Here is a 216,144-nt window from a genome sequence, read left to right on the forward strand (position 1 = left end):
TTGTTAAAAAGTGGAATTGAAATATATCATTATCAAACATTCTTATGAACTTATACGTTTTATTTGCAAATGTTCTGCCCTCTCTCGGGTATTGGCTTGCTTTGGCTCAAATTTAATAAATAAATGATGTAGAGCCAGTGTTTACAGGCTGTTTTATTAGAAAATTGGTTTAAGATAAATTTACTACCGATGTGCCTTGTTTACCGCTTTCTATCGATACTAGATCTTTCCTTGTTAGACATCGTATTACTAGTCTTCTGTGTTTTCGGTGAGTTTTTTCGGCATAGCTGTATACGCCAGCTTTTCACCTTACCTGACCTTTGTAACTGTCAAATAAAATTCAAATAAAATTTCCCGCGGCTAGGTCAGAATGAATACACTTCATTTATCCCATATGCTGATTTGAGCATACGACCAGAACATTGGAAACATGTCCGCGTCTTTGTAACACTGTTTTACTGCGTGTTCGGCATGAAACAATTTTATGTCTTAATAGATAGAACAGTTTTACACTCAATCTCGACACCAATACAGTGTGTGCGTGCACCCTTTATTTTCAGAGGATTGCCAGCTCGAGAACGTTTGTACTGAAAGGCTATGTTCTCATATTTAGTACTAACTTCCATATTCCTGTCAACATGTTAACATGTAAAAGTATAAAGCAGTGGAAGCGAGGCCTCACTTTAATGCATTGAATTTCAACCCGCGAGGTATCAGGGTAAGTTCGCGGTCAGTGTGTGTGAATGTCAGAGTTTATAAACAGGTCATCGCTGCGTGTTCACGACTACCTTATATGCTGACCGGAGTTCGCGGCCAGTAAAATAATCGTTATATAATAAAGACGCTATAGCGTGAACTAGGTGAACTAGAATTTTCTTTACACCAGAAAGATGTTAAATGAAGATAATCAGCGCTATAATTATGGTATGTCAATAATATATTCTTAATGTGTTTTCAACAATAACATGATAAAAAGTATTTTTAATTAATTTAACAAGAATTATTCCACCATATTGACTAATGTATTAAGCATGAGCGCGACTATTTTCGATAATCGAATCAAATAGCAATGCCCGACAAACCACTAAAACAGGTTTGTTCGAAGAACGCGCGTATAAATATTTAAAATATGTACGGATACTTCGCGTGTGGCCGGTTGCCTCATATGTTTTAATTTCACTTCCATTCTTCTTTTTGTTTTCTGTTTTGTTTTCAATAGGTTTATGACCAGCAATATGTAATAATGTAAAATAAGCCGCGAAAACTCTGCGTAACATCCCGTACTGCGTGTGATGCAGCTAAGAACTGCACAGAAAAAAACATTCGCTATCATTGATCTCATTCATTGAACTCTTTACCTTTCATAAACTCCAACCACAATCAACGCCGTATATCTTTTTATGCCCCCCCCCCCCTTCGAAGAAGAGGGGGTATATTGCTTTGCTCATGTCGGTCGGTCTGTCGGTCGGTCTGTCGGTCTGTCCGTCCACCAGGTGGTTGTCAGACGATAACTCAAGAACGCTTGTGCCTAGGATCATGAAACTTCATAGGTACATTGATCATGACTAGCAGATGACCCCTATTGATTTTGAGGTCACTAGGTCAAAGGTCAAGGTCACGGTGACTCGAAATAGTAAAATGGTTTTTTGAATGATAATTTTAGAATGCATACGCGGCCAACAGGGCACACTCTGAACAATACTACTGAAGCAACTGGTCTGTAATCCTAAATCTATAATTATCAGTCCAATGAAACATCATCCTTTTAGTAAAATACAGTGGATCAGTAAAAATATTATCAGAATATGAGATTTTTTGTATATTTTGTATATTAAATATTGTGTTTATGTTTAATTTTGTTGATAAATATAAATATAAGCAGGACAGGGGAGGTAATACACTACAGGGGAAACAAATGCAATAAGTTTAAATTTATTGTTACAGATTCACGGCCGTTAATCACGCGCGCCACCTCTTTTTTGCGATGCATTAATAAATGAGCCAATGCTACTTCCGAGGTGGCGCTAATGAGCGGATGTTATGAAACAGTACGGATAATTGTACAAGGTGAGTAGGTTTTTTATGTTTTTTTCGACATATTTCTCATTATTTTAAAATTCGGGCAATGTAGTGCGATTCAGCGAAGATTTATTCATCTACAAATGTACAGCCACATACAATCACAGCCCATTTGGAAACGTGAGGACCTTTATAAGTTGTTGCATGGTGAAGTTCTAAAAATAAATCGATGTATTTTGCCTGTTTGACGATCAAATGTCTATCCAAATAAATCTATAATGGCATCAAACAATTGCTTCGAAGACGTACAAGTTGTTGCATACACAAATACACTGGCTTCTGGCCGATCTTTTTGATAATTATGACATTTTCAAAAAGAGATGGAGCCAATGCATAGGAGGTGGCGCTCAGGACAGGAGGTGGCGCCAATGCACGGTATAAATTTACAGTCGTATGACAATAGCATCGTCGCACGAATTAAATTTGATACATAATGTTCATTTCTAAGATGTTAATATTAAAATTCATAAATAAACAACTTTATTAAGACGTCAGCTACCTAAACATTTGATACGATATATACCCAAAATATGCAATATACTCAATAAGCCTAAAGCTAAATTATCGAAATTATCAAAATATAACTTATACACCAAATGAGTGTTGTCAACTAATGCAAATGCTTGATTCACTAGTCTAAGGTCATCGAACCTTAATTAGGTTAAAATATGTCGTTTGTTCCCCCTACAATTCCAAAAATGCTCTGTCGTATTCGTTCCTTTAGTTATTACACTCAAATTACTTTCCAGTTTGAAAGTACATTCAATGACAGAAATCTCTGTGCAACACATGTTTATTCATAATTATGTTGACGCTACATTACTGTTTCAATTATGTTTCATTATGATCAAATTAAGAAAGAAGATCGAACACGCAACATGGAATACCACACACATATTGTATGGTCGGAATCTAAAGTTAGGGTTATTGTTTTTAGTAAAAACAAACATCTTTGTTTTTTACGACTTGCGTAGTTGGTAGGATACAGTTGAAACGCTAAGCAATAGTGCACATTAATATTTAAGCATGAAGTTCAAACTTCGTTTTATCAATAAGGACCGGTATTTACGAATTTGCCCATATACATCGTATTCACCAATTAATAGCTTTCTCTTTAGTTGAGCAGGTTAGCCGTAAAATTATGTTGATATACGAAATTTACAACATCAACCGACTTATGTATCATTTGCCTATCGTCAAAAAGTTGATGTTGCTAGTGATTGCTCACATAAAGCTTACAATTTACTGGGCAGTATCTGGGACACCTTGTTTCAGACGCACTCTGTGTTGATGACGTATACACATATTACTATTGCCCAGTTATATAAGGAATCAAACTGCGTACGTTTTCCAAACTGTTCTTTTCCTGACTTTTATTGGAATTAACATTGTTAAGGTAAACTATATAACATATAGACGTTTCTATGTCATAAATGACAAGACATAAATGTTAATTCTTTAACACATGTTGTATTAACAAAGTATATTCTATAAATAAAGAAGAGTTCTGAGGAATTATGTAAGTAAGTTAAACTTCAGCGAGAATGCAGTTTTCGGGAAGTAAACGTATTTGAAACCGCAGGTGGTTAGCCTGTGGCTGTGATATTCATTAGTTAAACATTATTTTGAATGAAAATTATCAAATTATAGCGAAACCAATTGATTATCACAAAATAATGACGCTTTTTGTTTTTCATTTCAGCACGGACATGAATAAAGGAACTAAAAAGAGATATGAATGCAAATCGTGTAACAAGTCATACACCACAAACAGCAGGCTGAATTTCCACGTCAAAAATGTACATCAAACGGCTATAAGACGAACTATGTGTTTGGTATGCAACAGGCGGTTTAGTTCCCTGTACAACTTAAAAGTACACCAGCGATATGTTCACGCGGGTATACAAAAGCGTCAAGCGTGCAAAGAATGTGTGAAACGCTTTTCATCGAAGAGGGATTTGGCTGACCATTGTCGTCAGTATCACGGCGCGGAGAAACTTACTCGTGAACTTTGCCATGCAGAATTCGGCTATATCCGAAACCTTAAACGCCACGCGCAGCATTGCGGTGCGGATAAAAAGAAAACTCATACATGTGATGTTTGTCAAAAAATGTATAGATCAAAACGGGCCCTAAATGTGCACACCAGAGTTAAACACTTGGGCAGCATTTGCATTTGCCAGATTTGCGGCAAAAATTTCGAGAGGAAATACTCACTTTCTCGGCACTTGAAAAATGTGCACAAGAATTAACTTTTCAATAGTAGCGATTTACCAAAGTTGTTGATTTTTTTTTGTATTTATGTTATGTTTTGTTGCCCTAAGTAGGGATTTATCAAAGTTGTTGACTTTTTGTATTTATGTGTATGTTTTGTTACCCTTAGTAGAGATTCACCGAAGTTGTTGCTTTTTGTATTTATGTTATGTTTTGTTGCCCTAAGAAGGTACTTACCGAAGTTGTTGATTTGTTGTATTTATGTTATGTTTTGTTACCCCAAGTAGGGATTTATCGAAGTTGTTGATTTTTTTTTGTATTTATGTAATGTTTTGTTACCCTAAGTAGGGATTTACCGAAGTTGTTGATTTTTTGTATTTTTGTCATGTTTTGTTGCCCTAAGAAGGGATTTACCAAAGTTGTTGATTTTTTGTATTTATGTTATGTTTTGTTATCCTAAGTAGGGATTTACCGAAGTTGTTGATTTTTTGTATTTATGTTATGTTTTGTTACCCTAAGTAGGGATTTACCGAAGTTGTAGATGTTTTGTATTTAGGTTATATTTTGTTACCCTAAGTAGGGATTTACCGAAGTTGTAGATGTTTTGCATTTATGTTATGTTTTGTTACCCTAAGTAGGGAATTCTTTTCCACAGTGACGGTCACGGGTTAGTGTATCAAGCTGTAATTACAGCTGTATATTTTATGAAAGAATCAGAGAAGCATTTTCATATTTTGTTATTTTCTAGAATATCATTTATGACTTTGATAAGTTCGATTATTTTCAGTAATTTATTATGTTAAGATCTTCACGCCCCGTTATATAAGTTTGCTCATTTATATTGCTGAACTGTATCGAAAAAATAGTTTATTTAATTGATAACGTTTGGTAAATATTATATGTTAATTGAAACAAGTCTTCACCGTTACCACTTTTATTTACGATATCAAATGGTTGCTAGGCAGCAACGTGTAACTCAATATTGTTTTCGTTACTGAAATAAAGTATAAAATACTTTTCTGCGTATTAACAATCCAAATCCGTTTTCACCAGCACATTGTTAAATTGGAGACTTAAAAAATAAACTGAGGCGGAAAAACGAAATGTAATGCGTTTACTATGAAGTATTTTATTACAATACGACGCATTTCGTTTTCAAACTTCAGAGACCCAACAGTTTATAGCAAATTATTTAATATTTAGTTTAAGTATACTAATGTGCTGGTGAATACTGGCCTGTGTAGTAAACATGGCGAGATGTAGTTTTTTGGCAGTCCGTGCGACTTTGCCAGTAGTACTAGAAATACAGTTAAGCATTGAACTACAAATCCGAGGATCGCTGGTTCAAGTACCGGCCCGGAAACGTAACGTGTGGTGGTTGTTGATGCAATACATTCTACATTTATTATATATCTGATAAAAGTTTGGCAGTTGCTCGTCACGGCATAAGTAAGTGCACTTAGTACTGGTAAACCCAGGAAAAGAGTGCGTATGATACCTGACGCTCGACAAGTCATTTCCGATCCATGTACTTTTTAAAGTACCCCGGGTAACTTAAGTAAACTACAAATGACCCGGAGTACGGAAAATATTCTTAAAAGTATCCCATTGTATGACCGCGTGCCTGTAAGCGTATTTTCCGTGCCCGGGGTACATTTTAGTATACTTCAGAGTACCCGCGGTACTTTTCAATAGTCGCTAGGCCAACAACAACCAATTGAGACAACAACAATTGGAGATCGTCAGCTCAGGAACTACTTAAAGAGTAGATATATCCCATTTACATCAAGTATACAAAAGAGTATCCAGGGTACGGAAATTAAGCTAAAAGATACCCCGGAATATGGCCGTATCCGGGATCCATTGTGGTGAACTTAAGACTACCCGGGGTTATTTAAGTAGTACCTGAGCCGTCAATTACCGATGTAAAACCAAACTGACTGTCGTGATAAGACTGTATTATTTTTTAAAACGTCAAAAAAGTACAAAACAACAACAAACGAAACGGTTTTAGCAGAACCATTAAACTTGTACAGCTCACACAATGATTAAATATGTTATTTACAGCTTAAAGTGTTTTTGTAATGCTGAAGTGAACAACAGTTTTCCATTTGATAAATTATGCGCGACATGCATTGCTTATAACATGTATCTCAGTTATTACTTTTCATTTGCTCAGCACTTAGGCATTGCTGTCAAAGTCATGATCACCAACAGGATATATGCCAATACGTTTAGAAGGTAACATTTTTGCTTCGTTAATTTTGTATCCGTACTGTGCTCGAATGGGTTGCTCACCCCTCACAGTGCTCGACGAACTCGGTTGATATATTTTTTCTTTCTTTAATAATCTGGCTCGGGCTTGGGTGTCAAAATAATGATCCCTGAAAATAAACATTAGAAGACATGATAATTCATACTATAAATTTGGTGCGGTTTTAAAAGCACAGGCTGAATATAAAACAAGAACATAATGTGATTATTTACAAACAACGGAATAAAAAAAAATAAAAGAAAAGACAGCAACTTACCTTGGAACTATGCATTGAATATATCTATTTTCCCGGCAATTGCAAACTACTTCAGGGCGGCGTTCTACTGGATTTGCTACAGATGTAGGGCTTGTAGGCATATCGACAGTCGGATTGGGGTACGCTGCATCACGTTTAGTCTTAATGAAGATGTTTCTGAAATTTAGATTACCGAGTATGAACACCATAGAATCTACATACTTAAACGTTTCATGCATGTCCGTCAGTGCAATGTTACTTTATTTTCTGAAAATAAACCGACACATTCGTTTATCAAAATGATTGAAACTGTTAATAAAAACTGTTCACCCTAAGAAAATATTATCTTTCAGTAACAGTGTTACGTATAGTCCGTTTATATGTGTAATTGGTAGTAATGTGTGATACATGAAATTCAATAAATTTGTGATACATGGAATTAAATAACACTTAATATCTAAGTACCTATATATATAACTTTAACTTTTGCAAATACCATACCGTTTAATTTATACCGATTTGTAACGTTTATATTTGGAGTTCAGTTTTTAAAACTACATCTTGCTTAGGAGAATAAAATTCTGTATACGATAGAAAAAAGGGTTTAAAAATGAAAGTAACTAAGGAATGAAGGCGTACGAAAGAAGCGCGCGATCCTAACGCTCCGAAAATTTGGAGGTTTAGAATCTTTGTTGACATGTTCGTACTTTATACCGATTTGTAGCATTTATATTTGGAGTTCAGTTTAAAGGCTAGACATTCGGAATCTGCACGTAGATCAATAATTAATCAATATATTTATGTGTCATAACAGCCGTACGGCTAGACAATCTCCATAGGAAAGGCTATACGTACAGAGCCGTACGGCTAGCCTCATGTCTAGCCGTACGGCTAGCCTCTTGTCTAGCCGTACGGGGCCGTACGACTAGCCACTGCCAAATATTAATCACCAGTGACACACTAAATGAGATATAGAACATACTAACTTAGCGTAATATACTTATGCAGCTTGAACATATGCAACGAGCACTGGTAAGTAGTTAAGTTTTTAATATTGACCAAATACACGTTTCTTTATTTATACCATTCATGAAAATAGAAATAATAAAATAACATAAGTGAATGAAAAACATCAATTAGAACACGAACATACTCATTAAAATTCACCTGATAGTTTTTTTTTTATTTAACGAACATTTACTTTCAGTCCTATAATAATAATACGCAGAAACTGTTACATGAAATAGGTCACTTTAAAATTGCTGAAAATGTGCATTGGCGCCACCTCCTGTCCTGAGCGCCACCTCCTATGCATTGGCTCCATCTCTTTTTGAAAATGTCATAATTATCAAAAGATCGGCCAGAAGCCAGTGTATTTGTGTATGCAACAACTTGTACGTCTTCGAAGCAATTGTTTGATGCCATTATAGATTTATTTTGATAGACATTTGATCGTCAAACAGGCAAAATACATCGATTTATTTTTAGAACTTCACCATGCAACAACTTATAAAGGTCCTCACGTTTCCAAATGGGCTGTGATTGTATGTGTCTGTACATTTGTAGATGAATAAATCTTCGCTGAATCGCACTACATTGCCCGAATTTTAAAATAATGAGAAATATGTCGAAAAAAACATAAAAAACCTACTCACCTTGTACAATTATCCGTACTGTTTCATAACATCCGCTCATTAGCGCCACCTCGGAAGTAGCATTGGCTCATTTATTAATGCATCGCAAAAAAGAGGTGGCGCGCGTGATTAACGGCCGTGAGATTGCCTCCCTTGTTATATATTTAAATTTTACCATATGTAAGGCTAACTGCGTTTTTGTAATGCATACTACTACTACTACTACTACTACTAGTACTACTACTACTACTTCTACTACTACTACTACTGCTACTACTGCTGCTGCTGCTGCTACTACTACTACTACTACTACTTCTACTACTACTACTACTACTACTACTACTACTACTACTTCTACTACTACTACTACTACTACTACTACTACTACTACTTCTACTGCTAATACTACTACTACTACTACTACTACTACTACTACTACTCTACTACTACTACTACTACTGCTACTACTACTACTACTACTACTACTACTACTTCTACTACTTCTACTTCTACTACTACTACTCCTACTACTACTACTATTTCTTTTGCTACCACCACCACCACCTACTACTACTACAACTCTATTACTACTACTACTACTGCTACTACTACTACTACTACTACTACTACTACTACTACTACTACTACTACTACTACTACTCTACTACTACTTCTACTACTACTACTACTACTACTACTACTACTACTACTACTACTACTACTACTACTACTACTACTACTTCTACTACTACTACTACTACTACTACTACTACTACTACTACTACTATTTCTTCTGCTACCACCACCACCACCGCCACCACCACCACCATCACCACCACCACCACCACCACCACCACCACCACCATTCACAGTGACAAAAAACGTATTCAGTGACAAAAAACGTATTCACACAATGGCTGCTACTACAACTTATAGCCCATATAGGGGGGCATGCATGTTTTACAAACAGCCCTTGTTTAAAGATATTTCTTGTTCAACATTATGAATATTCAGGGACCTATACAAACAATTTGTATAGGTCCCTGGAAGATTTTGGTTTTTGGCATATCTGTATTAAACCGATAAAAAAGAACAACACATTTTTAAACAGCTACATTCTATTACATGTATATTGTTTATTTATCAAGCTTGTACAATACAAGATGCGATAAAAACTATCAATATAAACAAACTTCGTTATCATTTCATTCATTTTTATATTTTATGTTTGTATCAATGGCTAATGCGGAATGATATAAATAACTACAAATACAATATGAACATAACATAATTGGAATACGGTAAACAGGACAACATATATTTGTGATAATGCTCGAAACTTATTACACGGACAGTTGATCAGTTATTGCGGCTTAAAAATCTAAGAATGTAATTAAAAGAAAAAATATAGAAAAAAATATAAAAAAAACGTTTGTTTGTTATGCCTAATTGGTTGCGAAATATATTATTATATACTAATTTTATGTATGTATTTTGCTTCTTTGTTAACACAAACCTTGTGAATGTCAATCGGGCGGTAACTAATTATTATCAAAAGTATAACATTGTAGAAACAATGCACTTGCCAAACCCTTGAACTATGAGCAAAACGTACTTTAGAACAATTAAAACTTGTCCGAAAAACAGCCATCACGTACAAAACTTTGAAACAGTCCCTATAAATTGAAGAGGCATAGCAAGCAGTGTTCAACGTTAAAGAGACTTGTTCACAGTTTGGCAAAATTACATAATCAGTTATAGATATAAAAAGAGTCTGTGCATTTTATTCAACAGCACTACTGGCAAAGAAATAATATAAACATGTGTGTTTATTGATCATCAATCGTTTATTGATCATCAAGCGAAATCGAAAAATATTAAAGCGTTTGAAATGAAATTAATGGATAATTTGACTAACACGTCTAATGCAGGCCAAACGTTTAAACTACCATCGAAATTCAAATGGTGGTGAAATGAAAGCCTTTTCTTATTATAATTATAATTTAAAACTAGAACTATTACAGTCTAGTAAGTTACTTTATTTAATGACATTTTCCTTAACATACCAAACTCTATTAACAAGTCCCTTAAACATAATCCATTTATGCCTAGCGTCTAGAAAAAAGGCCTTGGCAAACAGCGTAGACCCAGATGAGACGCCGCATGATGCGGCGTCTCATCTGGGTCTGTGCTGTTTGCTTATAGGAATTTATGTATGAAATATTCTAAATATAGAAATAAATATACTGGACATCCCTAACTTTGGAAATAAATTGATCCAATTTAGAAGGATGGGAGAGTCCATTAGGCATAAATGGGTTAATCGATCCAGTGAGAAGACAATGCTTCTATCAAAACGTTGTTTAAATTAAAGTGTATTAATACGCATACGTATAACACGCACCATAACTAGAGTATGCCTGATTGCATCATTTAAGATCACGTGTGCGTGTACATAAATTATATTGTTTGTTTAATGGCTGAGGGAATATTCGTAGGCCTGTGTATATTGCCGCTAACGGTGCGGGCATTTCATCGGTATATTTTGTAGCGAAGCATATAAATAGTTATGTAATTTATATACAAGGACATGAAACCGTTAATCCGAGGACAGTGGATGCAAGAAATTTATTCTAAAAAGATGTTTTGCATCTGTAATAGTTTTAACTGGAAATGGCGCGTCAGAGGCCGACGCGTATCCCCATGCCGCATGTTTGTTAGTAAAGTGAGTGTAAATCTCTGACATGACCACACGCCAACCCCATAACTTTTGACCCAGGTGTCAGATCAAAATTCCAAATAGTGCACCGTCGCATATATGCTCAAAGCTACCATGTGTGTAAGTTTCAAGGTTCTAGTACTAATAGTGTAGGAGGAGATACTGGCCTGGACGGATGGACGGACAGACGGCAGAGATAACCACATAATCCCCACGCTTTTCTCATTTTTTGTCTATCCATTTTAATTCCAACCTTCTATTTACCTTCTCAATAAGATACCTGTATCCTAATGCACTAATTGTAAAAAATACGGTATTTTAGAACTTTTCTTTTTTAGTCAATCTGGTTAACGGTCTCTTTTAATGAGAAAAAATGAATTAATGTCACTACTTCCAAGCACAATGCATTAAACACCTAGTGACCGGTAACTCATGTAAACTTAATTTATTTTAAAAGGCAATATGAATTACGAACACGAGCTACGCCACCGTGGATGTCTCCCATTATAGTTGATCATCCATGATTGATGATACCATTTTGCAAGAGCATTAAACGAACCATTTTCATGGCTCTTTAGATGAGATGAAATTGTTTTGACCGTTTTAAATGCTTGAACGCATGTGCTATTAATAAAAGAGGAATAAGTCGCCACTAGGCTTATAAATGTGACGATTGACGGAATGGATTTGATTCTACGATTCGCGAGTTTTTTATTTAGCAGGCGACAATACATGTATTGTTCAAACAGTAATTCAATATAATCGATCAGAGCCCTAACATTTCACCGCCGATAATCACGCGTGCCACCTCTTAATGCAAAGTATGTTGAAAAAAGCTAATCCCCTAGCTTGAAAAATTATCCATGAAATTTCAAAACATTCGGACCTGAGCGCAACCTCGTAAGTTGCGTTGGCTCATTTATTAATGCATCTCAAAAAAGAGTTGGCGCGCGTGATTGACGGCCGTGCATGTGTTAACGTATTTCCTGCAAACCATCAAAATTCGCATTACGATTATACTATGATAAAAGATGTTCCATTCCTTTAACCCCCCTCGACGCTCAAACATGGTGTTTGTTTTTCGTGTAACGTTTTAAACATATGGCTATTAATTGTACTTTGTTCTTCCTGTGTGTACTCTAAAAATCTGATATTGTACTTTGTTCATCCTGCGTGTAATTAAAAAAAAAAACTGCGTAGAGGTGTTTACCATCATGAGACAATGCGTCATGCACAAGAGTCGGGACTTTGCATCAGGGTCAATAACAGTCATAACTCTCATGTGCTATGAAGTCAGATGTGTGTGCCGGCTTTGTCACTTTGTTACCTAAATCATCGACAACATGCCAGGACATTAATGTGTCGTATTTGAATATTGTTATTGAAATGCGACATGCGATTGTTTAATTTCGCATGTTGCATACAATTATAATGAATACGCGCATACAAGTACATGTACATCAAAAAACAAAACAAAACAGAATTAGTAAATATTGTGGAAGTCTGGCATACACTCCATCGGCTGCATTTTTTTGTCCCTATGTAAAATGTCACATGTATGAAGAAGTCCATATAAACCCAGTCTTTGATAATTTTTTGCTATGGGGGCTCTCAGCAAACCTTTGGGTAAGAAAGCTGAGAGTTGAATTATTGCAACTAATGTTTAAAGGACAGTTTTGTTTTTTAAAGTTAAATGTAAACAAACAGATACATGTTTAGTGCATACAAATGAACAGACTGCATCAACATTTAAGCACATTATAACAGCACTATGCGTAATGTATAGTATTTCGATGAATATATTCGAGCATGTACATATATGGTTTAAGTTTAGAAAACAATATATATGCATACATTTGATATTTCGTTTGATATGAATTAATAAACGTCTGCTAGCTTGCTTTATGTCTATGTATCGTCAAACGCTGATAGGCTTGAAATAAAGATATACAGATGCAGACGTTGTGTGCGGAATGAAGAGTGTTTAGGATAGATTTCAACAGGAAAAAGCCAACTAGATCCATTAGCCTAATTGACATGAACTCAAAATTTTACTGGATGTTAACAATCTTGTTAAAAGCGAGAATTCGACTTCGCTTCGCAATAATTGCTTCGATTTAGCAAATTTCTATGACAATAGATAAAATGCGGAGAACAGTTCAACGAAATTCGGGCCTGTAAAATGTTACTTAACTACGTCTCTGCTTACTACGAGAGTTGATGCCCTACCATCGACACCTTCGGAACTTATTTCTTTCATTGTGTCGTATGGTGATATCTTTCCCAATTTGCGTATTGCGTATTTTACTGTATTATCTTTATACCAGAGAACTAAATTTTAAAACAATATGGAACAGAGAAACATTTAAAAGTGTAACACTCCACTTATTCACAAGTCAAACCATGGGCATTCTTTCCAATTATACTGTCTGCATGTCTTTAACGGCACCGAAACGTGTTGAGTGTAAAACTTACTTAAAGTCGATCTATTACACTAATTGTTCTAGCAAGTGCATCAATAACATGAAATAAATATTTCTACACTTAACCGAGGCAAATGTGTTGATTATTTCATCGATCAAAACATTCGTTTCTCTGTGAATGTGTAGTAGTCCTAAATCAGACAGCCCTTTCACCAGACATGGTGCTTCTCATGAACGATTTGATACGTCGCATAGAACTGAAGGAACGCTCACACAAGGCTGAGGTAGCTTGCATTGTGAGCAGTATTGCTAGTACACGGTGTATAGCCGGGTATGCTTTCTTTGGTGTAACATCCAGAGTATCGATAAGAGTGCCTGGCTTCTGAATGTTGTGTTCCACTGTACCTTCCAGAGCCGAACTTTGCCCGCAAATGCATCTCTAGTCGAGTCTATGTCGCTTTCATACCTCGTGTAGATTTGATTCATTTGTTCATCATTCAGGTTATCCAACAACGAAAGTTTTTGTTCGGCATCAAGTGACCGAACCGACCCGGATTTAGTCAATGGATCGGGATACGGGGGCATATGCTCCATTTTAAATTTCCGCGGTCAAAAACATCATTCGGAATGTTTCTTATAAATCCAACGATAATCGATTACAACTTACTGTAGTGTTGAAAGGGAGACAAGTAGATCTACAAGTAGTCCTATGAAAACTTGTAACAGCAAGTCACGTGAAAAGAAGCGAGCTAGAAACTATGCACATAGAAAGAAGTAGAGTTGATACTGTAATTGGAAGATTTGTACTTTGAACACGACCAGAATCCATTGTCTGAAGATAATGTCAATATGAAATTCAGATTTCTAACACCTCACCCCCTCGGGGTCAACATTTTAATGCGTTTTTCGAGGTTGAAGCATTTTTATTTTTTCATGTCTAAATATTTGTTTAGGCCCGGGTCTGCTGTGCCTAATAGCAGCTACGCCCCTGGTATCAATAGCCAGTTGCGAGCGTTCCTTCAGCAAGCTGATGCCCATTCTAAGGGCATCAATTGGACAATATCGCCTCTGTGAGATTGCACTTTAAGAAGGAAATGGTTGCAAAAAGGACTTTGATGCTATCATTGAAAAATGTTAGGGCATGAAGGCGAGACAAATCAATTTAGTATGTGGAATATTTTGGAATTCACGCATAAGGTGGCTGTTGATTTACACATGTAGATTAACCGTTAGCCTAACATAATTTTTTGTTGTAGTTGTAGGAGTTTACATTTAATTTTCTCCAAATTGTCTTCCTATGGTGTGTTTTGCTCACCTGCGCACAAAATGATGAGCTTTTGTGATCGCCTTTTGTCCGTCGTGCGTCGTCAACATTTGTCTGGTTTGGCGATAGTGTTATTATGTAATAATGAGTATCGACTAAGTAATATGCTTATATTTTCCCCTGTTTTTTTTTCGGCGTAAGCTGTATTAAGCCAGCTTTTCACCTTACCTGACCTTTGTAAGTGTCGAATAAAATTCAAATAAAATTTCCCGCGGCTAGGTACGAATGAATACACTTCATTTATTCCATTGGCTGATTTGAGTATACCACCAGAACATTGGAAACATATCCGCGTCTTTGTAACACTGTTTTACTGCATGAAACAATTTTATTTCTAATGAAAAGGCTTAATAGATAGAACAGTTTTACACTCAATTTTCGACATCAATACAGTTTGTGCGTGCACCTTTTATTTTCAGAGAATTACCTTCGCAACGCGTTTATACTTAAAGGCTATGTTCTCATATTTAGTACTTACTTACATATTCTTGTCAACATGTTAACATGTAAAAGTATAAAGAGCAGTGGAAGCGAGGCCCCACTTTAATACATTGCATTTCAACCCGCGAGGTATCGGGTCAATACGCGGCCAGTGTATGAATGTCAGAGTTTATATACAGGTCATCACCGGAGTTCGCGGCCAGTAAAATAATAGTTATTTAATAAATACGCTATCCGTGAACTAGGTGACCTGGAATTTTCTTTAGACCAGAAATATGTAGATTCGTAATGTGTTTTCAACAATACAATGATAAATATTATTTTTGATTAATTTAACAATAATTATTCCACCATATTGACCAATGTATTAAGCATGAGCGCGATGATTAACGATAATGTTAATAATCGAATCAAATAGCAATGCCCGACAAACCACTTAAACAGGTTTGTTCGAAGAACGCGCCTATAAATACGGATACTTCTCGTGTGGCCGGTTGACTAATATGTTTTAATTTCACCTCCATTCTTCTTTTGGTTTTCTGTTTTGTATCTATATGTTTATGACCAGCAATATGTAATAATGTAAAATAAGCCGCGAAAACTCCGCGTAACATCCCGTACTGCGTGTGATGCAGCTAAGAACTGCACAGAAAAAAGACATTCTCTATCCTTGATCTCATTCATTGAACTATCAACGCCGTATATCTTTTTTAAAGATATTTCTTGTTTCAATGGCACCAAATACTGTACCACTATGTTTCACGGAGAGGGGAGGGGCGAACAATTTATACATTTAACCGAGCGCCGAATACTGTCGCTACGCCTCTGGCAAAGTGGGTGTGTTAGCAAATACAAACAATACGTACGGTTATTTTATATGGAACCGGTTTGTACAATTGATTGGGACCGGATCTCAGAATGACGGGTTTTACTTTTTTTTCATCGGTTTGAAGTCGCGACAATCAAATGCATGTTTCAAAGATGGCTGCGCCGGTCGGTCGAACAACACGAATAATCGGGAAATGATTTTAATTATGTCGTTATTACAGTGAATCGTTAGTTGTAAGAATGGTATCACTTAAAAAATACAAAGTGCTTCCAGTGATAGTAGAAGAAGACCATCATGAGGTAGATACCTGACTAAATTATTATGTTTAGCATGTTCATCCGTTGTATCGACCCTCTTATTACTCATAACGGGTTTAGCGGGTTTAAAGTTAATAATTAATACATTGATTTTGTATTTGTTTTGTTGATTATCATGTAAGCTGTCAATTCGAGGTGAAAGACCGAACAAAAATATAAACGGTATCGGTTTACATTAACCGGACTTACCTCCCTCTGCTGCTCCATGTCATTCGAGCGCTGTCTCATTGTATCGCCACTCGTGATTGGTTGCTATTTATTATTGGAAAGGGCAAGAGTTCATGCTACAATTCAGTTCGCAAAGTGAAGTACAACTTCTGAACGTAACAGGGGCAACGAAAAAGTTAAAAGAAGTAACTCGGTTTAGGATATCAAGTAGTTTTTTTAAGTATATATAATCAATTTGTAACAGAAAGCGTATTCAAACATAAAATACGCAATTCAATACACAATTGTAACCAATAACAAATGAACAATTAAACCAACAATTAACTATTTAAGTCAATGTTTTCCAACGGTAAAGGTTAATTTCACAAATCGTCTTGACATTTTGGACAAAAGAATTGACTATTCCGCCTCACGACCCGAACTGAAGTGCAGAATGCAAGATGCACCCAACCATCGCACTTGTCGCACTGGGCCCAATTTACAATCTTCAGACAAGGTTGATTGCGTAGTGTAGGCGGTGTGATCTGGTTGCACATACAGCACGGAATGTCATCGTCCAATTCTTCATCTGAGTCAGACAGATCATGAAATTCATTTCGAATGGGATTTATCCCACTTGTTGATGGCATCTGAATTTCACGAGTTTGTATGGCATTCAAGGTGTCTTGGCTTTCATTATTTTTTTTCAATTTCTTGTCCCGATGTTTTTGATATTGTTTAAGTTCCGAATGAAACACGTCATTTGTTATTTCTTTTCCACCAGATGACGGCTTCTTCACCGTCCCATCCTTTTGTTCATCTTTCTTCATGCGACATGAACATTTACACATCGGACATGCTTTGTTGATAGAACAAAGGTCCTGCGATGTTTTGATGTGTTGTTCCATGAACAGCTTCACTGCTTCTTCTCCGCCTTTTAAAGCCTTCACTTTTCCGATTGGGTCCTTTTCGCGAAAGCTTTCACAAGGGAATAGTTTTTGTTTTGGCACAACATCATTTGCATAGGGGAAAATGCCCGACTTTCGGAAAGCCGACTGTATGTTTGCGGGTGTCATTGACTTTAGGTAGGCTTTACTAGCTAGTGCGCAAAGTTCATACCTAGTAATTTGCTGCCCCATGTTTTTTGTCAAAAACGATGCGCATTCCGCATTGTAGTACGTTTTGAAGGGTCCAAAAACGCCTACATCCAACGGCTGGAGAAGATGGGAGGTATGAGCAGGTAGCACAAACAGAACTACGTTATGGTTCTTGGCCCATTCAATGGTGTCTATCGAAACATGTGAAGCATGTCCGTCGTAAATCAACAATGCATGTTGATTGGGATTGGCGTTCATGTTGCCGACGTGTGGAAGAAAGTGGTTTTGGAGAAATTCCTTAAATATCGTTCCATTTATCCAGCCGGATTCGGACATTGTGCAGTATGCTCCCGCTGATGCGCCGCTCATTAATGCAGGATCGAATCGCTTCCCCTTGAATATGAAGAACGGCGGGAGTGCATTTCCAATGGCATTTGCGCATCCAATTATGGTCGTTGTGGTGGAACGTGGTGAAGTTATGGTCTGTGCTTTGACACCAACGGGAGCAATAATGTTTGGAGGTCTGTGTTCTGGGGTTATGCCGGTTTCGTCCATATTGAAGATTAAGTGTGGTTTGTCTAGGAGATTGTACGTTGTCAATGTGTTGAGTAGATTTTTAAAGTAGATGTCAACAGCTTGCGGCGTTGCTGACTTGGCCCGTGTACTCTCCAGCCTCTTAGCAGAAAGCGAAGCGATTTGGTGTTCCCATCTGTGAAGAAATCCGTAAAGCCAATTGTTGCTCATTGGTTTGTTGTTCTTTTTTCTTCCAAACGAGAAGACCAGGTCGCCTGCCAGTGTTTTTAGCCTCTCATTGGTGAGTCCGTACCCAAGCTGCGCTAGTGTTTCCACGTAATCAACAAGTACCCGCTCCTCATCGAGACTCAAAATAGGGGCCCCGCCAACTACTGCTTTATCGTGATTCACATGGCCAGACACCCTATCTCTAAGCGTTGTACGGGGAACACCAAACATTCTGGCTGCCGTTTTAACTTTAACGCCTTTCTCGTGGACTGCTTTATACGCGAGGTTCAATGACTCGATATCATATTGACGCCTCTTTATTTTATTTATTAAAAACCTATTGGGCTTTTCCTGAAAGGAAAATTTTATCTTTAAAATGTGTATTTTGTATTCACTCACTCACGCGCCTAGTCACTCACTCACTCACTCGCCCAGTCACTCACTCACTCGCCCAGTCACTCACTCACTCGCCCAGTCACTCACTCACTCGCCCAGTCACTCACTCACTCGCCCAGTCACTCACTCACTCGCCCAGTCACTCACTCACTCGCCCAGTCACTCACTCAATCGCCTAGTCACTCACTCACTCGCCCAGTCACTCACTCACTCGCCCAGTCACTCACTCAATCGCCAAGTCACTCACTCACTGGCCCAGTCACTCACTCACTCGTCCAGTCACTCACTCACTCGCCCAGACACTCACTCAATCGCCCAGTCGCTCCCTAACTCACACAAGTTTAGTCACTAACCCTACTCATGCACACACTTTTCTCAAAAACAATTTAGATATTTTTGGATTTATGGTCACGTCATAATAAATGAGAGTAAAATTACAAAGGCAATTTGCGCGTTAATTTTTGGACGTGAATGTGGTGTATTTGAAGCGGTAGATTACAGCTACTGAACTATCGTATACATAAAGCATCTGCATGCGGTGAACAGGCAATGTCAAGGTTAGCCTAGGATGCAAAAAGATTCGCAGAAGTAGACGGTAAATATTGGGAATTAAAACATTTTAGAGTGATAATTGCGAAATATTTTTTGAAACTCCAGTGTTTTTAATACGATTAAATGTGTTATACCTGTTTTTTACGCATGATTTCAATGTTGAAAGGCAAAATACGTCTGCTTGCAATAAACGAACCGTATTCGGACAACTTCGGATAAGCGCGAGCCTTGATTCTTATCGATTTTCATTACGTGACGATACGATGAGGAGGGGCGATACGATGAGAGAAAGTGATACTTTATTTGACTACTATTCGGATATAAGAGCATTCGAATGTTTGGTAAACTTGGCGAAATCCACCGAGTTTTAAGTTACTTATATTTGACCTTTGACCTTGAATGATGACCTTGACCTTTTACCACTCACAATGTGCAGCTCCATGAGATACAAATGCATGCCAAATATCAAGCTGCTATCTTCAATACTGCAAAAGTATACATTAAATGAGTGATTTTGACCCATATATTTGACCTTGAAGGATGACCTTGACCTTTTACCACTCAAAATGTGCAGCTCTATGAGATACACATGCATGCCAATTATGAAGTTGCTATCTTCAATATTGCAAAATTTATTGCAAATGTTAAAGTTTGCACAAACAAACACACAAACCAACAATCAAACAAACCAACAGACAGGGCCAGGGGTTTTTATCTGATTTTGGGGAATGGCCCTGGCCTTTTTTGAGGGGAAAAAAAATCGCGCAAATGCCTGATTTGGGGGAAAAAAATCACGCGAAACGCCGGATTTTGGGGAACATGAGAAAAGTCTTAAATAATCAATTTAACATATTTTGCTGTTTTTTTTAAACAAATTCAAGGCAACAGATAATTTAATTATGCAATATGTTATATTTTCTACACTGGATAAGGTTAACTTATGTATTAAAAGTTAAAAAAAAAAAAAAAAATTTTTTTTTTTTTTTTTTTTTAGGGGAAAAAAAAGAAGTCTGGGGGAAAATTTACCTGCTGAAGGGAAAAAAAATTTGAGGGGAAAGGGCCGTTTTTCGGCAGGTCCCAAAGAAGGAAAAAAGCCCTGAGGTAAAAAACAATATGTCCCCCACTATAGTGGTGGGGGACATAAAAACTTTTTCGTGAAAAGTTGATGTGTTTAAAACTTGGATTTATCTGATTATTCTGTGAGCACACGGCATCAAATAGGATGATTTAATTTGAGCATAAAGGATCAATTTATGATCTGTTAGTGTTTATTTATTCCAGAAAATATTTCATGTTGCTCATTTAACCCATTAAAGTGCTGCCTGGATTCCAGGTTGAAGCCTTAACATGAAAAATCTTGTTACCAGTTTTAACTCCCAGTTTGCAACCAAATTCGGACTATTTGATGTACAACATTTTCTTTTAAATTGGTCGTTTATAAGATCAGCTGTTTTGATCACATGCAAGTTCAGCCTTATCTCAAATTTATTTCGAATTTATTTAGGTTAAACTTATTGCAGGGTTCACCAAAACCGTCGGTCCGCCGGTCCTGACCGGCAAATTTTTCTAAGGACTGACAAGTGATTTAAGATAATCGGTCCGACTGACCGACACAATCGGATGAAAAATGGTTTCAAAAAGATCACTCAAAGTGTATAATATGCTATTGGATTAATAGAAGGTAAATGCTTTTTGTTCAACTTCTGTCAAAATCCTTTTTTCTTACCTTCATTTTGATGTTTTGATGTTTAAAGTTGGATTAGAATTGACTATCACATGCGTGTTCAAAATCAACGGTCTTTGTTAAAAAAAGCAACCGAGTGCGTCCGCCATTTTATTTGTTCCATTTAATTTCTCCACAACAAAAACAGCATGAAAACTTGTTTCAACAGGCATTTGTGAGCATTTCTGTTAAATAGTTTCATTATTATATTGTTCTGGGAAGCATATATTTTAATTTACACACCAACAATTTCTAAAATCAAAATTAGATTTTTCACCCGTTGTACTATATTTCGGATATTTTAAAATTCGGACATAGGGATATTTATGTTTTGATTTGTTGTTTATAGTTTGTAGCAATATATTTTGTGTTATTTCAGACAACAAGAATGGATGGTGGTAATTATCATGGGCCTTTCTATCAAGAAATAGGTGTGAAAGACATTCATTTTATTGAACCTGGAAATCAACCACCTCAGCTAAGAGAAACTATTTTAACAATAGGTGTTGTTTTAGAACTTGTGCAATCGGCTAATAAACAGAAATTGAAGTCATCCAAAGTAGTGTGAATGGGTGTGTGCAATTAAGTCAAACTTGATTGGATGTCAACCTAACTTTTCAAGAACACGGATTCGTAGAGCTGTGCAGGCTAAAAAACAGTTTGACAAAAAGAAGTCTAAAAAGAATACCTTTGGTTTATATGTGGTTTATTATTAATATAATAATTGTTTAATTATATCGACTTTGGACATGTTTTTATTGTATTTTAATGTGATCAAAACCAATAAACATCAAAAAGGTACTCTCTTTTGTTGTGTTTTGCTGTTATAGTTTAGTCCGACAGTGGGACTGACAGAAACTGATTCGGACTGACAAAAATTTCAAGTCTGTCAGTCCGAATGACTGACAGATTTTTCAAGTTTTGGCGAACCCTGTTATTGTTTCTTAATGCTTTAATTCCAGGTTCTACCACATATTTACCGAGCTATTGGTTCCAAGCATCTACCTCTGAATGGCATTACTCTAGTGCACTTTGACTCGCACCCTGATATGCTGATTCCAATTGATATGCCTGCAGATATAGTATTTTCCATAGAGAAATTATATGAGTAAGTAAATCACAAAATGGGACTGATTTGACCAGTCAGTTATGATGTCATGTAAACATTATGTTGTATAAAATCCATTGAAAAAGTTTTTTAGATAAAAGCAGATGTATAAAATTTTGCATTTTACAGGAATGCCTAATCTTTTATAATAATAAATGAAACAACCATATTGTTTTATGGCTTTTTGGGAATATAAAATAACCCACCCACCCCCAAAATGCGTCATTTTAGTTACTTAAGATTTGAGAAATATAGTATTGCTTGATAAATAAATTTCAAATAATTATTTTTAAAACATACATGATACAGAAAATGCAGTTAAATCAGTTAAATTTATACTCTTTAATTCGGTACTTTCATTCATCTAAAAGCCACAACATTGATCAAATTTTTTAGGGTATTTTTGCCATTCCAAAATAACGGAACACCGTTATAAATTTTGCCAAAAATCCCTATAGTTAAAGTGATATTATGGGCATCAAACAGTTTATAGGTGTCTATCGCAACAGTTGTTTATTTTTGGTGTTTTCACTTCATATGCACTTATATTTGTAAATGCAGCATCAACATACTAAAACAATATCCCGGAAAGAAAAAAAAATATATAATGCATTTAAATATCAACCGTACTTTTGTTTGACGACTGATCATGCATGTACGATGTGAACCTAAATTTAGTTTTAGTGCAGATTCGTTCATTCGACACAAAAACACAATTTTGTTTTACGGATCATTTTGGCTTAGAGGACTGGGTAAGTCATGTAAAATATTGTATATAAAATAAATTTTGAATAAACAACTGGTAGCAAGATGAGTTGCAGATAATTGGTCAGTAACCACATTTTAACTAACTCTTTTGACCTGTTAATTCTTTTCAGCTCAATTCAGCAGTGAAAAATGCCCATAATATCACTTGAACTTGTTTTTATTTAATCTTCAACTTTTACATTTTAGGTCCCTGAGCATTGAGAATTGGATACTGCCAGCTGTGTATGCCGGTCACATTAGTAAACTTGTTTGGGTGAAACCACCGTGGTGCTCCCAGATGCTGGATCAGACCACACGCTTCCTGGTTGGCAAGTGCAAGAAGACTGGCTGTATCAGGTTTGTTTTTACATATGAGTCGCGTTCTGACAAAACTGGGCTTAATGCATGTGCGCAAAGTGTCCTCCAAGATAAGCGGAAAGTGACATCCCTGATTAGCCTGTGCGGACTGCACAGTCTTATCTGAGATGACACTTTACGCACATGCATTATGCCCCGTTTTCTCAGAACAAGACTCATATGTTTAATGCTAACAAAATAATGTGATAAATCCTACAAATGTCCAGATCCAAAGCCGCTATGGTCGTGTGAAGAGCTCACCAATATAAACCTTACACTGACCTTCTTGTGTGGTGTAAATTGAAGCATGCTTTCAAAATTTCTGTAGTGTTTAACCCATTTATGCCAAGCAGACTCTCCCATCCTTCTAAATTGGATCAATTAATTTCAAAAATTAGGGATCTCTAGTATATTTACTTCTATATTTAGAATATTTCTTACAGAAATTCGTTAAAGCAAACAGCGCACACCCTGATGAGATGCCGCATCATGCGGAGTCTCATCTGGGTCTACGCTGTTTGCCAAGACCTTTTTCTAGACGCTAGGCATAAATGGGTTAATAGAAGCAAATCCAGATTAACTTAGTTGGGGACTATTTACCCTTATGATCATTATCATTGTGTTATCCCCCGCCAAAGGCGGACGGATATAGTTTTGCCGTTGTCCGTGAGTCCATCTGTCTGTCTGTCACAAACATTTTAGGGCTATATCTCATACTATATAAGATGTCAACATGAAATGTCATAGGTGTATAGATATAAATGCGGAGAAGGAGGGGCGTATCAACTCAACGGATTTGCTTGTTCCCATGTTAATTATGTGATATTTTTATCTAGAACCACCTGCACAGAAAGCTACTACATCAGTGAAACTCTCTATGTACCAGAGAGTCAGTTGGAAAACGCCAAGACTTTGAATTTCACTGTTGTTACATGCACTCCAAAAAATTGGGATTCCTTGGTGTCAAATTTAACAAGTGATCCAAAACTGGAACAGAATGATTTGAAAGAAATTGAAAATAATGCAACCAACATTGAAAATGCTGTGAAATTGCAAGAAGAATCAATTCTCTCTGCAGATGAGAAACTAGACCATGAATGTAGTGTGAACACTTTTGTTGAAACAGAAAATATACAGAACAATTCACAACATCTTTCAGAGACGAATGACTTGGAAGCAGATGGTTTTTGCAAAGTCAAAAAACAAAAACTAGAACACAGTGCCTTGAAAGCTAACCAGACTGATGAAGGTGGAAAGGACAAAGACTTGAAGTTATTAACAGCAAATATTTGTGAGATTATAGGCAAAGAATCCTATGTTCTAGATATTGATTTGGATTTTTTCTCCACAATGAATCCATTCAAAAACATGTATGGGGAGGAGGAGTACAAAATGTTACAGGAGCTGTACAAATTTCAAAGGCCAGAATCATTATCAGAAAAGGTATTCCTTATTCATGTTTTTTATTATGCCCCCCGTAGGGTGGCATATAGCAGTTGAACTGTCCGTTAGTCAGTATGTCAGTCTGTCCGTCCGTCCGAAAAAAACACTTTAACATTGGCCATAACTTTTGCAATATTGAAGATAGCAACTTGATATTTGGCATGCATGTGTATCTCATACAGCTGCACATTTTGAGTGGTGGAAGTTCAAGGTCAAGGTCATCCTTCAAGGTCAAAGGTCAAAAATAAAATAAAAATCAAAGCGGCGCAATAGGGGGCATTGTATTTCTGACGAACACATCTCTTGTTTAAACCTAAATTATTGAATTCAGACTTGAGTAATTATTATTATTTAATTATATCTCAAATGATCTTTCCGTGTTCAATTTTCATTTAACCATTCCTGCATATTTGTGAATATGCCATGACTTTATAGCATTATGTATCTTGACCTTGAGGCTATAATTATACTGCTCACAAAGTGCTTCTGGTAAACTATTGTTGTCACACTACCATGTGTTGTCGTGTGTCAGCAATTTTTACATAGTTATTGCACAAGAGGCCACATTTTTCAGCCTATAACAAATTTGTTCAGAATGGGTATCTAAAAAATGTCTAGGTGGAGTTTCAATGCTAGGTCTAAAGGTCAAATGTTTATAAAAAACAACTTATTACCACTATATAGACTACATTAATGCCTTAATCTTGATGAAACTTGGTTTTAATGTTTATATTGACAATACCTAGGCAAAGTTACAGATCTGTAGACATCCCTCTTCTCTGGGTGCAATATTTATTAACCCTTTCAGTGCGGGAACCGAATTTTGAAGGCCTTTGCAAACAGTTTGGATCCAGATGAGACGCCACAGAACGTGGCGTCTCATCTGGATCCAAACTGTTTGCTATCCTGATAGTATTCTTTGAAAAAAATCGAAGAAAATGCTAATTTTAGAAATTTAGCAGACAACATATTAGGAGACGACAAATTTCCCAGCATGCAAAGGGTTAAACCTCCAAGTCAACTGCCTAATGTTTATGTTTTATGCTTGGAACATCTCATGTGCCAAAAAAACAATTAACAACGATTTTCATGTCCTAACGTTCAAGTCAGTTATAAATGCAGGCACAAAGTACAAAGTGTACCATAATGAATGAAGGGACTTTGTATGTCCACTCGAGTCCATCTTGGAAATGCATGTGAAAAAAGATTGTATTTTAATGCTAAAAGAATGATATTCTTTGTTTAAATGCCATGTTTACTTTCTTATATATATTACCAAACTATTTGAGTGGCCTGTTATAAGTCTTTTTTATGTAACAATTAATTTGTTGTCTGAGATTTCCATACATTTTGAAAACCAGAAATAAAATACTATGCAAATAAACTATGCAAATAACACAATTTGTGCTATACAATGTATATAATTGCTTGGGCTTTCCAGTAACAGTTGCATCAAATTAATGCAAGGCAGATAATTTGACAGGAGTCAAAGATTAGAAAATTGTAAAATGCATGCATCAAAAAGCAGGAATTTACTCGAATTTAAATCCCTGTTTTATGTCCAAGGACCTGGAGAGATGTGTATCAGATAGACAAAAACAGCTGAGCCAACTGAAGTCTGTTTTCACAGATCTGGCAGTACAACCTGCCGCCAATATCAACCACCCTAGGTATGATGTGTAACTCTAGGTATGATGTGTAACCCTAGGTAACACCGTATGATTCCTCATCTTAGGTTTTCTATATGTTCAGGTACATTTCTATGTTGGCGTACGACAGCTACCGGGGTAATATGGTCAGTTTGTATTAAATGCTCAACACATTGGTCTTAAGTCATAAATGCCATGTAGAATGTTGATATGTATGCAAAAAACAGTCATCACAGAGACAATTAATAACTCTAGAAGAAGTGAGATTATTAATGAAAAGAACATGCCATCATGCTATGACACAATTGTTGCAAAGTAATCCTTAAGTTTGTGATGCTTGTATGCTTCATTTTTAATTCCTTTGGGCCCTGAACAAAAATTTTGAGTGGTTGTATACATATTTTGCTGAACTAGAACATAAATCTGTTATTGATACTGGATACACAAGTGTGAAAAAAGGGTTAGTTTAAACCTAAATATTTTAGCTTGATTTCAAAGAAAGCTTAAGGCTTATTTTAAACTCTCTCAAGTCCGTTTCCTGGGACTGGAACCAATACTTGGTGTCTTATGTCCAAACAATGATCGAAACCTGACCTCCCGGTCGCTAGGCGGACATCGTCACCACTTCGCCATGGCAACCTAAAAGGGTTGTACATTCCTCTGGCTAGTGCCCATGCCCAACTATACAGGATCATCAATGTTGTTCATTAAATACAGACTTCCAAGTTCAAAGTCAGAGCTCACTCACAATTGGCCCCCTGTTCAATTATCAGATATCAGGGATTTCAATAGATTTTGAAAATCGGGAGTTAAATGACCCAGGGTCCCCTTTTTGAAGTTTTAGGGGTCAATCAACTGAAGCACATTGTGATTCTTTGTGCATACCTGTATTTGTTAAATGCCCTGAAAATGTTTCTGAATATAGATTTATGTCAAAAACTTTGCTGTTTGAACACACTTTTTATTAAATAAAACATATTATTTATTTAGCTTTTCTGTAACATTTGCATCAAAATGATGCAAGAGTGAAATGTTAGTAAATTTCCAAAATACTTGCTACAAAAACTGGAATAACACTGGGCACATGCATTAAGACCAGTTTTCCTAGAACGCGGCTTTACTACATTCTTAGATCGGCCACAATTTCTGCCCTGATGGCCTGTCTACAAGCGCGGACCCCTGGCAGTGTGGACGTCACACTGCTGCATGACGCGGGATGCACGTGTGATGACACGGAGCTCCCACATCATGTCAGTACCAACACCCAGATAGCTGTCCTGGTGGACTCCTTTCAGGAGTTGCTGTCCTACCTTCCAAAGCCGACGCTGGTTACAATTGCAAGGTGTGGTACACTTACTTTATATGGGCATTGTATGAAGAACATTATTAAATTATGTGACTTAACTTAATTATTATTAAGTTATTTTCACTTTTTTTTTTAGATGAGTTTGACCACCATTTTCAAAAAAGCTTGTTTGAGTTTCGAGTCCAACTCATTCCTGAGTTTGGAGGAATATGTGCATGTTTTTACAGCTGAGATAAGAGAATGTTTGTTAGTTGACCGGCATTCCCAATACTCAGCTGAGTTGATACTAAAATCTCATGTTCTGAGTTAAGCAAAAGAATTCAAAATTTTCTTGATAATGGGCAGTCAGGTCAGTTAAACAAGAGATTGTGTTCAAACATGGCCAATCTCCGACTAATTATACTTTGATATGGTTTCAATCCAACGCATCCAGCAAGAGACAAAAATGACTGCATGAAACTGGCTTGTATATATTTTTTTATACACCTTGTTAATCAGGATTACATGCTTGAACAAGTTCAATGTTGTCAGACCCAAAATCCATCCAATGCTATTTAGATATTCTGACTAGGGATAGAAGCAATACAGAAGTCACCTTGGACATATGGGCATGTCTGACTAGATGCAAACTTGTCCTTACAAAGTATACCCACTCTTTTTTAATTTACAAGCACGCATCGTTCCTTACTTTATGAAGTTGTGCATCTGCAAATTTTATATATATATATATTCTATGTACAAATGATAAACTCGCATATTGCTATTCTATGTACAAATGATAAATGTACATAATTATTGCTCTTTTCTTTCACTTTTGAATTTCTGTTACTATTAATTTTGTTATTAAAACTTGTAAAATATTACATGCGATGTCTGAGAGTATTTATCTCTTTTATGAAAAGCTGTAGTCCAGTGTTAGAGATTTGTTATGTTACAAGTGCAGATAAAGAATTTGGAAAGATTTACAAGTCGCACATTGTATAGATTAAAACATATTATTTGAGGATTCATGCATTCTTAAATGGCTTATTGTTAACAAAAATTAAGACACTAGTATTTTCGTTATCTACATTTCATGTTTCATTTGAAACATACATTTGAGCTTTACTCCCAGAAAAACTGGGCTTAATGCACGTGTATTTAACCCTTTCAGTGCGGGAACCGAATTTTGAAGGCCTTTGCAAACAGTTTGGATCCAGATGAGACGCCACAGAACGTGGCGTCTCATCAGGATCCAAACTGTTTGCTATTCTGATAGTATTCTTTGAAAAAAAATCGAAGAAAATGCTAATTTTAGAAATTCAGCAGAAGACATTTTAGCAGACGACAAATTACCCAGCATGCAAAGGGTTAAAGGAAGTCTCTTCTTAGCAAAAATCCATTTTAGGTGGCAATTTGTCCCTGATAAGCCTGTGTGGACTGCACCAATCATCTGGAACAACACTTTAGGCACATGCATTAACCAGCCAATCATCTGGAACAACACTTTAGGCACATGCATTAACCAGCCAATCATCTGGAACAACACTTTAGGCACATGCATTAACCAGCCAATCATCTGGAACAACACTTTAGGCACATGCATTAACCAGCCAATCATCTGGAACAACACTTTAGGCACATGCATTAACCAGCCAATCATCTGGAACAACACTTTAGGCACATGCATTAACCAGCCAATCATCTGGAACAACACTTTAGGCACATGCATTTACCAGTTTTCTCAGAGAAAGGCTCAACTTTTATTTCCCCGTCTGTTTGTTGGTTTGTTTGCATCAAACTTTAACATTCACCATAACTTTTGCAATATTGAAGATAGCAACTTGAAATTTGGCTTGCATGTGTATCTCATGGAGCTGCACATTTTGAGTGATGAAAGGTCAAGGTCATCCTTTAAGGTCAAATATATGGGAGGGAACATAGTGTTTCACAAACACATCTTGTTTTTTATAGGAAACTATTTTATGTGTTTTTCTGGTGGCAGGTCCAGCTTGGACGACTACTGTCCCGCTAACCAGGTGGACATGATTCAAGACATGGTGCTCACAGCTCTGCAGGATCTGTATCTGGAGGTACAGGTGTCACTACTGTACGAGGAGACTGAACCTGCCGTCCAGGGCTAGCTAATTACAACAAGATTATATCTGTAGGGAAAGATTTAGAATGAAATAGGAGGGTGCTTCGCTCTGCCCTTTTTTTGTCCCTCTAGTTAACACATTATATTTTTGTAATGAGACTCATTCTTGGAAAACAAGGTTTAATGCATGAGCTTAAAGTGTCATCCCAGATTAGCCTGTGCAGTGCACACAGGCTAATCAGGGACGACACTTTCCGCTTTTATGGAAGTTTTCATTAAAAGGAAGCCTCTTCTTTATGAAAATCCATGGTAGATGGAAAGTGTTCACCCTGTGCAGACTGCACAGGCTTATCTAGCACGATACTTTACGCACATGCATAAAGCCCCATTTTGCGAGACCAAATTTCACATTTGTTGCAATTTAATACTGGATTGAATACATTAAATGGTTAATAGATGGTGTTTTACATCATTATATGTCAGTGTTGAAAAAACAAATTATTTATTAAATTACACCCTTTCACTGGCATGGTTCCAAATTCATCCCTGCCCCTTTTTTGCAAGAGCCAGTTATCTTTTATGATCCTCAATGTTTCCCAATATCTAGAAGTATGCATCTCACAACTGGCATATCACTATTGCTGGACGTTTAAGTCCAATGAAAAAGCTCCTTTGTTTTGAAAAAAAAATGTTTCAAATTTTTAATGTTTTTTTGCAAAGAAACAATTATACTGAACATTCACCTTGCTCTCAAATATGCATTTAATGCATCTTTTGACAATTTAAAAACCTGAAAACTATAAAGCATTACAAAGGCGCAACAAACCTATAATTTGGAAAGTTCTGTTGTTATCATTATATTTTGAGACATTACTATGGTTGCTTATATGCATTATAAAATAAGTTAATTGTCAGCACGGATGGCCAAGTGGTTAAAGCGCTAATCTTTTACTCCAATGGTCAGTGGTTCAAGCCCAGGAGTGATTTTTTTTCCTTCCTTTCTTTCATTTTATTTTTGTTTTATACTGGAACTCCAAAGTTTGGATGTTTACATTTATCAATCTAAAGCATTTGTCAAATTTACCGGGGGTAAAACATGCCATCTGTTAAAAGGTATCTTTAAAGATACAATAATTGTTGTGAAGACCGATTCCCTAGTCTAGCTGCTATTCTTACCAATGTTGTCATGTTGATCATATTTTTACTGGGCTATATTAACCCTTTGCATGCTGGGAAATTTGTCGTCTGCTAAAATGTCGTCTGCTGAATTTCTTAAATTAGCATTTTCTTCGTTTTTTTTCAAAGAATACTATCAGAATAGCAAACAGTTTGGATCCAGATGAGACGCCACGTTCTGTGGCGTCTCATCTGGATCCAAACTGTTTGCAAAGGCCTTCACAACTCGGTTCCCGCACTGTAAGGGTTAAAATGTTTAATTTTTTGTGTTATTTCGAAACATCAATAAATATATTTAGTTTACAATAATGAATAATCTCCTCACAGATTTGAATTGTTTGTATAATTTAATTGTCAATTAATAACACAAAACAACTTCTTAATAATACAAATCATGTTTCTCAATTTCTGTGATATCAACATAGCTGTAAGAATTGAGGAGTGTAAATATGGTTAAAAGAAGAGTACAGGTTGAATAAGTCGTAGTTTATATGTGAAATGCATAACAAAATAATTTTGTATAAAGCCACTAAGATTTACTGTATGCACTAATAAACCATATCTGAAGCTGCATGTTCTACTTGTTTATACCTGTGAACGATTTGGACACCGGTCATTGCATCTCTTTCAAACATATTAAATTGTTATGAGACCATGTCTAGTGTTGCTATAGTTACATACTATGTAGTCATTGTTGATTGCATCATTGATTGCAGTCCGCACAGGCTAATCAGGGACGACACTTTCCGCCTACTTGATTTTCGGTAAGGAGGGACTTCCTTGAAAATAAAAATACCATAAAAGCGGAAAGTGTCGTCCCTGATTAGCCTGTGCGGACTTCACAGGCTAATCTGGGATGACACTTTAAGCACATACATTAAGCCCAGTTTTCTCAGAACACGACTCCATTGTTTATACCCTCGGTATGAAGTAGGGGCATGTACTGAAATCACCACAGACTACTGTCAAGAGTGCCTATCTGTTCCTAGACCCACATTTTTGTGGACCAATTTATCAGTATAAAACATTCAAACTTGAATCCATTGTTCCTCATAATAGGAACTTGTGCAAAAGACATTTTAACAATTGGACGGTAATAATTAAAATGTTGTGATCCCTTTTAAAATTTCTAGATATATGCAACTTTGTCAAAAGAAGTTCTGCTAATAATGCTTTCATTGTAAAACATTCATATTTAAATGCATTGTTTCTAATGATATAGAATTGTTTATCAGTCTTTTTTGTTGTCATTTTTTAAAATTATAAGAGTTATGCCCTTTTATAAAACTTTAATAGAATATCTGCTGAATAAAGATTTTAGCAGCATTATAACCATAAAGATAATATCTGAAAACAAAAGGTCTAAACAGCATCCTGACCCTGGGTTAAAAGCTGCCCACACCAAGAGGTCATACATTTCATACCAACTTGCAAAGCAAAATAACTTTGAAATATTGTCCTTTGAAACCACAACGCACAAATGGTTTAATATTTTGTATGTAACACTAGTATTGTGCTCTTATATAAACATGTAGTCATATCATACCCTTAGGGGTCAAAACAGGGTCACACACTTTTGTAACAACTTGCTGCATGTTATGGCCTGCAATGTCAAGGAAAAATGGTGGGGTAGTTGCAATTGTTAGTAATAAGCCCATTCTGTGGAATTCCAGCGTTTCAACTGCTACAAAGTCAATAATCGTATCATTTGACAATATACCTCATTTTATGTGAACAGCAAAATAATATACTTATGTTTAAAGACAACTTTACAGTAAATGCTGCTGTTTTCTTCATCAAATACATTTAGATAAAATATTTACTTTATTTCATGCAAAACCTTTAACAATAGATCTTCATCAAGCTTACCAGCAACTTTCAATTTCAGTTTGGTTCAATATAATTGTTGAATACACAGTCAAATGAACATTTAACAAGAAATAATAATCATAAGGTACATGTAGCTGACTACTTGTATGGATTCAACTTTAAAAAAAAAAGATATTGAGGCGTAAGTTAAGATTAACATCCCTTTATTAACGAGCTATTGGTCTTTCTTCACTTTCCTTTTCTTCTGTTTTGGCTGTTTTACATCTGAAAAACAAAAAAAGTCATTTGATGTGTATGCGTATTTATGTACAGTACTACTAACATAAGAGGCAGCAAACATAACAATAAGAGCACCGCATAACGGGTGCCTACCCTCGGCTGCGGGTGCAGTTTTGAATAAATGAAAGCTTGTCGGAATTTTTTTTGAGGTCACAGTGAACTTGACCTTTGACCTAGTGACCCAAAAATGGGTGTGGCGTGTAGAACTTGTCAAGGTGCATATATATATATATGAAGTTTTAATGTTGTAGGTGGAAGCACTTTGATTTTAGAGCAATATGTGAAGGTTTTAGCACGACACAGACGTCGGACGACACGACGAGCTGGCTATGACAATACCTCGGGTTTTCTCAGAAAACAGCCGAGCTAAAAATTATATTCATAAGATGTTCAGTATCATACATTTTGTTTAATAAGATGTCAGCAAAGCAGTATACTTGGTTACACATAGCAGATCAGTAAAAAATGTTAAGACAAGGGCTGTTTGTAAAACATGCATGCCCCCCATATGGGCTGTCAGTTGTAGTGGCAGCCATTGTGTGAATACATTTTTTGGCACTGTGGCCTTGACCTTTGACCTAGTGACATGAAAATCAATAGGGGTCATCTGCGAGTCATGATCAATGTACCTATAAAGATTCATGATCCTAGGCGTAAGCGTTCTTGAGTTATCATGCCGAAATCATTTTTTCTATGTTGAGTGACCGTGACCTTGACCTTTGACCTAGTGACCTGAAAATCATTAAGGGTCATCTGCGAGTCATGATCAATGTACCTATGAAGTTTCATGATCCTAGGCATAAGCATTCTTGAGTTATCATCCGGAAACCATTTTACTATTTCGGGTCACCGTGACCTTGACCTTTGAACTCGTGACTTCAAAATCAATAGGGGTCATCTGCGAGTCATGATCAATGTACCTTTGAAGTTTCATGATCCTAGGCATGAGCGTTCTTGAGTTATCATCCGGAAACCATTTTACTATTTTGGGTCACCATGACCTTGACCTTTGACCTAGTGACCTGAAAATCAATAGGGGTCATCTGCCAGTCATTATCAATCTACCTACGAAGTTTCATGATCCTAGGCATAAGCATTCTTGAGTTATCATCCGAAAACCATTTTACTATTTCGAATCACTGTGACCTTGACCTTTGACCTAGTGACCTGAAAATCAATAGGGGTCATCTGCGAGTCAGGATCAATATACCTATCAAGTTTCATGATCCTAGGCCTAAGCGTTCTTGAGTTATCATCCGGAAACCATTTTACTATTTCGAATCACTGTGAGATTGACCTTTGACCTAGTGACCTGAAAATCAATCGGGGTCATCTGCGAGTCATGATCAATATACCTATCAAGTTTCATGATCCTAGGCCTAAGCGTTCTTGAGTTATCATCCGGAAACCATTTTACTATTTCGGGTCACAGTGACCTTGACCTTTGACCTAGTGACCTCAAAATCAATAGGGGGTCATCTGCGAGTCACGATCAATGTACCTATGAAGTTTCATGATCCTAGGCCCAAGCGTTCTTGAGTTATCATCCGGAAACCACCTGGTGGACGGACGGACCGACCGACATGTGCAAAGCAATATACCCCCTCTTCTTTGAAGGGGGCATAAAAAGTAAAGACATTTAAATGAAAGACTCAATGGTGTCTTTGTTTCCAACTGAGAACTGAATGCTGTCAAATAGCCATGTAGATTCTGTCAAACAAGAGGGCCATATTGGCCCTTAAGTGCTCACCCGAGTTCAATGTACACCAATTGTCATTAAGATTGGATACAAAATGTGGCCTATAGTGTGGCAACAAGCTAAAACTTTACGAAGCACATGACATTGGACGTAGATGGACCACAATAGCTCAACATAAGCACTTTGCCCTCAGGTAACCTTGACACAGAAACTTGTATTGAATAAATAATTGAAAAAAAGAAACCTGTTTCAGATCCTATAACATCTCTGAACATTTCTCGCTTCTTTTTATCTCCCTTCTGTAACATCGTCCAATCGTTTTTGCGCGTTTTAAAATGCTGCAGGGCAAAGTTCCGTACAATGTGACGTCCGAACATGTCGGACTTTAACCTGTCCTGTTTTTCCGCTAACTCCGTAGCGATGACTTCTCGAAGCTTCAGGGGAACATTCTTCCAGATAGACTCTAGAGTACGGCTGCCATTTTTGTGACAGGCAAGTTGAACCCAGCTGCCCTGTGAATCAGAATGTAAATAAATTTGAGGCATTTCATTTTATGAAAATTGTATGCAACTTTGTTTGGGTTCATTTCCGCAAACATTTACCTAAGTCATAATTAACCCTTTCCCACTCAGAAGCAAAGTGAAAATGGCTATGTGCAAATAGCATAAAACCAGAACAGGCTGCGATAAACGCGCAGTGTGCTCAGGTTTCATGAGGTTTGCTGCTCATCAGTAACTATGGGTTGGTAATGAAGCCTTTAAAACTTGAATACAGTAAGAAAGGTCTTTAATTAAATTTAACCTTCTTTGGGACTACAAATGCGTAAAAATACATATCTAAGTGGTAAAGGGGTAAGATGATTTTATAAAAGTCGTACTGATTTAAAAACAATCAAATTTTATTTACTTATACAAGACTAACCTTTACCTGTGGCTTCACATACATGTATGCAAGACAACACATATTTATTGGGTTGTATTGAGCCATCTTCTGTCACGTTTTTCAAACAGTTTGAAGTTAATTTGTGTCTAATATACGTTTAATCCTAGGTAGAGCTTTGTCTTGCATATGTGAAGCCTCAAGTAAAGGTAAAACATATATAAAACAAAATATTACTTCAAACTGTTTGAAAAACATGGCAGAAGATGGCTCTATACAACCCAATAAATATACAAGGTTGCAATTAACAAGAGTTTAGCAGTCGGAGACATATGGCCCCCAAACAGGGCTTTGAACAAGCGACCCCAATTTTAAAGGGTTCTTTTCACGGTTTGGTAAATTGACAAAATTGAAAAAAGTTGTTTCGGATTCGCAAATTTTTGTTTTAGTTATGGTATTTGTGAGGAAACAGTATTACTGAACATCTACCATAGTCCAATATAGCCATTATAGGTATCTTTTGACGATTTGAAAACCTAAAAATTATAAAGCATTGCAACGCGAAACGATTGAATAATTTGGAGAGTTCTGTTGTTGTCGTTAAAATTTTCGAAACTACGAATATTGCTTATATAAGGTATAAAATACTTTAGATGTGTATACCCGGCGGAATAGCCGAGAGGGCTTATGCGTTTTTACTTCAGATTTACTCCTGGACTCCAGGGGTCACTGGTTCGAGCCCTGGTACTGGCCACTTTTTTTCCTTTTTTAAATTTTATTCTTGATTTTTTACTGGAGCTTTTAAGATCCAATGTTTACATTTATCAATATAAAGCATTTAATGACAAACTTCAAAATATGCCAAAATCTGTGAAAAGGCCACTTTAATACCGGTCATCGACTGTCAAAGGCAAATGCACATGTGAAGAATCATACCAATCAGTTAATTCGTTGAAAAGTTACACGTATTGATTTGAAACAATGTTCATACTTATTGTTACCTTGACATTTGACCTAGTGACTCCTATAAAAATAGGGGTCATCTTCTGCCCAAGGCTAATACACATGAAAAGTGTCAGGCCAAATGGTCAATTCGTTGAAGACTTATTGACATTTATTGTGACCTTGACCTTTGACAAAGTGACCCCAATTACATTAGAGGTCATCTACTGTCTAAGGCCAATGCAAATGTGGAGTATCAAGTAAATCGGTCAATTCTTTGATGAGTTATTGATCGGAAATAATTTTCACACTGTGACAGTGACCTTTAACCCAGTGATCCCAATTTTAATAGGGTCATCTACTGTCCAAGGCCAACACACATGTGAAGTATCAAGCCAATCGGTCAATTCATTGATCAGAAACAAACTGGTCTACAAAAGACCGACAGACATCCAGAAAAACAATATACCCCCTCTTCTTCGAAGGGGGGCATAATAAATTAGTTGGTAGAACAAGAGTATAAACAGTTATTAACTCTAAAACACACAAATGTTAATAACCATTGCAATTCAATTCTCAACAAGTCTGCCTACTGGTTAGCTAGTATTTGTGGCACAGCAGCTTACTGGACGTTCTATTTATTAATTGTATTGTACCCTTAAAAACAATTCGCTTCTTCGAATACTTACAGACGCATGTTTTTTTAAAGTTGACTGCAGCGATTTGTTCATAGGCATGTATTAGTTACACAATTGGAATGTTAACAAATTTTGTCACATTTAAGCAAGACCTCCACGCTGGGGATATTTATAGCATGTCCAAAAGAAGTCACTAAACAAGGCCCGACCCGTGTTCTTGAGAATTTTGGTTGTCTGCTACAACCCAGGAGATTTCGATTGTTTATCCTCCTATACTCGTGTTTAACCAGAAAAATGATGTGGTCAACAGGATCTCCCTTGTATAAATGCCATGAAAGTCATCAATTAAAAAAAAATCATGGGAAATGGATATTCTGGTATTGGAAACAAACTGTAACTACCGATATTTAAACATGCAAAAGAAGACGTATTGCACTGTTAAATTAATACATTCATGTCATTTTAACTTTTCAGAAAAGAAAAGTATCATTTTAACTCAAATTTGTTTCCATTTACTCAAATTATATAATATCCAGAAAAATAATCCTGTACAGTGTAAAATACCCTCCCTTTCTGACCCAAACTACGTGCCTCGTACATACCGGTACACACATCAAAGAACTATTTTGTTTACATTCACTTGTAGATAACAAACCCAGGTTATATCAGTAAATTTGTAATGAAATATTTCTTATTAATGAACGAATCCGCTTCTGTCTGCCTTATCTGACTGACTGTCATTTCTGTGCTTACATTCACCATGTATTACTACAATCCATTAAAACAAAACTAAGACACATCCATGGAATACAGCGCTGATGGTCATTATTGACCATTTTCCACAACAATATAGGAATATACCCTTGTAATACAAAAAATGAGAATAACGGGTCACTTAACAAGGCAAAAATAAAGCATAAGATCTTTATTTAAATGTAAAACATTAAATGAAAATTCAAAAATATGAATTTCAGAACAGTTCAACACAAGCAAGGGAAAGTAACCGTAGCGCTCACAGCCATTTTCGAGACCAGTCCCTCCTTGGTTTTCTCCCTTATAGCGGCACTCCTAAGCGCTGCCTCCATCACGTGACTGCCACATGGGTCACACGCGAGCATCGACACCTCGCCCGGTTGCAAGTCAAGAAATCCGGTCTCCAGCATCTTTACCTTGCGGAAATTCACGAGGTGTTGAAGGAGCAGGGAGCCATGATAGTTCACCTTCCTGATTGCAGGACGTGCTGAAGTCTCCTAAAAAAACAACAACAGCCCAGCCGTTCTTTACCATGTACTAAGCTCCGTTTTATTCTTTTTACTTTCAATTTTAAATGTTGGTACACATTAAAGATTGGTACAAGGCTATACTTACTGCTTATATGCTTAACATTGATTGTTCAATTGTTGTAAATATCCATAATAGACACAATGTATATTTTAACCCTTTGCATGCTGGGAAATTTGTCGTCTGCTAAAATGTCTTCTGCTGAATTTCTAAAATTAGCATTTTCTTCGATTTTTTTCAAAGAATATTATCAGAATAGCAAACAGTTTGGATCCTGATGAGACGCCACGTTCTGTGGCATCTCATCTGGATCCAAACTGTTTGCAAAGGCCTTCAAAATCTGGTTCCCCAACTGAAAGGGTTAAGTACCATACAAGCAGGAAAAATAAAACAATCAGATAATGAAAACTACAAGAATATTCTTTTGATACAGCAACCAAGAAATGCCTTCATTAAGCTTTGCTTACCCTGCATCAGTGCCATTTGCCAAATTAGCAAATAGCTACAAATAACCAATTTGGCTAAAGAAAATTCTATTTTGCTATCTTTGTTCCTTTATACGTACCCATAAAATAAACAAAATAAGTCGAATTTTGCCAAAGAGTCAAATTTGTAAAAGAAAATTTTTAGCCAGGAGAAGCCCAGACGAAGATAAGCATCACACATACATCATGGCTACCACTATTGAAGTTGTCGTGTGTCGTGAATGCTGCCAGCAAGGCTACACAAGAAGTTCTTCGTTCCTCTGGCTCCCAGCACTGAAGGCCTGTCATCAGCATCTGCAATAAGCCTCTCATTATCATGTGTTCGCTTGTTTAGTGGGAACTGCTGTCATTTCAATAGTACAAGTCCTAACAAGGCGGTCAGTTCACCATCCCACACTTTTCCTGGGAGAGCTGATTTACTAGTACTGAGTGCTCATTCGCATCCCTTTAACACTTAGATACATATTTTGGACACATTTGTAGTCCCTTAGAAAGTTACATTCAATAAAATACCTTTCTTACTAAATTCAAGTTTTAAAGGCTTCATTTCCAACCCTTATTTACTGACGAGTAGCAAACAGCATAATACCTGAAGAGACTGCGAGTTACTCACAGGCTGTACTGGCTTTATGCTGGTTGCAAAAGCCATTTTCACTTTGCTTCTTATGGGGAAAAGGGTTACGACAGTAACTGACAACTGCCCAACTAGAATCAGAGGTAGGGGGAGAATGTGCATAGAAAGGATTACATAACAAGAGCACTGCATAGCGGGTGCCAACGCTTGGCTGTGGGTGCATTTTGATTTTAGAGCCTATGGTTTTATATTAGATGTCAATGACCTTGAACTTTGACCTAGTGACCCAAAAATTTGGTGTTGCATGTAGAACTCATCAAGGTGCAGCTACATATGAAGTTTCAAAGTTGTTGGTGGAAGCACTTTGATTTTAGAGAGTTAAGGTTTTAGCCAACGCGGACGGCAGATGCCGGACGACGAGCTGGCTATGACAATACCTCGGGTTTTCTCCGAAAACAGCCAAGCTAAAAATGGGGATTGAACCTGCCATCCTTGCATTTGCTATTGTAATCCAGTGTCCTACCAACTAAAGTAGCTGGCTAAGTAGAATAGTGTTTAACTCATAGGCTGTTGTTCACAGACATTTGCTGATTTCAGAACATGTGCTCTTTTCAATAAATGCAGATGCTCCCCTAGTGGAAGCCTTGTTCAAAAGTAGGGCAAGGTCAAAATAAGATCAGTTGATGTATGTTCATACTGTAAACAAGAAACCGTCGGAGACGGGTGATGCTCCCCAAAGTTTTTTTTGTCACAATATTGCACTATATATTCAGATAAAAGGAAACGTATTGAGGGCACAGTAGTTGGGGAGACAATAATTTTTTTAAAGAAAATTTCAAAGGTCCATAACTCTGTGAAAAACCATCCGACCAGAACCCGCTGATAATATGCACATCTCCTCTTGGTAGTGAAGCTTCCCATAAAGTTTCATTGAATTCCGGTCATTAGTTGCTGAGAAATAGCCCGGACAGAAGAAGCGGCGACTATATGCTCCCCCCAAAATAAATTTTGGGAGAGCATAAAAATCGTCATCCATTCTAGAATCAAAGATTTGTACTAGCATTATTGATGTTAAATAAAAAGTGTTATTTCCCGTTCATCTTGTATAGACAAATTGACAAAGGAACAAACATATCATCAAACAAACAAACTCACAGGCTTCCCCTAAATATAATACTGAAAAGCTCATTTTGCAATTTATCAAGTACAGCATCAGAATTTTATTTAAATGTAAAAATGGTATTTTGGTATTGCAAGAAGCTATGGGTAAAATACCCATAGCGCATTAAACCAGGTTTTGACGCAGATATACATGAGGCCTAAATGTGTGTTTGCCATTCCAAGAATCATGCATAAACCTGAAATCACTATGAATGTTTATTCAAAGTTTTATATCATATCTTATGTACCTGTACTTTTTAAGCTATTTCAGTTTTTGTTTACAGACGGATGGACAAACAAACAGAGGGATAAAAAGCAACTATAAACTCATAGACCAATAATTATCCAAGTTTAACCCATTGATGCCTTGTGGACTCTCCCATCGTTCTAAATCGGATCAATTTATTTACATAAGAGGGCCAAGATGGCCCTAGTTCGCTCACCTGAGAGGAGTCGGTTCATTCAATCTTTACCAAATGTCAAACCTGACCTAGATATTGTCCAGACAAACATCCAGGTCAAGTTTCATCATTATTTCTTGCGAGTCATGATCAATGTACCTATGAAGTTTCATGATCCTAGGCGTAAGCATTCTTGAGTTATAATCCGGAAACCATTTTTCTAAGTTGAGTCACCGTGACCTTGACAGCCATTGTGTGAATACGTTTTTTGGCACTGTGACCTTGACCTTTGACCTAGTGACCTGATAATCAATAGGGGTCATCTCCGAGTCATGATCAATATACCTATGAAGTTTAATGAACCTAGGCATTAGCGTTCTTGAGTTATCATCCAGAAACCATTTTACTATTTCAGGTCACCGTGACCTTGACCTTTGACCTAGTGACCTGAAAATCAATAGGAGTCATCTGCGAGTCATGATCATTGTACCTATGAAGTTTCATGATCCTAGGCATAAGCGTTCTTGAGTTATCATCCAGAAACCATTTTACTATTTCAGGTCACCGTGACCTTGACCTTTGACCTAGTGACCTGAAAATCAATAGGAGTTATCTGCCAGTCATGATCAATGTATCTATGAAGTTTCATGATCCTAGGCATAAGCGTTCTTGAGTTATCATCCGGAAACCATTTTACTGCTTAGGGTCACCGTGACCTTGACCTTTGACCTAGTAACCTGAAAATCAATAGGGGTCATCTGCGAGTCATGATCAATGTATCTATGAAGTTTCATGATCCTAGGCATAAGTTATCTTGAGTTATCATTCGGAAACCATTTTACTATTTCGGGTCATCGTGACCTTGACCTTTGACCTAGTGACCTGAAAATCAATAGGAGTCATCTGCGAGTCATGATCAATGTACCTATGAAGTTTCATGATCCTTGGCATAAGCGCTCTTGAGTTATCATCCGGAAACCATCTGGTGGACGGACAGACCGACATGAGCAAAACAATATAGCCCCTCTTCTTCGAAAGAGGAGGGGGGCATAATGAGAAAACTGCCCCCCTCCCAGCAGCCATGTTATTCAACTGACCGGAACCATTTTTGAACTCAACGCTCGTATCAAGGAAACAAATGTTCTGAGCAAATTTCATGAAAATTGGGCCAAAAATGTGACTTCTACTGTGTTCACATGTTTTCACTATATACATTTAGAGAAAAATGCCCCGCCCACTGGCGGCCATGTTTTTTCACCGATCCCGACCATTTTCAAACTCGTCCAAGATATCGATAAAACCAATGTTTTGACCAACTTTCATGATGATAGGGCAAAAATTGTGACTTCTAGAGTGTTTACAAGGTTTCTCTATAGCCAAATACCGTAGGGAAAACTGCCACTATATACATATAGAGAAAAATGCCCCGCCCACTGGCGGCCATGTTTTTTCACCAATCTCGACCATTTTCGAACTCGTCCGAGACATCAATTGAACCAATGTTTTGACCAACTTTCATGATAATTGGGCAAAAATTGTGACTTCTAGAGTGTTTACAAGGTTTCTCTATAGCCAAATAAGGAAAACTGCCCCGCCCACTGGCGGCCATGTTTTTCAAGGGATCGGAACCACTTTTAAACTCAACCAAGATATCATTATGACAAACATTTTGACAAAGTTACATGAAGATTGGGCATGAAATGTGACTTCTACAGTGTTTACAAGGTTTTTCATTTTTTTGAACTAGTGACCTAGTTTTTGACCCGACACAACCCAGTTTCGAACTCGGCCGAGATTTCATTGGGACAAAGAAATGTGGCCTCTAGAGTGTTTACGAGCAAATGTTAACGGACGGAGGGAAGGACATACGATGGACAAAGACCTGTCACAAAAGCTCACCTGAGCAATCATGTGAGCTAAAAATTAAGGATGTCTAGTATATTTATTTCTGTATTTAGAACATTTCTTACAGAAATTCCTTTGAGCAAACAGCGTAGACCCTGAGACGCCGCATCATGTTTGCCAAGGACTTTTTCTAGACACTAGGCATAAACGGGTTAATTTTATAGTTTATATTCTTTTCCCTCTATTTTAAGCTACTCACCTTTGACCACTTGCTACACATAAAACTATAGTAACTTAAAACTTACTTCACTTTTCTTTTTAATTATCACCACATTCAGTTTTGCGGACATATGAACTGCGGACATATGAACTGCGGACAGATGAACTGCGGACAGATGAACTGCGGACAGATGAACTGCGGACATATGAACTGCGGACATATGAACTGCGGACAGATGAACTGCGGACATATGAACTGCGGACATATGAACTGCGGACAGATGAACTGCGGACATATGAACTGCGGACAGATGAACTGCGGACATATGAACTGCGGACAGATGAACTGCGGACATATGAACTGCGGACAAATGAACTGCGGACATATGAACTGCGGACATATGAACTGCGGACAGATGAACTGCGAACAGATGAACTGCGGACATATGAACTGCGGACATATGAACTGCGGACATATGAACTGCGGACATATGAACTGCGGACAGATGAACTGCGGACATATGAACTGCGGACATATGAACTGCGGACAGATGAACTGCGAACATATGAACTGCGGACAGATGAACTGCGGACAGATTAACTGCGGACATATGAACTGCGGACAGATGAACTGCGGACATATGAACTGGGGACATATGAACTGCGGACATATGAACTGCGGACATATGAACTGCGGACAGATGAACTGCGGACATATGAACTGCGGACAGATGAACTGCGGACATATGAACTGCGGACAGATGAACTGCGGACAGATGAACTGCGGACATATGAACTGCGGACAGATGAACTGCGGACAGATGAACTGCGGACATATGAACTGCGGACAGATGAACTGCGGACATATGAACTGCGGACAGATGAACTGCGGACAGATGAACTGCGGACAGACGAACTGCGGACAGATGAACTAAGACAGATGAACAGCGGACAGATGAACTGCGGACAGATGAACTGCGGACATATGAACTGTCATCAGTCTAGCAGATGAATACTTCAATACCTATTTTATTACTAGTAGTATTAGCCATTTAAGCTCCATGAGAGACTTATTTAGCTACCAGAACTGTATTTTTTTCATACACATGCATACCTGGATGATACTTTAGTGACCTAAGAATATTTGTTTGGTATACCCAAACAGTGAGGGCAAACCTATAGTCCACATCAGTGAAACAGTAAAAGGGGACATAAAAGCAGTGTATAATATTTTGAACAAGAGATGTGTTTGTCAAAAACACAATGCCCCCTATTGCGCCGCTTTGAAGCCATATATTTGACCTTTGACCTTGAAGGATGACCTTGACCTTTCACCACTCAAAATGTGCAGTTCCATGAGATACATATGCATGCCAAATATCAAGTTGCTATCTTCAATAATACAAACGTTATTGCAAAACTTTAACCAAGGTTAAAGTTTTGGGACAGACAGACAGACAGACAGACAGACAGACAGACAGACAGACAGACAGAGACAGACAGACAGGACAAAAACAATATACCCCCGATCTATCGATCCGGGGGCATAAAAAGGGGGCATAGCTTGTTAATGTAACTTGCTAAAACTTCAAACCATAAGGAACAAATTCCCGTAAGTTTGAATAATGTACCGGCATGTTAAAAAGTGCGGGAGAACATGTGGAGGCTAGTCTGTGTCTAAAGACAGACTGACAGAAAATCAGATGGACATCACAAAACGCCCATGGTGATTCTAGTATACCCCTTTATAATTAAAATGTATAAAATCACATACACAAAAAGGTATGTTAAGATTTTCACCTTAAGCAAACATTACGTATTACTCACCTGCAGGATGCTGTCCTGTTTACATGTGAGTTTCTCTGCAGTTTCCACCACGGCAACCAGGACACCATAGTTACGAGCGTCTAACACAGCAGAAATACAGTTGTTCAGCTCATCAACAACTGATTTGAACTGCAGTAAGAATCACAAGATCATATGTCAGTTAAGTCTGTTTTGTTTTGTTCAAAATTTGCTCCTTTACCAATAAAACAAGAGGGCCATGATGGCCCTGTATCGCTCCACTGTTTTTTTATGCGAACAAAAATCAACATTTTTTCTCACAGCTTCGTGACCCAATTTCCGATGGTCTGTATAAACATTGATTTCCAAAACATAAAAATAAATAGTTGTGTATCTGCTTACATATGATAAACATCTCATATGCTTCAAAAAGTAAAGATAATGTCTACAAACCGACGCAAAAAGACTTGATTCCCATGCATGCATGTAGGTTTGTTGTCGTTGTTGTGACCTTGGAACTAATTATGTAAACAACGTCTTAGACTGGTCCGCGCATATGCAGAAATGTTTTCAATCGTGCTTTTGAACTGATGGGTTATCATATTAACGGCAAAAAAAACTTATAAATTTAATTTCTTTGTAGATATGGGATGATTAAGTACCAAATGCCATTCTCGACCTTCCAATAGACCATAACTCCTTCTGAAGAGTTTGTTTTCGTTTTGAAATCAGGGCTTCTGGTTTCAAAAAGCAGAAATTGCTCATGATGAGCAATTTCTCCTTTTATCACTAATCTCTTTCAATTTGGGGCAGTCCAAAATGTGTCGTTTGGTAAAGGGTTAACATTAATGGATAGTTAACATGTTGGTCTACCTTTCACGCTCGACATGTATGCATTTATCTCTTATAATTACAAAGTTATTCCATGTGTATTTTGATAAACTTTTAGTTTGAGAAGAAAATAGTTTATTCATCCCATAATGAATAAATAGCAAAAACGCATAAACATGCAAAGTTCAACAACTTCCTGTGGCCATGTTTTTTGACGAATCAAATTTTCTTGAACAACTTTTTAATGGGAGCCTTCAAGGGATAAATTTGGCCCCAGGGGCATTATTTGAACAAACTTGGTAGAGAACTATAAGATGTCACTACATACCAAATTTGGTAGCCCTAGGCCCAATGGTTATGGACAGAAAGATTTTTAAAGTTTGCACAAAAGAGGCTATATATAAGCATATGTTCAGTTTTGTGACCCCCGGGGCAAGGTCAAATTTGAGCCCAGGGGAATAATTTGAACAAATTTGGTAGAGGACTATTAGATGTCACTACATACCAAATTTAGTAGCCGTAGGCTCTATAATTATAAACAAGAAGATTTTTAAAGTTTGCACAAAATAGGCCTTATTTAAGCATATTTTCATATTTGTGACCCCCGGGGCAAGGTCAAATATGACCCCAGGGGCATAATTTGAAACAACTTGGTAGAGAATTTTAAGATTTTAATACATACCAAATTTGGTATGAATACTAGTAGGCCCAATTATTATGGACAAGAAGATTTTTAAAGTTTGCGCAAAATAGGCCCAATATAAGCATATGTTCAATTTTGTGACCCCTGAGGGAACGGTAAAAAATTTGATCCCAGGGGCTTAATTTGAACAAACTTGGTAGAGGACTATTAGATGTCACTACATACCGAATTTGGAAGCCCTATGCCATACAGTTATGGACAAGATTTTTAAAGTTCGCACAAAATAGGCCTTATTTAAGCGTATGTTCATTTTTGTGAACCCCGGGGTAGGGTCAAATTTGACCCCAGGGGCATAATTTGAACAAACTAAGTAGAGAACAATTAGATGTCACTACATACCGAATTTGATAGCCCTATGCCATACGGTTATGGACAGGAAGATTTTTAAAGTTTGCACAAAATAGGCTTTATATAAGCATATGTTCATTTTTGTGACCCCCGGGGCAGGGTCAAATTTGACCCCAGGGGCATTATTTGAACAAACAAAGTAGAGAACTATTAAATGTCACTACATACCAAATGTGGTAGCACTAGGCCCAATGGTTATGAACAAGAAGATTTTTAAAGTTTGCACAAAATAGGCTTTATACAAGCATATGTTTATTGACCAATTTATTGAGCCCGGGGCGGGGTAAAATTTAACCCCAGGGGCATAATTTGAAAGAGGTTCACCCCAGGAACATTTGTGAGAAGTTTTATCAGAATTGGACTTTTAGTTTAGGAGAAGAAAATGTTTAAAGAAAAAGTTAACGCACGGACGCACGCACGGACAAAGGACCATGACATAAGCCCCGCTGACCTCTGGCCAGTGGAGCTAAAAATAAAATATTGTTCTCAAATAACTTTAACTACAAAATATTCCCAATCGAAAGTTTTAACAAATATTTTTTTGGAAAAGATTCATTTCCCTATTCAGCTCTGTAAGACTAAAGTTGAATCTAAGTAAATATAATTTTCAAAACATTTTATTCTAAATATTGAAGTATTTGTTAGCAAAACAAACAACAACACCAATTGCCCAAGTCAAATTGACATGATATTTCCTAATTCAAAGGGCCCCATTCCCAAAATAGTGCAATACTAAACACAATGCAGTGTATGTCCATATTTTATGCACTTTTACCTAATGATTAGTACTGATACAAATTACCTATGAATTCATTAAAGTGCCTAATAACAGTGTCATGCACATCATACATTATATCTATTTATAGTATCACTAAGAAGTTAACAATTAGCAATAATGATACCAAATAATGTTATTTGAAGGGAAAACAAGAGATGTGTTTGTCAGAAACACAATGCCCCCTTCTGCCCCGCTTTGATTAAAAAAATATTTTTTTATCATTTGGCAGGTTCAGATAATTATCTCCCTTTGAAGCTTATTACTTCCCTTGGATTGGTTTTTTGACCTTTGACCTTGAAGGATGACCTTGACCTTCACCACTCAAAATGTGCAGCTCCGTGAGATACACATGCATGCCAAATATCAAGTTGCTATCTGAAGGGACATAGAAGTTATGAGTATTTTTCAAAACCTAAACGCAAAACCTAAGCGCAAAGAGTGACGGAAAGACAGACAGACAGATGGTCCGATCACTATATGCCCTCCTTCAGGGGCATAAAAAACAAGCAAATAATTAAAACACTAATTAAAAGTAATATTTTTTTACAAAGAAATTTGACATACTCACATTCCAAACATTAAACATACCAAATAACATTTTCTTACAAGTTACAACACAGACAATTATAGAGCTTGACATAAGTACGTTCCTTTGCTACAGTTAAAAAGCACCAATACATACTATGTCTTTATCCCTGCACTTTCTGATGAATGTCTGCAGCACATAGTTTGCAGATGCGTGGGTAGCAAACTGCAGTAACCTGTTGTGAAACAGCCTCTCAAACAGCTTCCTGAAGAGCTCCTCAGAACACAGACCGATTATCTGCTCCACCAGGAACGACCCTATACTGTCAGCAGCAACTGGCGGCAAACTAGAGAAGGAGATAACATTACAGCTTTGTATCAATAAATTATTAAACACCATTTGATCTTTTGGTTTGATGTTGTTTTGTATGTTTGTCGAAGAGCTTGACGAAAATTTGTTGAAATACGTTTAAACCTAGTTATTTGAGCTTAATTGGATCAAAAGCCTAATGCTTATTTCAACACTCTTGAGTCTTAAGTCTTCAGTCTGTAACCTGTTGAAAGCCAGTTTTTGTTTGGTGCCTTTAGGGAAAATCTACCACAGTGGGGATCGAACCTCTCACCTACGGGTTGTTATGCCAAAACTAAATTCACCACGCCACGGCAACCTTACTAAGTTATGAAAAAATAAGTTTACCCTCAAGAGCTATTTATCAATTAATTAGCTAACACCACACCAACCAATCATTGCATTCTCAGGATTTAAAAAAATGTTTTTGGAATAGTTCCAACATTTTTTTTTTTCTTTATGCAATCATGCCTGATAATTTACTACTGCTAATTGTATATGCTAGTAAACCTCTATCTCATCAAATAAACTCTGCTTTCTATGCAACCGGAATGATGAACATTTATTCAACCATATTGGACAGTACCATGAACAACACTTATGGAATCATGTACTACATTTGACCAAAAAGAAACAGTTTTGTTGCGCATTATGTCATGTCATGCAATATTCTTTCCTAGAGTAAAAGAAAATATAAGCAACCCTGCTTCAGAATTGAAATGATGCAGATACGGTTACCAAGTTGACTTGAACATAGATCAAATGTCACCATTGACCTCATCTTCATTTATAAAATGAAATAATTTGCAATCGCAATATTGCTATTGTCAAAAGCTGCAATACTGTGAATATGTTGACCACAAATTGTGTATGCACTTTCTTTAGTTAAAAAAAGGTTTGCTGAGACTTCTCTCTTTTCTTTCATAAAAACTAAACAAAAGAATCTAATTTGTACATAATTTACAGCAATTTCTAGTTTAAATATTTGTGAATGCTTACAGATTGTACAAAGAGGGTATACCATCAATAATAAACTCAGACAAAGCACAAAATAAATAATTTGATGATTGTGTTCAACTTTATATTCAGCAGTTTAAAAGTACAGTTCACATACTTGACCTGTTCCACATCGTCCTTGATCCTTGACCTTTTGATGACCTTATTAATTGCCTTTTGACAAAGTTCAGTGTTGGCTTTATTGAGCACCAAGAGTAGAGTCTGCAGGATGGGATTAGCGTTGCTTTCTGTGATGTAAACTGAAACCATAAATATATATTTGTTTACACTCAGTTTCATATCCAGTAGTGAGTAGGGATAATAGTAAATAGACACACAAATTTATAGGGTTTGAAAAGGCCCTTTAAGGTAAAAATTATCAGGAAATAATGATAATTCTTTTTTTCCAATAATTCTTTTGGTAGAAGCGCTGCATATACAAGGGTCAGAATTTGTGAACTCAGACTTTAAAAAATTTATGAAAAAGAATGGAGTTGATTTTTTTACAACACAGAATATATCAAAAGCCAATTACGCGGAGAGAGTTATTCGTACATTGCGTAGTATGATGTATTTTGAAAGAAAGGTGTTAACAGTTTTCAAAAATTTCAATTGACCCAAATTGTAGATTTTTACTAGGTCCTCAAATATACACCAAATGAAACTTCAGCTGTACCAGCAGGCTGAAAATTATACTATGGACTAAATAATTGAATATGAGCTACAGGTGTATGCCCTGAGAATACAATGCTTTATGCATAAAGTTTCATCCCAGATTAGACTATGCAGTCTGTACAGGTTGATCAGGGATGACGCTTTTCACTTTGATGGAGGAATTTTCTTTAAAGGAATATCCAGTTTAAATGGAAAGTATCATCCCTGATAAGCCTGTGCAGACTTCACAGTCTAATCTGGGAAAACTCTTTACACATATGTATTTAGCCCCATTTTTCCACAGCCAGGCTCATGTATAGAAGACAAACATTATTTACAAAGACAAGTAATATAATTTTTAAATGTTTATTAGACTTGTAAAAACTCTCTTTTAACAATTGTTCATTATACATAGTTTACATTACAAAAATTCAGTAAACCTGATAATCAAAAAACTTAATTTTTTACCACCAAAATTGTCCAGTCTAAAAATAGTTTTGTACACAAATTTCAACTGCTTCCGAAATGCTGCTGGCACATCAAAGTCTTGGAAGTGAATATCCTTCTGTTTCCTGTCTAAAAAAAAGTCACAGTAGTTTATTAAGTGGAACAAAGAATTATTCACAGCTAACTGAAACTTTTACTGAAGAATAAGAAATCGTAAAAGATATTGATCATGCATGTGTATTTCAAAGTTTATGAGGCCTTCTCTGCTTGCAGCTGCATTACATGTATGTGTGGACCCGGACCCATATTCACCAAGAAATTCTTAGACTTAAGTCTAAGAATAAAGAATATTCTTTAAATTAATATATTCAAGAATTGCTTGAATTTTTAGTCAAACTTGGCATTAAACACCTCTATCTTTATCATTCTTCATGTAGAACGTATTGTTAATCACATAATCACCAGCGAAGGCCTGTTTATATTCAAACACTGAACCCATTTTTCTTGGTTCAAAGTCTGTTCTTTATTCTTAAGTCTAAGAATGGATTGGTGAATACGGGTCCCGGAGTGTGTCCCAGCACTCCTTCCTAATTAACTTAGAAGACTCAAGAAAATTTGGGATGACTTTTGAATTATATCTGAAATATCTAGCTTTTTAGTTGTTTATGACTTTTTTTCAATTTAATGTTGTATTGTGCAGGGATATCATAAACAGTATCTTTGGGACACTCCTCCTGTCCAGTATGGTGAACACAAACCAAACTCATATAATCAATGTCTGCATTTAACAATACATATGGAAGTATATTTCGAATTGTGAAGGTCTTTTAAGTTTAAAGTAAAAGTGTGTTTTTTTTCCTTCAAATTTTGGTCCGGTACAGGGACCCATTCCCAAGGGAAAACAGTATATGTTTTTCCCAAATGGGACCTACAAATTCCCAATTGCAAGTTTCCGAAATTTAGTATTTGTTTTACTAAGAATCAACATTTAATTCATCCCAAGTCAAGCTCTGTAAATTGAACTTAAATTAATATAATATTGAAATCACATGTAATGTCAATTTTAAAGTAGTTCTTAGCATAAAATCATAAACACTTATTTCATATTAGTGAAAACGACACCATTTTTCCCAATCCAAAGGGACCTGGCCCCATTCTCAAAATGGTGAAAAAAAAACACACTGTGCAAATTACAACATCTTGTCATGATTATTATGTCTATTACAAAATTCAAGAAACAAAAAATCTAAACCATACCTGGTTCATTCTTTTTTGAGTAATTTCTTGATCCTTTACTTTTCAAAATCTTTTCATCAACAAATGTCCCACCAAGGATTTGAAGCATAGACCTGACTATATGTGACATGTGAGTGTGCGTTAAACACTTCTCCAAATTGTTCAATATGTGCTCACAAAGACTTAAAATCTTTAGAATGAGTTGGTCCTCAGATGAATCTTCACTGCAGTTATCAATGTCAAACTGCGAAACCTGTTCAGCAAACAGTTTGGGTGAGACCAGTACACATTTTTGTACCACATGACTTGCAGAAGAATCATTGCACACCGCATCCCAATCAGTTGCAAAAATCTGCAGGAGTGATGCAACATTTGCGCATGATGCATGATTGATCAGCAGTTCAATTATAGCACTGGTTTCTGGGTGTTTGCAGACTGCAACAGCTTCTTGGGTTAGCTGACTGAAGATGTTATCAATAACTTGGACTGAAATGGAAATGAAAGACGCTTACCATAAGTTACCACGTATAACAAGCAGTGTTTTACCTCCAAATTTCAAATAAAACAAGATGTGTTTGTGAAGCAATATGTCCCCATATATTTGACCTTTGACCTTGAAGGATGACCTTGACCTTTCACCACTCAAAAGGTGCAGCTCCATGAGATACACATGCATGCCCAATATCAAGTTGCTATCTTCAAAACCGGTATTGCAAATGTGTACATAAAATGAGCGATTTTCACCCATATATTTGACCTTTGACCTTAAAGGATGACCTTGACCTTTCACCACTCAAAATGTGCAGCTCCATGAGATACAAATGCATGCCAAATATGAAGTTGCTATCTTCAATATTGCAAAAGTTATGGCAAAATGTTAAAGTTGGAGCAAACAAACAAACAAAGCAACAAAACAACAGACAGGGCAAAAAACAATATGTCCCCCCACTATAGTGGTGGGGGACATAAAAAGCTTGTGCACGTTATACACTGATACAACGCTATCCTGGCTGCTACATTGCAAAACTTTGTTATGGTATCGTTAATAATCAAAATGAACGTCATTTTTACTTTCCAGAAAACTAAAACCTATAATCTTACAGACTAAAGGGGCCGTTGCCAAAACAACAAGAAGTCATTACTGGTAGATATGAACCGGTTAAAAGAAGTTTTGGGCAAAAATAAATTTGTTTGAATAAAGTTGCCGACATTTCTTTGTTTGTGTTTTTACACTTCTTCATTGATGAATTCCGATGGGGACTGTTGTCGACATAGCGGAGAGCAGGCAAAGGTAGGTGTGAACGACGTCTTTTATGCGGGTATCGGTAGTTGTGAAAGTGCGTCTTTTTGCACTTCATAATTGATTTCCAGCTTAAATTGAGTAATTTGTGCCACAACTTGTTGAGAGGCTAATTGAAATTTGAGACACTAATATACACGTGAGAATGTGAAAATATGTAATTGCATTTTGTGTGTATAAATATTGAACGTTCAATAGTGGTGTTATAAACATGCGTTTGCAATTGTCTGAACGCAACATCAGACATTGACAGAAGACCACTCTAGACAACGGCAAAAGAACCACAAAGACAACAACAGCCCTTTTTAAAATTGTCAAATATAGTGCTATGCAACCCATGCTCCTGAGTATATAAATGCTTCTTCGTTGAAGAGTGCAAATTTAAACTTTCCAATGACCCGGATTAATGATTGCACAATATAACAAGAGTGCCAAACTGTCACAAGATATGCCCGTTCGAAGGTTTTGGACACCATGCTCAATGCTTGAAATGCACTAAGTAACCTCGAGACCTAGTTATTGACCCGGCATGACCCATATTTGAACTTGACCTAGATATCATTTAGACGTAACATCTGACTAAATTCGGTGAAGATCAGATGAAAACTACTTCAATTAGAGAGCGGACACCATGCTAAATGCTTGAAATGCACTAAGTAACCTCGTTTTAGACCTGGCATGACACATATTCGAACTTGACCTACATATCATCTAGACACAACTTCTGACCAAATTAGGTGAAGAGCAGATGAAAACTACTTCAATTAGAGAGCAGACACCATGCTTAATGCTTGAAATGCATTAAGTGACCTCTTGACCTAGTTTTTGACCCGGCACGACCCATATTTGAACTTGACCTACATATCATCTAGACACAACTTCTGACCAAATTTGGTGAAGATCGGGTGAAAACTACTTCAATTAGAGAGCGGACAACATGCTTAATCCTTGAAATGCACTAAGTGACCCCGTGACCTAGTTTTTGACCCATATTCGAACTTGACATAGATATTGTCTAGACAAAACTTCTGACCAAGTTTGGTGAAGATCGGATGAAAACTATTTGAATTAGAGAGCGGACACTGCTGTGGACGCCGCCCACCAAGGGTGAAACTATAATACGTCCCGTTTTTAAAAACGGGCGTTCAAAAATGGAAGCCATTTTCCATCCGATTTTCAGGTCTTGAACTCTGTTATGGCTATAAAAAATCGCATGCGCGTTATACATGGGGGCACGCTATACAAGGTAACTTACGGTTACTTATTTTGACACACCAGAAACCCAAGATTCATCTCACTATCCACTTCATGTTGCAAGGCTGAAGGTTCACCATGCTTTCTTGTTAAATTTTAGGCTTATTAAAACCCCAGAAAATAAGCTAAATTTTAATTTGTTTCAGAGGCTAGTTGCAATAATTCAACACTCAGCTTTATACCGGTAACCCTGCAAAATTTGATCTGAAATGCAAGGGCTAAGGAACACTGAAACTGTAAAAACTTATCCATGTGTACCTGTCAAAACCACAAACCAATGATTTATTTTTTTTTACTTTGTTTTTTGTAATGCACTCTATATCCACCTCATTCCACCATCATGGAAATCTCTCAAAATGTTGCAGACTTAAAGTGCCGCTATTGGTTAGGTTGCAGTACACCAATCTTTTTCACATGGTAATTTATGATGAAATCAAAGATGTTAATGCTTTTCAAATATTTGAACTGTTCCAAATTTCAACTTAAAAACGTAAAAAATGTAAATAATGTTTTGAAACATTGTCGTTTTATTAAGGGTGCATGCAAAGGATAGTGTCCGTATGTTGTAATTCAGGTAACTTTGTGCTTTTGAAGTGTATTCATCGCTTTCCTTAATTGGTCACAAACAATGTCTGTTTAGTGATGTGCACTGATCAGCTGCGGAGAACTGCCATTGTGTTTATGAAGAGGTGCATATGGACTCCCAGAGCCGTCACAGCAAAAATTATCAAAAGCTCTGAGAGTCCGTTTGTATAGACTAGTCCGTTTGTATAGACTATTTCCGAGGCTAGCAATGCATTTTAGTGTTTTAGTAAATCGATTGCAATTACAAATATTTGGTGATTGAGTCACGGTGTAGGCATACATTGCTGTATATTTTTTTACTGATAAGAATACAGACATTCATGATGTGCAATGCCATTTTAAACGTCAATTAACGTCCGAATATATTGTCGTGTCCGAATATATATATAATTATAATAACAAAAATCATACCATCAATTGAATTGTCATCCTGTAAAACTTCTTTAATACGTTTGTAGTAATTTAAAGTATCTTCGGTCAACGTTTTAAATCGAGACTGTTTGCCTTTAAAACTCATTTTTCTACAGCCAAAATGTAGCACGTGTTATTGTTTATTTTGATAAAAGCGGAAGCTATTCTTTCATTACATTCACCCGATTTTCGAATAATCATTTCAAAGGAAAACTATTAACTAACACTGAAATATCAGCAATGAAATAAAAAAATGAAATAAAAAATATAGAGAATATTTTTCTTATCGTTTTATGTATTATTTCAATGTATTTTTATCTTCAAAAATAATGCGTATATATGGCGTTCAAGAGCTATAACCTGTTAAATAATAAGTCAGTTTCTCGAGAAAGGTTACACGAATTTATATAATTATGGCATTGCACTATATCAGATTTGCAAACAGGCTAGAAAAATTACTACAACAATCAGTTTCAAGAGGTTGCCTTCAACATGAGGTAAATATATTCTGTTATGTATAAAATGTAAACAAAACTTTGCTGTGTTTCATCACTCCTTCATGGGGTTTCTCTCTAATTCTCTTTTTTCTTGTGGTGGCTAAAATTGATTTTTCAGAACTGTTAGAAAATTATTGTATATAGAACCTATCGTCCATGATTTATGGCAGTTCCAATATATTCAAAATGCAAGTCATCATTGAGAGATGTAGTTAGCGGAGTCCCTCAAGGCAGTGTAATCGGACCGATACTTTTTCTGTGTTTTATCAATGACTTACCTGACATAGTATCAGGAATTGTTAAGATTTGTGCCGATGACACAAAGCTTTTTTCACCAGTAACAACAAATGAGGAGTGTTATAATCTACAATCTGACCTAGACAACTTAAGTGACTGGAGTGATAAATGGAAATTGACATTTAATGCAAAGAAATGCAAAGTTCTTCACCTTGGAAGTTTAAATAGTGATTTTCAGTATTCCATGAGAGACCCGGACGGAAACTACACAGCCATTGAAGCAGTCACAAATGAGAAAGATTAAGGTGTGACTTTTGACGAGCGGCTAAGTTTTAACCAACACATTACAAATATAACGAATAAAGCACAGCGAACTCTTGCCTTAGTACATAGATCCTTCGAATGTCTTGATGAAGAAATGTTTCTGCCTCTGTATAAGGCTTTAATCAGGCCAACCTTAGAATACGGATCATGTGTTTGGTCCCCTCACCTAAAAAAACATATAAAGTTAATTGAAGATGTGCTGCGAAGAGCAACTAAACTAGTGCCATTGGTGGCACATCTACCATACGACCAGAGACTTCGGAAGTTGGGACTAGTCACACTTGAGTACAGAAGGGACAGGGCGTATATGATCCAAATTTTCAAATCTTTACATGCGCTGGATGATTTAAACTGGGAAAAATTGTTCGATCTGGCTGAGGGTAATCTTCGTGGTCATCACTTGAAACTAAGAGGCAAGAATTCCAAAAGCAATGTAAGACTCAACACCTTTAGTCAAAGATCAATTCATTAATTTAATGGAACAGTTTGGAAGAATCAACAATAGCTGCCACAAGTGTTAATCAATTTAAATCGTTGCTAAATTCTGAGAAATGGAACATTAAGAAGTTTAACATGTCTGTAAATGAGTTAATTTTAACAATTATTATTTACTAAGCGCACTCTAGAGAAGTTTTAACAAAATATTACATATCAGCGAGAGATTCTAAAGAAGAGAACATTTATCAGAGGGGCCATAACAGCATAGCTAATTTACGGCCCAACAGTCCAGGTATCCAGGTATCCAGGTATCAATAATTGAAAGGTAAACAAGCTTGAATAAAAGTTCAGTCATGTTCCTAAATGCATACATGTTTTTTTGTGGGTGAATGCATTAGCAGTGACACGCATATTGATAAAGATTGATTTAAAACAAACCTTGAATGTATTATTTTATTTCAATTTCCCTCTATCCCTCCATTAGTCTGAATCTAGACCATGTGTTTACTTAAAAGTACTTATCCCTTATTCTCATAATTTTTTTTTATCCCCACGCTTTTTGAAAAAAAGGTGGGGATATTGTGGTTATCTCCGCCGTCCGTCCGTCCGTCTGTCCGTCCGTCCTGGCCACTATCTCCTCCTACACTAAAAGCACTAGAACCTTGAAACTTACACACATGGTAGCTATGAGCATATGTGCGACCCTGCACTATTTGGAATTTTGATCTGACCCCTGGGTCAAAAGTTATAGCGGTTGGGGTGGGGCCACGTCAGAAATTATCACTCATTTTTTTAGGTTATTTTACATTTACTTCTTTATTTCTACACCGATTCACTTCAAATTGATACTGGACCTCTCTTATGACAATACGGTCAATCTCAACCATGCATGGCCCCATTCCCAACCCTGGGGCGCCCCGCCCACATAGGCCACACCCACCAAAAATTTCCATTTACTATAATTTTTTCATTTCTACACGGATTCACTTCAAATTGATACTGAACTTTTGTTATGACATTAGGGTCAATCTCAACTATGCATGGCCCCAATCCCAACCCTGGGGCGCCCGCCCACATAGGCCACACCCACCAAAAATTGCCTTTTACTATAATTTCTTCATTTCTACACCGATTCACTTCAAATTGATACTGAACCTCTCTTATGACAATACGGTCAATCTCAACTATGCATGGCCCCATTACCAACCCTGGGGCCCCGCCCACATAGACCACGCCCGCCCAAAATTGCCTTTTACTATAATTTCTTCATTTCTACACTGATTCACTTCAAATTGATACTGAACTTCTCTTATGACAATACAGTCAATCTCAACTATGCATGGCCCCATTACCAACCCTGGGGCGCCCCGCCCACATAGACCACACCCACCCAAAATTGCCTTTTACTATAATTTCTTCATTTCTACACCGATTCACTTCAAATTGATACTGAACCTCTCTTATGACAATACGGTCAATCTCAACTATGCATGGCCCCATTACCAACTCTGGGGCCCCGCCCACATAGACCACACCTGCCCAAAATTGCCTTTTACTATAATTTCTTCATTTCTACACCGATTCACTTCAAATTGATACTGAACTTCTCTTATGACAATACGGTCAATCTCAACTATGCATGGCACAATTACCAACCCTGGGGCGCCCTGCCCACATATGTCACACCCACCCAAAATTGCCTTTTACTATAACTTCTTCATTTCTACACCAATTCACTTCTAATTGATGATGAACTTCTCTTATGACAATACGGTCAATCTCAGCTATGCATGGCCCCATTACCAACCCTGGGGCACACCTAGGTCAAACATTCGGCGTGGGGATACGCGTCGGCCTCTGCCGCGCCATTTCTAGTTTTAGATCTGAACTTTTCAGTTGAACCTTATTAAATATTGTATTGAAAATATCTCACATCAGGGATTTCAATTGAAGCAGAATCCTGCTTTTTGATTCAGTACAGTCCACGCGTTTCCCCAAAAAACATGCTCCCTCCGTGGGGCATTCGTCTGCTAGAGAGTTATTCCGCAGCGGGGAAGGCGAGGTGTATTCACTAAAACGCTAATACCCGCGGCTTTTATTACTTAAGCCTACGGGTAGTTGGTAAATGCAGGCAATTTCCGTTCTTATCAGAACACCGCCGCGCGACGCAGTGTGCTACTGTGCATTCCAAAAAATATAAACATTGCAATTACAAATTGTTTAAATACTGTGGCTTATAAAAATAAAGATAATTGTATAAAAAAATTAATATATGTTTTTATTCACAGGTACGTCTACAATATGAATGAATATATGACACATAAAGCGTATTGACAAATTAATATTTAATTCATAACACATATAACACAAGAATAAATGTTCCGTTAAATTTCCAAACGAGAATAATATTTTGTAATCCAAAACACGCTTCCGATTTTTAATGTTTAAGGGGCCTTTTCACAGATTTTGGCATGTTTTGAAGTTTGTCATTAAATGCTTTTTATTGATAAATGTAAACACTGGATCTAAAAAGCTCCAGTAAAACGTCAAGAATAAAATTTAAAAAAAGGAAAAAAAAATAGCCCACAACAGGACTCGAACCAGTGACCCCCGGAGTCCTGAAGTAAAAACCAATGAGACCGCTCGGCCATCCTGCCAATTATGTATGAAAGACGTATTTTATAGTTTATATAAGCAATCTTTGTAGTTTCACAAAATTAAACGACAACAACAGAACTGTCCAAATTATTCAATCATTTCGCGTTGCAACGCTTTATAATTTTCAGGTTTTTAAATCATCAAAATATGCATATAATGGCTATATTAGACCATGGTAAATGTTCAGTATTACTGTTTCCTCACAAATATCATAACTAAAACGAAAATTTGCGAATCTAAAACAACTTTTTTCAATTTTGTCAATTTATCAAAACATGAAAAGATCCCTTAAACACGACGTTTACAAATGCTTCCAATATACAGTCATCATGTATATTTTCAGACAAAAGCTCGCGAAAACTATGCTGCAATGTACAAGTTCAAGGTTTATGCGTGGAAAGCGTGCGTGTATTGATTTTTTGATACAAACTTTGTAGCTCAGAGAACACTGAATTCTGTTGATTTCGGTTAAAAGTTTCTGTGGTACTTTTTAACACAATTATATCGCGAATAATTTGATATTTCCTCCAAATTAATTTCAATTCAAACACGCCGTATCTATAGCGTTACGGTATTTTAGTAGAGTAATTATTGAAACAGTTATTGTACTGTATACTGATTAAAGAGAACATCTGGACGGAACTGGATTAAGTGTTTGGCGTTATGAAAACATGCAAAGCTTGTCTACTGACCTATTGTGTAGACTGCTGTCTGTGGTGTTTTGACAAAAGGGATTAACATGTGTGAATGTCACTCTGCCGATTTGGTCCATAATTGACCACTCGCCAGCTGTCAATCAAATTCACGAAATTTTGTTTATTGCTGCCACATGGTCCGACAAACAAAGACTGTCGCAGTAATGGATAAAGCCAGTGCCTTCCCCAGGCCATTTAAGCGCCCCTTGCCGGGGCGCTTGAATTTCGAAATCAGAGTCCCCGGGGCGCTTGAAATTTTCCGATTAGTGTATTCTTCAGTAAAAGAAAGTGGAGATTGTCCAAAAAAATCAAGGTTTCCCTATCAGTGTATCAATATTCCCTGTTTTAATAGAGCACTCGGTACCTACTTTCACAAGTAATCGCCATAAACACCACATGGGGTAATGGATAATCCACTGATAAGAGAATAGCATGACGCGCGTATCGATTATTCTAGCCACATTACACGGTCATTTAAATGCTGACAAGGATGTATCTGGTAACTTTCCAGTCGTCAAACTGTGAAGTTCATCGTCCAATCGGTTACGCGAATGCTTATGAGGGCGGGGTTAACTATCGACCATTATTTTTGATTGACGTCGGGCATGAAGTAAGAGTTTATCGCAGCTTGATTAGCAAGTAGTTGTACCATTTGAGTAATATAAAACCGGCAATTAGTACAGTACAGAACATTAAAGACGGTTTCGGGCATCATCATCACACCTTTTTACTGTAAACAAGTGTTACCTATGACTCATAATTAATACGAGAAATTAATTGCAAGTGGTAAACAATTAATTATTATAGCGGTTACAATTATGTGATAACAATTTATTTAATTCCAGTACATGTATATTTCAACATGTCCATTTATAGAACTGATTAACCTCGTTTTTCTGACATTTATTCGACACGTAATGCGCTTTTAACAAATTTTCGTTGAATTAATTACGCACACTTGTAAATGTTTCGTCCGATAATCGATAGTTAGAAGACTGATGACGGCAACCGGCCGTGATCCTCGTGGACAACGTGATTTTCATGCATAATTCCGTCAAAACATTTATTCGACTCGTAAAGTGTGTAAACAAATTATCGTTGAATTTATAACGCAACGGTTAATATTTGTTGAAATGTCAAATGGGAATAATTAAATTTGTAATCCGAAACCCATTACCGTAAGTCGATGTTAACGCGTTTTTAATCCGAAACACACTTCCGAATGTAAATGTTACCGCACCGTTAAATATTTTTGCTTCAAATTAGGAGTGCAAATTTATTTTGTGTCGAATCTTTTTCTCAATTAAAAAGAGCGCGAAAATTATGCAGCATGTACAACGTCGCGTCTATTGCATACAAATGGCGTGTATTGAGCGTTTTAACAAGCACACAACAGGTCAGGGGATTGACGCATATTCAGAGGCAATATTTCATCAAATCTATAAATAGTCACTTAAAAAATGGCAAGGTTTGTGTTAAAGAAATAACTGAAAGCTTTTATCGTAAATATTTACCAGAAAGAGATTGATAAAAACGGAATAAACGGGATTATCGGGTAATAAATAGAAACTTGAAAAATAGTAAGTATACAGTAATAGAGTCGGGTTGAAACGGATGTATTGGGGAATCGTTCGAGTCGGGATTTTACTATCTGTGCGGAAAAGTTTTAAAACAATTAAACAATATAAAAAATTATATGTTTAAATGACTGGGGGATTTTTTTTTGAAGAGTCATACCGCACCAAATGACGTCTTTTGACGCTGTTTTTCTTTGAGTTATAACGCACCACAGAACGTGAATTGACACGTTAAATTAAAAAAAATCAACGTCGGGAGGGGACACCCCTCCCGAACCCACCCCCGGGGCGCCTGAACAAATTCCTGGGGAAGGCACTGAAAGCGTTTTATGAAAACACAACTTAGTGGCGCGGAGCGATCTCGTATTTGGCGACTGGTCAATGATAATTAACGGTAATACATTGTTTTGAATGTCATTATTTTATATACATATGTACTTGTAAGAATGTAATTTTATTTAAAAATCAGGAAGTCAAACAAAGTTAAATTGATCGTTATCTCGTTAAACTCGGAGTTTCCTCCGCGTTGCCCAACGCCGAGGGCCGCTGCGTCAGCTTATCAATTTGCCGGTTGTTAAACTCGGCGGCACCAATCATGCAAACTCAGCGTAACCCGGGACGTTCTTAATCTTCCTCCGTGGGCGTGTCCGCTGAGTAGCGAGGGAAATTGGTGAAAACGCGTGGACTGCACTGTACTTACTTTTGAGTCCTGCAAGTTATCTGCTTTGTATTATTTTGATGCAAAGTTTATAGGGAAGCTTTCTCAATAATATATTTTATATAATTAAAATTGTGCTAAATCTCATAGTATTTCACTACAATGTACACTAGAAAAGATAAACAGATAATTTAACTAGTATGCACAAACAAAATAACTCTATGTGCTTAACCCATTTATGCCAAGCGCAGGTTTTTTTATCTGATTTTGGGGAAAGGTCCTGGCCTTTTTTTAGGGGGAAGAAATTGCGCGAACTGCCGGATTTTGGGGGAAAAAATCACGCGAAACGCCTGATTTGGGGGAAAATAAGGAAAGTCTTAAATAATCAAGTTAACATATTTTACTGTTTTTAAAACAAATTCTAGGCAACAGATATTTAACCAGGTTTTCCGAAGGAAAAAACTGGTTATTAGATTGGTGAATGCGGGCTGGCTGGCTGGCGGGCTGGCTGGCTGGCGGGCTGGCGGAATAAGCTTGTCCGGGCCATAACTATGTCGTTCATTGTCAGATTTTAAAATCATTTGGCACATTTGTTCACCATCATTGGACGGTGTGTCGCGCGAAATAATTACGTCGATATCTCCAAGGTCAAGGTCACACTTTGAGTTCAAAGGTCAAAAATGGCCATAAATGAGCTTGTCCTGGCCATAACTATGTCATTCATTGTGAGATTTTAAAATCATTTGGCACATTTGTTCACCATCATTGGACGGTGTGTCGCGCGAAATAATTACGTCGATATCTCCAAGGTCAAGGTCACACTGAGTTCAAAGGTCAAAAATGGCCATAAATGAGCTTGTCCTGGCCATAACTATGTCATTCATTGTGAGATTTTAAAATCATTTGGCACATGTGTTCACCGTCATGGGACGGTGTGTCCCACGAAAGAATCACGTCAATATCTCCAATGTCAGTGTCGCCACGACTAAAAATAGATTTAAAAAAAAAAAAAACTTACAAAGGGGGTTAATTTTTTTTGGTCATTTAAAAAGTTCAGTTTGAGTTTTCTCCCTTTATCAGATTTTTTTTTCACAATGAAAACCTGGTTTTGTGACAATTTTGTCCCTTGTTTAATTATGCAATATGTTCTATTATCTACACTGGATCAGGTTAACAAAAAAAAAATGTTTGGGGGGGGAATGAAATCTTGGGGAAAGTTTACCTGCTGAGGGGAAAAAAAATTGAGGGGAAAGGGCCGTTTTTCGGCGGGTCGCAAAGAAGGAAAAAAACCTGTAGCGTTTAGAAAAAGGCCTTGGCAAAAAGCGTAGACCCAGATGAGACGCAGCATGATGCATCAGGGTCTGTGCTGTTTGCTTAAAGGAATTTCTGTAAGAAATATTCTAAATATATAAATAAATATACTAGACATCCCTAATTTTGGAAATAAATTGATCCAATTAAGAAGGATGGGAGAGTCCACTAGGCATAAATGGGTTAAGTATTTTGACCCGTTATTCTGACTTATGAAACTTTCAAGCACAGGGTCATTTGACTCCTGGTTTTCCAAATTTATTGAAATCCATCACTTTAATCTCAATTGTGAAGCCTTTGATAGCAAATCAACAACATCACTAATTTAACAAACTTAAGTTAAAATGCTTGTTCCCAATCAAAGGGACCCAGCCCTTTCTTAAAATTGAGGAAAAGCAAACATTGTTAAGGGCCATATGGTAAAAAAAATGCATGCTATTCTTTTTTTCATCAGACCTAATTTTTATTGCTATGGTTGCAAAATAATTAGCAAATAAAAATCTGGATCTCGCCATGACTAAATAAAAGAACTAAACCTAAACTGATGAAATTTATGAAGATCCAGTTATTACGCCTACAACATGAACCTTTTTGTCTCTGACAAAGGTCCCCCGTCTTAACATGTGGGTGTTCAGGTACATGTATACACATACTTCTGTATAGTCTATAGATGAACGAAATATGCTTTGTTGGTAATCTTTCATTTCATTGGCAAACGTAAACTTAAGCCTTATGTAACAAAAGTGTGTCAAAACGAAAATTAAAAGGAAATTAGAAATGGCGCGACAGAGGCTGACGCGTATCCCCACGCCGCATGTTTGACCGAGGGGGCGCCTTAGGGTTGGTAATTAGGCCTTGCATAGTTGAGGTTGACCGTATTGTCATAAGAGATGTTCAGTATCAATTGGAAGTAAATCGGTGTAGAAATGAAGAAGTTAATGTATGATAACATAAAACAAGAGATGTGTTTGTCAGAAACACAATGCCCCCTACTGCGTCGCTTTGATTTATTTAAAAAAAAATGTCATTTGGCAGGTTCATTAATTACCTCCCTTTAAAGCTTATTACTTCCATTTGATTTGTTTTTTTGACCTTGAAGGATGACTTTGACCTTTCACCACTCTAAATGTGCAGCTCCATGAGATACACACGCATGCCAAATATCAAGTTGCTATCTTCAATATTGCAAAAGTCATGGCCAATATTAAAGTACATAAAACAAAAAAATGAGTGAAAATCTCTGACCCGTCCCCACCCCAACCCCCATAACTTTTGACTCAGGGGTCAGATCAAAATTCCAAATAGTGCAAGGTCGCACATATGCTCATAGCTACCATGTGTGTAAGTTTCAAGGTTCTAGTTCTTATAGTGTAGGAGGAGATAGTGGCCAGTTTTTAGTTTTTAAAAAGCGTGGGTATAAAAAAAAAGATAGAAATATTGCTCAGTAACTCACTCAACTGATACAAAGGCATAATTGAATGTTTGCTTTTTAGGTCAGAAGAAAGATTCACCTCCTTTCAAGATTAAAACCCTCTGATTGGAGGACTCTAATAAAAGACTGGATTGTTTTGCGAAAACATAAATCAGATGGTTGGGAAAACTTTGGACTTAGGGCCGGTAGAAAACAGCCGAAAAACAACAATGAAGCTAAAGATGCATCGAAGGACACCTCAAAAGAATCTCCAAAAGAAGCACCAAAAGAAGAAATACCGAAGGAAGATTCTGGTTCTTCATCGACAAAGGGAGGTAATGAGTTTTACCCATCATAGTTGAAAAGATTATGTTTGCAGACTTTGCAGACTGTGTACATGTAACTTCCAGTTAACAATTCAGATAATAACAATTATTGCAAAATACTTGTTACATGGTGCAATATTATGAATGTTTTGTGTTTAGGACTGAGAGAGTATCTTTATTGAATATGTACTTAGAGGTCACGTTCTGCAATACATTACTCAAATATTTAAATAGGCCATAACAAATCTAGATTTGTTTGAATTTATATTTGGAAAAAAATGGAGTAACAGAGCAAAATAAAAAGTAAAATAACTTGTTCCATTATTATTTTTATTTTAAGTCAAAGATGAGTTCAAAGTGTACAATACAGAAATATTTTGTCAATACGTATTAAACATATCTGCCAAATGCAATTCAATTTTTTTTTAGTGCCAATAGTTTCCTCTGAATACAACTTTGTCCATTTTTGGGGGGCTTTACTGTTGTTAATGATTGTTAAAATATGAAAAAAAATCGTCTTAGTTGTAAAATAAATAGACTTAAACAATTTGAGTTGAAAATGAAACACTTTTTTTGAACAACTGAGATGCTTGTAAAGGCCTTATTTGTTTAAAGTTGTTTGAAGATAATTTTTATTTGATATTCCTTAATAAAGTCTTAAAGACATTTAAAGTTTTAGCTGACATCTGCTTATAAGAAGTTGAATTACAAGAATACAAACACCTCTTTTTACATAGGAAATTGTTAATGCATTTGAAGGCTAAACAATATCATTTTTAAGTATATGCAATTCATTACACTGTCACTCTGCAAAATATAATATATTAAATGTTTTAATAACATATACAACATAAAAATGTAAACAAAACACAAATCAGAGGCTCGAAGTTAAGACATTTAGTTTTCCAAAAAGTAATGCAAGCCGTTGTCATAAATTTGAATTTGTTTTATTCCAGTTAATGGTGTTAAAAATGTGGTGTCCAACTATATGTTGTTTGTGGTTGTTCCCAGGCTCACAACGAGAAAACCTGAGGGATCCTATCAAAGGATTCTACAGAAATCAGGGCAAGTCAACAAAGGGTGGTGACAACAAATTGTAAGCAGTAGTTTTTCTTTTTTATGTCCCCCACCACTATAGTGGGGGACATCCCCCACCACTATAGTGGGGGACATATTTTTTGCCCTGTCTGTTTGTTGGTTGGTTGGTTGGTTTGTTTGTTTGTTTGTTTGCTCCAACTTTAACATTTTGCCATAACTTCTGCAATATTGAAGATAGCAACTTCATATTTGGCATGCATGTGTATCTCATAGAGCTGCACATTTTGAGTGGTGAAAGGTCAAGGTCATCCTTCAACTAGGTTGGCGCTAAGGAAAAAAACTTAGTCGCCAAATCTAGGGGGGTCCGGCGGCATGCCCCCCCCCCCCCTCCCCGGATTTTTTTTTGATCCTAGATTGTCTGTGGTGCGTTTTGGGGCTATTTTCTGAGCAAAATTAAGACTATTTGTTTCTGAAATTAGCCCTTTTTGCTTGAAAAGTTTTCTTTGCTGGTGAGCCACTTGCTGACATTTTGCAGCCAATTTATTTGTTTACATAGACACCAGTGGCGTAGTGATAATGATACACTAACACCGTTAAACAGTTTTCGGTACATGTGGTATTTAGGTTTTAAACCACTAAAGCAGCCCGCCCGTCTCGGAAGTAATTATACGACATTTTATTAAATCCAAACATTTTTTTTTGTTTTTGAAGAAATGCGTTAGAAATTACTAAGTCAGCATGAGACCGCCATTGCACGTCAAAAACCGTGAGACTCACGACGAAACCGTGAACCTTGACAGGTATAGACGTTTCTGATTCTGCATTCACGTCTGTACTATTTTAGACGTCCTCCGATCGCGAACCTAACATTTGGTCATTTCCTGAGTTTACATTATTCTGTCCGCTTTCTTTTCTAAAGAATTGTGTTAATTTCTCTTGCTTCGACTTTCCATTTTCGCTCGCAGCATCCATTTTTCCCAGAATCTGCAACTCACTTTCTAAATCGGTCTTTCAAGTCGCATAGCGACCGTAAAGGGAAGTAACTCTTATCTACTTTTTTAGCCAATCAAAATCGTTGTGTCTTGGGAAATTAGTTTATAGTGGCTATGTCAATGCCATAACTCCGCCCATCTGATTAAACGACAATTCCGTACTGGTCGATTCGATAACGTTGAATCATAACATCTATAGCATAGGTCATACACGGCACGCTTCAGTGATTCAGTCATCGCGTAAATAGCCAAGTAACCCAAATGTTAAAAAAGTCTGGTCGCAGTGTAAAGCTTGACCAATTAAGACATTAGCCATGTGGATTATCGACCTAGGCGGTCGTCATTATCCCCTGGGGCCTTTCCGGTAAGGATGTTATCTGTGTAATCTTAGCGATGTTTCTGGCGATTGATACGGCCTGAAAACAGGCATTTAGAGTGTGCATTTGTAAAGCATAGGGTCTATTTTTTCTCAATCGCCAATTTCATGAAAATCTTATTTTTAATCGCCAGCTAGGAATTGTAATCGCCAATGGCGATTTCGGCGATCGGTAACGCTAACGTAGCTTCAAGGTCAAAGGTCAAATATATAGCTTCAAAGCGACGCAGCAGGGGACATAGTGTTTCTGACAAACACATAACTTGTTTAATAAGGCTCTGGAGCAGAGCCATAGCCTGTTGTGAGTGAAAAGTCCACTGTTTTTGGAAAAAACTAATTTAATATAATATTGATAATAATTCAAATCATAAGAACAAAATTGTATAAATTATAGTTGTACACGCAAAAAAAATATTTCTTACCATTTTGCTTAGGGAATGGGTCTGTTTGTTTAAAGTGTGCTTAATTTGGGGATATTGTTCACACAATTAAACTGAAAATGGGGTGGAGAAATATCTGAGGGTCAATGTATTTTTGGAGTAGAAAGAATTTAAAGAAACCTATATTTGGCTACATCTACCCAGTATATAATACAAAAACTTCCCTTTGTTATCTTTATTTTATGAAATAAAACATTAGTTATATATTTAGTTTTGTTATACGTATTTTTATTGGCGTCATTATGTGATATTTTAAAAAGTACCACATGGTTTTCAATTGAGTAAGTATTAAGTGTTTCATTAAAAATTACATGCTAGACAACTATGTTAAGAGTATCAGAGAATTCCCATGTAAAATCTCTCCGTGGGAAGACTTACTTGTCTCGTGCAACCATCTGTTATAGCTAAAGTGATGAATAAGGAGGCTGAAATGTCATTGACATCAATAAAATGGTTGGTGAAAGTAGAGACACAGGTGTAATAACCTCAATACAGAGCTCTGTGATCTGCTCCTACTCTTATTCTGAACTGCTTGTACTCTTAGCATGGGTTCAAGATTGTTTTTTAATAGTATTTATAGGAATTTATTTGCTTTGTTTTATACAGATGGGAAAACCTCACGAATCGGTATCACATCATTGACATAAATAAAACTAAAAATTTATGTGCTTGCAAACGTTTGCATTGGCTTTTCAGTCAATTTGCTAATAGGTAAAAACATTCTTTAAACAAATATGTTCTTTTATTATTTTACACACAAACAACTGTAAATAATAATGAATGAATTACCATTTGTGTCCAGGTAATGTTCAGTGATAAGTGAGGCATTTGAATTGACAATACTTGGATAATCACAATAAAGGCAATCAGCATTCTATACAAACCTGTTTAGTATGCAGAATCTGGGAGCTTTGAACATGCTTACCTGCATTTTGAACATTTAACTAGCATTTTGTAACTGCAGTTTACAATTTGAACTTGCATTTTCGTAAGCTTGCAAGTCTAATTTTGTGCCTTGAAAATGATGCATGATGATTCTAAGAAGGAGCAGAGATAAAAGATGGATCATTATCTTCGCAACTGAATCCAGAATTTATCAAGTTGCTTGTTGTTTTTTTATTAAAAATCGGGTCTTGTATTCTGCCCCATTCCCAATTGAAGTAGATATTTTTCCCAAATGGGACCTAAAATTTACCAATTGAAGGTTAAAAAAAAATAAAAATTAATAGATTTCAACATTTTGTTCATCTCCCATCCAGCCATATCAGTTCAACCTTATTAAAAATGATACTGAAAAACACTAATATTGTCGATTTGAAGCATTTTTTAGCAAAACACCATCACTTATTTCCCTATTTCCAAAATAGTGAAAAACACGCACTGTTTTAGCATAAACAGTTATATATAAAAATAAATATTAACAATATGGTTTAAAGTTTCGTAGAAAAGCATTCAACATTGTTTATTCAGCCAGCCCAGAGAGTTTAGCAAGAGGGGAGGGTGGGGGGCATTCAAACCAAAATTGAGAGAGGCATCACTTTGCTATTTCACTCTAGATCTTGCCCTAATGATAAGGATCATGCTGAGTGACATTCTGGAAAAACTGGTCTTAATGCATGTGCATCAAGTGTTGTCACAGATTAGCCTGTTGAGTCTGCACAGGCTTATCAGGGATGACACTTTCTGCTTGAATGATTTTTTTCGTGCATTTTTTTTTTTTTCTGAATAAAAATTAAGTATAGGCAGAAATTGTCGTCCCAAATGAGCCTGTGTGGACCGTTGAGGCTAATCTTGGAACATGCATTAAGCCCTGTTTTCCCAGAAAAAGGCTCATTTTCTGAGCTCAATGGTTTATTTTTCAGACCAATGCCTGGATGGAACTGGAACACAGCATTTGCCATAGCAGGTGCCATCGGGACTGGAGCATGGTTGACCTACAAGAGCGTTTTTAAAGAAATCACATATAAGGAGCTTATTGAAGACTATTTAAGATCTGGGAAGGTATGTAATAGATGCCCTATTCGCCTCAACTTCAAGGTTGATAAAATATCATTCACTGTCTTGAATATAATTGTATATTTGAGCTTCACTCATATAGCGCTGGGCTTATGTATGTGAATAAAGTGTCCTCCCAGATGTGTGTGGTCCGCACTGTTTTATCAGCGACAACCTTTTCCTCTTTTATATATTTTATTATTGAAAGAAAGTCTCTCCTTAAAGAAAATTACCAAAATTCACGGCTAGTCTGGGATGATAATTGATGCGCCTGCATTAAACTGGTTTTTCTCAGTCACTAACTTATTTCTTTTTGAAAACAGGATATGTAGATCTACATTACTGTTTATGTACACAAAATCCGTATTGAATATTTAACCCATTTATGCATAGTGGAATCTCCCATCATTCTAAATTGGATCAATTTATTTCCAAAATTAGGGATGTCTAGTAGATTTATTTCTATATTTAGAATATTTCTTAAAGAAATTCCTTAAAACAAACAGCGCAGGCCCTGATAAGACGCCACATCATGCGGTGTCTCATCTGGGTCTATGCTGTTTGCCAAGGCCTTTTTTCTAGACGCTAGGCATAAATGGGTTAATGTTGTCTCTTGTAGGGGTTACAATGTGTTTATAAACTTGTACATTTTCCAAACCAACTTGAAACTTAAACATACCACAATGCACTAGTCTCTACAGAAATAACTATGCTACATTCTACATGTAAATATATTTAAGAACAGTTTTGAATTTCTTCTGGTTTCTTTAGTTATAAAAAAGGAGAGATGACTAACAATATACCGGTATGTTTAGTGAATTTGAGACAAAAGCTATTTGAACTACTACAGAAATATTTAATCAGCAACTTTAATGCATGATGAAGCCTAAAATTGTGCATTGCATTAACTCTACAACCTTTACTTATGCATAATTATAGCTATCCTAGTTTAAAACTACATATTCACCAAACTTATTCCTGATCATACATGTACTCGATGTATTATTTTGGGTATGTTTTCCAGATAGAGACACTAAACATTGTGGACAGGGACTATGTAGAAGTGAGGCTCAACCCAACTGTAAGTCCTGTTACCCAATTTATTAAAGGCTCTATAAAGGTCGCCATCCGTAATTATTTACCGATTTTTAATTATTGCTTTTCATATTTTATTTATATAGGTTATCAAAAAACAATATGTAAATGCAATTGGACATTACCATACAAAAATAAGCAATGCAATTTGTTTTGAGCTCAAAATATAGTGTCCTCCAAGTCAATTGTGGTTACAAACAATCAGTTTATTTACATGTACATCGCTGTTTACTCAGAAAGTGAAAGTGAAAGTCACTCAGGTCACCAAAAATATATAGTTGATTTTCAACGTTTTCCTGTATCACTCACAAAGTTGGTCTCTTCTAAATGGTTTAAACGTTTGTAGTGATCTAATAAGTAACTTTCTGCACCCAATTGTATAAACGCTGGTTAAAGTTACCGCTCGGTAGCTGTTAAACCTTGGTAAGTTTGCGGTTATTCAGGTTTAGTAACCGTCAAGGTAACTCGATTGTATAAACACGAAATACCGCAAAGTAACTAAACCGCGCATAGTGGAATTTAACCAACGGTAAATTTAACCAAAACATTCCCACAATGCATTTTCTAATGACGTAATTTTCGCGCGAAGTGTCACGCTTCGATTTCGTTAAGAAACAAAATAAACAGCGTCATGTATTTTTTTGATCAAATTCATTTACAAATGCTTTTACAATAAAATAAAGTGTACATTTTAACTATGAGTTCATCAAATTTTTCAAAATGTTTACGAACATATGTCACAGACCAGGGAAAAAAATATCATGATGTCGGGATTTGCCTCATTTAACGGAATCCCTGGTGCTTCCAACTGCGAGAGAGTGCTTGATAAGACGCCTAATTTTCTTGTTTTTTAAATGATGTAACATATTCATGGTCGTCGTAACATGCTAGCCTATTCTTTTAATTTTGCTTATAACCCGTTTTCATATGACTGCGTTATAAAATAATATCTTTCGCCAAAGAACGATGTTTACACATTCAAAGCACAACGCTGAGTATATCCTTAGCTTCAAATTACATCCGAAAATCACTCTGTCTGTAGTCCAACATTGCATATTGAAATTGAGAAAAGTGCGAGTCTTTTTGACGATTTATTATAAACGCGACTTATTTCACACGTACATACACTGTATATCGACGCATTTCAATTGTCAGTTTATCACATTTTCCTTATTTCATGCAATGTGCATTGTTTATAATCCATGCATATACTTTTGACATTTTTAGAATGTACAACAAGCCATACAAATATCGCACAATTCATAAATAATCTGCAATATTTGCTTTCCGATTAAATTCATGTTATGCATAGAGATATGTAAAGTATAAGATGATAAAAATAGCACCACACTGGAATTCGGAATGTCCCATTTTTTACACGGGTATTAACGACTCATTTATCTGTTGTGTAATGGAATGTTTTTCATTTTTTGTTTACTTATATATTAAATTATTTTCGTGTACAATAAGGGCATTTATCATAGACAAATAAAACATTGTGTAAGTTTAAACATATGTTTGTATGCAGAAATCTGCAAATGTAACCGAGTTTACCAACGGCTATTATTTGTTAAACTGCTCCGGTTCATTGAACAGCAGTAATGTAGAGTACGTGACGTAGCCTGTGAAGAAAAAGAAAGTTTATAGAGTTCATAAACTCATTTGAAAATAGTAATAAGTTGGCATAAGGGTCTTTATTTAACTATGCTAAAATAATTATTAAAGACCCTATATGCAAAATCATCAATTATTGAGTTAAATGGATTATTTATGGATTTTAAAGGATTATTAAAGGTAAGATACTAGTTCGAACGTGTTTTGGTTTTTGATTGTACTTTTGTCGTTTACGGTTTTCGGAGAAATGATTTTAACATGGTCGCCATTGATGCATCGGATCACACACGGCATATCCATAACATTATATAAAAAAAACACGTTCTGCGCGTCCTTAAATTCGTCGTCCGAAGATGGAAAACGTATTGCTCTGTAAATTAAGTCAAATAAAGTGTCAGTCGCTGCAATACTTGTCGAAATGTTCAAGGTTGTCGATGGTTAGCTTTTATAATGTCGCGCGACTCGGCCATTTTGTGTAAGTTACCTCTCGGTTACTTGTACTTACCCACCTAGAGAAGCAGGGTATGTTTTAACTGGGTTTTAACCGATCGGTATAACTTACCTAATTTTATACAAACGCTTACCGACCAGTAACCAACAAGTTACCGACTTTTAACCGCCGGTATGTGGTCAACCGCCGGTTTAACTGTTTATACAATCGGGTGCTGCTGGTAAAATATTGTTTAAAACAGAATTAAAATTTGATTTTCTTTCGGCTATTTTTAGCATACGTAAACGCTAGGAGGCTACACATCACGTTAGTTGCAAAGTTGTAAACATTTCTACCAATTATGAAACGGGTATATCTTCCATAAGTCTTGACAACGTTGCACTTAAGCTGTGTAATGAGCATTTTTTATGCACAGGAAACTGAAATCTGGTAAAAAAATTAGACCAGTTTATATGCATAATAATTTAATTTCTCACCTTTATAGAGCCTTTAAAGGAAAATAAAATGTTTGAGCCGTGCTCTGTGAAAAAGGTGTTTAATGCGTGTGCGTTAAGTGTTGTCCCAGATTAGCCTGTGTGGATTGCTCAGGCTAATTAAGGACTATACTTTCCACAAAAACTTGATTTTGCTAAAAAGATACTTTTTGGACTGAAAAATATAAAAGCGGAAAGTGTTGTCCCTCATTAGCCTATGCAAACCCCTTTTTCACAGAGCACAGTCTATTTATAATGTTTTTGGTTATGTTTGTGATTACGTTTCTTAATTGATTGCTCAGGTGAGCTTTTGTGACCGGTCTTTGTCCGTCGTCCGTCCATTAACATTTGTTTGTAAACACTCTAGAGGCCACATTTCTTGTCCGATCTTCATGAAACTTGGTCAGAAGCTTTGTCCTAATGAAATCTAGGTCGGGTTCGAAACTTGGGTTGTGTCGGGTCAAAAACTAGGTCACAAGGTCAAAAAATAAGAAAAACATTGTAAACACTGTTAAGTCACATTTCATGCCCAATCTTCATGTAACTTTGTCAAAATGTTTCTCTTAATGATATGTTGGTTGAGTTCAAATTGGTTCCGGTATTTTGAAAAACATGGCCGCCAGTGGGTGGGGCAGTTTTCCATATTTGGCTATAAAGAAACCTTGTAAACACTCTTAAAGTCATAATTTTTGCCCAATCATCATAAAACTTAACCAAAACATTGGTTTTATTGATATCTCGGACAAGTTCGAAAATGGTCCAGATCGGTGAAAAACATGGCCACCAGGGGGCGGGGCAGTTTTTATGTCCCCCACTATAGTAGTGGGGGACATATTGTTTTTGCCCTGTCTGTCTGTTGGTCTGTTGGTCTGTCTGTCTGTTTGCGCCAACTTTAACATTTTGCAATAACTTTTGCTACATTGAAGATAGCAACTTCATATTTGGCATGCATGTGTATCTCATGAAGCTGCACATTTTGAGTGGTGAAAGGTGAAGGTCAAGGTCATCCTTCAAGGTCAGAGGTCAAATATATGTGGCCAGAATCGCTTATTTTATGAATACTTTTGCAATATTGAAGATAGCAACTTGATATTTGGCATGCATGTGTATCTCATGGAGCTGCACATTTTGAGTGGTGAAAGGTCAAGGTCAAGGTCATCCTTCAAGGTCAGAGGTCAAATATATGTGGCCGAAATCGCTTATTTTATAAATACTTTTGCAATATTGAAGATAGCAATTTGATATTTGGCATGGATGTGCATCTCATGGAGCTGCACATTTTGAGTGGTGAAAGGTCAAGATCAAGGTCATCCTTCAAGGTCAGAGGTCAAATATATGTGGCCGAAATCGCTTATTTTATGAATACTTTTGCAATATTGAAGATAGCAACTTGATATTTGGCATGCATGTGTATCTCATGGAGCTGCACATTTTGAGTGGTGAAAGGTCAAGGTCATCCTTCACAAGGTCAAGGTCATCCTACAAGGTCAAACGTCATATAGGGGGACATTGTGTTTCACAAACACATCTTGTTTCTATATGTATATACAGTACAGCCAACGCGGGACAAACATAATCCACAGCTATGCCATGGTCAGATTATACGTACGCGGCGGCCGAATCGTGTGTTCAAGCGGCGTATCGCCGTGGCACTCGGCATCAATCCGCGCAACAACGCCGAGCCTGTATTAACCTCGTGTACTTTCGCGGAGTAAATCCGCCGCATACGTACGCGGCGGATCGAGTGAAAAGATATCCACCTACATGTACATACATGTATGTGTAGCGTAGAAACCAAGATTTACGCTGGTTTCATAATTATTATTTTCACGTTTTAATAAGCGAAATGGCACTTAATGCGCTTTAACAAATTATCGTTGAATTAATTACGCGCAACTATTAATGTTTCGTTCGATCATCAAATTATCATTATTAAATTTGTTATCCGAAACGCACTTCCGAATTTTAATGCTAACGTGACCTTTGGCAAATTCTAGCGTCAAATAAACAGTGCTAAAATATCCTTTGTTTCATAAAAAGCGCGCGAAAATTATGCAGACATGTAGAACGTCATTTGGAAAGTGTGGGTGTATTTTGTGTTGTATAAATACATTTATCCCACTTTTACAGCGAATTCGGTTGATTAAAGCCCCGTTGATTAAATATCATCTATAATCAACGGCAGGAAATGACGTCAATATTTCGACGAAATGACATCAAAAATCCAGCGAAATCATCCAGTCAAACTAATTTTGTTTTAACAAAAATGTTTACAAAATAAAAGTGGGATAAATACATGTACATGTAGAATAATAGATTAGTGTTGATTATAGATCAGGTTTATCATGTTCGGCACGAAAACGAAAAAGCACTCGCCAAGGCTCGTGCTTTTTGTTTTCTAAGCCTCGCATGATAAACCTGATCTATAATCAACACTAACCTATTATTCTCTATGAACATCACGTCAGGCGTCAATTGTGTGTTCAGTGGAAAAACCCGCCCTGATTAGACGTTATTTCATCATCTCTTTAAATAGTAACAAATGCCAAAATGTTTTTGATACTTAAGGAAATAAGGAGAATGTTTATGTATCGTAAATATTTACAAGCCTTTGCTTTAAAACTGGAATATACGGGATTATCGGGTAATTAGTAGCGATATTAACTGTATAATATGAACAAAATAATACGTGTTTATATACGCATTTTCAAACAATAGTTATAATAAGCTGATAATTAACAAAACAACAAATACTTCTTCACCGTCTTGATTATTGATGTGGCTTCAAACTACTAATTTTCTCAGCTTTAATATAATAGCAAAATCAACATGCAATTAATTTATAAATCCACTATATGCTGGAGCTTTGACCACTTGTATGTGCGAAAACATAATTACGTGACCTTGTTTATGTGTGAAATACATACACTACGGGCGGGAAACAAACTTAATTGGCCAGACACATTAACTATGCTTACATGTATATGCTAATACAATCCGCACACAATAAATTTATTCTGATTTTAATTATTATTATAATTGTTCTTTCAAAATTTGTTAACTGCATGTAACTAATAATTTTAAAAATATTTTTTATATCATGATGCGCATCAACTCGGCATCATGTCGCGGGTCGCGGCATGCCTCGGCGGACAAGTGCGAAGCTTCGCGGCGAAATGCGACTTGCCGCCGCATACTGACGCGGCTTCAACATTAATGTTTTCATAATAATACAGTTTAGTTGTGTGTATTTATGTGTTAATGGTTATTCGAGGTTCGAGTTTTTTTTTAGCTCACCTGATTGCTCAGGTGAGCTTTTGTGAACGGTCATTGTCCAGCGTCCGGCGGTCCGTCCGTCAGTTAACATTTGTTCATAAACACTCTAGAGAGCACATTTATTTTCCAATCTTCATGAAACTTGGTCAGAAGCTTTGTCCCAATGAAATCTCGGTCGAGTTCGAAACTGGGTCATGCCGGGTCAAAAACTAGGTCACTAGGTCAAAAAACAGAAAAACCTTGTAAACACTGTAGAAGTCACATTTCATGCCCAATCTTCATGAAACTTTGTCAAAATGTTTGTCTTAATGATATGTTGGTTGAGTTCAAAAGTGGTTCTGGTCTGTTGAAAAACATGGCCGCCAGTGGGTGGAGCAGTTTTTCTTATTTGGCTATAGGGATACCTTGTAAACACTCTAGAGGCCTCATTTTTTGTCAGATCTTAATGAAACTTGGTCAGAACATTTGTCCCAATGATATCTCGATAGAGTTGGAAACTGGGACATGCTGGGTCAAAAACTAGGTCACTAGGTAAAAAAAAAACAACCTTGTAAACACTGTAAAAGTCGCATTTCATGCCCAATCTTCATGTTACTTTGTCAAAATGTTTGTCTTAATGATATGTTGGTTGAGTTTAAAAGTGGTTCTGGTCCGTTGAAAAAAATGGCCCCCAGTGGACAGGGAAGTTTTCCTTATTTGGCTATAGAGAAACCTTGTAAACACACTAGAAGTCACAATTTTTGCCCAATCATCATGAAAGTTGGACAAAACATTGGTTTATTGATATCGCGGACGAGTTCGAAAATGGTCGAGATCGGTGAAAAACATGGCCGCCAGTGGGCGGGGCATTTTTCTCTATATGTATATAGTGAAAACATGTGAACACTCTAGAAGTCACATTTTTGGCCCAATTTGTTGAATAACCTGGCTGCCGGGGGGGGGGGGGGAGGAGGTTTTCTTATATTTATATAGTAAAAAAAGCTTGTGAACACTCTAAGAGTCACATTTTTTGCCCAATCATCATGAAACTTGGTTAAATTATTGGTTTTATATATTTCTCAGATGAGTTTGCAAATGGTCTCAATCGGTCAAAAAACATGGCCGCCAGGGGGGGGGGAGCAGTTTTCGTTATATGACTAGAGAGAAACCTTGTGATCAAACACTATAAAAGTCTAATTTTTTGCAATCGTGAAACTTAGTCAATACATTGGTTTTATTGATTTCTCGTCTCGGACAAGTTGGAAAATGGCTCAGATCGGTGAAACACACTTTTAAGCTCACCTGATTGCTCAGGTGAGGTTTTAGAATTGGTCTTTGTCCGCCGTCCGTTCGTCCATCCATATTTGGTTTCTAAACACTCTAGCATTCACACTTCTCAAGCATTCTTTATGAAAGTTGCTGAAAGATCTCAGTCCAGTTTGATAATGAGCAAAATCACATAATTAATGCCATAATTATTGCCCTTAGATTGTCCAAATTTTCATTATATTATACAAAATCCTTGTAAACACTCTAGATGTCACAATTTTGTATGCCCCCAGATCGAAAGATTGGGGGGTATATTGTTTTTGGCCTGTCTGTCATTGTATGTGTGTGTGTCCCAAAACTTTAACCAAAACTTTAACCTTGGTCATAACTTTTACAATATTAAAGATAGCAACTTGATATTTGGCAAGCATGTGTATCTCATGGAGCTGCACATTTTGAGCAGTGAAAGGTCAATGTCAAGGTCATCCTTCAAGGTCAAAGGTCAAAAAAACAAATTCAAAAACTTAAACCAAAACTTTAACCTTCTTCATAACTTTTGCAATATTGAACATAGCAACTTGATATTTGGCATGCATGTGTATCTCATGGAGCTGCAAATTTTAAGTGGTGAAAGGTCAAGGTCATCCTTCAAGGTCAAAGGTCAAACAAATAATTCAAAGTGGCGCATAAGGGGGCATTGTGTTTCTGACAAACACACATCTTGTTTTCAGATTTTATGAATCTTGGTCAAAATATTTTTTTTTGTAAGCAAATTTTGATTTTTGGTAAGGGGGGTCAACTCAAAATATAGGTCACCAGGTAAAATCTTACAAAAACAAAAACACTCCATACGCCAGAGTTTTGGTTAAAAATGATGAAACTTGACCAGGATGTTTGTCTGAACAATATCTAGGTCAAGTTTGACGTTTGGTAAAGATTAAATGAACCGACTCCTCTCAGGTGAGCATAACTAGGGCCCTCTTGTTACAATTTTGAATTGGACTTTCTTGTTGTACTTCTTAATGATTTCATGAGATAAATAAGCTTTTAAGACCACATCTATCTGAAGCTTTGAAAATACACTGTACAAATGTCCATTATCCTTAATGATTGTGAGGGGTTATACTATTTGACAATATAAGAACAGTGTGAAGTGCCCTATACATGCAGCTTAAAACCTAAAGCCAAGGTAATAGGTACAAAATGCACAATTTTTGCTCTTTTTTCATGCTACATATGTAAGTGGTAGGTATTTCTTATCCTTACAGCAGAGGTGTTTCCCAAAATCATGTGCATGCACATTTTTTGCTTAGGTAGGTGAATATAAGACTCTGTGGTTGAACATCGGCTCTGCGGAGATGTTTGAGCAGCACTTAAAGGAGACCCAACTCGAGATGGGAATGGACCCCGCAAACTTTATTGCTGTGGGATACAGGTATGAGATGGGAGTCAACCCGTCCGACATTATAAATTTGCTGTGCTCTGTGAAAACAATTAACCAGTATTCTACATTTGTGACGTGCTCTGTGAAAAGGGGGTGTAATGCATGTGTGTAAAGTGTCGTCCCATATTAGCCTGTGCAGTTTGCACAGGCTAATGTCTGTGCAGTTCGCACAGGCTAATCAGAAACAACACTTTCCCCTTTTATTGTATTTTGCGTTTAAAGGAAGACCCTACTTGATGAAAATCCAGTTAAGGCGGAAGGTGTTGTCCCTGATTTGCCTGTGCGGACATGGGCTTATCTGGAATGTCACTTTGTGCACATGCATTTAACTCTTTCAGTGCTGGAACCGAATTTTGAAGGCCTTTGCAAACAGTTTGGATCCAGATGAGACGCCACAGAACGTGGTGTCTCATCAGGATCCAAACTGTTTGCTATTCTGATAGTATTCTTTGAAAAAAATCAAAGAAAATGCTTATTTTAGAAATTCAACAGACGACATTTTAGCAGACAACAAATTTCCCAGCATTCAAAGGGTTAACCCACTTTTCACAGAGCATGGCCCAAATGTATAATACTGGTTAATAGTTATGAGTGGATGCTGTACTGTTAAACAAGGCAAATGTATAATACTGGTTAATAGTTATGAGTGGATGCTGAACTGTTAAACAAGTGCATCGGTCATTCATTTGTACATTGTATACATGTTGGGGCTGAACTTTGTATTTTTGTGCTGGATTTATTTGTAAATCTTTTAAGTGGATCCTTCTTGTAAAACAAAAATATTTACCTACCCTGTTTAAAAAGGTTATGTACAGGTTGTAAGTGTTCTTGTTTTACCCGTAATTTCACGTTGTCTTTAAAACATGGCTGTTTTTTTAAAATATCTTTAAATGTGGATCCTATACTATGAAATGTGTATACAGGGAGGATTTTCCTCTATTGTGGTTGAGCAATTGCAATTTAACATTGAAGTGCAACTGACAACCAATATTCTGTTTCATTTAAAAAATAAGAGCAGCTATGTTTGTTAAAAAATTCTAATGAACTGCCTGTGCGTAGTTACAGTACAATTGACATCCAGGTTGTCAGTTTTCTGATTATATTTGTGCTATAGTACATGTATAACAAGTAATGGTCTTCAATCAAATGCTTCAGTACCAAAACACAGTCTCACAGCCCCTATAACTGTATTGGTATACATGTATGTATGATTTGTGGCACACATTAATACCAAATGCAGACTCACAATCCCTATAACTGTATTTGTACACTTCAACACCGTTATTTCGAACACCGATAAGCCGAAGTCACCGTTATTTCGAAGTATTATTCGGGTCCCGATTTTGGTTCTTCTTTGTTTAATGTAAAATTTCATTGTTAATCCGAACTTCGTTAAACCGAAGAAATCGTTATTTCGAAGTGATTCAGTCGGTCCCAACACTATAATTCGCACCTTATTATCAATCTTTAATCCGAAGTCAAAACTGCAAAATACTGAGCGTATTTTCACACCTTGTCGTGGCGCGTCAAAAGCCGATAATTACACCTTTGTCGTCTGTGCGAAAGCTGGTGTTCAGAGAGACATTGCGTATTGGTAAAAAAAAGTTAATTCATTTCCGAAAATGTATTCATATGTTTGTATGTCTGATAATTTGTGCTATTCGTTATATTTTATATGTTCTGTAATAAGACAAAAATACAAAAAACAAGAAAAAGAATCTTTTTATTCCTCCGTTTGTTACAAGTGGAAATCTATTGCTATATGACTAGTTTACGCTTTTAAGTTAGAAACGTTCTATTTTAACAGAATCAAAAAAGCCTTCTGTCAAATGTTTATTTCGAATTATCGTTAATCCGAAGTTTTTTTAACGGTCCCGACGACTTCGAAATAACGGTGTTGAAGTGTATATGTATGATTTGTTGCACACATTAATACTAAACTCAATACTCACAGCCCCTATAACTGTATTGGCTTATGTATGATTTGTGGCACACATTAATACCAAATGCAGACTCACAGCCCCTATAACTGTATTGGCTTATGTATGATTTGTGGCACACATTAATACCAAATGCAGACTCACAGCCCCTATAACTGTATTGGCTTATGTATGATTTGTGGCACACATTAATACCAAATGCAGACTCACAGCCCCTATTACTGTATTGGCTTATGTATGATTTGTGGCACACATTAATACCAAATGCAGACTCACATCCCCTATAACTGTATTGGTATATGTATGATTTGTGGCACACATTAATACTAAACTCAATACTCACAGCCCCTATAACTGTATTGGCTTATGTATGATTTGTGGCACACATTAATACCAAATGCAGACTCACAGCCCCTATTACTGTATTGGTTTATGTATGATTTGTGGCACACATTAATACCAAATGCAGACTCACAGCCCCAAGAACTGTATTGGTATATGTATGATTTGTGGCACACATTAATACCAAATGCAGACTCACAATCCCTATAAATGTATTGCTATATGTATTATTTGTGGCTTACATTAATACCAAATGCAGATTCACAGCCCCTATAACTGTATTGGTATATGTATGATTAGTGGCACACATTAATACTAAACTTAAGACTCGCAGCCCCTATAACTGTATTCGTATATGTACGTTTTGTGGCACACATTGCTCATATAGAAAACTATATCTGTTTTTCAGGAAGGGATTCAAGTGGGACATGATATTCACTCTGGCTCCTGTCCTGATTTTACTGTATATTGTATATACGGTAAGAGTTTGCTTTGTTACGTAAAGGTTTAAGGTCATTATTTAGTGCATGGGTTATTTGTGTTATAATTTCTCCATACTTTTGCGAAATGAAATGTTTTATACCTTTAATTATTGAAATAGCATATAAAAACATTTATATAAAATTGCGGTAATTTCCCAGATGGACGGACAGACAATTTATTCAGACTTATGTTACACTACATCGTCTTCATACTTACATATACACATTATTCTCTGTCACATTAATATGTATAACAACATAATATAATATAACATCAATAGTCATTTAAAAAGATAAATATAAAAAATAAACACAATTAATTGCAAGACAAGAAAGTTCTATGGAGGCGGTACTGAATTTGAATTTACCAGTATTATTTTGGATTGTATTTCTGGTAGCAAAAGCTTCTTTGATATGTTTACATGCATTACTAATTACTGATTTGTCAATTGAAACTAATAACATGTGGAATTTACAATACATATGGGCTAGTATCAAATATACGGCTTATAGTTTTTTCTTAGGTCAGTGTAACCGCGGCATATACATATAAATGCTTTGCTCTTCTTCAAGTTCCTGATTGCACAGTGACCAATCTTAACTTTTACTTAGAATTGACTCAGGGAAACATGCTATTTATTAAAAAAAAACATTCATCATGATGTGAATGAAGTCTTGTCTTAGCAAAAATCCAGTTTAAAGGCAGAGAGTGTTGTCCCTTGTTAGCTTGTGCATACTGCACAGGGTAATGTGTGACAATAATTTAAACACATCCATTAAGCCCCATTCTCTCAGTGCGGCTCAAATAAAACTAAAGAAATTTGTGACTGAACCCACTGTCAGGGTGGGTAAAGTATTTGCTTCCCCTGCAATATCAAAAAGAATGATATAAACTGAAACTAAATGACAATCTTTATGAGAAAACAAGGCTTATGCATATGCTGAAAGTGTCGTCCCTGATCAGCCTGTGCAGTCCACACAGGCAAATTAGGGAGGACAATTTACCTAAATTGGATTTCCACTAAGAAGAGACTTCCTTTCAATGAAAAATAGCATACAAGCGGAAAGTCTTCTCCCTGATTAGCCTGTGCTGACTGCATAGGCTAATATGGGACGACACTTTATGCAGCTGCATTTCGCCCAGTTTTCCCCGAATGAGACCCCTATTCAGTTAATCTGTTTGTTCCACAGGCTTCACGTCGCGGCATGGGCGCAGGTGGATCCAACCCATTCTCAACCTTTGGGAAATCAAAAGCAAAAATAGTGCAGAAAAATCTGGATGTCAAATTTAAGTAAGCTTATTTTTTAGATATTTTCAAACTTTAAAATCTGATAGTGATTTGATTTTATCTATTGGAATCTACAAAATTATAATACACAGAATAATGAATCCAATTTTCGTATTTGCAGTATCGATTTTATTGAGTACAATTTGGGTAATCATCAAGTTTTCCAATATCCACTAGGTACACCAGGATCCTGTACAAGGAACATACTTTAGTCAATATTCTTACTCAAATATATTTTTTTCTCAATTTTTTGGATGAGTGCTCACTTAAGTATTCATAAAGCTTTTGTGAGCATTGAGTGCGACTCAACCCTGAGATTTAGAATTTATAAATAAATATTTTTATAGCCGAGATTGTGCATGAGCTTCCTGACATTCTGAATACCCATCTGAGTGGATACTCAAACCTCATGTTCTGAGTTGAGCATAGAACAATTTTAGGGCTTTCTTGATACTGGGCCAATATTCTTGGTAGTATTAATTAATCAAAACTTTTAAGATAATGTGTGTAATTATTTAATGTAACAATATTTGTTTCAGGGATGTTGCGGGATGCGAGGAGGCCAAAATAGAAATCATGGAGTTTGTAAACTTTCTCAAAAATCCCCAGCAATACATAGACCTTGGTGCAAAGATCCCCAAAGGGGCCCTTCTGAACGGCCCGCCTGGTACTGGTAAAACCCTTCTTGCCAAGGCAACCGCTGGGGAGGCTGGGGTACCGTTCATCGCAACCTCAGGCTCAGAATTTGTGGAGATGTACGTTGGAGTGGGGCCCTCAAGGGTATGTAGTGACTGGAGTGAAGCCCTAAAGGTTATGTTGTGAATATTGTGAGGCCCTCAAGGGTATGTAGTGAATGAAGTGAGGCCCTCAAGGGTATGTTGTGGATGTAGTGGGGCTCTCAAGGGTATGCTGTGAATGTAGTGGGGCCCTCAAGGGTATGTTGTGACTGTAGTGAGGCCCTCAAGGGTATGTTGTGAATGTAGTGAGGCCCTCAAGGTTATGTTGTGACTAGTGAAGCCCTAAAGGTTATGCTGTGAATGTAGTGGGGCCCTCAAGGGTATGCTGGAATGTAGTGGGGCTTTCAAGGGATTGTTGTGAATGTAGTGGGGCCTTAAGGGTATGTTGTCAGCAACCTTAAATCAGGAATTTTAGGTCCTATTTGGGAAAATGCATGTTCTTTTTTCCTATTGGAATGGGCCTGTAATTTTTTTCCAAATTTGAACAAGATTGCAAAAACACTGGTTCATGAAGTGTGATGCTGTGTTATTATCAGTTATACATTCCTATTCTGATCTGGTATATTTTTGTTATCTGTAATTTGAGTTTTAAGAATTTAATCATCTTTTAAAGTTAAGACGTGATGATTGCAAACTTATGCACAATAAAACATAGGATGTTGAGAGGTAGCTACAATATTTGTACCCAGTAGATTTGCAAATGCTAATGTATCATTTCTTTCAGTCTAATGACTGTTATTTTTAAATGGGTTGATGTAGTTTTTGCTAACATTTTAAAGGACATTTTAACAAGAACATTTTCCCATCAAGTCAAGCGTGGGTAGGGGCAGTTTTCACACAGATGTTTAAGGAAATCTTAACATGAACATTTTTAACCAGGTTTTCCGAAGAAAAAAACTGGTTATTAGATTGGCGAATGCGGGCGGGCTGGCTGGCTGGCTGGCGGGCTGGCTGGCGGGCTGGCTGGCGGGCGGGCGGAACAAGCTTGTCCGGGCCATAACTATGTCGTTCATTGTCAGATTTTAAAATCATTTGGCACATTTGTTCACCATCATTGGACGGTGTGTCGCGCGAAATAATTACGTTGATATCTCCAAGGTCAAGGTCACACTTTGAGTTCAAAGGTCAAAAATGGCCATAAATGAGCTTGTCCTGGCCATAACTATGTCATTCATTGTGAGATTTTAAAATCATTTGGCACATTTGTTCACCATCATGGGACGGTGTGTCGCACGAAAGAATCACGTCAATATCTCCAATGTCAAGGTCGCCACGACTAAAAATAGATTTAAAAAAAAAAAAACTTACAAAGGGGGTTAATTTTGTTTGTTCATTTCAAAAGTTTAGTTTGAGTTTTCTCCCTTTATCACATTTTTTTTCACAATGAAAACCTGGTTTTGTGACAATTTTGTCCCTTGTTTATCAAGTTTTCGTTGAAGTCCAATGTTTTTGCTTACAAAGTGATGTATATGAGTAATTGTAGTAATGGAATCTTTCTTAGGGCATTTGAATGTAAAAAGAGGTAAAAAGGAAGTAGAAAAAGACTTGTAGAATTTCATAATTATAAATTTAAGGGAGTTCTTTCCCAAAGGCACTCTATAAGGAAGGGGTATGAAATGAATTACTTGCTTAAGTCATTTAATTTTATAAGAGGTGAATATGAAATAGCCAGGGACTTGAAGAATTTCATGATAATAAATTTAAGGGATTATCTTAAGTTTTCCTATGGCACTCCAGGCCCATTTGGACATTTTACTGAGAAATGCTATTTTGGGATTGGGAATTTTTTTCTCGCTAAAAGTCCACTGATTCGAGAAAAACTGATTGAATATAACTCCTTATAATAATACAAATTATAAGAAAAAAAATCATTTAATTTATATTTTTATATACTTTGTTAGCTGTTATTAAAATACTATTGAGGTATTATAATCATGGGATTTTTTTCTTTTCAAATTGTTCAAACAATATCACATTATTTTTACCATTAAGCTTTTGGAATGGGCCCATTTAACGGACCCATAGATACTGTCAAAAAAGGCATGGAAATTAATTTGGTGCTGTTTTGCTGCCAGGTGCGAGACTTGTTCAAGACGGCGAGAGAGAACGCCCCCTGCATCCTGTTCATTGATGAGCTGGACGCCATCGGGAAGAAGAGAAGCAGGATGAGCGGCTTTGGAGGCAACAGTGAGCGGGAGAACACACTCAACCAGATCCTTGTGGAAATGGATGGTACACAGTTAATAAATTTAGCCTGCTTCTGGGATAACTGGGCTAATGAATTGGTGTAAAGCCCGCACAGGCTAATCAGGGACAACACTTTCCAATTTTATGATTTTTGTTTGTTGGTGGACTGCAAATGCATTAAGTCCAATTTCTCTAGAACGAGGCTTATTTAATGTGTGTTTATCATAGGTCCTCAGGGAGGGTTATACAGGTGTCATGCTGTTGAACAGTCTTTGGGTTTGTCTTCAGTAGTTTGTGGTGTAGTCAAAACTTTTACATTTCTCAATTAATTACATTGAAACGTCATCATGAAGTGAGTTTGAAAGACTCTTTTTATGCCCAGTTAACAAAAAATTGACTGTCTTATTGCACTTAAACAATGCTTAAAAAGGGGAAATCCTCTTTTTGGGAAAAATTTCAAACGTTATAAGTTATACTTTTTACCAGCAAAATAAATGAAGGTTAAGAAAAAATTTTAAATACGGAAGAAAATTTTAAATACAACAGTACCAACACTCAGCAACCAAAATTTGAATTGTTATCTTGACAGGTTTCCAGACGGAGTCAGGCGTGGTAGTCATGGCCGCTACAAACATCATAGACACTCTGGACGAGGCACTGCTGAGGCCGGGAAGATTCGATAGACAGATTTATGTGGCCGCCCCAGACATTAAAGGAAGGTATGTAACGCGAGTGATTTGAAAGGTCAATGGAAAAATCGTTCTAGGAAAACTGGGCTAAATGCAGGTGCTGCAAGTGTCGTCGGGGATTAGCTTGAGTAGTCTGCATAGGCTAATAAGGGATGACACTTTCCCCCTAAATAGGATTTTCTTTAAGAAGGGACTTCTTTAAAGGAACTGTCAACCACGAATGACGAAAAAAAAGAAAAGTTCTAAAATACCGTATTTTTTTTACAATTATTAGTTTATATTGATGAAAATTTCACGACTGTTATATTACATTACTTATAAAAAGTTCATTTGTAGCTCATCTATTTTTTGAAAAAAAAAATGAGCTATTGTCATCACGTTGGCGTCTCCGTCCGGTTAAGTTTTGCGTTTAGCTCCACTTTTCTCATAAAGTATCAATGCTATTGCATTCAAACTTGGTACACTTACTTACTATCATGAGGGGACTGGGCAGGCAAAGTTAGATAACTCTGGCTTGCATTTTGACAGAATTATGTGCCCTTTTTATACTTAGAAAATTGAAAATTTTGGTTAAGTTTTGTGTTTAGGTCCATTTTATTCCTTAAGTATCAAAGCTATTGCTTTCATACTTGCAACACTTACTAAATATCATAAGGGGACTGTGCAGGCAAAGTTATGTAACTCTGAGTGGCATTTTGACAGAATTATGTGCCCTTTTTATACTTAGAAAATTGAAAATTTTGGTTAAGTTTTGTGTTTAGTTCCATTTTATTCCTAAAGTATCAAAGCTATTGCTTTCATACTTTCAACACTCACTAACTATCATAAGGGGACTGTACAGGCAAAGTTATGTAACTCTGACTGGCATTTTGACGGAATTATGGGCCCTTTATACTTGAAAATTTGGTTAAGTTTTGTGTTTTGGTCCACTTTACCCCTAAAGTATCACAGATATTGCTTTCATACTTGGAACACTCACAAACTATCATAAGGAGACAGTAAAGGACAAGTTGCATAACTCTGGTTGTCATTTTTACGGAATTATGGCCCTTTTTTGACTTAGTAACTTCGAATATATGGTTAAATTTTGTGTATAGATCCGTTTTACTTCATAAGTATCAAGGCTATTGCTTTCAAACTTCAAATACTTTCATGCTATCATGAGGGTACTGTACCTGGCAAGTTGAATTTGACCTTGACCTTTGAATGACCTTGACTCTCAAGGTCAAATTATAAAATTTTGCTAACATTGCCATAACTTCTTTATTTATGATTAGATTTGATTGATACTTTGACAAAACAACTCTTACCTGACATCATACCACAATAGACTCCACCCAAACCATCCCCCACGCCCCCCGAATCCCCCCCCAATTATTTTTTTTAAAGATCATCTAATAAATGACCACCACACCCTCACACTATACCCCCCTCAATTTCTCCCCCCCCCCCCCCCTGAATGTTTTTTTTTAAACATGGTAAAAAAACACAAATATATCCCCCCCCCCCCCCAATTTTTTATTTTTTTTCATATTTTTTTGCATTTTTGGAAGATTATGTAATAAATGACCACAACCCCACACTATACACCCCTCTCCACTCCACCCCTCCCTCCTTTGTGATTGAAATTGAGATATGTCCCTTCACCTTTAAAAGGCGGTGCTCTTGTCTTTAAACTTACACTTCATTTAAACAAAAAATACATAAAAGCAGAAAGTGTCGTCCCTGAATATACAAAGTCCAAACAATATTTGTCCATACATTGTCCAAGTGCAATTCAAACTCAATATCAAGTACTTAAATAATAATGTACAAACACCACGGTGCTGTTGTAGTGCACATACTCTATTAACAATTCATTCGTAATAATTTTACTACCACTATATATATATATATGATGTTCACACAAAAAGTATCTTTGGGGACAATTTTTTTTAATTACAAATTACAAATATTAATTGTTTCATCAGCAATTTTTCAAGTGAGACCTATCTGTTGATTCAGTTGATGCATGTTTTGTCTCTTTCCAGGGCATCAATATTTAAAGTGCATCTCAAGAATTTAAAAACAGAAATAAACAAAGATGACTTGGCAAGAAAAATGGCTGCATTAACTCCTGGATTTTCAGGTAATGATTTGCTGTGGTAGTCACTTAAAGTATATGCGAGTGTCATCCAAAAAGTTTGTGAACTACTTATACAGGGTTCGCACAGACCTTGAAAAGTGCTTGAAAATCAAGGTTTATCTTGAAAAGTGCTTAAAAACGATCCGGAGTGCTTAAAAGTGCTTATTTTTAACCATAGCCTTGAAAAGTGCTTGAATTTGGCTGGAAAAGTGCTTGAAAATGAAATAACAACAATTAAAAATGTTAAAAACAGATTTATTATTTCCAAGCTTTCAGATATTTTCACGTCATATCGATCCGATGATATTGATCGCTCCTCCTATCTGAACCCACGGCAATTTTCGCGCACTTTTTATTAGAACAAAGAAATTCATTTATTTCATGTAGAAGTTGTAACCTAAAATAGCTGTACACGATGCGTGCAAAGCATGTCAGATGATTTACACATGTTGGAATACAACTGTCCTGATTGGGCGCTTTTTTCATCAAATCTTTAAATAGAATTATATGAGGAAATTCATTTGATACTTTCGAAAATTGCAAACGTTTGTGTTTATGACTCTTAATTATCGTTTATATAACCTACCCATAATTTGATTTTAAAAATGGAAATGGGGCATATATGGGATTATTTAATAATGGATAAAGATGGGAGAAGTTGCATGTATGCGATTGAGACAGTTGAAACGTATGTATAGGGGAATCTGGAGACTCGGGATAATACGATTACTACAATCAGTTATGAGTTCTCCTTGGCTTCAAACTGTTAATTGAATAATCGAACACTCAATTAACACTCCTCCAGGTGCTGTATCCTACAGCTAGGTGCGAACACTGTTTTCTTTTATACGCGACGTTTTATAAGACAAAAAACACTGTCATGGGCATGGGTGTTGAAAACATTATTCATTATCACTTTTAAATGAAAGGGATCAATACAATACGTTTATGTTGAATTATTTTATTTTAAGCGAACACAATGAACACGGCCGTTTATATTATGGTTCTGCGGTGATTCGCGGTTTTTGAATTATGGCAAACGGCCCTGCGACATTGTATGAACACTCATCGCGGGGTTCATATTGGTAAGCAAACACAGTGAGATGAACACCGCAGTGAGTGGCGTTTGTTTAAGTACATGGTGCCTGTACTGAGGGTAAACATACATATTTTCATGTCTTATCCATGAGTCCGAAGTCGTTGTTTTTTTCCAGATTTATGACAGTTCCGATCTGTTTATACAAGCAGGTACTGGATCGGTACGGGTTTTATAATGTAAGGGAGGTTACTACTACTCATTTGTCGCCAATTGGTCTACTTCGTTGTTTTTATTTTATACATTATGCCATTACGGTGCGTACAAGTTGAAATATGCCAGTGAATAAGTGCATTTTTCAGAAAGGGTTGCTTTTGAAGAACCCTTGGGTTATTGACAACGCCAATTCTAAGTATGCAGAACAGATATAGAGATGGCTAGTATGGAGGAATCCGCGTTGTAAAGCCACCAGAAGGGTGAACATTTAGAATACATATTCAATACAAATAACGGGTTTTGTTTTGGTATGTGTAATGCTTTTGGTCAATTACGGTACTATATCATTATGAAATATCTTACTTTTGATTAATACAGTTGTTTCGGTATCAGGGAAGTGCAGACTGTTGTAAGACACAAAGAATGTTGAGCAAGAAGGTACCAATTTAGCGAAAAATGTTGTCAGTATTGGACACTAAAATAATATACATTTTTCAGTATGTGGGACTAAAAAAGTGCTTGAATTTGGATTTTTTCCCTGGAAAAGTGCTTTAAAAGTGCTTGAATTTCATTCAAGAAAATCTGTATGAACCCTGTTATATTCAGCTTTTGTTTTGACTCACACGGCAGTTCAATTATAAATAGTGTGGACTAGTTTTGTTCATGTAAATTATATCAAGGCTATAAAATTATACATAGTGTGAACTAGTTTTATTCATGTTAATAATACCAAGGCTATGAAATTATACAGAATGTGGACTAGTTATGTTTATACTCACATGGCTATGAACTTGTGTATAGTGTGGACTAGTTTTGTTCATGTTCATTATACCAAAATTATGAAATTATACATAGTGTGGACTAGTTATGTTAATGTTTGTACTCACAAGGCTATGAACTTATACATAGTGTGGACTAGTTATGTTAATGTTTGTACTCACAAGGCTATGAACTTATACATAGTGTGGACTAGTTATGTTAATGTTTGTACTCACAAGGCTATGAACTTATACATAGTGTGGACTAGTTATGTAATTGTTTGTACTCACACGGCTATGAACTTATACATAGTGTGGACTAGTTATGTTAATGTTTGTACTCACAAGGCTATGAACTTATACATAGTGTGGACTAGTTATGTTAATGTTTGTACTCACAAGGCTATGAACTTATACATAGTGTGGACTAGTTATGTTAATGTTTGTGCTCACAAGGCTATGAACTAGTGTGGACTAGTTATGTTAATGTTTGTACTCACAAGGCTATGAACTTATACATAGTGTGGACTAGTTATGTTAATGTTTGTACTCACAAGGCTATGGACTTATACATAGTGTGGACTAGTTATGTTATTGTTTGTACTCACAAGGCTATGAACTTATACATAGTGTGGACTAGTTATGTTAATGTTTGTACTCACAAGGCTATGAACTTATACATAGTGTGGACTAGTTATGTTAATGTTTGTACTCACAAGGCTATGAACTTATACATAGTGTGGACTAGTTATGTTAAAGTTAGTACTCACAAGGCTATGAACTTTTACATAGTGTGGACCAGTTATGTTCAGTTATGTTAATGTTTGTACTCACAAGGCTATGAACTTATACATAGTGTGGACTAGTTATGTTAATGTTTGTACTCACAAGGCTATGAACTTATACATTGTGTGGACTAGTTATGTTAATGTTTGTACTCACACGGCTATGAAAATATGCATGAACGTAACTCGTCCAGTTCAGTGGCACATTTCATTTTTTTCATCAGCATTTTTAATCCTATGGACGCAATAAGGTATTCCTTACATACATTATAATTTTTGCTTACCATTCGGTTTCCAGGCGCTGATATCATGAATGTTTGTAATGAAGCAGCCCTGATTGCAGCTCGAGACAGCAAGAAGACAATTGAGATGTCTGATTTCGACAAGGCTACAGAAAGAGTTGTAGCAGGTTGTATATATACTATGGGCTGTTTGTATTCCACTGTCTTTCCCGATGAATCATTCTTTATTCTTATACTTATACAATAAGGGAACAAATACTACAGATTCTTTCATTTTACATTAAAGTTTGTTGATTTATTATATCTGGCATTTTGGCAGGACTTACTCTGCCATTCGCCAAATTAGTCATTGGCTACAAACAAGGAAATTTGGCTACAAAAAATTCTATTTGGCTACAAGTTTTGTACATTATGACCCGTAAAATATCCAAAATAATAAGAATTAAGACACAAAATGGTAAATTTGGCTACAGAAAATTTTGAGCCAGAGGGAGTTTGAACTTTAAATCAATGATTTTTAACTTGTCTGATTTTAGACTATGGACTTAAAATTACAATTTTAGTGGATAATTAAGTCGTGGTTGAGAGTTATGTTTCATAGGTTGTGACACCCAATAATGGCCCATTCTATAGAGGGAAATAATTTCTGGGCATGTATTCACTAAGTTACTTAGGGATTTGTAAAAAATGAATAACATTTATTCAGTCACTAGCAATGTTATGTTAAAGATTTGAAATTCTGTACACTACAATGTTCACTGCATGTAAAAATGCTAATGTGATTAACATGTTACCATCTTCAAAGCTCAATACATTGAATTTCAACTTGACACAGCAATTTTACTTGAAGTATAATTCGAGCTTCCTAAGTACTGGGCCCGATTGGTATGTCTGTAAGGTAATTTATTGTTGTTAAAGCATGTGTAGCAATAATCACTCAAATGTTTGCCCTATGGCAGGTCTAGAACAACAAGAGTTCAGGTCGAAGACATGCCCCCCCCCCCCCCCAAACAGGGCTTTGACCTAGAGACCCCAATTTTAATAGGGGTCATTTACTGTCCAAGGCAAATGCACATGTGAAGTATCAAGACAATCGGTCAATCCTTTGACGAGTTATTGATCAAAAACTATTTTCACACTTTTTGAGACAGGGACCTTTGACCTAGTGACCCTAATTTCAATAGGTGTTATCTACAGTACTGTCCAAGGCCAATGCACATGTGAAGTACCAAGCCAATCAGTCAATTCATTAAAGTGTTATTGATTAGAAATGATTTTCACACTTATTGTGACAGTGACCTTGACCTTTGACCTAGAGACCCCAATTTCAATAGGGGTCATAACTTTCCAAGGCCAATGCACATGTGAAGTATCAAGCCAATCTGTCAATTTGTTGATGAGTTATTGATTTGAAACGATTTTTCACACTTATTGTGACAGTGACCTTGACCTTTGACCCCAATTTCAATAGGGGTCATCTACTGTCCAAGTCCAATTCACATGTGAAGTATCAAACCAATCAGTCAATCCATTGATCAGAAACGAACTGGTCAACCGACAGACCGACCGTAATCCATCAAAACAAGATACCCCCTCTTCTTCGAAGGGGGGCATAATTATAGGAGCTTCATTGTGTGAAAACTAGACTACAAACATGTGCATGAAGTGTTGTCCTAGATTTGCCTGTGCAGTTGGCACAGGCTCATCCATAACAACACTTTCCATTTTTATGGGTTTTTTTTGTTGAAAGAAAGTCTCTCCCTAGGGAACATCCAGTTTTGTCATAAAGCATATGGAAGTGCAGGCAGCACAGGCTAAACTGGGATGACACTTTACGAACATGCATTAAGCCCAGTTTTCTCAGAACGAAGCTCATAGATTACTCAAAGGTTTAAGCTATGTTTACCTTGATAAATTATTTGTAAGGCAAATGTTTACCCTAATGCAGGTCTTGAGAAGAAGACTCAGATCCTACAGCCGGCAGAGAAGAAGACAGTGGCCTACCACGAGGCTGGACATTGTGTGGCGGGCTGGTACCTAGAGCACGCAGACCCTCTCTTGAAGGTACTGGTGGAAACATGACATAAACCCTTTCTCATGCATATACACATTGATATTCCCTTAGAAAATCACATTACATTAAAAACGTTTCTTACTAGATTCAATTATAAAGGTTTCATTTCCTACCCTATGTTACTGATACCAGCAAACAGCATAACCAAGTTACTGGTTTTATTCTGGTTGCATACAGAGTTTATCACTTTGCGTCTGAGTTTGTTAGGGGTGTAATTTCCGCTCCTTTTTGCAGATTTCATCCCTTTCAGTGCCAAACTAGTTGTATGAATGGATCTTAACTTAGCTTGATCAATGCAGAAATAAAGTTTGTGTGATCCCTACAAAAATGTTTTTCATAAAGAGGTTTAACACTCAAAAGATTTTTATGCCCCCGGATCGAAAGATCGGGGGTATATTGTTTTTGGCCTGTCTGTCATTCATTCATTGTGTGTGTCCCTAAACTTCTAACATTGTTTAAAGTTTTGCAATAACTTTTGCATTATTGAAGATAGCAACTTGATATTTGATATTTGGCATGCATGTGTATCCAATGGAGCTGCACATTTTGAGTGGTGAAAGGTCAAGGTCATCCTTCAAGGTCAAATATATGGCTTCAAAGTGGCGCAATAGGGGGCATTGTGTTTCTGACAAACACATCTCTTGTTCTTTTTACATGATTGGAAACTGGAATAATTTAATGTTGTCATTTATAATTTATAATTAAAAATTTATGAAGTTAAATTAGAGTTACCAGTAAGATTTCCATGTGAAAATTTGTTACTGTAAAACCATTAAATTTCGTGTGGTACGAATTTTCGTGGATTTCTTTGATCCGCTGAACCACGAATTCAAGTACCAACGATTATTTATACATTTTCAATCCTAAATCGGTCATTTCCGAATGTCATTTCCGACGTTTTCTTTTGTTGTCGGGTATCCGAGATATTTGTTTGTTTTTTGTAAGAGTTACTTCACTTAAGAAGTATTTTGAAAGAGAGATTGTTTGATTAAGATATGCTAGTTAATACAATACTTTGTTTTCTTGATAAGTGTTTGGGTAATACTAATTTTTAAATCAAGCACGGTATGTAAACTGTACATCAACGATATTTCTCTTTTACGTGACGTCGATAAATTAACAGTTTGCAGATTTATCACATGTCATTTAGTGCCAAACGGTTATCACACGTGTATTTTGCGGACCTTATTACTCAATTGTTACTACTAGGGCACCGATTGCACTGAGAATTGCAAATATTGTCAAAACAACATTGATGGCAATTAGCGAGCAGGGACCCAACAAGTGTGCCGCTTTATCGCTCTTATCGACAATTATCGGAAACACTTTCATGCTTCAGTGCACATTAGCAGATTATGCTTCCTTATTACTCTGGTTGTTTTAATAAAAGTTTAATAACTATGACGGTCACTCTTCCCCAAAAATTTGAAATCCACGAAATTACGTGTCAACGACTTGTTTTTTATTAAACCACGAAATTTCATACCGACGAATTTCTATACGTTTACAGTAATTTATATGAAGTTCTTAAGATATGAAATAGTATTGATAATATTGTTCTGTTGTTCTTAGTATAATTATACCTTCTATGTGCGTTTTAAATAACAGTACATTCTGTGTCTTCTTCATTTCTGCACAGGTATCAATCATTCCACGCACAAACCAGGCACTTGGCTTTGCGATGTACCTCCCCAAAGACCAATATTTATTCACAAAAGAACAGGTAAGAATGACTTTACTTCACTACTGACAAACTCAAAACTGTCAAGCTGTCACACAAAGTCCTAATTTTTCAGCTCACCTGAGCACAATGTGCTCATGGTGAGCTTTTGTGATCGCCTTCTGTCCGTCGTGCGTTGCCAACATTTGCCTTGTTCACACTCTAAAGGCCACATTTATTGTCATATCTTTATGAAATAAATTTTGTCAGAATGTGTGTCACATTGATATCTTAGAAGAGTTCGAAAATGGTTCCGTTTGGTTGCAAAACATGGTCGTGTTTTTTTCTTAACATGGCTTGAGTAAAACCTTGTTAACACTCTAGAGGCCACATTTGCTGTCCAATCATCATGAAACTTGGTCAGATTATTTGTCACAATGATATCTTGGACAATTTCGAAAATTGGGTTGCTTGATAAACATGGCCGCCAGGGGGCGGGGAATTTTTCCTTTTATGGTTATAATAAAACCTTGTTTACACTCTTATAGGCCACATGTATAGTCCGATCTGGATGAAATTTGGTCAGAAGATTTGTCCGAATTATATCTTGAATGAGTTAGAAAATGGGTCTGGTTGGTTGAAAAACATGGCTGCCAGGGGGCGGGGCATTCTTTATTAAATGGATATAGTAAAACATTTTAACACTCTAGAGGCCACATTTATTGTCCGATCATCATGCAACTTGGTCAGAAGATTTGTCGCAACTATATCTTGGATGAGTTCAAAGATGGTTCTGGTTTGCTTGAAAAACATGGCCGCCAGGGAGTGGAACATTTTTCCTTGAATGGCTATAGTAAAGCCTTTTTAACACTCATAGAGGCCACATGTACATGTATAGTCCAATCTGCATGAAACTTGGTCAGAAGATTTATGCGAATGATATCTTGAATGAGTTTGAAAATGGTTCCGGTTGGTTGAAACACATGGCCACCATGGGGAGGGACATTTTTTATATGGCTATAAAATGGCTATAGTAAAACCTTGTTTACACTCTGGATGCCACATTTATTTTTTGTTCTTCATGAAACTTCGTCAGAAGATTTGTCCCAGTGATTTCTTGTACATGTTCGGGTTTGTTGAACAACATGGTCACCAGGGGGCGGGGCATTTTCTTATATTGCTTTTGTTAAAACTTGTGAAAACCAAAAGTCACATTTATTGTCCAATCTTCATGAAATTTGGTCAGAATATTTGTTTTAATGATATCTCGGATGAGTTTGAAAAACATGGGCGCCAGGGGGCAGGGACTTTATCCTTATATGGCTATAGTATAACCTTTTTATTTACATTCTTAAAGTTACATTTATTGTTCACTCTTCATAAAACTTGGTCAGAATATTTGTTCTAATTATATATTGGGGCAGCAGTGAGCCAGTCAGTTCCTTTGTATCTCAGTTGAACCAGTTTTGGCCTTTCAGGCCCTCTTGTTTTTACGCAAACTTCAGATATTAAGCTCGTTTTTATGTCCTCGGTAGGGTGGCATATAGCAGTTGCGCTGTCTGTCCGTCAGTCTGTCAGACAATCTGTCTGTCCGTCACACTTTTGCATTTAGGTTTCGAAAAATGCTCATAACTTCTATGTCCCTTCAGATGTGACCTTCATATTTGGTATGCATGTTTATATGGACAAAGCCTTTCCATATGCACACAAATTTTGACCCCTTTGACTTTGAACTTAGGGTCCGCGTTTAGGTTTCAAAATCTGCGTTTAGGTTTCGAACAAGCATTTTTGGGGGGCATATGTCTTCTGATGGAGACAGCTCTTGTTTGATTTTATTTTCTGGGTCTGTTCATTGCTAAAAATGCTTAGTGTAAAAATGCAGGTCACTTATTGATATTATATCATTTCAGCTGATGGACAGAATGTGCATGACACTGGGCGGCAGGGTTTCGGAACAGATCTTCTTCAATAAAGTGACCACAGGGGCCCACGACGACCTGAGAAAGGTCACACAAAGTGCCTATGCACAGGTCAGTTATTAATATTATAAGCCTTGTTCTGGGAAAACAGAGCTTAATGCTTAAGCGTTAGTGTCCCAGATTAGCCTGTGCAGTCTGCACAGGCTTATCAGGGATGATGCTTTCTGCCTTGACTGCATCGTTGCTCAATAGACTTCATTCAAATGAATAATACAATAAAAGCAGAAAGTGTCCTCACTGAAAAGCCTGTGCACACTTCACAGGCTAATCTTGGTTGAAACTTTACCATAAGCATAAAGCTGGATGTTCTTAGAGCGTGGCTTATAGTCATTTTGTTTCTGTTTTCAGCAACAGGTGTGTATAGCAAGTATATCTGTGTGAAATACAAGTAAAACTTTATACAAACATGTTGGCTAAAGCAAGGATGATCTCATCTTGTCAATTTTTGTTACCTCGTATATTTTTTCAAATAATATATAATATGCTGCTATTACGATATTTTTTCTGATAAGGAAACTGGAGTTTAACAATGTTGGTATTATTAAGCTTTATTAACAGTTCGAGCTAATTTTGCCATTCACAGAGTCTCAGATCATCATCTACAATGTACAGCCTCTAAATGATACCTTTTTGGGGTAATTTACAAAATTTGGTACAAAAGTTTCTTGAGTGATTCTTTACAAAAACATGCAAACAATTTTAATGAAGTGTGTATTAATCTTATTTGAGGTTGCTCTGGCCTATTGGATATGATGTTTGCCAAGTTCTTTCTATCTCCTCTTAAAGACACAAAGTACTCGTTCTACCCAAGAAATGGACTCTAAATCGTGTTAATAAGCGTAAGGCTTGCGATGCAATCAAGATAAAATATATATTTTTATACTACAGCTCTTTGATTAAATTTATTTTCACCTCCCAAATACAGGTCACACAGTTCGGGTTCAGCGAGAAGGTTGGACAGATCTCGTACGAGATGCCCAGGCAGGGCGAGATGGCGTTTGACAAGCCATACAGCGAGGAGACTGCGCGCATCATCGACGAGGAAGTAAGAGACATAGTGTCGCGGGCGTACGCGAGAACTGTGGAACTGTTAACTAAACACAAGGACGATGTTGAAAAAGTGGCGCTCTGTCTCCTTGAACGGGAGAAAATTGATAAGCAGACTGTTGTGGATTTGTTGGGTCCAAGACCATTCGCGGAGAAGTCTTCATATGAAGAGTTTGTTGAGGGAACAGGTAATTAATTAAGAGCTTTACCACACCATTTTGGGAAAATTACCTAGGTTTTTTACTCATCATTTTGGGAATTTTACCCATTCCTTTAAATTTTACTTTATTATGGAAAAGTAAATTTATTGTTTGATTCATAACATTTGAATTATTATTGATAAAACTTATATATTAAAGATAAATTGTATATATTATTATACACATGTCAGTAAAATGGATATTCTTACTAAAACACGATTTATTTCTACACCTAAAAGCTCTATTTGCATACATCTGAAAATCAAACAATCAAAAGAAATTTACAGACTTGATATGCGGAAAAAGATACTTTTTATCATTTAATAGGACCCTATAATGGCAAAAATATCTTTTTAAAAAGCCTGTAATTTATGAGATTTTGTGCTACAAAAGTATATTGTCTAACAATTAGTTTTATTCAATCATGGCATTGCAGAGTCCGGCTGTTGATGTACTTTACCTTACAATATCTAATTGGGAATGTTTGAATGGTTCACTGAATTCTTACCCCTTTTACGAGTCCACAAATTTGCTATGTTATGATAGCCAGAAAAGCATTGGTAATTTTATCATCGAAGAAAAAAGTAAAAGATGCAAACAATCAATAATGAAAATGGTAAGAAATACAACCTTTAAAAGCATTTCATGGATAGTGCTGATTTTAAATTACATATCATACAAATGACCACGTATTTGGTACATGTGCATGGTTATCTATTTTATAGGTTCATAATAATGATGAATAATTTGCTATGATTTTTATATGTTCATAACGAATAATTTGTTGTCAAATGTTACAGGCTCATTCGAAGAGGACACTACTCTTCCGAAGGGACTGACGAGCTGGAACAAGGAAGTGCAACCCAAAGAAACAAAGGATGCCCAAGAAGAATCACCAAAAGTGAAAGAAAGTGCTGTGTGATATAATATTATCCTTAATGGTGAAAACTAAACTGTTTGGTTTGATGTAACTTAAAATGTTCTGTGGATAAACACAGTTTTCAAATACTACTGATGTTTTATGAATACCATTAGGCCAACACATACCATTTGTATTGGCAGTTTTGACTGGAAACGCTATTCTTTGATGTGAAATTGTTGAGGGAACTGAAGAATAGATATTGTTGGGTTATTCCCTGTTGGCTGTACGTCCTGTTTTAGAAAGATAATAGCTAAAGAAATAAAGTGTATCATTCTATGGATAACATGGGTATAGGTTTTCTTTTGTTTAATCTGTTTAAGTGGTTTCTTATGAATTATGTTCTGATTAAATTATGAAACTCATTTATTGCTTTCCTTGTTTGAACCAGCGGAAAAGCAGATATAATTAAGTGTAGTTCTGACAATTAATCTGGTGCATGAATTATTGAATATACACTTTACAGATTGCCATAAATATATGGGGCACCATTATATTTCTTGAAGTTGAAATATATTTTGTAATACACATGTATCAAGGAATGATTTTTTGATAAAAAAATGTATGTTTTGATATCAAGCAGTTAATTTTCTTATATCGTGAAATACGTTTTTGTTATTGTAAAATTTGTTATATTTTCTGATATCAAGACAGTATTTGATATAAAGAATGGATTGTCAGATGTAAAATAATCAAGTTATAGATTTAAAAACACAATTTTTGATATTTAAAATTGGATTATTGATGTCAGAAAAGTTTTTGGGTAAAAAACGTGGATTTCTTGTCTTGACTTCAGAAATCATGTCTTGATAACAATAAGCATGTCTTAACAAAAAACTTAGATTTCGTCTAGAAACGAGACAAAGCCCTCATTATAAATTATAATAATATTCAATCCAGAGTTTTGCGCTGAAAAATATCATGAAGGCGAAGTAACTTCTCCCTCTTTTAATGATTTGTTTGTGCCAGACATTGACCGATTAAAATCAATTTGATGTGGAGAATTGGACACAGGAGGATTCTCAGCCATAAGTTGCTCCATTTACAGGTCATGCAAAGTTGAACATTCAAAAGAACAGTCTGGAGCTTTTAGACTTCTTAAAATTATTCATAAATGATGCCTTGATTAATTTCCTTGTGCTGGCTACAAATAACTATGCTTAAGCAAAGTTAAATGGCCCATTATAAAAACAATACACAAGAATGATCAAATGGGAAAAGGTAACTAGCACTGGCAATAAATATGGGGCTCATTTACATGTTAGATTTGGAATCTGCTGTAAAATGAGATTTTAAATGAATTTTTAATTTAAAACAAATATTTGTAACAAAATATGAATTTGATTTAATGTTGAATTGCTTAAAATTAACAAGGAAGTATAAAGATTCTGAACATTATTGGTTTGTTACTATTGAAGTTTATTTGATAAACCTGTTCAGGAAAAAAAAATAGTTAAAAGTACCATCATTATCAACAATCAATTAGTAATAAGAAAAATGTAGGTTTTATACACTTAACATGTCTTATTGTATAAAGCAAGTGAAAAGTTGATTGAACGCTGAACAGAAACCACTTATCCTTTAAGTTGCCGCAAAATGTACGTTAAACTAAGATCTATGACGCAAATGTACCATTTCTCCCAATGATTTTACCAATTCTCTCTATTTTGGCTTTAGGGAGAAGTGACTTTTCCCTAAATTTTGAGCCTAGCTAGACCCCTGAATACTTATGAAACTCAAAATTACTGAAATAACCAAGTGAAAAAAGAAGTTATGATTTGTGCAGACTGCAATTCCCCTTAAAGCCTAAAATCATGATTAAAAATGTCAAACGAATTCCTTCAAATCCTGCTCCTCAACAGAAGCAGGGTGGACTGAAGGACAGATGATGCCAAGACTCCACGCTTCCCTGAGGGGGCTATCAAATGGCAATATGCCTGTCTAAATTTACTACTACTCAAACATTAGAGATAATTACAATAAGCCATTTATAACAGACAAGCTAACATGTATGGACAGCAAATAGAAAATGCTAAATGCCATAATTGTTGTTGCCACATAGCAACATAACTGTACTTACATGTTATTTTCTGAAGTCGAGAGCAGACTGTAAAGATAAAAGCAGTAGGTTTGTCTGGGCAAATACAAATCAACTAAGGCTATTTATTCAAAATTTAATGTATTTACATTTTCAATAATACCAGTAGTATATATATTTATAGATAGAACACTTCATTTGTGTGGGGTAGCAACAGCAACAAGTTTCAAGCACGCATATAAATAATTGCTGTACAAACAAACAAATTAAAACATGATCCTCAAAAATACACGTACACAATTATGGTCATACCAGGAAAAGAGAAGCAGAAACTATTTACAGTAATATATAATAAAAATATCTAGTGAATAGCACACAAAAACAACTGCATTATGCAGCACGTTTTTTTTGCTGTACACGGTTAACATACATATGAAATAAAAATAGAAAATCGCCAACAATTATGATTTCCTGGGTATTAATCCACCCAGACTTAAGCTATACTGGTTTGTTAGCTCCCAGTAAAATGATACAGTGATATAGGGTTAGATTGTAACATGCCCTGTGAACGACTCATGTTATTAAATTTGTAAAAAGATTGTGTGTTTAAGTAAATAATATTCAGGTTACTAGTTCAAATCCTGACAAATTCTCTGTTGTTTACCATTATAGGTGTATAGCAAATAGTTATATAAAAACTCGTTTCTTGGAAGCAAAATTCATTAATCACTACATGTACACATATAACAAATATTTACTCCAAAATATATTTTTATAACAATTTTCACAATATGGTACTAAAGCCCAACTATGGTTAATATGATAAATGTTTGTTCAGAAATTCTGACATGTCTGTTTGGTTTCCATCTTTCCAATGAACATTAAGGCTCAAGGAATGATGATGCTTTCCCGTCTATCAAACAGCAGAAGTAAGTTATTCTATATTTTACATCTATGTACATAAAATGTTGCATATGTAGAATTTTATTAAATATTTACACAAGAAGAAATACCCATTACTGTACAGTGGGCAATGTACACAATAACAATATCAGCAAATTCTGAATATTTACATTGAATTTGTATAGCTTTACCCAGAGCACTAATTTCAAACACACATATAAAGTAGTACAAGTACCACTGGTATCATTCCACAACAAAATCATGCACAATACACTTGAGGCAGTAGTTTGTGATGTTTCAAACATCTTACTACATGGCACAAAGGATTGCCTTTAATTGAGTCGCATTCTGAGAAAAATGGGCTCAATGCATGTGCGTAAAATGTTGTCCCAGATTAGCATGTGCAGTCCGCACAGGCTAATCAGGGACGACACTTTCCGTTTTATGACCTTTTTCGTTTAAATGAAGTATCTTCATTGCAAAATTCCAATTTACATGTAGGCAGAAAGTGACGTCCCTGATTAGCCTGTGCGGACTGCACAGGCTAATCTGGGACAACACTTTATGCACATGCATTATGCCCAGTTTTCTCAGAACACGACACATTTAGACACTGAATACAAATCTAAAGATATTTAATGGGAAACTTCCACAGCTCTTTCTTCTATAATAAAGTCATTCTGTTCTCTTCTACTTTTTAAATCGTGAATTCTTTCAGCAATATTTGCTCCCTGTGTAAAAATAATCTTGACATTTTTTTAACAAAAGAAGCAGTATGAATATCAAAGTAATTATATCTCACAACCACAACAGAATAAGATACAGTTTTTTTTTGTAGATTCCACAATTAAATTTTTGAACTGTGTATTTAAATTACACTGTCAATAAATCATTTAAAAAGACCTATTATGTCTTAATGCAGCAGTTATTACTGGTTTTATTCTCTTCTAAAGAATTTTAGACATGAAAATAACACAATCAACATGGACTGTATGATTCATTATTTAAACTAAACAAAATCAAGGCTATTGTCAAGCAATATGGTCCCCTATCGGCTCCACCATTGTCAGAAATTCCACCATTGTCAGAATTTTTTTATGGTTGCCATAGCAACCACAATTTTTGATGTAGGAACAAAATGAAAAGACATGCATAATGTCCATATTACCATCTATCCATGTTGCAAGTTTCAAGAAAAAATATTAAGAACTTTTAAAGTTATCGCAGGATCCAGAAAAGTGTGACAGACAGACTCACAGACAGACTCACAAAGCGCAAGCCATAAGTCCCCTCCAGTTAAACCGGTAGGGGACAATAACATCTGGGTCAAGTTGCTCAGATCTGCAAAAGAAAAATTAAGCCCTCAGAGCCAAAAGGCTGTCACATTTTGGTTGACAATATATAGACAAGTTAAAACAAATAACAATTTATTCAACTTTTACTTCTTTCCATTAACTGTAAATCCATAAATTGTAATATGATCTGAGAGTGTTTGAACAATTTATATCTTCTTTTAATCTTCAAATAACAAGCCCTTGGCTTAATAGCCTATTAGTTTTATGCACCTGGCCAAAAATGTCATAAACAATAATTAAATACTGTACTATAAAATTTTGATCAAGTTTCAAGCAACTGGCCCCAAAATTCAGCAAACAATAAATACTGTACTATTGATTTGTGATTAACACAAATGATTTTTTCATAAGAACACAAATGGAAATCAAAGGCAAATCATTTAAAAACAAGGATCTAATTACGCTCGATTGGTCATTGTCGGTTCGGATACTACTTACATGTACCCCGGGTACTCATAAGTATTCTAACATGTACCCCGGGTACGGTAAATATAGTAAACCGTACCCAGGAAATTAAGCGCTAAATCAGTTGTTGTCGGCTATGATTTTAAAAATTAATTATATTCACATTTATGTCAATTTTCTGTAAAATGGCCGCTATATTATCGAAACTCATACTCAACAAGCAAATTCGTTGAATTGATATCCCCCGCCAATATGCTTCTGGACACAAGAAAGTAAAAGTTATATTTGACACTAAATAAGCATTTTTTAAAGACACAAAGGGCCATAACTCTGTTATTAACAGATGGTGAACAATGCCATTTGGCGTGCATCATCCTCTTATCCATATATATACTCATACCAAGTTTCAATGAAATCGGCCAAAGCACTTCCAAGAAATTGCTCTGGACACACACAAAAAGCATTTTTTCAAGATAAAAAGGGCCATAACTACGTTATTAACTGATGGCGTACAATGCCATTTGGCGTGCATCATCCCCTTATCCATATATATACTCATACCAAGTTAAAATGAAATCTGCCAAAGCACTTCCAAGATATGGCTCCGGACAGACGGAAAGAGGGAAGGACAGACGGAAGTACGGACAACGCCAAAACAATATCCCTCCGCCTATGGTGGGGGATAAAAAGCATGTTGGTGCAGTTTTTTTTAAAGAGAAGTGTGTTTAAGATAATCAGTAGCGTGTGTTACGACATCGGATTTTGGGCGGGAACACAACTCGGGTACAGTCTAATATTGACCGGGTACGATTAAGTATATTCACCGTACCTGGGGTTCATGTAAGTATACTTAAGAGTACCCGGGGTACATGTAAGTATACTTAAGAGTACCCAGGATACATGTAAGTAGTACCCGAGCCAACCATGACCAATCGAGCTCTAATTCCTGATATGGTATAACAACTACATAAATCATGGCTATATAATTCTCCAACACAAACATCTTGGTTTGGCCATAAAAGAAGCTCGTAAACAAAACATTCTTATCTGGCAATTTACAGTCCTTGATCAAAATAGAATACAGAAAATTTAACTTCTTTGCTTAGATCACTTGATCAACTATAGCCTAGCAATTCATTTTGCATGGCAAGTCATTTTCAGGTTTCAGATATCACAACACGCGCAATAAGTAAATGCAAAATACATTTATTAATTATGACCGAGAAAACTTGAACTTTATTTGCCAACGTATACCCCCTGGGATCTACTGACAATAAATAAGAAACTGGCTTGTAAGCCTCACAAAAATGCCTATTGGAATTTATCACCCTTTTAGAATCATAAAGTCCTATCTTGTAATAATTAGTTTTATTAGTTTATTAGTTTAGTTTCAACCTAATTATTTTAGCTCGATTACATCAAACGCCTTATTGAAACGCTCTGGAGTCTGTTTCCTGGGCCTAGAACCAGTGCTTGGTGTCTTTATGGGAGATCTAAAGAATGCTCCCACAGCGGGGATCGAACTCATGACCTCCCGGTCACTTATTATTCACAAATAAGATTTGCCTTTCAAATCAGTTTGCGGCAAAATAACAATATTATATTATAGCTTGTCAAAATTAACCCAACACAACTTTATACATGAATATTTGTATTTACAATTTATGTGCATGCCATTAATTTTTCTTACTGGAATCAGGGTTGACTGACAACAGAGTAGATCACAAACTTGCTGATACATGCATGTTGTAATTCATCGAATGAAAGTTTCAGGCTTATATTGGCAAGCTATAGCACTGATTTACCTTGCGGTTTATTACATAAACCTTACAAAAATGAGCTTATCTCTCCTCTCCACACTATATCATGACAAAAACCTTGCATAGACTTTAAAACATTTATGTTTTTCGCCTGTGACACATGGAACAGTATCTAAATAATTTGCAAAACCATGCGCATCACAGTCAGGTTTCTGTACCGGTAATACTCAGACTCACATTGGAGATTTGTTCGCTTCTTTAGAGCACTTTAGAATGCTTTTAAACTGGCACTTAGTTCAATGGGTTGTACAAGGAAGTGTACTAATTCAGAAAGTTCGTTCACAGGGCAAGCGCTCGAAGTAGTGTGCTATGGCACATTCATTGGTTGACTCGTTTGAAACAAGTGTAGCTACTGTCTGCTTCCAGTAGTCGAAACTGATACGGGAACTCTGAAATGAAAATAATAGACATTAGCAACGCTCCAGGAAAACCAAGATATCACAGTTTGCACAGCATATCAAGGATATGGATATGTTGATTTTAAGGAAGTATATTCTAAATGAAAATCCAGTGTGGGCAGAACGTGTTGTCCCAGATAAGCTACTCTAGACCAATAGGTTACCCATATGAGTCATGTTCTGAGAAAACTGGGCATAATGCTTGTGCGTAAGGTGTCCTCCCAGATAAGCCTGTCCATTCCACACAGGCTAATCATGGACGACACTTTCCGCCTAAATAGAATTTTTGCTAAGAATAGAGCTAAAAAGACCTACAAAAATCTGGACCAAGCGCACATTTTCAGCATGCCTAGGAAGCTATTACAATATTCGTTCTGTAATAATCGCTCACTTTTAACAAATTTGTCCCTACACCCCACACCCCTTAAAAACAAGAAACCGTCAGAGACGGGTGATGCTCCCCAATTTTTTTTTTGGTCACAATATTGCACTATATATTCAGATAAAAGGAAACGTCTTGAGGGCACAGTAGTTGGGGGGACAAGAACTTTTTTATAGAAAATTTCAAAGGGCCATTACTCTGTGAAAAATCATACGACCAGAACCTGCTGATAATATGCACATCTCCTCTTGGTAGTGAAGCTTCCCATAAAGTTTCATTGAATTCCGGTCATTAATTGCTGAGAAATAGCCCGGACAAAAATTGTGCACGGACGGACGGACACAGGGACAGACAGACGAAGCGGCGACTATATGCTCCCCCCTAAAAAATTTTGGGGAGCATAAAAATCATCCGATTTACACTGACCTAAAAAAATGTTCCTGGACGGCTCAAATCCAAATTTCTGGAATAATCCAGACAATGGACACCCTTGTATAATTAAGTCCTAAGCTACCCAAGTGAGCTATCCTAATGAAACGAGGGGAAACAACACTCCATAGTTACCGCTGACCCAGAGATTTGTTTCCACCATTTGGTATCTGTACCCAGGCAATTGAAAAAAATTAGTGCAAACAAGAGATAGTGCTTTTGGAATACAATTGACGCAACTTTCATTCTTTTGGGGAATGTTCAGGCGGAAATATGGAATCCGAATGTTATCCTTTTCCTCCATTGAGAACGTGCCTTTTTCAAATACTAGAGTTGATAAAGAAGGAAATAAATCACTGCCCAAGTGATACAAAAATACACGGTAAAAATAAAAAAATAAAATAAAATTGTACTATGCTTAACCTGATCTGTTTTCAGTAGGAGAGGTGGCCGAATTCTGGCACTTTAAGATTTCTGGAGAAGCTAACCCACCTGGGGAGGTATAGCTAGGGATAGCAGGTATGTATTTATGATATTAAAATACAGCTTAGTGTACCTTCTCCAGAGCACTGCAGTCCTTATCCTTGTGGAGGTAGTGGTCCTGCCAGAAGAGCAGCAGGTCTCGGAAGTTGGTCATAAACTGCACGGAGCCGTTCACCTCAAGCATTCCCTCCTTTTCATCCTGCCAGGCATACAAGATAATATAAGCCTCGTTATGAAAAAACGGGGCTTTATGCATGTACGTAATGTGTTGTCCCAGATCAGCCTGTGCAGTTTGCACAGGCTTATCAGCTAGAACACTTTCTGCTTGTATGGTCTTTTTTGTTCAAAAGTAGTCTATTTTTAGTTATAAACCAGTGAAATTGTTGTCCCTGATTAGCCCGTGTGATGACACTTAACACACAGGGATAAAGTCCAGTTTTCACAAAAAGAGGCTAATATACGATTTGTTTCTTGTGAAAATGGGTCTCATGCCATAGGCGGCTAGTGTAGCACCAGCCCTGCCCGCACAGTCTGGTCGGGAGCTACGCTGTCTGCTACAAAGTCACGCCAGGTTTTGTGGTCTCAATGTATGACAAAGTAGATCCAGACCGGACTTTGCAAGCTGACTTGGAGCTACCCTAGCCCCATATGGCGAAGATCCATTTTCGTAGGATGCAGGCTTTCCATAGGGTTACAAAGTAACCACTAAGGTTTCCCCCATTTATAGCCAAAATAACAGTTTGCAATTTTGTTTAAACATTGCCTAAATTATACGAAAGGTTGTGGGATTTCTCATTTAAATGCGTTTTAGGGCCACCTGAAATCACACTTTCACTTTCTTCGAAGAGTATTTATATGGCAAAATATTCAATTAACAGAACATTTGAAGTTGCTGTGAAATATATTGTGAAAAGTGCAGCTGATATGTATGTGAATACCTTGAGAGCTTGCAGATATCTACCCAGCTGATTCTTCCTGTTAGCAAACATCAGGAAAACCAGCGTTGTGTTCAGACAGCTGACATTTTCCTGAAACAATCATGAAATCACACTAACCAGTCAGCAATTTCCCATTTCCTTCAGTTCATTAAAAAAAGTCTGTATAATGACAACATACATAAACTTGTTCGGTTTGTGTCACTATTATTATTAACCATGACAGCAAGTGCTTTGCTAGTGATTTTACTAATGGCAGGACATCACCTTTCCATTATTATGCACACATCTTTCAAAATATATTGAATTATTTTTTCATTGAAATCGGGTAAAAAAAGATCAAAAGAACAAATACAGCCTAATTATTGTAATTGTGTCAAAATCTTGATGAAACAAATGCACGGCAAATCCATGAAATGATATTGAATACTGCAGGCAAATCCATGAAATGATATTGAATACATTTCTTTTTTTTATCCCCAGCCAAAAACCAAAGAGTAAAGAACTGGCATTGTCTGTCCATCCGTCTGTCTGTCCGTGTGTCACAATATTGATTAAGGGCTTTATCTCAGAAACTGTAGACAAAGATATTAACATGAAACTTCGTGAGTGTACAGATATCTATCAGGAGAGGTGCCATGCACACGAACCATAACTCTACACTTTATTAAATAAGAGTAATTGCATTTTTTTTATGTATGATGTAACATTTCAGTGCTAAATATCAGATACAAGATTTCAACATTAAACTTCATGGGTGTGTTATTTTCAATGAGGAGAATTGCCTTGAAAAAGAAACATAACCATTCACTTTTTTCAGTAAGAGTTATTGCCCTTGGTTGTATTTTGTATGATGTAACTTTTAAGAGCTATATTTCAGATACACTACTAGATTTCCACATGAATCTTCATAGGTGTATAGACATCGATAAGAAGAATTGCAATGCATGAAAACAATAACCCTACACTAGATTTTTTTTTTGTTAATACTGTATATCAAGAGATTTGCACCCATCCATAAACAAAGTTCATCTTTGGGGACACCAATTCAACGAATTTGCTTGTAATTTATACCAACTGAGTTCATTATTATCAAATCAATGTTGGGAAGCTGTATAAAGGGGACTTGATTGGCTCTCTGGCTAGCGCAGTGGTTGGTACATTGGCTTCTCACCTACCAAACCCCATTTCTATCTGTGTTCAAGGAAGAATGTGAGTTTGGTTGGTGGTCACCATACTGGACAGGTGGGGTTTCCTCCAGGCACTCTGGCTTCTCCCCAACAAACAAGATCTTTGAGAAACAACTAAATAACTGGAAATTGTGCCTAAAATTCAAACCATTCGTCCCAACTTGTGTGAGTCTAGTAAGTTTTATCAATAGGAGCTCTAGGAAACACTCCAGGTCCACACATAATGCAGCCTCAGGCACTGAAGAACCTAATGAGCCTTGTTCTGGGAAAACTGGGCTTAATGCATGTGCATAAAGTGTCGTCCCAGATTAGCCTGTGCAGTCTGCACAGGCTTATCAGGGACGACACTTTCCGCCTAAATTGAATTTCTGCTAAGAAGAGACTTCAGTTAAACGAAAAAAGTCATAAAAGCGGAAAGTGTTGTCCCTGATTAGCCTGTGCGGACTGCAAAGGCTAATCTGGGATGACAATTTAAGCACATGCATTAAGCCCCGTTTTCTCAGAACGCGTCTCGAATGAACTTCAAAATACTACGCACACACTCAAAGTCTAGAGGTACCTGTGTGAGATTCTGTACGTCTATTATGGAGATGAGTCTGTAGAGATAGTCCAGCTGATTGCGAAAGTCCCCTATGTACTTCAAAAGCTTGCTGTCCCGCTTGGCGTAGTCTACTTTGTAAAATAGAAAACAACACACATGGGGGATAGATAATGTTCAGATATAAAACATCTAATATTTTCAGATTAAAAAAAACAGTGTCAAAATAGCAAGAAACATGCATTAATGCACCAAACATCATTAAGCACAATATGAGTTTGATGTAAAGGTAAACAATTATGAGATTTTTAACTAGTCCAAGGAAAACATCAAACAATACGAAACAATCTAAACAAACTTCATTTAAATTAAAGATATTACTTCATTCTTCAATTCTTCTGACAGTTTTCAACTGCAGTACAGCCATTTGTCGTAAAGCAAGCTTGGTGAATTTTAAGTAGGGAAAGATCAAGGATCTCAAAGGCAAAGAATTATGTTCAAGAGTGACAGCCAGGAATGTTGGACCAGTATAATGGCTATTTTTAAGGATCATCCTGTGAAAACTGGGCTTAATGCATGTGCGTAAAATGACAACCCAGATTAGACTGAGCAGTCTTCACTTTTCGCCTAAAGAAAATGTGCAGCTCCGTGAGATACACATGCATGCCAAATATCAAGTTGCTATCATCAATATTGCAAAAGTTATGGCAAAATGTTAAAGTTGGAGCAAACAAACCAACAGACAGACCAACAGACAGGGAAAAAACAATATGTCCCCCACTATAGTGGTGGGGGACATACAAAGGGGAGTGTCATCCCTAATTAGCCTGTGCAGACTACACAGGCTAATCTCGGATAACAATTTACGCCAATGCATTAGGCCTAGTTTCACTGAACACAGCTCATTTATTAAATGCAATGAATTGCTTATTCAAACACTTGTCATTTAGGGTTTTAAGAAAGTGTTAAATGGATTTTCTTTTTTTGTATTGACCAGTAAAGAAGGGTAGCAAGGGGAGAAAAAAAGTAACCGGGCCCCTACCTCTGACATTTCTTTTTAGATCATATCCAAAGGTAAGTCTTTTATTGTGTGTGTGCAAATTAAATCAAAATATCAGTGATATAAGAGTGTTAATTTACAGTTTCTTACAGTTAAAATTAACAATTTTGCAGTAAAATTTGCCACTTGCAAAAATATGCTCATGAATTAAAATTGATTATCAATTGAAACCAACACATATCCTCTACAAAATTATTTATCGCAGAATTTATTTTGACTTTAACTTTGTCTTCCTAACAAGGGCTGTTTGTAAAACATGCATGCCCCCCATATGGGCTGTCCGTTGTAGTAGCAGCCATTGTGTGAATACGATTTTTGTCACTGTGACCTTGACCTTTGACCAAGTGACCTGAAAATCAATAGGGGTCATCTACGGGTCACGATCAATGTACCTATGAAGTGTCATGATCCTAAGCAAAAGCGTTCTTGAGTTATCATCCAAAAATCATTTTACTATTTCGGGTCAACGTGACCTTGACCTTTGACCTAGTGACCTTTAAATCAATAGGGGTCATCTGCGAGTCATGATCAATCTACCCATGAAGTTTCATGATCCTAGGCGTATGCCTTCTTGAGTAATCATTCAAAAACCATTTTACTATTTCTGGTCACCGTGACCTTGACCTTTGACCTAGTGACCTCAAAATCAATAGGGGTCATCTGCAAGTCATGATCAATGTACCTATGAAGTTTCATGATCCTAGGCCCAAGCGTTCTTGAGTTATCGTCTGACAACCACCTGGTGGACGGACCGACAGACCGACCAACAGACCGACATGAGCAAAGCAATATACCCCCTCTTCTTTGAAGGGGGGCATAAAAATGCCAGCTAAAATCAGTAGAAAGTACAATGATTCTAACCTTTCTGCCCCTCGTCCTCCGCGCGGAAGTGTTCCAGTGAGAGAATAAGACTGCGTATGAACATGTTGGAGTCCACCAGTTTACGATTCACCGTGCTGATAAACTTCTCAAACTGGAAATAGACGTTCAGCAACTCAAGTGAAAATATACATTATAATGCAAATAAAACATACATTATATACTGTTATAAACAAGTGGATTGTTTTGCAAAGTAGAATAAAAAAGCTTTAAAAGATTCACAATCACTGACACAAAGTTCATGGAAATATGTTCATTTACTATAACTATTTTTTAGTTTGTTGTTAATCATGCTGTAAGAAAACTGCTGTTTGAGAATCCTAAATGAAAATGATACCGTAGTATATAATTCACTGTGCTGAAAAATGTACATCTCAGATGGAACATGAGATGTGTTTGTCAGAAACACAATGCCCCCTTCTGCGCCGCTTTGAAGCCATATATTTGACCTTTGACCTTGAAGGATGACCTTGACTTTTCACCACTAAAAATGTGCAGCTCCATGAGATACACATGCATGTGAGATACACATGCATACCAAATATCAAGTTGCTATCTAAAGCGTCATATAAGTTATGAGCATTTTTCGAAACCTAAACGCAAAACCTAAATGCAAAGTGTGACGGAAAGACAGATGGTCCAATCACTATATGCCCTCCTTCGGGGGCATAAAAATTGGTTTGTAACAACAACAAAATTACCACAAGATTCTGAGCTGCCAATTCTTTCAAATCTTAATCAGAGGAGGTATCATGTGACAAATAAGATGGCAATTATACATGTATATTTGGCCTTTTTATACCCTTTATTACTTGTAATAATTGTTAAAATGCAGCTCATTTTCCAGCTCTATTGGCAGGGAAAGGATTAGCATTTATCTCGTATTAATTTTCACTCTTTATCTCGACTTAACTCGCTGCAAAATTTCTTAACGGGTCACAAAATAACAGCTCACACTAAGAAAATTTGCAGCATGTAAAGTCGAGATAAAAAAAACTAATTTTAATACAAAATAAACGCTTATCACTTTTTTGCTGATATGGTCAGAAAGTGAGCAGCTTTTAAACAGTAAGTACAAGTAATAGAGAGTATTGACATCGCCATCTCGTTTGTCACTTGATTACACCCTCTGTTAACGTAGACACAGAAATGTATTGTTTGCATTCAAAAATAGTACATTTCAAATATGATGGGGAACTCTGAATAAATGAATTTTTTTGGCATAGCTGATAACTTAGATTATACTTAGATTTTTGCAATAATTTTGAAGCCGAAATACTGAACAAGAATCAAATTTGACACATTGTATTTGTATATTTAGGACATGCACAAATACTGCAAATATTTATTACACATCAATAACAGCTGCAATCTTTCAGACGATTACAAGTTAAATAAATGTTTAAACAAGAGATTGCCAAGCAATATCGTCCCCTACCGGTGAAACTCCACCATTGTCAGTAAATTTTGTTGTTGTTGCTATAGCAACCAGAATTCTTGACGTCTGAACAAAATGAAATGACGTGCATAATCTCCACATTGCCATCTATCCATGTTTTAAGTTTCATGACAAAATATGAAGAACTTTTAAAGTTATCGCAGGATCCAGAAAAGTGTGACGGACAGACAGACAGACTGAGAGACGGAGGGCAAACCATAAGTCCCCTCCGTTTTCACCGGTAGGGGACAATAAAGCTGTTAAAATATCCTTAAGGGGGTATTAATAAACTGCAGACTAGAAAAGAAAACAATTTAACGCAATTGATGTCTTTTTGTGTTACAGTAAAAAAAATTGTGTTGATATAATGAAATAACATATTATTCGGTTTAAGAAACTTAAACACTTTAATTGTCTTTGAAGAACATATTTTTTTGCATAATTCAGTTAAAAAAAGGGATAGAAAAACAATCAAAGACATACATTTTCACTGAAATGAAACTTTATTTCCACATAAAAACTAAATGCGACAACTTCAGTCCCCATCAGGCTATGAACACCAGTTTTCACAGTACCTTTTCATCTGTCGTGAAGATGGTGTCGAAGGTTTTGAAGGCCTCAATGTTAAACTTGATCAGCTCCCCTAGGAGGTCAAAGCTGCTCTGCAGGATCTCCTTTTGACTGATCTCGTGCTCCACAATGTTTGAGGCAACATGCTGAAAAATGTCTCTCTTTTCATTATCTTTGCATATGTGTCGCAACTCCCATTTCTTACAAAGCCGACGATAGTTCTTGAAATCAATTTTTCAATTCAACAAAACAAAATCAAGGACTAAGGCAAAAGCTGAATAGCCATGTCTAAGATTATGTCAAGGTCAAAGTAAAGTTTGGGTGATTGGGCGACTCTTCAAGAAAAAACAAGAGCTGTCACCATAGGATGACACATGCCCCCTATAAACGCTTTGATAGAAGTTATGAGCATTTTACCATGCTAAATCCTTGAAATGTACTAAGTGACCCCGTGACCTAGTTTTTGACCCGGCATGACCCATATTCGAACTTGACCTAGATATTGTCTAGATACAACTTCTGACCAAGTTTGGTAAAGATCGGATGAAAATTATTTGAAATAAAGAGCGTACACGAAAAGTGTGACAGACAGACAGACTGACAGACGGACAGTGGGAAAACTATATAGCCCCTTTTCTTCAAAAGGGGGGCATAAAAAACAGCTATACAAAGAATTGATAACAATATATTCTTATATTATTTTAACCCTTTACCACATAGATACTTGTAATCCTGACTCTATCAATTCCCCAATACATCGGTATCAACCAAACTCTATACACATGCTTTAAGCCGTTTTCTCAGGCGAGGCTCATATATACCTGAAGGAGCCCACGCCTCATGAGGAAGACTTGATCACAGTAGGACGTGCTACCTCGCAGGTAGCTCTCTATGGCACGTGCTAACCAGAACCTGTAAGAACATTCAGAAAGAAACTATTACAATACAAACAAGATATGTGTTTGTCAGAAACACAATGCCCCCTTCTGCGCCGCTTTGAAGCCATATATTTGACCTTTGACCTTGAAGGATGACCTTGACATTGACCTTTCACCACTCAAAATGTGCAACTCCTTGAGATACACATGCATGCCATATATAAGTTGCTATCTTCAATATTGCAAAAGTTATGACCAATGTTAAAGTTTTTGGACGGATGGACAGACTGACTGAGGGACAGACAGACAGATGGACAGTTAAAAAACTATATGCCACCCTTCGGGGCATAAAAAACAGCATATCTGTGTTTTGTGATCCTTGTGAAAAGGATAGCAAAACATTGCAGGAAACATTGAGCAAACAACAACAATAAATCTGTTGCAATCATGTGGTGTTATTAATAATTCCAAAACCAATTTAAACAAGAGTGCCAAACGGTCACAAGATACGCCCATTTTAAGGCTTTGGACAACTTGATAACTTAACCATGACCCATATTTGAACTTGACCTACATATCATCTAGACACAACTTCTGACCAAAGTTGGTGAAGATCTGATAAAAACTACTTCAATTAGAGAGCCGACACCATGCTAAATGCTTGAAATGCACTAAGTGACCTTGTGACCTAGTTTTTAACCTGGCATGACCCTTATTTGAACTTGACCTACATATAGTTGTTTAGACACAACTTCTGACCAAATCTGGTGAAGATCGGATCAAAACTACTTCAATTAGAGAGCAGACACCATGCTTAATGCTTGAAATGGTTTAAGTGACCCTGTGACCTAGTTTTTGACCTGGCATGACCCATATTCGAACTTGACCTAAATATTGTCTAGATACAACTTCTGACCAAGTTTGGTGAAGATCGGATGAAAACTACTTCAATTAGAGAGCAGACACCATGCTAAATGCTTGAAATGCACTAAGTGACCCTGTGACCTAGTTTTTGACCCGGCATGACCCATATTCGAACTTGACCTAGATAGTGTCTAGATACAACTTCTGACCAAGTTTGGTGAAGATCGGATAAAAACTATTTGAATTAGAGAGTGGAAACTGCTGTGGACGCCGCCCGCCCGCTGCCAAGGTGAAACTATTATACGTCCCGTTTTTTTAAAACGGGCCTATAAAAATAATATTTTTCGTTTCAAATGGATTTGAAAGTCATAATGACAAAATGAGACCTTAACATGAGTATGTATGGATCACAGGGAAAGGCCACTTTCATAATAGTTGAAGTGGTTTCCTTAGTGGTTTCGAGCTTTAATGCTGCAGCATTATTCATTTAACAGTTGCAATTACCTTGCCTTATTAGTCAGCACAGTATTTTGTTCATAGAAAGGGCAATAATGTGTCATTTTTTCAACAACAAAAAATTGCATGAAAATCATGTTGATTCCCCTAAATAAGATCTTACTCCCAAGATATTGCTTACTATGTGATATCATTTCTCCTTTTGCCAGACATACTAATACCGCCTCCCTAGCCCTCATGCAAACAGAACTGAATGAATAAAAACAATGATAGTTTCACTATAAAACACTTCATTATTGCATGAATGCTGCAGTAAAAGATCATACCTAAATGTTGAGGTGGTTGGTTCCTTTTTCATGACATCTACAATCTTTGTGAGGAGGCCTTTGCTTCCACGGCACATTAACACTCTGCAAATGAGAGATGTTAGAGACTTTAGCATACAAACACCATGTCTAACAGGCGTTATTCAACCCCATTACCAATGTCAAAAAGTGCATACTTTTTCCTAATGACTGCCAAACATTTCCAATTGATGATTGGAAAAAAAATGTATTCAGAACATTGCAAATCTAATTAAACATTAAGTTTATTTCCCCATGATGCAGCTGTATGGGTTGAACCTCCTTAGTTTTGATAATTATTGTTGTAAACACTAATTTTCAATTTCAAATTGAAAACAAAAGCTGTCACCATAGGATGACTTATGCCCCCTATAAACGCTTGATAGAAGTTATGAGCTTTTATCGCAACCTAAACGCAGATTTTGAAACCTAAACGCAGACCCTAAGTTCAAGGTCAAGGTCACAGATGAAGAGACAGAAGTCATAGAAAAAACATAGCCCAAGGGTCAAAATCAGAGTTGAAGGAAAGTGCACAAAAAAAGCCATTATGGATTAATTTTATTTTATGATCTCATCACTAAAGTACCGGTAACGAAATGTGTCCAGTATATCATTATAACAAGGTTTTATGGAACATCTAGTTTATGTTTTAATTTATACATACTTGTTCACATTGTCCAGATTTGGAAGTTGCAAAGTCCCAGCTTTGGCTGAAACAAATATTTTCAAAATACAAAGACATATGAAACAACAAAAATTTCAATTGTTTTATAGAACTTACAATTTGAATGACATACTTTTTAGTGGATAACAACGATTTGCTACTCATAATTCTATTTCAAAAACACAAAGTTCAAAAGCAATTCTTTATTTTATATTAAATTGTTATTTTTTTTAGTATTTAATACTAACCATTTATTCTTTTCACCTCATTTAATTCTGACTTGGATAACAGTAAATGTTTATAGCTGAAAGAAAAGAACACATTTTTTATTCATACAATGCCCTTGCCAGGTAATCTTGCAGGTATAAACAACATAAAATGCAGGCCAAGAGAACATTTGTAATTGAATGGCCAGCAAAATTGGACTTTGGGCCAAGATAAGTAAAACGTTTTTCAAATTATGAGGAAAGTAAAGATATTTTTTTTGCTACAACTTATCATTATTATAATATTTATTATTATGTCAACTTCATCAAGAATATATAAGTTTAAATACTACATTTAAGTAGTCTCAATCAATGCCCAGCATATCTTAAAACACATATACAAGCCAGTGTTTAAGGCATTTAAAGCAGCACAACATTTTTGAATGTTTAAATAGTCACTTACTCAGAATGATCACAGAAACTATGAACTAATCTTAGGAACTGAATCTTCAAGGCCACTTCCTGAAAAACAAAACGTGAGTCTGAATAATTTAAAAGAAAATCAGTGCATCCCAAAGCAAAATTATCTCACTTATTTCAAAGAATGTATTGTGGTAAAATAATTACACAAACTAGTGATCTGAAAATCAATAGGGGTCATCTGCCAGTCATGATCCATGTACCTATGAAGTTTCATAATCCTAGGCCTAATTATTTTTGAGTTATCATCAGGAAACCATTTTTACTGTTTCGAGTCACTGTGACCTTGACCTTTGTCCTAGTGACCTGAAAATCAATAGGGGTCATCTGCCAGTCATGATCAATGTACCTATGAAGTTTCATGATCCTAGGCGTAAGCATTCTTGAGTTATCATCCGGAAACCATTTTACTGTTATGAGTCACTGTTACCTTGACCTTTGACTTAGTGACCTGAAAATCAATAGGGGTCATCTGCCAGTCACGATCAATGTAACTACGAAGTTTCATGATCCTAGGCCTAAGGGTTCTTGAGTTATCATCCGGAAACCATCTGGTGGACGGACCGACCAACGGTCCGACAGACCCACCGACCAACATGTGCAAAACAATATACCCCCTCTTCTTTGAAGGGGGGCATAAAAAATGGTAAAAGAAATGTGTCTCAATTGATGTATTTAATATGTTTCAAAACAGTTTGCCTATCTCTGTAAAATTGACTAAATCGTTCATCATCATGTAGACTTAAATGGCTTTTTTTTTTAATCGCATTTGTGATGAGAGATTAATTTTAATTGATTAACATTGTTGTTCCAACGCTGTTGTTGTTCACCATATGCAAAGGGGGAAAACAACAATGGCACAAAAACAAAATATTTTTCATTTATACATGTTACCTAACAGTTTGAATACTAAGTCAGAGATACTTGAAATGAGGACAAGGATAACGGAAATGAGGGTGAATATCACTTAAAATATGACAAATATAACTGAAATGAGGACAAATATAGCTCAAATTATGACAGATACAACAGAAATGAGGATAAAAATAACTAAAATGAGAACAAATAAAACCAAAATGAGGACAGAGTCAACTGATATGAGGACAATCATAACTGAAATAATGATAGAGATAACTCAAATTATGACAAAGGCGACTGAAATTTGGACAAAAATACTTAAATTAGGACAAAAAGAAATGAAATGAGGACAAAGAAAACTGAAATGAGTACAAATATAACTGAAATGAGGACAAAATAAATATGAGGAGATTAATGAAATAAGGCCGAAGATGAATGAAATGAGGCCAAAGATAAATAAAATGGGAACAAGAATGTGTAAACATACAGGACTGCATTCACAAGCAGCGTTGTGACCTCGCATTCTGTGACGACTGCTGTATCGTCCTCTGTAAATATAGAGATATGAGCTATGATTCTGAAACACTGATATATTTAAAAACACATTTCACGAAAAAATGGCATTCTAAAGCAAATCAGTCTCCACAAGACCTAAGTTACAAGAAATATGTAGAAAATTTAGTCAGAGAGTACTGCAATTATCTGCTATAGACTTCTGAAGCAGATACAACCAATTCTCGCTCAACTAACTTTGTAGTAATGTGTTGTTGAAACTTGTGTCTCAGATTTGAATTATGCTGCACTATATAAACTTAAAAGGCCTGTTGAGGGGTATAGTAAATAATGTGCACCAGAAAAATGATGTCAACAGAACCCAAGGTGGACAATACTTTTTGAAGGGGCAATATTTATCAAACTTTGCAAAATGTTGATATTTATTTTATCATACTGAACAAATATGTTGTACTTACTAAACCAAGCAAACAGCAGATTTTATAATCAGACACTCATCAATAATGAGTTTTAAAGTATAATTTATAAGTACAACAGAATTTTCAGTATAAACTTGTTCAGGCTGTGCATATTACAAATTATAGCCCCATCCTGATATATTATGTTAAAACATAATATTGACATTATGCAAGGATTGATATATGAAATTATACATGGAAAAGTGATGCGAGATAAAATAATAAACATTAAACAGCCTTTTGATCAAATACATTTAAATTGTACAAATATACCCCTCAATATAACCCAGTATGAAATTAATGCATTTGATGCGGAATGAAACCTGAAATCTACCTAAAACTTTGTAGAAAACTATTGTATTAACAAAAAAATCTTGCTTTAAGCTGAAAGTATAATTGTATGAAAGTATAATTGTACTTACACTTGGCACTTCCATATAAACTGATCAAACAGATCACTAAGCCCAGGGGCCAGCTTCAGTTCTGCAAGCTTTCTCTGTACCTGAAATAGAATGAATGAAAATCTTGGGTACCCCAACACATTAACATTTTTGCCCAACTAAAAGCAGAAATTACCCACAATTTATAATACCCTGTCCAATATTAACCAATAGGGCATGGTAGAATTTTGACTTTCAAGTTGCAGCTTATGTTGACACGGGATACTGCATTGATGATGCGTGCCTTTACTTTTCAATTTTAAAGCCATGTAAAACAGGCACTCAAAATTGTAAGTGTCCACGGCTATTTCAACACTATTATTGAAAACATTTGATGCAAGTTGCTTCTAAGACATACCAGTATTAGCCTTGCATAACACTGATGAATTTTTTGGAACATACATTTAATATAAGCCTAAAGATTTTATTCCAGAACCACCTCAGGTGAGGAAAATGCCCCCTCCCCCCTTAAAAGGGTTCAAATTACCTCTTCATTTATACTAGATCCAGCAAAGTAAATAGCTATTTGTACAAAACTCTTCATTTATACATTGGTCCAGCAAAGTAAATAACAATTCATAAAATCAGTTTGACATTAAAAGAGAGGAAATCAGCTGAAAGAAAGAGAAGTCACACCCATATACACCTAATGTTAAAATCCCTATTTTCAGGACAATTTCTGGACACAAACATGGGGATACTAACTTTCTTCCTGTGTTTCCCCAGCAGGAACAGTCCGAGGACGTACACAACCTCCACACGCTGTACCAACTCCTCTGTAATCTTGAGGCCCTGTTGTAGCTGCATGGGACTGCCTGCAGTGGTTGGGGCTGTGATACCTGATGTGGGAAAACAGGGCTTAATGCATGTGCGTAAAGTGTTGTCCCAGATAAGCCTGTGCAGTCCACACATGCTAATTATGGACAGAACTTTCCACTTGCCCTGGATTTTTGTTTAGAAGAGACTTCTTTAAATGAAAATTTTCATTAAAGTGGAAAGTGTTATCCCTGATTAGCCAGTGCATACTACACAGGCTAATCTAGGTAATAAAATCTGTGTTCATATGAATAAAGTCAAGTTTTTACCATTATGAGGCTCATTGAAATCAGCAGTTAAACCAAGCAAGCCCAATTGGTATATTCTTAATAAAAATAAAAAGACAATTATACAAACAAGAGGGCCATGATGGCCCTGAATCGCTCACCTGACTTACCAAATACAATCCCAACCCAGTTTTCATCAAGATAAGCATTCTGACCAAATTTCATAAAGATTGGATGAAAACTGTGACCTCTATTGTCTACACAAGGTTTTTCTAATATTTGACCTATTGACCTAGTTTTTGACCCCAGGTGACCCAAATACAATCCAAACACAGTTTTCATCAAATAAACATTCTGATCAAATTTGATAAAGATTGGATGAAAACTGTGACCTCTATTGTCTACAAAAGGTTTTTCTATTATTTGACCTAGTGACCTAGTTTTTGACCCCAGATGACCAAAATACAATCTCAACCCAGATTTCATCAAGACAAACATTCTGACCAAATTTCATGAAGATCGGATGAAAACTGTGACCTCTACTGTCTACACAAGGTTTTTCTATTATTTGACCTAGTTACCTAGTTTTTGACCCAAGATGACCCAAATACAATCCCAACCCAGATTTCATCAAGATAAACAATCTGACCAAATTTCATAAAGATTGGATGAAAACTGCGACCTCTATTGTCTATACAAGGTTTTTCAATTATTTCACCTAGTGACCTAGTTTTTGACCTAGTGACCTTGTTGTTGACCCCAGATGACCCAAATACAATCCCAACCCAGATTTCATCAAGAAAAACGTTCTGACCAAATTTCATAAAGATTGGATGAAAACTGTGACCTCTTCTGTCTACACAAACAAATTGTTGACGGTTTGACCTCTTTTGTCTACACAAGGTTTTTCTATTATTTCACATAGTTTTTGACCTAGTGACCTAGTTTATGACCCCAGATGACCCAAATACATTCCTAAGCCAGATTTCCTCAAGATAAAACATTCTGACCAAATTTCATAAAGATTGGATGAAAACTGCGACCTCTATTGTTTACACAAGGTTTTTCTATTATTTGACCTAGTTTTTGACCTAGTGACCTAGTTTTTTACCCCAGATGACCCAAATAAAATCCCAACCCAGATTTCATCAAGATACACATTCTGACCAAATTTCATAAACATTGGATGAAAACTGTGACCTCTACTGTCTACACAAACTAATTGTTGATGATTTTTCAATTATTTGACCTAGTGACCTGGTTTTTGACCCCAGATGACCCAAATACAATTCCAACCCAGATTTCATCAAGATAAACATTCTGACCAAATTTCATAAAGATTGGATGAAAACTGCGACCTCTATTGTCTACACAAGGTTTTTCTATTATTTGACCTATTATGTGACCTAGTTTTTGACCTAGTGACCTAGTTTTAAACCCCAGATGACCCAAATACAATCCCAACCCAGATTTCATCAAGATAAACATTCTGACCAAATTTCATAAAGATTGGATGAAAACTGTGACCTCTACTGTCTACACAAACAAATTGTTGATGGACGCACGCACGCACACACACACAACGGACGCCAGACATCACACGGTCACATAAGCACACCATCTCACTTCGTGACAGGTGAGCTAAAAAGACTATGTGAAAACAAGAATCTTTGCTAACCCACTTCAAAATGTACAATGCAGGGTTTGTGGGGATGGGCTAATTTTGATCATTGCATTTTAAAAAAAAACTGAAAACTGTCAATCCTAAGTCTGATAAAATACTGTGATCATCTTCAAGACTTGCAAAAGAAGTATAACACAAAATCAATATTTCCAGGTAACTAAGATAATTTAGAAACATTAATGATTGAAGCCTAACCTCAGCAGATTTTAACCAAAAACAAGATGTGTTTGTGAAACACTATGTCCCCCTATATGATGTTTGACCTTGAAGGATGACCTTGACCTTGTGAAGGATGACCTTGACCTTTCACCAATCAAAATGTGCTGCTCCATGAGATACACATGCATGCCAAATATCAAGTTGCTTTCTTCAATATTGCAAATGTATTCATAAAATAAGCGATTTGGGCCACATATATTTGACCTCTGACCTTGAAGGATGACCTTGACCTTTCACCACTCAAAATGTGCAGCTCCATGAGATGCACATGCATGCCAAATGTCAAGTTGCTATCTTCAATATTGCAAAAGTATTTATAAAATAAGCAATTTGGGCCACATATATTTGACCTCTGACCTTGAAGGATGACCTTGAGCTTGACCTTTCACCACTCAAAATGTGCAGCTTCATGAGATACACATGCATGCCAAATATGAAGTTGCTATCTTCAATATAGCCAAAGTTATTGCAAAATGTTAAAGTTGGCGCAAACAGACAGACAGACCAACGGACCAACAGACAGACAGGGCAAAAACAATGTCCCCCACTATTATAGTGGGGGACATAATAAAAATGCATTTTTATAGTTCATTTAACACCAGAAGGTACAGTAATAAGCAGTTGCTAATAACAACAGTCCCTTAAATTTGAACAACACATAGTGTCCAAGAAAAAAATGCCCTTAATAAAAATTGTTTGTTAACAACAAAATTTGGCATCCATGTTCAATTCTTTATAAATCTAAGCCTGTTTGACTGATTTTCTTATCTCTGTGATTCAGGAAACACTGCAAGGGAGAAAATACCCTACCAAACCTTGTATCTAAAAAACTTCATTTTTATAGTAAAAGCCTATTGTTGAGAAATTTCTCATAAAAATGGATGAAAATGCTAGACAGGACGTGTGGGGACAAACCTTGCTGTTCAAAACAGTTGCAAAAATTTGTATAACATTTTTTATCCTTACCATAAACAACAACTAATTTTAAAGTAAACCTATTTATTTTACCTTGATTGCATTGAAAGCCTAAGACTTATAATATTTTAACGCTCCAGTCTGTTTCTTAGGTGAAATCAGTACTTTTTGTCTTTGGGGGAGGTTGAAAGAACACTCCCTTAGATGGGATTGGACCCATGACCTGGCTGCTAGACAAACACCTTATCTACTACACCATGGCGACCATTCATATATTGTATTCTACTGAATATCATTTCCCCACATAACACCCACAAACATGCCCATCTCATCTTACCGCCCACAAACATGCCCATCTCGTCTTACCTCCAACAAACATGTCCATCTCGTCCTCCACAGGGTTGTCACACTGCTCCTCTGCCATCTGGTTCTCTATCCACTCCATCCAGCAGTCCAGCTCACTCTGCATGCCTGGGTATCGGGGCGTGTCTGAAACATAATATAAAATGTAAGCCGCGTTCTGGGCAAACTGGCCTTACTTAAGGCACAGGCAAATCTGGGACGACACTTTCTGCCTAAACTGGAGTTTTACTAAGAATATATTTCCTTTAACAGAAAAAACCCATAGAAGCTTAAAGTATGGACATATGAGCAGCGCTATTGGAAAAATATGCTTAATGCAAGTGTCTTCCCATATTACAGTGCCCCAGATAATTTTTGGGGAAAAGGGTTTTATTAACCCATTGTATTTGAAAAATAACATGATTTTATTCCTTAAATAGGGTGAAATATGTTATAAAAAGTGCATACCGAACAATGAATTCCAATGAACCCTTTCCCACTCAGAGGCAAAGAGAAAATGGCTATGTGCAAACAGCATAAAACCAGAACAGCCTGCGTGTATATCGCAGTTAGTTCAGGTTTTATGCTGTTTGCTGCTCATCAATGTCTTAGGGTTGGAAATGAAGCCTTTCAATCTTGAATATATTAAGATAGGACTTAAATTTTAATTTGATTTTCTAAAGGAGTTCAAATGCATCTAAGTGCTTTTCTGAGTGGTTAAGAGTTAAGTCAGACTAAAATGCATGTAGGCCGTGGTAAAAAATGTAATAAGACGCTTTATTTATTCTAGTCAGCAGAGCGTTTGAATAACTTCGATTGTTTTCTCATCCAGGTACTTGCTATCGAATTTTGACTGAATAAAAGCATCACCCCGTTAGAGCATATTTTCCAAAGACAATATATCAACAAGGGCTGTTTGTAAAACATGCATGCCCCCCATATGGGCTGTCCATTGTAGTGGCAGCCATTGTGTTAATACGATATTTGTCACTGTGACCTTGACCTTTGACCTAGTGACCTGAAAATCAATAGGGGTCATCTGCGAGTCACGATCAAAGTACCTATGAAGTGTCATGATCCTAGGCAAAAGCGTTCTTGAGTTATCATCCGAAAATCATTTTACTATTTCAGGTCACCGTGACCTTGACCTTTGACCTTGTGACCTCACAATCAATAGGGGTCATCTGCAAGTCATGATCAATCTACCTATGAAGTTTCATGATCCTAGGCGTATGCGTTCTTGAGTTATCATCCAAAAACCATTTTACTATTTCGGGTCACTGTGACCTTGACCTTTGACCTAGTGACCTCAAAATCAATAGGGGTCATCTGAGAGTCATGATCAATCTACCCATGAAGTTTCATGATCCTAGGCGTATGCGTTCTTGAGTTATCATCCGGAAACCATTTTACTATTTCTGGTCACCGTGACCTTGACCTTTGACCTAGTGACCTCAAAATCAATAGGGGTCATCTGCGAGTCATGATCAATCTACCCATGAAGTTTCATGATCCTAGGCGTTTGCGTTCTTGAGTTATCATCCGGAAACCATTTTACTATTTCGGGTCACCGTGACCTTGACCTTTGACCTAGTGACCTCAAAATCAATAGGGGTCATCTGCGAGTCATGATCAATGTACCTATGAAGTTTCAAGATCCTAGGCCCAAGCGTTCTTGAGTTATCGTCTGACAACCACCTGGTGGACGGACCGACCGACAGACCGACATGAGCAAAGCAATATACCCCCTCTTCTTCGAAGGGGGGCATAAAAAAGAGAAAGCATTTGAGATCCAGTCTCTTGTATTGTACACATCAAATTTAAAGGATATGAGTCAAAGTCAAAACGGTTGAGCATTCAATATGCATCACATTCTTTTTCTTTGTGTTTCTAAACATTTAAATTGGGTGAAATACGCAGATACAAAGTTTATCTGGGTCACATTTAAATTGGGTGAAATACGCAGATACAAAGTTTATCTGAGGCACTGTGATTAGCCTGTGCAGGCCACACAGTCTGGGACAAATCATTTCCCTTGTATGCTATTTTTTTTTTAAGTAAGTCTATTTTTAGCAAAAATTCAGTTAAGACAGAAAGAATCATCCCAGAGAAGCCTGTGCTTACTGTACAGGCTAATCTGGGATGACACATCACACACATGCATTAAGCCCAGTTTTACCAGAAAGGCAGGTTCTCTCGTCAAATTGAAGCAAGTCACTATTTCAACAAGAATTGGTATTTTAGTTACCATCTTCAAAACCAGAAATAAACAATCAGATCTGGTCACAATAAATGTCTGAATTTTAATGGCTTTGAGATTTTAATTGATGTTACATTTTCTGTTTGGCCTTAAAAAATCTGACAAGTGTTCAAACTTTAAACATACAAAAATATATCTTTCATTACTGAGATTGATTGCATATTTGAATGACTTACATTGTTTGGACACAGCCAGGTTCACAAGTCTTGGAAGAAGTTCTGGTATACTTAGAAGCAATTCTACAAACAGAGACAGGCTTGTTAGGACATTCTATGCTCAAGCTTGAGACGCTGCAGAATGTAAAATTAAACATATTGTAATAATCATGAGAGACAGACGGATGGCGACAGACAGCAGTTGTCATACAGAATGTCGAGCTTTTCTCCTTTTATTCTATATATCAACCAATTTTTTACATGGCAATAATGTGTAAAGCCTTTAAAAGAAGATCATCTGAAGAAATAAAGTAATAAATGCAATATATATATGTGGATTTCTGAACAATATAATGAGTATATACCAGCAGTAGCGAAACAGTTATAATGCCAGGGCTTTTTCTAGCCATTTTGGGAAATGGAGTCTAGTAAAATTGGGATTTTTAAATTGATAAAATGGCAAATTTGAGATTTTTTTTGATTTTTTATCGTCAAAATGAACAAAATCTGGAATTTTTTATCAACAAATATTGACACAGCAGGTTTTTTTCCCGGAAAAAAATCATATAAATTATAGTTTTATTCAGTGTGAGATGTTTATAAAATAAAAATTCAGATATAGTAATCTAAAGACACTTCTTTCTAATAACAAACAATGGCTGTTTGTAAAACATGCATGCCCCCATATGGGCTGTCAGTTGTAGTGGCAGCCATTGTGTGAATACGTTTCTTGTCACTGTGACCTTAACCTTTGACCTAGTGACCTGAAAATCATTAGGGGTCATCTGCCAGTCATGATCAATGTACCTATGAAGTTTCATGATCCTAGACCTAATTATTCTCGAGTTATCATCAGGACATTTAACTGTTTTGAGTCACTTTGACCTTGACCTTTGACCTAGTGACCTGAAAATTAATAGGGGTCATCTGCCAGTCATGATCAATGTTCCTATTAAGTTTCATGATCCTAGGCATAAGCATTCTTGAGTTATCATCCGAAAACCATTTTACTATTTTGAGTCACTGTGACCTTGACCTTTGACCTAGTGACCTGAAAATCAATAGGGGTCATCTGCCAGTTATGATTAATGTACCTATGAAGTTTCATGATCCTAGGCCTAAGCATTCTTGAGCTATCATCCGGAAACCATTTTACTATTTCCAGTCACTGAGACCTTGACCTTTGACCTAGTGACCTGAAAACCAATAGGGGTCATCTGCCGGTCATGATCAATTTACCTATGAAGTTTCATGATCCTATCCAAAGCGTTCTTGAGTTATCATCCGGAAACAATCTGGTGGATGGACCGACCGACCGACCGACCAACCGACCGACCGACTGACATGTGCAAAACAATATACCCCCTCTTCTTCGAAGGGGGGCATAATAAATAAACATTTTTTTTTAATTGGGAATGTTTTTACAATTTGGTTTGGGAACAGGTCCGTTTTACGGCCTTTCATCATAGTAGAAAACCCCCTGAATGCACTTGATTTATCTAAGTACAAAACATACAAAACAGTTAAATGAAACATTTAAAGAACAAATACAAACAAAAAAATAATGTTACTTCAACGCTTAAAGTTTCAGAAAACAACTTACCTTGATTAATATCACGAACGTTTATAAAACCTTTACTTCTTTTTTGTTTGTTTTGAGCAAATACTGAAATAAAAAAACCTTAAAGCATTAGCACAAAATGCTTAATAAAAGTACCATTTAGACCAAAATGAATCCTAGACCAATTTAGGTTTCTGGCCAGACATTTACGATACAAAAATAATATGGATGTATTGGAAAGCATGTTTATTACTACATACAAATAGAGAAATAATGCTTTGAAACTAATTAACATGACATTGGTAAATTCAAATGATTTTATATACATATGCCTTGATTTTTTTTGTAACAAATTACCATTGCAATAAGCCTGATTCTCAAAGGCAAAAGGTTTTGAAATTTTTCTAATGATGCAAGTAGTTAACCTACTGAAATGTTCAGTTAATTGGTTACATTTTTTGGAAAAGATAAACCTGATTTTTTTAAAATGTTTTTTTTATGGAATAAATAGTACAATTATACTTTGTGAGCGCAACATACTGTTAACTTACTATAGCGTCTAGTAGTTATAAATGCCATAAACTTTGTCGTTTTGACAATGTATTTAACTGATATTTTTCTAACAATTGGGAGTTTGTTATATTTGTTATAATATTCAAATTTATTTTTTTCTAATTTCCTGCTTTATCATGCTTATATTTATACCATAAAACCCACTGGCAGCAAATTTAAAAGCATAACAGAAATCACTGATACGTCAACAGTCTACAAATAACAAGCATTCATTCCTCCTTCGGATAGGAAACAATATTTCTAAAAGAACTTAACACTTAAACCAAAAAAAAAAGATATAAAATATTACTTGACCATCGTAACTTACATGATGATTTGTTGTCGTATATATCAAGATCTGAGATGGCCACAGCCAATATTCTACAGAAGTTTGCCAACTGTTCATCTTGCAGACACTGTATTAGGGTCTGAATATTTTCTGTGTAACACAAATGCATAATATTCAGTACATGTTTTATGACAGCAAATACAATTTTAAAGCTATAAAATGTTGTTTAAAATCTACATGCAAGAACAAATGTCATTTTTTTAACATAACTTACAATAATTCTATATGTTTCCTGTAAAACACAAATGCATAATAGTGTTTAATCTAGAAGGGCAGAGGGGCATGGCGCATGACTTAAACAAGAGGGCCTGGAAGGCCCAAAGTCGCTCACCTGAGATAACAAGATATTATTGGAATAAATCTTCTGACCAAGTTTTACGAAGATCAGAAAATAAATGTGGCCTCTAGAGTGTTAACAAGGTTTTACTATAGCCATATATAGCCATATAAGTAAAAATGCCCCACCCCTGGTTGCCATGTTTTTAAAGGAACCAAAACCATTTTCATACTCATACATGATATCATTGGGACAAATCTTCTGACCAAGTCTCATGATGATCGGAAAATAAATGTGACCTCCAGAGTGTTAACAAGGTTTTACTATAGCCATATAAGGAAAATAGCCCCGCCCCTGTGGTGGCCATGTTTTTCAACCAACCGGCATCATTTTTGGATTCTTCCAAGATATTATTGGGATGAATCGTCTGACCGAGTTTCATGAAGATCGGACTATAAATGTGGCCTCTAAAGTGTTAACAAGATTTTACCATAGCCTTATATAGCCATATAAGGAAAAATGCCCCGCCCCTTGGCGGCCATGTTTTTCAAGCAAACGTAACCATTTTCGAACTCAGCCACGATATCATTAAGACAAATCTTCTGACCAAATTTCATCAAGATTGGACAATAAATGTGGTCTCTAGAGTGTTAAAAAGGTTTTACTATAGCCATATACGGAAAAATGCCCAGCCCCCCTGGGGGCCATGTTTTTCAACCAACCGGCATCATTTTCGAACTCGTCCAAGATATTTTTGGGATGAATCTTCTGACAAAGTTTCATTAAGATTGGACAATAAATGTGGCCTCTAGAGTATTAACAAGATTTTACTATAGTCATATATAGCCATATAAGGAAAAATGCCCCGCCCCTTGGCAGCCATGTTTTTCAAGCAAAGGTTACCATTTCTGAACTTATCCAAGATATCAGTGGGACAAATCTTCTGAGCAAGTTTCATGAAGATCGGAAAATAAATGTGGCCTCTAGAGTGTTAATAAGGTTTTACAATAGCCATATAAGGAAAAATGCCCCGCCCCCTGGCGGCCATGTTTTTCAACCAACCGACGTCATTTTTGAACTCGTCCAAGATATTATTGGGATGAATCTTCTGACCAAGTTTTATGAGGATCGGACAATAAATGTGGCCTCTAGAGTGTTAACAAGATTTTGCTATAGCCATATATAGCCATATAAGGAAAAATGCCCCGCCCCTTGGCAGCCATGTTTTTAAAGCAAACGTCACCATTTTCGAACTCATCCAAGATATCATTGAAACCAATCTTCTGACCAAATTTCATGAAGATTGGACAATAAATGTGACCTCTAGAGAGTGAACAAGGCAAATGTTGACGTCGCACGACGGACAAAAGGCGATCACAAAAGCTCACCATGAGCACGTTGTGCTCAGGTGAGCTTAAAGGCATTTCGCATGGCAATTCTCTTACAAAGGGCACATTGGGTGTTTTCAACTTGTTGGAACTTTTAATTGCAGCTTAAAACTTGGATTTAAACATTTTAAATGTTATTTTCGTGAAAAATTCACGCGAACTGTATTCTTAAAATACACAGCTATTGTGTTGACATGTGCATTTATTATTATATTTTTTGGAAAACATTCAAATCGAATGCATAACACGAAAATGTAACTGATCATGACAGCTCTAAAATGAAATTAAACTTTCCAGATGTTTATGACTAGCGTGCATCAGATTTGCGCAATGAGGTCACATTCATATTGAACGTTCTCGTCTTTTTCGAATGAAAAGGTTAAATGAAGCAGAGACATATACAAACACATGTGTTTGTATACGTCCCTGAATTAACTAATTGACATGTGTTTCGTAGTGCCTTTAATAAATGCCACTTTTTAACTATATATCTTGCCTGTTTTCATTAATTAATGATACATTGAACATAGAAAGTTTCAAACAGCCTGAAATATCCGCGTGTTCCTCGTGACAATGAGAGTCAAACGAACAGCGGTACATGTGTAGGTTTGCCACTCATGGACCAGGTTGTCATTAAATAACAACAAAAAAATGCTATACATGTAAATAAAAGTTTTTTTAAATCTGTGAGGATTTGACTTGTAATAGACAGTATTCGAAACTCTGCAAATCTCTAAGTAATAGCAATCTTTACTGTTACGGCCCTCGTGTCTTACGAATATTCTTATATGAACAAAAGATTTCGGATCATTTTAGTTTGAATAACAATACTAAACTTCATTGATTTAGGTAAATTGTATTTGTACCTCATGTAAGTGAGCCAAAAAAAAACTGTCATAAGCGAGGACTGAATAACAACTATTGCTGGTTTATTTCAGATAAATAGTCCGCGCCAGATGTTTTGGTCGTCGTTGTTTGTCATTTAGAAACCTGACTATCATTAATTTGTCGACACAAAACCCACGCCGTTTTCTTAAGAACAAACTCCCTTTTCTGATTGGCTTCCATTGAAAATGCCGCTTAGCTAATCAAAATGATGTATGCATCACAAAAATGCCTGGCGGAGTTAAAATGTCGTTTTTGGAGCCAATACCAACTCGAGCAATTAACTGCTACAGGATAATTATTGATTTTTTCAGCACTTTTTGGGTAATAGGACCTCTTTTATTGCGTCATACGCAGTCATACATTAATATGCGCATCTTGGGGACACTGAGATAACACACGATTGCAAAAGCAGATAAGACTTGATACATATGGATCTAGATAAAAGGGCACGTGACGCTAATTGGCTTTGAAAAGGGCAGTGTGGCGCTCCGAAAAGGGGCATGGCGGGGCGCCACGCTGATTAGGCCTGGAGAAAACACTACATTATAATTATGTCAATGTTGGCGGGTCATCAGGGTCTGCGCTGTTTGCTTTAAGAAATTCTGTAAGAAATATTCTAAATATAGAAATAAATATACTAGACATCCCTAATTTTGGAAATAAATTGATCCAATTTAGAAGTATGGGACAGTCCACTAGGCATAAATGGGTTAATTAAAGCAATCTAAATTCAAAGCTTTTACATCTTGTTCTATGCCGGTGTACCAGGAAAGATGCCTGTGTTTGAACATTACTTACAGTGATTCTTGGAAACAATCTTCCTAACATTGCCCCAGTTATTGAACATCCAAACAACTATCTCAGCCCCAAAACTGTTTACTTTTGTGTGTTTTGTGTAAATGAGTGTTTATTATTAATCATAATATATGCCTATCTTCCAGATTGTAGTTCCTGGTTGTTTATGATGAGTGTTGGTAGTAGAGAGGGAGGGGCCGGTCTGTTGCATTAATATTTGTAAAGCGGTTGCAGTAATATTTTAAAAGTATTTTAGTTGTAACATGCTTTTTTTTACATTTATTTTACAAGAAGGTTAAGTGTCACAATTTCTTAGAAAATAAGCCACTAATGCACACTCACTGATTTTGTTCAGATCGAGGAGTATCTTCTTAGACTGCAGCATATCCTCAATAAGTTGGCAGGCGTTAATGAAGGTCTTCTGATGGGCGAGCAGGGTGAACATGTAACTCAACACGTCCTCCTGATCCATTATGCACATTGTCACCTGGTCTCCAACCGTCTAAACAGAAATTGAAAGAGTCGGTATGTGCTCAATTTTTAAGAAAATTTGTTTGGAATTTTGCCATATTTAACAGTTTCTTAGTTTTATAACAGTGGTCATCTAATATCACTTTGTCTAGACAATATTTAAAAGTATTTTAGTTGTATTACATTGGTAATCACTTTGTATGGACCGTACCTAATAGATTTTAGATGTATTACAGTGGTCATTAATCTTATTACACTTTGCCTGAACCATATCTCACAGTTTTTTAGTTGTATAACAGTGGTCATTAATCTAATCACACTTCGTCGTGACCATATCCTACAGTTCTTTAGTTGTATAACTGTCGTAACAGTGGTCAGTTAATCTTATCACGCATGGTCTGGGCAAGCTCCGTCAATCTACATGGTTTTTGTTCGCTTCTTTGGATTTCTCCCGATTTCAACAGTGTTTTAGTTGTATCACTGAGGTCTAGAGCTGCAACGATTCACCAACAGCTCGATTTGATTCAATTTCGATTTCAGACATTTGATACCGATTTTCTCGATTCGATTCATCTTCAAACCTAGTTTTATTATATATTCACTCTTCTGCCTCAAAATATACATTTCTGTTCAAAAGTGTAGCATACCTAGATATCTTGGGCATTTGTCAAATAAATTGTGTGTTTGTTTGATATAGTTTGGTTGGTTCAACAGTGTTTTAAAAACTGTTGAAAGTGTGTTAAATTAACATTTGTAAGAAATATTTTGCAAGAAACTGCAAATTGTCTTTCAAACTATGTCAATATTTTAATAAAACACATAAAAAAGAATAGCAAATTAGGACTCAATTTTAATTAAAAAAAACTTATGACTAGAAGATTGCGTTGAATACACAATAATATAAAATTAAATAAATAATCATAAGAACATCTGGAATCAGTAGAGTGATAGTACTATCACTATTATACTTATATCCAAAACCGCTACAAGCATGTCTACCATTGTGCCGTGACAGCATCACCTGTTACCTGTAGGACAAATACATTCTCTAATAAACTTAACAAATTCCCAACAGAAACAGAACTACTTTTCTGGCTGGCGACTTGAGAAGTTGCACTTGTGCTACCTCTTAGTCTTGCTAAATCAACGTTATGTTTGCATCCATGAAGCACAGTTTACACTTTGCTTTATCGGGAGGGCTACCATCCAGAAACCCAAAATACTGCCACTTTTTTATTTTAGCTTCTTAGGCCCATCTGATAATTTCAATTTGTCGGCCACAACTTGTTCAGCCATTTTGACGCTTTTTCGGAAAGTAGACCGTAACGCGCTTGTTGATTGGATGACTAAAGAAATAAGCAGCCAATCGCGCGCGTCGTATTTACAGGTAAAGATAAAACCTACACCTTTCCGTATCAAAAAGTCAGAATACAGCCAGCTTTACGTATCTATGTATATATATATGTCTATATGTTAAAGAATCAAATCGAATTTGGTTGGTTTGGTATCGTAATCGAATCGACGCATTTCGAACCGATTTTCGATGCATCAGATCGAATCGTTGCAGCTCTACTGAGGTCAGTTAACTCAGACACACTTGAACATATTTAAACAGCATTTTTCTCATAATAGTCATTGCCAAATGGTTAACAAGTAGTATTAAGGTGGGAAAGCTTGCATCAAATTTGTAAAATATTTTCATAAATTGTTACATCAATTGTAACCCAGCAAGTTAATATCACACAATTCACTGGGGACTTACCGTAGGTGTCATCTTTATCAATATTTCCAGAACCATGGCCTTTATACGGAGGTCAGTATCAGTTTCTACAAAACAAAGCAGCCATTTTCAAATTAATCCAGTAGTCACATCTGTTTTCATAATTAGCATCAATGTAAATTATATACTTACAAAATTTAAATTCGTATAATCAAAAATTCTCGAATGCTTGTTCTTTTGTCATGTATCAATATATTTGATATATAAAAATCATAGACAGTTGCCGCGTACAACAAATATTGCATACTGAAAACAGGGATTTACTCTGTGGCCAATATGGACATTACCATTAAAAGGGGCTACATTATTTACACGTTATTTTTCTCACCATTTTGGTTCCTTTGATTTGGGAAAATTCGCAACATTTTGACTAAAATTGGGAAATTTGTATTGTTGCTGTTTTGCTAAAAAATGCTTCAAATTGAGAATGTAAGTGTTTCAGTATTATTTTACTAAGGTTGAACTTATATAGCTGAATGGGAGATGAACAAAATGTTAAAATCTAGAAATTTGGGAAACCTTCAATTAGAAATTTTAGGTCCCATTTGGGGAAAATATATACTTTTTTCCATTGGGAATGGGACTGAATACTGAACTCACTTTTTAATGACAAAAAACACTGTTATATCCCCAAAGACGCCAATAATATTTATTGTATATTACCAGTCTGCAAAATTAGACACATGCTGGATGTCCAAGGTGTCTGATATTTAGTTTGGGCCTATGAAAGTAATTAAATTAAATATGATTATTTAAGTTGAATGGGTATTTGCATGTAATTTTTACTCGGATTATTTGGAATTTTTCTATTAATTGGGGAAAAAAGACAAATTTTGCTACAGGAAAAGGTCATTTCAACGGAAGACAAAGGCCTGCAGTCACTTATAATTGAGTTTTATAACAAAATATTCCTTGACAGAGGTCAACATGATATTGCCTTGATTAATTTCTAAATGTTGTTTGCTGAATACAGGTATTATAATATTTTCATTTGTGTTGCATGCTAACTCCAGTTTAAACATATTGATTTAGCCTATTAATTAGAGACTACTATCTTATGTATAGACATTTACTAGGAAGAACCAGTATTTGCTGTCTTTTGGAGAATATCCTGAATGCAACTACAGTCAATCTTGTGCTTGCGTCCACTTGAATTAAGCGACTTTTGTCTTATGCGACCACTTTAAATCCCGCCTGAGCGTTTTAACTATATTTTCATATTGTATTAAGCGACTTTTGTCTTACGCGACCAGCGACCGCTAATTTTATTGTATTTTGATGCCCTTGTCTTGAATTAAGCGACTGCTTTAAGGTAAAAGTGGTAAATCTGTTGATCGTTCAGGGACAAATCAGTGTTGATTGTTTATCTAAGCCGATAATGTGAATGATTAACCTTTGTTTTGATTTCACACCTGCCATTTTCCTTTGTCCCGATGACCGGTTCTGACCGGTGTTAATGCTGACTGCGTATCAATTTTTGGTGTCGAATTATACAGTGAGATATTGCCAACAGTCTACGGGTTAAAGAGTTTACTATCTGGGACATTAAGTGACAAATTTAATCGCCGATTTTATTGCAGAAACAATGCACCGACGCGACAAACATTTTCACAGTGTTCTCGAGAGGTGTAAACAATAAACAAATAATCGGTAACATGTAGCAAAATCTGTTCATTAAAAAATGTAATTGTTATTATGCTAATTAGTTTGTGTTAGCAAATTTTCCAATCAGGTGTGTTTATTTAGTTTTCAATCAAGGTGTTTTATTTATTTCCCTATGTACCATAATCGAGTCAGATATAAATAAGCTTACATGCAGAAATTAAGATGTTAAAACGGAAAGTAATAACGTTAAATGAGAAAATTCGGGTATTGGAAGTGTCAAAGAGTAAAAGTGCACGTAAATTTAATCGCGAATGAGTTTGGAGTCAGAAAAACCCATTCTCCGTGCAAACCATTTACATTGTATTTAGAATTAGAGAGAACAACTACAACTTATTTCAAGTAAAAATTTGTTTTATTCATTTTATTTATATTTAGATTCATTTGATTACAAAAGCAGAAATCGCTGTGTCAAAAGGAGATAATCCGATATCTGGAATTAAAATCAAAGAAATCACAAATGGCCTTTTTTTATTTAAAGACAATTTTATTAAGAGACCACTTTTGGTTACTCCCTTTATTGGTCTCTAAATACAAGATTGACTGTACATGAGGAAAACCATGTAACTAAAGGTTTAAAGGTTAACACCATAGCCATTGTGCAACTTCAGGGGTTTCATTATGTTTTAAAATGGGCTGATTATTTCCAAAAGAATGAATTTTAATGTAACTATGTATTTAATGAGCAGTCACATTTTGTAAAAACAAAATTAATCAAAATAACAGGGTGATTAAACTAAACTCTGCTAGGTCTAAATGAAACAACTGCTGATCTGTGTGACCAGCCTTTGGTGTCAGAAAATATGCGAAATGCTTTTACCTTAAAAAAATAATCGGTTACGAATGTTTCCTACAAAGAATGCAAACCTGATCTTCCACTGGTGAAGGGTGGAAACAGGGATGGCTGCATGAGTATTCGCACTAGGATCTGCAGAACATACCAATTGTCACGTAATTACACATTGTTTAAGAAATAATTCGTGTACGTTATAGTTTGTTGTCGAATAACCCACGGCCAGAAGTTTAGATGCGTAGGGATTAAATCACGAGTGCGAAGCACGAGTGATTTGAAACCACGCATCTAAACTTCCGGCCGTGGGTTATTCGACAACAAACTATAACGTACACGAATTATTTCGATTCTAACAAGATTTTTACTAAAGATTTATAGAATGTATCTTATTTTTCTTGCATACTATTTTATGTGAAGCTCCGCCCATAAAAATAGCTTTCGGCTGTTCTGTCGATCAGATCTCCGCCCTCAATAACAGCCAAACTGGATGGAAAAAAAACATTTCATTTCTCACGTTTGGTTAACTAAGAACAACAGCAACTTGCGTAAACTAACATGTTTTCACTAACGCAAGAGTGTTAAATCTACAAGAAAACAACTCCGATTCGAACTTCAGCCATTTTAGTATCGAAGCAGCAGACTAACACCGTGGGAAATTGGGTCAATTTTACGCATTCTGTTCATAGCGTAGTAGTTTGTCACGTGACTTTCATTCATAAAATACCGGATTATTACGCTGGTGGAAAATGTATCGGCATGTTTTGTTTAGCTCAGCGCGTGCTTTCAGTGTATAAGCTCCGCCCATAAGTTATTGCAGAATAACCCACGCTTGATTTCCTTCTTTGTCTATAGAAAACAAGTCAAGTGCCGTGTTAGAATCGTTGATAACACACAGTAACAACCAAAGTTCATTTCTGATTTCATCGCGATTTATTTATGTCGAATATTTCTTTTAACACAAAGCCTGCTAATGTACACGAAATACAATTTTACAGCGCATCAGCCAACATGGCCGCCACGTCAAGAAGACGTGACAACTCTCCAAGTTCTTTTCAAATCTAACCGCAGACCCTTTTTCTTTCTACTACTAACTAAAACACTGCATTTTATCCCCAGGTTAATTTACATAAAATCTACTTGTAATTTCCATTGGTCACCAAGGTCTGGGCTTATTACGGATTGGTTGACTTATTAGAATGTTCTAGAAGGAACAATCTATTCATGTATTTACTTGCTTGCCAAATGCACTAAAATCTAATCAATTTATATTGGTATAGAGTAATCCCTTTATAATTATCAGTGCCATAACTTGTGTATCCTTTGCAAATAAGGCTTTCCGGTGACCCTTTCATCTGTGCTGTTTTGATGACCATGTGTGGGTACTATTAATCTCGTGTCTATATGCTGACCCTGAACTCATTGTTAAGTATATGGTCCTTCGATTCTTTTATCTAAATGACTTTTCATTTTATTGGTCCCAATTATACCCCATTCTGGGTGTAAACGTATTTGTGTTCTTACTTGAAATAAATCTTAAATCAGGTCTTAGTTTATGCAAATATCTCCCAAAAATGTATTATTAAATTCTCAAACTTCATCTTAACATTGCATGTACATATTATTGAAATATCCCCTTATTAATTACCATCATAAGAATAAACTCATAAGAATAAACGATATGTTATAAGCTGTTACATGACACAATACACACCTGGATAGAACATTGTTATATAATAATCTACACTAGTAAAGCTTCAACAACAGAATCAGGTGATGTCAACTTACCTTAGAAATAAATTAATGAAATGCCTGGAAAACATATGCAAAATATTTATTATGAATAATTACGAATGAAAATTGGCTTGAATTTATCGATGTCTAAACAGATAAGTATATAACTGAAATGTGTTAAGATATTAGCAAATGCAAATTCGAAGCAATTTTCTCACGCAATTCACATGGCACAGTTCCTGTTAAAACCACAACCATAAAATTTCACACTATTTTAAAGAAATATTGATGGTATTTTCATGACAAACTTGTGCATTTTGTACAGCTGCTGCATACCAGTGTTTAAATTCGGTTGTAATTGACACCATGTGATTACTCAGCAAACATTGCAGTAAGCACCATATTAGCCTCACCTCTACACCCCCGTGCTTATGCAAGCTGACTGCGTATTTATTTTGTTCCTCATCAGAACTGTCGTCATCCTGGCCTCTTCGCGATTCAAAGTTCATTAAACGACCCAAAATCACCTGAAATAAATGTTTCCAGCTGTAGCAATTCAGTTTTTCTTTTTAAATATTTTTTTTCTGACTCTTCCTTCGTTCATAAAAAGTAAAAATAATATCTTAGTACTCTCCTTCACTTTGCAGAGGAAATAACATACTCTGGAGCACAATAGCTTAAATGTATATTCAAAACAAATTATGATCTTTACCTGAGCACACAGCTTCTTCTTTCGCCATTCAAAATTAAATTTTGGTGAATACAAAGTGTTATGTATAATGCTCGATATGGAACAAATATTATAACAACCTCCCACAAGGACAATCATACCTTCAAATCTTGGAAGAACTTTTCCTTATCACAGTCTGGGTCAAGACTATTTTCATCTAGGGCCACAACCATACTTGCTACTTCTGCATCTGCCACCAGCTCCAGGATGTGTTTTGGAAGCTTAATTTAGAAAAAAGTATAATGTGTAAAGTATTAACCGCTTAACGAGTAACAGTTTATTTTGAAGTGAATACATAAACCATCAACAATAACAATACTGGATGACTTTTAGCAGCGTATCAACCCTGTGGTCAAGTATGCTTTTTGCAATTTCACATAAAATTTTCTACCAAGCAGATATTTTCCAGTTATTTACCTTCTAAAAGTGAAAATTTGTTAAATTAATTACACACTTTTTGAAGTTTCATTTCAGTTTGGACAAGCTATATCACATCCATATTTGACCATAGATCTACAGGTGAATTTAGTGAAACAGGATCCTTGCATAAGTTGTCTCCATGTGGTGATAATTTACGGCATGTCATATCATAACTAATTGGTTCGTGGTTCTCGAAGGCGATGTTTCCCGCCAAATACACCTGAGCAATCTGCACAGGCTATAAGGGACGACACTTTCAACTTCAATGGTATTTTCCATTTTCAGTTAAAAAGAAGTTTCTTCTAAGATTCAGTTTTAATATGATTTCAATATTTCTATGTTTTGTATGATAAATAAAGGATATTTTTTTATTTATTAAAATAATTCTGATATAAAATAGAAATAAACAAAGTTTCTTTTATTTTCATTTTATGCTGTTATATCAATAGCAGAATGAACTCAATGGCAAGAAGATTTTGTCAATACACATAAATGAAAAAAATCTCATATTTAATGATGAACTCAATGAAAAGTAGATTTTGTCACTACACACACAAATGAAAAACAAGGGACAAAATTGTCAGAAAACCAGGTTTTCATTGTGAAAAAAAAATCTGATAAAGGGAGAAAACTCAAACTGAACTTTTGAAATGACCAAAAAAAATTAACCCCCTTTGTAAGTGTTTTTTTTTTTTAAATCTATTTTTAGTCGTGGCGACCTTGACATTGGAGATATTGACGTGATTCTTTCGTGGGACACACCGCCCCATGATGGTGAACAAATGTGCCAAATGATTTTAAAATCTCACAATGAATGACATAGTTATGGCCAGGACAAGCTCATTTATGGCCATTTTTGACCTTTGAACTCAAAGTGTGACCTTGACCTTGGAGATATCGACGTAATTATTTCGCGCGACACACCGTCCAATGATGGTGAACAAATGTGCCAAATGATTTTAAAATCTGACGATGAACGACATAGTTATGGCTCGGACAAGCTCATTTATGGCCATTTTTGACCTTTGAACTCAAAGTGTGACCTTGACCTTGGAGATATCGACGTAATTATTTCGCGCGACACACCGTCCAATGATGGTGAACAAATGTGCCAAATGATTTTAAAATCTGACAATGAACGACATAGTTATGGCCCGGACAAGCTTATTCCGCCAGCCAGCCAGCCAGCCCGCCAGCCAGCCAGCCCGCCCGCATTCGCCAATCTAATAACCAGTTTTTTCCTTCGGAAAACCTGGTTAAAAATCTAATGATGAACTCAATGGCAAAAATGATGAACTCAAATGATGAACTCATGGCAAGAAGATTTTGTCAATACACACACAAATGAAAAAAATCTTATATTTAAACATGCAATTTCTGACCATTTAAGACTCTTTTTCGTTGAATTCAATTCCTTTATCTAAAATATATCGATTCCGAAAGGAGAACTCAATCAGAAATTCATAACTAAATCCAGTTTGGTCCAGATGTATGTGCCTTCATTGCACATCACATATATGCTTGTGTCCAGCAACAAACATTAACCCCTCTTGCACAACTTCAAAGACATCATGTCAGATATCAATCACATTCTTCTTGGTAATCATATCAGCCCATCAGCACTCCGGCATCAAAATACATGCTATCCCAACCATAATTGTGCATGTCACAGATCAATAGTGACCTATCTCAACGACCGTAGCGCTGTATAATATAGAACATGTAGTTATATACAGCATAAACTTCTTGTTTTGAAATAATAGAAGAAGATTCCAAAAGTTTTTGTAATGCACTACCATTTTTTAAACCAAAAGTAAAAATCTATGTATTTTCTGCCCTACAGTTTTTATTCAGCAATCAAATATTAAAGCCAACGCAGGCTTTTTCCGCCCTATGCCACGGGTCCGAAATTCGGCCCCATTCCCAATGCAAATCTGGTTGTTTTTTTCCCAATTGAAAAAAAAATTCCCAATTGAAAAAAAAAAAAAAAAAATTTTTTTTTTTTTTTTTTTTTTTACCCTTAAAATATATAAGTTGACCTGATCTGGTGTAGAAAATAGAAAGTATTGCATAATTAAATTATCTGTTGCCTTGAATTTGTTTTAAAAACTGTAAAATATGTTAATGATTATTTAAGACTTTCCTTATTTTCCTCAAAATCCGGCGCTTCGCACCATTTTTTTCACCTCATAAAAGGCCAAGCCTTTTCACCAAATTAAGATTAAAAAACCTGCACTTATCACACATGTTCATAATATTTTGTAAAATTTTAAAAATAAGTTATCCAAATAGTCGTTATTTACCAGTTAATGGCTTCTTTGAAATATAAGAAACACTATTTATATGCAATAATTTTTCCCAATTGAGCCAATTTTGCGAATAATTTTTTTCCCAAAATGGGCTTTTTCACGACGCGAAATTCCCAAAATTCCAGTGTGGCGTTTTCCCAAAATGGAGCAGAAAAAGCCTGCAACGCTTTCCTTGAGGAAGAATGACATTATGTTGAGTATACTCAAACCCGGTTGAGTCGCGGGTCGTTTTGACTCGCGGTATCTCATTAGCGCCCTCTGGATTGTGTTTGTAAACAAACCTGCGTGACCTACTTTTGAAATCTGACAGAAAACATCCTTTGCTGCCAGTATAAATACATTTTTGGTAAGTAACTACCCAAAAACGATTTAAAACATCATTTTAAACCAAAATTATGTAAAAAGACCCATATGAAAATGAAATTTCCCTTTCAACTTTTTCACTTTTTAAGTTCGTCTGCTTGCGGTTGCTTAGGTCAGACACTATCAATGTTATTCTCTTTGTGAAGGTGTTACACACCACCGATTTTTAAAAATTAGTTCGATAGGTCAGGCTCTATAAACACTTCGTTGATTTTGAGTCATACTCATCTCTTGAAAGTGACACAGATGACGTATGCTGTGTGTGTAAGAAAAGTAGTCCACCTGCATTGAGAAAGGATGTTTCGGTTGTTTTTGTGAAATGGGGTAAATGTAGTGTGTGCACATTGGGTACATCTGAGTCTCTGCACTGATGCACATTTTTTGAGGCGAGATAGCTTCTTCAGGTGTCCCCATTGCGCAGAAGAATGAATGAACATGAACAGTTATTTGAATATTGAGAATTAAAATTAGACACTGCTTGAACATAACTGTGATATTTATTTTATTTGATGTCTTAAATTCCATATGTTCTAATTTTTATATACGTTATTGATTGTTACTTTGAATGGTATGTACGATCTTTATGTTTATTCATGTTAAATTTAATATGAGTGTCGTTTAACCTATTTACCGCGAGTCAACCGTGAGGGAAAATAAACAACAATGGCGGACAGTTGTGTCGTTTTTATTGATACCGCAGTTAAAATTGAAGGATTTTCGTCATAAAAAGGCTATTTTCCAATGAAGTTAAGTCAGATATGTTTGTCTTATAAATTATTTATCTGATATTTGAAGATGGTTTCTTGACACAAATGAATATTCCTTAAGTACCGCGACTCACCCGGGTTGCAGGCTATGAAGTCTTCTTTCCGCGATATGATGGAACTGTAGTGTATTGACATTTCAGAAACTGCATTAAAGTAGTATCAGCCCTTTTTAATGTTTATTTCATACATATTTAAAAGACAAGTGCATGTGTTTGAAGGATGAGTTAAAATTGTAAGGAACTTGTCACACAGGACAAGTGCATTATTGATGTATTTTGTCCCCTATGAGTGCATTATTGATGTACTTTTGTCGCCTGATTCGAACAAATCTTTATTATAATTTTTTAGATATCTCTGCATTTCTAAATGTCAATAGTTTTATATTTAAGCTATATTTAACATTGAATTCCAATGTAATTTCAGTGTGATGTTAACAGCCTACTGAATCTTGCAGAAGATTCCGGGACATCATGTGTTTCATTTTTGTGAATTTATTAGTTTTGATGTTCAATTTAATTTTAAAAAAAAACAAGAACACAAGAAATGATCAACCGTTATCAATATCAATAATCGCAATTTAAGGTTTAAACAAAAAACTAATCAAAATTGAGACATTACCTCAGCGAACCTCAGATAATACTTGCCGGACAATATTTACTCTTACCCCTCCCAGTTTTAATACATTATAAAATGCTCAACTTAGTTGTTTTTTTTAACGCTCACTCTCTTTACGATGTAAATTCATTTGCATGTATACCTGACTTAATCGTTGGTATGATGAACCCGTGTACTGCCATTGTTCGTGCGACCAAAAGACAGAATTTCTACTAGGTGCAATCTGAGTTTTCTTTCGGAACATTTTTTTCTGAGCGGGTTAGAAATTTTCTGCGCACTTTTCCTGCGCATGTTAAGAAATAATCGCTTGTTGCAACAACAAGAAAATATTAGGGTATTTTGTTATTTGCTTTCCATAAAAGGCTTCAGTTATTGAGATAATACTTCAATTGAATCAGATCTTGCAATTCAATTTCAATCGTACCGAAATTAATACCAAAATAATGTTCATAACTTATCAAACTTCTTATTGATGTAAGCGACTGTTTGTTTGGGTTTTCGTCTGTCAAAAGTTGTTGCTACTGTCGTAAAGACGTATTGAGAATGTGAATATATTACTCATTTACAAAGAACAAAAGTATGGATAGAGATGTTCAAAAGTACGTCTTTTTTAACATTTCAGTCAATAAGGATAAACTGATCTACTTCGACATTATAATAGCGATGTATATATCATTTGAGCTTCGAAGTTCGATGTGCATAATTCAAGTAGATAGGCTGTGTTAAAACCAATGGATTAATGTGTTAAATGTCTAAATCGAACAGAATGCGATATTGGATTGTAAATGTAGCACATAATAGCAGTTAAACGACACCCTTCTGTGTACATTCAATAAGTGTATTGCGTTATTGAAATCTATTATTAATAATGTTCTGATAGATCTATTATCCTATGTCATTCACAGATACACTGTTGACAGACTGAACACGTCTATATTGGATTTAAAGCATTCAACACTTAACGCTTTGAGTTGGCATAGTTTTGATGGATTGGAGGCCAAACATAATGGAAATTCAATTTGTGTGAACGTTTTTAATTTTTGTGTCAAGGTGTGAGCTGAAAATGTCTGTTAATGACCATGATATAGAAAATAGGGATACAACAGATTCTTTGATTGATTTGAGTGAAGTTGCTAAATATGTTGAAGAGAAAAAGAATACAAAACCATTTTTAGCAGACTGGGCGGAAGCAGTAATAGGCTGGAGATCTTCCACGTCCCTTGGACTAGTATTAGTAAAAACCTCCAGTTCGGGCACCAATGTAAAAAAGAAGAGGACAATTGATAGAGCAGTCACCGATTTACAGTATGGGATGTACAGTAATCCCGGCGACGATTATTGGTGTAATAATAAGCAATCGGTGGACCTCAAAACGGGTGTAAAGTGCATAGGTGAAGAGATTGAAACTTTCCCAATACCGCCATGGAAATCCAATATAGAACATGGAACATATCGGTATATTCCTGATAACGGAAGCTATAGAACTATGAAGTTTATGTATGACGACCGAAAAGAGTGGTACACAATCAGAAAGAAATATCCTGAAAAGGTTTCCACAGCATGGCACCAGAATTGCAAACGTTTACAAAGGGAACTGCGTAGGCAGTTGCGGAAGGAAATGAGTAAAGTTGAAAAGGAAAATCAAACAACTGCACTTAATAATTCGAAAGGAAACTCTGAACCAGTTAGTGGATCTGACACAAATAGATCTTCCACTGGTAATACAGGTATAGTAAAACCCATTATGGTTAATTCAGTAGAGCAGGCAGCGCAGTCAAATCCAGAAAATAGTTCACAAAAGGCAGAAAACAATATCGGACATGTAGTAATCAACACTGGTCATGTAACAAACACCGGATATGTAACCAATAACATTCCAGAATCAGCGCAAATGGAGTTACAACAGCATAACGACGGTGTCACGGGAATTCACTTTGGATTAGATTATTGTGTAAGACCAGTCGTTAAAAAGGAGACACGAGTTCGAAGTACGCACTCGGATGGGGCGCTGAGCCAGTTTAAGAAGTTGAACACAATTCGCGAAAGAGACTCCGAACCCCCGACGCCTATGCCTCAATCGTCAATACCGTCGGGCGGCCAGTTGCTGAAGTCGTTGAGTGATCTTTTCATTGAAAATTTTTCGTCACGGATAAGCGCGCTTGATGACGAAATTAAAAAGGATTCCAAGTGGTTACGCAAAAATGACAATGAAATCTCCAAATTACATAATAGTCGTGCTAAATACAGGGAGCACACGCGACACAATTTCAAGGACAACACTGCGTCAAACGTGACACCGCGAATGCCGTCAAAAACGGAGACCTTAGCAAGCGACATCTTCAGCGTCAGACCTGTTGCGCAAAAAGAATTAAAACCGCTGGAAAAGACGAAAGGATTCGCTAAAACGAGCAATCATATACATGGCGATTATCCGCACGATTTTCCATTTTCATACAATGGTAGTAACAATAATATTATGAAAGCATATGTACCTAGAAATAATTACAGGTCTGATATGGACAATGGAACGAGTGGCAATAAATTTGCTGTTGATAGCTCAAAGCAAGAAATGTTAGATACACTCACGGGTACGAAAATCAATACGCAGAACAATAAAAAGCCGTCAAAAGGTTTCTCGACGCCGTCGACAATCACGCTATGTGATAACACGTCCACTTCACATAGTCACGGTCAAACTAGCGACCAAAGTGCTGAAAAGTTCAAACAGGTCTCGGTACAGACAGAGAAAAAGCAGGCAAAACGAGAACCCATTCAAAACGTCCCCGTCCTTTTGCCGGAAATATCGGGGAAACGTATGGAGGTTGCCACTGTGTCGCACCGACTTTTGTGACAGCGGCGCTATAACTAGTAACAAGTGTTAATCAAGTTCTTGCGTATATGCCTATTAAAGTATATGTGTATCATTTCTTAGCGTATTACTTATAGCACTATTGTATATACTCAAGGGTTATGTCTAACTTATTAAGTCGTTCTAAAAGATATATGTTATAGCACGATTAAAATGTCAAATCTGCCTTTAACGTATTTAGACTTTAAAATCCCTGCCGTTAATTAAATTAAATACCTATACTTAGTTGTACGATATTTGACCTTCTGCTAACGACTGCATTGTGTTCAATGTAACCATTTATTTTTAATCACATGCATTGTTAACTGTTTTAAGTTAAAACTTTGTATCTGTCATGGTATTATCGGTTTTTTGTATAATAGTTAGATGGTTACAACTCTTTAAACCCCGTAGTTTAAAAGCACATATCAGCGCCGTAGCCACGCTGAGGCACACCGAGGCAGTTGCCTCGGCTAAAATTTGCAGAGCAATGTTGAGATTACATGGGAAAAAAAGGAAAATTTATGTCAAAGAATAAACTCTATGTAAGAAATTGAGTCAATTTAATGAATTTAAGGCACTATGATCACAAACAAATATTTTCATTGAGTACAATTGGCTCATGTTGAGGCAGAAAATTAATTCATTTTAATAACTTCTATTGATGCCAAATGTCTCAGCAAAATGAAATTAAATGATTAGGAAAATCCGTATATTTAACAAAGCGTCGCACTGTACACTTCGATGTTACAATCATTGTGGACATCGGAACGTACCGAGCGAGGATCGGGTGTTTTACGGCCAGGTCTGGGTCTATTTTGGACCTGGACACACTTCGGGTGGTTGGCGTTTTCGCCTTTATTGGAATTCTCCTCTTTATGGCCGGCGTATGGCCGGCGTCGAGTTTAATCCGGGACCGTTTCAGGTGGTAAGAATCTTTGTTTAGATAAGAATTTTCAAATTATGATATCCCGCGTATTAAACTTTTTTTGATATAAAGAAGTTCAAGTCTTTTCTTTTAATAGTCAATGAAGTTGATGATAAAACTGTAAACTGACGGAAAATGATGACGCAGTGCTAAAACAAAATGCTACACAAGAAAATTGAAAAAAATGGCCAAAAACTTTACTGATTTCAGTTAAATATTTGTACTCCTCATTATAAGTAATATGCCCCTGTGACGAGATCGGTAAGGCGTCAGACTTTGAAATTATTGCTCACTATTATATTGTCACTGCGTTGGTTCGAATCCCAGTAGGTCCGTGTTTAAGTAAATTCCATCCATGATCCTTTTTATATGTGTTTATGATTGAAAACGCTTTTGATTTAATGCATTTAAATATTTCATTAAATAGCCCTATTGTGCTTTCAAGCTCTAAATGGAAAAACAAATCGTCCACGAATTTTTTCACGGTGAACTTGTCTGAACTACAACAGCAAGTTTGCGGAAGCTGATTTGATGTTATCTTAAAAATTAATATTTTTTATTGGTTCTTGTACATGTGAGCGGAGTTTTAGCGCATTGCTAAGGCTTAAAACGTGGACACGTTCTACTATGAAAGAGTAACGGCTTAATGGCATCGCTTTAATGTTTGTGCATAAACACATTCCAGTTGATCAAAACAAATTCTAAAAATGTGGGATTCGACTGGATACAGGAGAGTTGAATTAGCGTTCAATAAGATTGGTATTTAAAAGTTGAAGAATAATAAAACATGTTCATGAAACATTATTCGCTAAAATGTTTGATAGATCTGTTTCTTCATATTATAAGGTAGATCTATTTTATTTTAGTATTTCAATAATAAATATGTAAAGCACATTCTATTATCCATATACATACTATGGCTTGTATGAGAGAGCTGTGTCTCAATTTTTTGTTTCTATCTGACTTCAAATGAAGTATATGACTATTTTTCTGTAGTTAAGTTTGTTACATCATTGTCACTTCAAACACCGTTTATGGTACCAGAATATAAAATTGACAATGAACTTGTAGCAGATTTTTTTTGTTAACTTTATTGATACCAAATGGTAATATATAGCGTCCACGATTCCGATAATTTAGGTATAAAATGTTGTTTAAAAGGCCTTTAAAACGCACCAGAGACGTTCTAGGGATAAAAAAAATATCCGGGGAGGACCCCCCTAGAAGGACCTTAGATACTGCCTCGGCTTAAAGTTGGGTCTGGCTACGGCACTGCATATTTGAAAATGTGCTGAATAATTGATATTTAAATCTACTTGATCAAATTAGTGTAGTCACCATTGAACTAAAAGCGCCTTAAATGCTTAACTGCGATCAATAGTAGTTCAGTTCTTCATGTACATGTGACTCGTTTTAATATGATAACCTCCTGAATCACACTTGTGGGTTTAGGTCTAGGGCACTTAATTAAGATTGGTGTGTTTTTACCCAGATGCATAGACTTTCAGCTGTGCAACTACAAAAAAAATCCGAAATATTTTATTAGTGTAAAGTTATAAACTCATGACCAAAAATTTGTAATATCTTGTCTGAAATTGACGAAATCGAACAATTTCCATGTCGTGCTGTAAACTTATGTTGAGTGTCCGCCGTCATTATGTTTAGTGTATACGTACTTAAGCGTTCGTATGGTACTGCAGATCACGTGCATTCTCCTGTAGGAATTGGGAATGTTTTCTGACCAATAAAATTCAAACATTTGAATTTATCTGGGGGCAATATATATATATATTTTATAAGTGTATTTAACTGAAACATTTGACGACCCAAATGGTAACAAAACATTACTTTACACACAAATAAAAAGCAGAATAAAATTGCCATTTTTTGTGCGCACACACACGCACGAAACTTGCACTAACACTTATTTGAGCAATGTTATTCGTTTTAATGTTTCTACTTAACCACTATGACTCGATTGGTCATGGTCGTCTTAGATACTACTGTTACGTATTTCGGATACTCTTAAGACAAACAAAAGTACGGAAAATATACTAAAAGTACCCCGGAGTATTACCGGATGCCTTTAAGCTTTTTTGCAGTACCCAGGGTACTTTTACATAGTACATTAGCCGACAAGGACCATTAGGCAAAACTTGGTCACATTTCTATGCATGCAATCTTCAAATCGTTGTTAACCGGCTCATAAACAACGAACAATTGGTTATTATTACTAAAACCGTTCAACGAGCGTCTACATGAATTTTACATTTTTTCGATACATGTGATGAAAGTAGAAAAAAAACAATACAATTAATTACTGCATGGAATTTGTATTCATCAAGAACACAAAATACACATGTTTTTGCTATGTTTACTGCATTAATGCGCATTTTGCAATGCATTAACGGTCATTTGTGTATATCAGACTGTAATGATCTGCATCATAAACATATGAACGTGTGCCTTTATTCTCGATATTTATTAGCAAAAACATTATTTCGCAATCATCGCTCCACTCAAATATACACATTCGAACAGAATTAAATTAATTCTTTTTTACAACCAGACCATGCATTGATTAGAAAAAAAAGACAACTTGTCAACTAATGCGCTGACAGGAATGCGATAAAAAAAGTACTCGACGTTTTTAAATTAACTCGAAGATTGCCACTCAATGTTATATCTTTGAAGCGATACGCAAAACGATTGCAATTTTGCGCCGAGTCTATTGATTTCGAGATTACAATCTTTCATGAAGGAAGGGTACAACGACCCAATCACCGACTAAGGTATTAACTTGCTTTGTTATCCGTGGTTCAGCTCGCTTAGTCAAAATGTATTTTTCAATGCACCCGAAGGAGGGAATATAGTGATCGCACTGTCCGTCCGTCCGTCTGTCCGCCTGTCTGACCGTCACACTTTGCGTTTAGGTTTCGAAAAATGCTAATAACTTCTATCAAAGCGTTTATAGGGGGCATATGTCATCCCATGGTGACAGCTCTTGTTTCGTATTTATAAATGATGACAATCGTCGCCAAGAACTCTTTACTGTCGTTATGTAAAAGAGTTTTCATATGTTGGTTTGTTAAACATCAGTTATACTGACTTTGGTAATCGTGAAATTGAATGGTACGTTGTGTTTAGCCAAACAATATCAATATATTAGGCCTGCTTGTTTACAATTGGCCTGCTTCTTCGATGCAAACGCCGCACGTTTGTTCATTCGGAGAACAGTTTTTCCCTCTTTAACTGGTGTACATCTTTACTCACGAAGTGAAATTCAAAGTCCATGGCTCTTATTCATATGTGTCTTGTTCTGATAAAACTGGGCTTAATTCATGTGCGTAAAGTGTCGTCCCAGATTAGCCTGTGCAGTCCGCACAGGCTATTCAGGGACGACACTTTCCGCTTTAACTTGATTTTCGGTAAGAAGGGACTTCCTTCAAACTAAAAATACCATAAAAGCGGAAAGTGTCGTCCCTGATTAGCCTGTGCGGACTGCGCAGGCTAATCTGGGACAACACTTTACGCACATGAATTAAGGCCAGTTTTTTCAGAACAAGACACATATAAGTATGAACAACTTATGCCCTATCGAAGTGACTCTGTCTTGATTTGTGAGATTTGCATGGAAGAAGAAACTTAATTCTTTCAAATACCGTTTTGTTTGTGACTGCCTTAAACTGGCTAAATATTTGGCAACTCGTAATGTGTTTGCATATTCCTTCGCGTGTTTTTCGTCAACTATAAATTTTGTATTATGACAAACATTTGAAAAATTGACACGCGGATGTATTAATTTGTTATCTTGAAGTAATTAAGCTATCAAGCTTATGGCAGTACTGTTATTTGCAATCATGCTTATTACAAAACGAGTTCGTCAAACCAGTATGCCAATACATTTTCCTGTCATATTAATTAATGTTTATCGGAAAACTGCCTCTTGTTAGAAGCTTTCTAGGATGTAGTTTACGAAATCAAAGCGATTTCAAAATGAAAATCGATGCATTAAATACCTCTATTGATTAACATATAAATTGAACTGATTAATACCTTTTGGGACACTAAAGAGTCGTGTTCTGAGAAAACTGGGCTTAATGCATGTGCGTAAAGTCCGCCTTAATTGGATTTTTGCTAAGAAAAGACTTTATTTAAACGAAAAATGTCATAAAAGCGGAGGAAAGTGTCGTCCCTGATTAGCCTGTGCGGACTGCACAGGCTAATCTGGGACGACACTTTACGCACATGCATTATGCCCAGTATTCTCAGAACACGACTCAAATGTTTTAAGCTTATTTGTTGCTCGGAGGTCAACCTAAATAATCATTTGCCACGCAGGCTACACAATTATGAAAAAGACGTTTGAAATAACATAATCAAATAAATTAGGGGAGGTAGGCGATCCTGTTTGCGTTAACTCGTTTTTTACTCTACACAAGTTATTCTCACAACGACATAAATCTCCCAAATATCTGACCAATTTGTCTTTCTCGTTTTATACAACTCATTTTGCCGAATAAAATATAATAACACGAAGCAAAGATTATGTTCAACTGAATAAGACCCACCACATCCTCATCCCAACAGAAAAATAGAAAAAAGTAAAGGGTCGACAAAAAGAATAAGCACCTTCTTCACCCCAGGAAACCCGATACCTTGTGAGCAGTGTTAAACCATTGGAGCAGTTTTCGGTATTTTACCATGAACTAACATAGGGTAAGTTAATTGGAAAAAATAAAATTTTCCAAGTCCAACTGTGTATTAACATTGATAACAAAGGTATTGGTCTACATGTAGAAAAAAAATCCTGACAATTTTTTTTTTAAATTAGCGAAATGTGTCTCCCTGAAGTAGAAGATCGGGCAAAATGGGCCATGTTCAGGCATTTAGGGGAGCAAGCCACTACAATAATTAAAGGATTTATACAAACTTACAAATGTCTGGCATAGCCTCTCAGCAGGGGAAACCAGAAAACTATTTCTTGTGGAGAAATTTGCGTTTTTAATGACCAAGTTGGGAAAACATGGATACCATCTGGAGAAGAAAAGGAAACCTTATATGAACAGTTACTTTATAATTCTTTTTGATGACAAAAAACCCTAATTTCCAGCCATTTTGTTGCAATTTCCTTGCTTTGTAGAGGCCTATAGTAAGTGTATGTGGGCAAATATGCATACAAATGTACTTTTAATACAAGGCTTGCTACCTCTCCCCATTTTAACATTAAAAAAATGAATTTTAAACGGGTATCTATAAATTGTTGACTTTAGTGTATCCAATTTTCCTATACAACTCGCTCACAGTGTCCATCAACTGTTTAACTTATTTCCATCTGTATCCCAAAGATTGTGCGTAATATACTACGTGTTTAACGGGTCTTTTGGTATCAACTCTTTTCAGAATAACCAGATAAAAGAGACAGTAAAATTTGGAATGAAACAAGAAAAAAGCCAACTTGAAATCCAATATAAACACAAGTTGAAGCGACCAAAACACTTCGATGTGCAATAAATCAACAAATACAAGTGTCGGGTTGTTTCATAGTTTGTTATCGTCGAGCGGTCATAGCCAAATACATAGTTCATATGAGTTTCTGTCATACTGAAAATATAAGGTGACCGAAAGAAGTTTGTTATGTGTTGCAAAAGCCATGTTTGTTGTTAATTTGTATACTGTACCATTTCAAAATAGAAATGAGTTAACATGTTGATACCTTACTATCGAACAGGCTACTTAATGTAACTTGCAGCACGATGCATTAAAATTATGGCAAATTTGATTTGAGAAACAAAGTAACGTTATTTTCAATGCACCATATTGAATATGTGAGATCGTTAGTGCGGAAGCACACTAATGTTACTAAAAATTCACCAAGCACTGGTTTAACCAATATACGTACTCGAAAATACCACCAAATTTCCACCGACAGAATCGAAGGTTTATTAGTTTATTAACGTCTCTTCAATACACAAGTTTTACAGCTATATACATATACGAGTCATTCATTATATTACAAGTGTATTGTCACTCAATACAGAGTTATAAGAGACAAATCTCTACTTAAAACATAAACAATTAATACTTAACACAATAGGAAATTAAAATTCCAACTAAAACATAAACTTGCATATCTAAGCATACCCACACACACATACTCACACGCACACACACACATACACAAACACACACACACACACATACATACATTATACATATAACATTTGTTATGAAGCTCATCATCAGGCAGATTTACATGTGGGCACCACACAAATCTGACACAACATAAGTCATGCTAAAAATTAAGAAAAGTCTTACAGATATACATGTGAGCATCACTAAAATCTGATAAAACATAAGTCTTGCTAGAAGTTAAGATAATGCTTACAGATTTACATGTGAGCATCACTAAAATCTGATAAAACATTACATGTAGTATTGCTAAAAGTTACGATACAGCTTAAAATGCTATTTATACAAAAGATGTGTTCGTGTATTTAAGATCATATGACAGGTCTTGGCGCTGACTTTAACCATGTCTTCATTTGATAGTACAAACACTAGTTTATCATTTTCACACAGTGCGTTAAAGGTCTGTTAATCTCATTAGCTTTAGAGATAAGGTCAATCCTAACAGAGTTGTAGGCATCACAGTGAAACAAAACATGGGATTCATTTTCAATATCTAGCTTACATAAGGGACAGATACGTAGATTTTCTGGAATATTCTCATACCTTCCAGTCTCTAATCTAAGTTGAGCAATTCCACATCTAAACTTAGCAAGAGCAGATCTATGTCGTAAGGGTAGTGTAGATGTAACGTACGTTTCTACAGCAAATGTTTCTTTAAACTGTCTATAAGTTCTAAGTTTATTAATCCCCCTACCAGATGGCCCGACTTCAGCATTAACATCATTTTTCCATATGCTAACATATTTATGCATGGTGTGGGACAACCCTTGTTCACAGAAATCACTCAGGTTACTGTCACTACAGTCATTCAATGGATGTAACAAACTGAGTTTTACAATCAAATTGCCAATTCTTACAAGTTCTGCTACTTTTAACCAAACAGAATAAAAACACTTTTTATTCATTTTACCACTGTCCATATTTACAAGTCTATACCAATGGTGTGCAATAGATTTCCACTGTTTAACATGTGGTGGTTGCCAGACAGTGACGCCATACAAAGCATTTATAGGTGTGTATCGGCCTGTACCAAGGAAAAATCGAATGGCTTGACTTTCTACTGCATTAATACACGAAAATGATTTAGTACCCCAAATGGCGCACCATATGAAATTATAGGCCAGACAGTAGTATCATATAGTTTGGTAAATACTTTATATGGCAAACCGCCCGCCGATTTACATTTAGCAATTAGAAGACCAAGTGCTCTACCAGCACTGTGTGCCACACATTTAGCAGTGGCACCATAATCTAAATGTTCATCTAATAGGAGACCAAGGTAAATGTAAGTGTTCACAACTTTCAGATTGTAGTCACCACATGTAAATGAGATTGTTGTTCTATTTTTACACTTAGGTCTAAACTGCACTATTTGGCTTTTAACAGGATTCACAACAATACAGTTGAAGGAACACCATGTATTTAAAACATTTAACATAAATTGTAGATCCTGCTCATTATTAGAGATAAGAACAATGTCGTCTGCAAAAAGTAATATCTAAATTCTTTCATTATCACTAATTGGTATTCCTTTGTCAATGGCTTTAATTGCAACAGCTAGATCGTTAATAAACAGATTAAAAAGTAAGGGTGACAGGCCACAGCCCTGTCGAAGGCAACATTGAACCTCAAACTCTTCAGTATAGAGGCCATTAACTCGTACACATGATGTTACATTATTATATAACGATCTGAAAGCTACGACAATTTTACCATTAACACCTATCACTGTAGTCAACTTATTCCACAAAATGCCTCTTTCTACGAGATCGTACGCCTTTTTAAAATCAATAAAGGCACAGAAAGTAGACTGCCTTAAACGCTTTCTTGTCTCAATAATTTTAGTTAGAGACGATAAATGATCAACTGTACTCCTATTTTTCCGAAAGCCATTTTGCTCATCAACAATGACATCATTATCCTAAGAGGCTGAGACCATTTTGATATTCTGTCATTTAAAATGGAGCTATACAATTTATACATGGAACAGAATAATGCAATGCCTCTGTAGGACATGGGGTCTCGTAATCAGTTGAACTTGACTTAGGAATGGGACTTATAATTATTTTAACCCCACTCAGATGGTACTATGCCAGAGTTAAAACAAACATTAAAAAGAATATGTAAAAAAGAAACACAGACATCATTTTTAACACATCTACAGGTATTGAGTCATTACCGCATGCTTTGCCACGCTTTGCTTTTATAAGGGCCTTCCATACTTCAGATAAAGTTATATTTTCATTTAAACTTTCACAATTTAGTATGTTCCCAGCATTGTTATTTCCTAACCATGATTGGTATAAGAGAGAATTGTTTCTGTTGCAAAACAGACTGCTAAAATCTTTTTTTTCCATTTTGGCAAAACTGTGTCAATATTATCTGATATAGAGCCATTCTCACAGACAACTTCTAAATGGGATAGCTTTATTTCTAGACAGAGCAACACCAATTTTTCCAATGGATTTCCAAAACTCCATCTGATTCTCTTCACATTGAGATGCAAGATTAGTTTGAAATGAGACCCAGTATGCAAGTTTACTTTTCTGAACTTCGTGGTCAAAAGCACGTCTTGCCGTTACAAACAAGTATTTATTTCGATGTTCAATTATACAATTTTCAGCGTTTAAGCATAAAAACGATGAGACTACCAACATTGTTCCCGTTGTGCTGACGCACATTAATATAATACAAAAATTATTAAGCCTTTAGTCAATACCGTAACGCATTGAATTCATGCTTTTTAATTGAAAATTTGAACAATGCACTACTTAAGACGTATTTAAAATATAAGCGCTAATGTTATTATAGCTTTGGGAAGTGTAAATCTCACGTTTTGAATGTATGTATTTAATAGTTTATCTAAATATTTGCATGAGTTAAGTGCTTGATTTTCAATAGTTTTGAAGGAGCGGTGTCATAAATTATCATTTTACACGTGCATGGGTAACATTTTTGCGATATTACATACATAATAGGAACGTGAACTTTTAACATGTTGTTTAAAAGATAAACTTCAATGTCATAATCGTCCGTCATTAAAATAACATCTTAGCCTTTCGAAATGCACTTGAGAACTTGGAACAAACATTGCTGCACATTATCGAATCAAATATCGCACACAATAACAGTGTTTGTACATGGTGGACGGGATATTGGTTTATTTGTCAGACTTCGTTGTTAATGTAAAAAAAACTGATTTCACTTTAAATTACTGAACGTTAGAAACGTATTATTTATACATGACAAAATACTTATGTTTTTCACGTATATTATTACCTCTGCAATTGAATAATATTCCCTATGCGAATAACGGCCAATTGTGCATTCAGACTTATGTAAATAATGATGGACAAATAATAACTCATAAAACATAACTAATTCCGCATGTATTCGATCATTAGTTCAGACAATTTTACGCTACATAGCACGTGATCACAAAAACGTAACACAATACCGTCATAACGTGACGTACCGGGTATACGTCGTTTCTAAGCCACGGCGTATGAGATTATTACAAATCATAGAACCTATGGGAAATCTTTCTAGTAAACATCAAATTTCGCGCGCTTCGCATCCGAAAAAAAGCGCCTTGCGTGCCAGCGTGCGCAGCAATCCTGAAGTGGAGAATATCAACGACGACAATGCTTCTGAAATTCAAGAGCGAGCTTCCGTTGCCAGTAAGGATGACGAAGGGGAATGTATAGATGATGAATTTTCAAACGGTGGGTATAAACTATAAACAAACTGAAACATCAGTTGCATTAGCATAAAATCATTCTTATCATTGCTTTCATGTTTCCCTTACGTAAATCGTCTTACCAATATGCATACATTAAGACAAAGAAAAAGGCACAAAACAAATACCAATTAATAAAACGGGTCAACGCCTTGAAACTTCCTACCAAAAAGTCGTATTGAGCAAAGATTAATATAATTCATAGTCGATGAACATTTACATGTTGTTCGACTAGCGCTATTGAGTATTGGGCTGTGTTTATAAACGTAGTTTTGCTCACGCTGCTGCAAACACACTGTGAAGACTGTTATTCTAACACACTGTGAATAATGTAATTGCAACAAAGTGTGAAGACTGTAATTGCAACACACTGTGAAGACTGTAATTCTAACACTCTGTGAAGACTGTAATTGCAACAAAGTGTGAAGACTGTAATTGCAACACACTGTGAAGACTGTAATTGTAACACACTGTGAAGACTATAATTCTAACACTCTGTGAATACTTTAATTGCAACACAGTATGAAGACTGTAATTGCAAAACACTGTGAAGACTGTAATTCTAACACTCTGTGAATACTGTAATTGCAACACAGTATGAAGACTGTAATTGCAACACACTGTGAAGACTGTAATTGTAACACACTGTAAAGACTGTAATTCTAACACTCTGTGAATAATGTAATTGCAACAAAGTGTGAAGACTGTAATTGCAACACACTGTGAAGACTGTTATTCTAACACTATGTGAATAATGTATTTGCAGCACGGTGTGAAGACTGTAATTGCAACACACTGTGAAGACTGTAATTGCAACACACTGTGAAGACTGTAATTGTAATACACTGTGAAGACTATAATTCTAACACTCTGTGAAGACTGTAATTGCAACACAGTGTGAAGACTGTAATTGTAATACACTGTGAATAGTAAAGCAATGTGAGGGTTGTGATTGTACATGAAGGAATTTACGTGTAGATCAAAAGTATCAACTTTGTATGAGAATATGACGAAACAAAAGACTATGTGACTTTTCGCAGCCTAATAATATATCATCATCGCCATCACCAATATCAATTTTTGTCTGATCAGAATATTACGAAACAAAAGGCTATTAAACTTTACGCGGCATTATAATATGTACATATACCATCAACAACATCCTCGTGGCCGTCCTCGCCGTCATGGAAATGATGCCACCATTCTTTTACTCAGTACCGTTCGTACACGAGCGAAATTAATTATATAAATAGCCCGCATAAATTAATGCTATAAGAACAATTAATGTACGCTAGCACTTTCGATACTTATATATTCTTTCGATCTCACTGATGAAATTCATAGGCAGATTTACCAGGTTACCAATTATAGGTTTAGCAATCATTGCTTTGTAAAATGGGAAACAAAGTTAATGTCTGCGCCTTACAAAAAGAGCGTTGAATCCTCGCTATCTTTCGCAAATGCTAGAAACGTGTTTCTTATTGTAAATGTATTGCAATTTAACGTTAGGACAATGGCTGAGACATTTCATTGTTTGAATAATCCCAATTAATCTTGCAATAGATAAACACGTTCTTTTGAAACGCAAAAGCCTACATCTCTTTACAAATCAATGCTATATTCAAAATCAGAAACATTACGGACAGTTTAAGGCTTCCTTTAAACTGAGGTAAATAATTTCACTGTATTAATGCAATTTACTGTAATGATGGATTCAACGTTAAGACAACATTTATTAATAATTTATCTTTTTTTAACTGTTTAAATCAAAGGTGATAGAGTATTTAAAATATATAGTCGTGACATTAAATTGCATGTATTTATTCCTGTGTTACAAAGATGTTACAAGAAAAAAAAAATGCATATCGGGTCCGTTTTATTCTTACGAAATACTTGAAAAATGTTTTTAAAACGGGCCAAATATCTACCGAAATATAAAGTGCTGCAGTGATGATATGGTGACGATTTATTTCTCCTGCATAGTTAGCGTCCCTATTTCAGATGAACCGGAAGAGCGAGTGACCGATGAAATAATGGGGATTTGCGGGGTGGCGCAGACACATAACATGGAATACGTTTCAAAATCGGTATAGATTAAAGAACATAAAACGAAGATAATCTAATATTTTATTTTACATATAATTATAGGTTATTAGACGTTTCACTGTACAATACGGAGATATATTTGGACGAGCACACAGTTTGAAGTCATATTGGACGAGCCGTAAGGCGAGTCCAATATGACTTCAAACTGTGTGCGAGTCCAAATATATCACGTGTTGTACAGTTTAAACGTCTAATAAACTTTTTATTCTATATCCTCATTACCAAACCAGCTTTCCGTATTTTTATTTTCATTCATTGATTACGCATTTTATGACGTATCTCGTGTGACGTCATTTCTCTGACGAAACATACTAGTATAAGCAAGACTCTGCATTTTATGGACAACAATATGGAGGTGGTAGTGTTTAATAAATCTAGTAGCAAATTATACCATTTTGATAGCATTGAACGAATCCAAAAAGCAAAACGTATTTCGGATTGTGTGTTTGTCATGCATAATTGTTAACTTCGATAGGAATAAAACAACTCGCTCCGACAGGATTACGAATTCGTAAATTGTGTTTTGGCCTTTGGGTCAGAATGGTGAGCATGTGTACAAACGCTATCAACAAATACTGTGGTTTAAAATGCATTTCGATAAATGAATGGAAGAACAGAAAATGGAAATGCATATCATTGTAACTTAGATGTTATTAGGCTAACATTGGATTAAAGTTGTCATTTTGTTTTGCTGTTGCATATTTGTTTTCAATTTATAGCAATAACAATATCACTTGCTTTTGCATTTTTTTTTTATTTCTAACAATAAAAAATAATTAAATATCACATTCTCGATTCGTTTTTTTATTTCCTCTCATATTTTCAATAGGAAAGTATTAAAAAGAGACATACAAGCAAAATATCGCCTGTGTGAATCGATTATAGTACATTCGGATACTTTTTCTCGGTAACGGCTTTTATCGTTATAAAACAATTGCTTAGTGCACTTGTACTCAACTGTCCAATATGGAAAAAATACAGACTTTTTGGATCCAATACCGGAATATATTGGACGGTCACGTGGTACATATGAAGAATGCCGATTGGATGAATTTATTATCCCCACGCTTTTTGAAAAAAAGGTGGGGATATTGTGGTTATCTCCGCCGTCCGTCCGTCTGTCCGTCCGTCCGTCCGTCCTGGCCACTATCTCCTCCTACACTAAAAGCACTAGAACCTTGAAACTTACACACATGGTAGCTATGAGGATATGTGCGACCCTGCACTATTTGGAATTTTGATCTGACCCCTGGGTCAAAAGTTATAGCGGTTGGGGTGGGGCCGCGTCAGAAATTATCACTCATTTTTTTAGGTTATTTTACATTTACTTCTTTATTTCTACACCGATTCACTTCAAATTGATACTGGACCTCTCTTATGACAATACGGTCAATCTCAACCATGCATGGCCCCATTCCCAACCCTGGGGCGCCCCGCCCACATAGGCCACACCCACCAAAAATTTCCATTTACTATAATTTTTTCATTTCTACACGGATTCACTTCAAATTGATACTGAACTTTTGTTATGACATTAGGGTCAATCTCAACTATGCATGGCCCCAATCCCAACCCTGGGGCGCCCCGCCCACATAGGCCACACCCACCAAAAAATTGCCTTTACTATAATTTTTTCATTTCTACACGGATTCACTTCAAATTGATACTGAACTTCTCTTATGACATTAGGGTCAATCTCAACTATGCATGGCCCCATAACCAACCCTGGGGCCCCACCCACATAGACCACACCCACCCAAAATTGCCTTTACTATAATTTCTTCATTTCTACACCGATTCACTTCAAATTGATATTGAACTTCTCTTATGACAATACAGTCAATCTCAACTATGCATGGCCCCATTACCAACCCTGGGGCGCCCCGCCCACATAGACCACACCCACCCAAAATTGCCTTTTACTATAATTTCTTCATTTCTACACCGATTCACTTCAAATTGATACTGAACCTCTCTTATGACAATACGGTCAATCTCAACTATGCATGACCCCATTACCAACCCTGGGGCCCCGCCCACATAGACCACACCCGCCCAAAATTGCCTTTTACTATAATTTCTTCATTTCTACACCGATTCACTTCAAATTGATACTGAACTTCTCTTATGACAATACGGTCAATCTCAACTATGGCACAATTACCAACCCTGGGGCGCCCTGCCCACATATGTCACACCCACCCAAAATTGCCTTTTACTATAACTTCTTCATTTCTACACCAATTCACTTCTAATTGATGATGAACTTCTCTTATGACAATACGGTCAATCTCAGCTATGCATGGCCCCATTACCAACCCTGGGGCACACCTAGGTCAAACATTCGGCGTGGGGATACGCGTCGGCCTCTGCCGCGCCATTTCTAGTTGGATATAGAATAATTATAGGTTATTAGACGTTTCACTGTACAATACGGAGATATATTTGGACGAGCACACAGTTTAAGTCATATTGGACGAGCCGTTAGGCTCTTTTTATTCTATATCCATTTCTAACGCTCTTTTGTTTCTTCTTTAAATTATATTACCAAACCAGCTTTCCGTATTTTTATTTTCATTCACCTGATTACGCAATTTATGACGTATCTCGTGTAACGTCATTTCTCTGACGAAACATACTAGTATAAGCAAGACTTTCTGCATTTTAGGGACACGGATTGTGTGTTTGTAATGCATAATTGTTAACTTCGATAGGAATAAAACAACTCGCTCCGACAGGATTACGAATTCGTAAATCGTGTTTTGGGTCAGAATGGTTAGCATGGGATACAAACGCTATGAAAGAAAGTGTGGATTTAAATACATTTCGATAAAGGGATGGAAGAACAGAAAATAGAAGGGCATATCATTGAACTGTGTTGCTATAAGCATTGGATTAAAGCTGTCATTGAGGTTTATAAAATAGAGTTTTTGTTTTGCTGTTGCATTTGTTTTTCAATTTCAAATAATAACAATATCACTTGCTGTTGCATTTGTTTTTAATTTCTAACATTTATCCAATTTATTTATTTAAGAAATACAATCTAAATATCGCCTGTGTGAATCGAATATTGTACATTCGGATACTTTTACTCGGTAACGGCTTTTATCGTTATAAAACAATTGCTTAGTGCACTTGTACTCAACTGTCCAATATGGAAAAAATACAGACTTTGGATCCAATACCGGAATATATTGGACGGTCACGTGGTTCTTATGAAGAATGCCCATTGGATGAATTTATTGGATATAGAATAATCGTTTAAATTACTTCAGATTAATGAAAATATAATATAGCTAAAACGTCAAAGAAATACTTTAAATCTTAAATATCATATTAATCAATTATAAATGTTACATTATTGTACGGCGTTCCGAGTTGGATAGTAGTTGCGTTGAGAAAGTAAAATTGTTTAAAAAAAAAATATATGATTATAATAACAATTATGTGTTGCATTATTACTGAACTATAATATATAATATATACTGTGGTTTTGTCACAAAATCGCAAAGACTGTTTAAAACAGATTTTTCTTATGAACATCATTTAAGTATAATAAGTAAAGATTAAGTTTTAAATACACGATTTGTGCGGAATGTTTTCGTTAATTTTTCAATAATACGGAAGTTGTTTATATATGTTATGTTTGTATGTATAAGAGAAACAACGATTAAACTACACTACTAGGGCGGCATTTATTGCAGAATGAATGCACATTGTTCACGGATATTTCCGACTTTAGAACATTTTTTTCCCTCAGCAACTTTATTTCAATTTGACAATATGTAGCAACTAAAATTTACTTCAAATAACTAAAAAATTGTCATCATCATCATCATCATCATCATCATCATCATCATCATCATCATCATCATCATCATTATCATCATCTGATAATCATCATCATCATCATCATCATCATCATCATCAGCAGCATCATCATCATCATCATCATCATCATCATCATCATCATCATCATCACCACCATCATCATCATCATAATCATCATCATCATCATCATCATCATCATCTCCTTCTTCTTCATCTTCTTCTCAATTAAGCCCGAAAGCATGGATGAAAAAGGTTGACATATGTAGAGTCAACACTTGTCCATGTTGATTCGCGCGCAAATACATGTGTGATGTATTTGTTATTATTAATATATATCGATTGACTGCAGCGGAAAACTAATGCCCGACAAATGGATTTTCAATTCATAATTTATCTACAATACTTATTATGATTACAAATGTCAAACGAGACTTCCGTATTAATATCCAGTATAAGTACAGTATGGTCGCTTTATTACAAACTGATTTTTTTTAAATAGTTAAATAGAGAATAATAGGTTAGTGTTGATTATAGATCAGGTTTATCATGCGAGGCTTAGTAAACAAAAAGCACGAGCCATGGCGAGTGCTTTTTCGTTTTCGTTTTCGTAAACCTGATGTATAACCAACACTAACCTATTATTCTATTTATCCCACTTTTTATTCAGTAAACCTTTTTATTTAAACAAAATTACTTTAAAGGGGCCTTTTCACAGATTTTGGCATTTTTTAACTTATTCATTAAATGCTTTATATCGATAAATGTAAACATTGGATCGTAAAAGCTCCAGTAAAAAATCAAGAATAAAATTAAAAAAAGGAAAAGAACATTGCCCGGATCAGGTTTCGAACCTGTGACCCCTGGAGTCCTGCCAAAGTCCTTAAGTAAAAACGCTTTAGCCTACTGAGCTATTCCGCCAAATACACATACTTTACGTATTTTATACCTTATATAAGCAATCTTCGTAGTTTCACAAAATTTAACGATAAAAACAGAACTCTCCAAATTATTCAATCGTTTCGCGTTGCAACGCTTTATAATTTTTAGGTTTTAAAATCGTCAAAATATGCATATAATGGCTATATTAGACCATGGTTAATGATCAGTATTACTGTTTCCTCACAAATATCATAACTCAAACGAAAATTTGCGAATCTGAAACAACTTTTTTCAATTTTGTCATTTTACCAAAGCGTGAAAAGATCCCTTTAACTGAATAATTTCGCATTTTCATTACAGTTTGTCGTACTTTTATAATGACTGTAGTGTAACCAATGTCAGTTTATTACACCGCGTTCCAAAAATAACTGCTGATCAAATTTATTTTTTTTAATCAGAATATCGTTCTTTGACAAAGAGCGTGCGTTATTAATTACAATTTTATTCATATTGAATTGCAAATCTAAAAGTTTTATAACATCAATAATATTTAGTTGTTATATACAAGGAACTACATTTATTTACAACGTAGCTTAACAACGCAGCACGTGCCGTTGATTATAAATGACATTTAATCAACGGGGCTTTAATCAACCGAATTCGCTGTAAAAGTGGGATAAAACTATTTCAAGCATATGTTTCCATGTCAAATGAAGATTTAACACATACACAAAGATATGTAACATAATTTTTTATCTTGAATTATGCAATCAACTTCCTATTACCTATTTATTTTCATATGCGCATAATATCATATCGCTGTTAAGATGTGTCAATTTCTAACGATTGTGTGATTTGTTGTGCAGCCCGACACAAAAATTTGGTAGTCCCCAGGCTCCAGGTTGTGATTTTTTTGGACTCTTGGTTATTGAATGTATATATGTTTCAATTGGTATGTACAAGAAAAACGATTTCAACTATTTTCAGGGCTTTGTAGAAGTCATGCCAACGGAAAACGTGACTTCCGACAAACAATTATTACAGAAGATGCGGAATAGTTTTAGAAGGGACATGGTGTTGGCATTTCAAAGAACTTGCTCTCAAACGAAGATCAAGAAAGCGAATAGAGGATGAAGTCAATCAAATTTCAATTCTGGTATATATAATGAAGGCAGATGATTGTGATTTGAAAATGTGAATATGCTATTTTGAATAGAACAAAATAATACATGTGCCTATTTATTTTAGTTAGATTTTATGGTATTCCTTAGCCTCCAAAAAGATCCTTAACCCGAACCATACTTATTTTGTGTTTATTATTTTGGCTATCTCGAGTCATTACATTTATAATTGGGCCTTGTTCTGGAAAAAGTGGTTAACGCATCTGCATTTAGTGCTGTCCCAGACTAGCCATTAATGACTGCAATGTTAATTACAGACGAACTTTCCGTATTTAAGGTAATTTTCGTTGAAGGGAAGCATCTTCTTATTTTAAAGTGGGTATATACGATTTTGTCAAATATTTATGAATTTATATAAACTGTGTTAAAAAAAACTTATTATATATATATTTCAATATAAATTAAAAGAAAAGTTAAAAAGAACATGTGTCGAAAATGCGAAATAAGCCAGATATTTAATTCTGAAATTGAAAACGGCTGTACAGCCGAATTCGCCAGCATGTATACCATACATGTACGATGTGCATCTAAACTTAATTTTACGGTTTATTTGAATTCCTGCAACGATATCTATTCATACGACACACGAACACTATCTCCGGTCCTAATACAAAGACGAATGCTTCGGTTATTGTAGGAAAATATGTACGTCAGTATCGGCTCGGGGCGCTAATTTGTCTTTGCTGCATTTTATGAAATTCGGCTTTAATGTATAATTTTTCTTGCCTATTTTGTGTTATTGTAACATATTTTATCAATATATTACAATTAAACACATATAAAAAATCGTATATACCCGCTTTAAATACAGTTTAGGCAGAAAAGTCGTATCTGATTAGCCTGTGCGGACAAGGGCGATATTGTACGCGCATGCATTAAACCCCGTTTTCCCAGAACTAGACTCAATTCATTTGCTCAATATGCGAACTAGACATGCTTATCCTCCTCCTCCTCCTCTTCCTCCTCATCATCATCAACATCATCATCATCATTAAATGCGAAGCTGTTAGTAACACCACCAATGCAAATTGTTATAAAACAAAATCAACTGCAACTAACAGTCGAAATGAAACGTGTTCACTGCCGAATTTGCTAGTGTATAGCCTTTCTATCATACGACAAAACTTTCCAGAAGCTCAAGTCTCATTTCTGCACTTTTATATACTAGCATTCCACTATGCGGACCAGTAAAAGGACAGTTGTCTGCATCTTCATGTAAGCATTAGGTTATCAATGATTAAAGGTGACCAGTCAGCGTTTGACACCGTTACTTTAAACCAAGCAAAATAAAAACACAGTTTGAACAGGTTTTATTTATAAAAATACACTAAACAGTTGTATGTGTTATAATTTGTGAAAGTAATCGTGTAGGCAATGATAAGGCTTTCAATTTTTTCCCATGCGTTACAAACCATAGTGAAGCCTAAACAAATGCAGTTCAGACTGCAGTGCATTGTTATTATAAAAATATTTTGACATAAACTATTTATGATGATGAATATGTTGATGATGATTATGCTGCTGCTGATGATGATCAAGATGATGATGAGGAGGAGGTAGATTAAAGCAATGACACAATTAATAAATGAGAGATGAAAAAACAAATGAATCCGTTAATGAATATAAATATACAAGATCGTTTGAAATATTTAAATCATTTCTGCGCTAAATTTAAGTAAAACGATGTTGCAGAGCAAACATTACCAGTTGTTTTAAATGTATCAGTTGACAAGCGTTTTCTTTCATAACATTTTTTTTCATAAATTTTCTAAAAATTCACTTTCAGTAGATTCTTAACTTATTAAATGCTTCACTTTCAAAATGTAAAGATAAAAAAAGGAATCAAATTTAAAAAACAACAACTGGTAAACGAAATAATTAAGGGGTTCATACAATAAGACCATTTTAATTCAATCGGGTATGGTGATGCTTTTTAACCATCCGGATATCAGACCGATAAGCAGATGCCCAGCTATTCGTCCCGTTTGAATGTTTAAACCTATTTCGACCCCTCCGCGGGCCTCATCAGGTGGTGGCCCACTGAGTCACGTGACACAGTGGACAGATTTCCCCACGATAGGTTTTTTTTTCTTTTTCAGTCTTTCATTTTGAGCTGCATTTTTTTCACCATTTAAGCGTTAAATTAATTCTGAAATTTCGGAAGCGCATTTAAAAGTTTAATGATTCATTAAAGTGGACGTTTTTACGGGAAGGAAACAGGCTGGAAAGAGAATTTACGTTTCTTTGGCGGAGTTGTCTCGCTTTGAAGAGTTGTCTCGCCCTTTGTAGCTGCTCGCTTTGTAGTAAGTCTAACTCGCTGTTGACTTGTGCAGTTTGTTTCCAATAAAATGATTGCAGGTGAATTTTTCTTATCAACGTCAAATGTAATTCGTTCATATGCGAACTTCTTCTTTTCACGATAATCAGAAAAGCTTAGATCCGTTACATCTCGTTTTCTTATGGTTTGAACTGTACTGTAGCCAGAGTTACTGTTATTGCTGTCTGTAGAATCAAATGATTCGCAGCTGGAACTTTCAACGATATCTTCAAGAAGATCTTTAGCTTGAGATGCCTCGTCTGAGAAGGTTATCTTTGCTTGACTGGCTGATTGGAACATATCACAAACATTAGCATTAATTTGCGTTGCGGTTTTTGCAAATCTAGCATCATTGACACCATCATCCAATGAGTGAATGTCATTCTTTTTAAGAACTTCATCGATCTCATTAATCAATGCGTCAACTGGAATGTCTTTGTACACTATTGGAGTCGCTTTGTTCTCTGTAAGAATCGCATCAACTGTTTTTAGGAATTCATCCAGCTCTTTTAGCTGTTTGTGAGCGTACTCTACAAAATTGTCTGCATGTTTTAGTTCGGAATCATTGTTTGGTGCTTCGTGATTGTTTCTCTTGTCGATCTCTTTTTCAACAGTGACATTCATGTGCTTCAAATTGTCGCTTTTTATTGCTCTAAGAGCTGTTTTGTTCATCACTTTTTCGCTTTGATTAGGAGCATTTGTTTCATTTGGTCTGTGATCAGCTTCCATTGTGGTTGTTTTCTCTGGGTTTAACAAACCCCTTGCGACCAACTCAGCACGAACTCCAATTGGCAAATACCTTTTCTTTTCTGGGAATCTCAGTTTCTGTTGAAAGAAGGTTTCCCACGTTTTCTTGACATGACTCTGTCCGTCGCTTTTAGGCCAAGGAACAGAAAATCCGTCTCTCTGAACTGGGCCAGCGTTAGAATAGCCGGTGCATCCAAATGGATTAATGGTGATGTTTCCTTTGTAGGGAAACGGAGTGTGTAAAACCATTTTGTAAGACAGCTTTAAAATGCGTGTTGCTCGTTCGATAGCTTGTGCTAAAATGACGCTGTTTCTATGTCGCTTTTTGACGTACGTAGTATATTATGTCACTCAGATTGCGACGTCACGACGCTGTACTATACACGGAATGAGTTCATTATCAAGCAATTACAAAACTGCGAACACGAAAAAGGGATGATTCAAAACACCTCGTTTACAGTTGGCAGATCTACATGGTTCTTCTTAGCAAGTTTTTGTATACATTTTTTGATAACTTTATGAGCAAAATCGTTTATTACCAGCATGCTCCCGAAATACTTATAAAGATGATGATGATGATAATGAAGAAGAAGAAGAAGAAGAAGATGATGATGGTGATGATGATGATGATGATGGTGATGATGATGATGATGATGATGATGATGATGATGATGATGATGATGATGGTGATGATGATGGTGGTGGTGGTGGTGGTGGTGATGATGATGATGATGATGATGATGATGATGATGATGATGAGTTCACACATACTCTCGACTGTATTATCTTCACCAGTACGTTAAAAACGGGTCTTGGAATTTTCGTGGAAGGAGCTCCATATATGTCGATAGTTGGTCTTGCAATTAGGAAGAAATTGAAGAGATAATTTCCGGCGACCAGAGTACACTGTTCAATCGCGTATTCCAGTTCCAAAGCGGTCTCGTCAGCGAGGAAATTGTCACAGGGCGACAGTTACAATCCACTATCACCCTCGCTTCCGTGCATGTTGAAGGTCTTGTATACTTTGCAAATATTAATAAGCGAAGGAGCTTCAGTAGTTCCTCTAGCCGCGCATCTACTTCGGAGCATGGGAACAGGATCTGGATTAGATAGTATGTGTCCAATGCACTCATATGCTCTGGCAGACAACGCGATTCCGTTGTTGTCCACGTTTTGCGCCGGTATGATTTGCGATTTTCTTCGTGTACCGACGTGTTATAATACAATTAATGTTCAATGAATAATATCCGACATTTAAATATTTACATAAGCAATAATAATCTACTAGTTGGCATCTAAAACGCCTTTCAATTCAGCTATGGGGACGCAAACTCAATTATTTGAACGGCGATGTTAAAACGATCAGCAAGACTTACACCATGTTAACCATTTCATGAGGACACGTTGCACGTAATGTCTGTTTTTCTGAACAAAGGCAAAAGTCACACCCGTTATTTACAGTACGTTTATGTGACATTAGCGTATCATATCACTTCGTCATTCATCAATAAATTTTCAGTTACTTGACAGTTATTATTCAAAGTGTGCCACGCTCAAAGATCAATGTACCTCTTGAAAGCAAGCAATCAAATGTAAGCATCATACAATTCCAGGAGACTATAACATATCAGTGATCGTATAACCGTACAGAATGCATTATTGACATGGGACTCGACACGTTGCCGACATAGTACATTCTAATCAACAACGAAAGCATATGAATTTAAACGGCCAACAACAACATTTTAAACAGTTGAATTGTGAAAATGCATTTACCCGTACATGTTGAACTAGATACGAAATTTGCGATTTTATAAATATTGTAAAACGTATTGTTCAATACTTAAATATAATTGTCACTTGAAGAACAACTTATAATCGCAGAATATGAGTGAGCTTCGCATTAAGTGTCACTTTCAAAATTAACATTATTTTCCCAAAGAAAAGACTTCACAATAAGCTGTTAAATAAAAAGTATAACTGCCTATAAATAGATCTGATGTATTCAGTATAACTGAGACATAGCGCTACTAGTACGGCTCTTGTTGACAAAATTGAGCTTCTTTTTATATGGGAAATATTGTCAGCAAATTTTTCCTTACACTTAACCATATATGCCTAGCGTCTAGAAAAAAGGCATTGGCAAACAGCGAAGACCTAGATGAGACGCAGTCTGCGCTGTTTGCTTAAAGGAATTTCTGCAAGAAATATTCTAAATATAGAAATAAATATACAATGTACTAGACGTCCCTATTTTTGGAAATAAATTTATCCAATTTTGAAGTTCCGCACTGATGATCGATACATCAACATCGAATATCTACCTGTTTACCGGTACGTATTTATACGTTGATGTCGTATGCTTGTTTAAAAACCAAAAGCACTTAAACCATGTTGGCGTTTGTGAGTGTTGTTTTATAGTTCATCGTCAAACAATAGAAGTAATCGAAAGATTATTGAAAGATGCATGCGATTCGGACAGCATTATTTCGTACGTGTAATATGTACAGTGTTTAAGGGCACTGGTTCGGTGGAGATCTAATCGTTTTGGGAGACTATTTAGATTTAGAAAATGTATCCTGTGCACAAATTATGCCTCTTAGGTGCTCTTGAAATCAATATATAAACGTCTTAGGATACAAAATATACAGGAAATGTATGGCTGTATCCACAGTAAATCATTCATTTATCTACAATAATCATATTTTTGGTTACCGGTAGTTGCAATGATTCAACTCTCAGCTTTATAACCCAAAGTATCGAGAGCTGTCATAGCAAAAATTATCAAAGGCTCTGGGAGTCCGTCTATATGGACAAAGTAGTATGTGATACAATCCTTTTTTTATTCCACTCTATTGGTATAAGGAAATGCTAACACTAACAAGATGCTAATTAGGAGATTGTAACTTTTTCCTTTTTCTTTGGAGATGTCTAGTCCTTACTAGAACATTACACCCCTTGATAAGGATATACCAAAGTCAATTTTAATCAGAAATTAGTGTCTTCTAAATAGGACTTGATAAATAGTCTCTATAGGCTCTATTCACTAGGAGATACTTAATGTCTTTGAATGGGACATAGGGACATTGTATCTTGTAATGAGGAGAAACTTACCAGTGATAAGGTTATACTCTCCAAACTAAGATAATGGAATGCAAAAATAAATATTTAATTACCGGTAATAATACAAATAATTATATTGACTGTTTAACAAAGATGCTTCCATAGATATTTAATCTCAATGTTTTATCTTTCATGTATTGTACAGTTACCACATAAGAACAAGAAGTCACTTCTTCAGCATGGCACACAACATTGAAGAATATTTCGGATTTGCAAAGGAAATGGCAAATGAAGCTGGAAAGGTACCACTCTTTGATTTACATAATGACATAAAATTATGTCTATGTATTGTTGTTAATGTGCCGTAAATGCCTGATAATTTTTTTCCTAAACGTAATCATTTGCTAATGAAACAAAATTTTATGTAAATGGAATATGAAAATATAGATTTTCAGCGGAGATGAACTCACTGATAAGATAAGAATCTGCAGGGGGTGCTAACATAAGATTGTTTCTTTTGCACTGAGCAAGTTTTTGGAACGTATTTTTGATGGACACATCCACTTCCTTGAAATACTTTGGTTTCATTTCAGAGAGTGAAAACAGATTTTTACAAGAACAAGAATATATTAGTAAAAGAGAACTTTGCTGATCTCGTTACGGAGACCGATAAAGCTGTCGAGGACTTGATATTTGGAAGAATCAAGGAAAAGTACCCAACCCATAAGTAAGGTCTCTAATCAATATCAATATTTATTGCGTCTGTTGCGTCCAAATAATGGAATTATTTCTTGCAAGTAGTGGACAATTAATGCAATTGTGGATTAGTTAATTGCAATAGTGACTATTGCATGCAGTTGTGGACTTATTACTTGCAAGCAGTGGACTAATACATGTAATTGTTGACTTATTACCTGCGAGTAGTGGACTACCTATTTCATATTATAATCGATTAATTACTTGCAATAATGGACTTTTACATGCAATATTGGACTTATTACTTGCAAGTTGTAGACTATTTCATGCAAGTAGTGGACTATTTCATGCAATAATTGATTTATTACCTGCGATAGTTGATTGTTACATGCAATAGTGTACTTACTACTTGCAATACCAGGTGCATTGGTGAGGAGACGGTGTCAGCAAGTGGCCATTGTGAGCTCACAGACGAACCCACCTGGATAGTTGACCCTGTAGATGGCACCACCAACTTTGTTCATGGGTAAGTAAAACATATCTTCTTGTTGTTGTAAATGTAAATCCTCCATTATGGAAACATTTATCTATTGTAGCTATTAATTTTATAGGACATAGTGGGTTGGTAAAACATATCTTGTTGTTGATGTAAACTTAAATTATTGATTTGTTATTATTAATGTATTAAAATTAAATCACATGGAATTGATTATACCCCTTCAAGCAAATTTTGAAAAGGGATATATTGGAGTAACATTTGATGGTCAGTTTGTTTACAATTTGTATAACTTTGTGCATTTCATGTACATTTCTCAAACTTGTGTTAAACATTTAAGAAAGGGAAACTGCAAACTAAAAACATTTAATATTACCACTAAGTGAAGATGTGCAAGAATCTTTTTTCATGTCAACTGATCGACATATTCCTGAGTTATAAGCCTTTGAACATAGCTGACAAAATGGTAAGGGGGTATTGGTAACATAGCTCTTGTTAATATACATGGTAAGGGGGTATTGGTATCATAACTCTTGTTAATATACATGGTAAGGGGGTATGAGTAACATAGCTCTTGTTAATATACATGTGGTAAGGGGGTATTGATAACATAGCTCTTGCTAATATACATGGTAAGGGGGTATTGATAACATAGCTCTTGTTAATATACATGGTAAGGGGGTATTGGTAACATAGCTCTTGTTAATATACATGGTAAGGGGGTATTGGTAACGTAGCTCTTGTTAATATACACGGTAAGGGGGTATTGGTAACATAGCTCTTGTTAATATACATGTGGTAAGGGGGTATTGGTAACATAGCTCTTGTTAATATACATGGTAAGGGGGTATTGGTAACATAGCTCTTGTTAATATACATGGTAAGGGGGTATTGGTAACATAGCTCTTGTTAATATACATGTGGTAAGGGGGTATTGGTAACATAGCTCTTGTTAAGATATACATGGTAAGGGGGTATTGGTAACATAGCTCTTGTTAATATACATGGTAAGGGGGTATTGGTAACATAGCTCTTGTTAATACACATGTGGTAAGGGGGTATTGGTAACATAGCTCTTGTTAATATACATGGTAAGGGGGTATTGGTAACATAGCTCTTGTTAATATACATGGTAAGGGGGTATTGGTAACATAGCTCTTGTTAATATACATGTGGTAAGGGGGTATTGGTAACATAGCTCTTGTTAATATACATGGTAAGGGGGTATTGGTAACATAGCTCTTGTTAATATACATGTGGTAAGGGGGTATTGATAACATAGCTCTTGCTAATATACATGGTAAGGGGGTATTGATAACATAGCTCTTGTTAATATACATGGTAAGGGGGTATTAGTAACATAGCTCTTGTTAATATACATGGTAAGGGGTTATTGGTAACATAGCTCTTGTTAATATACATGGTACGGGGGTATTGGTAACATAGCTCTTGTTAATATACATGGTAAGGGGGTATTGGTAACATAGCTCTTGTTAATATACATGTGGTAAGGGAGTATTGGTAACATAGCTCTTGTTAATATACATGTGGTAAGGGGGTATTGATAACATAGCTCTTGTTAATATACATGTGGTAAGGGAGTATTGGTAACATAGCTCTTGTTAATATACATGTGGTAAGGGGGTATTGATAACATAGCTCTTGTTAATATACATGGTAAGGGGGTATTGGTAACAAAGCTCTTGTTAATATACATGGTAAGGGGGAATTGGTAACATAGCTCTTGTTAATATACATGGTAAGGGGGTATTGGTACCATAGCTCTTGTAAATATACATGGTAGGGGGGTATTGGTAACATAGCTCTTGCTAATATACATGTGGTAAGGGAGTATTGGTAACATAGCTCTTGTTAATATACATGTGGTAAGGGGGTATTGGTAACATAGCTCTTGTGAATATACATGGTAAGGGGGTATTGGTAACATAGCTCTTGTTAATATACATGTGGTAAGGGGGTATTGGTAACATAGCTCTTGTGAATATACATGGTAAGGGGGTATTGGTAACATAGCTCTTGTGAATATACATGGTAAGGGGGTATTGGTAACATAACTCTTGTTAATATACATGTGGTAAGGGGGTGTTGGTAACATAGCTCTTGTTAATATACATGTGGGAAGGGGGTATTGGTAACATAGCTCTTGTTAATATACATGGTAAGGGGGTATTGGTAACATAGGTCTTGTTAATATACATGGTAAGGGGGTATTGGTAACATAGCTCTTGTTAATATACATGGTAAGGGGATATTGGTAACATAACTCTTGTTAATATACATGGTAAGGGGGTATTGGTAACATAGCTCTTGTTAATATACATGTGGTAAGGGGGTATTGGTAACATAGCTCTTGTTAATATACATGGTAAGGGGTTATTGGTAACATAGCTCTTGTTTATATACATGGTAAGGGGGTATTGGTAACATAGCGCTTGTTAATATACATGGTAAGGGGGTATTGGTAACATATCTCTTGTTAATATACATGGTAAGGGGGTATTGGTAACATAGCTCTTGTTAATATACATGGTAAGGGGGTATTGGTAACATAGCTCTTGTTAATATACATGGTAAGGGGGTATTGGTAACATAGCTCTTGTTAATATACATGGTAAGGGGGTATTGGTAACATAGCTCTTGTTAATATACATGGTAAGGGGGTATTGGTAACATAGCTCTTGTCAATATACATGGTAAGGGGGTATTGGTAACATAGCTCTTGTCAATATACATGGTAAGGGGGTATTGGTAACATAGCTCTTGTAAATATACATGTGGTAAGGGGGTATTGGTAACATAGCTCTTGTTAATATACATGGTAAGGGGGTATTGGTAACATAGCTCTTGTTAATATACATGGTAAGGGGGTATTGGTAACATAGCTCTTGTTAATACACATGTGGTAAGGGGGTATTGGTAACATAGCTCTTGTTAATATACATGGTAAGGGGGTATTGGTAACATAGCTCTTGTTAATATACATGGTAAGGGGGTATTGGTAACATAGCTCTTGTTAATATACATGTGGTAAGGGGGTATTGGTAACATAGCTCTTGTTAATATACATGGTAAGGGGGTATTGGTAACATAGCTCTTGTTAATATACATGTGGTATGGGGTATTGATAACATAGCTCTTGCTAATATACATGGTAAGGGGGTATTGATAACATAGCTCTTGTTAATATACATGGTAAGGGGGTATTGGTAACATAGCTCTTGCTAATATACATGGTAAGGGGGTATTGGTAACATAGCTCTTGTTAATATACATGTGGTAAGGGGGTATTGGTAACATAGCTCTTGTTAATATACATGGTAAGGGGGTATTGGTAACATAGCTCTTGTTAATATACATGGTAAGGGGGTATTGGTAACATAGCTCTTGTTAATATACATGGTAAAGGGGTATTGGTAACATAGCTCTTGTTAATATACATGTGGTAAGGGAGTATTGGTAACATAGCTCTTGTTAATATACATGTGGTAAGGGGGTATTGATAACATAGCTCTTGTTAATAAACATGGTAAGGGGGTATTGGTAACAAAGCTCTTGTTAATATACATGGTAAGGGGGAATTGGTAACATAGCTCTTGTTAATATACATGGTAAGGGGGTATTGGTACCATAGCTCTTGTAAATATACATGGTAAGGGGGTATTGGTAATATAGCTCTTGCTAATATACATGTGGTAAGGGGGTATTGGTAACATAGCTCTTGTTAATATACATGTGGTAAGGGGGTATTGGTAACATAGCTCTTGTGAATATACATGGTAAGGGGGTATTGGTAACATAACTCTTGTTAATATACATGTGGTAAGGGGGTGTTGGTAACATAGCTCTTGTTAATATACATGTGGGAAGGGGGTATTGGTAACATAGCTCTTGTTAATATACATGGTAAGGGGGTATTGGTAACATAGGTCTTGTTAATATACATGGTAAGGGGGTATTGGTAACATAGCTCTTGTTAATATACATGGTAAGGGGGTATTGGTAACATAACTCTTGTTAATATACATGGTAAGGTGGTATTGGTAACATAGCTCTTGTTAATATACATGTGGTAAGGGGGTATTGGTAACATAGCTCTTGTTAATATACATGGTAAGGGGTTATTGGTAACATAGCTCTTGTGAATATACATGGTAAGGGGGTATTGGTAACATAGCTCTTGTTAATATACATGTGGTAAGGGGGTATTGGTAACATAGCTCTTGTGAATATACATGGTTAGGGGGTATTGGTAACATAGCTCTTGTGAATATACATGGTAAGGGGGTATTGGTAACATAACTCTCGTTAATATACATGTTGTAAGGGGGTGTTGGTAACATAGCTCTTGTTAATATACATGTTGGAAGGGGGTATTGGTAACATAGCTCTTGTTAATATACATGGTAAGGGGGTATTGGTAACATAGGTCTTGTTAATATACATGGTAAGGGGGTATTGGTAACATAGCTCTTGTTAATATACATGGTAAGGGGGTATTGGTAACATATCTCTTGTTAATATACATGGTAAGGGGGTATTGGTAACATAGCTCTTGTTAATATACATGTGGTAAGGGGGTATTGGTAACATAGCTCTTGTTAAAATACATGGTAAGGGGTTATTGGTAACATAGCTCTTGTTTATATACATGGTAAGGGGGTATTGGTAACATAGCTCTTGTTAATATACATGGTAAGGGGGTATTGGTAACATATCTCTTGTTAATATACATGGTAAGGGGGTATTGGTAACATAGCTCTTGTTAATATACATGGTAAGGGGGTATTGGCAACATAGCTCTTGTTGATATACATGGTAAGGGGGTATTGGTAACATAGCTCTTGTTAATATACACGGTAAGGGGGTATTGGTAACATAGCTCTTGTTAATATACATGGTAAGGGGGTATTGGTAACATAGCTCTTGTCAATATACATGGTAAGGGGGTATTGGTAACATAGCTCTTGTCAATATACATGGTAAGGGGGTATAAGGTAACATAGCTCTTGTAAATATACATGTGGTAAGGGGGTATTTATAACATAGCTCTTGTTAATATACATGTGGTAAGGGGGTATTGGTAACATAGCTCTTGTTAATATACATGGTAAGGGGGTATTGGTAACATAGCTCTTGTTAATATACATGGTCAGGGAGTATTGGTAACATAGCTCTTGTTAATATACATGGTAAGGGGGTATTGGTAACATAGCTCTTGTTAATATACATGGTAAGGGGGTATTGGTAACATAGCTCTTGTTAATATACATGGCAAGGGGGTATTGGTAACATAGCTCTTGTTAATATACATGGTAAGGGGGTATTGGTAACATAGCTCTTGTTAACATACATGGTAAGGGGGTATTGGTAACATAGCTCTTGTTAATATACATGGTAAGGGGGTATTGGTAACATAGCTATTGTTAATATACATGGTAAGGGGGGTATTGGTAACATAGCTCTTGTTAATATACATGGTAAGGGGGTATTGGTAACATAGCTCTTGTTAATATACATGGTAAGGGGGTATTGGTAACATAGCTCTTGTTAATATACATGGTAAGGGGGTATTGGTAACATAGCTCTTGTTAATATTCATGGTAAGGGGGTATTGGTAACATAGCTCTTGTTAATATACATGGTAAGTGGGTATTTGTAACATAGCTCTTGTCAATATACATGGTAAGGGGGTATTGGTAACATAGCTCTTGTAAATATACATGTGGTAAGGGTGTATTGGTAACATAGCTCTTGTTAATATACATGTGGTAAGGGGGTATTGGTAACATAGCTCTTGTTAATATACATGGTAAGGGGGGTATTGGTAACATATCTCTTGTTAATATACATGGTAAGGGGGTATTGGTAACATAGCTCTTGTTAATATACATGGTAAGGGGGTATTGGTAACATAGCTCTTGTTAATATACATGGTAAGGGGGTATTGGTAACATAGCTCTTGTTAATATACACGGTAAGGGGGTATTGGTAACATAGCTCTTGTAAATATACATGTGGTAAGGGGGGTATTGGTAACATAGCTTTTGTTAATGTACATGGTAAGGGGGTATTGGTAACATAGCTCTTGTTAATATGCATGGTAAGGGGGTATTGGTAACATAGCTCTTGTTAATATACATGTGGTAAGGGGGTATTGGTAACATAGCTCTTGTTAATATACATGGTAAGGGGGTATTGGTAACATAGCTCTTGTTAATAACATGGTAAGGGGGTATTGGTAACATAGCTTTTGTTAATATACATGTGGTAAGGGGGTATTGGTAACATAGCTCTTGTTAATATACATGGTAAGGGGGTATTGGTAACATAGCTCTTGTTAATATACATGGTAAGGGGGTATTGGTAACATTGCTCTTGTTAATATACATGGTAAGGGGGTATTGGTAACATAGCTCTTGTTAATATACATGTGGTAAGGGGGTATTGATAACATAGCTCTTGCTAATATACATGGTAAGGGGGTATTGATAACATAGCTCTTGTTAATATACATGGTAAGGGGGTATTGGTAACATAGCTCTTGCTAATATACATGGTAAGGGGGTATTGGTAACATAGCTCTTGTTAATATACATGTGGTAAGGGGGTATTGGTAACATAGCTCTTGTTAATATACATGGTAAGGGGGTATTGGTAACATAGCTCTTGTTAATATACATGGTAAGGGGGTATTGGTAACATAGCTCTTGTTAATATACATGGTAAGGGGGTATTGGTAACATAGCTCTTGTTAATATACATGTGGTAAGGGAGTATTGGTAACATAGCTCTTGTTAATATACATGTGGTAAGGGGGTATTGATAACATAGCTCTTGTTAATATACATGGTAAGGGGGTATTGGTAACAAAGCTCTTGTTTATATACATGGTAAGGGGGAATTGGTAACATAGCTCTTGTTAATATACATGGTAAGGGGGTATTGGTACCATAGCTCTTGTAAATATACATGGTAAGGGGGTATTGGTAACATAGCTCTTGCTAATATACATGTGGTAAGGGGGTATTGGTAACATAGCTCTTGTTAATATACATGTGGTAAGGGGGTATTGGTAACATAGCTCTTGTGAATATACATGGTAAGGGGGTATTGGTAACATAGCTCTTGTTAATATACATGTGGTAAGGGGGTATTGGTAACATAGCTCTTGTGAATATACATGGTAAGGGGGTATTGGTAACATAGCTCTTGTGAATATACATGGTAAGGGGGTATTGGTAACATAACTCATGTTAATATACATGTGGTAAGGGGGTGTTGGTAACATAGCTCTTTTTAATATACATGTGGGAAGGGGGTATTGGTAACATAGCTCTTGTTAATATACATAGTGGGGTATTGGTAACATAGGTCTTGTTAATATACATGGTAAGGGGGTATTGGTAACATAGCTCTTGTTAATATACATGGTAAGGGGGTATTGGTAACATAACTCTTGTTAATATACATGGTAAGGGGGTATTGGTAACATAGCTCTTGTTAATATACATGTGGTAAGGGGGTATTGGCAACATAGCTCTTGTTAATATACATGGTAAGGGGTTATTGGTAACATAGCTCTTGTTTATATACATGGTAAGGGGGTATTGGTAACATAGCTCTTGTTAATATACATGGTAAGGGGGTATTGGTAACATAGCTCTGGTTAATATACATGGTAAGGGGGTATTGGTAACATAGCTCTTGTTAATATTCATGGTAAGGGGGTATTGGTAACATAGCTCTTGTTAATATACATGGTAAGTGGGTATTTGTAACATAGCTCTTGTCAATATACATGGTAAGGGGGTATTGGTAACATAGCTCTTGTAAATATACATGTGGTAAGGGTGTATTGGTAACATAGCTCTTGTTAATATACATGTGGTAAGGGGGTATTGGTAACATAGCTCTTGTTAATATACATGGTAAGGGGGTATTGGTAACATATCTCTTGTTAATATACATGGTAAGGGGGTATTGGTAACATAGCTCTTGTTAATATACATGGTAAGGGGGTATTGGTAACATAGCTCTTGTTAATATACATGGTAAGGGGGTATTGGTAACATAGCTCTTGTTAATATACACGGTAAGGGGGTATTGGTAACATAGCTCTTGTAAATATACATGTGGTAAGGGGGTATTGGTAACATAGCTTTTGTTAATGTACATGGTAAGGGGGTATTGGTAACATAGCTCTTGTTAATATGCATGGTAAGGGGGTATTGGTAACATAGCTCTTGTTAATATACATGTGGTAAGGGGGTATTGGTAACATAGCTCTTGTTAATATACATGGTAAGGGGGTATTGGTAACATAGCTCTTGTTAATAACATGGTAAGGGGGTATTGGTAACATAGCTTTTGTTAATATACATGTGGTAAGGGGGTATTGGTAACATAGCTCTTGTTAATATACATGGTAAGGGGGTATTGGTAACATAGCTCTTGTTAATATACATGGTAAGGGGGTATTGGTAACATTGCTCTTGTTAATATACATGGTAAGGGGGTATTGGTAACATAGCTCTTGTTAATATACATGTGGTAAGGGGGTATTGATAACATAGCTCTTGCTAATATACATGGTAAGGGGGTATTGATAACATAGCTCTTGTTAATATACATGGTAAGGGGGTATTGGTAACATAGCTCTTGCTAATATACATGGTAAGGGGGGTATTGGTAACATAGCTCTTGTTAATATACATGTGGTAAGGGGGGTATTGGTAACATAGCTCTTGTTAATATACATGGTAAGGGGGTATTGGTAACATAGCTCTTGTTAATATACATGGTAAGGGGGTATTGGTAACATAGCTCTTGTTAATATACATGGTAAGGGGGTATTGGTAACATAGCTCTTGTTAATATACATGTGGTAAGGGAGTATTGGTAACATAGCTCTTGTTAATATACATGTGGTAAGGGGGTATTGATAACATAGCTCTTGTTAATATACATGGTAAGGGGGTATTGGTAACAAAGCTCTTGTTTATATACATGGTAAGGGGGAATTGGTAACATAGCTCTTGTTAATATACATGGTAAGGGGGTATTGGTACCATAGCTCTTGTAAATATACATGGTAAGGGGGTATTGGTAACATAGCTCTTGCTAATATACATGTGGTAAGGGGGTATTGGTAACATAGCTCTTGTTAATATACATGTGGTAAGGGGGTATTGGTAACATAGCTCTTGTGAATATACATGGTAAGGGGGTATTGGTAACATAGCTCTTGTTAATATACATGTGGTAAGGGGGTATTGGTAACATAGCTCTTGTGAATATACATGGTAAGGGGGTATTGGTAACATAGCTCTTGTGAATATACATGATAAGGAGGTATTGGTAACATAACTCATGTTAATATACATGTGGTAAGGGGGTGTTGGTAACATAGCTCTTTTTAATATACATGTGGGAAGGGGGTATTGGTAACATAGCTCTTGTTAATATACATAGTGGGGTATTGGTAACATAGGTCTTGTTAATATACATGGTAAGGGGGTATTGGTAACATAGCTCTTGTTAATATACATGGTAAGGGGGTATTGGTAACATAACTCTTGTTAATATACATGGTAAGGGGGTATTGGAAACATAGCTCTTGTTAATATACATGTGGTAAGGGGGTATTGGCAACATAGCTCTTGTTAATATACATGGTAAGGGGTTATTGGTAACATAGCTCTTGTTTATATACATGGTAAGGGGGTATTGGTAACATAGCTCTTGTTAATATACATGGTAAGGGGGTATTGGTAACATAGCTCTGGTTAATATACATGGTAAGGGGGTATTGGTAACATAGCTCTTGTTAATATACATAGTAAGGGGGTTTTGGTAACATAGCTCTTGTAAATATACATGGTAAGGGGGTATTGGTAACATAGCTCTTGTTAATATACATGGTAAGGGGGTATTGGTAACATAGCTCTTGTTAATATACATGGTAAGGGGGTATTGGTAACATAGCTCTTGTCAATATACATGGTAAGGGGGTATTGGTAACAAAGCTCTTGTCAATATACATGGTAAGGGGGTATTGGTAACATAGCTCTTGTAAATATACATGTGGTAAGGGGGTATTGGTAACATAGCTCTTGTTAATATACATGTGGTAAGGGGGTATTGGTAACATAGCTCTTGTTAATATACATGGTAAGGGGGTATTGGTAACATAGCTCTTGTTAATATACATGGTCAGGGGGTATTGGTAACATAGCTCTTGTTAATATACATGGTCAGGGGGTATTGGTAACATAGCTCTTGTTAATATACATGGTAAGGGGGTATTGGTAACATAGCTCTTGTTAATATACATGGTAAGGGGGTATTGGTAACATAGCTCTTGTTAATACACATGGTAAGGGGGTATTGGTAACATAGCTCTTGTTAATATACATGGCAAGGGGGTATTGGTAACATAGCTCTTGTTAATATACATGGTAAGGGGGTATTGGTAACATAGCTCTTGTTAACATACATGGTAAGGGGGTATTGGTAACATAGCTCTTGTTAATATACATGGTAAGGGGGTATTGGTAACATAGCTCTTGTTAATATACATGGTAAGGGGGTATTGGTAACATAGCTCTTGTTAATATACATGGTAAAGGGGTATTGGTAACATATCTCTTGTTAATATACATGGTAAGGGGGTATTGGTAACATAGCTCTTGTTAATATACATGGTAAGGGGGTATTGGTAACATAGCTCTTGTTAATATACATGGTAAGGGGGTATTGGTAACATAGCTCTTGTTAATATACATGGTAAGTGGGTATTGGTAACATAGCTCTTGTCAATATACATGGTAAGGGGGTATTGGTAACATAGCTCTTGTAAATATACATGTGGTAAGGGGGTATTGGTAACATAGCTCTTGTTAATATACATGTGGTAAGGGGGTATTGGTAACATAGCTCTTGTTAATATACATGGTAAGGGGGTATTGGTAACATAGCTCTTGTTAATATACATGGTCAGGGGGTATTGGTAACATAGCTCTTGTTAATATACATGGTCAGCGGGTATTGGTAACATAGCTCTTGTTAATATACATGGTAAGGGGGTATTGGTAACATAGCTCTTGTTAATATACATGGTAAGGGGGTATTGGTAACATAGCTCTTGTTAATATACATGGTAAGTGGGTGTTGGTAACATAGCTCTTGTTAATATACATGTGGTAAGGGGGTATTGGTAACATAGCTCTTGTTAATATACATGTGGTAAGGGGGTATTGGTAACATAGCTCTTGTTAATATACATGGTAAGGGGGTATTGGTAACATAGCTCTTGTTAATATACATGGTAAGGGGGTATTGGTAACATAGCTCTTGTTATTATACATGTAGGCAACTAGACCAATAATCTGTTCTGTGAGAAATGAAACCATTGGGGTTTATAAAGCTGGGCATATAGGATTGGTCCAAATCATTTACGTATTATATTAAATATTTAAAATATTAAAGCAGGCCACTCTGTAAAAGGGGAAATATTTTCTTTTGAAAATTTAAAAACCAATTCTTGGCAGTTACAGAACTAAGGCTTCAAACTGTATGTTATTATATATGAGCCGTGCTTTGTGAAAAGGTTGTTTAATCCATGTGCGTAAAGTGTTGTCCCGCACAAGCTAATCAGGACGACACTTTCCGCCTAATCTTTCTTGAAACATAAAATATCATATAAGGGGAAAGTGTCATCCCTGATTAGCCTGTGCAGACCGCACAGGCTAATCTGAGATGACATTTACGCACATGCATTAAACCCCTTTTTCACAGAGCCCAGCCCATATATTATTCTTGTGTCATGCAAATGAAAAACAGATTCCAAAATCTTTCCACAATAACATATACGGGGTACATGTTTTTAAAAAGTCAAACCCAAGAATTTAGTTAAAGGATAATACAATATGTAATTTACTGGTTATGTATGTTTAGTTATTTTTATTTTAAGATAACACAGTGTTAATTTTAACTGTGCACATCCATGAATTTTGTTTTTGTTTTCCTTTTACAGTGTACCACATACATGCATTTCCATTGGCCTGACAATTAACAAACAGGTACCAACTTTACAATTAAGGTATACAAGCGTGGATGAAACTTTTTCAAATAGACAGACATATGATGTTTTTCTTATGAAGCAGTTAAATAGCACTTTAGACATGCCTTGTTTGTTATATCTGTATAATAAAATAAAATATAACAATCAAGAAATACGATACCTTAGCTACAGGAAACGTTTATTTGGTAAAATTGAAATTTTTGTAAATTGACTGCGATATTTGAAAGTTTTTTTATACTTAGACTTTAAGGACCAGTTTTGTCAGAGATAACCATACAATTTGCAAGGGTGCTTTTAATAAATTGTTATAAATCTGTTCTAATAAAAATTATTTTTGTTGGAACAAAAACTGATACATGTAAATGTTTATGTTATATGTACAGTGGTCAGTGGATGATCTACTAATCTCATACAGGTAATTCTGTACATACAATGTAGGTGTGCTGGACCCAACTGCTGTTTTTACCCTTTTAGCACTCAGATATGCATTTTGACTCGTTTGTAGTCCATTAGAAAATCTAATTGAACAACCTTTCTGAATAGATAACAGTTTTAAAGGCTTCAGTTCCAACCCTTACATACTGATGAGCAGCGAACAGCATAACATCTGAACAGACTGCGAGTTACTCGCAGGCTGTTTTGGCTTTATGCTGGTTGCATACAGCCATTCTCACCCATCTTTTGAGTGGGTAAGGGTTTAGCAAAAACAACAAAACTACTGGTCTTCATATTTCAGCCCATGCTTGGTATAGTGCATGCTCCGATACTAGAGGAGACGTTTAGTGCAATGAAGGGGCATGGAGCTTTCTGCAACGAGACAAAGCTGAGTGTATCAACCATAAATGGTATTAGTTTAAACGTATTTATTTTAGTAGCATTGCATTGAAAGCCAAAGGTTTATTGAAAAGATGTCGAGTCTGTTTTCTGGGTAGAACAAGTACTTTGATCTCAAGAACACTCCCACAGTGGGAATCAAACCCTGGGGTGGTATTCCAGAAACATATTAAGTCATTTCTTTAATAATTTCACTTAAGTTCATTATTACAATGTTTTGTATTTCTTTACTAAATAAGGAAACACATGTTATTTTTGGTGTTCCTAAAATAACATTGGCATTATGATGGTATTTAAATATATATCTTGATGCCAATCTATTGCAATATGAAATGAAACACTTAAGAAAATTTCCCAATTTAAGGATAAGAATAAAATATAACTTAAGATGCTACTGTAATACGACCCCTGTATCTCCCAGTTGCTAGTTGAAGTGACCTTAAATGGTATTGTGCTTCTTTGATATCAAATGAAAAAATTGATATGTCCTAGATGGAAAAAATATTAATATATAATTGAATTGTACTTGATATTAAAATATCAAAATGTGAAAACATCATACATAATTTTTGGAATACATACATTACTTATAGCGAAATAATTTATAACAAGGTTTTCAAAAAAAGTTGATATGGTTATTAGTTTGGGGTATATATAGCAGGCAGGTGTGCAGGTTGTGGAGCCAAACAGGTGGTTTCTTGTCTCCTAGCTTTAGTTTTCATTGACCAGTCTTGATTAAACTTTGGATATAGAAAGCTTGCATGGTGACTAGCTTGGAATTGTATTAAGGTCAGTGTTACTAAAAATAGACAGTTTGTGCTCAAAAATGTTGTTTTGGATGGAGAGATTTAACTGGAAATGTAGGTAGCTTATATAAGGACCTATCTTGGGTTATGTTTTTAAGGCCATTTGGGTTAAGGTCAAGGTCACTGCAACAATAAACTGAAAAACAGCAAACAAGTGGTTTACCATCAATTATTTAACTTTGCATATAGCAATCAAGGGATCTAGCTTGGGCTTTTATTCCCCGCATGTTGGTTGGGCTATCCCGGCATGTAAGTAAAAGCAGAACAATGGCATGGGCTTGATACATTTAGTTTGCATTTAAATTTTGTCTGTACATACTTGAAGCTAACATACAGATAACTAAATGATTAACCATGCTAAGAACATGGGTTGGTAGACAATTTGTGTCTGCATTTTAAACTGATGCTTATAGCTGGTCTTCATCATCCAAAGAATTATACCATGTATTGTTCTGTACATATTTGTCATTACAACATAACATGAATACACTGCCAATGCGTTTGTTTAATAATACTTGCAGAACTGAACCGGAGTGTTGTGATTCTGGAGGGTGGCACTTCAAGAGTTCCAGAGATTCTGGACACTAAGATAGCCAACATAAAGTCTGTCATTGGACATTGCCATGGGTAAGAAAGTTTGCATTGCAGGAAAAGAAATACATTTTGTATAGGGTGGCCCATTCCTTCGGGATGAGTTTGATGTAGGTCCGGGCAAGTCAATTTCATAATTTGGTAGTCCATCTGGATGAGTAGCTTATTTTAAAAGCTTTAAGTAGTTTTCCCACAGTTAAAAGCCCATGAACACTCAAAATCAACAAATATTTCGTACAATAGTAGTTCCCATAATAACGTCGTTCTTCTGACGCTGCCAGAAGCCAGTCTTGCATTTGCTGGTAAATGTTTGAAAATCGATGCGGGAAATTTACATGGAATATATTGTGGCACAAAAAATAAAAAAGGAGTATTTTGTATCTCGTAAAATTTATTTTACCATAACACATCTAGCGTTTTGGCTATTGTTATAAGGAATACTGACAAACAAAACACAACAATTTTACATATGAACAGAGACACACCAAATATGACTCCAGTATACCCTGCTTTGTTGTTGGATACGTGGGTATGGGAGGGGGTAGGGGGAAGGGGCGGAACACAGAGTAATCTGTGATAGATTGACGGGTTCATGTTGGGGATTATTTAGTAGAGGATAACACTAGTTGCATTTTTATTGGCAATTTTGTATTTGGCCAAAGCATTTCTGTAATAAGCTTAAAGATAAAAACTTAAAACATGAATAGACAAACATGGGGTAGAACAACTGTGCACAATTTGTATAATTTGAGCTGCATACTTTATGGAGTCATTCCACATTGTCTCTTTTCTTTTTTGTTAGTTTTCTTTGAAGAGAATTTTTTTGCGGAAAAAAAGTAACAAACTGAATTATGGTTTTAACCTATTATTGAGTCATGAATATTGTTAATAAGATGAAGAACATGCATAACAACTTTATGAGTTGTTAGATATTTATATGTCTATATTCTCATCAAAAAGCTTCCTGCAAGGGGGTATTTGAAACATGAAATGTCAATATAAGGTCTAAATTATATCTTGAAAAGAGCATTTTTCCATGATAATTGTATACATGACTTTAACATATATTTACATTATGATTAAGATTTGACATCTCATATACCACTATTTTACAGTAAAGATATTCATTTAGAAAACTACAATTATACTACTCATCAATGTTTATGGAATGAAAAGGTATAAATGACGATTACACAATGTCATCGAAAACCTCCTTACACACTTCATGAAGAGTATTTTTTCCACAAAACCTTCATTTCAGTATCCGATGTTACGGGTCAGCAGCCATCAACATGTGCTATGTAGCCCGCGGGTCTCACGAGGCCTATGTTGAGCACGGGATTCATGTGTGGGACATCGCTGCAGCAGCTGTTATCGTGCAGGAGGCGGGTGGTGTGGTCTGTGACCCTTCAGGTATGCCAAGTGATGCCCTGTTATTGGTCAGAGTTTGGTTAAGATTGTTTTACCCCAACTAGGAGTTGTTATTTATCATACCACCAAATTGATACCGTACCTGTCTAAAATATTTTTATGCCCCTGAAGGGTGGCATATAGTTTTTTAGCGAGGCTGTTTTCGGAGAAAACCCGAGCTATTGTCATAGTCAGCTCGTTGTCCGCCGTAGGCGTCGTGCTAAAACCTTAACATTGGCCATAACTTTTTAAATATTGAAGATAGCACCTTGATATTTGGCATGCATGTGTATCTCATGGAGCTGCACATTTTGAGTGGTAAAATTTCAAGGTAAACATCATCCTTCAAGGTCTAGGGTCGAAAAAACAAAGTCAAGGGAAGTTATAAGCAATTAGCTTTAAATGGACATAGTTATCTGACCTGCCCACGTATATATTTTTGTTAAATAAATCAAAGCGGAGCAGTAGGCGGCATTGTGTTTCTGACAAACACATTGTGGTAAAAGGTCAAGGTCATCCTTACGGTCTACGGTAAAAAATACAGATTTAAGGGAAGTAATAAGCTTTAAAAAGGGAGAAAATTATTCAATATTGAACATAGCCACTTTATATATTTGCCATGCATGTGTATCTCATGGAGCTGCACATTTTGAGTGGTGAATCTACAGTCACGGTAGTGGCTTTTTATTATTTGCTACTAAAAATAGACATTTGTTACAGACAATTATTTTCATGGGAAGTAATTTATATAATTATAAATCTCATATTATATATTTCCTTACCAAGAATTGAAGTTCTTATCACAGTTACTGTACAGATTTATTATTTTGATTATTTATAACCCAAACGATTGATTTGTCAAAGTTTTTTTTTTAAATGATATAATTATAATTTCTTTGATGTTCATTACATACCTGTGGGGACCAGAGATCGGCAATGACTTAGCCCTTACAATACAGAACCAGTCCCATACAAGTTTGTTGATGTTTCTAAATTTAATTTCATTTTTAAACCGACTTTTGTTTGGTGAAGAGTTTTCCCAATGAGATATGTACGCAGACTATTTTCGCATGATATACCCGATCGTCGACTTTCCTTCCCTATATTTCTCTGACAGAATCTTGAGTGTTGGTTTAGGGAACATCTCTGATTCTTTTATCAATTTGATTTTGTCTTCTAGAGACAATTCCACGCGTCTTAGCTTAGAAGGAGGTTCGGACATTTTTAGTCTTAGTTATCTTTATTACCAATTTTAAAATCTAAATGAATATCTAAATGCAACTGCTTCAAGAACTCTGCAAATCACCATTTTATATGACACTAAATTAGAATTTTTTTTAACTACACAAAATATAATAGCATTACGATTATTAAAATTTAACACGGCTTCCTACATCAACAACAAAACACACTAAAGAACTCTATCTTTGTTATCAGTAATTATAATCAGTATTATCACCTCTATTGATCGATAAATACATCACAGGGCAAGTAACTTTAAATTAATTTGCGATTTTTACAGTTTACAAATTTTCGACCACCTTTATTAATTTCATGCGTCTTTAATCCGCTATTCACAACTTTTCGACACTAGGTCTGAGGTGGGATAAACCGGCACTGAGCGGTTTAGAGGGGTACAATTACGTATGGAATGAACTTTGATCCAAAGAATGACCGGTATTCGGAATTAAGGGGATTCAGGTCTCGAGGAGATATTTTACGCATGGTATTATAGGGAAAAAATGAGACTGGACAATTTGTCCGGTTTATAGAGGATTCCGGTATAAAGAGGATCCGGTTTTGAGGGTTTCCACTGTACATGATCAACTCTGGCTATGATCTCTTTTAAACCACAGGCCTTGGTTGTCAGTGATGTCTGACATGGTCATAATTGACTGTGAGACCCTCCCCACCCCCAACCAATCCCCCATCCCGGTTGTATTGGACAAAATTCAAGGGAAGTAATAACCTTTAAAGGGAGATGATTTCTATACCTGCCAAATGATAAATAGAAATTTTATTTCAATGCGGCGCAGTAGGGGGCATTGTGTTTCTGACAAACACATCTCTTGTTGGGTCACTAGGTCAAAGGTCAAGGTCACTGTGACCTCTAAAAAAACAAACTTTCGCAGCCGAGCGTGGCACCCGTTATGCGGTGCTCTTGTTAACTGTCGTTCCGTCTGTCTGTCCGTCAGTCAGTCTCTCAGTCCGTCGGAAAACTTTAACATTGGTCAGAAGTTTTGCAATATTGAAGATAGAAACTTAATATTTGGAATGCATCTGTATCTCATGGAGCTGCACATTTTAAGTGGTGAAAGGTCAAGGTCATCCTTCAAGGTCAAATATATGGCTTCAAAGCGGCGCAGAAGGGGGGGCATTGTGTCTCTGACACATTACTTGTATTATATCATAAACAAGTTGTTAATTAATGTTTGGAGGTTGATCATATTACTCGGAATAAACTAGAAAGCCATCAGTTTCGGTAAAATAGAATCAGATTGAACATAACAAACACATTGATACCAAGATATTTTAGACACAAAATAAAACAAAACAACAGTAAAGAACATGTTTTACAATTATTTAGCGTAAATGCTGGTGACATAATTGTTAACATGTCAAACATCATTTTCATTACTGCAAAAATGCAGGGTCATATATGTAGCGATTTTATTTCATAATTTCTTTTAAAATGGGGACACAGAGCTATGATAAACAGAATACGGGTTACTGCCCTATCTTTGTGTAATAATATTAGGCTATATGCTAATAAATCAGACTCTGCACAAATAAAACAATTTATTCTAAGCATCACCTGAGATATTAAACAATGATTGTGCAGTTATCTGTTATTCTGTATGTAGGGAGCAATCTGTTATTTGGTTGTTTTGTCATCATAAGCTTGTGGAATAAACTACTAGTACTTTCACAATTCTGAAGCGAATAAATTGAAGCTTAAAATATGTTATCAACATGAAGTGGAGATGTGCAAGACATTTTTTCACATCCCCAATGATTGACACATTATTCCGGGGTTGTTTGCCTATGTTCATAGCTGACAAAGCCAGATGGATGTGTAAGTCACGTGTGAAAGCTGTGCAATGTTCCTGCAATTACATGTATTGCATGCATACTTTTTAGTCTGTCAATGTGTGAGGTGTGTGTGTTTGGGGATAACATGCATTAGGCTGAGTGATTTCAGTCTAAAAAACTTTGGGAGTACGCTAAATTCTACGCTACATAGTACCTCTACCTTCCCCTGGCCATATTGTTAGCATATTCTTTCAATCTTTCATTTTGGGTATTTTTGGATCATAATAGACTCCCCCCCCCCCCCCCTAAATCCTTTGTCGTATTTCTCTTTGTCATCCTGCTGGTCCACAACTGGAAAAACTTTGTTAGGAGTAGTATTTTTGAATGCGGTAGTTTATTTTCAAGTGGACTGGATTCACTTTTTGCCCATCAGGTATGACCATTCTTAATCCTCTACGACTTGAGATACGTATTTTTACGCATTTGTAGTCCCTTAGAAAGTTAAATTTCATTAAAGACCTTTCTTACTAGATTAAAGTTTTAAAGGCTTCATTTCCAACCCCAAGATACTGATGAGCAGCACACTGTGCCAAACAGCATAAAACCTGAACAGCCTGTGAGTTACTTGCAGGCTGCTCTGGTTTTATGCCGTTTCCACACAGCCATTTTTACTTTGCTTCTGAGTGGGAACGGGTTAATGCAGAGTTTTCATTGATATATTGGTACATTAAAGGTGGGGAACTCGACTTGCTGAACAGGCGTGTCTTAGCAGCATGCAACAAAACACTGGCAGGCCAACTATCCGCCATCACGACTAACATCGACATGGGAAGGGACTAAATACGACATGTAGAAACCATTAGTCAAGAGGCTATAAATTAGTATAATACCGGGACATTATGCACGTCATTTCATTTTGTTCCTACCTCAAAAATTGTGGTTGCTATGGCAACAAATAGACTAGAAATATTGCTGAAAATAGTGTTTTTTTCTGGATCCTGCGATAACTTTAAAAGTTCCTAATATTTTTTCAAGAAACTTGGAACATGGATAGATGGCAATATGGACATTATGCACGTAATTTCATTTTGTTCCTATGTCAAAAATTGTGGTTGCTATGGAAACAAACAAAAAATATTCTGAAAATGGTGAAATTTCTGACAATGGTGGGGGATTTTATTGCTAGGCAATAGTTTTGTTAAATTTGTTGAAGTTTGCGGTGCCTTAATTTCACTCCGTTTTGAAAAATGACTTGAAGGAGTACACAACAAATCAAATGTTAAAAGTACAAAATATTTATATATTATACATTTACCTATTGATAATCTGGCTCAAATCTGGCTTCTTTAAAAAAAAAAAAAAAAAAAAACGAGAAGAAAATGAAATTTCAGTAACTCAGTTGAACTCTGGTTGTATATGAATGCTGGAAAAAGCATACCCTTTAATGTCATTAATGTACACATCATCTTGGCATGTTAATATATGGATCGTTAAATATATGACGTTTGTTTCCTGAATGTATGCATTATTCACAAGATTCACAAGGCTGTTGACTTGTAGTGTTGATTTTAGCGAGTAAAGGTATATAATAAATACCTACTTTGTGGGTATCCAAATTTTGGTGGAGCACCGATTGTGCGAAATCATACTCTTACCCCTCTGCAGACTTGTGGAAACAGCAATCAACTTGTACCATACAACCCATCCAAACACCACAGTAAATCAAAATTCCTAATGTATCTGATAATATATTTATGAAATACTTTCGTCTGTATCACATCAATGTTTGAAACAAGAATAAGGTTTCATTTTTGACGATGCTGCAAAGCAGCTCGTCTAAGTTATCATACTATGAAAAAATTCTTCACAATGGCGACCTATGTAAAAGACCGAGCCAGTCCAATTGAGATAGCTCGATTTTTCTGATCGGCATACCTCGCTGATTATCGTTGATAAAGGTAAATATTAATAGAACAGCATATTCTGGGGAAACAGATTCAATAAGTGTATCAAAACGTAAATTTTAAATTGGTAATTTTACATCCATTTTATCTTTATTTACCAATGAAACAACTATATATTTTCTTTATTGTGTTTGATATTTGTTCTCGATTTTGTAATTTAAATTGCGAATTAAAACATGTAAAATAAACTTTTTACGCGATCACAAATCTAAAGAATACGAATAACTTCGAGCCTGCAAATTGTAAACGCTGAACTGCCATGATCTATATAGATAAAACATTTGTAACGTAGTTGTCCGTCCTGCTAGCGCAGTGGTCAGCACGTACACTTTTTCACCTTTACAACACCGGTTCGATTCCCGCTCCCGGCGCATTTTTTTTGTTTTTGTTTTGTGGTCACCATACCGGACAGGAGGGATTTTCTCCAGATTATTCTATCCCCCCGCAGCACAAGACCATATACAAAATTAAAAAGTATTACAGTAAAAACAAGCAAATTCGTTGAATTGATATCCCCTGCTTATATACTTCCGGACACAAAAGTGTTATATTTGACACTAAAAAAAGCATTTTTTTGAAGATACAAAGAGCCATAACTCTGTTATTATCAGATGGTGTACAATGCCATTTGGCGTGCATCATCCTATTATCCATATATATACTCATACCAAGTTTCAATGAAATCCGCAAAAGCACTTCCAAGATATGGCTCCGGACACAAAAGTGACAGACGGACGGACAGCCGGACGGACAGCGCCAAAACGATATCCCTCCGCCTCTGGCGCGGGATATATACTCATACCAAGCTTCAATGAAATTCGCCAAAGCACTTCCAAGATATGGCTTCGGACTCAAAAGTGCCTATAGTAAAAAACATTTTTTCAAGATACAAAGGGCCATAACTCTGTTTTTAACAGATGGTGTACAATGCCATTTGGCGTGCATCATCCTCTTATGCATTTATATACTCATACCAAGTTTCAATGAAATCCGCCAAAGCACTTCCAAGATATGGCTCCGGACACAAAAGTGCCTATAGTTAAAAGCATTTTTTCAAGATACAAAGGGCCATAACTCTGTTTATAACAGATGGTGTACAATGCCATTTGGCGTGCATCATCCTCTTATGCATATATATACTCATACCAAGTTTCAATGAAATCCGCCAAAGCACTTCCGAGATATGGCTCCGGACACAAAAGTGCCTATAGTAAAAAGCATTTTTTCAAGATACAAAGGGTCATAACTCTGTTTTTAACAGATAGTGTACAATGCCATTTGGCGTGCATCATCCTCTTATGCATATATATACTCATACCAAGTTTCAATGAAATCCGCCAAAGCACTTCCAAGATATGGCTCCGGACACAAAAGTGCCGGACGGACGGACAACGCTAAAACAATATCCCTCCGCCTCTGGTGGGGGATAAAAATAAATAGCTGGAAATTCAGAATTCGTCCCAACTGTCGTCCGGCTAAGCCTGTTAGGTAGGAGTGCTGGACACACTCCGTGTCCCAACATTATGCAGCCTTAGGCGCGGATCCAACTCATAACTTTGGAAATACACACTGGGTGGAGCCTAGGCGCGTATAGACTTAAAAAAGCAAAACAAACTCACGTGCAGGCACAATCATTTTAAATTTATATATTTAATACGATATTCTAACAGAAATTACACAACCACCTAAGTGTACATACCATGTTTGATAATTCGTTCGTTTGTTAGATTTCAGCATATACATGTATAAGGTCATATCGCGTTGGTTAGTTAGCTTTTCCATATGTTCCTGGGCGAACTAAGATAGTCAAGTGCTCTTACTATTGAGCTCACCTGGTCCGGCTTATGCTCATACCTACTTTCGAGAATCATCATGAAAGTATTGCCATACTTAATGAACAAACATGCCTATGCGTATTGAACTTAAATTAACAAACAATATTCAACAGGAAAAAAGCATATATCCATGTCCATGGGCATGTGAAATCATGTCCGTACATATAACATTATTAAATTAAGAACTTAACAATGAAATAAAGGTAGGGTATGATGTACAAGTGTTATTAACGATCATGCCATGTTTTGTACATATCTGCTGAAACGTAATTTTTATAACCCACAAACATTTTATTGTAATAGAAAGTTTTTACGAAAAGTGGTACAGAAAAATACACGCCCATTATCTTTTTAAACATATTTCTTGTTAGATTCGATTAAGAATATACAGTGGTGTCAAAGTTCAGGATTATTCCTGAAATCAGGATTTTGGCCCTTAAGGACCAATTTTGATATAAATCAGAGGATTTTTTTTCTGGAATTTTAAGATTATTGTCACAAAATGTTATCTTAAACACAAATTATTTTACTTTGACATATTGTTTACAAAGTTATAAACACTAGTTAACAAAGTTACATGAATTATTAACCCTTTTTTGCTCTAGCCCCCAAACGATAGGCTTATTTTCAGGATTTTAGATTTTGGCCAATTGACACCCCTGAATATAACCTGTCTCCCAGTTTCGCTGCATGGGTCAAGTTCCCCACGGGTACTACTTCCCCGTGCCCCCAATTTTTGTCGTATCCAAAATGTTTCGTACCCAAATATTTTTCATTCCCAATTTTTTTTCGTACCCACATACACACTTTTGGTGATATAGATAAACTTTAATTGATGCTTTTATAAGGTGTGCTTATTTATTCATTTTTATTTATTTTAACAATAATTATAATTTAATATTGTTCATTTTTTAAATTATATTTTATTTAATGTAAAAAAACCCATACAATACAACAAATTTCAGAATAGTCTGAAATCAATTCACTCTAAGTGAAACCCAAACCACTTGTTTTTTCACAACTTCTCTTCGCACTGGTGTGAAAAGTGAACAATTTATTGCCAGCCTTCATGGAGACCGTGTCAACACGAAAATACTGCAGCTCCTCGTCCTCACTTAGTGCTGTGTTTAAGATGTCCTGTAAACACAAGCAAACAATGAACCCATTTATGCCTAGCGTCTAGAAAAGAGGCCTTGGCAAACAGCATAGACCCAGATGAGACGCCGCATGATGCGTCGTCTCATCAGGGTCCCCGCTGTTTGCTTAAAGGAATTTCTGTAAGAAATATTCTAAATACATGTACAGAAATAAATATACTAGACATCCCTAATTTTTGAAATAAATGATCCAATTAAGAAATATGGGAGAGTCCACTAGGCATAAATGGGTTAAGCAAAGACTGAGACTTTACTGTTTAGAAATGGACTCTGACAATTTTGTAGTCACTAAGAAAATCAAAATTAATTTAAGATCTTTCTTACTAGATTAAATTTTAAAGGCTTCATTTTCAACCCTAAGATACTGATGAGATGCAAACAGCATTAAACCTGAACAAAGAGTTACTTGCAGGCTGTTCTGGTTTTATGCTGGTTGCTGCTTTGCATACAGCCATTTTCACATTGCTTCTGAGTTGGTAAGGGTTAAATGGCTTAATTCAATTTTATCACAAACATGCTAATATTCCTCTTGCATTGAAACACAAGAGGTGAGTGCAATCCTTTTATATTATACATAATTAACAAAAGCATAATTTGAATGGTTATACATGTATATTATATATTTAGCCTTTCTGAAAAAAAACTTTTGCTATGAGTCACTTATCAAGTTAAATTGTTGACTGTCTCTTAATCTAAGCCACAGTTTTTACTGTTCTATAAATTACCATGAAATAACTGGCTACTAATATATGTACGCAAAGTAGACCAAAACGGTGTAGGGTACCCTTCTAAAAAGTAAGTCATTGTATAGGATACTTCTATTTGTACTGTAGCTCTACATTACAATTAAGGTATCCAAAGACTGATCACGACTTGTTTGTAGTTACATAAACTACTGAGGAGTTTAGAGATCATTATCAGTCATGTTTTTTCATTAACTACATCAATTCAAAGAGTATTTGATTCCAATGTTCACACACATCTTAGGACCATCTACAAGCCAAATTCGTTTCCTGTGATTTAAAGCTGGGTGAAATTCTCTTAAACATAGTTTGCAATTTCATTATATTTTGCATACAATCTGCTATTACCATTTAAGGTGTGTGTGAATTCATAAATATTTTGTTATGCAATACTTATTTGAGATTTCAAACACAGTTCTACCTGTGAACCTGTTTGGAGAAATATACATTACATCACTCCCTTATAAAACAAAACAAGACATGTTTTTGTCAGAAACACAATGCCCCCTATTGCACCACTTTGAAGCCATATATTTGACCTTTGACCTTGAAGGATGACCTTGACCTTTCACCACTCAAAATGTGCAGCTCCATGAGATACACATGCATGCCAAATATGAAGTTGCTATCTTCAATAATGAAAAAGTTATTGCAAAACTTTAACCAAGGTTAAAGTTTTGGGACACACACAATGAATGAATGAATGGCAGACAGACAGACAGGCCAAAAACAATATGCCCCTGATCTTTTAATCCGGGAGCATAAAAAATATGTTTCATACGCCATATAACTTACAGTTTTACGTGCAAACATTTAGAACACTTTGTCACTACCTGCATTCTGTGTTTGGTTTGCATAGATACCAGGTTAGTTACATCTCCCAGACACCAACCAATGCTGATGTGAAACAGTGGAGGCTGAAATCAAACACATCTTATAAGGGTCATCAACTTACTTTGACGTAAAACATGCCAGTTTGTGTAAAAATACCAAAAAAATTCAACACACCTTAAAAAGAGCATTTTACAAAATGATGTAATATTTTCCCCAAAATTGTGCTTTCAAACGTTTAAAATCTTTCAAAAACTTGTTGGACATGACATTTTTTAATGGTTACAACAGTCACATGTCAATACCTTGTAGTAAGGGGGCAAGTTATACTCCTTGAAGCATTTGTCAACTGCAGATGTGTATGACTCCAGAACGTCGTCTGCACAACTCACAGTCAGCGTAAGAAATGATCTACAAAGCACACACCCACTCTTATAAAAAATATATTAGTTACACAGTTTTTTTTAAAACATATCACTATCAAGTGAAGTCAAAATTTATATAACCAATAGAATATTGGTTATGAGATATTATGCAAAAATATAAAAGGTGAAGCAACTGTTTAACCACAATTTAAGATATGTAGTTAAGTTTGTTTTTATTAAGTTTGTCAGGTTTTAGACAATACATGGACCTATACAACATAATAAGTATTAGACATTTTAAACACTCAACACCAATTTGAGAATTATTCATAGTTACAAGTATACCGTAAAAATTAAACTAAAAAAACAAACAAAAAAATCCATGTAAGCCAATCACACTGCACTGAGGATATATGCACAATGTATTGATCAGTAACATAAGACACATAGAAAGAAGGAAAATGCATATAAATTAACTGTAAGATTTAATTTTACTGATTACAACTTCCATGACAAATAGTTGATCATAGTATTATTATAGAGAATATTGTAGGTAAATACATATATGACACATAACAAACCTTGTTTTTTCATCATTGGACAAAACAGCAAGTCCACATACCTCACAGCAAGAACTGAAAAGTAACAAAACATTTTAAGCTATTAAACAGATGTGACTTAAACTGCTTTTTGTTTCTATACATTTAAATGGTCGTTTTGATAGCAATTGTGTCTCAAAACAAAGCATAAAGAAATAATTTTTAAAGTTTTATTTATGGTTTTAGGACAAACTTTGATAGATATTGTGTCTTAAACAAAGCAAAGAAAAACAGTATGAAAGTTGTTTTTATGGTTTCAGGAAAAAACTAAGTTTATGGTCATTCTGAAAATATTGCTGCATGCTAAAAATATGGCTAATTTGTATTGCCTGGAATAAAAATTTGAACTGTCAAATCCTACACACAAGTATACTGGACATTTAATATTTAAGACATAAATTATGTATATATATAAATCAGCACTCATTAACATGTTAGCCAAGTTTAAAGAATTTAATGTACATTACATTATTTTTCTTAAAAGTTTCCCAATCAGATACAGAATGCAGAGAAATGCCTAAAATAACTAATTTAAACAAAAATTATAAAACTAGTGTGAAATGGCCATTACTCATTTTCCATTTATACCTTAATGTGGAACACTTTTAGCATGCTCCTTTTACAAAGTTAGTGATAATCCAGATTGGATGCCCACATAAATTGCTGCTTATTAGAATTTTTTTTTTGTCTGCTCCTTTTAAGAGCCTGTTAAGTGATGAGTTAGAAATAACCCAGAGTCAACATATGTTTAAATGATTGCTTGGGAGCAGAATCTTTTATATTATATTCTGGGAAAACTGGACTCAATGCATGCGCGTAAAGTGTTGTCTCAGATTAGCCTGTGCAGTCATCACAGGATAATCACGGACAGCACTTTCTGTCTAGACTGGATTTTCATTAAAAACACACCTCCTTCGAACCAAAAAATTCCATTTAACTCTTTCAGTGCGGGAACCGAATTTTGAAGGCCCTTGCAAACAGTTTGGATCCAGATGAGACGCCACAGAACAGTTTGGATCCAGATGAGACACCACAGAACGTGGCGTCTCATCTGGATCCAAACTGTTTGCTATTCTGATGAAATAAAATCAAAGAAAATGCTAATTTTAGAAATTCAGCAGACAACATTTTAGCAGACGACAAATTTCCCAACATACAAAGGGTTAAGCTGAAACTGTACAGGCTAATCTGGATTAAGCGCAGATTTCCCAGAACAAGGCTCATTAACTTACGAAGGTTGCTCAGCAAATGATGTTCGAAGCATCTCTCTCATATCCTCTATCCAGTGGTGTCGTAGCGTGACAGTCCTTGACAGACTCATGTGGTAATCCTCCATCGGCTGAAACTCAAGTGGACGCAGGCATCGGAAAAGCTCAGATTGCAGGCGTGCGAAATGGTCCTCTTCACAACCACTGTCTGAAAAAAACACAGGAAAAAGTTGCTTCATGCATGTGCCCAAGATTTGCTTATCAGGCACAACACTTTCCACATGTGTGGTATGTTTTGTTTAACGGAAGTCTCTTCTTAGCAAAAAATCAAGTTATAGGAGAAAGTGACTGTTTGTGTTTCCTATCAGACTTCAGGATGAAAGTCAACTAACATTCATACAATGTAATGCTCCTTACAAAGTGCATACACCAATGTAGCCCAGTTTCCTTCTTCATGCTTGAATGACCGCAGACGACCACTGTGTTCTGCAGGATTGTCTTTAGACTGCACTGACCTATCAATGAACAGGCCTGCCACTTCAGCTGGTAGGGGTAACTTTTCCCTGGAGGAGAATAATTAAAGAGTGTTTAATCTGCTTGAAATGAACAAGATTGACTTAGGGTGGGCTTCAACATGGGAAAAGGGGCACATGTCCTGGAAAGTTTGTTATATAATGAGAATGCCAAGATAATTCAAGAGCACCGCCTTGCGGGTGCAGACCGCTCATCTATATTTCTTTTTAAAGGTGAAGGGACTCTCAATTTCAATCACAAAGGAGGGAGGGGTGGAGTGAAGAGGGGTGTATAGTGTGGGGGTGTGGTCATTTATTACATTATCTTCCAAAAATGCGAACAAAAATGCAAAAAAAAAAATTTTTCGGGGGGGGGGGGGGGGGGGGGGGGGTATAGTGTGAGGGTGTGGTGGTCATTTGTGAGATGATCTTAAAAAAAAAAAAGAAAAAAAAATTGGGGGTGGGTGGGGAGAAGGGGAGAGCGTGGGGGATGGTTTGGGTGGAGTCTATTGTGGTATGTCAGGTAAGAGTTGTTTTGTCAAAGTATCAATCAAATCTAATCATAAATAAAGAAGTTATGGCAATTTTAGCAAAATTTAATAATTGTACCTTCAGAGTCAAGGTCATTCAAAGGTCAAGGTAAAATTCAACTTGCCAGGTACAGAAACCTCATGATAGCATGAAAGTATTTGAAGTTTGAAAGCAATAGCCTTGATACTTTAGAAGTAGTGGATCGAAACACAAAATTTAACCATATATTCAAAGTTGCTAAGTCAAAAAAGGGCCATAATTCCGTAAAAATGACAACCAGAGTTATGCAACTTGTCCTTTTACTGTCCCCTTATGATAGTTTGTGAGTGTTCCAAGTATGAAAGCAATATCTATAATACTTTAGGGGTAAAGTGGACCAAAACACAAAACTTAACCAAATTTTCAATTTTCTAAGTATAAAGGGCCCATAATTCCGTCCAAATGCCAGTCAGAGTTACATAACTTTGCCTGCACAGTCCCTTATGATAGTTAATAAGTGTTGCAAGTATGAAAGCAATATCTATGATACTTTAGGGGTAAAGTGGACCTAAACACAAAACTTAACCAAATTTTCAATGTTCTAAGTATAAAAAGGGCACATAATTCTGTCAAAATGCCAGTCATAGTTTCATAACTTTGCCTGCACAGTCCCCTTATGATAGATAGTATGTGTTGCAAGTATGAAAGCAACAGCTTTGATACTTAAGGAATAAAATGGACCTAAACACAAAACTTAACCAAAATTTTCAATTTTCTAAGTATAAAAAGGGCACATAATTCTGTCGAAATGCACGCCAGAGTTATCTAACTTTGCCTGCCCAGTCCCCTCATGATAGTAAGTAAGTGTACCAAGTTTGAATGCAATAGCATTGATACTTTCTGAGAAAAGTGGACCTAAACGCAAAACTTAACCGGACGCCGACGCCAAGGTGACGACAATAGCTCATAATTTTTTTTCAAAAAATAGATGAGCTAATAAGAAACGGAGACGTTTAAAAAAAAATTCACAATTTAAGAGGGCTGGTTGATACAGATGTGTAGCCCTGGAATCAATGTTTTGTTTTCTTGAATAATCCTAATGCACCAAATAACGTCAAAATTAAATGTAAAACAACATTAAAGTATGGAGGGGGCTTCCTCCCAGACCTATGGAGGTTTCGGTAAATGACAAGTTCGGTAAATTGATTTATATAGTAAATGCCGTGGAGGTTTCGGTAAATTGGTCTAAATAGGGATTATCGCACCTTTTGTCGATAAGCGTGTACATTAATTGAGTTGTTTGGCACTAATTAAATTATCTGTTTAAATGTACGGAGTTGATTTTATCAATTTAGAGATGTTTGCAAAGTGTTAATATTAATAATCCAGGCTTGCAACCTATTAATATTCTAATCAAGGGAGGTAAATTATATATTAAAAGTTTATCTTTAGGTCATGATCGTTTTGTATTTTATATATGTTTTTAAACAATTAGTTGATAAAAACCTTAATTAAAGCGTATCAGATAAAAAAATAATAATGTGGCTATTACAAGAGATGGCCTCCACGTGGCAAGAGCTGGGCAACATATTCATTATGTTGGCATACTACCTCATGTTTATATAATGAGAAATTTTCGGTGGTTTAAAATACTAAGATCAAATATGTTTGTTTCTTATATAAATAAATTTCTTGCTTCTTTTTCCTACAATCAGATCAGCACATAAGGTATTATTCTTAAAATAATCTAGATATGTATGTTAAGATCGTGAACATGCTTTAACACTGGTGGCCGAGTTTTTACATACACGATCAGTAACTTTCAAACTGTGAAATAAACAAACGTTTTCCTTCTTTAATCATGTTTACAAAAAATACTGCTGGTGACATCAACGCACGAGCGTGTTCCGCAAACCTTGGTCTGTACAAGTTGGCCAACCTTCTCAGAGAGGAATCTGAGACAGTTGATCTTCATATACGGCTGGTGAGCCAGCTACTTCTCACGAAGATCAGACGGAAGAAATATGTTGCGATACACGGCAGACTATATCAAGCATGGGATGACTACGAAGAGGAGAAGCTGACAACCACTGATCTACTGAGGATCATCAGCCATATCAATGCCCTGGGACCATCCACGGCGGTCCACCACATGCTCGACGCCGACGAGTTTTGAACGATGTGAATGACTGATATGGTTGAAATGTCACATTAAATTGTACTGTGTCATAAATGTATCTCATTTTTATTAGAAATGAAATTAAATCAGCATGCGGAAAATCTGAATGAAAATAATGTGTCGTATTAATATTGCACTGTGTCATAAATGTATCTTATTAATATGTGACTACTCCCTCATTTTTTTTAAATGACATGAAATATTCAAATATATCCTTTTTTTATTCAACGGATTTGTTCAGGCTAAAAACGATATCAGTTATTTTGGCCGTAAAACCGATTGTTCCAGTACAGTAGCCAGGTGCCTGTGTATTAAGATAGTGATCATCACAGCAGCTTGCTATTACACAGTGTATTCATTCTGCTGGCGTTGTGTTAGATGTCATTTTTATCAGTTTTCAATTATGTGTATCTCTTCGCTTAACTCAACGTTCAATGGCACGCGCATTTAACATAATTATAAAACATAACGCGTATCATTATATTACTTTTTATTAATTACGTACACGTATTAGATTTTATATATTTTTTTTTTCTTGTGTTTTTCTCAACCAGACAGAAATAATAAAACATGTAATATAAAATTCAACATTTGGCTCTTACAAGAGATGGCCTCCACGTGGCAAGAGCTTTGGTTTCATATTCATTATGTTGGCAAACTACCCAATGTTTATATATTGAGAAATTGAGTGTTTATCGGTGGTCTAAAATACTATTGCGCTTTATATTTAAACTGAAATCATTTTTATTAAATCATATTTTACAAGAAACTTTTTTAAATAGCATTAAACTTAATTAAAGGTCTTACATTGATTCCGCCATAAATCATTATTTATTATTACTATTATGTTATTTAAATAAAAGCACCAATTATAAAAAACAACAGTATTGCGTTATTTAAATCGTAAATTTACCTACAATTTCCTAACAGAATTCGTTTTTCAGAGGTAGCTCATTCATTTCCCTTAATTCTTTACCGTAGCATAGCATTAATAACTCAACTCAAAATTAATCCACAGTTTGCAAATAAATGCCCCTAATGTTATTGTAAGCCAATAATAGGTGTCATTAACACCTCGTTGTAGGTATACCACCTCTATAAAAACCAATTTACCGAAACCTCCACGGCATTTACTATATAAATCAATTTACCGAACTTGTCATTTACCGAAACCTCCAGCACCCCCCAAAACGGCCCCCAGGTGTCTGAAAAAAATACTGTGAAAAGCACATAGTTTTAACCTAAATATACACCAAACTGAGCACATTTGTACAGTTTCGTAACAAGTTGACGCCAGCACAAGATCTTCTTTTTAAAAGGAGTCCTGTGTCCGGGGAAGAAGTGTATTGAAGTCCGAAGTGATGATTTGTCCGAAATAAACTTCCATTGCAGAGAAGTGGTTTTAATGCTGAAAGATAGAATTTAGTTATTAATTTTTTTAGGACTGTCAGGAAACACGAACCTTTTTGTAACAGAAACTTCATTTGATGAAACTATTGTATCTTTGTGTTCTTCTTCGTCCGAAGAATCTGAACTTGAGTAACTCACCAGACGGGACATATTATTGCAATGAGTTTTTGTATCGACACCGAAGATTACTATGGTTACACGCAACTAAACATTCCTGGCAGTTCCGTAGTGGTATTTAATAAGTGATCATTAAAACCATTATTAAACGGCTGTACGGTTAACAAAGTGCAAATGCATCTTCGAATGCGATCAGAGTTCTCTTTTTACATCCGGTGAATGCCAGTTTGTTTGCCGAAAGACTTACCGGAAAGGTGCGATACATGTTTTAGACATGTAAACTCCAGTTTCCACATACAGCAAAAGAAAATCAAAATCAAATATTATATAGTTCGAATAAATAGATGAAATTGCATTTACAGATATACTTTAACAATCGCATCAACGTGCACGAATCTTGTAAGATTACCTAAGTAGGATATTTAGACGGGAATCTCCTTACCGAGAATGCCACAGTCCAAAACAGGTGGACTTGATACTGCAGTGATTTCTACAACTACTCGTGTCAGCCAGATTCTATATTCCTACAGAACGATCCCAGACCAGAAGCGGACGACGAAAGTCTGTCCATACTTAAGGCAGAGGTGGTGGAGGCAGTGCATTGTCTTAAGGCAGGAAAATCTCCGGGAGTGGAAAACGTCCATTTCTAGCTGATTAAGCGGAGACCAATGAAGTGGACCCAGCCACTGGTCACCCCCTACCAAAATGGCAACGTCAAGTTGTGCGAAAAATACCGCACCATCAGCCTCATTAGTCGTCCCGGAGAAGTAATGCTACTCAATCGATTGAAAAGTAAGGCTGGTCGAAGAGCAGGTTCGATTCATAGCTGGGCGGAGCACAGTTGAATAGATCTTCAACTGCAGCGTCATCATTGAGAAACACTTGCAACACCAACTTCTTCCACAACTTCATTGACTTTACGAAAGCGTTCGACCGAGTTTGACATGATTGCCTATGGCTTGTTATGAGATGATTCAACATTGACGAAGCGCTGGTGGAAGTCATCCAAGACTCCACGGAAACGCCAGCAGTGCAATGCTTCTTATTTGGACAGCAGGGACAACTTCAGGGCGTCCGTCAGGGCTGTCTTCTTTCCTCCGTCCTTTTCAACATTTTCCTTGAGCAGCTAATGCAGGAGACTCGCCATGGCCTCCCCACCTCTATCTCAATCGATGACGGACACATCTCCAACTTGAGATTCGATGATGACATTGACCTCATGGGTGTCACCAACAGTAAACTTCAAGATCTCACCAAAATACTATATGAGAAAAGGGAAGGAACATGCGGGATGGAGGTCTGCAAGGAAAAGTCGAAGATAAAGGTGAACAGCACGACAAACACCATTTAGACATCACCATGAACGGCGAGAAGCCGGAAGAAGTGACAAACTTTAAGTACTTGGGAACAACCCTGTCAAAGGATGGGACCAGTACTATCGAGGTCCTAATGAGAATTGCCATGGCGACCACAGCGATGGCCTTACTTAGCAGGTTGTGGACAAGTAGTTCAGCTTCCCCACCATGTACAGGCTCTAAAAGTTCCTCGAAGTCTTCCTTTTTTCTTTAAGGCTGCGTTACCTGGACTTTTCATTTCAAGCAGACACAGAACGCGGGATACAGGCATTTGAACAAAACGTCTCCGAGGACTGCTCAGCATCTCCTACACAGAGACTAAGACCTACGAGTACGTCCAGAACCTAACTTCAACACTTGTGTGCCCACAACAGCCTCTACTTGCGACCGTCAAAAGGCTAGATCTGGCGTCATACATGTCGCCAGGCACGACTATCTGTGCATTTGTTCTCAAGGGCACGCTAGAGAGAGGTCGCCGTCGGGGCTGTCAAAAGAAAAAGCTTGTTGGACAATGTGAAAGAGTGGACCTCCCTTCACATGAATGAATTACTCTCAGAAGCCCATAATAAACCTGACTGGAGGAGGATTTCTGTGTCGTCATCCAGCATTTCTCCCCAACGGCCAGACCGGTCAACGGAATAATGATAATGGTGATGATGATTCTCAGACACATTCCGGGATACCACATAATGCAGCATCGATAAGGCACGGAAATTTCGAAATACGCACATAAATCTTGAAACGACTGCTTGAAATACAAACAAACATTACTTCAGAAGTGTAATTTATACTGTATAAATAAGAAAAAAACACACTAATATAATATGTTTGAGTTGTAATTACTTTGATAATCACATTAGTATTGTTTCTATATATTGCGTAACTTTTGGTCATCTTAAGTACGAGACATTCTTAACCCAAACCTGTATTACCGTTGCAAGGCTATTCCCTTACTCGGTAAGCGCTGATCAATGTATCCCGTTACTCAATACATTACTTCACGAACTGCAGTGTTAAGTCACATCATATACCGGTAGTTCAATTATTCTTTAAAAGAAACTTAAACCGGTTCAAAATTAAATAATAATGTCTTGATACTTTTGAAATAAGGATTTCCCCTTAAAGGTTCTTTTTATTTTTAAATAAGTATTGCATTACTTCGAAAGTATTAAAGTTCGTGTTTACGTATTGATTATGTTATTGAGCTATGAGATATTTCCAATAAATTAGTGTGAAGACAATCAGCCATGTTTGTAAGAAGTTTATGACAGAAGAAACTGGCATAATCATATGTAGTAACTCCATGCTTATTTCTTACAAAGAAAACAGGTGTACAATATAATAATTACTATGACCATAGTTTAGATACTGGTGACAACGAGATTAATGTTTTCTTTATTCTATTAATGACATGATGTAAATTTGCAAGGATTTAAAACTCAATTTATTATTGTGTATGTGTGTTTATGACGATAATAAATTCTCAAGTGCTCAAGTTAAAATGTACTATTCGTTACTAGCGCACAGTTAAGGAGCATTGATCAGTTTCCCTTATATTGTGTTGTTCATTCTTTTATCTTCCATAGTTTTGTTTACGCTATAAGGCATTACTGTTAGCTTACCATATGTGCACGAGCTCGTGCTGGCTTTAGTTTTCGCCTTTCGTTTCCGTTCGACGTCCATCGCCATTATTTGCCTGTTGGACACTCTAGAGGCGAAATGTATCGGCTAATCTTCATGAACCTCGGTCAGAATATCTGTCCCAATGAGACTAGATTACACGTCAAATTAAACAGAACCATTGTCAACACTTTTGATGCCTCATTTATTGTCCAATCTTCTTCAAATATGGTAAGAACATTTGCGAAATTATATCGTGCAAGACTGAAACTGGGTCACGTGGGTTTTAAGACTCGTACAGTTGGTCAAATTAAGGAGAGATTCTTTTTTAAATTATAGAAGCAAAAGGTCAATGAAAATAAACAGTGACGTTGTTTTGTAACAAAATACAAGGTCAATAGGTCAAATCAGAGAACAATATTCTAACACTTAAGACAATTTATCGCAATAATATTTTAACTGAATTCAAAACTGCGTGAATTCAAAAAGAAGGTTACTCGGTCAAATTAAATACATAGCTTGTGAACACTCCAATGGCAAAATTAATGTTTTGCAAAATCTTTATAAAACTTCCTCAAAATATTTGTCCTAATGATATCCTTGCCATGTTTCAAGCTGAGCCAAATATTGGTATAACTTCGTCACCATTTTAAATTCAAAACAAAGCTGTTGAACACTCTATAGGCAAAATGTATTGTCAAATATTTATACAACTTTGTCAGAACGTTTGTTCCAATGACATCCCGGCCAAGTTTGATCCTGGGTCAAGTGGAGTTAAGAACAAGGTTACTTCTAAACATTTAAGAAATCGCGTTCGAAACCTCTAATAACAGTTGTTTACGCATTACTCTTGAAACTTGCTTAGCAAATTTGTTCTTATGCTCCGCCTAGTGAGATATGGTTTCAGTTCATTGAAAATCAATCAACCAAGAGGGTATTGCAGTTTCCTTTTTGTGACTATCTTAAAAATATTTGAAAATCTAGAAGTCGCGTTTCGAAACTTTTTCAGAACAATGTCTTGTAATGATGTCTGAGTTCGAATATGATTGTGTTTAGTAATTGGCTGCCACTTAAAAGGACAATTTTCATATTGTGAAATTTTAGTGAGCACTTCCTTCCGTCTTTTGTAAACTTCTAACAATCAATATGATTCATTCTTGTTTTAATACAGTGAAAATAGCTAGATGTTGTTCGTTCGTCTCGTGGTCGTCTTATATTCATCATCGCGCAGTTATCGAGAACACTTTTGGTATAGTCTAGTTCACGTCTCGTCTCGCCAGGTATCTTCTAATGACGTTTCACAACACTCCCCCAACCTTGATGATGAAGGCCCGCTGCAGGGTGGGAGCGCCTGAACCGGATTGCATAAACACACTGCAACATACATAGGGCGGCAGGAATATTCCACCGACTATTTGCTCTCAAAACTTAGTTTAAATCTATTTTTAATTAAAACTTTCTCTCGGACTTTTAAGCACACAATATTAAAAAGTTTTAGCTACATGGGATAAACATTCAAATCCCAGTATTAACTAGTAAAAAAACTACATAAGATCAAACCCCTTAATATTAAAAAGTCAATATTCCATTCCTAAAACTTCCATTATCTATCACTTTAGAGTGACCTAGGATTTAAATGAAAACCCCAGTACCAAAGTAGTTGATGACTTGACCTTAAATGGGATTTTAAGTTTTAACCCCAGTTGTTTCTTTACATGAAGTGCACCTGTACTTGTCAATGTCCAGAGCGTCTGTCATTGTAATGTTTACAGAAGTCTCACAATAGTCACACTAAATAATAAATCGTCAATCCCATGGTTTTCGGAAAGTGCAGTATATCTCTACTGTGTCTGTTGAAACGTCCGCTGAAGAACTAGAAAACCCATTGTCTTTGACACAGTTTGGCAATTTCCGATCCCTACAGGGCATCATACGGTCGGGGTTAACAAAAAACACTGAGTTTCTCAATCTAACACGGTGGAGGCACGCAGACAGTTTTTGTATAATTAGCATCGGACCTTTCCATGGTGAACATAATTTCTTGCACTGTCCTTTTAGGACAGCTGTAACCAAAATATACCCAACATCCCCTTCTGCATATGGCCTTTTGTTGAAGATTTCATGGTTTTAGTAGCAGTGACTTGAGACAGCTGAATATCCTCTATTAGTCTGGACACGTACTCTTCCTGGTTGTCAACATCAACACATTGGCAGTAAAATCGATGCTTTTGTTCACAGAAGCCCTGAGTGCACCCGCTATCTGCTGAATGCTTTTGTCCCATGTAATTTGGTTCTTGCCTATATAGCAGCGAACAGCCTCCATTAAAGTACGGTTATAACGTTCTACTTGTCCATTTGCTGAAGGTCTATAGGGAGTTGTCCTTGTTTTGTGTATATCTAGAGCTTCGCATACTGCCTGGAACAATTTACCGTCAAAGTTGCGTCCTTGGTCAGAGAACAGCTGTAATGAGTAACCGAACATTGCAAAAAGGTGTCTATGGCATTAGCTGTCACTTCCGCTTTCTGCGATGGTAAAGGAACGCAGTCTACCCATTTCGTAAATTGGTTGACCATCATGAGGCAGTACTCGTTGCCGCCGTTTGGGTAAAGGACGCAAGAAATCAATATGGACTCGTTCCATTGCATAGCCAGCTTGATACTCAGTAAGTGCCACCCTTCCATAACTCTTGGTTTTCGTATTCTTGCTGCAAACATCACATGTAGAAATATCTTTCAATGTCTTTGGATAAACTGTAGAAGTTCTCTTTTAACTTCGCTTTGGATCTACCAAAATCCTGATGACCAGAAGAAGGTATGTCATGGTGACGTTGCATTGCAACTTCCCGCAGACTTCATGGACCAACAGGTCAGGGGAATTGTTATTGATCTTAAAATGAACATTGTCCACTAGTTGAAACATCTCATTGTTAATCCAATAAGTTTTGGCTTTCTGACCGGCTATAAATAGCCCCCCCCCCCTTCATCAGGAATTGTCTAAATCTTTAACCAGCTCAGAACAAACCTCATGGTTTCATCTTCTTCTTGAGCTTGATTCAGCTCTGGGAAAGTGAATCCCCAACATTTATGTTGCTCTGTCGGGGGATCTTCTCTTACACTCACTGTACAGGCACAGTTTCTTTGCAGACTTATGCTTATGGAATTCTGATGTTTATTCGGTCCTTCTATACTTACTGAGTACATCTCTCCAGAAATAGGCTCTCGAGACTCAGAATGCCCCGATGTTGATGAGACTATCCTGGTTACGGGATGATGAAATCCCGATTGGTCTTCTTTCCTATTCCCTCCTGGATCCCAAACAGCTCTGAACAGCCTGAGAAATTCCTGTTCATCAGGCAACAGGTCAGAGGTTACTGCATTCTCCTGCTCTTCTACAGTTGTATCTTCCCCTGTATACAGCAAACATTTATTGGCCGTGATTTTTTCAACTTATGTTGCTGCTTTGACAGTCAACCCTCCAGTTGCTAAAGTAACTGCTTTATCTACCTCGTCAATGACCTGAGCCCACTGCTGATCTGCCCTGGTACAATAGAAACATCCTCAGGGTAAATCCCAGACCTTCAACCCGGGTAAATAGGAAGAACCAGGCAACATGCCGTCTGGAAGCCGAGAGAGTGCATCAGCATTGCCATGTAGAACGCCCGCTCTATGCTGGACAACCATGTGAAACTGTGACAACTCTTCCCTTCATCGTCACACTCTATAAGAAGTCATGCTAGTTGTACCTTCTGCTCATAGTTTAACTTTTAACAGGATGCTTCGTACACATCTTTGAGATGATCTAGAACTGTTGTAGTGTTTGCAGTACTGTCTTACTTGGATGTGAAAACAAACTACTAGTATTCTTTTCGGTCACAGCACTGTATTCTTTGGAATGTGAAAACATCCCACTATTGTCTTGTGCCATGTCATCTTCCTGGGATCCACCATATTCCCCCGAATCATCCATCGTGGTACATGCAAAGGCGTGTCCTATTAATTTGCTCTGTTTAAGAGTTTGGTAATTACCTGTAAGATTTACCAAGCAAACTATGGGATCTTCCCCTTTCTTCCTTATCACCCTTGGTGCTACCAGCTTTACGTCTTCATTCGGTTGGAAATAGTAGTCGGTTTCCAGCTTCGATGACAACGCACATTTTAATCGAATAGCAGTATACGGTGGAATTACTGGTCGTTGAATGGTGATTACTCTTGCCACTGTGGGTCTTGCCAACATGCCATTACTTATTGGTACAACATAAAGCAGTTCCTTAAAAGTTTGACTGCCTAACTTCATGGAAATAGGCTTTATGATGAATCCCTTCATAGTTGAATCTGTATCAGCGAATTTCATTTCAACATCTTGAACTTTGGATTGATTTCTTTTCAATGTTTCATAAAAGTTTGTAGATATAATTGTGATTTCAGTCTAATTGTGCCATAATTGGAATGTCGCCAACCTTGATTTCAACTGATGACGAACATCTACGAACTATATGTATATTTGGAATTTCTTGTTCGTATGAAGTATTGTTGGAAATTGTTACGCTTGCAATGCTGACTTCTTTTTGTATTGAAATGTTCCATATTTCCATTGTCAGAATCATTTGTTATACACGGATTAGGCATTAAACTTGTTGTTGTTGTTGTTATTGTTGTGAGATTTGACAAAACCCCAATTGACCCAGGAATTATGGGAAGCTGCATCCGTTGTAATGGATTCGTAAGAACTCCATTTGACCTGGAATTATGGGAAGCTACCTCCGTCGTATGAGATTGGACGGAATCCCAGTGGACCCAATGTCTGTTTTTTAATGGTGTTCCGGCACCTGAAGACGTTGATATTTCTTCATATGGATTGCACGAGCCCAACACTACTGCTTACAGGATGCATGGCTCTTTACCTCCTGTCTCATGGAGTTTAAATAAGGGTTGGTTGCCCATCCATTTGGCTCCTTTTCCTTCTGATTGGCAACGAATTGCTTTAATGGTCTGCAATCTCTCTTCATGAGCATTTTTTTCCGGCAAAATAAACATATGCCACTTAATGTCTTTTTTGGCGAGGACTTCTTCCTTAATGGTGTAGGCTTCGTTAACTTTTCGTTTTGCGCGGATAGACTGTTGAGCATTTTTTCAAACGTTGACAGTTTATCCTCGTTACTGCTGCTGACAAGATTGACTGCTCTGCCCTTTGGTACCTTGCTGCCATCCACCGCCTGGGTAATGTACTGGTGGTGTCGTACCAGGTCAATAGCTTCTTGTATTGACCTTGGTAGTTGAAGACTGCAATGTTTCCATGGGAGATTTCGAAATGCAGGTGTTGCTCGAGTAAGGTCTCTATCTGCTTATTCTTATATTGAATCATGATGACCTTGAATGACTTGGTGGAATTTTACCGTGCTCAACTCGGGAAACTCTTTGGTCCGAAATCTTCAATCCATCTTCAGCATGATGTCTGTATAGGACAGCCATAGCCACATGATTGTTTCGATGATGAAGTAATCCAAGGCCTTTTCCTCCATACACCAATTCAAATATTCTCTGAATTGACTATCTGACCAGCGATTGACGGCAATTTTTTGTTTGAAAGAAAGCCAGTTGGTGGATCCATCATATCGGAGATTCTTTGGTTGGTGTCTTAACATACCTCTTTTTGGCAAACAATGATATAATCTTTCCCGCTTTGACCTTGAACGATCTCGGGCAGGATCTGTATCCTCAGTGTAGGTTGCACAAAACCTGCTACTTTCCTGCTTCTTACTTCTTTGAGTAGTAGGTTACCCGGGACAGGTTATTGATGTCGGGGATAATTAATAACCCGTTCATCCTGACGCATTGTATGTAACATCTTTGTCTGTTCATGCTGTTAATGTAGGTTAGTATCAATCTCGGGATAATCAATACCCCGATGACCCTGGTTGAATGTATACGGCTTCATTTCACGGTGATTTGAATCGTGCAAATCCATTTTCTTATCTGCATCATCGGGACAATCAATATCCCGCTCATCATTAAACTTTAACTGTAAAATGGGAGCTTTGATATGTCCAGTTACTGGGGTAGACTCCATACCCTCATGAGTTCTGACCTTTGAGTTACTTTTTCTCTCAAAAGAGGATCGTCTGACGTGCTCTGTCGGCATGACCTCTGTTACAGTCGGCAAC

At 36.2% G+C, this 216,144-nt stretch overlaps 8 protein-coding genes across 12 annotated transcripts; 4 read left to right on the forward strand and 4 right to left on the reverse strand.

Annotated features, from left to right (window-relative positions):
* Nucleotides 1–16,259: 16,259 nt before the first annotated feature.
* On the forward strand, nucleotides 16,260–31,580 carry LOC127844298 (UPF0489 protein C5orf22 homolog). Of its 4 annotated transcripts, XM_052374396.1 has the most exons (8): nucleotides 16,306–16,472; nucleotides 20,418–20,524; nucleotides 22,109–22,254; nucleotides 23,209–23,358; nucleotides 24,195–24,801; nucleotides 26,368–26,471; nucleotides 27,583–27,792; nucleotides 29,741–31,580. In XM_052374396.1, the coding sequence occupies exons 3-8, from the start codon at nucleotides 22,196–22,198 to the stop codon at nucleotides 29,877–29,879; spliced, it is 1,269 nt and encodes a 422-aa protein (XP_052230356.1). In that variant the 5' UTR covers nucleotides 16,306–16,472; nucleotides 20,418–20,524; nucleotides 22,109–22,195; the 3' UTR covers nucleotides 29,880–31,580. The 4 variants fall into 4 exon arrangements, with proteins under 4 accessions (XP_052230355.1, XP_052230356.1, XP_052230354.1 ...); XM_052374395.1 differs by lacking the exon at nucleotides 20,418–20,524 and having other exon boundaries at nucleotides 16,260–16,472; XM_052374394.1 differs by lacking the exons at nucleotides 16,306–16,472; nucleotides 20,418–20,524 and adding an exon at nucleotides 16,711–16,843.
* Nucleotides 31,581–32,490: 910 nt separating this feature from the next.
* On the reverse strand, nucleotides 32,491–55,609 carry LOC127844297 (nucleolar protein 9-like). The gene is made up of 10 exons (XM_052374393.1): nucleotides 55,445–55,609; nucleotides 51,916–52,380; nucleotides 50,680–50,787; nucleotides 49,676–49,817; nucleotides 48,370–48,559; nucleotides 45,070–45,198; nucleotides 39,226–39,336; nucleotides 38,293–38,526; nucleotides 35,062–35,329; nucleotides 32,491–33,103 (listed from the first exon to the last, which is right to left on the reverse strand). Exons 1-10 carry the CDS (start codon nucleotides 55,548–55,550, stop codon nucleotides 33,054–33,056), a joined length of 1,803 nt encoding a protein of 600 aa, XP_052230353.1. The 5' UTR covers nucleotides 55,551–55,609; the 3' UTR covers nucleotides 32,491–33,053.
* Nucleotides 55,610–55,789: 180 nt separating this feature from the next.
* LOC127843795 (AFG3-like protein 2) lies at nucleotides 55,790–101,092 on the forward strand. Its single transcript, XM_052373594.1, has 18 exons — nucleotides 55,790–55,941; nucleotides 65,333–65,585; nucleotides 66,588–66,672; nucleotides 70,285–70,423; nucleotides 71,442–71,498; nucleotides 79,888–80,009; nucleotides 82,710–82,779; nucleotides 83,974–84,074; nucleotides 84,611–84,851; nucleotides 86,884–87,040; nucleotides 87,585–87,714; nucleotides 89,715–89,812; nucleotides 92,903–93,013; nucleotides 94,795–94,910; nucleotides 96,560–96,643; nucleotides 98,491–98,610; nucleotides 99,485–99,794; nucleotides 100,607–101,092. The coding sequence occupies exons 1-18, from the start codon at nucleotides 55,858–55,860 to the stop codon at nucleotides 100,726–100,728; spliced, it is 2,400 nt and encodes a 799-aa protein (XP_052229554.1). The 5' UTR covers nucleotides 55,790–55,857; the 3' UTR covers nucleotides 100,729–101,092.
* Nucleotides 101,093–103,802: 2,710 nt separating this feature from the next.
* Nucleotides 103,803–146,058, reverse strand: LOC127843796 (short transient receptor potential channel 4-associated protein-like). The gene is made up of 24 exons (XM_052373595.1): nucleotides 145,921–146,058; nucleotides 141,406–141,525; nucleotides 140,988–141,101; nucleotides 138,918–138,978; nucleotides 136,371–136,435; nucleotides 134,480–134,639; nucleotides 130,769–130,879; nucleotides 129,931–129,993; nucleotides 128,349–128,411; nucleotides 125,937–126,059; nucleotides 122,415–122,548; nucleotides 121,692–121,771; nucleotides 120,786–120,846; nucleotides 119,424–119,482; nucleotides 119,003–119,058; nucleotides 118,755–118,800; nucleotides 118,073–118,156; nucleotides 116,370–116,460; nucleotides 115,554–115,694; nucleotides 113,523–113,634; nucleotides 111,623–111,735; nucleotides 109,877–109,966; nucleotides 109,012–109,137; nucleotides 103,803–107,635 (listed from the first exon to the last, which is right to left on the reverse strand). The coding sequence occupies exons 1-24, from the start codon at nucleotides 146,020–146,022 to the stop codon at nucleotides 107,513–107,515; spliced, it is 2,298 nt and encodes a 765-aa protein (XP_052229555.1). The 5' UTR covers nucleotides 146,023–146,058; the 3' UTR covers nucleotides 103,803–107,512.
* A 212-nt stretch (nucleotides 146,059–146,270) lies between these two features.
* Nucleotides 146,271–148,813, forward strand: LOC127845616 (uncharacterized). Its single transcript, XM_052376631.1, has 2 exons — nucleotides 146,271–146,377; nucleotides 146,684–148,813. The coding sequence occupies exon 2, from the start codon at nucleotides 146,842–146,844 to the stop codon at nucleotides 148,627–148,629; it is 1,788 nt and encodes a 595-aa protein (XP_052232591.1). The 5' UTR covers nucleotides 146,271–146,377; nucleotides 146,684–146,841; the 3' UTR covers nucleotides 148,630–148,813.
* Nucleotides 148,814–159,246: 10,433 nt separating this feature from the next.
* Nucleotides 159,247–194,458, forward strand: LOC127845873 (inositol monophosphatase 1-like). Of its 2 annotated transcripts, XM_052377047.1 has the most exons (11): nucleotides 159,247–159,471; nucleotides 161,487–161,572; nucleotides 167,289–167,457; nucleotides 173,815–173,911; nucleotides 174,203–174,336; nucleotides 174,727–174,831; nucleotides 186,857–186,902; nucleotides 187,641–187,749; nucleotides 189,066–189,171; nucleotides 190,397–190,548; nucleotides 194,312–194,458. In XM_052377047.1, the coding sequence occupies exons 3-11, from the start codon at nucleotides 167,432–167,434 to the stop codon at nucleotides 194,416–194,418; spliced, it is 882 nt and encodes a 293-aa protein (XP_052233007.1). In that variant the 5' UTR covers nucleotides 159,247–159,471; nucleotides 161,487–161,572; nucleotides 167,289–167,431; the 3' UTR covers nucleotides 194,419–194,458. The 2 variants fall into 2 exon arrangements, with proteins under 2 accessions (XP_052233007.1, XP_052233008.1); XM_052377048.1 differs by lacking the exons at nucleotides 159,247–159,471; nucleotides 161,487–161,572; nucleotides 167,289–167,457 and adding an exon at nucleotides 170,987–171,005.
* A 2,706-nt stretch (nucleotides 194,459–197,164) lies between these two features.
* LOC127844906 (U6 snRNA phosphodiesterase 1-like) lies at nucleotides 197,165–207,098 on the reverse strand. The gene is made up of 7 exons (XM_052375454.1): nucleotides 206,944–207,098; nucleotides 202,698–202,843; nucleotides 202,305–202,488; nucleotides 201,055–201,108; nucleotides 200,414–200,519; nucleotides 200,111–200,194; nucleotides 197,165–198,514 (listed from the first exon to the last, which is right to left on the reverse strand). The coding sequence occupies exons 1-7, from the start codon at nucleotides 207,039–207,041 to the stop codon at nucleotides 198,365–198,367; spliced, it is 822 nt and encodes a 273-aa protein (XP_052231414.1). The 5' UTR covers nucleotides 207,042–207,098; the 3' UTR covers nucleotides 197,165–198,364.
* Nucleotides 207,099–212,147: 5,049 nt separating this feature from the next.
* On the reverse strand, nucleotides 212,148–213,950 carry LOC127844660 (uncharacterized). The gene is made up of 3 exons (XM_052375060.1): nucleotides 213,893–213,950; nucleotides 213,176–213,390; nucleotides 212,148–212,444 (listed from the first exon to the last, which is right to left on the reverse strand). The coding sequence occupies exons 1-3, from the start codon at nucleotides 213,948–213,950 to the stop codon at nucleotides 212,148–212,150; spliced, it is 570 nt and encodes a 189-aa protein (XP_052231020.1).
* Between the last annotated feature and the right edge of the window lie 2,194 nt (nucleotides 213,951–216,144).

Source organism: Dreissena polymorpha, chromosome 9, assembly GCF_020536995.1.
Source record: "Dreissena polymorpha isolate Duluth1 chromosome 9, UMN_Dpol_1.0, whole genome shotgun sequence".
Classification (NCBI taxonomy): Eukaryota; Metazoa; Mollusca; class Bivalvia; order Myida; family Dreissenidae; genus Dreissena; species Dreissena polymorpha.

What these genes read in the sequence shown, in the direction of transcription:
- LOC127844660 (XM_052375060.1), bottom strand. Translation starts at nt 213,950, where the DNA reads ATGGATGATTCGGGGGAATATGGTGGATCCCAGGAAGATGACATGGCA. An exon ending in TGACATGGCACAAGACAATA is followed by an intron (nt 213,391 to 213,892) that starts GTGGGATGTTTT and finishes TGCTGTATACAG; the next exon opens with GGGAAGATACAACTGTAGAA. An exon ending in TTTCTGGAGAGATGTACTCA is followed by an intron (nt 212,445 to 213,175) that starts GTAAGTATAGAA and finishes TACTCATTACAG; the next exon opens with CTGTTCTCTGACCAAGGACG.
- LOC127844298 (XM_052374394.1), top strand. Translation starts at nt 16,772, where the DNA reads ATGCTACAATTCAGTTCGCAAAGTGAAGTACAACTTCTGAACGTAACA. An exon ending in CAGAATCATTATCAGAAAAG is followed by an intron (nt 24,802 to 26,367) that starts GTATTCCTTATT and finishes TTTATGTCCAAG; the next exon opens with GACCTGGAGAGATGTGTATC. An exon ending in GCCAATATCAACCACCCTAG is followed by an intron (nt 26,472 to 27,582) that starts GTATGATGTGTA and finishes CTACATTCTTAG; the next exon opens with ATCGGCCACAATTTCTGCCC.
- LOC127844906 (XM_052375454.1), bottom strand. Translation starts at nt 207,041, where the DNA reads ATGTCCCGTCTGGTGAGTTACTCAAGTTCAGATTCTTCGGACGAAGAA. An exon ending in TCATTTGCTGAGCAACCTTC is followed by an intron (nt 201,109 to 202,304) that starts GTAAGTTAATGA and finishes GTTACTTTTCAG; the next exon opens with TTCTTGCTGTGAGGTATGTG. An exon ending in AAACCAAACACAGAATGCAG is followed by an intron (nt 198,515 to 200,110) that starts GTAGTGACAAAG and finishes TTGTGTTTACAG; the next exon opens with GACATCTTAAACACAGCACT.
- LOC127845873 (XM_052377047.1), top strand. Translation starts at nt 167,432, where the DNA reads ATGAAGTCAATCAAATTTCAATTCTG. An exon ending in TCAATCAAATTTCAATTCTG is followed by an intron (nt 167,458 to 173,814) that starts GTATATATAATG and finishes TGTATTGTACAG; the next exon opens with TTACCACATAAGAACAAGAA. An exon ending in ACCACCAACTTTGTTCATGG is followed by an intron (nt 174,832 to 186,856) that starts GTAAGTAAAACA and finishes TTCCTTTTACAG; the next exon opens with TGTACCACATACATGCATTT.
- LOC127844297 (XM_052374393.1), bottom strand. Translation starts at nt 55,550, where the DNA reads ATGAGTTTTAAAGGCAAACAGTCTCGATTTAAAACGTTGACCGAAGAT. An exon ending in AGTGCAGGGATAAAGACATA is followed by an intron (nt 45,199 to 48,369) that starts GTATGTATTGGT and finishes TTCTTACTGCAG; the next exon opens with TTCAAATCAGTTGTTGATGA. An exon ending in TGTTATAGGATCTGAAACAG is followed by an intron (nt 33,104 to 35,061) that starts GTTTCTTTTTTT and finishes TTTGTTTTTCAG; the next exon opens with ATGTAAAACAGCCAAAACAG.
- LOC127845616 (XM_052376631.1), top strand. Translation starts at nt 146,842, where the DNA reads ATGTCTGTTAATGACCATGATATAGAAAATAGGGATACAACAGATTCT.
- LOC127843795 (XM_052373594.1), top strand. Translation starts at nt 55,858, where the DNA reads ATGGCATTGCACTATATCAGATTTGCAAACAGGCTAGAAAAATTACTA. An exon ending in AAGTGAGGCTCAACCCAACT is followed by an intron (nt 71,499 to 79,887) that starts GTAAGTCCTGTT and finishes TTTTTTGCTTAG; the next exon opens with GTAGGTGAATATAAGACTCT. An exon ending in TACTGTATATTGTATATACG is followed by an intron (nt 82,780 to 83,973) that starts GTAAGAGTTTGC and finishes TTTGTTCCACAG; the next exon opens with GCTTCACGTCGCGGCATGGG.
- LOC127843796 (XM_052373595.1), bottom strand. Translation starts at nt 146,022, where the DNA reads ATGTTCCGAAAGAAAACTCAGATTGCACCTAGTAGAAATTCTGTCTTT. An exon ending in TTTATATGGAAGTGCCAAGT is followed by an intron (nt 120,847 to 121,691) that starts GTAAGTACAATT and finishes CTATATTTACAG; the next exon opens with AGGACGATACAGCAGTCGTC. An exon ending in CTGCTTGTGAATGCAGTCCT is followed by an intron (nt 119,483 to 120,785) that starts GTATGTTTACAC and finishes TTTGTTTTTCAG; the next exon opens with GAAGTGGCCTTGAAGATTCA.